Source organism: Ochotona curzoniae, unplaced genomic scaffold (genome assembly GCF_017591425.1).
Source record: "Ochotona curzoniae isolate NIBS_2020 unplaced genomic scaffold, NIBS_Ocur_1.0 patch144, whole genome shotgun sequence".
NCBI lineage: Eukaryota > Metazoa > Chordata > Mammalia > Lagomorpha > Ochotonidae > Ochotona > Ochotona curzoniae.
In genome coordinates, this window is record NW_024466689.1 from 1 (window position 1) to 272,576 (window position 272,576).

Genomic DNA, 272,576 nt, shown 5'->3' on the forward strand with positions numbered 1-272,576 from the left:
TATTACAAAGTCAGATATACAGAGAGGAGGAGAGACAGAGAAGAAGATCTTCTGTCCGATGGTTCACTCCACAAGTGAGCGCAACGGCCAATGCTATGCCAATCTGAAGCCAGGATCCAGGAACTTCTTTCCGAGTCTCCCACATGAGCGCAGGGTCACAAGGCTCTGGGTTGTCCTCAACTGCTTTCCCAGGCCACAAACAGGGAGCTGAATGGGAAGTGGAGCTGCCAGGATTAGAACCGGTGCCCATATGGGATCCTGGCGCGTTCAAGGCGAGGACTTTAGCCGCTAAGCCATGATGCCAGGCCCTTTTAATCTATTTTTAATAAGATTTGGAAAGGTCTTAGTACATTTACTCTCAGGTATGTCCTAATTGGCTCAATTCCTTTGTGAAACTCTGGCTGTTTAATGTTTAGCACAAACATGTAACACTGGCCAAAATTATCAATGAATAAATTGGTAAAATCCAGGGTCCAGCCCGGTAGCCAGGAGGCCAAAGTACTTGACTTGCACATGCCAGGAACCCACGTGGGTGCCAGTTCATGTTCTGGCAGCCCTGCTTCTCATTTAATTCCCTGCTTGTGGCCTGGGAAAGCAATAGAGGACGGCCCAAAGCCTTGGGACCCTGCACCCCTGTGGGAGACCCGACAGAAGCTCCTGGCTTCTAGCTTCACATTGGTTCAGCACAGGTGCTTGCAGCTACTTGGGGAATGCTTTCCAAGGCCACAAGCAGCTGGCTGGATGGGACATGGGGCTACTGGGATTAGAACCAGCACTCAAAAGCGATCCTGGTGCGTGCAAGGCAAGGATTTCAGCCAGTAGGCTACCACACCAGACCTTCTCTCTGTCTTGCTTCAGTTATCCAGCACAGTGTCCCTTTGAAATGTTGGAACTTGTCCTAATTTTGTGGTCAGTGGACAGCAGTGTACATCAGTGGATCTGGAAATCTTGGGGACTCAACAAGTGACTACCAGTGCCACTGTGTTGGCTCTGTCTTTCAAAAGTCTTGTTCTAATTATTGTGGGCTCATTTCAGAAGTGTTTTCTCAACTGCATCTAGACAATTCATCTGTTGAGGCTCAGGAGTGTAAGGTTCAGACAGATACAGTTTAATATCTGGTGGGAACAGTTCCAATGCAGGGGCCAGGCACCTGTGTCCCACAAGAGGCAAACCCTGGCACAACCCACTCTGAGGCCAGAGGCTGCTTCCCGAGCCTGGACACAGATAGAGGACCTGAGCTGCAGGAGGGGCCTGTCTGAATGAAGTGGGATGACCCCTTCCTGTCCTATCCATGTCCATACCACACCTTACCCAGGTGAGCTGAAGCCTCTCCTGGCACACTGGGCTGACACCCTGCAGGCCTTGTAAACTGTGGGCTAATTGCCCAGATGGATTTTCTGCAGCGCAATCCCCTTGCCCTTTAACTTTCAGCTGGTTGCCTTTTTAATGTTCCACCTATCGCTTGTCTTATACTCGTGGTCCCTTGTCTTATCATTCAAACAGAGCACAGTGATGGGTCACAGGCTCTTAGCTTTCATACAGATTTCTGCCAGTGAGTAGAAAGCAGGCAGGGAGGACATCATCCTTGTGGAGGTGATAGTGCAGGTCACCTCTCTGCCACCACGTTATGCACCTCCAGAACGCACAGTGTTCAGGTCCGGCAATGGGGCTGGAGATCTAATCCAGGAGAGCTGGGATCAGAGCTGGCTACCCTGCCTGGGGCTCCTCTTGGGTTCCATCCTTTGCCCCAACAGCAGGACAGACATCTTGAGTCTTCTGAGACATGGTTCCCCCCTCACTGTCATTCCCTCTGTGACAGCCACATTCTGTCACCACAGCTGGCCACCTTAGTGCCTTGGTCTGTTTGTGCTGATGTAACAGAATGGCTGAGATGGAGCAATTTGTGAAGACCAGAGACTTCCTTCTGGCAGCCTCCAGGCTGGGAGGGCCAAGCCCAAGGGGCCCACATATGTAAAGAGTCTTCTTGTGGCAAATGTTCCACAGCCAAGGGCAGACAGTAAGAAAATGTCCGAGGAGACTGTGATCCAAAGCACTTCTCCAACATACAGAACCCCCACTATGGTGGCAGTGATTGAAAACAAGAATTATTTATTTGAAAGAACTATGGAGAGAGAGAAAGAATAGGAGAGCAAGAGCTAGAGCAAGAGAGTGAGAGAGTGTGAGAGACAGAGGGACAGAATCTTCTGGCTGCTGCTGCACTCCCCAGATGGCAGCAACAACCACAGCTAATGCAGGCCAAGGCCAGGAGCTTCATCCTGCTCTCCCATCACGGTGTCAGGACCCCATCTTCTGCTGCTTTCCTAGGCCAGAAGCAGGGAGCTGGATCACAAGTGGAACTGGCTTTTGGTTTTGAGCTTTGAAGGAGTCCAGAGCCCTAAGACTCCATGGCCCCTTAAAGGCCCTGCCTCTGCCTTGCAGAGGAACTGGTCACTCCAATCAGATGCATCCAAAGCCAGCTGCCTGGCAGGGAGGCTCTTGTGTACCTGCCCCCTTGCTGGAGCAGAATAGGATCAGCTACTTTACATAATCCTTAAACAGTTGACCCAGATTCAGTTCCTCCTGTAAGGGAGGTCACCCTTACTGCCCCTGCTGTGGGAGTTCACCATTGGGACCTGGCCCAGCAACATGTCTTCCCAGAACCCAGAGTGGGAGGTGGTGCTATAGCTGCTCCTTCTTGGGATGAGGCCTGAGTCAAGCACACAGACAGTAGAGGGAAGTGCATGGCACTTTAAAGGCACGTCTGCCAAGGGCTTGCTAACTCCTGTGGCCCTGCAGAGGGTAGCCCTGTGTGGGAGCCTCAAGGAGGGCTTGCGGATACCACCAGTCCCAGGTCAACACTTGACTTGGATCTGCACAGACCTCCAACTGTCCAGCCAGCACTGGCAGTTACCAGGTTCATTCCTGAGGGTGGGGCAGAGCAGAGCACTGCCTCCTGGGGCAGCCTGGGTTGGAGGTGGGGCTGGTAGGGGCGGGTTCACAGCTGGTTACTCCCCCTGGCTATTCCCAAACCAAGCATAAAAGTCCCAGGGTCTTTCCTGAAAGCCCAATTGCCACCACTGCAGCACCAGCAGCACCATGCCTATGACCCTGGGCTACTGGGAGCTCCGCGGGGTGAGCTAAGGGCTTGCTCTGCTGATGGGACATGGGCATGGATATGGGATGGGACAGAGGGCACAGAACAGCTGTGGAGGCTTTAGGTCTTCATTTGTTTTGGAACTTCCTTGCTTCTCCTCCTCCTAGGCTGCCAGGAAATCCTGATGCAAGCATCCCAGTGTGGAGAAGGGGCAGAAGGAAAAAGGGATGCTATTAGGTGTAGAGTAGGGCTCCCCTGGAGGAGATGAGGGCAACCTTTGGAGTCCCTCCAGCTCTGACCCCTGGCTCTGGTGTCTCCCCCAGTTGGCTTTGCCCATCCGCCTGCTCCTGGAATACACTGGCACCAGCTATGAGGAAAAGCATTACAGAATGGGAGACGGTATGGTTCTGCCTGCTCTGACCTCTGTCTACTGCTTCTGTCATCTAGTAACCCCTGCCTGGCCACCTGCATATCACCTGTGCAGACCTCAACCCCTGGAAGCAGAGCCTGCCCTTCCTGGTCCCTGAGGGTGCAGTGTGGCCTCCCAGGGCATGGCTCTGGGAAGGGGTGCTGGGAACCTGCTTTCAGCATTGGGTCCTTTCCCACACTTCCCAAAAGCTTTGGAGTCAAGAACCCCATAGGATCATTATTCCCTTTCTCCAGACATTGAATGTGATATGAGGGACTCAGATCCCACATGCCCTCCTCAGGGGGTCTTGCCCCTGACTCTCATGAGGGGAGGCTGCACACTGGGGAGGTTTTGTTTCACTTGGTCTTCTCCACAGCTCCCGACTATGACCGAAGCCAGTGGCTGAATGAGAAATTCAAGCTGGGCCTGGACTTCCCCAATGTACGTGCAGGGGATGGGGTGTTGGAGGGAGTGGGGTCGTGAATGGTGTCTCTGTCTCCACATCCTTCCCATGGTTAGAGGGTTCAGGACCAGGACCTGTGCTCAACCACTGTCATCCCTGGTTCTCTGCAGTCTTTCCCTGAGGTTCTATGTCACAGCTCACTCATGCCTTGTGCAGAGATTGTCTCCAGGACCTGCCATGGGCCAGGCACAGAGGGTGCCAGGGATCCTGTGTGCTCTTACTCAGGTCAGGGGATGCTGGGCCCCTGGGAGCCCAGCCGACTTCCCTCCTCCCTCCCCAGCTGCCCTACCTGATTGACGGCACTCACAAGCTCACCCAGAGCAATGCCATCGTGCGCTATCTCGGCCGCAAGCACAACCTGTGTAAGTGGGGCTGGCTGAGGGTGTGGGGCTGTGGCTGTGCCCTGGGCCTGGCTGGGTGGGATGCTGAGGGTGTCTGCTGTGTGTGCTGCAGGTGGGGAGACGGAAGAGGAGAAGATTCGTGTGGACATTTTGGAGAACCAGGTTATGGACAACCGCTGGCAACTGGTGGCAATCTGCTTCAACCCTGACTTTGTGAGTGCCCAAGAGGATTGGATCTGGCAGATTCAATACCAAGCTGATTCTTGTGTTCTCATCTGTACTGCTCCTGTTTGTCTCTGAATTCCCTATGAAGTCTGACTGCCTGAGCAATTTACTATATTGTGAAAACATTGAATCTGTACTCTTTAAGTCTGTTCTAAAAGAAAGATTATGATTAATTTCCACAGCCCTACACAAAGTTACAATGCTTCTGAGTGAGCAGTCATGTCTAAGACAGGAAATTCACTTCTGTGTCTAACTCTTGACCCTTATCATGACCAGCATTCAATGTGTTCCCTTTATATGCTCGTCCCTGGATGGAAAGTCCATTACGTGAGTTATATCAGTTTGAGAAGGGAGCATCCTTAGGCATGTCCCCATAGGGAAAAGCAGCTGTCCCCACTAGGCAACCCAGGGTCAGCCTGAAGCCCAGAGGCACTGAGTTCCATCATTTCACATCACATTCTCATCCTTTGTGAACTGTGAACATTCCTGCCACGCTCAGGGGAAATGGCTGCTCCCTCAGCCAGCGGGGCCATGTGCAGCCCTGGGCAGGCAGACCCTCTCCTGCAAAATCGTGTCTGTGGGTGCTGACAGCTGTTTGCTCCCTCAGGAAAAGCTGAAGCCTGACTACCTGAAGGGCCTCCCAGACAAGCTGACACTGTACTCCCAGTTCCTGGGGAAGCAGCCCTGGTTTGCAGGGGACAAGGTGAGGCAGAGGGACGGAGGGAGACAGGAGCAGGGGGCATGGGCGATCTATCGCTAAGTCCCTGTCTCCCTCCTCCTGGCTTCTGCAGATCACCATTGCCGATTTCCTCGTCTATGATGTCCTCGACCAGAACCGTATTTTTGCTCCTGGTTGCCTGGATGCGTTCCCAAACCTGAAGGATTTCATGGCTCGATTTGAGGTGAATCCCCAACCCTCCTCTCAGCCTCTTCTGGTTCCCTCATTCTGTTCGAGTCCTGGAGCTCTGCTACACACCAACCCCTGACAGCAGGACTCAGAGTTAGCATCCTGCACCTGCTGTGTCCAGTGTATCTCTACAAGTTGTCTCTCCCAATTGATTCATAAGGAATACTGAGTCAGCATGGGAAAAGCCATTTATCAGGGTCCCAGAGCCCGTCACAGCTGTGCTGGGCTCCCAGGAACCTCTGGTGTGTATGAACAACAGTCAGGACTTCTCTGATTTTTGTGCTAAACTGAGCAGCCTCAGACCCTTGTCTAGTCTGGTGTCCCATGCCAGGAGACTATAGGAGAGGCCAGACTTTGAGCAGTGTGTGTTTGTAGCTGGTCTCAGCTGAACTGAGACCGGGTAGGGTGGATTCAGTGTCAGAGACACGCACAGTCCATGTGTTTGATCTCTAGAGCACATTGAACCAGTGAGATCCCCATGTGCAGGCACTGAGCTCCCAGCACAACTGTGGATTCTCTGCTGGGGAGACTTGATTTGTTTGATGATGTAGGTTTTCTTTCTCCTTCGATGCCTCTTGTTTCATTCTAGTATCCCACATGTTCTGCCTGTGAGATAGGGCAGCTGCTTACCATTTTGTTTATGCCTGTGCAAAGGTGACTCCATGCTGGAACTGAACCAGTTAGAGAACTGCAAACTCAGCAGTTTGGAGATGGAGGAGCAACAGCTCTTGGTTACTGAGGAGCACAGCCTGGGCCTCACTTCACAGGATCACAGGGACCACCTGGGACTCCATGCATGCTCACAACAAAGCCTACTTGGTTACAGATTTGGGAGTATGAGGCATTAGTCCAACAAGCTGTTCAGTATGCAATGTTTGTCCTGTTCTCCTCCCCACGCAGAGATGTGCTGTCCCAGTTCCTTCTTATCAGCTCTGGGTGAAGTCTAAGCCTGTGGCCTTGGGCATTATGTAACAGTTGGCTCAGCTCTGTGTGCCTGAAAGGAGAGACTGGACATAGATTAGATATGAGCTGGACCATGCGGTACCCAGGGCCAGGCCCATTAGGGTTAGAACAGTCTGGGTCCCCCTGAATTGTTGAGAACCTGCACGGTGCTGTCAGCCCTGGCATGTAGGTGCATGACCCAGGAGTGTGCTTGGTGCTGCTCACTATAACAGGTCTCAGGATGAGGAGAATTGAGATGCAGTGAGGTTGACCTGAGATACCAAGTGGAGGAGTTAGGACTCCCTGTGTCAGGGGGAGGATTGGTGTCTGGCCTTGCCTTCCTTTGCTGCTGCACCTCCTCCCATTCCCCACAGTGAGGGCCTGCTGAGTCACTGGGTAAGATCAGGACTGCTCTGTAGGCTGCCCTGACATGGTCTCAGCCCCTTTTCCTGATGGACGTCCCTGCTCTGTGTGCAATGCTGTGCATCGGGCAGCCTCACTGTGGATAAGGAGAGTGTGCAGCAGAGCCTATGTGGGTAGGGAAGTGAGCAGAACAGTTAGGAGAGGGGCAGTGGCAGGCTGTGTCATACTCTGCCTGCTCAGTGTTTGACTGTGAGAAAATTCCTGAATGGCTGTGCCCATCAAGTCTCCCTTGAGACATGGTGGCCAGGAGTCAATCATGCTAGACGTGGAGCGACCTCTGAACCAGCACTGACGTTTCCCATGGCTACAAAGGACCCAGTTCTAGCGTCTCCCTGCTGATCCATCTTTTGAGGTGGTGGAGGGAGGTGTCTGTGTTAAAGCATGAAGTCCCCTGGGCTGTGGTCCTATGGAGATGTCAGTGCAGCCAGCACAGCCCTGTGCAGTGGCCGCTGTTGGTCCCACTGGTCTGTGCCTACACTGGGGCTGAGGGAACCCCAGGAGACCACGGACTCTGAGCTCTGCTCCTGTTTCTGCCCCTGCAGGGCCTGCCAAAAATCGCTGCCTACTTGAAGTCCAGCCGCTTCATCAAAGTCCCTCTGTTTTTAAAGAGTGCCACATGGACTGGAAAATAAGGCTCTGAAGTGAAGTGAGAGGGGCTGATGGGTGCTCAGGCCCCCAGCTCTGCCTCAGCCTTCAGTCCTCTCCTTCCACAGCCTCCTCCTCCCTAACCTGCTGCCTCCTGTCCTCTAAGCCAGCCCCTCCCATTGAGGTCTGGCCATCCTCAGCTCTGCCCTCTTCTTCAGCCATGGCCCCCTGGGCTGCTCCTCCTGCCAATAAACAGTCCCCATCTCTGCTGTGAGCTCTCCAAACAGCCAGAGTTCGCTGCACCTGTGCCAGATGGGCTCCCCCATGAGGTCTCCCTGGTACTGGCTGTGACCCAGGAAACCCTTGAACTTCAGTCTGGACCTGTCCTCTTCCCTGGGAACCCTGACTTGGCACTGACCATGCTGGATTCTGTGGTTTTCTTTGTTCTGCTGCTATAGCAGGGCCTAGGGAAGCAACATGCTGTGTGAGTGTCTGGTCAGGCTGGATGCCCTGGTGTCTTGGTCATTTCTGTGCCCTGTGCATGTTGGTCTGCTCCTCACCTTAGGTTTCTCCCTTCCCTGGATTCCTCATTCATTCACCCTGAAGCTCCCCTGCAGCTGTGCTGTTTCTGAGAGCTGCAGGCCTGATGGGGAAGGGGCTGGCAGGCCTTGGACAGATCCCCTCTGGGACACTTCCCTGGATGCTCCCACTAACGTAGTTATTCCTCATCTGTTTTGTCAGAATGTTGCTCTCAATAAAGCATATCCCTTTACAGTGTGACTGCTGTCCTTTTTAAAGAAACAACAAAACACGGCACCTGAGTCAACACCTTGCGTGGAATCCTTGCATGTTTTCCCTGTGTTGTGTGTCCTGGTGCCTGCCTACCATAGCAGTTCAGGAAGTCTGGAAGTGTGGAAGAATCCCCTCTTGGGAGGTGGTGGCAGTCTCCTCAGCCATGAGTGGGACTTGGCACTGTGGAAATAATCAGGTGAACCAGAGGGGAGGTGGAACTGGACATTCGTTTCTGCAAATTAAAGCATTTGTTCAAAAATTCTCTTCACCTCTATCGTATGACCTCTGCCCAATACCATCTCTCCCAATTGGTTCCTGTCATCTCCCTATTTCTTACACATAATCTAAATCAATGAAAAATAAATAACGCAGGGCCTAGTGCACTGCCTCAATTGGCTAATCTTCTCCCTTCAAGTGCTGGGACACCATATGGGCACCAGTTTGTGTCCAGCTTCCTGTCCAGTCCCTTCTTAAGGCCTGGCAAAGCAGCAGAGGATGGTCTAAAGCCTTTGAAACCCCGTGCACCTGTGTGGGAGAGTGGAAGAAGCTCCTGGTTCCTGGCTTCGGATCAACTCAGCTCTGGCTGTTTGGCCACTTGGGGAGTGAACCAGCAGATGGAACATCTTTCTCTGTCTCTTATTCTCTCTGTAATTCTGACTTTCCAATAAAAATGAATAAATATTTAAAGAAAAAAGTGATAAAAACGGTAGTAATGTGGTGGTGGTGCTGGAAGAAGTTGTTTGAGTTTAGACTGTGCTGTCCTAGTCCCCAGTTCTGCTTCATTGACTCCTGTGAGAATTTTTTTTGTTACTTGCCAGTATGACCTGGAGCTGAGGTGAGACAAGCTATGCCACACTGGGTCATAGCACACACCAGCACATGAAATACTTGGTGTGTATGTGTGAGGGAGGGTGAGCCCAGCAGTGAGGCAATGCTGTGCTGTCTCCCCTTGGGGGGACACTGCTCCTGCTGATGAGCAGGTGAACTGCAACTTGATGTCAACCAGGATGGGCTGAGTACAACACCCACTGACCTGCATGTAACCTGGGTTAAGGAGAGAGCCAGGCTGGGATAAGTGACTAAATCCATCAGTGCATGCATGAGTCAGAATAAGTGCAGGCTGGCTGGGCTTTGCCACAGCATTGGGTAGCAAGTGCTAGGAAAAGGGGCAAGTCCTCTCAAGCTAAATTGCAGAACCACCTAGAAGAAGCAAAAGTGGAGCTGAGAGTAAGTCTAATAGGGAAACTGTTGACACCTCTCTGATGGGTTGTAGCTCCCATAGGTGAACATGAGAACCAAGGCTGGGTGTAGACCAGTCTTGGACAGGCTGTAGCACTCACTAGCAGAACTGTGAGCTAGATAATGGGGTCAGTTGGGTTGAGCAATCCTGAAGCACCATTGAAGTGTATGAGAGACAAATGGGATGCAGGACAGACTGGACCAGTCTGCTGCACACACTGTCATGTGTAGGAACCAGGGCTGGGGGCAGTCCTGGAGGGGGTTATTGGGGGTTTCTCTGACTACACAGCTGTTTCTACTGGTATATAAGAGAACTGAGTGTGTGATGGGCAGGGTTGGGCTGTGCCATGGTACCCATTGTTTGCATATGAGATGGGGCTGGAGACAGAAACTGCAGCCACCAGTGTGTGTGTAGGATGATGTGGGCGATGAACTGAGCTGGACCCTGCATTGGCTGGCAGACACAACAATCAGGTCTGGGGCACCTGCTGGACTCAGAACTATAACCACTGTCAAAATCACAGGATCTGTGGTCTCACCACAGAGAGCATATGTTAGAACTGGGCCTGTTTGGTTGCTGAAGACTGCACAGTGGATGGTGTGACCAAATGTACATGGGATCATGACAGGTAATTGAAGCCTGCAGAGAACATCTAGTACCAAGGATGGCTGAACAAATTGGACAACTTTGGCAGCCAAGTGTTGACAGCAATTATCAAGGTGAATGGAGACTCTAAGGTGGGCTATGTCAGCCAATGGGCCTTGGAAGGATTTCCTCATCCTTGGAGCAACAAAATCAGAACTATTGAAACCACTTGAACATTTGAACACTGTCCTCAGGCCACGCTCACATGGGGGACCCTGGAATGACATTAGGTAGCTGGCCCCCTCCTATGGGTACTGATGCGATTTGGATGCTGTATGTGGCTTCTCCTCTTCTCTGCCCTCTTTCCCCAAACACATGAAGAAGAAAAAGAAAATTGGAAACAGAAGTCTCATCCAATATCCCCTACTCCTTGACCCCTTCACACCCTAATCAGTAGCCCACATGGGCATGCATCCTTCTCAACTATATAAACATCATCAAAAAGAAAAAAAATTAAAAAGGAATTTGCTTGTGTTCCCAAGAGGCAGATCAAAGGAATCTTTGTTCTCTCTTTCTGACTTTCAGTCATAAATATTCCCTGTCTTTTTGGAAGCTACTCATACGTGTAGTTCATTCTTCCATCATCCCACTTGGCAGAACTTTTGGTTTTGTTCCTGGAGCGCTTTTGTTCTTAGCTACTTTGATTTTGTTCCGTGTCTGAGACCAGGACCTGCAAGGAGCGCCTGGCACCTGAACCATGAGTTGTTGGCCTCCCCTGGTACAGATGCAGATTTGTGCATTTCCTTCCTTTTCCGTTGCCTCTCACAGATGGGGGTCTAGAAGTCAGTGGAATCTAACCAACATCAAGGCCTGAGCACTCGCCAGGTCTCAGTCCCAGGTTGATGGCTGCTCACCCTAGGCCAGCTGAATGACGCACAGCACCACACAGGCTGCCTCTCCGTGTCAGAAGGGGTTGACAGCTGTTTTCTGTCACAGGAGGCATTGAAGGCCCAGTCCTTAAAGGGACTCCCTGAATAGACGAAGCTGTTCTGACAGTGTCTATGTAAGCTGCTGTGGTTTGCAGGGCAACAGGTGCATCAGAAGGAAAAGGGAGTTGCCATAGATTTCAGAGCATAGAGATTTGTGGTCATTCCACCTTGGCCTTCTGCACATCACCTTTGTGGATTTCATATTTCATGAGAGCCTTGACATGCATGTGCATTTGGTCCCAGGCGTCTGGACACACTCTCAAACCTGAGTGACCTTGCACCTGGCTGAGGTGATGCATCTGATTTGCTTTTCTCTTGGATCACTGTTTCCTGTTTTGTTTTGTTTTGTTTTGTTTTGTTTTGTTTTAGTTTCAGTTTTTATTTTTCAAGATACATTTGCTTAAGCTCAGGGATTTCATCTTCCACCCTTCTCATCCTCTCCCCGACTCCCTGTCACTGCTTTCCCCTATAACAATAGTATAATCTTTTAGCAACAGTCACAAGTTCATCATTCTGTTATTTAAGTGTAGCATGACATTGTAGGTGTTGTGCCCAGATTTGAGATCCCCAGAAAATCATCAGGAGTCTGAAATTGATGCCAAGGCATAAGGGCGGTTTATTCAGGCTGTTAGGTTCTCAGCCATTATTACCCCGGCCCAGTAGGGCTGGGGGAGGGGCGGCCACTAAAGCAGCAGCTGCATCCAAAAGCGGAAGAAGAGCAGAAGGGGCAGAATGGGGCAGAATGGGGCAGAAGGGGCAGAAGGAGGGCCAAGGCTGAACAGCACAGGGTTTTTATACAAAATTCCACCCAATTATACAGTCATGTTTGATCAGTTTAACTGTTAACTTTTAAAAAGAGCAAATTAGCAGGCTTCTATTGGTGGGTTTGAAGCAAGCAACTTTCAAAAAGTACAAACTGGTGGGCTATAGGGTAGTGAGCAACTTATCTAACAAGCACACCAGGGGTCTCCTTCCTGAGGAGTGCTCTGCCTGTGTGACCTGCCAGGTGGGGCCTGGAGTTCACACAGCTCTCAGCCAAGCAAGCAAAGCAGAAAACACTTAGGTTCTTCATAGATATACACACTGGTAGAAAGTCTAGCATCCCGTTGTCAATATATATTTAACAGCTTCATTGGGAGTCCATCTTTGATTCAGAAGTAGAGATGCATACTGCAATTATGTTCATTTCATGGTATACTGGTCTCCATGATACAGCAGTGTTTTCTTTTATGTTTCCCTGCTGCTTTCATAGTCCTGTAGCTAAAACAATAATGATCATATTGTGAGGCTTGACTTTCAGGTAGAACTAGATCTTAGAATCTCAAAGCTATTGTGACACTTTTACATGTAAAAATTGTTTGTTTTTATTTATTTGAGAGAGAGAGAGAAAAACTCATCCACTGTTGCAAGCCGCATCTGTATGCACTGGCCACATGCTGTGCCTAAAATGGCGCCGGCCGGAGAAGCCACACCTTCGTGCGTGGTGGAAGTCACGTAGCCTTCGCGGTACTGTGCAGGCGCCTAGCGCATGCGCAGTGAGCTGCGGCGTGGCCGGCACGTGAACACTGGGGACTGACGAATCCGGTCGCCCAGGACCCTGCGTGATCATGACGCCGACCTATCATCGGCGGAGGCGGGGCCAGTCAGCACATAAGAGCAGAAAGCCTGCCGGGGTCGGGGCCCCCTTCCTCTTCCTCATCTTTGTGCGCGCAATAAATTTTACCGCAGAAGACTTCACTCGCGTCTGCGTCTTATTGCGGGACAATAAGACACGTGGGCGCGACAACTGGTGCCCGAAACCCGGGACCTGGAGGGGGCCTCCCGTTTCGAACGGGTGGAAGTCAGAACTGCGGCCAAAAAACAGGTAAGGAGCTCTGAGAGGGAGAACTTTCGGGTGACTAGGAGCATAAATCGGAGGTATAGGAACCACCGCTTCTGGTTATAGACATGGGCGCACGGTTCTCTCTGGTGAAATTTTTGCAGAGGGTTTATGCCCTCCGTAAGGGAGCGGTCAGAGAGAGTGACAAAGCCCTTCATTCTGCCCAGGATAGTCTCTCAGAAACAGAGCGGGAGAGGAGAACCGGTTTGAAGCAAAAAATAGAGGTGAAATTGAAAGCAGTATCTTCCTCATCAAGTTCGGAGACGTCCGACGCGGAGGAAGGGTACAAGCGGGATAGGCGCTTAGAACGCAAACCCGCAGGAGACAGAGGAGGATCAGAAAAGGAGAAGAAAGAGAATGGCGGTGCTACTGCGCCGGCCACGCTCGGCCCATGGCCTCAGGGCTCTGGAGCCATTACACTAATGGCTCCTCCTGCTGTGAAGCCATCTGCCCCGCCCATGAGTTGTGGCGCCGGCTCCTCCCTCATTGATCCAGCCACACGCCGGGAACTTCAAAATATGTTCCCCGTCTTAGAAGAAGAAAGGGAAAGAGTTTACAGACAGGTAGATGCAGCATTAGTGCGAGAATTGGCCATGTCTGTAAAGCAATATGGTCTTCATGCCAATTACACTTTGTCCCTGTTAGAACGTATGGGGGGAATGAATATGACTCCCTCTGATTGGCAATTTGTGGTGAAGGCTGTTCTCCCTAATATGGGATCATATCTAAATTGGAAGGGCCTATGGCAAGAGCTTTTGGCTGAGACCGCCCGGGCAAATCAACAGCGCGGCGGTGATGCTTTGACCTGGACTTATAATATGCTTTCCGGACAAGGCCAATACTCTGATGATCAAAATAGATATCCATGGCCAGTGTATACCCAGATCTCTACTGCAGCTATAAAGGCTTGGAAGGCCCTTTCACTTAAAGGGCAAGAGAAACTGGGCATCACACAGGTTAAACAGGAGCCAGATGAGCCCTTTGCTGATTTTGTGGCATGCATAATGCAGGCCGTGGAAAGGACCTTTGGGTTCGTGGACTTCTTTTCTGGTGTGCTCTTTGCGTCAGTGCTAACCGGGGAGAAGGCCATCCATGTAATCCAACATTGCTTAGAAGCATGGGCCGCATGGGGTAAACCTGAATGTATTAAGACTGATAATGGTCCCGCCTATACTTCAGCCAAATTTCGTGATTTTTGCATGAAGATGGGCGTCAAATTAGTGACTGGCATCCCTTATAATCCACAAGGTCAGGGGATAATCGAACGTGCTCATCGCTCTATTAAGGAATTGTTACAAAAACAAAAAACCACCTGGGAATCACTTGGTCTCGCCAGTCAGAGCCCTCGGGCCACTCTAGCCCTGGCTCTCTTCACTATCAATTTTTTACAGCTGGATGAGCAAGGCCTTAGTGCTGCAGATCGTCATTCCCTTAACACGGCGCAAGAGCAATCTTGGGTCAAGTGGAAGGATGTTCTGGAGTCCAAATGGAAGGGCCCAGACCCAGTTATTAGGCAGGCTCGAGGAGCCATTTGTGTGTTTCCACAGGATGCCCCAGTTCCGGTTTGGGTTCCAGCTCGATTGACTCGTTCCTGTCCATCACCGCCTTCTGACGTTTCTGCAACCGCTGGAGTGCTTACACCAGGATCTGACTTGGGGAAGATTCATGCAGACCCGCAATCAGAAACTCCTCCTACAATCCCACAGGACAATGGTGCCCCGCCCAGTGCAAACACGGCTGATGGTGCAACTAAGGGTCTGTATGGCGCTGGTGAGGACCGTGATTGCTGAGCCATGATGAGGAGTTCTGAGTGTTTTTCCACGACCCTTACCGGTCGCCCACTCAGCCCGAGTGTTTCCTTGATTTTTTCTTCTTTGGATTTACCTTTTCTCCCTTATGATGATATTAAGGAGAAAGTGAGTAAATTTTTTATTCCCCCTACAGGACACGCTTTGCTTTCAAGCATTTCCTGAGAATTTTAGTGTCAAGGTTTATGTGTTATTCCTTTTCAAAATGTTTCAACGGCTGCTAATCTTTCTTGCCAGCTTTCTTCTTATCTTTTAGGAAATTGGACGAGAGAATTTGATACTTTACAGTCGGAGTTGAGAATTGCCATTGTCCAGATTAATTTTACACGGGTGGATCCTGTTGTTGCTGAAACCCTGGCCACTTGGATTTGGAACATCACTTCCCATATTAAGGAATGGGTGGGAGTGGTTGTGCTGATTCTGCTCTTATGTGCAGGCTGTGCCTTATGCCTTTTTTGCCTGTGTCATCTGAGACGCCGCGCTCAGCGAGATCGTGTGGCAATACATCAAGCCCTACTAGCCATGCAGTATGGTGACTCCCCCATGGTATGGTTGAGCATGCTTCAACGGGTTTAGTTAAGAGCATGGACATCATGGCTCCTGCACCTCAGGCCATTATGGCATTGCACTGAGTTCGAGCATGATGCACCTGACTAGCCCTTGCACCTCGCAGGACTTATCCATTGCACGCGAGAGGGTAGTCACTCTTATAACTGCCTTGTCGAGACATTGCTCTTTACAACCACCGCGGTTGTAGCCCATGACGGGTAAGATAGACCCAGACAATTATCGGTCTAAGACAGGGACTACGTCAAGCCACGCAGCCTCCCTATGACGGATCATGTGCCTTGAGTCTACAACCTAAGACAGGCCCATACCAACTTATTTTTTCTATTGTATAAGAAGGGGAGAGATGTTGCAAGCCGCATCTGTATGCACTGGCCACATGCTGTGCCTAAAATGGCGCCGGCCGGAGAAGCCACACCTTCGTGCGTGGTGGAAGTCACGTAGCCTTCGCGGTACTGCGCAGGCGCCTAGCGCATGCGCAGTGAGCTGCGGCGTGGCCGGCACGTGAACACTGGGGACTGACGAATCCGGTCGCCCAGGACCCTGCGTGATCATGACGCCGACCTATCATCGGCGGAGGCGGGGCCAGTCAGCACATAAGAGCAGAAAGCCTGCCGGGGTCGGGGCCCCCTTCCTCTTCCTCATCTTTGTGCGCGCAATAAATTTTACCGCAGAAGACTTCACTCGCGTCTGCGTCTTATTGCGGGACAATAAGACACGTGGGCGCGACAATCCACTACTTCACTCTACACAGGTCCAAGCACTTGACCCACATGTGGACTTCTACGTGGCATCTTCCAGGCTGTACATAGGCATGAAGCTGGAGTTGGAAGTGAACAAGTTGAACCCAGACACTGATATGTGATGTCCATGACACAGTTGGCACACTAACTCCTAGAAAATGTCTACTCTATCAATGTCGATCTTTTTTAAAAATTTGATTTGTTTTAAAGATTTATTTTTCATTGAAAGGCAGATTTAAATAGAGAAGAAGAGAGAGAGATACTGAGAGAATCTTCCATCTGCTGGTTGACTCCTTAAATGACTAAAAAGAAGAGCTAAGCCAATCCAAAGCCAAGAGTCAGGAGTCCCTCTGGGCTCTGGGTCTCCCACACGAGTACAGGATCCAAGAACTTGGACCACCTTCTGCTATTTTTCCAGGCCACAAACATGGAGCTGGCTCATATGTGGAGCAGCCGGAGCACACAGAGGCACCCATATGGTTTGCCAATGCTGCGGGCAAATGCGTAGCTTGCCGAGCCACAGTGCTGGCCCAAAGTTTTTTTTTTTTTTTTTTTTTTTTTTTTAGTGGTAGAAGGACAGGCAAAGGGAGAAACACACAGAGAGACCTTCCATCCCATGATCCATACCCCAAACAGTTGCAACAGCCAGGACTGCGCCAGGCTAAAGCTAGTTGCCAAGACCACCATGTGGGTCTACAACACTGGTGGAAGGGATCCAAGGACCTGGGTCAAATCCCTCGCCTTCCTGAGCCCTCTAACTGAAAGCTCAATTGGCTGTGGAGCAACTGGGAATAGGATCAGTGCTCTAGTGTGGGATGCTGGCAGTGAAAGTGGAGGCTTACTCAGCTGTGCCCCAATACTGGCTCCAATTGTGTTCATCCTCATGAGTGACAGAAGGGCCTCAAGCCCATTGGACCAGCCAGGAAAGGGAGATTGCAGAGAGTCAGTCATTTGCTCTTGAGCCCAGAGCTGGGTTAGACTGTGCTGGGCTCTCTAGGAACCACTGGCTTCAGTGGAGAGCAGTCAAGGGTTCTTCATAAATGGAAAGCCTCAGACCCTGGTCCAGGACTCTGTGGGAGAAGCAGGATATGCAGCAGTGTGTCTGGAGCCACAGTGGGATTGAGACTCAGTGTCAGAGTCACAGACAGTCCCCCTGTGTGATTTGTGATGTATGCCCTGCACCAAGTGAGTTCAATCCAGTGAGCACGGGGATCCCAGGGCTATCGTAGGTGTCATATTTGAGGGGTCATGTGGATCTTGCGTTGATAGAATTTGCAGGAAGTGTCTGATGACAAACATTTTTCACCCCTCCCTCTCTCGCTCCCTTTACTCCAGTGCCTCCTGTGTTGCATCAGGGATGGGGGAGAGTCCTTTATTGTCACTCGTGTGCACTGACCTTCTGGGTGGGCCCTGGTGTTGGGCATAGAAGGACATGCATGGAGGAGCCCATCCCAGAACTGAGTGTAGTTGGAGAACCACAGGCCCAGCTGATTGGACAGAGTGTGGAGCACCCCTGTGTGCTGGGGAGCACTGCCCTACCTCAGCTCCCAGGTGTTCATCTGTCACCCAGGTTTAATTTCTTGGTGACAGCAAAGCTTACTTCATTCCGGACTCGGAGAGCATCCTCCCACGAGGTCTCAGTGTACACTGTGCATCCCATCACACCCTCCATCAAAGCACATTCCTCCTCATCAGCTCTGGTTCAGGTCCCCACTGCACGGCCTTGGGAATTAAGGAAGAGCTGGCCCGACTTGGGGAGGCAGTGCGTGTGTCAGGATCTTGGGCAGAGGCAGTCCTACATCTCCTGAACTCCTTTAACTGCTATCAGGGAACTCCCAGTCCTGATGTGAAGGCTGACAGAGCCCAGCGGAGCATTTTGGGCCTGGTGCCTGGGGCCGGGCTGGAGGTGAGCTGGGTTAGGACACAGCGAGGTTTGTCTCTGGTAATAGGTACAGAAATCTGGACTTCCTGCTTTCAAGGGTAAGGATCAGGGCTCTTTCTGGAAAGCCTAGATTTGATCATCTCCCTGTACCACTTCCCCTGAAGTTTACAGCTGCTGTGAGAACACCAAGGTTGGTTTCTGAGAGGCGCTGGCATGTTCTCATCCCCTTGTCTTATTTTTTGTGTGTGGGGTGGTTGATGGTCCCTCTCCTGTGAGAAACACAAGCAACCCAGCAGAGAGAATGAGCAGACAGGGAAGGACAGGACTTCCTGTGGGAGGGGAGGGAAAGAAAGCACACAGCTCAAGGTCCCACAGTCTTGGCCAGGCTGGGCCCAGCCCTGTCCCCCAACAAAAAAATGTGAGCCTGGGGAAGCTCTTCCCTCTGTATGGCTCAGTTTCCCTCCTGAATGTGCAGGGTGGGCAGCTTTCTTTATTTTAAAAGAAAGCTTTGTTTATTTTACTTGAATGAGTTAAAGAGAAAGGAGGAGAAACACAGAGAGAAAGATTGTCCATCCACAGTTGAATCCTCAAATGGTTGCAATGGCCAGAGATGGGCTGCTGTGAAGCAAGGAGTCAGGGGCTTCTTCTGTGTCTCTCATTGGGTACAGGAGCCCATGGCCTTGGGATACCTTCTGCTGCTTTCTGAGACCAGAAGCAAGGATCAGAAATAGAATAGCTGGGACATGAGCTGGGGTCCATGTGGGATGTCAACACCACAGTCAGAGGATTAGCTTGCTCTACCAATATACCAACGCTGGGTTAATTCCCTTTCCTACCATTACTGTGTTTTATATCAATGCCTGTTCACTATCCTGCCTGTCACTGGCTGTTCCTTTTCTAAGCAGCCCACCTGAAAGGTGCTATATCACCTGGGGTGCAGGCCCTGCATCCCCAACCCTCTGAGGGACAGCCAATCAAGGATCCTGACAGTATCTGGGGTTACAAGAAAGAGGTGGGATTGATCTCAGCCATCTTGCTTTCTTTTTTTTTTTTTAAGATTTATTTTTATTATTTTTTTCATTGGAAAGGCGGATATGCAGAGAGGAGAGACAGAGAGGAAGATCTTCCGTCCGATGATTCACTCCCCAAGTGAGCCGCAACGGGCCGATACTATGCCGATCCGAAGCCAGGAGCCTCTTCCGGGTCTCCCACGCGGGTGCAGGTTCCCAAAGCCTTGGGTCGTCCTCGACTGCTTTCCCAGGCCACAGGCAGGGAGCTGGAAGGGAAGCGGGGCTGCCGGAATTAGAACCGGCGCCCATCATCTTGCTTTCTTGTGCAACTTGGTGAGAACGTGTGGTCTTGTAGGTACCCCAGAGAACAGAGGTGGCCCCTCTGTGGTACGGGGCATCTCACTCACTGCTTGGCATCACAGTATGATCCCTGTGTATGTGCAGAGACTCACATTCATTGAGCAGGAGCCTAGGTGTGGGCATCCACAGTAGGAAGCCAGGATCCTATGGCCTTCACACTGTGTAGCTCTGTCCTGTCTGCTAGGTCTCCAGGACACTCTCTCTGCTCATCGCTTAGAGGCCTTCCAGTGCCCACCCCCAGGCTACAACATCCAGAACTGAGCCAATCCAAAACAAGGAGCCAGTAGTTTCTTCTGGGTTTCCCATTCGATTGCAGGGTTTAAAGATGTTGGGCCATCATCTACTGATTCAACAGGCCACAAGCATGGAGCTGGATGGGAAGTGGCATTGCTCAGATACAAACTAGCACTCATATGGTTTCCTAAGGCATGCAAGGTGAAGACTTTAGCCACTAGGTTACTGTGTCTGGCCATAGTCATGGCTTTGCTAATGTCCAGTCCTTATCCTGGTATCCACTCTGGTTATGGGTCTGTAGGACTGAGTCCTGCCCTGCTCACTCCCTTCTGAGATTGAGCATTTCAGGTGAAAAGATTGAGAGCACCTTAAATGCAGCCCCTTATTTTTAGAAGCATTAGAAACAGCCACTCTGAGATTTCTCCTTTAAACCTGAGTGGAGATCCACAGACTGCTCTTGACTTTTGCACAGCCTTGTGACAACATTGTAGCTCAGCCTCCTCCACCCTGACTTGTCATTTCTTCACTCCTCGTTTCCTCACCCGAGTTGCATCCAATCTCCTCCTTTCTTTCCTGATCTGCAGCCAGAAACCCACAGAAATGGCCCGTGGAGCTAGACTCTCCCCATCTCCTTCTTGCAGCAGTCTCCTTGGCTGGCTGGTCTCCAGGATGTGGGTCTCCTGCTCTGCTTCCTGCTGGCCAGAACACTGAAGGCAGTGTTTGTCCATGGCACATTTTCAGCCATTCAAAATGAGCACTGCTGGTGTTTGGGACCTCATCATATTAGCTGTGAGGCTGTGCTGTGCATGCCAGGGTGTCTAGCAGCACACCCAGCCTATGCCAACTAGATGCTGACAGCACTGTGTGGGAGAATTCATGTGGAGGCCCAGTGTGTTCCCTGAGTCTGGACACAGGCAGGGCCTTGATTGGGAAGTATGGACCACCCTGAATAGGTGGGAGACATTGAGAACAGAGACTAGGCTCCGCCCGCCCCTTGGTATTATGTCTGAGCTCCCCCCTCCCTCGTTGACATCCTGGACCTAAGCAAGTGTTAGCTAGTTTCCAGAACCTGCTTTTCTGCAGTGCAGCAACCTTGCCCTCTAACTTTCAAACCCACTTTTTTGTTAATGATCTGCTCATCTCTTCACATATCCATTTTTTACATAAAATAAAAGCATGGGAAATTTGGGGCCAGCTTTGTGGCATAGTATGCTAAGCTTTTGTTTACGCTGTCAGCATTCCGTATGGGTGCTGGTTTAAGTCCTAGACACACCACTTCCAATGCAGCTCCCTGCTAAAGTTCCTGGGAAAGCAGCAGAGGATGGCACAAGTGCTTGGGCCTCTGCACCCATATTAGTGACCTGGAAGAAGCTCCAGGCTCCTGACTTGAATTGGACCAGCTCTGGCTATTGTAGCCATTCAGGGAATGAATTAGTCAATGGATAGAAGACGTCTGTCTCTTTCTGCAACTCTGCCTTTGACATGAAAGTAAATAAATCTTAAAAATAAGAAAAGAATATTGGGTCCAGTGTGATAGCATAATGGTTAATGTCCTTGCCTTGAACGTGCCGGGATCATATATGGGCACTGGTTCTAATCCTGGCAGCTCCACTTCCCATTCAGCTCCCTGTTTGTGGTCTGGGAAAGCAGTTGAGGACGACCCATGGCCTTGTGACCCTGCTCCCATGTGGGAGACCCGGAAAGAAGTTCCTGGATCCTGGCTTCAGATTGGCATAGCATCGGCCGTTGCGCTCACTTGGGGAGTGAACCATCGGACAGAAGATCTTCCTCTCCTTACATCTGCCTTTCCAATAAAATAAATAAATCTTTCAAAAAATATAAAGGAAAATCAACCTCAGGCCCATTTATTCAGTTTCTCTCGGTTTTGAAACAGGCTCTGTCATCAGACATGAAAGTTGGCAGGTAGAGCATCTTTCTTGTGCAGGTTGGACCACGGGGCACAGGTCACAGGGACTTCAAAGGCCCTGGTGCCACCCTCTGCTACCCTAGAACACATGCATCAGCAACAAAAGCCAGGCTCTGATCCAGGACCAGACAGCTCAGGGTCTGCTCACAGCACATCCTGGGGAGTCTCCAGGCTCTTCTCTGGTTGCAGTGCGTGGCCACGGCCAATGGTGGGACAGGGCTGTGGTCGCTCTTACAGCATATTCTACATTCTCTCTGTGACCACTGCACTCAGGTGCTGGTTTTGGTCTGACCCAGTGCTGGCTGTTGAGGTCATCTAGAAAGTGAACCAGCAGATGGAAAATCTCTTTGGCTCTCCCTCCTCTCTATGACTTTCAGAATAAAAAAATAAATCTTAAATAAAATAAATAAATAAAGTTGTGGGTGGTACAGTGACTCAACAGGCTAATCTTCCACCAATGCCACTAGCATCGCGTATGGGCACCAGTTCTTCTCCTGGCTATTCCACTTCCAATCCAGCTCCCTGCTTATGAACTGGAAGCAGTGGAGAATGGCTGAAACCTTGGTTCCCTACAGCCATGTGGGAGACCCAGAAGAAACTCCTGCCTCTTGGCTTCAGACAGACCCAACAACAGCCTTTGTAGCCAGTTGCAGAGTGAACCAGAGTGGAAGACCTCTCTCTGTAAATCTGCCTCTCAATGTTAAAAATAAATATATAACACATTAAAAAAAAAAACTTCCTAATCATGCAAAAGCATGAATAGGCAGTGCACATGATCCTAGCTACTGGACCAAAAGGCTCAATCACCCATCTTCAAGGAAACCACGGAAACCACCCTCCAACCCTCCGCTTTGAGAGTCTTCCCTTCTCCGTGGGCTTGGATTTATGAGATCTAGAGGAGCTTTTGGCCTCAGGAGCTGAATTAAAATCCTGTAATAGGAGTTCGCTTTTTGACCTGGCTTTAGTGGCCCGAGCCTCTCAGAGCTCTTGAGAACCCAGGAGCCGAGATAGGGAGGCTGGCCGAGACAGGGAGGCTGAGCGGTGTCAGGAGAGGAAGGGAGGGAGAGAGGAGAGCTGTGCTCTTTCACAGTCTTGCTTTGTCTGTATTGTGCACTGCCAAGTTTGTGGACTCAGAAGACACTGGATTGGGGAGGAGAGCTGTTGGCCAGGGTTAGAGTGTGGGGGTGACCAGAATTCAATCTTAATCCTAAACAGCCTGTTGGGGCAGAAGTAAGTCTTGCAGGCCTCTGGTTGGTGGGTCTTGGGGGTGTGGTAGAGCAGGATTGGCCCAATGGATGGCACTGCAACCAGGCCCTACCCCTTTTGCTCTGGGCACCCAGAGAATCCAGGCCTGTTTTTGCTGATGCTTGTAATCTGAGTGTGCATTCACAGCTCATGTCCATGACATGGAGTTCATGTTCATCAGGGTTCCTGACTCATGTGCGGTGACAGGGGACTTCCTCCTCAGTGGTGGTGGTCGTGGGGCTGGGACCAGCTAGGCGGCTGTGGAATGGGGAGAGAACTCTATAACCCACTGCCTTTGGAAGCCTCTGCCTGATGTTCTCCAGAGCTCCCCGAGTGGATTCCTCTGTGTTGTGTTTCCTCTCTCTATTTGTTCCTCTCTGCATTTCTTGTGGAGTGTTTTTCTCACTTAAAGGAGACAAACTCATGCTGGTAAGATCTCTCCATCTCTGATGCTTCCCCCACAGTGTCTCTCCCAGCTTGTTCAGCTTATAATCTGCTTCAGGAATAGATACATTCCAGCTACGAGGAAAAGAAATTCACCATGCAGGGCTGTAGCGTACCTGATTGTTCAGACCCATTGCATGCCTACTGAAATGGAGTCACGTAAGGGTGTCTATCTGTTGCTCACCTGTGCAGGCCTCCATTACCTGGGAAAGATCTGGAGGGTACAACGTAGTTTTTCAAGGCATAGTGCTGGGCACCTGTTATTAGTAATTGATTTGATTGCTTCCTTAAGGTTTTTGCACTACTTTGTGTAAGCCTTTGGCATGTAGGATCCAGAACCCTTACAATTATTCTGTTCCCCAACCTTGAATTTGAGATGAGGGTTTGAGGTCCTAGATGACCTGCCTTGGAAGGGTTCACTGGGAGGGTCCCAGGGAGAGGAGGTATATTGGCCTTTTTTTTTTTTTTTTGGTCTTCCCTATAGCTCCTGATTGTAACCAAAGCTAGTGGCTGAGAAATTCAAGTTGGGTCTGGAATTTCCTAACATACATACAGGGGATGGATTATTGGAGAGGGTAGGTGCAAGATGTCTCCACAGCACAGAACCATGGCCTGTGCTCAACCCCTGTCACCCATAGTTCCGTACAAAGCTGTTCTGTGATGGTTTGTGTCAAAGCTCACTCTTTCCTTGTACAGAGTATGTCTCTAGTGCTTACCTGGGCTATGGCCAGAGAAGGTGCTAGGTTCCCTGGCTTAGGGCAGGGGGTGTTCGGTGCCTGGGAGCCCAGCTGACTTCCTTCCTCATCCCACCTGCCCTATGACTGACAAGATTCACAAGTTCACTGAGAGCAATGCCATCCTGTGCTGCCTCGCCCACAAGCACAACCTGTGTGAGTGGGGCTGTCTGCAGCATGCAAGAAAGGACTTTGGGTGAAATTCTGGGTGTTAATATCTGTTGTAGGTGTTGCGGAGGGGGTGGGTGGAGATGGAAAAGAAGATTCAGGTGGACATTTGGGAATCGGGTAACAAACATAAAATTTTGACTGCAGTATACTATAGCCTCCAGTTCAAGATCAGATGTGGGGAGCCATGCAGTTGGGTCAGATGGCATGGGTGTGTGATGAGCACTGCTCCTCAGTTAGCAAGGCTACGAGGAGTTTCTAGCAGCGAGGCAAGGCCCGGCAGAATGTCTCTGGTCACCTCATTGCTGCCTCACCCATTGTATGGAACTCAATCACCTCTCTGATGTTTCATAGAATTCTTCTGAGGGTGTTGTTGTTGTTTTTCTGCTAATGTGAAGTGATTCCTGTAACTGGTATGACACCTCAAATTGATCAATCATGTTATGATAAAAACACCTTTAGTAACAGTAAGGCTATGACACACAGTTAAAAGTATACAATAGTATAATTGAGCCCACTATGTTTCCAAACATCCTGTTATGTGCCCACTTTTGTCCTAAAGTTTGCCCTAGTGTAAGTAATGTTTTCCTTAAGAAATGGCTTGATAATATCTTGCAACAGATGGCAATCATGGAAGTACAAAGAGTTTGTTTACCATGCACCTCGAACTGTTACAACACATGATATGACGCATTTTAGTTTCTTACCACAGAAAGCAAAAGTATATGGGGCATCTTTTATAAGGAAATAAATGTGAACCCCCTCAAAATGGTTTAAAATCTTTATCTTATATTGGCACTTATATTTAGGGAAAGAAAGCAGTTTATATAGATGAAAGAAAGTTTCTTGTAAAGGCCCTCTGTTTGTAGATTGGCTGAGCTGCCTTGATCCCTTTCACTGCCCTTTAACAAAAGGATGAAAAACAATTGAATCAGCACTAGGTGAAGGTGACGGTAATTAATGCATGATTTGATTATAAGAATTAGCAAAGAATCTGTTATATACTTTTATAAAATCCTTTCGTTTATGATCTTTTAATTCTGTACTCTTAATATTTTAGGCAATTTTGATTGTGTTTAGTAAAAATTGATTTTGCGTATAAGTAAACTACTTGTCACCATGTAACCACATGCGCTGCCAACCGTGGAGTTCCTGGCTTCAGCCAGGTGACTGCAGGTTTCAATGAGTAATGGTTTGTTGAAAATATTTTCCTGGGCCCGGCGCGGTGGCGCAAGTGGTTAAAGGTCCTCGCCTTGCACGCCCGGGAACCCATATGGGCGCCGGTTCTAATCCCAGCAGCCCCGCTTCCCTTCCAGCTCCCTGCCTGTGGCCCGGGAGAGCAGTCGAGGATGGCCCAAAGCTTTGGGAACCTGCACCCGCGTGGGAGACCCGGAAGAGGCTCCTGGCTTCGGATTGGCATAGTATCGGCCCATTGCGCTCACTTGGGGAGTGAATCATCGGACAGAAGATCTTCCTCTCTGTCTCTCCTCTCTGTATATCCGCCTTTCCAATGAAAAAATAATAAAAATAAATCTTAAAAAAAAATATTTTCCTTAGGATTGTTTTTTGTATTCTCTTAACCATGAAGTAAAAATGAAACAATTGGATATGGTGCAAAAGCTTGTGATGATTTGTGTATAAATAAAGAAGGCAACTTTTCTGAGTTGTCCATTATGAGCATCAAGCCATAGTGGTCTGTGTCTTATCTCTTCCTATCATCTCGCCGATCCACGCATCCTTTGCAAGCTCTCAGTCAGCTGGAGCTCGTCTCTGACAATCAGAGATGTTGGATAGAGACCAGCATTAAGTAATAATAATAATAATAATAATAACAATATCAAGAACGAATAGAGAAGGATAGATGTTGTGACTCAGAGGGTTAAGCCCAACTTCAGACATCTGCATTACGCATCAGAATGTCTGGGATCAAATAGGACAGAATAGAAATAAATACACACATAGTCAACTGATTTTTGACAAGGGTCTGAGAACACATAGAGGGAAAAGAGAAACCTGCTCAATACATGGTGTTAGAAAAACAGGATATCCAATTAGAGAAGAATCACAGAAACCCCACCTGTCACTCACTGTCGACAAAGCCAAATGAAATTGCTGACAGATACTGTAACAGTGCAAGAAGAAAACAAGGGAGATGTTCCACGAGAGTGCTGTGAACAATGGGTTTGGTTTTGTTCGTTTTGCTTTGTGTGAATAAAAAATTCAAAAGCACAGGTAACCAAATAAACACAGGAAAATGGGTTTTATCAAGTCCAAAGGGTTTTGCACAAAAAAAAGCAGCCACATAAGAAAACAATTAACAGAATGGGAGAGAAATATTTGCACACTATGCATCCACCAAAGGATTAATATGCAGCATATATAAAAATCTTAAAAAACTGCTTAGTAGCAGAAAATCTGATTAAACAAAGAAAAAAGACATGAACAGACATTTCCGAAGAAAAGACAAACACATGACCAACAGAGATATGAAAAATGCTCCTTGACACCAATCATGAGGTGTGACGGACCAGCTCGGCCAGGAGCAAGCAGTCCGACAGGAACAGGACACCGGGAACGGTGGGCAAGGATTCAGCGAGTGACAGACACAACAACTCAAGGCAGCTGTATCTGAGTGTCTTTTGCAAAAGCAATACATCAACTTATACACAATAAAATAATGCAAAGGGACATTTTCTTTGTTTATTCATGTGGTTACATTTTTGCAATTATTCCAGGGAGGTAAGCAGGTCTGTTGAGAAAAGATTGTTCTCTAATAGCCTGGTGACAGACTGCGGTTGCTATTTCTTGTGGACGCAGTTTGGCACCAGCTGCAGTTTTAATCATTAAGTGGTTAGCTCTCATTGTGTTTTGTGCCTTACATTGGTTTTAATATTAACCTGTCTATTTTTCTTAGTTTTTCTTCCTGTATGGCTTTTTAAGCCATACTATAATATTCTTTTTAGGATTCCTCAAAAATAGTCCCAAGTAGGTTTATTAAAGCTAGTGACCTGATAGTTTTTATCCCATACTGCTTGCAATCCTTGTCCAGTCTCCTGTCAGAAGGCTTCATAGAACTATAAAGGAATATTGAGCTCTTGCTGCACATAAATAGCATTATTCCAGCCATAAAGATAAGAGCAAAGAAAGTGCAGCCAGGAATGCCAAGACCACTGGAGACGCAGCTGAATCCAGGCGGCATCCTTCCCTGAAGCTTCCGCCTCGGCCTGGTGATTTCTCACGCAGGCTCCACTGGAGGTGGCGTGACAATGAGGGAAATGCAAATCAAAGCCACCAGGAAATACCACCTCATCCCATGGTGTGTCTGTTACCAAGGGGGAAAATGCTCCTATGGATATGGAGAAAAGGGGACCCTTCCATACTGTTGCTGGGAATGTAAACCACTACAGTCATATATGGAGAATCATATGACATTTCCTAAAATAAATAAATAAATAAATAAATAAATAAATAAAAGAACTACAATGGGATTCATTAATCCTAACCTGAACCAAAGGAGGCAAAATGAGTATGTCGAAGACAAGCTCTCCCTCTGTTGTTTATTTACAATAGTCAAGATAAGGAATCAACCCTGTGTCAATCAATGAATGAATGGGAAAAGAGAATGTGCCACACACACACATCATGGCATGCTCTTCAGTCATAATAAACAGTTGAAATAATTGCGGCACTTGTGGAAACACGGGTGAACCTGAAGTATATTATGATAAGCAAGCTAAGGCAGGCAAAAAGATAAACACACTATGAACTCACTCATTTTTTAACTTCCTTGTTTTTTGTTTTTTGTGTGTTTTGCTGTTTTGTTTTGTTTTTGCAGTATTGCAGACCTTGGAAAAATTAAAAACCAAAACAAACAATCAAAACCCCCCACCCAAAAAAAAAAAACGGGAACAAAGCTGCTCTGTTTTCAGTTAAGTTTTTCACGTTGGCTTTCTCCTCCCTCTCCCTTCCTCTGCCGGCCCCCTCCTTCTAAGTCAGTCTGCTCCTGCAGGCTGTGTCTGAGAGAAAAACCACAAACACCACATTCTCTAAGATGACTCTCCGTGTCTGGATTTGGGCTCATAGTGACAGTGATTTATAAGCGTCCTCGGCTGTAGTGTGCGCACTGGGTGACACCTTTAGGCTATACCTGTTTGTGGTCCATGATAATCGTTAGAACACACTCCTTTTTTGAAAATATCCCATGATTCAAATGGGCCAAATGTGATTGTGTGTGATTTTCCTTTTTTATGCATTACTTTTACTTCATTCACAAGTTATATATACATAGATATGTATTTACTTATTTCAAGAGTCCTTTTCAGTTCTTCCTTTTTATTTGAAAGGCAGAAAAGGAGAGAGAGATCTTATTCACTGGTACACACCTAAAATATCTGCATAAAGAGTACATGAAGGGTACAGAAGACAAACCTGAGCAACTGACTATGGTGTTACTTATGAGATGTGTGATCCAGCTCCCTGCATTGTGCCTGGGAAAGCAGCGGGAGATGGCTCAAGTGCTTGGGCCCCTGCAGTCACGTGGGAAAGCCAGTTGGAGTTCTCAGCTCCTGGCTTCTGCCTGCTCCAACCCTGGCTGTTGTGCCACTTGGGGAGTATACCAGCAGATGAAAGATCTCTGCTTTACTCTGACTTTCAAATAAAAATGAAAAACAAAAAAGCATGAGAAAAAATAAAGTAGGATTTCAGAAAAGTAGAATAGAAGCAAGGTTCAGGTTTAAAAATTATGGAAACAAAGAAATAGTACAGACATTAAAAATATATCAACCTTCACCAACATGCTTGCTGAACAGGAAACTAATTTAATGAAATTGTTATCTAAATTGATAAGAATTTTAGTCCGAAACAAAAACTAAATAGGAAATGATAAGCAAGTAAAAGTAAGGATGAGAAAGAGGACTCAAAAATTAGCACAAGAGCAAGAGTTGGGTCCAACAGCTAAGATGACTATTGGGAGACCCACATCCAACAACAGTGTGTACGGGTTTGGTTTCCAGCTCCTGTTCTGGATTCCATTTTCCAGCCAATGAGACTCCGAGGAGCAGCAGAAAATGGGTCAAGTAATTGCAGCCCTGTCACCAATGTGGAAGATTTGGATGAAGTTCTTGCTCCTGGTTTTGCCCTCTGCCTAGCCTAAACCAGGGAATTGCAAGCACTTGCCAAGCAAATACACACATGGGATCTCTCTCCCTCTCTCTCTCTCTCTCTCTCTCTCTCTTTAATCACACTCTGGCCCTGCATGTGCTCAGCCTCTGGAAACCTCTGGGACTAGGAGCTAACTTGGATCTTCCTATTTGTTACAGATAGGGATCAATGCCAAACTGCAGGCCTCCAGATCTCCTGGAAAAAGGAAAAAGACCGGTTCTCAGCCAGGTCATGTCCCTGCCAGCCCAGAGCACTGCCCTGAAGTCACAGCTCATTCCCACTGAGATCACCTCCCCAGCAAGAGGCTCATGATGCTGGATTACTGGGCATTTGCATGAGAAGCAAGGGATCCACCTCAGGGCAGGGCAGGTGCTGTGTAGCTGGGGCTGTTCTAGGATCCAGTTTCTGGGAGCTGCAGTGTGTGTGCCTGTGTCATCATGTGCCACTGTGTGCTAATGTGTGTGAGTGCCGGTATGTGTTTGTGAGAGAGGGGGGTGTTAGGTTTTTGGGTGCTGCCTCACCTGGAGCAGATAAGGACAGCATCAGAGTCACTCTGTCACCGAACTCAGGCACAACTCTGCAAGCTGGCTCACACTGCTGGCTGGCCTGCTGCTCTCCAACTATGAGGAAGAGATGCACGATGGGGTCCTTTCCTGCTCAGACTTTGGCTCAGCTGATGCTGATTGACAGGGAGTTACCCAGGGAGGCCTCCCATTGCTCACCTGTGCAGGCCTCCTTAGCTGCAGCTGAGCCTGCCCTTCCCTGGCCCCTGAAGGTGCAGTGTGGCCTTCCAAGGCAGGGGCCTGGGAGGGGGTACTGGGAACCCACGTTTCAATATTGTGTTCTTCCCTATACCTTTAGTAAGCTTTTGGCATGAAAAGTCCAGAGCCCTTAAAATTATTCTTTTCCCAGACCTTGAATGTGAGAATGAAGAGTTCAGATCCCACATGACCTGCCTCAGTGTCTTGCCCCTGACTCCCTGGGAAGGTCCCAGGGAAAGTCTGCACACGGGGGAGGTTTTGTTTCACTTGATCTTCTCCACAGCTCCCGACTATGACCAAAGCCAGTGGCTGAATGAGAAATTCAAGCTGGGCCTGGACTTCCGAAACGCACATGCAGAGGATGGGGTGTTGGAGGGAGCAGGGTCATGAATGATGTCTCTGCCTCCACATCCTTCCCATGGTTAGAGGGTTCAGCATCAGGACCTTGTGCTCAGTCAATATCATTTCTGGCTGTCTGTGCTGCCTTTCATGAGGTTGTGTGTCCCAATTCACTCATCCTTGTACATCACGTTTATCCAGGCCTGCCATGGGCCAGGCACAGAGGGTGCCAGGTCTCCTGTGTGCCCTTGCTCAGAGAAAGGGGTGCTGGGCATGGGGCTGTGGCTGTGGCCATCCATGGACTTGGCTGGGGTGGGATGTTTAGGTCTCTGTTGTATGGGCTGCACATAGGGACACAGAACAGAAGATCCAGGTGTGCAATTTTAAAAAAAATTATTTTTATTGAAAAGGCAGATATAGGGAGATACAGGGAGAAAGATCTGTTGGTTTACTCCTCAAGTGGCCACAATGGCCAGAGCTGAGCTAATCCAAAGTCAAGAGCCAGAACTTTCCTCCATGTCTGCTACATGGGTGCAGGATCCCAAGGCTTTGGGGGCATTTTCTGCTGCTCTCCCAGACCATAGGCAGGGAGCTGGATGGGAAGTGGAAGCTTCAGGGACTCTTCATCCCTGTATGACACCTGAAATAAGCTCAAAGCTAAGCTTAAGACTTTGCAGCTCAGGCCGTGCAGCCATTTGGGGAGTGAACCAGCAGGTAGACCAGTTCTCTGCTCTCTACATTTTGTAACTCTGCCTTCCAAATAAAAAATAAACAAATCTTAATAAAAAGAAAAGAAAGAAGAGAAAAGAAAAGGGAAAAAAGAAAAGAAAAGAAAAGAAAAGAAAAGAAAAGAAAAGAAAAGAAAAGAAAAGAAAAGAAAAATAACTGAAGGCCCAGCCAATGGGGGAAGGGGCAAGGAGAGCAGGGAGAGAAGGCACATGTGGTACAGTCTGGATATGGGGGACATAATGAGCTCCCCTCATTGCTACTTGTCTGTCACCCAGGACCAATGTGTCTGATAAAAGCCTAGTTTGTCACCATCTGGGCTTTAGTTTGAGGCTTTGGTCCTGGGTTTTCAGTCTAGAGACTTTCCTATCGTTCTCAACTCCTTCTCAGCTCTGGCTCAAGTCCTGACTTGGAGATTTAAGAAGAGCCAGCCCCACTGTGGGAGAGAGAGGAGCTGGGGATTGCTATCCTGAGGCTGTAGGGGCAGGTGGCCCTGGGTCTCTTGGAATCCTTTGTCCACAACCTGGACCCTCTCTCTCCTGCTCAGAAGCTGCACAAAGCACAGCTGAGTGTTGTCCAGCCTGGGGGCTGGGAGCTGGGCTGGAGGGGAGATAGGTTAGAGACAGTGAGATGGGGCTCAGGCACCAGGTGCAGAAGGTAGCGCTTCCTGCTCTCAGGGGGACTAATTAGGACCTAGCTGGCCCTCCTTGCCTGTCTTACCTCATGGTGTCTGAGTTCATTCGGTTTTTCAGAGTCACTGTGTTATGGGCACACACACAGGTAGTTAGGGGAGGTGCTAAGATCTGGCAGCTCAGCTGAACCCTTTGAAGGTATAGGGGTCTGTGATGGACAGCCCCTGCCAAACCGCCGAGGACTGCTGGACCACGGAGGTCCTTGATGGGCATCTCTGGACATGCAGGTTTCAAAGGCCACAGCGTGAGATGTAGCAATGGAAGGGGAACAGATGTGAAGCAGAGTTGTAAGGCAATCAGAGCAGGACAGAGAGGAGAGACAAATTCCTGGCCAGAGAAGTTTATTTATTTTTTTAAATTAAATGTATTTATTTTTAAATGTCTGCTACATAGGTGAGGAGGCCGCAGACCCATGCAGATCTCTGGGTAGGATGTTACTTGTGTAGCCTCGATTGTTCTGAGATGGTGTTGGCTTCTCGCCTCCAGGTGTGAGAAACCACTTGATTCTTTCCGAATGGCAGTCTATGTCTATTTCAGTATGTCCTTGTCCTTGGATGCTTGGTGGAAAATTTGGCCCAGAGTGTTGTTCAACCAGCAGAGCAGGTTTATTAAAAAGGGAAAATAGACCTGAGCGGGGCTAGCTAACAGCATGCACACACACATGCGGCAGAGTCAGTTAGGGGTGGGGTTTATATAGCACAAGCCAGCAGAGTGCCAGGAGGACAAGGGCAGTGCTGCCCTGGCTTATACCAGCTATCGCACTTTGCCTCTCCTCTGGGGTCAAGGCTCTGGAGAGTTGAGCTGGGTGAAGGAAAAGCACAAGATAGGGGGAATTTCGGGTGTTTTTGAAGGTGACTGCAGAACAGCATCTCAGCTGGGCGGAATTCAAGTGTTCATATTTATATATATGATTTTTATTGGAAAGATAGATTTACAGAAGGACAGAGATAGAAAGGTCTTTTGTCTGCTGGTTCACTTCCCAAGTAGCAGCAACGTCTGGAGGTGAGTAATGCATAGTCAGAAACCAGTAACTTTTTGTAGGTCTCCCACACAGGTGCAGGATCCCAAGGCTTCAGGCCATCTTCTGCTGCTTTCCCAGGCCATAAGCAAGAGTTGGATGGGAAGTGGAGCAGCTGGGACAAAAATCTTATCCTGTGCCTCTTGCAGGTTTCATGCCATCACCCACCTGCTGGGCAGACCACTTGCTCAACCTGTGCATGTCCCAGTAATGCAGTGTCATTGACACGATGCTGCTGGTGTTCAGGGTCTGCTGCCCAAGTCTCTGGATCTCCATAAGCCTAGCCTGGAAGTTGGTTTGAGTGCTCAGTGAGGGCAGAGGCAGCCTAGCCTGGAAGTTGGTTTGAGTGCTCAGTGAGGGCAGAGGCAGCCTAGCCTGGAAGTTGGTTTGAGTGCTCAGTGAGGGCAGAGGCAGCGTTGTTGATGGGCCCACCCCTCTGTGCCTCTCCTGCTCACGTCTCCTCAGTTCCATGGAGAGTGGTGCTGGGCTCAACCTTCAGGGAGCAGGAAAATCGAAGTTAACTCCCAGCCCACTAGGGACCCCAGAAGATGGAGGATGCCCCGACAGGGTGCAATGGGAACAAAGAAGAGGCTCTGTGTTGGTCTTTAAGTTATTTGGGGTAACAGCCCTCGGATCCTCTGACTGAAGCCTTATGGTCATTCACCAGTGTTTTGAGCCAGCTGGTGAATCTCCAGCAAGTGCATCTTGCAAGGAGGCAGCATGGCTGAGGTGCCCCTCACAAATTTCTCATTGTCAGATAGGTGACCACCTTGACCAAGACAATGACCTTGAGGGCAATGTCCAGGAGGATGTGAAGGAAAGCGGGAGAGCCTCTTTGGGGCAGGAGCAGAGCCCTGTCTTTAAAGGTTCTGATGAGACGTGAGCAAGACATCCCTGAGAGGGGAGAGGGGCAGAAGGGGCAGAAGGGGAGGGGTCCAGCCCTTCCTGAGAACCCAGATGAAACCCCAGGCTGCTCCACTCAGCCAGCAACATCAAGACGCTGGGTTACTAGAACATTCTCTGGGGGAACAAAGGATCTGCTTGGAGGGCTGGCGGGGGCAGATCTGAGCAGCTGTTGTTCCTCAGCCTCCCTAGGTCTCTCCGAGCCGGCCTAGCAGTGGGGACAGCAGTGGTTGTGGAAATTACCAAGTGGGTTGTTCTTTCTCTAACCTCTTCCCCCTCACATCCCCCTAAGCTGGCTCAAGGCATCAGCCTGCTCCTGGAACACACAGACACCAGCTATGAGGACACTCCATGGGGTCTGTAATGCTCCTGCCTGCACTGACCTCTGCCCTAATGCTGAGTGACATCTGAGTCTGCCCCTACCCTTGGCCTTGAGTGGTGGAGTTATCATCCCAAGACAGGGGGCTAGAAGAGATTTTTTGGGCACTGGTGTGTCTGTGATTGGGTTGGGAACTTGCTTAGATATTCACACATGTTTTTGAACCATTAGCATGCAAGGTTCAGAGCCTGTACATCATTCTGTTCCTCAGACTTTGAATGTGAGATGAGGGTTCAGATCCCACATGCCCTGCCTTGGGGTCTTACCCCTGACTCCCTGGGAGGGTCCCAGGGAAGAAGCTACACATTGGGAGGTTTTGTTTCACTTGGTCTTCTCCACAGCTCTGAACTGTGACCAAAGCCTGTGGCTGAATGAGAAATTCAAGCTGGACCTGGACTTCCCCAATGTTCGTGCAGGAGGGGTTAGGGACTGGTATGTATGTGAGTGTGTGGGGATGCCTGTCTCACTCTTTCCCTCCAAGCATTTATTATAAATAAACACACTAGCGCTGGAAATTTTTCCACATTTCCAAACTTCCTGGATAGCTACTATATGACAAGCACCCTGACACATGTCACAGGAAAGACATGGAGGGATTCTCTTCTTTATGATTCAAGATTCATTTGGTGTAAAAAACATAGGTAAAACAACAATTACAATACAGTGGGTTTTTTTTTATTATAAAACAATCTGAAAAAAAAGACAATGAATATGCATAACAGGAAGGCCATCTGGGGAAGGGTCTCAGCAGGGGTGGACCCATGGACAGCCACCTCTTTCCATCAGCCCAGCAGCTCACAGAACCAGGGCCCAGCTGCAGGGGTGCTTGAGCTCTGGCACCATACTGCAGGAATGAGGACCCAGGCAGAAGGAGGGAACCAAAGAGAAGAACAGAGCAACATGGACAGCACTGAGAAATGACACCAAGGAACCCCAGCGGACCAGACACACCCACAGCACCCTGCTCTGCTAGGCACTGCTGTGGCCACAAAAAAAAAAAAAAAAGAAAATACCCAAACTCCAGCAAGACCAGTGCCAAGTCAGGGCTCCCAGGAGAAGAGGACAGGCGGGCTGAGATTCAAGCTTCCTGGGGAACAGGCAGTGCCAGGGAGATTTTGCTGTGGAACAGGGCCAGCACAGGCCCAGAGACCTCTCTGGCATCTGAGGAACTCAGGGACATTCAGGGCCCCTCATGGCAGAGACAGGGCCATGGGGTTGGCCTTAGTGCAGGAGGAAAAGCCCAGGGGCTGAGGATGAAGAGGGCAGAGCTGAGGCTGGCCAGGGCTTCTATGGGAAGGGCTGCCTTAGAGGACAGGGGGCAGCAGGCTGGGGAGGTGGGAGGAGGGAGAGGAATGAGTAGGCTGAGGCAGGGCTGAGCTTCCGACAGCCCTCCCACCTCATTCCAGAGTCTTATTTTCCTGTCCAGGAGGCCAGCTTTAAATACATAGGCACTGGGAGGAAGCGGCTGGACTTCATGTAGGCAGCCATCTTCGGCAGGCCCTGCAGGGGCAGAAACAGGAGCAGAGCTCAGAATCTGTGGTTCTCCTGGGATTCCTGCAGCCCCAGTGTAGGCACAGGCAAGCGGGACCAACAGCGGCCACTGCACAGGGCTGTGGTGGCTGCACTGACATCTCCATAGGACCATAGCCAAGGGGAGTTCACTATTCATCACAGACACCTCCCTCCACACCTCATATGATGGATCAGCAGGGAGACACTAAAGCTGGGTGCTATGTAGCCAAGGGCAATGTCAGTGCTGGTTCAGAGGCCATTCTACCCCCAGCATGATCCACTTTTGGCTACCATGTCTCAAGGGGAGCCTGATGGTCACAGCCTTGCACCAGTGTGTGATACACCTATCATGAACTTTCTCAGTCAAAGACTGAGCAGGCAGAGTATGACACATGCTGCCGCTGTCCCTCTCCAAAATGTTCTCCTCTCTGCCCTACCCACAAAGGCCCTGGCACTCCTGTCTGCACACTCCCTTATTCACAATGAGGCTGACCCCTCCCGGCATTGCACACACAGCAGGGATGTCAACCAGGACTAAGGGGCTGAGATCATGCCAGGGCGGCAAGAAGAGCCACCCAGACCTCACCCAGTGACTCAGCAGGCCCTCATTGTGGGACAGCAGGAGGTAAATCAGCAAAGAAAAGCGAGGCCAGGCTCCAATCCTTCCCCTGACACAGGAAGTCCTAATTCTTCCACTTGGTATCTGAGCCTAACCTTACTCCCCTTCTCCTGAGTCCTGCCACAGTGAGCAGTACTGAGCACACTCCTGGGCCATGCACCTACACGCCAGGACTGACAGTGTCCACAAGGGTTCTCAAGAATTCAGGGGGACCCAAAGTGTTCTGAGCCTAACAGGCCTGGCCGGGGGGGTGGGGTGGGGGGCGGGTTGCTGCGCAATCCAGCACATAGATTTTATCTGGTCCCTATCCCCAGCACACAGAGCTCAACAACTGTTGCATAATCCCCAAGGCCACGGTCCTGTTCCTCACCCAGAGCTGATGAGAATGAGCTGAGCAGGCACATCTTTCCATGGGAGGGGAACAGGACATGGATCATAGAACGAATAATCTGTTGGTCTAATACCTCAAACACTCAGATCTGTGATAAAAGCTTTTGTGGCAAACAAGATGTCCCTTGGTGACAATGTAACCCTGAGAGGTGAGGCCTATGCTGTTCTCCTCAGACCTATGCTGTGTTACTCTCCCCAACCCGCTGTGCCTGCATTCTCAAACTGGCCTCAGTTCCAGTGTGAAGTTACATTTGTAGGTACATAAAATTAAATATCAACGACCTGCCTCAGGTCACAGCCAGAACATGTGCAACACTGGAATGAGGAAACAGAGTGAAAGAAAGTTTTCCCCACCAACTCTTCATGACAAGAACCTGCACCAGGGGCTGCCTATGACCACTGAGATCCAGCACCAATACATCTGGGGGCTCAGTGCTTCCACATGAGGATCTCATTAGTTCAATTCAAGATCAAGTACATGGAGTTCTGTGTCTCTGACACTGAAGATCAATTCTAACACATCTCACCCCCTGATGCCCGCCACAAATAGAGGCCTCTCCTACAGTCTCCATTGGTGGGAGACAGGACAAAGGCCTGAGGCTGCTCCTTGTAGCACAAAATTCAGAGAAGCCTTACTGCTGTCCTGTAAGGGGTAATTGTAAAAGTGACTGTACTCCTGGAAGTCTGGAATCTCCAAAGAGACACCTGCATCCTGTTAGGAGCAAAGCTTTTGTTTCCTGAAAGACCAGGAGGCAGGTAGGAGATAGGGATAATTCTAGAGTTTTTGGATTTGTGGGAAAGACAGCTACCTTCGAGGCATGCTGTTTTATTACTGTCTGCATTGAAGTGATATGATCAGGACCCCCAAGCCTATACGTTGTAAATTCCTGTTGCATGCTTTCTGTTTTGTGTCACTGTTAGCCCCTAATCATGTACTTGCTCACTGTCACGTAGCTTTTGATTCTCTTACTATAAAAACCCCACGATTATTTTATTCAGGGTGCTTCTTGCTTATGGCAAGAGGTTGCCCCTTGGACTAGACAATAAAATCATCTCACTCACCTTGGAGTCTCACTCAGATCATTGAAGCCCAACACTGCACATACACATCAGATGTTCTTGGGAGCCCAGCACAGCTGAGACTGGCTTTGGGAGCCTGACAAATGGCTTTCCCACTATTGATTCAATCTCCCTTTGAATCAAGTAGGAGAGACAACTTGTGCAGATACATTGGACACAGTAGGTGCAGGGGTTGGTCTGCAGCTCAACTCTAGGACTCAGAAAGCTTAAAGGAACCAGAAGAGGGGAGAGGAGGCTGAGAGGAGGGTTGGGAAGCTACCTCAAATCTGGCCATGAAATCCTTCAGGTTTGGGAACGCATCCAGGCAACCAGGAGCAAATATACGGTTCCCATCCAAGACATCATAAGCATGGAAATCAGCAATGGTGATCTGTTGAAGCCAGGAGGAGAGAGCTCAGGACCAGAGGAGACCGACCATGCCCCCTGCTCCTGCCTCCCTCCCTTTCTCTGCCTCACCTTGTCCCCTGCAAACCAGGGCCGCTTCCCCAGGAACTGGGAGTACAGTGTCAGCTTGTCTGGGAGGCCCTTCAGATAGTCAGGCTTCAGCTTCTCCTGAAGGAGCAAACAACTGTCAGCACCTGCAGACACAATTTCGCAGGACAGGGTCTGCCTGCCCAGGGCTGCACATGGCCCCGCTGGCCAGGGGAGCAGCCATCCTCACTGAATGTGGCACAGGGATGTGTACAGTTCACAAAGGATGAGAATGTGATATGAAAGGATGGAGGGAAAGGAACCCAGGGCCTCGGGCTCACCCTGGGCTGCCTATTGAGGAAATCTGCTTATCCCTGCGGGGGCACAGCGAGAGCCCTGGGAAACAGGGCCCATGCCTGAAGATGCTCCCTTCTAAAACTATGATATTTATGTACTGGGACTCTGCAACCAGCTACTGGCATATATTGGAACCAGGTGGTAAAGATGACCATGATGTAGCCCAAAAGTGATTCTGAAGAAAATATCCTGTCTTAGAACTGATTTTTAACAAAGATATTTGGTATATGTCTAAGAGATTGGAAGTCAATTCTTAGATTTCACAAGATTTAAAAGACCACAGAATCAATGTATTGATAACATGAAATTGCTTGAAGAATCAGTGCTCCTGGGTGGTTCAGGAGTAGTGCAGATATGAACACAAGAGGTTAATTCCTCATTGAAACTGCCAGGTTCTGTCCAGTGGGGGCACTCACAAAGTCAGGGTTGTAGCAGATAGTGCCAAGTTGCCAGCGGTTGTCCATAGCCTGGTTCTCCAAAATGTCTACACGAATCTTCTCCTCTTCCGTCTCCCCACCTGCAGCACACACAGCAGACACCCTCAGCATCCCACCCAGCCAGGCCCAGGGCACAGCCACAGCCCAACACCCTCAGCCAGCCCCACTCACACAGGTTGTGCTTGCGGCCAAGATAGCGCACGATGGCATTGCTCTGGGTGAGCCTGTGAGTGCCGTCAATCAGGTAGGGCAGCTGGGGAGGGAGGAGGGAAGTCAGCTGGGATCCCAGGTGCCCAGCATCCCCTGCCCTGGGCAAGGGCAGACAGGGGACCTGGCACCCTCTGTGCCTGTTCCATGGCAGGCCCCAAATATATACTCCATACAAGGAATGGGTAAGCCCAATGGAAAAGCCTTATAGAGAACCAGGAATGACAGCATCTGAGTACAAGATTCTGGTCCTGAAATCTTTAACCTTGGGAAAGATGTGGAGGCAGAGACACATTGCACTTCCCCCTATGGTTCCCATCCGCTGCACGTACATTGGGAAAGTCCAGGTCCAGCTTGAATTTCTCACTCAGCCACTGGCTTCGGTCATAGTCGGGAGCTGTGGAGAAGACCAAGTGAAACAAAACCTCCCCAAGTATGCAGACTCTTTCCTGGGACCCTCCCAGGGAGTCAGGAGCAAGACCCCAAGACAAGGCATGTGGGATCTGAACCCGTCAGTTTCACATTCAAAGTCTGGGGGAAAAAAATGTGTATACATGCTTTAAACCTGACATACCTCTTGAAAAAATTGTTGAGAAGCCAAGCAAAGAACCTTACCCAATCAGAACCTGGGTTCCCCAGCAGTTTCCCTGCCATCCCAAACCGCCTAGAACCCAGAATGGGGGGACCTATCTGCACCCTCCAGGGACCAGAGTAGGGGCAGGCTCAAATGTTAGTCACGTTTGCCCCGCAGAGGTGAGAGCAGGAAGGAGCATTACCGTCCCCCATGGAGTATATCTTTTCCTCATAGCTGGTGTCCGTGTATTCCAGGAGCAGGCGGACGGTGTGAGCCAGCTGGGGGGGTCACAGGGGGCGAAGATCAGAGATAGTTCCCTCGTGCTGACCTCTTCAACTCCAGAGAACCAGGTACTGCATCTAATCCCCGCATCTCTCTCTCTCTCTCTCTCTCTCTCTCACACACACACACACACACACACACACAGACACACACACACACAGCTTCTACAAGACCAAGGCTTTCTCCAGTTTCCACAGTAGCAGCATCAAAATAGCCCCAGCTGCTCTGTGCTGCCCCCGCCAGCCCTCCTAACCGATCCCTCACTCACCCCGCGGATGTCCCAGTAACCCAGCGTCATGGGCATGGTGCTGATGGTGCTGGTTTTGGAGTCGCTCCTGCTCCTCCGCTGGTGTGGCTGGTGCTGAGGGCTCAGAGGGCTGCCTGGGCCTTCATCCGGGTCCTGGGACGAGGAAGAGTCCCGCCCCCGCCCTTCCCCTTCCAGCTGGCCTCTCCCCTCTGGCTCCTTCCGCCCCTCTCAGGTTTCTCTGTCTGCACACAGTTCCTCAGACAGGAAGCACTCTGTTCCCCATCCCTTGGAGCGGAAAGCTGCTGCTCATCCTGGACCCCAGTGTTCCCCAAGCAAGGTCGGGACGCTCCAACTCTCCGTTTCCCTAGCCCTCCCGAGCGCCCACCCTCTGCTGGGGCCTGGCAGTTGGCAGTGCCCTTGGCAGCCCAGCTAGGCCTGCAGACAGTGCCACAGCTCTCGCCCCTCCCCCGCAGGCATCCCTCTGTTCTCACTCCCTGGCTCTGGAAAGCTCCAGCTGCTGGCGCCTAAGTGGGGTGTCTGTAATGGAGCGCTCAAGTCAGCTCCCCATAGAAGAGCAGCATTGGGCACTTCCAGGCTCCTAGGCCAACAACCCACAGAGACACGCATCAGGAGTAGCAAATCCAGAAGGCAGAGGTCTGCCTGATCCGACACAGGATGGAAGGAAAAAAGTAAGCACTGTGCATTGTCCCTTAAGGGATTTGGGGAACCAGCCCTTGGGTCTTCTGACTGAAGCCTTCACCAGGTGGCGTTTTTCTTTCATCAAGCAGCTGGTGAATCTCCAAGAGGCCCACCTTGCACAGAGGAGGCATGGCTGAGGTGCAGCTCAGAAATGTCCTGTTGTCAAATAGGTGACCTCCTTGACCAGGACATGGCCTTGAAGGAGACTGAGGAGGGTTTGTGACCTGCTCCCACTGAATACCCAGGTGACACCCAAGCCACTCCCACTGAACCCAGCATGCTGAGCCTGCAGCACCAGCAGCAGCACCCCATGACACTGAGCTACTGGGAGAACCATGGGGTGAATGAGGGGCCCCCTCACAGGGCTGGTGGGAGCAACGCTGAGCAACTGGGGAAATTCTCTCTCTCTCTTTTTTAACATTTATTTTTATTGGAAAGGCTGATTTACATTGAGAAGGAAAAGCAAAGATCTTCCCTCTGCTGGTTCACTCCCCAAATGAACCAACTCCACAGTGGTTGGAGCTGAGCCCCCTCCAGGTCTCCCATGTGGATGTAGTGTCCTCAGGCTTGGAGACATCCTTTGGTGCTTTCCCAGGACATAAACAGAGTTGGATGGGAAATGGAACAGCCAGGACACACATGGCCACCTATATGGGTTTCTGGAGTTTGCAGACAGAGGGTTAGCCAGTTGGGCCATCACATCAGACTTAGCTGGGGTGATTCCTACAGGTCATTTCTGTGGAACCCAGAGGAAGCCTTGGCCTCACAGGAGCTCCCAGAGCACACCTACATGTGTGGGGTTGAGGAGTGGGTGGTGGCAGTGTTTGTGGTGTTTATTTGGTGCGTTCATCTAGAGGAGATAAGGACAGAATCTGGTCACTTTGCCTTTAACCTGTGCTAGTTCATACACAGACACCAGGACAAGAAGTACACTGTGGGGGATGGTAATGCACCTGCCTGCACTGACCTCTGCCCTAATGCATAGGGTCAGTGTGGCCTCCCAACACAAGGGCACTAGGCACTGTGCTGTGTCTGTGATGGGCTTGGGTTCTTCCTAAGTTTCCCCACACTTCTTCTGAGCTTTTGGCAAGTAGGTTTCAGATCCCTTGCAACCATTCTGTTCCCTTGTCCTTGAATGTAAGATGAGGGGTTCAGATCCCACCTGCCCTATCTCAGGGTTATTGCCTTTGACTCCTTGGGAGGGTCCCAGGGAAGAAGCTGCACATTGGAGGTTTTGCTTCCCTTGGTCCTCTCCTCAGTCCGCAACTATGACTGAAGCCAGTGGTTGAGTAAGAAATTCAAGCTGGGCCTGGACTTTCCCAACATTTGTGCAGGAGATGGAATGGCTGAGGATGGATGTCCAAGGTTTCTCTGCGTCCATTTCCTTTCTCTGGATTAGAGATTTGATATGAGTGCACCCTTCCCAGATAGTGGTGTTCTTGGTTGTCTGTGTTGATTTTCGATGGTGTTGCATATTGTGACCATTCATTCTTTGTTTTTCTTTTTCTTTTTTTTTTAAAGACTCATTTATTTTTATTGGAAAGGCAGAAATACAGAGAGTAGGCTTTTCTGTCTGATGACTTACTCCCCAAGTGAGCACAACGGTCGGTGCCGCTCCGCTCCGATCCGAAGCCAGGAGTCAGAAAGTTCCTCCAGGTCTCCCATGCAGGTGCAGGGTCCCAAGGCTTTGGGCCGTCCTTGACTGCTTTCCCAGCCCACAAGCAGAGAGCTGGATGGAAAGTGGAACTGCCGGGATTAGAACTGGCACCCATATGGGATCCTGGCATGTTCAAGGCGAGGACTCTAGCCACTAGGCCACCGTGCCGGTCCCGCCATTCATTCTTTGTACAGTGTCTCTAGGGCTTGCCCTGGACCAGGCACAGAGGGTGCCAGGGCTTCTATGTGCCCTTGTTCAGGGAAGGGGTGCTGAGTACCTGGGAGCCCAGGTGACTTACTTTCTTCTTTACTCTTTCAGCTACCCTGTTTGAATGCTGAGAGTCACTAAGATCACACAGAGCATTACCAACCTAAGCTATCTCATCCACAAACACAATCTGTGTGAGTGGGCAGGGGCCTGGCTGGGGTGGGATGCTGAAAGTCTCTGCTGTGTGGCCTGCAGGTGGAGAGACAGAAGAGAAGAGGTTCTGCATTTTGGAGAACCAGGCTGTGGATGGCTCTCATCAGTAGGTGGTTCTCCGATGCAGTCCTGACTTGGAGAATTTCTGTTGCCCCACAGAAGTTGGACCCAGGGTCAGGACTCTTAATTTCACATCTGCATGGCTCCTGTTTCTCATATAAACTCCACGAGGCTCTATGTGGGTCCCTGTGCTGCCACCAGTGACTGCCTAACCCCAGACTGCATCAGTGAATCCTCAGAGTCAGTTCCCACCATTCTTAAGATCGAATCGGTGCTCCAGCCTTGAACATTAAGTATCTAAAGAGTGAAGTCATATGTTCTGGCCAGCATTGTGTCACACAGCAGGCTCAGCCGTTATCTCCACGGCCATCATACCATGTGCGTGTGGATTCAAGTCCCAGATGCTCCATTTATTATCCAACTCCAAATAATGTACCTGGAAAAGCAGCAGTTGATGTTCCAATGTGTGTTCCCTGCTACACACATTGACCCCAATGAAGTTACAACTCCTGGCCTCCACCTGGCACAGCCTTGGCTGTTTCGGCCATCTGAATTATGAAACAGCATCTTTCCCTTTTTTTATAATGCTGCCTTTCTTTTGTTTTTTTTTCTTTGTGTATGTGTGTGTAAACTTTTTAAAAAATTTTATTTTAGGGACCAGCACAGTGGCCTAGTGGCTAAAGTCCTCGCCTTGAACGTGTCAGGATCTCATATGGGTGCCAGTTCTAATCCCGGCAGTCCCACTTCCCATCCAGCTTCCTGCTTGTGGCCTGGGAAAGCAGTCAAGGACGGCCCATTGCTTTGGGACCCTGTACCCGTGTGGGAGACCTGGAGGACGTTCCTGGTTCCTGGCTTTGGATCGGCATAGCATTGGCCGTTGCACTCACTTGGGGAGTGAATCATCGGATGGAAGATCTTCCTCTCTGTCTCTCCTCCTCTCTATATATCTGACTTTGTAATAAAAAAAAATAAATCTTTTACAAAAAGTTTTATTTTAGATGATGCTTACATAGTTGATCAGGGTGGAAAGAATCAAGAGTCAGGGAAAAGTGGGTATGATCATTGTTCCCAATTTTCCCATTTCTTTTTCCATATCTGGGGGTAGGAGGCAACCAGGGGAGAAGCTACACCCAGCTTCCCAACTGCCCACACCCAGGGACGGAGAACAGCCATCCAGTATTGACCCAGGGGACATGCCGAGGGTTCTGCCCAGGTGGTTTCAATAGCTCTGAAATGTTGCCAATCCAAGGATGAGGGAATACTTTCAATGTCCATTGATTGACATAGTTGACCTTAGAGTCTCCATTCGCCTAGATATTTGCTGTCATTGTTGGGCTGGGTTAATTGTGCAATCTGTTCTGTTCTCTTTCATCTACTATGATAATAGATGTCTTCTGAAGGCAGCAATGGGCTGCTATATCCTCTATGCGGAGCTGGGCCAGCCATGTAGTACTCTGTCTTTTCCACTCACTAGGACCAGTTCTCACAGGTGGGCCCAAGAATCCAAGTCTGGAGACCAGACCATGCTGAATCCCCGCTGTCCCAGGGGCTTATGGACCCGGCACCTGCCGTGCAGGCAGACTCATGGACCTGGGCCAGGTTTCCTGGGCCCTACCAGTCCCCCAACCCCAGGAACTCACAGACGCGGCACCCACTGTACATGCAGGCCCAAGGACCCAAGCCAGGCAACTTGGGCCCCACTGGACCCTCCACCCCCGGGACCCACATACCCAGCACCCATGTGCATGCAGGCCCAAGGACCCAAGCCAGACAACCTGGTCCCTGCCAGATCCACCTCCAACTCCCAGATCTCAAGTCCCTGCACCTACCACCCCCCGACCGTCTTTGCTTGCCTCACCTCAACATTGACCAGCAGGTGCTTCAGCCTGGCTAAGTTCACCCTGCCTCTAGTTCCAGCTCCTGCTGATTGGTGCGGCAGCCTAGTTCATTGCAGCCAGCCCCCTGTTATGGCCCAAATGTCAACTGGTTGGTTGCAGCTCAAAATAGCCCCTCTTGTAACCCACCCTGGTTCTCACATCTGCCAGTAGATGTTATGAACTGGCCCAACCTGGCCCACCCTTGCAACCTGACCCACACATATGCTGGCCGGTACTGTAATTTGGCTTGGTTTGGGCTGTTCTCTGCCTTGGTTCTAATGCTCACCTGCAGGAATTGTGTCCTGACATAGGACTTCCCTAAGCTCCTCTCTCAGTCACCTCCATGTGGCAGATCTTGTGCACTCTGGTAGATCCTTGGCCCAGGCTGACTTTGTGCACCTCTTGTTCTGGCAGGAACAGTATCCTTACCCAGTTGGTCCCTACCCAATCCAGTTCTTCCTTTTGGGTGTTGCAGCCCAGCCACACCTGGTCCACACCCAGCTACAGTCCTCATGTGGTTCAATGGGAGATGAGACCTAGCCCAGTCCTCATGAGTACCAGTGGGTACTCAAGTCTAGCCCAGTCTGGCACTCCCCAGACCCAGTCCCCTCCATGCTGAGGGAGATTGCAGCCATGTCCAACCCAGCCTGTTACCGCCATTCTAATTCTCACATTCACCAGTGGGAATCCCAACCCAGCCAGGATGTCCCCTGGCTCTCCAACCAGGCCTATTCCCAGCCACAGATTTTGCATGCACCAATGGAGATTGTTGTTCTACATGGTGAACCCACATACTCCCCTGCAGATTCTGCCCCTAGACCTAATTCATTCCTGTGCTGGTTAGTGTCATGGCCCACCCTCACATCACCCATTCCCTTTTCTGACTGTCACTGAAGGGTTCCGTGATCTAGCCCTGTAACTACAGTGGCTTTGTGCACTGAAGTTCCTCAGAAGTCGTTCCTCATCTAGATATGAACCCTCAGGTCCATGCTTGCCCCTACCTATGCCATCCCCCAGACCAAATATTAGTCTACACCACCAAGTTCCCAGAGTGTACCGCCAGGCAGCCTGACAGTTTCTCCCAGTGCCACTGGCACCCGGACTGCCCAGGGTCTTACCTTCCCAAGGGAGTCATGCTACCCACCTGTCCACACATGTGCCAGTCCAAAAGGAACACAGGTTGGCGGAGGGGTGGGGTTGGTCTCGGGCCTAATCAGGATCCCAGGGAGTCACGCCACCCAGGTGTCTGCACCTGTGGCAGTCCAAAAAGCCATCGACTCTCAGATGGAATAATGAAATATATCTTCAAGGAAAATAAAGTCAGGTGTTCAAAGTTCTCTCTACTTCTGTCCTCTACCAAGGTCCCCCTCTCCACCTGTCCATTCTTACAATGCATAGACTCAGTCTAGGAGAAAAGAAAAGAAAATACCGGATGCAGATGAAAATTTCAGCTATCCGTTCCCACAGTGCTGTCTCCATGGAGAGTTTTTTAGAGGCCTCATGATCAGCAAAGGGCCTTCATCCCTCTTCCTCTTCCCTCCAGCCTCAGATTCTCCTTTGTACCCCTAGAACCACTCAGATGTGTGTCCCATTCTTTCCTCTTTCAACCCCACAGCTAGGCTGCACTGTTCACTTCCTTCTCTGAGCTTACTGTTCTTTGCTTCTGCTGGATGTCAGAGTTCAGGGTCAGGCAGCTGCTGGCACCCCTGGCTCGGAGCCATAGGAGGTGTTAGGACATGCATGGAGACAGATTCAACACAGGGCAGGATGCCTCCTGGCAGGGAGCTGGTATCTGAGCATGCTCACAGCTGTTTTCCACCTCAGGAGAAGCTGAGGCCGGAACACTTGAAGGGAATCCCTGATGTGTTGAAGCATTTCTCATAGTTCCTGGGGAATCAGCCATGGTTGGTAGTGGAGGTGGCCTTCTTCCTGGGACGCAGCATTTCCTGCTCACTCTTTGTTGGCCTCTGCAGATCACCTTTGTGGATTTTCTTGCTACAATATTGGGAAATGTGTTTGGTCCCAAGTGTTTGGATGTGTTGAAAAACCTGAAGGACTTTGTGTCTTGCTTTGTGTTGTTTTTCAGCTTGCAAGTTCTTTTGCCATTTTCCCAATTAGCATGTTTTTATATCCTGCCTTAATGTCTCGGATGAAAGGAAGACAAAGACAGAAGGAAGCAATCTATAGGAGAATTCTGGAATTTCTCTTTCTCATCTTTTCCAGGTAGTCCTCAGCTATCTCCTGTCTACCTCCCACAGCCAACTCTTCCTTAATCTTCAGAGCTACAATGTGAGCCTCAACCAAAGCTGAAGATGCATATATTATGGGGGACCTCTAGGCTGGGGACAAGAAACAGAATCCAGGCTGCCTCCCTATGGGAACACACCCTCAATGCCCAAATCTGAGATGAATCAGGTTTGGCTGCTATCAAACACCTCAATCATGAGTGACACGATGAGAAAGGAGTAGGGTCCAGGCTGTGCTCCTGGCAACTGGGTGCTGCCCTCGTCCTGTGCTGTCTACTGGGCCTGCATTCTCCAGCCACCTGTAGTCTCAGCCTACACTCATCTTGGCACATCCCATCATGCCTGAAGCCATCCCTCACACAGAGGAGAAGGTTAGGGCACAGGAGTGAAAACAAAACCCTGTCCTCTGTCACAGACATAACAACTGGGGCACGTGCTCCAAAGAGCTCTGAAGATCACACTGGAACATCATCTGTGACCTGCACGCAGAGCTTCCCTCCTACCCTATCTCAACCCTGCACCTGCCAGCCACAGACACACTGCTGAATGCCCTGCCTCTCCCACGGTGCCCTGTGTGAAGAGACCTGCCTGGATAAGTGCCTGATTCTACTCCTTCTAGCAAGGCTTGAACCCGATTGACTCCATGGAGCAGAGCTGCCCAGTGACCTCAGCTCTTCCCCAGGGACCGTGACAACAAAGAAGAACCAGTGATCTTCTACAAGCTGCTGTCTGGGACCTCTTTGAGCTTCGTCTCTTCCTACTGATTCCTCAGGGTCCCAAGAGGCACAGAAATTGTGATGAGCAGCAGAGATGGCAAACAAAGGCAAGAGCCACCAATGAAGGCAGCCATTCCGAGAGAAGGAACGTTGGCACCTGAGACACCAAACAGTCTCCAACTGGGGCCTCAGATCAGTCCTAGTCCCATGAGATCATCTCTTGTGGGTCCTTAACTTGAAGTCCATAGGTTAGAACACTTGTATCCAAGATTTTAAAATGTATGTTTTCATCATTGATAATTTTGATAAAATTGTCTATATTTGATATTGACTTCATTTACACATCTTTTTGCTTAAAGGTGGAATCGTTCTGATTATTATTTTTTCTTAGGTAATCACTTCTTAGGCTTCAAACCTAAAACAATATTTTTCTTAGGAAAGTTATCCTCTTTTAAATTTCTTTTTTTTAAGTTATTTTTAATTGGAAAGACATATTTACAAATATAACGAGATAAAGAGAGAAAGATCTTCCCTCCACTGGTTCATTCCCCAAGCAGCCACAAAAGGTAGAGCTGAACCTATCCAAAACCAGCAGCCAGGAGCTTCTTCTGGGTCTCCCACACAGATGCTGGGTCCCAAATCTTTGGGCTATCCTCTGTTGCTTTCCCAGGCCACATATGGGATCCAGTGCCCATATGGGATCCTGGCGTGTGCAAGGCAAGAATGAAGCTGCTGAGCCATCATGCTGGGCTCAGAATTTATTCTAAAAATTTATTTATTTATTTGGTAGGGAGAGCGGCACAGAACAACAGATAGAGAAAAGTCCTATCCTCTTTGTCACTGGCCCCAGTGACCACCTTAGTTGGGGCTGAAGCAAGCCTAATCGAGGAGCCCATAGCTCTGTCCGTGTCTCCCATGTGGGTGGCAGGGCCCAAGTACTCTGACAATGTCCTGGTTACTTTCCCAGGTGCTTTAGCAGGGAACTGGATGTAAGGGGAGCTGTGGGATCTCAAATAAGTGAACTCATAAAGGATGCTCATGCTTCAAGGGGCAGCGTAATCCATTGTATCATAATGTAATCTCCAAACACCCTTTATAATTTGTACTTTATAATCAAGACCTGTATGGTGACTTCAGAAAAAGTCATGGGAAATAAAATTAAAAGATAAGTTAATTTTGGCTCACAAGGATTGTGAATCTCTGCATGCTAGAGATCTTCAGGAGAGTAATTTTTGAAATGTGTACAATATATTTTAATGTCAAACAGTTTTGCACCAAAATAAATGTATTTTTTCATTCTGACATTTTGAAAGAGCCTCAGGCAGCCACCATGTTCATTGTTATGATTATGCTAATATAAAATGTGCCACCTCGCCAATTTTCACAGCAAGTGGTTCCAGGTATGTTCATAATGCATTGTTGCCATCACACCCATCCAGCTCCATAACTCTCTCTCCCTGTTAAACTGTAGGTGGCAGCATTAAAGCAACACTCCCCATCTCCAGTCTTGACCCTAACAGACACCATCCCAATTCCTGTCTCTGTGACTTTGGTTTCTCTAACTCCATCCTTCAGTGGAACCATTAAGTTGTGGTAGTGACATGGACATCACTGAGCCTGTGTCCTCGCGGGTCACCCAGGCTGTGTCATGCTCAGAGTTCCTTTGTTGAGGGCTGAGCAATAGAGCCTGCTCCTGTGTGCATGTACAAGCTGTCCTTATCACTTCCTCTGCTAGGAGACACCTGGGAGGCTCCCATCGTGTCAGAAGTGGTACTTGTATGGTTGTACACACAAAGGGCCTGGTGCAATGGCTCAATTGATTAATCTTCACCCTGCAGTGCTGGAAACCCATATGGGTACTTGTTGGTGTCCCAACTGCTCCATTTCCTATCCAGAGGCCTGCTCAAGGGCAAAACCTTGAGACACAGCACTTATATGGGAGACCCAAAAGAAGCTCCTGATAGGATAAGCATGGTTCTGGCTGTTGCAGCCATTTGAGGAATGAACCAGTGGATAGAAGATCTTTGTCTCTCCTCTCTGAAATCTGCCTTTCCAATAAAAATAACATATGTCTTTGAAAAAAAAAAAAACCCTCAAGAACTTGCCTTTGTGTGTGTGGGTGTGGGTGTTTATGCAGAGATGGAATAGCTCTGATCACATGGTAACTCTAATTTTTGAGAAAGAACAGTGCTGACTGGCACAATGACTGGGCCATTTTCTGTCCACACTAAGAGAACTACAGGGTTCCAGTTCCTCCTTTTCCCACCAGCACTCCCTTTATTCTACTTTTTGTCCCAGCCAGCACCATGAGCGTGAGGCACTACCTCAGTCTAAGCTCTGCCTTGCCTTGCTCTAATTGGTGTTATGGAACACTTTCTCAGGTGCCCATTTGGCATCTGTGTTTCATCTCAGGAACATGTCAGTTCAAGACATTCGCCCATTAAGAATTGATGTTTGGCTTTTGTATTAACTCATCAGTTTTGTGAATACAACATTAATAAAACACAGTTCAATCATTTCTTTAGTTATCACATACACTTGATTTTCAAAGCCATAAGTCTGAGTAACAAATCATGACCCCCTAAAACCAGCATGGTCAGTGCCAAGTCAGAGCTCCCAGGGAAGAGGAAAGGCCCAGGCTGAGGTTCAGGCTTCCTCGGGAGCACATGGTGCCAGGGAGATCTCACTCAGGAGCAGGGCCAGCAAAGGCCAGAGACCTCTCTGGCATTTGGGGGACACTCAGGCCTCTCATGGCAGAAGACAGGAGCCACAGTAATGGCCTTAGTGCAGGAACCACAGTCCAGGGAGCCATAGCTGAGGAAGAGGGCAGAGCTTGGGCCGGCCAAGACTCTATGGGAGGGACTGGCTTAGAGGACAAGGGGCAGCAGGCTGGGAGGAGAGAGTGGAGGGAGAGGACTGAGAAGGCTGAGGCAGGGCTGGGGGCATGAGCTCCCCAAAGCCGATCCTATCCTTGAAATTACTGTGCCTTATTTTCCCGTCCAGGTAGCCACCTTAGGAAACATAGGTCTTGGGAGGAAGCGGCTGGACTTCATGTAGGCAGCGATCTTTGGCAGGGCCTGCAGGGGCAGAAAAAAAAAAAAGCAGAACTCAGGGTCTATGGTCCCACTGGGTTTTCTGTAGCATCTGTTTAGGAACAGCCCAGCAAGATCCAACAACAGCCAGTGTATAGGGCTATGAGCAGGACCTCAACCCTGTGGAGTTCACTCTTCATCACAGATACCTCACACCACACCTCGAATGATGGGTCATCTGGAAGATGCTAATAGCTGGGTGCTCTGCAGGTGCAGGCTCCAAACCCATCCCAACCTGCAACATGACCTGGTCCTGGCTATCACCTCTCAGAGGGAGCCTGAGTGTCACACTTGTTCAATAACTTTCTCACAGCCCAGGACTCTTCTCCACTCAACCTACCTTACTTAGGTCCTGCTGCACCTGTCTGCACAAACACTCTCCTTATTCACAACACAGCTGCTTGCTTGTCTGGAATTACACATAGAGCAGGAATGTCCACCAGGAAAAAGAGCTGAGAAGGGCAGCTTGCAGACTTCACAGAGCGACTCAGCAAAAAGTGATTGTGGGAAACAGGAGCAGGTGAAGCGACAAAGAATTTGAGGCCAGGCTCCAATTCTTCCCCTCACACAGGAAGTTCTAACTCCTCTATTTGGTATCTGAACCCAACTTCACTGTATCTCAACTTCCCTCATCCTGAGCCCTTTATAGCAAGCAGCACTGAGCACACTCCTGGGCCTTGCACCTTCACGCAGAGCTGACAGTGCCCACAGAGGTTCTCAAGAACTCAGGGTGATCCAGAGTATTCTGAGCCTATTGGGCCTGATCTTTGGGCCACGTGGTACAGCACACGGATCTGTACTGGTCCCTCCTCCCTGGCACACAGAGCTGAGCAATTGCTGTGTAATCCCCAATGTCACAGGTCTGGACCTGATCCAGAGCTGACAAGGAGCACACAGTCGTGAGTGGAAAAGCACACAAAGAGCATAGACCGAATAACGTGTTGGACTAATGCTTCAAACTACCAAATCCTGACAAAAGAAGCTTTGTTATAAGCAAGAAGTTTCTGTTTGATGGAAGTGAGTATGTGAGATGAGGCCCAGGCCGTGCTCCTCAGCACCCACAGGGTGGAACCAACTCACCCCTCAGTCTGCTGTGCTTATAGTTGTCTAAGGGTGCTCTGTCCCAGCAGTCACCTTTACATGTACTCCTGCACCTGACCCTGAGAGGATGGTCTGCAGGGGCGTATATAAAAAGGAAATCTACCCCATGTCACAGCCAGCACACCAGACACTTAAAGGCATGAGCAAGAGGGAGAGAGGTGGTAAAGAACATGTCCAAAACACTGGCTTTGTTCATAGTCAGGAGCTGTTGAGAAAACCAATTGAAATAAAACCTCCCCAGTGTGCAACCTCTCCCCAGGACCCTCCCATGGAATTAAGGGCAAGCCCTCTGAGACAAGGCATGTGGAATCTGAACCTCTTAGTCTCACACTACTACGTATAACTAGTATAAAATCTGGTTAAGGTTCTGCACCCTTCATGTCAAAGGCCCACCGAAAGTTGGAATAGTGCTAGAATCTATCCCAGTCACTAACACGGCCAAGCCCAGCACTCCTCCCAGTGCCCTGCCTAGGGAAGCCACACTGCACCCTCTAGGGGACCATGCAAGTGCAGGCTCTGCTCCAGGGTGCGGGCACCTGCACAGGTGAGCAACAGATGGACACCCAGTGATTGCTAGGTGTCAGTCAGCATTGCTGGGCAAAGGTCAGAGCAGGCACATGCATTATCATCCCCAGTGGAGTATGTTTTTTTGTTATAGCTGGTGTCCATGTATTCCAGGAGTAGACGGATGGCATGACACATGACACATCTGGGTAGTATGGCCCAAAACAAGAGGTCAGAGAGAAGAGATCCTGAATCTGTTCTTATCTCTTCCATGTGAGCTGCAACCCATGTTTCATGCCTGCTCACCCTGCAATCACAGGGCCCACACAAGGAATTCCAGAGAGCCTTGGACAGGTAAAGTTTCCAATAAGCCCTACAGGAACCACGGCAGCTACTCAGTGGCTCTCCCATTCCCACCCTCTGAGCAGACCCCTCATCCGCCCCGGGGATGTCCCAGTATCTCAGAATCATGGACATGGTGCTGCTGGTGTAGAGTGCAGCTGGGTTTCCGGCGGACTGGCCTGGAACTTTCTGCTAGTATGCCCAAAGGCCAGGGGCAGAGTTGACAATTGCCATACTCCTAGGCTAAACCCTCTAGGTGTAGGAAGTTTCAAATCAAATTGTAGCCACCAGGGAATTGTAAGCCAGGTCTGAAAGCCTGGAGGCCAAACGTGGGACCAAGACTGGCCACTTGCCCAAGCCCTCCTCAGCAGCCCCCAGCTGTTGGGGCCCTGGCAGTTGACAGCACCCTTGGCAGCCCAGCCAAGCCTGCAGAAAACACCACAACTCCCTGCCATTATCAAATGGACATCCTTCTGTCCTCACCACTGGGCTGCCAAGTTCCCTAGGCTCTGGGAAGCTCCAACTGCCAGTACCAGCCTAAAATGGGTGCTAACAATGGAGCGTTCAAGTCAGCACATCCCCATAGAAGAGCAATGTTGGGCACTGCCATGCTCCTAGGCAGACACTCCACAGAGCCACGCATCAGAAGCAGCAACCCTAGAAGGCAGGGCATGCCCTGACAGGGGGAAGAGAAAAGAAAAAAAAAAAGCCTCTGTGTTGTCCTTTAAGGGATTTGGGGACCAGCCCTTGGGTCTCCTGACTGAAGCCTTATGGTCATTCACCCAGTAGTGTTTCTCTTTCATCAAGCAGCTGGTGAATCTCCAAGAGGCCCACCTTGCAAGGAGGCAGCATAGCTGAGGTGCACCCTCAGAATTGTCCTGTTGTCAGATAGGTGACATCCTCGAACAGGACAGCGTCCAGGAGGGGATGTGAAGGAAGGTGGGAGAGCCTCTGTGGGGGCAGGAGCAGAGCCCTTTCCTGAAGCAGGAGAGAGCAGCTGGTGACCAGAGATGCCTGGAAGATGTCCAAGAGGACCACAGGGAGGACTGGATCAGACCCTCAGCAGGCTGGGTCCTCAGAGTCAAGCCCTGGCCTTGGCTCCTGACCCACAAATGTTCTTGGGTATGAAAGGGTGACTCAAATGACATGTATCTGTATAAAGATCTAGGTATTAATTTCTTTATTTGAAAGGCAGGGTCTGCTCTACCTTCAAACCAGAGATGGTCTCCCCAAGAAACTGTTGAACTTATCTGGACAATAAGACGCTGGACTTTATACTTAGTAGATGCTTGCAATGAAAGAATCACAACTGAATTTAAATTGTGGTAATGCAACAAGGTGGAGGAATCCACCGGGGGGCGGGTTGCGGATGGGAGAGGAATCCTAGTGCCTATAAAACTGTGCCACATAATGCAATGTAATCAATAAAAAAAGAAAGAAAAGAAAAGAAAGAAAAGAAGAGAGAAGAGAAGAGAAGAGAAGAGAAGAGAAGAGAAGAGAAGAGAAGAGAAGAGAAGAGAAGAGAAGGGAAGAGAAGAAAAGAGAAGAGAGGCAGGGTGACACTCCCCACATTGCTAAAGTAGTCTGGGCTGAGACAAGGCAGTGCCAGAAAACAAACTTAAACCCCTTCTCCATGTTGGTAGCAGGGACACAGACCATGGGCTACCGTCTGCTGTCTCTCTAGATGCACATTAGCAGGAAGCAGGAATCTTAGGAGGAGCCAGGATTAAAAATTGAAACTCAGCCATTCTGACATGGGATGTGGGCAACCCCACGGCATCTTAAATGCCCAACTCTCAAATGGCTTAAAGTCAGTCTGATATGACTGTGTAGCAGAACCCCCACAGGAACAATGTACTACCTGTCAGCTTTAATTTTTGTAGGTAGAAGACCTGTTTGAAAACTAAAGAGTATTCCCCAAAAAATGAGCCTGTGGTTTTATTTTGTTTCTCTTTTATGACATTGTGAATCTGTGAAACCAGGTTGAGTAGTGATTTGAACAAAAATGGGGTTCAACAGCTGAAGAACCCAGTTGTTGAACTTGAAGAAGTCAGTTTGGGAAATTAACTAACACATATTAGGAGTGTGCACCAAGAATATCACTAATGATTTCAGCTTACCTGAATACGGTGTGGAGTTGCAGGTTGAGCTTCGTTTCACCGAGTGAAGCCAGACAACTCTGGTGGCCTGGGTGTCTCCGTGTTGCTGGGGAGATGGGGCAGCAGGTCACTGGGGCTGGCAGAGGGCAGTCCCTGTTGCAGATGTTCCCCATGCATTCTGACCTGGACCCCTCCACAGAGCTCAGCTCCCCATCTGTGTCCAGGCTGAGACAGCAGCCTAAGCCTCTGGGGGGATTTCCCTAAAGGTTTGCTCACAGTGAGACAGTTCATACCTACATGTTTACCCTCAGTTGTTACACTTCTCACTTTGCTGTTCTAAATCTCTTATCTCTTGCAACTAGATTCAATTGAGAAAGATTTTTAAAGATTTATGTTGAAGGTAATAATTTTAGAGAGCTAGCTCTTTCCATCTGCTAGTTCACTCTCCAGATATCCACAACGGCCAGCACAGGACCTGGCCCAAACCAGGAGATCCTTCTGGGTCTCCCACTTGGGCAGTAGGGATCCAAGTACTGTGGCTATTGTCTGCTGCTTTCCCAGTCCATTAGCAGGGAGCTGCATCAATTCAGCACCCACATGACATACTGACTGCAACTGGTGGCTTAAACCAGTAGGCTGCAACACCATCTACAAAAAATATTTTTTAAAATAAAGACAACAATAATTAGAGTAAGAGTGCAGGGGCTGGCCCAGTGACATGTCGAACTAATCCACCTGTAGCACCAGCACCTCATACGGAAGCCAGTTGCTGTCCCAGCTGTTTCACTTCCAATCCAGCGCTTTGCAAGTTGCCTGGGAAAGCAGCAGAGTATGGCCCAGGTGGTTGGCCCTGAATCCATATAAGAGACCTGGAAGAAGCTCCTAGCTTCAAATTGGCCCAGCTCTTGCCAGCTTTAGTGATGTCTGAAAGCCTAGCTCCGCTGCCAAGGGCTCTGCAACTCCCATGGACCCAGCAGAGTGGCCTCTGGGTCAGGCTGGGAAAGCCGTGAGTTCCCACCCTGCGTTCTTCCCCTGAGCACCCAGACCTCGCTCAGGGAGCACCGGGGTCTGGGACCATGAAACTTTCTGGAGGGTGGCTAGAGCAGCTCTGGCAACCAGGAAGGAATTCTGAGGAAACGCAAAGCATGAGAAACTTAGGAGGGGGCGGAAGGGGCTGGAGGAGCCAAGGGGAGGGGTGAGTGGAGGGCGGGAGGAGAGGAGGAGACCAGCGGGTCCGGGCGGAAGGGGCGGAGTCCTGCACTCACCAGCCCGGTAAAGCCGCTGGGTTGTCCCGCACAGATCAGTTCCCTGGGCACACAGCAGCAGCAGCAGCAGCAACAGCAGCAACAACACCATGCCGATGACACTGGGTTACTGGGACATCCGCGGGGTGAGCAAGGGGGCTGACCAGGGTATGCCTTAGCAACTGGGGAGATTCGCATTGGTGGTGCTTCCGGAACATAGAGAAAGCTTCTGTCCTCAAGGAGCTCGTGTGTGTGTGTGTGTGTGTGTGTGTGTGTGTGTGTGTGTGTGTGTGTGTGTGTGTGTGTGTGAGAGAGAGAGAGAGAGAGAGAGAGAGAGAGAGAGAGAGAGAGAGAGAGAGGGGGGGGGGGGGGTGAGTATTTAGTACCTGGATTCTTCTAGAGTTAAAGCAGTCAAAACTAGGGAACTGTCCCTCTGATCTTTGTCCCCTACCACCCTCCCAGCTGGCCCACACCGTCCGCCTGCTCCTGGAATACACGGGCACCAGCTATGAGGAAAAGAGATACTCCATGGGAGATGGTAATACACCTGCTTGCTCTGACTTGTGCCCACTGCAGTTGACTGACATCAGAGCCTGCCCTACCCTGCTCCCCTGGATGGTGCAAGACATTGGGGTGCTGGAGATGGGCACTCATGGATCAGTGCTTGGGCTGGATTTTTCTCTGGACTAACCCACAACTTTTGTAAGAAGCATGTCGAATTCATGCACAAATAAGCATTCTTGCCCCCCATACCTTGAATGTGAGACTGGGGTTCAGATCCCACATGTCCTGTCTTGGGGGTCTTGCCCCTGACTCCTTGGGAGGGTCCAGGGAAAGAGGCTGCACACTGGGGAGGTTTTGTTTCACTTGGTCTTCTCCACAGCTCCTGACTTTGACCGAAGCCAGTGGCTGAGTGAGAAATTCAAGCTGGGCCTGGACATTCCCAATGTACGTGCAGGGGATGGTGGCTAGGGATGGTTGATAGTGCAAGGTGTCTGTGCCTCCATCACTTTCCCAAACTTAGAGTTTTCAAAACAGGATCTTGTGCACAACCACTGTACAGTATTTTCCTTGATGTTCCACATTGTAGATCACTCATTTCTTGTATGGAGTATATATATCCAGGACCTGCCATGGGCCAGGCACAGGGGGTACTTGGTCTCCTGTTTCCTCTATCTAGCTCAGGGCATGGGGTCCTGGGCACTTGGGAGCTGAGCTGACTTCCCTCCTCAACTCCACCCACCAGCTGCCCTACCTGATTGACGGCACTCACAAGCTCACCCAGAGCAATGCCATTGTGCGCTACCTCGGCCGCAAGCACAACCTGTGTGAGTGGGGCTGGCTGAGGGCGTGGGGCTGTGGCTGTGCCCTGGGCCTGGCTGGGTGGGATGCTGAGGGTGTCTGCTGTGTGTGCTGCAGGTGGGGAGACGGAAGAGGAGAAGATTCGCGTGGACATTTTGGTTAACCAGGCTATGGACAGCCGCATGCAACTCATCACTATCTGCTTCAACCCTGACTTTGTGAGTGCCCAAGTGGACTGGATAGGACTTGGCCAGTTCAATGAGGATTTAAACCTTGTGTTCATATCTGCACTGCTCCTGTGTGCCACTTAACACCCCAGGAGGACTAATTCTCCAAGAAATTTTCTATCTGACCAATACATTGATTCAGAAACTCCAAACTGTTGTGAAATCGGTTTTCATAATCTTAGATATAATCCTGATGACCCTGGAGGCAAACTTAATTGTGAAATTTAAAATTCACATTCTGAAAGTGTACTTAACTAACCTGTGACCTTTATCATGGCCATCTTTCATTGTTACTCCCAACATGCATCACTACATGGAAGCAAAGTTCAGTGCATGATAGCAGTTCTCGATGGGTCTGTCCTCAGGTGTATGTGGTTTTCCCAGGGCTGCCACCATGCCCTTACAAGATAAGCATATTTCCCCAATGGGCAATGCTAGGTCAGCCCAAGGTCCTGGGTTCCTTTCCCTCCATCCTTTCACATCACATTCTCATCCTTTGTGAACTGTACACATCCCTGTGCCACGCTCAGGAAAGATGGCTGCCTCCCCTGGCCAGCAGGGCCATGTGCAGCCCTGGGCAGGCAACCCATCACCCAAAGTTGTGTCTGTGGGTGCTGACAGTTGTTTGTTCCTTCAGGAGAAGCTGAAGCCCGATTATCTGAAGGATCTCCCTGAGAAGTTGACACTGTACTCCCAGTTCCTGGGGAAGCGGCCCTGGTTTGCAGGGGACAAGGTGAGGCAGAGGGAGGGAGGGAGGCAGGAGCAAGGGGCATGGTTGGTCTCCTCTGGTCCTGAGCTCTCTCCTCCTGGCTTCTGCAGATCACCATTGCTGATTTCCACGCTTATGATGTCTTGGATGGGAACCGTATATTTGCTCCTGGTTGCCTGGATGCGTTCCCAAACCTGAAGGATTTCATGGCCAGATTTGAGGTGACTCCCTGCTCCTCTCCCCTTGTCCAGCTCCTTCATGCTCTCTGAGTCCTGGAGCTGGGTTGCAGACCAACCCCTGAGAGCAGGACCCAGGGTTAGCATCCTGCACCTGCTGTGTCCTGTGTATCTGCATATATTCTCACACAGTGGATAGAGCTGTTACTTCCAATTGACACGTAGCAAGCTGAGAAATAGAGGGTAAGGCATCTGTCAGGATCCCAGAGCCAGTCACAGTTGTGCTGGGCTCCCTGAGATCCTCTGGGGTGTATGGGCAACAACCAGAGGTCCTCTGCATTTTGTGCTAAAGGCCGTTGTCCTATCTGGTTCTCCAATCCTTGGAAACTATGGGAGAGGCCAGACAGCAAGCAGTGTGTCTACTGGGCATCTGGAGGGCTGAGACATGTTAGAATGGAGATTCAGTGTCAGAGATACAAACATTCCATAAGCTTGATCTCCAGGGAAGTTGAAGCAATGAGCTCCTCGTGTGGAAACACTGGCTGCTAGGTGTATTGTTGGCGCTGGATCTCAGTGGCCACAGGTGGCACCTAAGGTTCTTGTCATGAAGAGTTAATGGTGAAAACGTTCATTGTCACTTGTTCTAATGCCCAATGTCTAAAATAATGTGTCTGTGACATGGGACAGGTGTTTGATATTTAATTTTATGCACCTGCAAATGTGACTCCATGCTACAATGAGTCAGTTAGAGAAGGGCAGGCAGAGTCGGGGGCAGGGAAGGGGTGACACAGTGTGAATTTGAGTAGCAGAGCCTGACCTTCACTCCTCAGGGTCCCATCAGACATAACCAAGAGGAGTATGGCCACGTCTTCACCTCCCTGGGTCTCATCTATCACCCTGGGACATCTTGTTTGCAAAAAAGCTTTTATCACAGATATGAGTGTTTGCGGTATTAGTCCAACAGATTGTTCACTCTAAGATCTTTGCCCTATTGTCCTAGCTATGCAAAAATGTGCCTTCTCATCAACTCTGAATCAGTTCCAATCCTGTGGCCTTAGGAATTATGCAACAGTTGCCCAGCACTGTGTTTTGGGGTTGAGAGACCAGATGGCATCTGTGTGCTAGACCACGTGGCCCTCAGTGCCAGGCCCATTAGGCCCAGAACACTCTGGATCGCCCTGAGTTCTTGAGAACCTCTGTGGGCACTGTCAGCCCTGCCATGAAGATGCATGGCCCAAGAATGTGCTTGACTGAGAAAGTTATTGAACAAGTATGACACTCAGGCTCCCTCTGAGAGGTGATAGCCAGGACCAGATCATGTTGCAGGTTGGGATGGGTTTGGAGCCTGCACCTGCAGAGCACCTAGCTATTAGCATCTTCCAGATGACCCATCATTCGAGGTGTGGTGTGAGGTATCTGTGATGAAGAGTGAACTCCACAGGGTTGAGGTCCTGCTCATAGCCCTATACACTGGCTGTTGTTGGATCTTGCTGGGCTGTTCCTAAACAGATGCTACAGAAAACCCAGTGGGACCATAGACCCTGAGTTCTGCTTTTTTTTTTTCTGCCCCTGCAGGCCCTGCCAAAGATCGCTGCCTACATGAAGTCCAGCCGCTTCCTCCCAAGACCTATATTTCCTAAGGTGGCCACCTGGACGGGAAAATAAGGCACAGTAATTTCAAGGATAGGATCGGCTTTGGGGAGCTCATGCCCCCAGCCCTGCCTCAGCCTTCTCAGTCCTCTCCCTCCACTCTCTCCTCCCAGCCTGCTGCCCCTTGTCCTCTAAGCCAGTCCCTCCCATAGAGTCTTGGCTGGCCCAAGCTCTGCCCAATTCCTCAGCTATGGCTCCCTGGACTGTGGTTCCTGCACTAAGGCCATTACTGTGGCTCCTGTCTTCTGCCATGAGGGGCCTGAGTGTCCCTGAACTCCCCAAATGCCAGAGAGGTCTCTGGCCTGTGCTGACCCTGCTCCTGAGTGAGATCTCCCTGGCACTATGTGCTCCCGAGGAAGCCTGAACCTCAGCCTGGGCCTTTCCTCTTCCCTGGGAGCTCTGACTTGGCACTGACAATGCTGGAGTTTCGGGAATTTCTTTTTTCTGTTGCCACAGCAGGACCTGGGAAAGAAGGATGCTGTGGGTGGGTATACCTGGAAAATGGGATGCCAAGGTGTGCTGGTCGTTTCTGTGCCCTGTGCATGTCACTGTGTTTCTTTCTTTGGGTCCCTTTTTCTGCCTGGCTCCTCATTCCTACAGCATTGTGCCATGGCTTGAAACCCCTGCAGCTTAGTCCTGGTTCTGAGAGCTGCAGGGTTGATAGGGAGGGGCTGGCAGTCGTCGGGCACACCCACTGGGAGCTGCTCCAGGGTGCTTTCCCTGACATGGATATTCCTGGTCTATATTTTCAGAATGTTTCTCAATAAATAGTGTCACATTGCCTATAATTGTTGTACTTGTTTGTTTGTTTTTCTACACGAACTGAGAAGAAGTCAATTAACAGAGAAGAGAATCCCTCCGTGTCTTCCCTGTGATATGTGTCATGGTGCCTGGCCTGCATCAGGTGTTCAGGAAGTTTGGAAATGTGGAAGAATTGCCTCCTGGGAATGCAAAGCCAGCCTGTTCTGCCATGAATGGGACTTTGCGCTGTGGAAATAACCATCTGGATCTGAGGAGGTACAGAGTCACATGCAGGAGATTGTAAGCATGCAGGGATCAGAGAAGGTACCTGCAGCTTTCTCTCACGTCACCATTAAAGGTGCTGCACCTGCCTTTGGGACAACCTTCCTGAAATGGGCTGGGCTAGGCTGGTTTGCTGCCCCATGATGTGGCACTACATCAGAACCTGGAATTCCATCAGAGGTCACCTGCAAAGGAGGAAGACTCATGTGGTGAACGCCTATGGAACAGCCTTCTGAAATTGGTGGGACAGTGTACTTGACCTTGGTGTTTTACTGCAGGAGGGGACTTGCGCTGCCAATAGCTGCACAAACGAAAGTAAGCAACAGGTGTAATCTAAGGGTCATTAAGGAATAGGTGACTAATTTAAAAGATACAAGTGAAGGATCAAGGGTAGGCCTAGCTAAATGCTTATGAAATCTCTTGCATGGAAATTGGTTAAATCAATATTTGACTTGAGGACAGAAGAGTTCAAAAGCAATGGAAGATCAAAGTGACACTGTAATAAAAGAAAATAATAAGTGCATATAGATGTACATCTAGTACAGGGTCAGAAAACATTTTCTCTGATGCCCAAGATTTTTGGCTTTCTGGGTCATGATTTGTCACAGTTACTCAACATTTTGGTTTTCAAATGTCACCTGGGACTGATGGTGGCCTAGAGGCTGAAGACCTCGCCTGAACATGCCAGGATCCCATATGGGTGTTGGTCCTAGTCCTGGCAGCGCTGCTTCCCACCGAGCTCCCTGCTTGTGGCCTGGGAAGGCAGTCGTGGATGATCCAAAGCCTTTGACCAAGCACCCATGTGGGAGACCAGGAGGAGGTTTCTGGCTCCTGGCTTCGGATCGGTGCAGCACCAGCTGTTGCAGTCACTTGGGGAGTGAATCGTCGGAGGGAAGATCTTGCGCTCTGTCTCTCCTCCTCTCTGTATATCTGACTTTCTAATTAAAAAAAAAAAAAGAAAAAGTCAACTGTACAGAATACCTGAAGGAATGGATGCATGTGTTCCATTAATATTCCATTTACAAAACAGGTGTGTCAAAACAAAACCCAAACAACTCAATTCTGAAATGGGTGAAGCATTTGGACTGACATGTCCCTTAGATGATACACAGATGTCAAATAGCACCTGAGAAAGTGCTCCACATCACCAATTAGAGCAAGGCAAGGCAGAGCTAGACTGAGTTACCACCTCACACTCATGGCATTGGCTGGGACACAAAGCAGAACAAAGGGAGTGCTGGTGGGGTCTGGAGAAACTGGGACCCTTGGCTCTGTTGGTGTGAATGCCAAAGGGCCCAGCATTGTGCCAGTCAGCACTGTTCTTTCTCAAAAAGTGAAATTATCACTTGCTGGCAGCTATTCCATTTCTGCTTAACACTCAAAAACACCAAGTCCTCGAAGGGCTGTGTGTACTGCCGTGCTCATAAGAGCATCACTTCCGACACGATGGGAGCCTCCCAGGTGTCTCCTAGCAGAGGAAGTGATAAGGACAGTTTGTACACACACACAGGAGCAGGCTCTACTGCTCAGCCCTCATCAAGGAACTCTGAGCATGACACAGCCTGGGTGACCCGCGAGGACACAGGCTCAGTGATGTCCATGTCACGGCCACAACCTTATGATTCCACTGACAGGATGCAGTTGGAGAAGACAAAGTCATAGAGACAGGAAATGGGAAAAGGGTCAGGGCTGGGGATGGGGAGTGTTGGTTTTATGTTCCCACCTACAGTTTTACAGGACAAGAGACTTAAAAACAATGCTTAGAATGATCATAAGGATGCTCCAGGAGATAAAAGAAAATGCAGATGGTTGAAGAAAATAAGGAAGATAAATCATGACATGACTGAGGAATTCAGTAAAGAAAGAGATACTGAAAATGATACCTCCAATCAGGAAAGAAATAGATACTGAAAATGACAATTTCATAGGTTTTAGTAATAAAGAATAAAGTTTTTAAATGGATGAATTTAAGCAGAAGAAAGAATGTTGAAAGATAAGGACAAATTTTTGGTATATCACAGTGAGACAAACATGGAGATTAAGAATGCAGACAGACTCTGAGACACTTGGGGTATTATGAGATGAAACAAGACGCTAATTGTGGATGTCTCTGACAGCAAAAAGGAATAGAGGCTTAAGAAATCTATTTCATGACATGACAGCTCAAAATAGCCCCGGTCTGGAGAAATATGTAGTTCAAGTACAGGAGCTCAGGGAACATCAGATGCACAAACAAAAGACACACAAATGATTCTCACTGTGACTCAGTGTAGTTCTGCTCTCAAAAGTACAACACAGAAAGAAAATCCTTCAATTTGTAAGAGGAAAGTGTCTGGTCATTTTTAAGAAGCTAGCAGGCATTCATGTCAAAGTTTTCAGGAGAAATTTTACAAACCAGGAGGGAAACGAGATATATTTTAACTTCTCAACAAAAAAAATACTGACTAATATGAATATCTCTTCCAACAATATTAGCTTTCATATATATTAGTAAATTCATCAGGCCAGCTTACAAAATGTGTTTACGGGAGCCCTGCATAGGGAAGCATTAGACAAATAACAGCCATTATGAAAACATGTGAAAGTGTAAAATTTGGCAGAAACAGAGCAAATAGTATTCAAAATAAAGAGAAGAAAAGTTCTTTTTTAAAAAAATTATGGAGCTGGATGGGTGTCAGAGCAACAACGCATTATGAATGTGGTACCACAGCATTGTGAAAATGGGCAAGGTGACACATGTGCAATAAGAAATAAAATGTTTAAAACACAATAAACAAAAGCTATTTCAAAATGTCAAAATGAAAAAAGATAAATTTATTTTGGCACTAAAATATCTAAAATCCAGGCATGTATTTTTTTCATGAATTCATTTTTAAGATTCTAGCATGTATGAACTTCACAATCCTTTTGAACCAAAATAAGCTTATCTTTTCATTCCACTTTCCATGGACTTTAAGTCCCTTTGTAGTTCTCTGATTTCACAGCTCAAATTCAAAGGGTATTTTGGAGCTGCCTTGTGAAGCAACAAGCCTGATATGAGGAACACTATATTGAGTTGGACTCAACGCCATGTTTTGTCAGGAGGTACACCTAACACTGAGTAGAAAACCACATCATGTTTGGCAAAACGCTCTAACTCCCTGACTACTTTGCTCAAGCTTAACTAGGAGCACAATCAAGCTCTACGTGGTCCAGTCACCAGAGCTTGCAAAGTCAGCAATTTTCCATCATTAATACAGTTTTGCATTTAACGCAGCTTGAGCTATCCCCTAAATGTCCTATCCCTGACCCCATCTGTGGTTTTGCTTTCATAAACCTTGCTCTTCTGTACTTCAAACTTTAGAAATCTTTCTCACATGAGCCTGCTCTCCACCACTGACTAATAAAGGACTTTCAGATCTTCTCAGTATGTTCCATTCTTTTATTTTGACCCTTCAGGCATCACACTTGTGGTGACATGGATTAGGCTCACCCTTGCAGGGTCAACATCGCTTATTGTCCACTTGTTTGAGTCAGCTTAGTCCTCTATGAATCAGCTCCCTGCTAACGCACCTGGGAAAGCAATAGAAGATGGCACAGGAATATGGGCCCCTGCCATCCCTTTGGAGACTTGGACAAAGTTTGGGATCCTGGATTCGGCTTGTTTTAGCCCAGCTATGGTGACACTGGGTCACTGCACCAGAGGATAGAAGATCTCTCCTTGTTTCTCCCTCTTTACATCACTCTGACTGCTAAAGAAATAAAATTTAAATAGAAATTTAAACATATATAAACATTAAGGTAAAATATTTTATTTGATTTGAAGCTTAAAAAGTGATTACCAAAGGATACAACTCAGAATAATTCCATCCTTACACCAGAAAAAAGATATGCAAATATAAGTAATTTTGTAACCAGTGATCAAAATTATCAAAGATGAAAGAATACATTTCAAAATCTTGGATACAGAGAGAATAAAGATGGTGGAATAGAGTAAGGACACATTTAAACAGACAGGGAAACATTAACCAGGGTGAAGCACAGACGGCACAGTCCATGAAATAGGAGCAGACAGACCAATGACAGAAGGGTACCTGGAAACTGAGTACACAGGAGAGCAGCGGACGCAATGGTGTGGTATTTTAATGACCAGACATCCCAGCAACATTCAGCCAGCAGGAATCTGAACTGCACCGGTGGCCAGGACTCCACCAGCACCCAGGTGGGAGGGAGAATTCACTGGGAACATAGGAAATGAACTCAAAGAACTGCCCATTCTGCTGGTTTGTTTAATTTGACCAGGACCAGGGACAGAACAGAGATTTCAAACAGGTGGTACTAGGGTACAGGGTGGAGTTCACAGCCCAAACCTCTGGTAGAGCCGAATCAGATATCATCTACTGTAAGGAGGCAAAGGCTATGGGACAGGACTACACATGCACTAAGCTGAGAGTGAATTCATTTCTGGCTCAGTGAACTGCAATGACGTAGCATCCTACAGATTCCACCAAAGATAGTTCCAGGTAGCCCCCAGATCTAATGGCCAGCAAATCAAGCACTCCAACAGTGGAACCTCAGGTGCCATTTTGGACACCGTGGCAAAGACTTTGAGACTGCAGGGACAACAGTGAGCTACGCAAACACTGAATGGAAGTGAACTCACTGAGCTCAGTACATTGCACTGGTCCAACAGGAAAATAATATTGACTTTGGCATTTTATGGCCCAAAATAGGTCCATGTGCCCTTCAGACCTAACAGCCAGCAGGTTCCAGCAAGATCAGTACTACAAACAACCTACTATTTAGAACACCTGGTGTCTCCCTAATCCTGGGATCTGCAACAACCCAAAGTGGGAGAAATGTTGTACAGACAATGGTGCAACAACAGCATGGGATCACAGGAGGTAGAGTACTGAGCCAGGAGCTGGGGCTACACAGACCATGGTAGAAGTCGAATGCAAGAGCACAGATTCAAAACTCACTGGAGGAGCCCGGCGCGGTGGCGCAAGTGGTTAAAGGTCCTCGCCTTGCACGCCCGGGATCCCATATGGGCGCCGGTTCTAATCCCGGCAGCCCTGCTTCCCTTCCAGCTCCCTGCCTGTGGCCTGGGAAAGCAGTCGAGGACGGCCCAAAGCTTTAGGACCCTGCACCCGCGTGGGAGACCTGGAAGAGGCTCCTGGCTTCGGATCGGCATAGTATCGGCCCGTTGCGGCTCACTTGGGGAGTGAATCATCGGACGGAAGATCTTCCTCTCTGTCTCTCCTCTCTGTATATCTGCCTTTCCAATGAAAAAATAATAAAAATAAATCTTTAAAAAAAAAAACTCACTGGAGGGCAAACAAAAAGCCATGTACCAAATGCAATTGAATTGCAGACCTGTGGGTGTCACAGCTTAGAAACCTGCCCCAAGGAGAAGACTTTGCTAACCAGAAGTACAATGACCAAGAGCAAAGAGACAAAGGCACAGTGAACATTGCTGAAGACTCCTCTGCAAATGATCAAAGGCCTTTGCCAACCTCAGAGTTAAATGAGAAATAGATTGAGAAAATAGCGATACAGAATTCAAAATGCTTGTTATAAAGCTTCTTATCAACAATGAGAAGCACATGCAGGAATTTAAGGACTACATCATACAGGAAATAGCAACACTGAAACAAAATCAAGCCAAATTATTGGAAATGAAGGACACAATAGAGCAAATTAAAAATCCAATACAAAGTCTCAATAATAGAATGAATGAGGCAGAAGAAAGAATCTCAGAATTGGAAAATATTTCTTGTCACAATGGGGAAATAATCAAAAAGCTGGAAGCAGAGCTGAGTCAAGCTAAAAAAAAAAGTATTCAAGAAGAGACACAATTAAAGGGCCAAAAATAAGTGGTACAGGAGTTCCAGAAGGTGCAGAGAGAGAAGCTGTGTTTAAAAATGTAGTTAATGAGGGCCTGGTGCAATAGTCTAGTGGCTAATGTCCTTGCCTTGCATGTGCCTGGGATTCCATATGGGCACTAGTTCTAATCCTGGCAGCCCTGCTTCCCATCCAGCTCCCTGCTTGTGGTCTGGGAAAGCAGTCAAGAACAACTCAGGACCTAGGGACCCTGCACACATGTGGGAGACTCAGAGGAGGCTCAGGGCTCCTGGCTTCAAATCAGCACAACCTGGTCATTAAGGCCGCTTGGGGAGTGAATCATCAGATGGAAGATCTTCCTCTCTATCTCTCCTCCTCTCTGTATATCTGGCTTTCCAATTGAAAAAAAAATCTTTAAAATAATATATTTATTTAATGAAATAATAAAAGAATATTTCCCAGGTCTAGATAAAGAATTGGGAAACAACATCCAGGAGACACACAGAACTCCCAACAGTCTTGACCAAAAGCGATCTTCACCATGACATATGATAATCAAGCTCTCTTCAACCAAACATAAGGAAAAGATCCTTAAATGTGCACGTGAAAAAAAAATCAACTGACATATAAAGGAATGCCAATTAAACTCACAGGAGATCTCTCACAGGAAACTCTACAGGCAAGAAGAGAATGGAGTAACATATTCCATATTCTAAAAGCAAAACACTGTCAGCCCAGGATAATGTGCCCAACGAAACTTTCCTTTCATCTTTGAAAATGAAATAAAATTCTTCCAGAGTAAAGAAAAGCTAAAAGAATTTGCCTCTTTCAAACCTGCCCTACACATGACACTTAAAGATGTTGTCTTGACAGAGAAGAGGAATAGTACCCAGCAAAACCAAAGACAAATGTGAAGAAAATCCCAGTAAAATAACAGAAGAAGATTAAATCAATGAACAACCTATTGCTAAATACAGGACCAAATTACCACCTATCTATATCAACCTTGAATGTAAATGGTTTAAACACATCAATCAAATGTCATAGATTAGTAGACTGGATTAAAAACACAAATCCCATCTATTTGTTGCCTACAGGAAATATATCTCACCAACAAAGATCAGCAGAAACTGTATCTCATGGATTTTGATGTTTTTGGTTTCAGTTTCATTTCTTCAGAACACTTTTTTCTTATTAAACTCTTCAACGACCCATAGATCTATAGTAGCATCATTAACCTCAAGAAGGTTCTTTATTTTCTTTTTCATTTCTTTAGTGACACATTAGTCATTTAGTAGCATGTTATTTAACTTCATGCCATTATAAATTTCTATTTTCTTCCTGTTGATTTTGTTTTCTGACCATTTAAGAGAATGTGTAGTAACTGTGTAATGGAGACTATCATATGCAGTGGCGTGTTGCTTAACTTCATGGCATTGTAAATTTCTGGTTTTCTTTCTGTCGTTAATTTTGTTGTGGCTTTTCACTTGCAGAGATTTGTAGTGTCTGTGTAGCAGAGACTGGCATGTCCAGAAGTGAGGATATGGTGCAGTGTGCATCCCCACTTCTGGATTAACAATGGACTCCCAGTGAAACTGTTCGATGTGCCTTGACAAGGGGATGCTGGACTCTGCAACTGTTCATGCCCACAATGATGGATTTATGACTGTTTATGAGGAACTATGCTATTGCAAACATATGGGAAAACTCAGTGTGTGTAGGCGAGTGGGGGGCAGGGATTTGGGAAGGAAGTAGGAGAAATCCCAGGGCCTACAGAATTGTATCATAAAATGATAATAATAATTTAAAAATGAAAAAAAAATCTTGGATACAAGTGTTCTAACCTATGGACTTCAAGTTAAGGACCCACAAGAGATGATCTCATGGGACTAGGACTGATCTGAGGCCCCAGTTGGAGACTGTTTGGTGTCTCAGGTGCCAACGTTCCTTCTCTCGGAATGGCTGCCTGCATTGGTGGCTCTTGCCTTGGTTTGCCATCTCTGCTGCTTATCACAATTTCTGTGCTTACTGGGACCCCTGAGGAATCAGTAGGAAGAGACGAAGCTCAAAGAGGTCCCAGACAGCAGCTTGTAGAAGATCACTGGTTCTTCTTTGTTGTCACGGTCCCTGGGGAAGAGCTGAGGTCACTGGGCAGCTCTGCTCCATGGAGTCAATCGGGTTCAAGCCTTGCTAGAAGGAGTAGCATCAGGCCCTTATCCAGGCAGGTCTCTTCACACAGGGCACTGTGGGAGAGGCAGGGCATTCAGCAGTGTGTCTGTGGCTGGCAGGTACAGGGCTGAAACAGGGTAGGAGGGAAGCTCTATGTGCAGGTCACAGACAATGTTCCAGTGTGATCTTCAGAGCTCCTTGAAGCACATGAGTTCCATTCAAGGAGGCACTGATACCAAGGGCAAGTGCGGGTGCTGGATTTGAGAACACAGGGAGGTGGCCTGTTCAATGGTTTTGGTCCGGAAGAGTCTGACGACTAACTGGGGAAAATAAGAAAGACAGATGCAATAACCCACATGTAGATTTTTACTTTTGTCTCTGATACGTTGAGGTAAAAGATAAAAAATAAATTTAAAAAGAAAGGTTAATTGGGAAGCTAGAAAATAACTTAAAATCTAGAATCCCTTCCTTTTACAACTGTGTAGAGCTAGGTACCGCCCATAGGGTGCACATCAGATGTCTTCACTCCACCAAGATTCCTCACCCACGACCACCTCCCGGAAAAATCATAGCCCATTATCTTGGTGACCTCATATCTCAGACTCACTCACTTTTAGCTTTAGTTCATGGCCTACTACTCCATGATAAGTGCACATTCTTTCGCATCATAACCCTTGGCTACCCACTCACTGTCCCTGTGAGCGTCCTTTAAATTAGTATCTGAAGCTCAGGGCAACCCGGTCCTGGTCATTGCTTGTCTATGCCTGACTCCCTCAAAAGAGGGCATGGAAACAGCTGTGGATTATACCTTGAGATCACTGGGTGCAGGCAGCCATGGCTCTCCCTGAAGAGAGACCCACCTCCTGGGCTCTCTGTCTCTTGATCAGCAGGTGCACAAAGCCTGGCTCAGTGTCCTCTGGCCTGGTGCTGGGGGTGGGGGTGGGGCAGTGCTGCACTGAAGGAGAAGCAGTTTGTGTACTGAAGCTGGGCTCCTGTGCCAGGTGGAGAAGTAGGGACTTCCTGCTTTCAGGTCACAGATTAGAGCCTGAGGGGTGTGTTTTTCTGGTTTGCCTCCCTGTATCAATTTTCATGCAGGATTTGCTGAGTCACTGGGTACAATTTGGGCTCTCTGCTATGCTGCACATGCCGCCTGCCCATCCAGATGCTTGTGTGGACAGGAAAGCCAGGGCTTCCTGAGGGGATTGGGTGGGATGCAGGGTACAGCAACAGGGAGAGGACAGAGGCAGGAGTGTCCATCAGAGGCTCTTACACCAGTAGCGTGTACACATGAGAACACAGCTTCCCTCTGCGCAACTCGGCATCCCTCCTGAGAAGCATGCACCTGAACTTGCAGGATTGGGCAGTGGGTTTCCTAGGCCTGCACAAACTCCTCTAGCGTGTAACACACCTGTTCTGTATAGAGTTTTCTTCACTGCAGCTCTTAGGAGGGAAGGGAATTGGTTGAGGAGTGAAGAGTGAAGTCTCCAGGGCTGTGGACCCTCAGGAGATGGCGTCAAGCTGCAGCCCTGGAGCCCCAAGAAATTACTGGACTATGCATACCCCAGGGGGGCTAGAGACATTTGTGGTCTAATTTTTTCCCACTCTGGGGGCCTAGAGCTGATGTCTGCCCACATGAAATCCTATGGTTTCCTCTCTAGTTCTGTGTTCACAAAGTTGGTCTCAGTGGGACCAGAAATAGAACCTTAAACAGCCAGATGGAAAGAGCCCTTGTTCAGCCTACTGACCAGGGCCATGGCTTGAGCCTGTTGCCTTGTTATGGTAAGCATGGTTTCTGTCCCTGGTGACAAATCAAACTCACAAGCACCAGTTTGAAGAGTATGGAAAAGAGAAACTTTATTATGTCAACAGGTGAGGACAATCGCTGTTGAACAATCTCCAGAACCATAGACTGATTGTCCTTGGCCAGAGTAGATGATCTGATGTTTGAAGAGGGAGCAGGGGAGGCTGGGCTGCTGCATCAGGTGCTACAGCAGCTTGCAGGTCTGACAGTGGCTATCTGGGACCTCAGCACAGCTCCCTGGGAAACTTGCTGGATGGCTGGACTTTATCATGAGTTGGGAGTGGCAGAATGTCCTCCCTATCTAAGCAGCTACAAAATGTTACTGGCAGGGATCTGAAAGAGGCCTAGTATTGTGTTAGATGTGGCTGGTTGGAGCCAACTCAGCCACAAACCCATTCTCACTTTGTTCTTTGTTCCCCTTTACGGTGTGTTGCAATAAACTTCAACTCCCAGTCATGCTGACCAGGGAAAAGCAGGATCACTTTGCAACTTCAGCCAGCTTTCTCAAGGCCAGTGCCTGGAATTCACAAGCAAGCATTATTTATCTTTTGGAAGAGATACTTTACTGGGCCATAGGCTCAATCAATTGTTTGTTTTTCATTGAATATGGAAAGAAAAATGTGTTTGGTCTGCTTACAAATTAACCACTGTTGATCCTTTACTCCACCTCTGTGGAATGGGGGTGCCAGCTCATTCCAAACACATGCATCTGACTCAGGGAAGAAGAGAGGCTCCTGGAAATGGAAGATTGGAACCTGCATTTGTCATGGCTCCTGCCGAGTGTCCAAGGCATTTCAGTGGATTCACTTTCAATGGCAACACAGGAGATTCCTGTCCAGTACACGGACGAGGACACCTTACTAGCAAGATGATTGTAGGCCAAAATGCAGAATACCTGAGAAGAAGGGCCTTGTGCTATTGGGTAGCCCAGAGGAAAGCCTAGAGAAGCAATGACTTGGCTTTGTGTACATAGCATGCAGTGAGGGGGTGTCATGGTTCCCTGAAGAGCCGCAGACTCGGAAGATGCCTGGACAATGGCACTAACTGTTTGCATCCGTGAGCAGTTTCCAAGCCAGCAGTTTTTGCTTGCAGGGCAGACTGCGATGTTTTGGATGTGCACTGACACTTAACTTTGCCTAGTGGTGAGGCATGGCTTAGTAATTAAGTGTGAAAGATCCTGTCGTCTTTGAGATCGACCTCGGGCATTATACCATGGGGTAGGCGAGGGAGGATGGAGGCCCAGAACACCAGAACACCACAATATTCTCAGTGGGGAAACTGAACTTTGTACATGCACCCCCAATTTTAAAAGGATGAAGCAGGGCCCAGCACAGTAGCCTAGCAGTGAAACTCTTAGCCTTGCATATGCCAGGATCCCATATCCACACCGGTTTGTATTCTGGAAGGCCCACTTCCCATCCAGCTCCCTGCCTGTAGCCTGGGAAAACAGTCGAGAACGGCCCAAAGCCTTGGGACCCTGAATCCCCATGGGAGACCCAGAGGAGGCTCCAGGCTCCTGGCTTACAATGGGCTCAGTCAAGGCTGTTGCAGCCACTAGGGGAGTAAATCAGCAGATGTGAATCAGTCTTCCTCTCTGTCTCTCCTTTCTGTATATCTGGTTTTCCAATAAAAAGTAAATAAATCTTTACAAATAATAAAATATAAAGGTGGTCTTCCAGCTTTGAGGGCATGACTTGATGGAGGCACACTTGGGTAGAATTGTTAGTATATGCTTACTTTTCATCAGCATATCACCTTATTTTATTTTATTTTATTTTATTTTATTTTACTTTATTAGCACTACTTATGTAGTTAACTATGGCATCAGGAAGGAGCTGTCATGTACTGCTTCAGGGCCTGCCCTTATCTGAAGGAGGATATGTGCCAACACCTTCCAGTTGAGGCTACTTTCTTGGCACAATTGGCAATTGTTTTTCTCATGGTGGAATTCATCTTTTTTTCTAGAAGACTGAGGTTTTTAAGACACACAGAGCTTCCATTTTAAAGGAAGAGCTTTGCATTCTTACCAAGCTATTTTGGCTAGGAAAGTAGCCCTAGTATCACTTGTGTACAAGAAGGAAGTTGGTCAACAAGTGAATGTTTGGAGGTCCTAGCTGTCCTACATGTCGGAGCAGAGTCCATTAGTCAATCATTTAAAAGGGTGGGCACTCACATACATTTGGTAACCCATATGCCCCATTTCAGTAACAACTTCTTTGATTTCAGGTTGTTCTGAACTCAAAAAGGCAACCCTGAGTTAGTGGGTGCACTAACAATGAAGATGAGGTCCTCTCATGAATGTTCCACAAAGTTCCTGAGAGTATCAGGCCCACAATGTGGACTCCCATGCTTGGGATGCATGATGGTTGGGCCAGGACCTTGGAAATAAGGATGGGCAGGGGTAGTTCTGTTTCCATCCATCTGTGGGTGTCATCCCAAGTGCCAACATCCCCTTCCACTCCTGTCCCATATTCCTCAGCTTAATGATAGGACTCCATCAAGCTGGAGTGTCATGGCCCCAGGAGAACCCTTTCCCTCAGCTGCTGTTCTGGTGGACAGGTGCGCAGCTTGGCTCCCACATGCAGTGTGCACGTGCATCTTCTGGTGACAAGGACAGTGTCCTGTTGCCACCTGTCCTCACTGTGGCACTGCCGCCATAGAAATGGGATTTCAGCTGTGTCCTGTTGCCCACATTCTGTTGTCGGGAGTGCCCTTTCCTCCAAGACAGCACAGTGAGCATGCCCAGTCTTGCCCACATGCTTGCAGTCTGTGTCAGTGTTGGCCTTCTCTCCTCTGCTGGCTGATTAGAGAGCCCTTGTCAGAGACGTCAGGAGAGCTTTCCTGGTGGACATGCTGCGCGGCAGTGTTGTTGCTGCTAGTGCCTGTCGTGCTGTGACCACCACTTGCTCACCTGGCCCTTCATTGTCCACTCTGCACAAACCTGCTCCTGTGGGTGAAGAGGTCCAGGCCTGCTTCAGGCAGGAGCTGCCCCACAGGGCCATTTTGCTGCAACAAACAGTCTCCAAGGCTTCCAGGCAATCATGAGGAAGGAGCTCTTGGCTGGTTAATATTTAGCATAACACACACACACACACTCTTTCTCTCTCTCTCTGACCAAAATCATCCATGAATACATTGGTAAAATACAGTAAAACATGGCATGCTGGAATATGCCTGTCTCTTTTTGTCTCTTTTAAAGATTTACTCATCTTTTTTTGGAAAAGCAGACGTACAGAGAAAAAGGAGAAACTGGAAAAGATCTTCCATCCATCCACTCATTCACTTCCTATCGCCCAAAGTGTACAGAGCCAAACTGATATGAAATCAGGAGCCAGGAGACTCCTGGATTCCCCAACATTCTCCAGGGTTCTTAGGCTTTGAGCCATCCTTCACTGCTTTCCCAGGCTACAGGCAGATAGGTGGCAGGTACAGAAGGAAGCAGCTAGGACACGAGCCAGCACACATATTCACATATGCTGCACTGGCACAGAGGATTCGCCAGTTGAGCCATTGTGCCAGCCCCACATCACACACATTACTATTGGGGATTTTTTTTATGATGCAACTGACTAAAACCCCTTAGAATGCAGCTCTGAGGATGCTAGGAGAAGGCGTGCTTCCTCCACATGAGCATCCCTCTGCTCACCATCAGTGCTTTAAGGGCTTCCAAAGAGCCTGTCTGCCTGTACATTTGGCAATTCCATGTGTAGCTCTGGGAGGTGCCGAGGGTGCAAGAACAGTGGGAGAGGAGTGGCTGCCGTGGTGACCCCCACTGCTGCTCTCCGTGTCCGTGTCCCAGGTGCCAGGCACCATTAGAGATTCCTGCATTTGAACTTCAGTCACTCCTCCCAGGGCAGGTCCCAAGCAGCCATGGAAAGTTTGCAGTGACTTGTGGGAACTCCCGCTCATCCATGCAAACCCCATCTAATGCCCCAGGAGGACGGCTTTCTGGTACCTTCAATGCTGGCCTAAACTTTGAGGACAGCCACAAGGGGAGAGGGTTTGTTTTGGTTCTGGTTTTGGTTATGTTTTTTTGTTTTGTTTTTTTTGTTTGTTTTGTTTTTTTTGCGACCATAGCTTTTGAGCCAAGGGCATGTCTGGAGTGGGGCTGCTTTGCCCTGGCACGCAGGCATTTGGGAATCAAACCATTCTCTGTTTTCAGAAATCAGAAAGTAACACAATCTCAAGCTGGTTTGAGTAAGTTCATTTCGGTTAAGAACATACTTGTGTGTATGTGTGTCTGAATCATACAAATGTATCTTTTTAAAATAAGCTTATCTTTGAACTCCTATTTCCCGTGAATTTTAAAAATGATTTTTACTTGATTTTTATGAAAGTGAGAGACAGAGAAAGGGAAAGAGAAAGAGAGAGGCAGAGGGCAAGAGATTTCCCATTTGCTGACTCAGCTCCCAGATGCTCACAGCACTCAGGGCTGTGGCAGCCTAGAGCTGCGAGCTGGGAACGCCACACAGCTCTCCCACAAGGTGGTGCAGCTACTTAGGCCACCACCTGCTGCTTCCCATGACTGGCATTTCCAGAAAGCTGGAATATGCAGGAGAGCTGGACCTTGAACCCAGGAAAGACCATGTGGGATGCAGGCAGCCCAAAGAGTAGATGCTCCAAACACCTTCTTCTTGCAAAAGAATGGAGGCTTCATTACCATGCCATGGTGCTGGCCATTTTCTTAATTAATGTATGTTGGACATATAAGAATGTTTTGTCTCTGTTTCAGTTGGTCTCTAGCTTGTAAATAGTTTTCTAAAAATACACACAGATAATAGTCGAAGGCTTGGGGCAGGTACCATGACATATAGGCTAAGTATTCCTCTGTGCCACTAGCATGCCCTGTATGTACCAATTCAACCCCCAGAAGCTTTACTTCCATCCAGCTCCCTGCTAATGGCCGGGGAAGGAGAGCAGAGGAGGGTCCAAGTCCTTGGACTGCTATGCCCACATGGGATGCCCCAGCTGAGCTAGAATTCCCATTGGTGAATGCAAGTGCCAGAATCAGTGCATTGTCCTGGGCTGAACATGGCTGCAATCTCCCTTGGCACAGGTGTGGCCTGGGTCTGGGGAGGGCCAGGCTGGGCTAGACTCTAGGACCCCACTGGTACTCATGAGAGTCAGGATGCATGGAGAATGGGCTGGGCTAGGCCTCATCTCCTGCTGAACCATGTTAGAACTGTCTGGGCATGGGCCAAGTGAGGCTGGACTGCAACACCCAACAATATGAGCCAGAAAAGGTATGGGCCGATTGGGCAGTGACATTGTTCCTGCCAGAACAAGAGGTGCACGAAGTCAACCTAGGCCAGGCACCCACCAGTATGTACAAGATCTGCCACAGGGAGGAGACTGGATAGAGGAGCTTGGTGACCTCCTATGTCAGGTTGCAGTCCCTGTAGGTGAATGTAAAACCAAGGCAAAGAGCAGCCCAAACCAGGCCAGGTTGCAGTACCCGCTGGCACACATGTGGGTCATGTCTGGGTGTGTGCCAGGCCATGCCAAATCATAACATCCATTTGCAGATGGGGTGTGGGAGGTGCTGAGTTGGGCTACAACAGCAGCTAGTTCACATTGGAGCTGGGACAGGGAGTGCTGATTGTGCAAGGTTATGCTACAGCACCAACCAGCATAAGCTGGAACTGGGGTTAGGCTGGACCAAACCAGGATGAAGAACCCACTGGCAGATATTGAGGTGAGATGAACCATGACAGTCTGGAGCCAGTGGGTTCCAGGTAATGAGCCCCAGGGGGGTAGAAGTGTCCAGAGCCAACCTGAGCCCCTTGGCCCTTCCTCGATGTAGGTGCGGGGTCTGTGAGCCTTGGTGGTTGGAGATCCGACAGAGTCTGGGTAATCTGGCCTGGTCCTTGAGATTGCCTATAAGGTGGGTACTGGATCCATGAATTCCAGGGAAAGAGTCCAGCAGGGTCTGAGTCACCTGCCCTGGGGCCTCAGGCCTACCTGCATGGTGGGTGCTACAGGAGTCCAGGGATGGAGGGATCTGAAGGGGCCTGGGTCTTCTGGCCCAAGTCCTAAAGCCCACCTATGTGGTGGGTGTTGGGTCCATGATTCCTGAGGCTGGGGGTTCTGGTGGCACCCGTGTCACCTGGATCTTGGGCTCAATTGCACATTGGGTGCTAGGTCTAAGAGCCCCAGGGGTGGGGATCTGGTGTGGACCCGGTCACCTGACTTGGGTCCATGGGTCCATTTGTGAGAACTGATCCTCCTCAGTGTAAAGGATGAAGTGTTGGATTGCAGGCCATGGCGCACATAGAAGATATGGTAGCTCATTGAAGTCTGCAAAGGATATCACTATAGCAGAGAATGCAGAACAAAACATATGGGCATATCCCCAACTAAAGGATGACAGCAAACATCTGGATGAATGGAGATTCTAAGGATGGCTGGGTCAGCGAATGGACATGGGAAAGGATTCCTTGTCCATAGACTGACAAGATTGACACCATTTCAGAACTTTGATATCCAACTTGGCAGAACCCTTGGAGCGTGTACCACACTGGGACACTGTGGTACTGGGATGGATAGGAAGGCTGGATATGGATCTCCCCTTATCATCCGCCTCACCCCCAGTAATGGAAGAAGAAATATAAAGCTTGAAAACAGTAATCACACCCACTTCTCCCTAACCCTGAATCCTTCCCATTCTGATCAACTATCTAAACATCATTTTAAAACAAAAAATCTGAAAGTCCTTTATTAGCCAGTGGTGGGAGTGAGCTTATGCCAGAAAGAACTCTAAACCTCAAAGAGCAGAAGAGCAAGGTTTACAAAAGCCAAAGCCATAGGCTGGTGTCTGGGGAGGGACCCTCAGGGGATAGCTCAGACTGCATTAAATGCACAGAAACTTAAGGATAGGAAATTGGCTGACTTTGCAAGCCCTGGTGACTGGACCATGTGGAACTTGATTGTTCTCCTGGTTAAGCTTGAACAAAGTAGGCAGGGAGTTAGAGCGTTTTGCCAAAAGGGACATGTTTCCTTTTGACTCTCCTAGCTGGTCTACAGTCTCAGGGGTCAAGGGAACCTCACTTAAGAAGAAGTCCAACTCAACATGGCATTCCTATGTCAGGTCTGGTATTCACCACGCAGCACCAAAATACCCTTTGAATTTGAGCTTTGAAATCAAAGAGAAGTTTAAGGGGACTTCAAAAAAGCACATGGAAAATAGAATGAAAACATAAGTTGATTTTTGTTCAAAAGGATTGTGAAGCCTACATATGCTGGGAACTTAAACAACAATTCATGAAAAAATGTGAATCATGAAAAAATGCATGGATTTTAGACATTTCTGTGCCAAAAAAACTTTTTTCATTTTGACATTTTAAAATAGCTTAATGTGACCACCTGTTGTTCATTGTGTTTTAAGTATTTTATTCCTTATTGTACCTAAAATGAGCCACCTTCCTCATTTTCACAGTGCATAGGTACCAGGCACACAATGCAGTGGTACCACATTCATAATGTGTTGTTGCCATGAAGTTAAATAACATGCTTTACATTTTTTAAAAGATTTATTTATTTTTATTGGAAAGGTAGATATACAGAAAGGATGAGAACAGAAAACATCTTCCATCCAATGATTCACTGTTCAAGCGGCCGCAATGGCAGGAGCTGAGTTAATCCTAAGCAAGGAGCCAGGAGCTTCTTCTGGGTCTCCCACGTGGGTGCAGGGTCCCAAGGCTTTGAGCTTTCTCCATTGCTTTCCAAAGCCACAAGCACAAAGCTAGATAGGAAGTGGGGCTGCTGGAATTAGAAACGGCATTCATATGGGACACTGGCACGTTCAAGGTGAGGACTACAGTAGCTATGCTAGTGCACCCGGCCGCACAGGTGTTCATGATGGTTGTTATCTGTCTTTGCTTCCCTTCTTAGGGCTGCCGTAAACACATTTTATAAGCTGGCCTGATGAATTGACTGCCTCGCTTATCTCATAAAGATCCAATTATCTATCATTTCTGAGAGTTAACATTGCTAGGAAAGATATTCATGCTTTCTAGCATTTTTTTGTTGAGAAGTTAAAATATATCTCGTTTCCCTCCTGGTTTGTAAAATTTCTCCTGAAAACTTTGACATGAATGCCTGCTAGCTTCTTTAAAAATGACCAGACACTTTCCTCTTACAAATTGAAGGATTTTCTTTCTGTGTTGTACTTTTGAGAGCAGAACTACACTGAGTCACAGTGAGAATCATTTGTGTGTCTTTTGTTTGTGCATCTGATGTTCCCTGAGCTCCTGTACTTGAACTACATATTTCTCCAGACCGGGGCTATTTTGAGCTGTCATGTCATGAAATAGATTTCTTAAGCCTCTATTCCTTTTTGCTGTCAGAGACATCCACAATTAGCGTCTTGTTTCATCTCATAATACCCCAAGTGTCTCAGAGTCTGTCTGCATTCTTAATCTCCATGTTTGTCTCACTGTGATATACCAAAAATTTGTCCTTATCTTTCAACATTCTTTCTTCTGCTTGATTTCATCAATTTTAAAAACTTTATCCTTCAACTTGAGTTCTTTATTACTAAAACCTATGAAATTGTCATTTTCAGTATCTATTTCTTTCCTGATTGGAGGAATCATTTTCAGTATCTCTTTCTTTACCGAATTCCTCAGTCATGTCATGATTTATCTTCCTTATTTTCTTCAACCATCTGCATTTTCTTTTATCTCCTGGAGCATCCTTATGATCATTCTAAGCATTGTTTTTACGTCTCTTGTCCTGTAAAACTGTAGGTGGGAACATAAAACCAACACTCCCCATCCCCAGCCCTGACCCTTTTCCCATTTCCTGTCTCTATGACTTTGTCTTCTCCAACTGCATCCTGTCAGTGGAATCATAAGGTTGTGGCCGTGACATGGACATCACTGAGCCTGTGTCCTCGCGGGTCACCCAGGCTGTGTCATGCTCAGAGTTCCTTGATGAGGGCTGAGCAGTAGAGCCTGCTCCTGTGTGTGTGTACAAGCTGTCCTTATCACTTCCTCTGCTAGGAGACACCTGGGAGGCTCCCATCGTGTCGGAAGTGGTGCTCTTATGAGCATGGCAGTACACACAGCCCTTCGAGGACTTGGTGTTTTTGAGTGTTAAGCAGAAATGGAATAGCTGCCAGCAAGTGATAATTTCACTTTTTGAGAAAGAACAGTGCTGACTGGCACAATGCTGGGCCCTTTGGCATTCACACCAACAGAGCCAAGGGTCCCAGTTTCTCCAGACCCCACCAGCACTCCCTTTGTTCTGCTTTGTGTCCCAGCCAATGCCATGAGTGTGAGGTGGTAACTCAGTCTAGCTCTGCCTTGCCTTGCTCTAATTGGTGATGTGGAGCACTTTCTCAGGTGCTATTTGACATCTGTGTATCATCTGAGGGACATGTCAGTCCAAATGCTTCACCCATTTCAGAATTGAGTTGTTTGGGTTTTGTTTTGACACACCTGTTTTGTAAATGGAATATTAGTGGAACACATGCATCCATTCCTTCAGGTATTCTGTACAGTTGACTTTCCTTTTTCTTTTTTTTTTTTTATTGGAAAGTCAGATATACAGAGAGGAGGAGAGACAGAGCGCAAGATCTTCCCTCTGACGATTCACTCCCCAAGTGACTGCAACAGCTGGTGCTGCGCCAATCTGAAGCCAGGAGCCAGAAACCTACTCCAGGTCTCCCACATGGGTGCTTGGTCAAAGGTTTTGGATCATCCACGACTGCCTTCCCAGGCCACAAGCAGGGAGCTCAGTGGGAAGCAGCACTGCCAGGACTAGGACCAATGCCCATATGGGATCCTGGCATGTTCAGGCAAGGACTTCAGCATCTAGGCCACCATCAGGCCCAGCTGACATTTGAAAACCAAAATGTTGAGTAACTGTGACAAATCATGACCCAGAAAGCCTAAAATCTTGGGCATCAAAGAAAATGTTTTCTGATCCTGTACTAGTGTACAAGTATATGCACTTATGTTTTTTAATCACATTGTCACTTTGATCTTCCGTTACATTTAAACATGTCTGTCCTCAAATCAAATAGACTTAACCAATTTCCACTCACCTATTGCTTAATGGTTTTTTACATTACAGTTGTTGCTACCTTTTTTTTTTTTTTTTTTTTTTTGCGAACAGAAAAGTTTGTGATGCGACCAGTTGAGCAGGAAACGGAGGGAAGTGGAAAGCATTTCCGGAAAGGAAGCCAGGAGATGGGGTTCCTCTTGAAAGGGGAGGGAGAGAGAGACAACAAAGATTTGAGGAAGCTTTGGGATTTTAAGCCTTCCTTGAACCTACCTTGTTGGGTGGGGAACCTAAAGGTAAGATGTTCCCTCTTGGTGGTCTCTTCATTAGTTAGAAAATGGGTGGGCAATGCTGCTGCTGCCCACTTGAAGGTTGGCCAAGACCTCAGCAGGCCTGGATGGTCTCAGATCCCCCTCTTGAAATCCCACATCCTACTTCTGTAGGGGTAAAGGGCAACAATGTCTTCTGGCTGCTTCCTGCTGAAATTGGGCATGGTTTGGGTAAGGGAACAGAAATGTGGGATCCAGAGGGATGGTTCAGGTCATCTACGCTGCCATGGAACAAGTTGGTTTGGTTGTCATAGGAGCTTGTGTGCTCAAGGACACCTGGAGTCTGAAGATACCTTGTAAAGTCTTCTCTTGGTTGAGCCGAACCACGTGGCTCCCGCCTGTCTCTTTTTCATGCCCCACGTTGGGCGCCAAGGAAAATATGTTACCAGAAATGCCCAGTGGGTTCTTTCCTCAGCTTAGTATAGAAATAAAAAGCCAGGAATCTGTTGCAAACAGAAAAGTTTATTTGCGAAGGGACCAGGTGAGCAGGGAAGGGAGGGAAGGGGAAAGCACCTCAGGAAAGGAAGCTGGGAGGTGGGGTGCCTCTCGAAAGGGGAGGGAGAGAGAGACACGCTGTTGCTACCTTTTATTTGACCTTAGTAAGTGCAGCTATTGGCACTGACCACTGGTGCAAACTCCCCTCCTGCACTAAGACACCAAGGTCAAGTACACCACTGTCCCGCCAATTTCAGAAGGCTATTCCATATGCGTTCACCACATGAGTCTTCCTCCTTTGCAGGTGACCTCCGATGGAATTCCAGGTTCTGCTGTAGTGCCACATCATGGGGCAGCAAACCAGCCCAGCCCAGCCCAGCCCATCTCAGGAAGGTTGTCTCAAGGGCAGGTGCAGCACCTTTAACGGTGAAGTGAGAGACAGCTGCAGGTACCTTCTCTGATCCCTGAATGCTTACAATCTCCTGCATGTGACTCTGTACCTCCTCAGATCCAGATGGTTATTTCCACAGCGCAAAGTCCCATTCATGGCAGAACAGGCTGGCTTTGCATTCCCAGGAGGCAATTCTTCCACATTTCCAAACTTCCTGAACACCTGATGCAGGCCAGGCACCATGACACATATCACAGGGAAGACACGGAGGGATTCTCTTCTCTGTTAATTGACTTCTTCTCAGTTCGTGTAGAAAAACAAACAAACAAGTACAACAATTATAGATAATGTGACACTATTTATTGAGAAACATTCTGAAAATATAGACCAGGAATATCCATGTCAGGGAAAGCACCCTGGAGCAGCTCCCAGTGGGTTGCCTGACGACTGCCAGCCCCTCCCTATCAACCCTGCAGCTCTCAGAAACAGAGCCAAGCTGCATCAGGTTTCAAACCGTGACACCATGATCCAGGAATGAGGAGCCACGCAGCAGGAAGAAACCAAGGAGAGGAACAGAGCAACATGCACAGGGCACAGATATGACCAGCACACCATTTAACCTCACCTGACCAGGTACACCCACCCACAGCATCCTGCTCCCCAGGTCCTGCTGTGGCAACAGAATGAAGATCCTGAAACTCCAGCACAGTCAATGCCAAGTCAGGGCTTTCAGGGAAGAGGACAGACCCAGGCTGAGATTCAGGCTTCCTAGGGAGCACGCAGTGCAATGGAGACCTTGCTCTGGAGCAGGGTCAGCACAGGCCCAGAGATCTCTCTGTCCGGAGCTCAGGGCCACTCAGGCCCCTCACAGCAGAGTAGGAGCCATAGTATGGGCCTTAGTGTAGGAGAAATAGCCCAGGGGCTGTGGCTGAGGGAGAGGGCAGAGCTGAGGCTGGCTAGGGTCTGTATGGGAGGCGCTGGCTTAGAGGACAGAGTGCAGCAGGCTGGGCAGCAGAGAGAGGACTGAGAAAGCTCAAGCAAGGCTGGAGACTGAGCTGCCCAAAGCCTATACTATCTTTGAAATTATACCCTAATCTCCTGTCCACTTGGCCATCTTAGAAAACACAGGTCTTGGGATGAAGTGACTGGTCTTCATGTAGGCAGCGATATTTGGCAGGGCCTGCAGGGGCAGAAACAAAAGCACAGTTCAGTCTGTGCCTACAGTGGAGTTCCAGAAACCCCAGTGCAGGCACAGCCCCGATCCTTCCCCAGTGAGTCAGTACATCCTAAATGTAGGAAACAGCAGGAGGTGAAGCAGCACAAATTTGAGGCCAGGCTCCAATCCTTCCCCTGACACAGGAAGTTCTAACTCCTCTATTTGGTATCTGAACACAACCTCACTGTGCGTCTATCCCCTGATCCGGAGACATTATACAGTGAACAGCAACAAGCACAGTCCTGGGACATGCACCTGCACGCCAGGGCTGACAGTGCCCACAGAGGTTCTCAAGAATTCAGGGGGATCCAGAGTGTTCTGAGCCAAATTAGCCTGGCCTGGCAGCCACATGGTCCAGCACACAGATGTCATCTGGTCTCTCCTCCCTGGCTCACAGAGCTGAGCAACTGTTGCATAATCCCCAATGTCACAGGACTGGACCTGATCCAGAGCTAACGAGAAGGAACTGAACGGGCACATCTTTCCAATGGAAGGAACGGTACAAATAATGTAATAATGTAGAATGAATAACTTGTGAACCCAAACCTCAGACATCGAAAACGTGATCAAGTAGACTTTATCGCAAACTAGATGACCCAGGGTGACTGACGGGACACTGAGAGGTGTGGCTTATGGTGTGCCCCTGTGTTACCCCTTCCCTCCCACCTGCTGTGCCTGCAGTTCTCTAACTGGCCTCAGCTCCAGCAAGGAGTCACCTTTCCACACACATAAAATTAAACATCAGGGATCTGCAAAATGTCACAGACAGAACACGTGGGACACTTGAATGAGAAAAAAAAAAAGTGAAAGAAAATTTTCACTACCAATTCTTTAAGACAAGAATGTGCACTTGGGGCACCCCTGTGACTACTGAGATTCTACAACAACAACACAAGTTGAGCAGCTCATTGCTTCCACATAGGGACCTGATTGCTTCAACTGCTCAGGCAATCAAGCACATGGAGTTCTGTGTCTGACACTGAAACTCAATTCTAACACATCTCACACCCTGATGCCCGCTAAAAAGAGAGGCCTCTCCTACAGTCTCCATGGGTGGGAGACAAGACAAAGGTCTGAGGCTGCTCCTTGTAGCACAAGATTCAGAGAAGCCTGACTGCTGCCCCTACACATGAGGGGTTACTGGGAGCCAAGCACAGCTGTGATGGGCTCTGGGAACCTGACAAGTGGCTTTCCCCCTACTGACTCAGGTTCCTTATGAGTCCTTATGGGTCTTGCTGTCAGGGGTTGGTCTGCAGCTCAGCTCCAGGACTCAGAGGGCATGAAGGAACTGGAAAAGTGGAGAGAAGGATCAGGGAGTCACCTCAAATCTGGCCATGAAATCCTTCAGGTTTGGGAATGCATCCAGGCAACCAGGAGCAAAAATACGGTTCTCATCCAAGACATCATAAACATGGAAATCAGCAATGGTGATCTGCAGAAGCCAGGAGGAGAGAGCTCAGGACCAGAGGAAACCGACCATGCCCCCTGCTCCTGCCTCCCTCCCTCCCTCGGTCTCACCTTGTCCCCTGCAAACCAGGGCCGCTTCCCCAGGAACTGGGAGTACAGTGTCAGCTTGTCTGGGAGGCCCTTGAGGTAGTCAGGCTTCAGCTTCTCCTGATAGAACAAAAGGCTGTCAGCACCCACAGGCACAACTTTGGGGAGAGGGGCTGCCTGTCAGGGCTGCACATGGCCCCGCTGGCCAGGGGAGCATCCTCACTGAGTGTGGCACAGGGTCTGTGTTCCTCCTCGGATTTCATTCATCAGCATCTGAGAGACTCCCACCGGCCCCCATCCCATCTGTGGGAGACTACCAGAAATCACATAGAAGTCCAGTTCTGTCCCTGAATGTGTCACCTCTGATGTCCAAGCATCCTGCTGTGGGTCACTCCCAGGGGTGCCATGAGTGTAGGTTCCCTCAGACTCAGCTGGGGGTGAAAGCAAAGAGGCAGAGAACTAAAAGACCTTGGCAAAGAAGACGAAACTCTACCTGGTGGGCTGGCAGGAGAATGCTAGAGGCATGTGCACAGCTCACAAAGGATGAGAATGTGATCTGCAAGGTTGAAGGGAAAGGAACCCAGGACCTCTGGGTGACCCCGGCTCCCCACTGGGGAAATATGCTTATCCCTGTGGGACACAGAGAGAACCCTGAGAAAAAATGGCAGATGCCCCCATCTTGAATTAATGTCTACAACAATACTGCACATCCAGACACTGGTACATGACAGAAACACAATGAAATATGGCCATGGTAAGAGTCAAAGTTTAGGCACAAATGGGAGTTTGAAGCAAATTTTCTTACACCTGACTGTTGACCTAGAATCATTGGGCTGCTGTAGGACCTTGCTCAGATTTTATTTCCCAAGGCTTAGACTACAGAATCAATGTGTTGGTCAGATAGGAAATTGCTTGGAGAATCATTCTCCCTAGGGAGTTTAGTAGCAAACAGGAGCAGTGCCGATGAGAACACAAGAGGTTAATTAGTTCCTCACTGAACCCATCAGGTCCTGTCCAGTGGGGTACTCACAAAGTCAGAGTTGTAGCAGATCGTAATGAGTTGCATGCGGTTGTCCATAGCCTGGTTCTCCAAAATGTCCACGCGAATCTTCTCCTCTTCCGTCTCCCCACCTGCAGCACACACAGCACACACAGCAGACACCCTCAGCATCCCACCCAGCCAGGCCCAGGGCACAGCCACAGCCCCACGCCCTCAGACAGCCCCACTCACACAGGTTGTGCTTGCGGCCGAGGTAGCGCACAATGGCATTGCTCTGGGTGAGCTTGTGAGTGCCGTCAATCAGGTAGGGCAGCTGGGGAGGGAGGAGGGAAGTCAGCTGGGTTCCCAGGTGCCCAGCATCCCCTGCCCTGAACAAGGGCACACAGGGGACTTGGCATTCTCTGTGTATAGAGCAAGGCAGGCTCCAGAGACACATCTGTACAAGCAATGAGTGAGCTATGACATAGAAGCCAGTGGAAAAGCCTTGTAGAGAACCGGGAATGACAGCGGCTGAGCACAAGGTCCTGGTCCTGAAACCTCTAAGCTTGGGAAGGATGTGGAGGCAGAGAGACACCTTGCACTCCCCTGCCCTCAGAGCACCCCATCCCCTGTACTTACATTGGGGAAGTCCAGGCCCAGCTTGAATTTCTCATTCAGCCAGTGGCTTCGGTCATAGTCGGGAGCTGTGGGAAAGACCAAGAGAAACAAAACCTCCCCCATGTGTAGCCTCTTTCCTTGGACCCTCCCAAAGAGTCAGGGGCAGGACACGTGGGATCTGAGCCCCTCATCTCACATTCAACATCTGGGGGAAGGGGAAAGAATGATTGTAAAGGCTCTGAACCACAAAGCTTGTAAGCTGTGTGGAAAAGGACTCAATGCCGAAACACATTCCCAGCACCCCTTCCCAGAGCCCTGCCTCTGGAGGCCATCCTCAGACTCCATTCCAGCTGTTAGAGGATGCACCGGTGAGCCACAGGTGGCCAGACAGGGGTTACTACTAGGTGACAGATGCAGAGGGCAGAGGCAGAGCAGGCAGGACCTTACCATCGCCCAACTTGTATTTCTTTTCCTCATAGCTGGTGTCCGTATACTCCAGGAGCAGGCGGATGGAGTGAGCCAGCTGGGGAATGGTCCAGAGCAGAGATCAGAGATTTTATGGCCCCCGACTGCTGCCCCCATCTCCTCCAGGGGAGCCCTCCAACTCTATACCTAATAGGATTCAGGCGCCTGCTGCCCCTCCCCCACTCTGGGATGCCTGTACTGGGAATTCCTGGGAGCCTGCCTAGGTGGAGTCTTCCCAAGCTGCTTTTCGCTCTCCGCCCCCACCCCACGTTCAAGCCCACGTCCCTCCCGCCGGGCAGCCCCCTCACTCACCCCGCGGAGATCCCAGTAACCCAGCGTTACAGGCATGTTGCTGCTGCTACTGAGACCTGGGAGACTGGGCTTTCGCAGAGGAGCCTGGGGTTCTTTTGTCGCGTCAGGGGCTGTTGAGGGGAGTGGCTTCTGTGAACCCGCCCCGCGCCGCCCCGCCACGAATTCCAGGCAGCACTGAGGGCTTGCAGCCTGGTGATGCTTAGCTCTGCCCCACCCACAAGAATGAACCAGAGCTGAGTCTGCAGCCAGGATTCGGGGACAGTTGGAGGCCTGCAGACCAAAGCCAAGTGCTGGCCCAGCACTGGCAATGCCCGCAAGCCCTCCTTGAGGCTCCCGCCCCTCGCTTACCGCCTGCTGGGCCCCAGGCTTTGGCAGTTCCCTTGAAAGTAATGCCAGGCCTTTAAGCTGCCACGCAGTTTCCTTACTGTCTCTGTGAGCCGGGTACTTGGCTCAGTCCTCATCCCAGGGAGGAGCACCACCTCCCACTCTGGATTCTGGGAAGACAGGCTGCTGGGCCAGACCAGGATGGGGTGCCCCTTGACCAGGGGCAGGGACAGTAAGGGTGACCTCCCTCTTCCCATAAGGAACTGGAGCAACTGAGTTCCCTGAGGTGTTTAAGGATTATGTAAAGTAGCTGAATCCTATTTTGCTCCAGTAAGGGGGCAGGTACACAAGAGCCTCCCTGCCAGGTGGCTGGCTTTGGATGCATCTGGTTGGAGTGACCAGTTCCTCTCCAAGGCAGAAGCAGGGTCTTTAAGGGGCCATGGAGTCTTAGGGCTCTGCACTCCTTCAAAGCTCAAAGCCAAGGGCCAGATCTTCTTCCCATCCAGCTCCCTGCTACTGGCCTAGGAAAGCAGCAGAAGATGGCCCAAGTGCATGGGGTCCAGACTTCCCAATGGGACACCAGGATGATCTCCCCAGCTCTGGCTGAGGCCATTCAATGGGGAATGAAACAGCAGCTGGAAAATTCTCCTCCCACCCTTTCACCCTCCTCCCTCCCTCTCTTTTCTCTCTCTGTAACTCTTTTAAATAAATAACCCTCTTTTATTTTTTTTTGAAATTTTAATTTTAGATGACGTTTACATAGTCCATCAGGATGGGAAGGATCCAGGGTTAGGAGGAAGTAAGTGTGATCATTGTTTCCAAGTTTTGTATGTCTTCTTCCCATTTCTTGGGGGAGTGGGGAGATAAGAGGATAGGCCATAGCCAGCCTTCTAACCATGCCAGTGCCTGTGGATGGGGAAAGGCCACCTGATATCAACTCCGAGTCACAATGGTGCATGTTCTGAAGGTTTTGCCCAGGTGGATGTGATAGTTCCGAAATGCTGTCAATCTCGCTGATCTGTAGATGAGAAATCCCTTCCAATGTCCATTGGCTGACACCATTGACCTCACCTCAGGCAGGGATTTGCTGTCATTGTTTGGCTGGCATAGTTATCCATATGTCCTGTTCTTAATTCTCTGCTATGATACCAGATGATCTCTGCTGATGGGGCCCCATTAGCTACCATGTCCTCCATTGGCACCATGGTATGCCGTCCAGCACTCCATCCTCTACAGTGTGGAGGACCAGTTCTCCCAGGTAAGTTCATGGTCCTAAGTCAGGTGACCTTGGCCATTCCAGGTGCCACAGTTCAGGACTGTGACCCAGAATCCACCAGACCCTCAACACCCAAGCTCAAGGACCTGATCCCCGCCACTCAGGCAGGCCCAAGGACCTAGGCCAGGAAATCCAGGGTCCTCTGGACCCCCACCCCTGTGGGGCTCATGGATCCAGCACTCACTGTGCAGGTGGGCTCAAGGCCCCAGGTCATGTGAACCAAGAACTGCTTGGACCCAATACCCCCAGAGTTTATGAACCTGACACCAACCACCTCCAGACTGTCATGGCTCAGCTCACCTCAACATCTGCCAGTGGGTTCTTCATCCTGGTTTGGTCCAGCCTAACCCCAGTTCCAGCTTATGCTGGTTGGTGCTGTAGCATAACCTTGCACAATCAGCACTCCCTGTCCCAGCTCCAGTGTGAACTGGCTGCTGTTGTAGCCCAACTCAGCACCTCCCACACCCCATCTGTAAATGGATGTTATGATTTGGCATGGCCTGGCACACACCCAGACATGACCCACATGTGTGCCAGCGGGTACTGCAACCTGGCCTGGTTTGGGCTGCTCTTTGCCTTGGTTTTACATTCACCTACAGGGACTGCAACCTGACATAGGAGGTCACCAAGCTCCTCTATCCAGTCTCCTCCCTGTGGCAGATCTTGTACATACTGGTGGGTGCCTGGCCTAGGTTGACTTCGTGCACCTCTTGTTCTGGCAGGAACAATGTCACTGCCCAATCGGCCCATACCTTTTCTGGCTCATATTGTTGGGTGTTGCAGTCCAGCCTCACTTGGCCCATGCCCAGACAGTTCTAACATGGTTCAGCAGGAGATGAGGCCTAGCCCAGCCCATTCTCCATGCATCCTGACTCTCATGAGTACCAGTGGGGTCCTAGAGTCTAGCCCAGCCTGGCCCTCCCCAGACCCAGGCCACACCTGTGCCAAGGGAGATTGCAGCCATGTTCAGCCCAGGACAATGCACTGATTCTGGCACTTGCATTCACCAGTGGGAATTCTAGCTCAGCTGGGGCGTCCCCTTAGCTCCCCAACCAGGCCTATTCCCAGCCCAGTACTTGCACATGCCAATGAAGATTGCTTTTGTACATGAGGGAGCCTACATATTGCACTGCAGATTCTACCTCCAGACCTGATTCACTCATGTATTTGTTGGCTTCATGGCCCAGCCTCACAGTGTCCCGTTCTGATACTTGCTGGTGGGTTTCATGACAACACTTTGAGAACAGTAGCCTTGTCCATGGAAGTCCCTCAGAAGTCATTCCTCAGCTAGACATGAACCCTCAATCTAATTGTGCCATCCCCAAGTCCCCAGAGCACACTACCAGTCGGCTTGAGGGGTTCACCTGGCATCATTGGCACCAGGGCCACCCGAGTTCCCTTGGCCACAGCCACACAGGCAAGCTCTTGATCTACCCACAGCATAGCAGTGGTGGATGAAGCCAATATCCTGAGGTTCAAGCCCGGACCGCCTCAAGATCCACCCACAGCATGATAGCAGTGTGCAAAGAAAAAATCCCAAGGTTCAAACACAGACCAGCTCAAGATCTACCCACCTCATGGCGGCTATGCACAGAGCCAAAATACCAAGCCTCAAGATCGGCCCAGCCTTAGTTCTCCCAGTCACAACCATGAAACCTGGGAAGCAAAAAGTCCAAGCCTCAGTGGCTAAAATCCTCACGTTGAACGCACCAGGACCCCATATGGGCGCCGGTTCTAATCCCAGGAGCCCCACTTCCCATCCAGCTCCCTGATTTTCAGGTCTTAACAATGTGTGGCATTCCTTCGTTTTGGCCCTATCAGTCATAACAATCATGGTGGCATGGATTAGGCTGATCCTTGTAGGGTGAGCATCTCTTATTGTCCACTTGTTTGAGTCAGCTTGCTCCTCTTTCCTTCCAGCTCCCTGTTAATGTGCCTAGGAAAGCAATAGAAGATAGCACAGGTATTTGGGCCCCTGCCACTCCCATCGGAGTCAGGCACAGAGTTTGGAATCCTACATTAGGCTTACTTTAGCCCCAGTTATGCAGGCACTGGGGCCAGTGCAACAGAGGATAACAAATATCTCTTTGTCTCTCCCGCTCTATATCACACTGAAATGCTAAATAAATAAATTTTTAAAAAGAAATTTAAGCGTATAAATATTGAGGAAAATGTTGTATTAGATGTGAAGTTTAAGAGCTGATTACTAAAGGAAAAAACTCAGAATAATTTTATCCTTACCGCAGTAGGAAGATGTATAATTATAAATAATTTTATACCCAGTTGATCAAAATTAACAACGATGAAGACATACATTTTAAAATCTTGCATACAAGTATTCTAACCTATGGACTTCAAGTTAAGGACCCACAAGAGATGATCTCATGGGACTAGGATTGATCTGAGGCCCCAGGTGGAGACTGTTTGGTGTCCCAGGTGCCAACGTTCCTTCTCTGGGAATGGCTGCTTTCATTGGTGGCTCTTGCCTTGGTTTGCCATCTCTGCTGCTCATCACAATTTCTGTGCCTCTTGGGACCATGAGGAATCAGTAGGAAGAGACGAAGCTCAAAGAGGTCCCAGGCAGCAGCTTGTAGAAGATCACTGGTTCTTCTTTGTTGTCACGGTCCCTGGGGAAGAGCTGAGGTCACTGGGCAGCTCTGCTCCATGGAGTCAATCGGGCTCAAGCCTTGCTAGAAGGAGTAGCGTCAGGCCCTTATCCAGGCAGGTCTCCTCACACAGGGCACTGTGGGAGAGGCAGGGCATTCAGCAGTGTGTCTGTGGCTGGCAGGTACAGGGCTGAAACAGGGTAGGAGGGAAGCTCTGTGTGCAGGTCACAGACAATGTTCCAGTGTGATCTTCAGAGCTCCTTGAAGCACATGAGTTCCATTCAAGGAGGCACTGATACCAAGGGCAAGTGCGGGTGCTGGATTTGAGAACACAGGGAGGTGGCCTGTTCAATGGTTTTGGTCCGGAAGTGCCTGATGGTGAACCCCATCCGCCCCTTTTTCTTCCTCTGCCTCTCTGTCCTCCTTTAATGGCCCAGTTGTTGTGTGTGTGACGCAGGGTAGGGTCTTGTTTTCACTCTTGTGATTATACCTTGAGATCACTGGGTGCAGGCAGCCATGGCTCACCATGAAGGGAGACCCACCTCCTGGGCTCTCTGTCTCTTGATCAGCAGGTGCACAAAGCCTGGCTCAGTGTCCTCTGGCCTGGTGCTGGGGGGTGGGGCAGTGCTCACTGAAGGAGAAGCAGTTTGTGAACTAGGAGCTAGGGTCCTGTGCCAGGTAGAACTAGGGACTTCCTGCTTTCAGGTCACAGATTAGAGCCTGCAGGATGTGTTTTTTTGGTTTACCTCCCTGTATCAATTTTCATGCAGGATTTGCTGAGTCACTGGGTACAATTTGGGCTCTCTGCTATGTGCACATGCAGCCTGCCCATCCAGATGCTTGTGTGGACAGGAAAGCCAGGGCTTCCTGAGGGGATTGGTGGGATGCAGGCCACAGCAACAGGGAGAGGACAGAGGCAGGAGTGCCCATCAGAGGCTCTTACACCAACAGCGTGTGCACGTGAGAACACAGCTTCCCTCTGCGCAACTCGGCATCCCTCCTGAGAAGCATGCACCTGAACTTGCAGGATTGGGCAGTGGGTTTCCTAGGCCTGCACAGTCCCCTCTAGCGTGTATCACACCTATTCTGTATAGAGTTTTCTTCACTGCAGCTCTTAGGAGGGAAGGGCATTGGTTGAGGAGTGAAGAGTGAAGTCTCCAGGGCTGTGGACCCTCAGGAGATGGCGTCAAGCTGCAGCCCTGGAGCCCCAAGAAACTACTGGACTATGCATACCCCAGGGGGGCTAGAGACATTTGTGGTCTAATCTTTTTCCCACTCTGGGAGCCTAGAGCTGATGTCTGCCCACATGAAATCCTATGGTTTCCTCTCTAGTTCTGTGTTCACAAAGTTGGTCTGAGTGACCAACTTGTTATGGTAAGCATGATTTCTGTCCCTGGTGACAAATCAAACTCACAAGCACCAGTTTGAAGAGTATGGAAAAGAGAAACTTTATTATGTCAACAGGTGAGGACAATCGCTGTTAAACAATCTCCAGAACCATAGACTGATTGTCCTTGGCCAGAGTAGATGATCTGATGTTTGAAGAGGGAGCAGGGGAGGCTGGGCTGCTGCATCAGGTGCTACAGCAGCTTGCAGGTCTGACAGTGGCTATCTGGGACCTCAGCACAGCTCCCTGGGAAACTTGCTGGATAGCTGGACTTTATCATGAGTTGGGAGTGGCAGAATGTCCTCCCTATCTAAGCAGCTACAAAATGTTACTGGCAGGGATCTGAAAGAGGCCTAGTGTTGTGTTAGATGTGGTTGGATGAAGCCCACTCAGCCCCAAACCCATTCTCACTTTGTTCTTTGTTCCCCTTTACGGTGTGTTGCAATAAACTTCAACTCCCAGTCATGCTGGCCAGGGAAAAGCAGGGTCACTTTGCAACTTCAGCCAGCTTTCTCAAGGCCAGTGCCTGGAATTCACAAGCAAGCATTATTTATCTGTTGGAAGAGATACTTTACTGGGCCATAGGCTCAATCAATTGTTTGTTTTTCATTGAATATGGAAAGAAAAATGTGTTTGGTCTGGTTACAAATTCCCCACTGTTGATCCTTTACTCCACCTCTGTGGAATGGGGGTGCCAGCTCATTCCAAACACATGCATCTGACTCAGGGAAGAAGAGAGGCTCCTGGAAATGGAAGATTGGAACCTGCATTTGTCATGGCTCCTGCCGAGTGTCCAAGGCATTTCAGTGGATTCACTTTCAGTGGCAACACAGGAGATTCCTGTCCAGTACACGGACGAGGACACCTTACTAGCAAGATGATTGTAGGCCAAAATGCAGAATACCTGAGAAGAAGGGCCTTGTGCTATTGGGTAGCCCAGAGGAAAGCCTAGAGAAGCAATGACTTGGCTTTGTGTACATAGCATGCAGTGAGGGGGTGTCATGGTTCCCTGAAGTGCCGCAGACTCGGAAGATGCCTGGACAATGGCACTAACTGTTTGCATCCGTGAGCAGTTTCCAAGCCAGCAGTTTTTGCTTGCAGGGCAGACTGCGATGTTTTGGATGTGCACTGACACTTAACTTTGCCTAGTGGTGAGGCATGGCTTAGTAATTAAGTGTGAAAGATCCTGTCGTCTTTGAGATCGACCTTGGGCATTATACCATGGGGTAGGCGAGGGAGGATGGAGGCCCAGAACACCAGAACACCACAATATTCTCAGTGGGGAAACTGAACTTTGTACATGCACCCCCAATTTTAAAAGGATGAAGCAGGGCCCAGCACAGTAGCCTAGCAGCGAAACTCTTAGCCTTGCATATGCCAGGATCCCATATCCACACCGGTTTGTATTCTGGAAGGCCCACTTCCCATCCAGCTCCCTGCCTGTAGCCTGGGAAAACAGTCGAGAACGGCCCAAAGCCTTGGGACCCTGTATCCCCATGGGAGACCCAAAGGAGGCTCCAGGCTCCTGGCTTACAATGGGCTCAGTCAAGGCTGTTGCAGCCACTAGGGGGGTGAATCAGCAGATGTGAATCAGTCTTCCTCTCTGTCTCTCCTTTCTGTATATCTGGTTTTCCAATAAAAAGTAAATAAATCTTTACAAATAATAAAATATAAAGGTGGTCTTCCAGCTTTGAGGGCATGACTTGATGGAGGCACACTTGGGTAGAATTGTTAGTATATGCTTACTTTTCATCAGCATATCACCTTATTTTATTTTATTTTATTTTACTTTATTTGCAATACTTATATAGTTAACTCTGGCATCAGGAAGGAGCTGTCATGTACTGCTTCAGGGCCTGCCCTTATCTGAAGGAGGATATGTGCCAACACCTTCCAGTTGAGGCTACTTTCTTGGCACAATTGGCAATTGTTTTTCTCATGGTGGAATTCATCTTTTTTTCTAGAAGACTGAGGTTTTTAAGACACACAGAGCTTCCATTTTAAAGGAAGAGCTTTGCATTCTTACCAAGCTATTTTGGCTAGGAAAGTAGCCCTAGTATCACTTGTGCACAAGAAGGAAGTTGGTCAACAAGTGAATGTTTGGAGGTCCTAGCTGTCCTACATGTCGGAGCAGAGTCCATTAGTCAATCATTTAAAAGGGTGGGCACTCACATACATTTGGTAACCCATATGCCCCATTTCAGTAACAACTTCTTTGATTTCAGGTTGTTCTGAACTCAAAAAGGCAACCCTGAGTTAGTGGGTGCACTAACAATGAAGATGAGGTCCTCTCATGAATGTTCCACAAAGTTCCTGAGAGTATCAGGCCCACAATGTGGACTCCCATGCTTGGGATGCATGATGGTTGGGCCAGGACCTTGGAAATAAGGATGGGCAGGGGTAGTTCTGTTTCCATCCATCTGTGGGTGTCATCCCAAGTGCCAACATCCCCTTCCACTCCTGTCCCATATTCCTCAGCTTAATGCTAGGACTCCATCAAGCTGGAGTGTCACGGCCCCAGGAGAACCCTTTCCCTCAGCTGCTGTTCTGGTGGACAGGTGCGCAGCTTGGCTCCCACATGCAGTGTGCACGTGCATCTTCTGGTGACAAGGACAGTGTCCTGTTGCCACCTGTCCTCACTGTGGCACTGCCGCCATAGAAATGGGATTTCAGCTGTGTACCTATTGCCTACATTCTGTTGTCGGGAGTGCCCTTTCCTCCAAGACAGCACAGTGAGCATGCCCAGTCTTGCCCACATGCTTGCAGTCTGTGTCAGTGTTGGCCTTCTCTCCTCTGCTGGCTGATTAGAGAGCCCTTGTCAGAGACATCAGGGGAGCTTTCCTGGTGGACACGCTGCGCAGCAGTGTTGTTGCTGCTAGTGCCTGTCGTGCTGTGACCACCACTTGCTCACCTGGCCCTTCATTGTCCACTCTGCACAAACCTGCTCCTGTGGGTGAAGAGGTCCAGGCCTGCTTCAGGCAGGAGCTGCCCCACAGGGCCATTTTGCTGCAACAAACAGTCTCCAAGGCTTCCAGGCAATCATGAGGAAGGAGCTCTTGGCTGGTTAATATTTAGCATAACACACACACACACACACTCTTTCTCTCTCTCTCTGACCAAAATCATCCATGAATACATTGGCAAAATACAGTAAAACATGGCATGCTGGAATATGCCTGTCTCTTTTTGTCTCTTTTAAAGATTTACTCATCTTTTTTTGAAAAAGCAGACGTACAGAGAAAAGGAGAAACTGGAAAAGATCTTCCATCCATTCACTCGTTCACTTCCTATCGCCCAAAGTGTACAGAGCCAAACTGATATGAAATCAGGAGCCAGGAGACTCCTGGATTCCCCAACATTCTCCAGGGTTCTTAGGCTTTGAGCCATCCTTCACTGCTTTCCCAGGCTACAGGCAGATAGGTGGCAGGTACAGAAGGAAGCAGCTAGGACACGAGCCAGCACACATATTCACATATGCTGCACTGGCACAGAGGATTCGCCAGTTGAGCCATTGTGCCAGCCCCACATCACACACATTACTATTGGGGATTTTTTTTATGATGCAACTGACTAAAACCCCTTATAATGCAGCTCTGAGGATGCTAGGAGAAGGCATGCTTCCTCCACATGAGCATCCCTCTGCTCACCATCAGTGCTTTAAGGGCTTCCAAAGAGCCTGTCTGCCTGTACATTTGGCAATTCCATGTGTAGCTCTGGGAGGTGCCGAGGGTGCAAGAACAGTGGGAGAGGAGTGGCTGCCGTGGTGACCCCCACTGCTGCTCTCCGTGTCCGTGACACAGGTGCCAGGCACCATTAGAGATTCCTGCATTTGAACTTCAGTCACTCCTCCCAGGGCAGGTCCCAAGCAGCCATGGAAAGTTTGCAGTGACTTGTGGGAACTCCCGCTCATCCATGCAAACCCCATCTAATGCCCCAGGAGGACGGCTTTCTGGTACCTTCAATGCTGGCCTAAACTTTGAGGACAGCCACAAGGGGAGAGGGTTTGTTTTGGTTTTGGTTTTGGTTTTTTTTTTTTTTTTTTTGCGACCATAGCTTTTGAGCCAAGGGCATGTCTGGAGTGGGGCTGCTTTGCCCTGGCACGCAGGCATTTGGGAATCAAACCATTCTCTGTTTTCAGAAATCAGAAAGTAACACAATCTCAAGCTGGTTTGAGTAAGTTCATTTCGGTTAAGAACATACTTGTGTGTATGTGTGTCTGAATCATACAAATGTATCTTTTTAAAATAAACTATCAACTCCTATTTCCCGTGAATTTTAAAAATGATTTTTACTTGATTTTTATGAAAGTGAGAGACAGAGAAAGGGAAAGAGAAAGAGAGAGGCAGAGGGCAAGAGATTTCCCATTGGCTGACTCAGCTCCCAGATGCTCACAGCACTCAGGGCTGTGGCAGCCTAGAGCTGCGAGCTGGGAACGCCACACAGCTCTCCCACAAGGTGGTGCAGCTACTTGGGCCACCACCGGCTGCTTCCCATGACTGGCATTTCCAGAAAGCTGGAATATGCAGGAGAGCTGGACCTTGAACCCAGGAAAGACCATGTGGGATGCAGGCAGCCCAAAGAGTAGATGCTCCAAACACCCACTCCTTGCAAAAGAATGGAGGCTTCATTACCATGCCATGGTGCTGGCCATTTTCTTAATTAATGTATGTTGGACATATAAGAATGTTTTGTCTCTGTTTCAGTTGGTCTCTAGCTTGTAAATAGTTTTCTAAAAATACACACAGATAATAGTCGAAGGTTTGGGGCAGGTACCATGACATATAGGCTAAGTATTCCTCTGTGCCACTAGCATGCCCTGTATGTACCAATTCAACCCCCAGAAGCTTTACTTCCATCCAGCTCCCTGCTAATGGCCGGGGAAGGAGAGCAGAGGAGGGTCCAAGTCCTTGGACTGCTATGCCCACATGGGATGCCCCAGCTGAGCTAGAATTCCCATTGGTGAATGCAAGTGCCAGAATCAGTGCATTGTCCTGGGCTGAACATGGCTGCAATCTCCCTTGGCACAGGTGTGGCCTGGGTCTGGGGAGGGCCAGGCTGGGCTAGACTCTAGGACCCCACTGGTACTCATGAGAGTCAGGATGCATGGAGAATGGGCTGGGCTAGGCCTCATCTCCTGCTGAACCATGTTAGAACTGTCTGGGCATGGGCCAAGTGAGGCTGGACTGCAACACCCAACAATATGAGCCAGAAAAGGTATGGGCCGATTGGGCAGTGACATTGTTCCTGCCAGAACAAGAGGTGCACGAAGTCAACCTAGGCCAGGCACCCACCAGTATGTACAAGATCTGCCACAGGGAGGAGACTGGATAGAGGAGCTTGGTGACCTCCTATGTCAGGTTGCAGTCCCTGTAGGTGAATGTAAAACCAAGGCAAAGAGCAGCCCAAACCAGGCCAGGTTGCAGTACCCGCTGGCACACATGTGGGTCATGTCTGGGTGTGTGCCAGGCCATGCCAAATCATAACATCCATTTGCAGATGGGGTGTGGGAGGTGCTGAGTTGGGCTACAACAGCAGCTAGTTCACATTGGAGCTGGGACAGGGAGTGCTGATTGTGCAAGGTTATGCTACAGCACCAACCAGCATAAGCTGGAACTGGGGTTAGGCTGGACCAAACCAGGATGAAGAACCCACTGGCAGATATTGAGGTGAGATGAACCATGACAGTCTGGAGCCAGTGGGTTCCAGGTAATGAGCCCCAGGGGGGTAGAAGTGTCCAGAGCCAACCTGAGCCCCTTGGCCCTTCCTCGATGTAGGTGCAGGGTCTGTGAGCCTTGGTGGTTGGAGATCCGACAGAGTCTGGGTAATCTGGCCTGGTCCTTGAGATTGCCTATAAGGTGGGTACTGGATCCATGAATTCCAGGGAAAGAGTCCAGCAGGGTCTGAGTCACCTGCCCTGGGGCCTCAGGCCTACCTGCATGGTGGGTGCTACAGGAGTCCAGGGATGGAGGGATCTGAAGGGGCCTGGGTCTTCTGGCCCAAGTCCTAAAGCCCACCTATGTGGTGGGTGTTGGGTCCATGATTCCTGAGGCTGGGGGTTCTGGTGGCACCCGTGTCACCTGGATCTTGGGCTCAATTGCACATTGGGTGCTAGGTCTAAGAGCCCCAGGGGTGGGGATCTGGTGTGGACCCGGTCACCTGACTTGGGTCCATGGGTCCATTTGTGAGAACTGATCCTCCTCAGTGTAAAGGATGAAGTGTTGGATTGCAGGCCATGGCGCACATAGAAGATATGGTAGCTCATTGAAGTCTGCAAAGGATATCACTATAGCAGAGAATGCAGAACAAAACATATGGGCATATCCCCAACTAAAGGATGACAGCAAACATCTGGATGAATGGAGATTCTAAGGATGGCTGGGTCAGCGAATGGACATGGGAAAGGATTCCTTGTCCATAGACTGACAAGATTGACACCATTTCAGAACTTTGATATCCAACTTGGCAGAACCCTTGGAGCGTGTACCACACTGGGACACTGTGGTACTGGGATGGATAGGAAGGCTGGATATGGATCTCCCCTTATCATCCGCCTCACCCCCAGTAATGGAAGAAGAAATATAAAGCTTGAAAACAGTAATCACACCCACTTCTCCCTAACCCTGAATCCTTCCCATTCTGATCAACTATCTAAACATCATTTTAAAACAAAAATCTGAAAGTCCTTTATTAGCCAGTGGTTGGAGTGAGCTTATGCCAGAAAGAACTCTAAACCTCAAAGAGCAGAAGAGCAAGGTTTACAAAAGCCAAAGCCATAGGCTGGTGTCTGGGGAGGGACCCTCAGGGGATAGCTCAGACTGCATTAAATGCACAGAAACTTAAGGATAGGAAATTGGCTGACTTTGCAAGCCCTGGTGACTGGACCATGTGGAACTTGATTGTTCTCCTGGTTAAGCTTGAACAAAGTAGGCAGGGAGTTAGAGCGTTTTGCCAAAAGGGACATGTTTCCTTTTGACTCTCCTAGCTGGTCTACAGTCTCAGGGGTCAAGGGAACCTCACTTAAGAAGAAGTCCAACTCAACATGGCATTCCTATGTCAGGTCTGGTATTCACCACGCAGCACCAAAATACCCTTTGAATTTGAGCTTTGAAATCAAAGAGAAGTTTAAGGGGACTTCAAAAAAGCACATGGAAAATAGAATGAAAACATAAGTTGATTTTTGTTCAAAAGGATTGTGAAGCCTACATATGCTGGGAACTTAAACAACAATTCATGAAAAAATGTGAATCATGAAAAAATGCATGGATTTTAGACATTTCTGTGCCAAAAAAACTTTTTTCATTTTGACATTTTAAAATAGCTTAATGTGACCACCTGTTGTTCATTGTGTTTTAAGTATTTTATTCCTTATTGTACCTAAAATGAGCCACCTTCCTCATTTTCACAGTGCATAGGTACCAGGCACACAATGCAGTGGTACCACATTCATAATGTGTTGTTGCCATGAAGTTAAATAACATGCTTTACATTTTTTAAAAGATTTATTTATTTTTATTGGAAAGGTAGATATACAGAAAGGATGAGAACAGAAAACATCTTCCATCCAATGATTCACTGTTCAAGCGGCCGCAATGGCAGGAGCTGAGTTAATCCTAAGCAAGGAGCCAGGAGCTTCTTCTGGGTCTCCCACGTGGGTGCAGGGTCCCAAGGCTTTGAGCTTTCTCCATTGCTTTCCAAAGCCACAAGCACAAAGCTAGATAGGAAGTGGGGCTGCTGGAATTAGAAACGGCATTCATATGGGACACTGGCACGTTCAAGGTGAGGACTACAGTAGCTATGCTAGTGCACCCGGCCGCACAGGTGTTCATGATGGTTGTTATCTGTCTTTGCTTCCCTTCTTAGGGCTGCCGTAAACACATTTTATAAGCTGGCCTGATGAATTGACTGCCTCGCTTATCTCATAAAGATCCAATTATCTATCATTTCTGAGAGTTAACATTGCTAGGAAAGATATTCATGCTTTCTAGCATTTTTTTGTTGAGAAGTTAAAATATATCTCGTTTCCCTCCTGGTTTGTAAAATTTCTCCTGAAAACTTTGACATGAATGCCTGCTAGCTTCTTTAAAAATGACCAGACACTTTCCTCTTACAAATTGAAGGATTTTCTTTCTGTGTTGTACTTTTGAGAGCAGAACTACACTGAGTCACAGTGAGAATCATTTGTGTGTCTTTTGTTTGTGCATCTGATGTTCCCTGAGCTCCTGTACTTGAACTACATATTTCTCCAGACCGGGGCTATTTTGAGCTGTCATGTCATGAAATAGATTTCTTAAGCCTCTATTCCTTTTTGCTGTCAGAGACATCCACAATTAGCGTCTTGTTTCATCTCATAATACCCCAAGTGTCTCAGAGTCTGTCTGCATTCTTAATCTCCATGTTTGTCTCACTGTGATATACCAAAAATTTGTCCTTATCTTTCAACATTCTTTCTTCTGCTTGATTTCATCAATTTTAAAAACTTTATCCTTCAACTTGAGTTCTTTATTACTAAAACCTATGAAATTGTCATTTTCAGTATCTATTTCTTTCCTGATTGGAGGAATCATTTTCAGTATCTCTTTCTTTACTGAATTCCTCAGTCATGTCATGATTTATCTTCCTTATTTTCTTCAACCATCTGCATTTTCTTTTATCTCCTGGAGCATCCTTATGATCATTCTAAGCATTGTTTTTAAGTCTCTTGTCCTGTAAAACTGTAGGTGGGAACATAAAACCAACACTCCCCATCCCCAGCCCTGACCCTTTTCCCATTTCCTGTCTCTATGAGTTTGTCTTCTCCAACTGCATCCTGTCAATGGAATCATAAGGTTGTGGCCGTGACATGGACATCACTGAGCCTGTGTCCTTGCGGGTCACCCAGGCTGTGTCATGCTCAGAGTTCCTTGATGAGGGCTGAGTAGTAGAGCCTGCTCCTGTGTGTGTTTACAAGCTGTCCTTATCACTTCCTCTGCTAGGAGACACCTGGGAGGCTCCCATCGTGTCGGAAGTGATGCTCTTATGAGCACGGCAGTACACACAGCCCTTCGAGGACTTGGTGTTTTTGAGTGTTAAGCAGAAATGGAATAGCTGCCAGCAAGTGATAATTTCACTTTTTGAGAAAGAACAGTGCTGACTGGCACAATGCTGGGCCCTTTGGCATTCACACCAACAGAGCCAAGGGTCCCAGTTTCTCCAGACCCCACCAGCACTCCCTTTGTTCTGCTTTGTGTCCCAGCCAATGCCATGAGTGTGAGGGGGTAACTCAGTCTAGCTCTGCCTTGCCTTGCTCTAATTGGTGAAGTGGAGTACTTTCTCAGGTGCTATTTGACATCTGTGTATCATCTAAGGGACATGTCAGTCCAAATGCTTCACCCATTTCAGAATTGAGTTGTTTGGGTTTTGTTTTGACACACCTGTTTTGTAAATGGAATATTAATGGAACACATGCATCCATTCCTTCAGGTATTCTGTACAGTTGACTTTCCTTTCTCTTTCTTTTTTTTTTTTAATTGGAAAGTCAGATATACAGAGAGGAGGAGAGACAGAGCGCAAGATCTTCCCTCCGACGATTCACTCCCCAAGTGACTGCAACAGCTGGTGCTGCGCCAATCTGAAGTCAGGAGCCAGAAACCTCCTCCTGTTCTCCCACATGGGTGCTTGGTCAAAGGTTTTGGGCCATTCTCGACTGCCTTTCCAGGCAACAAGCAGGGAGCTCGGTGGGAAGCAGCACTGCCAGGACTAGGACCAATGCCCATATGGGATCCTGGCATGTTCAGGCAAGGACTTCAGCCTCTAGGCCACCATCAGGCCCAGCTGACATTTGAAAACCAAAATGTTGAGTAACTGTGACAAATCATAACGCAGAAAGCCTAAAAACTTGGCCATCAAAGAAAATGTTTTCTGACCCTGTACTAGTGTACAAGTATATGCACTTATGTTTTTTAATCACATTGTCACTTTGATCTTCCGTTACATTTAAACATGTCTGTCCTCAAATCAAATAGACTTAACCAATTTCCACTCACCTATTGCTTAATGGTTTTTTACATTACAGTTGTTGCTACCTTTTTTTTTTGCGAACAGAAAAGTTTGTGATGCGACCAGTTGAGCAGGAAACGGAGGGAAGTGGAAAGCATTTCCGGAAAGGAAGCCAGGAGATGGGGTTCCTCTTGAAAGGGGAGGGAGAGAGAGAGAGACAACAAAGATTTGAGGAAGCTTTGGGATTTTAAGCCTTCCTTGAACCTACCTTGTTGGGTGGGGAACCTAAAGGTAAGATGTTCCCTCTTGGTGGTCTCTTCATTAGTTAGAAAATGGGTGGGCAATGCTGCTGCTGCCCACTTGAAGGTTGGCCAAGACCTCAGCAGGCCTGGATGGTCTCAGATCCCCCTCTTGAAATCCCACATCCTACTTCTGTAGGGGTAAAGGGCAACAATGTCTTCTGGCTGCTTCCTGCTGAAATTGGGCATGGTTTGGGTAAGGGAACAGAAATGTGGGATCCAGAGGGATGGTTCAGGTCATCTACGCTGCCATGGAACAAGTTGGTTTGGTTGTCATAGGAGCTTGTGTGCTCAAGGACACCTGGAGTCTGAAGATACCTTGTAAAGTCTTCTCTTGGTTGAGCCGAACCACGTGGCTCCCGCCTGTCTCTTTTTCATGCCCCACGTTGGGCGCCAAGGAAAATATGTTACCAGAAATGCCCAGTGGGTTCTTTCCTCAGCTTAGTATAGAAATAAAAAGCCAGGAATCTGTTGCAAACAGAAAAGTTTATTTGCGAAGGGACCAGGTGAGCAGGGAAGGGAGGGAAGGGGAAAGCACCTCAGGAAAGGAAGCTGGGAGGTGGGGTGCCTCTCGAAAGGGGAGGGAGAGAGAGACACGCTGTTGCTACCTTTTATTTGACCTTAGTAAGTGCAGCTATTGGCACTGACCACTGGTGCAAACTCCCCTCCTGCACTAAGACACCAAGGTCAAGTACACCACTGTCCTGCCAATTTCAGAAGGCTGTTCCATAGGCGTTCACCACATGAGTCTTCCTCCTTTGCAAGTGACCTCTGATGGAATTCCAGGTTCTGATGTAGTGCCACATCATGGGGCAGCAAACCAGCCCAGCACAGCCCAGCCCATCTCAGGAAGGTTGTCCCAAGGGCAGGTGCAGCACCTTTAACGGTGAAGTGAGAGACAGCTGCAGGTACCTTCTCTGATCCCTGCATGCTTACAATCCCTGCATGCATGTGACTCTGTACCTCCTCAGATCCAGATGGTTATTTCCACAGCACAAAGTCCCATTCATGGCAGAACAGGCTGGCTTTGCATTCCCAGGAGGCAATTCTTCCACATTTCCAAACTTCCTGAACACCTGATGCAGGCCAGGCACCATGACACATATCACAGGGAAGACACGGAGGGATTCTCTTCTCTGTTAATTGACTTCTTCTCAGTTCGTGTAGAAAAACAAACAAACAAACAAGTACAACAATTATAGGTAATGTGACACTATTTATTGAGAAACATTCTGAAAATATAGACCAGGAATATCCATGTCAGGGAAAGCACCCTGGAGCAGCTCCCAGTGGGTGTGCCTGACGACTGCCAGCCCCTCCCTATCAACCCTGCAGCTCTTAGAAACAGAGCCTAGCTGCATCAGGTTTCAAACCGTGGCACCATGATCCAGGAATGAGGAGCCACGCAGCAGGAAGAAACCAAGGAGAGGAACAGAGCAACATGCACAGGGCACAGATATGACCAGCACACCATTTAACCTCACCCGACCAGGTACGCCCACCCACAGCATCCTGCTCCCCCAGGTCCTGCTGTGGCAACAGAATGAAGATCCTGAAACTCCAGCACAGTCAATGCCAAGTCAGGGCTTTCAGGGAAGAGGACAGACCCAGGCTGAGATTCAGGCTTCCTAGGGAGCACGCAGTGCAATGGAGACCTTGCTCTGGAGCAGGGTCAGCACAGGCCCAAAGATCTCTCTGTCCGGAGCTCAGGGCCACTCAGGCCCCTCACAGCAGAGTAGGAGCCATAGTATGGGCCTTAGTGTAGGAGAAACAGCCCAGGGGCTGAGGGAGAGGGCAGAGCTGAGGCTGGCTAGGGTCTGTATGGGAGGCGCTGGCTTAGAGGACAGAGTGCAGCAGGCTGGGCAGCAGAGAGAGGACTGAGAAAGCTCAAGCAAGGCTGGGGGACTGAGCTGCCCAAAGCCTATACTATCTTTGAAATTATACAACCCTAATCTCCTGTCCACTTGGCTATCTTAGCAAACACAGGTCTTGGGAGGAAGTGACTGGTCTTCATGTAGGCAGCGATTTTTGGCAGGGCCTGCAGGGGCAGAAACAAAAGCACAGTTCAGTCTGTGCCTACAGTGGAGTTCCAGAAACCCCAGTGCAGGCACAGCCCCGATCCTTCCCCAGTGAGTCAGTACATCCTAAATGTAGGAAACAGCAGGAGGTGAAGCAGCACAAATTTGAGGCCAGGCTCCAATCCTTCCCCTGACACAGGAAGTTCTAACTCCTCTATTTGGTATCTGAACACAACCTCACTGTGCGTCTATCCCCTGATCCGGAGACATTATACAGTGAACAGCAACAAGCACAGTCCTGGGACATGCACCTGCACGCCAGGGCTGACAGTGCCCACAGAGGTTCTCAAGAATTCAGGGGGTTCCAGAGTGTTCTGAGCCAAATTAGCCTGGCCTGGCAGCCACATGGTCCAGCACACAGATGTCATCTGGTCTCTCCTCCCTGGCTCACAGAGCTGAGCAACTGTTGCATAATCCCCAATGTCACAGGACTGGACCTGATCCAGAGCTAACGAGAAGGAACTGAACGGGCACATCTTTCCAATGGAAGGAACGGTACAAATAATGTAATAATGTAGAATGAATAACTTGTGAACCCAAACCTCAGACATCGAAAACGTGATCAAGTAGACTTTATCGCAAACTAGATGACCCAGGGTGACTGACGGGACACTGAGAGGTGTGGCTTATGGTGTGCCCCTGTGTTACCCCTTCCCTCCCACCTGCTGTGCCTGCAGTTCTCTAACTGGCCTCAGCTCCAGCAAGGAGTCACCTTTCCACACACATAAAATTAAACATCAGGGATCTGCAAAATGTCACAGACAGAACACGTGGGACACTTGAATGAGAAAAAAAAAGTGAAAGAAAATTTTCACTACCAATTCTTTAAGACAAGAATGTGCACTTGGGGCACCCCTGTGACTACTGAGATTCTACAACAACACAAGTTGAGCAGCTCATTGCTTCCACATAGGGACCTGATTGCTTCAACTGCTCAGGCAATCAAGCACATGGAGTTCTGTGTCTGACACTGAAACTCAATTCTAACACATCTCACACCCTGATGCCCGCTAAAAAGAGAGGCCTCTCCTACAGTCTCCATGGGTGGGAGACAAGACAAAGGTCTGAGGCTGCTCCTTGTAGCACAAGATTCAGAGAAGCCTGACTGCTGCCCCTACACATGAGGGGTTACTGGGAGCCAAGCACAGCTGTGATGGGCTCTGGGAACCTGACAAGTGGCTTTCCCCCTACTGACTCAGGTTCCTTATGAGTCCTTATGGGTCTTGCTGTCAGGGGTTGGTCTGCAGCTCAGCTCCAGGACTCAGAGAGCATGAAGGAACTGGAAAAGTGGAGAGAAGGATCAGGGAGTCACCTCAAATCTGGCCATGAAATCCTTCAGGTTTGGGAATGCATCCAGGCAACCAGGAGCAAAAATACGGTTCTCATCCAAGACATCATAAACATGGAAATCAGCAATGGTGATCTGCAGAAGCCAGGAGGAGAGAGCTCAGGACCAGAGGAAACCGACCATGCCCCCTGCTCCTGCCTCCCTCCCTCCCTCGGTCTCACCTTGTCCCCTGCAAACCAGGGCCGCTTCCCCAGGAACTGGGAGTACAGTGTCAGCTTGTCTGGGAGGCCCTTCAGGTAGTCAGGCTTCAGCTTCTCCTGAAAGAACAAAAGGCTGTCAGCACCCACAGGCACAACTTTGGGGAGAGGGGCTGCCTGTCAGGGCTGCACATGGCCCCGCTGGCCAGGGGAGCATCCTCACTGAGTGTGGCACAGGGTCTGTGTTCCTCCTCGGATTTCATTCATCAGCATCTGAGAGACTCCCACCGGCCCCCATCCCATCTGTGGGAGACTACCAGAAATCACATAGAAGTCCAGTTCTGTCCCTGAATGTGTCACCTCTGATGTCCAAGCATCCTGCTGTGGGTCACTCCCAGGGGTGCCATGAGTGTAGGTTCCCTCAGACTCAGCTGGGGGTGAAAGCAAAGAGGCAGAGAACTAAAAGACCTTGGCAAAGAAGACGAAACTCTACCTGGTGGGCTGGCAGGAGAATGCTAGAGGCATGTGCACAGCTCACAAAGGATGAGAATGTGATCTGCAAGGTTGAAGGGAAAGGAACCCAGGACCTCTGGGTGACCCCGGGCTCCCCACTGGGGAAATATGCTTATCCCTGTGGGACACAGAGAGAACCCTGAGAAAAAATGGCAGATGCCCCCATCTTGAATTAATGTCTACAACAATACTGCACATCCAGACACTGGTACATGACAGAAACACAATGAAATATGGCCATGGTAAGAGTCAAAGTTTAGGCACAAATGGGAGTTTGAAGCAAATTTTCTTACACCTGACTGTTGACCTAGAATCATTGGGCTGCTGTAGGACCTTGCTCAGATTTTATTTCCCAAGGCTTAGACTACAGAATCAATGCGTTGGTCAGATAGGAAATTGCTTGGAGAATCATTCTCCCTAGGGAGTTTAGTAGCAAACAGGAGCAGTGCCGATGAGAACACAAGAGGTTAATTAGTTCCTCACTGAACCCATCAGGTCCTGTCCAGTGGGGCACTCACAAAGTCAGAGTTGTAGCAGATCGTAATGAGTTGCATGCGGTTGTCCATAGCCTGGTTCTCCAAAATGTCCACGCGAATCTTCTCCTCTTCCGTCTCCCCACCTGCAGCACACACAGCAGACACCCTCAGCATCCCACCCAGCCAGGCCCAGGGCACAGCCACAGCCCCACGCCCTCAGCCAGCCCCACTCACACAGGTTGTGCTTGCGGCCGAGGTAGCGCACAATGGCGTTGCTCTGGGTGAGCTTGTGAGTGCCGTCAATCAGGTAGGGCAGCTGGGGAGGGAGGAGGGAAGTCAGCTGGGTTCCCAGGTGCCCAGCATCCCCTGCCCTGAACAAGGGCACACAGGGGACTTGGCATTCTCTGTGTATAGAGCAAGGCAGGCTCCAGAGACACATCTGTACAAGCAGTGAGTGAGCTATGACATAGAAGCCAGTGGAAAAGCCTTGTAGAGAACCGGGAATGACAGCGGCTGAGCACAAGGTCCTGGTCCTGAAACCTCTAAGCTTGGGAAGGATGTGGAGGCAGAGAGACACCTTGCACTCCCCTGCCCTCAGAGCACCCCATCCCCTGTACTTACATTGGGGAAGTCCAGGCCCAGCTTGAATTTCTCATTCAGCCAGTGGCTTCGGTCATAGTCGGGAGCTGTGGGAAAGACCAAGAGAAACAAAACCTCCCCAGTGTGGAGCCTCTTTCCTTGGACCCTCCCAAGGAGTCAGGAGCAGGACCCTTGAGGCAGGACACGTGGGATCTGAGCCCCTCATCTCACATTCAACATCTGGGGGAAGGGGAAAGAATGATTGTAAGGGCTCTGAACCACAAAGCTTGTAAGATGTGTGGAAAAGGACTCAATGCCGAAACACATTCCCAGCACCCCTTCCCAGAGCCCTGCCTCTGGAGGCCATCCTCAGACTCCATTCCAGCTGTTAGAGGATGCACCGGTGAGCCACAGGTGGCCAGACAGGGGTTACTACTAGGTGACAGATGCAGAGGGCAGAGGCAGAGCAGGCAGGGCTGTACCATCGCCCAACTTGTATTTCTTTTCCTCATAGCTGGTGTCCGTATACTCCAGGAGCAGGCGGATGGAGTGAGCCAGCTGGGGAATGGTCCAGAGCAGAGATCAGAGATTTTATGGCCCCCGACTGCTGCCCCCATCTCCTCCAGGGGAGCCCCCCACCCGGCCCTCCAACTCTATACCTAATAGATTCAGGCGCCTGCTGCCCCTCCCCTATTCTGGGATGCCCGTACTGGGAATTCCTGAGAGCCTGCCTAGGTGGAGTCTTCCCAAGCTGCTTTTCGCTCTCTGCCCCCACCCCACGTTCAAGCCCACGTCCCTCCCGCCGGGCAGCCCCCTCACTCACCCCGCGGAGATCCCAGTAACCCAGCGTTACAGGCATGTTGCTGCTGCTACTGAGACCTGGGAGACTGGGCTTTCGCAGAGGAGCCTGGGGTTCTTTTGTCGCGTCAGGGCTGTGGAGGGGAGTGGCTTCTGTGAACCTGCCCCGCCCCGCCACAAACTCCAGGTAACCTAGAGGGCTTGCAGCCTGGTGGTGCTTAGCTCTGCCCCACCCATAGGAATGAGCCAGAGCTGAGACTGCAGCCAGGATAGCGGGGACAGTTGGAGGCCTGCAGACCAAAGCCAAGTGCTGGCCCAGCACTGGCAATGCCCGCAAGCCCTCCTTGAGGCTTCTGCCCCTCGCTTACCGCCTGCTGGGCCCCAGGCTTTGGCAGTTCCCTTGAAAGTAATGCCAGGCCTTTAAGCTGCCACGCAGTTTCCCTACTGTCTCTGTGAGCTGGGTACTTGGCTCAGTCCTCATCCCAGGGAGGAGCACCACCTCCCACTCTGGATTCTGGGAAGACAGGCTGCTGGGCCAGACCAGGATGGGGTGCCCCTTGACCAGGGGCAGGGACAGTAAGGGTGACCTCCCTCTTCCCATAAGGAACTGGAGCAACTGAGTTCCCTGAGGTGTTTAAGGATTATGTAAAGTAGCTGAATCCTATTCTGCTCCAGTAAGGGGGCAGGTACACAAGAGCCTCCCTGCCAGGTGGCTGGCTTTGGATGCATCTGGTTGGAGTGACCAGTTCCTCTCCAAGGCAGAAGCAGGGTCTTTAAGGGGCCATGGAGTCTTAGGGCTCTGCACTCCTTCAAAGCTCAAAGCCAAGGGCCAGATCTTCTTCCCATCCAGCTCCCTGCTACTGGCCTAGGAAAGCAGCAGAAGATGGCCCAAGTGCATGGGGTCCAGACATCCCGATGGGACACCAGGATGATCTCCCCAGCTCTGACTGAGGCCATTCAATGGGGAATGAAACAGCAGCTGGAAAATTCTCCTCCCACCCTTTCACCCTCCTCCCTCCCTCTCTTTTCTCTCTCTGTAACTCTTTTAAATAAATAACCCTCTTTTATTTTTTTTGAAATTTTAATTTTAGATGATGTTTACATAGTCCATCAGGATGGGAAGGATCCAGGGTTAGGAGGAAGTAAGTGTGATCATTGTTTCCAAGTTTTGTATGTCTTCTTCCCATTTCTTGTGGGAGTGGGGAGATAAGAGGATAGGCCATAGCCAGCCTCCTAACCATGCCAGTGCCTGTGGATGGGGAAAGGCCACCTGATATCAACTCCGAGTCACAATGGTGCATGTTGTGAAGGTTTTGCCCAGGTGGATGTGATAGTTCCGAAATGCTGTCAATCTTGCTGATCTGTGGATGAGAAATCCCTTCCAATGTCCATTGGCTGACACCATTGACCTCACCTCAGGCAGGGATTTGCTGTCATTGTTTGGCTGGCATAGTTGTCCGTATGTTCTGCTCTTCATTCTCTGCTATGAAACCAGATGACCTCTGCTGTTGGTGTCCGTGCAGTGGATGTAGGGTACATGAAGGAGTGAAGAGTGTTGTTCCATTAAGGTAGGGCCACAAGGAACTTCCAGCTGTTTGGCAGGGCCCACCAGCTCTACATCCACGTGACTGCAGCTCCTCCTTCTTTTGCATGGACACCGGACCACCCTGCTAAAGAATTCTAATCCATCCAGGCATTTGTTTGCTACTGTGAGGCTGGCCTTTTGCTCAGTGTGTGCTTGTAGGATAATGTCGGTGATAGAGTCTTGCAAAGGGGTCTTCTAATATTCCTACTGTCTTGGGTGTCCCCATTGATCTTATGCTAATCAAAGGACCTGCATTTAGACTTTCATTCTTCCCTCATTCTTTAGATTCCCGTTTTGTTTGATACAAGATTGAGCTGTAGAATAAGAATTGTAGCAGGAACTTCTATTGTTTCTAGGTAAAACTAATGGCAGAATTATCCTTAGAAATTCCCAACTTGACCATGACGTAAAAAGTCTGAGCCAGAGTTTGACTGATTTTGTATAAATAAAGCAGACAGCTTTCCCGCATTGTCCATTATGATCATGAAATCCTAGTGGTCCGTCTCTTTCTTTCCTCTTTTTGCCTCATCCACACACCCTTCTCGAGTTCTGAACTCAGCTGGAGCTGGACTCAGTCACTCTGCAGGCCCCATTAGCTACCATGTCCTCCATGTGCACCACGGTCTGCTGTCCAGCACTCCATCCTCTACATTGAGGAGGACCAGTTCTCCCAGGTGGGCTCATGGTCCTAAGTCAGGTGACCATTCCAGATGACCCCAGCATCAGGACTGTGACCCAGAATCCACCAGACCCTCAACACCCAAGCTCAAGGACCTGATCCCCGCCACTCAGGCAGGTCCAAGGACCTAGGCCAGGAAATCCAGGGTCCTCTGGACCCCCATCCCCGTGGGGCTCATGGATCCAGCACTCACTGTGCAGGTGGGCTCAAGGCCCCAGGTCATGTGAACCAAGAACTGCTTGGACCCTTCTGCCCCCAGAGTTTATGAACCTGACACCAACCACCACCTCCAGACTGTCATGGCTCATCTCACCTCAACATCTGCCAGTGGGTTCTTCATCCTGGTTTGGTCCAGCCTAACCCCAGTTCCAGCTTATGCTGGTTGGTGCTGTAGCATAACCTTGCACAATCAGCACCCCCTGTCTCAGCTCCAGTGTGAACTGGCTGGGGTTGTGGCCCAACTCAGCACCTCCCACACCCCAACTACAAATGGATGTTGTGATTTGGCATGGCCTGGCACACACCCAGACATGACCCACATGTGTGCCAGCGGGTACTGCAACCTGGCCTGGTTTGGGCTGCTCTTTGCCTTGGTTTTACATTCACCTATAGGGACTGCAACCTGACAAAGGAGTTCACCAAGCTCCTCTATCCGGTCTCCTCCCTGTGGCAGATCTTGCACATACTGGTGGGTGCCTGGCCTAGGTTGACTTCGTGCACCTCTTGTTCTGGCAGGAACAATGTCACTGCCCAATTGGCCCAGACCTTTTCTGGCTCATATTGTTGGGTGTTGCAGTCCAGCCTCACTTGGCCCATGCCCAGACAGTTTTCACATATTTCAGCATGAGTTGAGACCTAGCCCAGCCCATTCTCCATGCATCCTGACTCTCATGAGTACCAGTGGGGTCCTAGAGTCTAGCCCAGCCTGGCCCTCCCCAGACCCAGGCCACACCTGTGCCAAGGGAGATTGCAGCCATGTTCAGCCCAGGACAATGCACTGATTCTGGCACTTGCATTCACCAATGGGAATTCCAGCCCAGCTGGGGCGTCCCCTTAGCTCCCCAACCAGGCCTATTCCCAGCCCAGTACTTGCACGTGCCAATGAAGATTGCTTTTGTACATGAGGGAGCCTACATATTGCCCTGCAGATTCTACCTCCAGACCTGATTCACTCATGTATTTGTTGGTTTCATGGCCCAGCCTCACAGTGTCCTGTTCTGATACTTGCTGGTGGGTTTCATGACAACACTTTGAGAACAGTAGCCTTGTCCATGGAAGTCCCTCAGAAGTCATTCCTCAGCTAGACATGAACCCTCAATCTAATTGTGCCATCCCCAAGTCCCCAGAGCACACTACCAGTTGGCTTGAGGGGTTCACCTGGCATCATTGGCACCAGGGCCACCCGAGTTCCCTTGGCCACAGCCACACAGGCAAGCTCTTGATCTACCCACAGCATAGCAGTGGTGGATGAAGCCAATATCCTGAGGTTCAAGCCCAGACCGCCTCAAGATCCACCCACAGCATGATAGCAGTGTGCAAAGACAAAATCCCAAGGTTCAAACACAGACCAGCTCAAGATCTACCCACCTCATGGCGGCTATGCACAGAGCCAAAATACCAAGCCTCAAGATCGGCCCAGCCTTAGTTCTCCCAGTCACAACCATGAAACCTGGGAAGCAAAAAGTCCAAGCCTCAGTGGCGTTGAACGCACCAGGACCCCATATGGGCGCCGGTTCTAATCCCAGGAGCCCCACTTCCCATCCAGCTCCCTGATTTTCAGGTCTTAACAATGTGTGGCATTCCTTCGTTTTGGCCCTATCAGTCATAACAATCATGGTGGCATGGATTAGGCTGATCCTTGTAGGGTGAGCATCTCTTATTTGTCCACTTGTTTGAGTCAGCTTGCTCCTCTTTCCTTCCAGCTCCCTGTTAATGTGCCTAGGAAAGCAATAGAAGATAGCACAGGTATTTGGGCCCCTGCCACTCCCATCGGAGTCAGGCACAGAGTTTGGAATCCTACATTAGGCTTACTTTAGCCCCAGTTATGCAGGCACTGGGGCCAGTGCAACAGAGGATAACAGATATCTCTTTGTCTCTCCCTGTCTATATCACCCTGAATGCTAAATAAATAAATCTTTAAAAAGAAACTTAAGCGTATAAATATTGAGGAAAATGTTGTATTAGATGTGAAGTTTAAGAGCTGATTACTAAGGAAAAAACTCAGAATAATTTTATCCTTACTGCAGTAGGAAGATGTATAATTATAAATAATTTTATACCCAGTTGATCAAAATTATCAACGATGAAAACATACATTTTAAAATCTTGGATACAAGTGTTCTAACCTATGGACTTCAAGTTAAGGACCCACAAGAGATGATCTCATGGGACTAGAACTGATCTGAGGCCCCAGTTGGAGACTGTTTGGTGTCTCAGGTGCCAACGTTCCTTCTCTCGGAATGGCTGCCTGCATTGGTGGCTCTTGCCTTCGTTTGCCATCTCTGCTGCTTATCACAATTTCTGTGCTTACTGGGACCCCTGAGGAATCAGTAGGAAGAGACGAAGCTCAAAGAGGTCCCAGACAGCAGCTTGTAGAAGATCACTGGTTCTTCTTTGTTGTCACGGTCCCTGGGGAAGAGCTGAGGTCACTGGGCAGCTCTGCTCCATGGAGTCAATCGGGTTCAAGCCTTGCTAGAAGGAATAGCATCAGGCCCTTATCCAGGCAGGTTCCCATGCAGGGCACTGTTTGATCAGTCATCTCATAGCAGGCAAAGTTATGTGTAGGCATTCCTGACTCCACCCATCCTCGTGGTTCCTACTGAAACATATGGCAAGGTAGCAGGTGATGACCTAGGCACTTTGGTCCCTGCCACCCACGTGGGAGATCTGCATGGAACTTCCAGGAATCTGACTTCAGCTTGGCCCTGCTGCTTTTCTGGAACCATCTGGAGGGTTGGGCTGATGGGCAGAAGACTGCTGTTGCATTGCCTTTCAAATAAAGCTTTCACAAATGATTATGAAACCTACAGGTATTAACATGCAAGGATTCTAATCCTGTAAGTTTGAAGTGGGATTCACATCGTATATTTTTAAAAATATGAATGTAATTGGAAAAGCAGATTTTCCATCCACTTGTGCATTTTCCAAGTGGCTGCAATGTCTGGGACTGAGCTGATCAGATGCTACATTTGTGTCTCCCACATGGGTGCAAGGTCCTAAGGCTTTGGGCCATCCTGTACTGCTTTCCCAGAGCACAAGCAGGAAGCGGGATGGGAAGTGGAAGAGCCAGGACAGGACCCAGCATCCATATGGGATGCTGGTGCTTTCAAGGAAGGATTTAGCCACTAGCCAGTTGCACTGGGCCCCATTCATGAGCCTTGCGCACCTACTTCATCAGCATTTACATAAGAGTCATGACTTTAACTTTCAGAAGATTACATTTTAGTGAGGAAGACAGATAGCATGGGGAGCCTGTGGGGTTCTCTTTCGATTGCTTCCTTTTCCTCTGCGAATAAGGAAATGAAGCCATGACCTGAGAGTGCGACCAGGAAGAAAGTTTGACTGGCAGGGAATGAGGGCACTGAGAAACTTTTCAAAGCTTCAAGGAGAGTGGGAAAGGAAGAAATGAATGGGAATGTAATCTGACTGCAAGTCACATAAAAAAAAAAAAAAGGCAGGGCATTCAGCAGTGTGTCTATGCCTGGCAGGTGCAGGGCTGAAACAGGGTAGGAGGGAAGCTCTATGTGCAGGTCACAGACAATGCTCCAGTGTGATCTTTAGAGCTCCTTGGAGCACAGGAGCCCCAACCAGGGAGGCACTGATACCCAGGGCAGGTGCTGGTGCTGGATTTGAGAACACAGGGAGGTGGCCTGTTCAATTGTTTTGGTCCGGAAGTGCCTGATGGTGGACCCCATCCGCCCCTTTTTCTTCCTCTGCCTCTCTGTCCTCCTTTAATGGCCCAGTTGTTGTGTGCCTGACACAGGGTAGGGTCATGTTTTCACTCTTGTGATTATACCTTGAGATCACTGGGTGCAGGCAGCCATGGCTCTCCCTGAAGAGAGACCCGCCTCCTGGGCTCTCTGTCTCTTGATCAGCAGGTGCACAAAGCCTGGCTCAGTGTCCTCTGGCCTGGTGCTGGGGGTGGGGATGGGGCAGTGCTGCACTGAAGGAGAAGCAGTTTGTGAACTAGGAGCTAGGGTCCTGTGCCAGGTAGAACTAGGGACTTCCTGCTTTCAGGTCACAGATTAGAGCCTGCAGGATGTGTTTTTCTGGTTTACCTCCCTGCATCAATTTTCATGCAGGATTTGCTGAGTCACTGGGTACAATTTGGGCTCTCTGCTATGCTGCACATGCCGCCTGCCCATCCAGATGCTTGTGTGGACAGGAAAGCCAGGGCTTCCTGAGGGGATTGGGTGAGAAGCAGGGCACAGCAACAGGGAGAGGACAGAGGCAGGAGTGTCCATCAGAGGCTCTTACACCAGCAGTGTGTACACGTGAGAACACAGCTTCCCTCTGCGCAACTCGGCATCCCTCCTGAGAAGCATGCACCTGAACTTGCAGGATTGGGCAGTGGGTTTCCTAGGCCTGCACAGTCCCCTCTAGCGTGTATCACACCTATTCTGTATAGAGTTTTCTTCACTGCAGCTCTTAGAAGGGAAGGGAATTGGTTGAGGAGTGAAGAGTGAAGTCTCCAGGGCTGTGGACCCTCAGGAGATGGCGTCAAGCTGCAGCCCTGGAGCCCCAAGAAATTACTGGACTATGCATACCCCAGGGGGGCTAGAGACATTTGTGGTCTAATCTTTTTCCTACTCTGGGGGCCTAGAGCTGATGTCTGCCCACATGAAATCCTATGGTTTCCTCTCTAGTTCTGTGTTCACAAAGTTGGTCTGAGTGGGACCAGAAGTAGAACCTTAAACAGCCAGATGGAAAGAGCCCTTGTTCAGCCTACTGACCAGGGCCATGGCTTGAGCCTGTTGCCTTGTTATGGTAAGCATGGTTTCTGTCCCTGGTGACAAATCAAACTCACAAGCACCAGTTTGAAGAGTATGGAAAAGAGAAACTTTATTATGTCAACAGGTGAGGACAATCACTGTTAAACAATCTCCAGAACCATAGACTGATTGTCCTTGGCCAGAGTAGATGATCTGATGTTTGAAGAGGGAGCAGGGGAGGCTGGGCTGCTGCATCAGGTGCTACAGCAGCTTGCAGGTCTGACAGTGGCTATCTGGGACCTCAGCACAGCTCCCTGGGAAACTTGCTGGATGGCTGGACTTTATCATGAGTTGGGAGTGGCAGAATGTCCTCCCTATCTAAGCAGCTACAAAATGTTACTGGCAGGGACCTGAAAGAGCCTAGTGTTGTAGACATGAATGGAGCCCACTCAGCCAAAAGCTGATTCTTGCTTTGTTCTTTATTCCCCAACACTGTGTCATATTCCTTAGCTTAATGAGTAGGACTCCATCAAATCAGAGTGTGAAGGCCCCAGGAGAACCCTTTCCCTCAGCTGCTCTTCTGGTGGACAGGTGGGCAGCTTGGCTCCCACTTGCAGTCTGTTGGCTGATTAGAGAGCCCTTGTCAGAGACATCAGGGGAGCTTTCCTGGTGGGCACGCTGCGCGGCAGTGTTGTTGCTGCTAGTGCCTGTCGTGCTGTGACCACCACTTGCTCGCCTGAAACTTCATTGTCCACTCTGCACAAACCTGCTCCTGTGGGTGAAGAGGTCCAGGTTTGCTTTTGGCAGGGGCTGCCCCACAGGGCCACTTTGCTGCAACAAACAGTCTCCAAGGCTTCCAGGCAATCATGAGGAAGGTGTTTTGTTTCCTTGGATGGACAGCCGAGTGGCAGAATTTAGTAGGATAGCCTGGTAGTTTGCCCAGTTGTCCTGCTGTTAGCCCATGGCCCTGTTGCCAATCCTAGCCAGAACACAGCTCCCATAGTGTCTTACATTGTCGCTATCTGCATGTATGTCCACTAAGCTCTGAGGGTGTGATGATAGTTTGAGACTCTGCTTAGAGACTCCCGTGTAGGGGACCTTGTATCTCTCCTCTTGCTGTGTCCATAAGGAGTCTTTACTTATTTGCATTGAGAAGAACATGTAGCAAAGATGGCAGTCAACTGTTTGTCAATTTCAGAGGATCTTCTCTGTATTTGGAGTATGAATTTTTCCAGTTTAACAAATCAGCGGTGGAGAAAGGATCATAGGCCAGCAATATCCTGCCGAATGCCCTTCTGCAGTGAAGCCATGAATAGGAGGTTGATGTAAGAGAATTTTCCCTGACCTTGTTACTGTGCAAAACACCAGGCTGGGTTTTTGGCCCGAGTTTTAAAGGGAAATAACTTTCCCATTCCCTGAGTCCTAATCAGGTGGCTTTTCTCCTGCGACGCCCTCTCTTTGGGGGAGCTGAATAGAGAGGTTTAGAAATAGAAAGCCTTGGCAAGGGGAAATACATCTTTTTCAGTTCTCCCCTTTCCAGCAGAGAAGGTCAAAGGTATTTGCTTATTTGTAGTTCAGATGTCTGTTTACAAAGGTTTTGTGTTCAGAACACAATGAGTTTAAGCGTTAACTAAAATCCCATTGCCATTACCACGAGTGTGAATCTTAACTATCCAATTTCTTTGAAAATTTCAAATCAGAGAAAAGAAAAGAAATGAATAGAGAAGAGAAAATGAGAAAAATGCTTTGAAAACGGTCCTGATTGAAGCTGTTTCCAGCGTGGTAAATTTAATGTTCGCTGATTGACTCGTAGGAAGTAGCAGTGTGAAGATCTGAGCCAGGGGGACTCTATTTCTTTTTTAAGATTTTTAAAAAATTAAGCAGAAGAGATACAGAAAAGTTTTCTGTCTGATAGTTCACTCCCCAAAGAGCCACAATGACACAGCAACATCCACCAGGAGCCAAGTGCTTCTTTTGGATCTCCCACATGAATACAGGGTCCCAAGGGTTTGGGCCATCCTCCACTACTTTCCCAGGTCACATGCAAGGAGCCAGAAAGGAAGTGGAGCAGCCAGGTACCCATATGGAATCTGGGCACTTGCAGGTGGAAAATTAACCAGTTAAGCCAATGCTGCAGTTCCTGGAGGGGATTCTTTCTTAGTATTATCAACACTTATTTCAGATTAGCATTAACATCAGCATGGAAAAAAAGAATGGGCCCCCACCAGACAGCAGCCTGTCCTGTGAGCACAAACAGAATTATCTGTTTAGTGTCTCTCTTCAGCAGAGCTGGTGGTCCCCAGCAGAGGTCCCTGATGGTTATTATCAGACAATCATGCATGAAAAGCCTTCCTTTCCACCTCTTGGTCTTACTTATTTTAGCTTAAGATTGGCAACAGTGATTTCATCTTAACTTTTATACCCTCCCCCTTGGTCATCTCTGTTGTTGTTGGTTTTGTTTTTGTTGTTGTTGACATCAGGGATCATGCATATAGCTTGATCAGCTTGCTTATATGATTTATGTTGCTGGGGGGAGGCTATTAGCAGCCAAGAATCAGTTACAGGAACCTTTTGGCCACATTTTTAAGCAAGTTTGTAGAACTGAAGAGGCTTTTTTGGCTAATTTTATCTGGAGTGTAAAGAGTTATTAAAATATCCCACCCTGGACCCAGCGCCATTTCCTCTTCCTCACGGCTCACGAAATTGGCGCCAGTGTAGCCATCCACCAATCAGATGTAACCGGCATTTCACCTGAGAATCCCACCCCAATCTCCCAACCCCACCCACTCACCAATCATCCCTAGGCATTCACCTGCAGGCACCAATCCCCTGGGGCCTGCCCTCAATCCCTCCCAATCCCGCCCCCCACACCTTGCAGGCCTACCTGAACATAAAGGGGCCTCAGGTGCCTCCATCTCCCCCGTTTTCCCCTTTCTTCCCCCTTCTTCCCTTTTTCCCTCCCCGCTGATCTCCACCACCTTCACCTCTTTCCTGCCTTGCTGGAATAAACTTCCTAAGATACCTTGTCACCTTGTTGCATCTAGTGTTTTCAGCTCAAGGTAAAGAACCAGGTTGCAGAAATTAGCTGCGCATAGTAATATCGTAATATTGTATGAACTAGAACTCCAACTGTTTTTAAATAACTAACATGGAGCCCATTGTTAAAATGAACTTGGCCAGTCTGTGAGTGTGAGTCATCATTTCAGCATACTAGGCCAGCCTGATCTTGTTAGAAATTGTACTTCTGTAGAATTTTGACAGGCAGTAAGCATGAAACTCAAGGAGAACACAAAACAAATCAGTAAGAGTATAAAACTCAGGTTTCTATGTTAAAAACAATAAGCAGAGCTACAATCTAACAGCAGGTGTGTTGTGGTTGGGTGACTGGCAACTTGCATTCAGGACAGTAACAACATTTTGCTTTGCCACATAGCAATCTCAGTTTGGAAAAGTCTCATTTATAAAGTCAATCCAAGAAGGAGTTAAATTTTTTTTTAAATGTTGGTGCCTAATCTTTGGAAAGTTGGAGGCTTACCAGGAAATGGCTGCTTTATTTACTTGCTTTTCTGCTGGGAACCTTGAGGTAAGGCATTCTTTAAGTGATCTAGAAATGTCAATGTTTCCAACTAAATCCTGTTATGATAAGAGCATATTCTTATTGAACTCATGCAGGCCTCAAAAAATCATCAAAAACACATGAAAGTTTTTGAAATTTGGATCGATGCAGCAATGGGTGTGAGGCAGGTGCTTTTATCTCGGTTTGCTAATAGTAAGAGCCAGAATAGTTATGGGCTGTTGTGGCATGACCACTGCACCTGCCAGTTCAGGAGGTATACAAAGTCATGCTGGTCCAAGAACCCACTGGTATACATGAGACCTACCACTGGGAAGTGACCTGATAGAGGAGCTTGGAGAACTCCTCTGTCAGGATGCAGTCTCTGCAGGTGAGCACAAGAATCCAAGGCTGAGACCAGACCAGGCCAGGTTGCAGTACCTGTCAACATATGTATGGCTCAAGTCTGGGGGTGGACCAGGCTGGGCCAGTTCATAGCACCCACTGGCAAAAGTGACAAATAGGACAGGGTGCAGGACAAGCCAGGTTGAGCCACATTACTGCTTGCAAATGGGAGCTGTCTGGGCTAAGTTAGGCTGCAGCACTCACTGGTGAATGCTGAGGTGAGGCAAACCATGCCAGTCTGGGCTATAGCTCATACATAAGGCCCGGAATGGGGGTTATCCCCATAAGCAGAGCTGTGGGGGCTTCCCTGAAGGTCCACTGATTCTGCTACTGAACACAAAAGCTGGGACTAGAGCAACACCAGGCTGAGCAGGGCTCCAAAGCCCATTGGCCTGCATGTGAGCTAGTTATGGGAAGAACCAGGCTAGGCTAAGTGACTCTATCCACCATTGTGTGCATGAATCAGAGTAAGTACAGGCTGGTTGGGCTTTGCTACAGCCTAAGGGGCAAGTATTGGGACTGCGGGCAAGTCCTGTCAGGCTAGGTCATAGAACCACCTGTAAAGTGCAAGATCCAGGGCTGGGAATGGGCCTAGTAGGGAAATTGTGTGCACTCTTGTGCTGGGCTGTAGCTCCCATTGGTGAGCATAAGAACCAGGGCTGGGGGTGAGCCTGGCTGGAGAGTTGTAGCCTCTGCCAGCATGATTGTGGGCTGGATTGTGAGGTTGGTAAGGCTGAGCTAGGTTCCCATGCCCATTGATGTTTATGAGATCCAAATGGGATTCAGGACAGACTAGACCAGTCTGTTGGACATACCAGCATGTGCAGGAACCAGGGCTGGGGGCAGGCCTGGTGGAGGTTTACTGGGGGTTGCTCCAACTAGGCTGCAGTTCCTGCTGGTGTGCATGAGGGCAGAGTGTGTGGTGGGCAGGGTTAGGCTGGGCCACAGCATTCATTAGTCTGTACATGAGATGGGTTGAGAATAGAACTGACTAGGTGACTACAACTGTTCAACTCTCTGTGTGTGCGTGTGTGTGTGTGTGTGTGTGTGTGTGTGTGTAGGCTAATATGGGTGACAGACTGAGCCAGACCCCTTAATGGCACACAACAGGAGTCAGGTTAGGGTGCCCTCTGATGAGGTTTCTTTGGGAACCCCACCAACTGGATCACTAGACTCAGAACTCCAACCATGGGGCAAATTCCAGAATCTGAAGTCTTATGTGGAGTGCATCTGTCAGAACAGTGTCTCTCTCCATGGTTGTTGGAACCTCTGCAATGGATGGCATAGCCAGATGCTCATGGAAGACATGACAACCAGTTCACATAAGCCTACAGAGGACATCTAGTACCATGGAGGACAGAACAAACTGGACAGCTCTCCCAGTCAAGCTTTGACAGCAAGTATCTGGGCAAGTGGAGACTCTAAGGTGGACTGGGAGAGCTGTCCAGTTTGTTCTGTCCTCCATGGTACTAGATGTCCTCTGTAGGCTTATGTGAACTGGTTGTCATGTCTTCCATGAGCATCTGGCTATGCCGATTTTCTCAACCTTGGAGCAATGAAATAAACAGCATCCCAGAACTATTGAAATGATTTAAGCAGAATGCTAAGAACATGATCCACGCTTGGGACTCTGGGATGACATCAGGTGGCTTTCCCCCGTTCCCAGGTACTGATGTGGTTGGACTACCGGGAGCAGCCCTCTCTTCTGTCTCTACTTTCCCCAGATACAGGAAGGAAAAAGGAGATTGGAGGCAGTTGTCTCATCCACTTCCCCCATTCCTTGACCCTCCCTACCCTAATAGTGGTCTACATGGGCATGCATCCCTCTCAACTATGTAAACATCATCAAAAATAAAATGAATCTATTGTTTTTTTAAAAGAAGAAAGAAGTTAATGTAACCTGTAAAACTTCTATGTCATTAACTGTATATAACGGTAGCTGCAGTTTGTTATCTTACAGCTTAATCCTGCTTCCCATGCCATCCAACTGAGCCTACCAGTTACTCTCTCTGTGTGAGACAGAAGCAGTTTCTGAAGACTTCAGGGGCCAGGCTTCAAGTCTCAAGGTCAAAGGCCTCCACTTGAAGCCCTGAGCACGAGAAAGCCCTTTAGAGGGATCAGAAGTGGGCACCGCCTCCTCTGTGCTTCCTCCTGTTCATTTCCTTCTCCCTTTCCTGTCTGTCCTTCCAGGCCTCTGTCAGGGTCTTGCCTTGGAAAGTCTGAGCCTCCACATGGGGCAGTAAAGTGCCTCTGCGAGTACTGCCCCACCCTCACCATCATGCTGGTCACAGGCTCTGCCTTCTTGGGGCTCCCAGCTGCACCCTAGCCTGTGTGCTCTGCCCAGCTCCCCCTTGCCTGGGGTGCAGCCACTGCTCCCCCAGCGTGTCTCAGGGGGTGGTGGGTCCCAGGCCTGGTGGAAATGCCCAACAGAGAAAACTCCTTTTTTCATCACTGTTTGGCCCCCTGTCATGGACCCTGCTTCTGTTCATTTTCCCAGAGGCCTTAAAGTGCCCCTCCCAGCAGCTGCATGACTGCCCCAGCACCAGGCTGCCTTGGCAATTTCACTGCCTGGGCAGCTTTCTGAAAAGTTTCCACTTGTATCCTGTGTTGATTGTTTCCTGTTGTGTTTGCTTTTAGCTCATGAATCATTCCTAGTCCTCTTGCCCTTGAATCACTTTGTGTAAAACTCTCTGATCCATTATCTCCCTGTGGTTTAGTCAATTGCTGGAGAACTTTTAAAATAGGAGCTGGTAGCAGCAAAAACTTCTGAATTTTTTTTAAAGATTTATTTTTTTATTTTTTTATTGGAAAGGCGGATATACAGAGAGGAGAGACAGAGACAGAGGAAGATCTTCCGTCCGATGATTCATTCCCCAAGTGAGCCCAACGGCCGAATTTATGTCGATCCCAAGCCAGGAGCCTCTTCCAGGTCTCCCACGCGGGTGCAGGGTCCGAAAGCTTTGGGCTGTCCTCGACTGCCTTCCTGGGCCACAGGCAGGGAGCTGGAAGGGAAGCGGGGCTGCCAGGATAGAACCGGCGCCCATATGGGATCCCGGGCGTGCAAGGCGAGGACCTTAACCACTGCGCCACCGCGCCGGGCCCTGAATATTTTTTTAAAGAATATTTTATTTATTTGAAAGGCAGAATTTCAGAGAGTTATAGAGAGAGATTCTTCATCCATTGCACATTTCCCCAGATACAATGGCTGCAACTGGGCCAAGTTGAAGGCAACAGTGGAGTTTCTTTTCCTTTGTTAAGATTGATTTATTTTTATTGAAAAGGCGGAGTTACAGAGAGACAGAAAGGAGAGAGAGAGAGTCTTACATCCTCTCATTCACTCCCCATTTGGCCACAACTACTAGAACTAGGCTGGTCTGAAGCCAGGTGCCAGGAGTCTCATCTGGGTCTCCCTTGTGTGTGCAGGGGCCCAAAGACTGAGCCAGCCTCTGCTGCTTTCCTAGGCCCATTAGAAGGGGCTGAAACAAAAGTAGTATTGCCACAACTTGAAACAGTGCCCATCTGTGATGCTGGCATTTCAGATAGTGGGATAACCTGTTACACCACAACATCAGCCCCCAAAGCTTTGTTTCTTATAAGGACAGCGTATTCAACTGTGATTGTTTTAGGTTTACTATCATACATTATGGTGGTTAGTTTTAGTTAACATGACTAGGCTAAAGGAAGCCCAGATAGCTGATAAAAATCTTGTTCTGGGTGTGTCTGCAGGAGTGTTGCCAGAAGAACTTAGTCATTGAGTAGACTGGATAAAGATGATTGCCTTCACTGCTGGGGGTGGGTATTATGCCAGCTGACAAGGTAAGCTTTGTAGTGAGTGCTGAGATTACGGGCACGCCTGCCCCTCTCAATCATGGTGGATCATGGTGGACCTGAGAAACGTGCTCAAGTCCTGCCTGCCCTGCAGTGGCAGCTCCTGCAGAATGAGCACATTGCCTCTGCACTCAGGCTCCTTGGCCCTGTGGCAACTTGCAGAGACTGTGCTGGAGGCTTCTGGGAGAGCCAAACCACTCCTTTCCCTGAGCCCCAGGAGGACTAGGCTGCCCAATGTAGAAGAACATTCAGAATCTTTGCTAGTGAAGGAGACAGAGCCAGTTGAATCTCCTCTGAAAGGCCCAGGAAGGAAATGAATAAACAGGAAACCTCCTGGCTCACAGGTTTAGGTAAAGAACCTGCTAGAGGAACAAGTTGTGTATGGGGAGACTGTCCCTTGCTGTTGAAATGTAAATGGCCCAAGCCTCACTCCCTGGATGCTTACTTGACAACCCTTTTTATTTGTAGTTTTCATTTCTTTTTTTTTTTTAATATATTTTTATTTTGAATTTTGAATTGTGTGGTACAGTTTTGTGTAGGCTGGGATTCCCCTCCAAACTCCCACCCCCCGTCAGATTTTTCCCATTTTGTTACAATAGTGTAGTCCTTCATAAGGAATCATAATTCTATCAGTCTCTTATTTAAGTGTACCCCGACATTGTTGGTACAGACAGTGTCAGACAGTCCAGCATCCCATTGTCTACACATTTCCAACAGTTTCATTGGGATTCCATCTTTCATCTGGAAGCAGGGATGCATGTTCCATTATACCCCCACATCTGTATATGATAGACTCCTGTACTCCATCACTGCACATTACCGTGAGAAGTCATGAAACAAGGTCAACAACTGGTATGAGTTAGAACAGCCACAACAACAACAACAACAACAACAACAAATTACAGTACCATGAGAAAAAAAAAAGCGCCACTGAGTAACCAACACATGAGTGACAAAAAGGAAACACAGAAGTCTCTTGGGAAAAATGATGCCATCGTATAATTCATGAGCCCGTGATGAATTCAACTAGAGAAAAGAGATTATTTGGAATTGACCAAACCTAAATAAAAAGCATCAAAACACATGGGATACAGCCAAAAAAGCAAACAAAAAACAGTATGGATTGGACTATTGGAGTTACATTTTCCATGTTGGTTTCCTTATATAAGAGAGAATATATGGTATTTGTTCTTTTGTGATTGACTCATTTCACTGAGCATAATGGTCTCTAGTTGGGACCACCTGGTTGTAAATAGAATAATTTCATTCTTCTTAATAGCTGAATAATATTCCATGGAGTAGATGTACCACAGTTTCTTTAACCACTCTTCCTTGGACGCACATCTGGATTGTTTCCACATCTTTGCTATTGCAGATTGTGCTGCTGCAAATATAGGATTACAGATCCCCTTCTCACATGCAGATTTCACTTCTATTGGGTATATTCCTAGGTATATTCCTTTTTTAAAAGTCTGATGCTGTTAATAAACTTTGGCTATTGACCATCAGTCAGTAGTCCAACCTGTTATTATCGGCTCCATGCACCAAGTCCATTGCTGCAGGACAGCAAACAGCCCAGCCTTTTCCCTGGGAAAAGGCTTTGTCCTGTCTGCCTCTCCTCTCTCCTGGTGTGCACCTCCATGCCTCCATGCCTGCAGCCAGGGCAAGAATCCTTCTAGATCTGCCTTGGTGCTCATCAGTGCCTCACTCTTGTTTCCCCCTCCCCCCGCAATAAAGGACCAAAGAATGAATACACAAGTCTTATTTTTTTACTAGATCACTTGAAAACTTGTACTGGAATTGAGTATGGGGTAGGCAGGGGTACTGAGGAACCTGAGTGAAACATCCCATCTCTGCTGCCACTCCCTCCCCTCCCCCGCCCCGCCCCCCAGTCAGGAAAGGCCTGGAACTTCCTCTTACAGGGAAAGATCAGCAGGAGGTGAGCAGCAGCCCCAGCACTGCTGTGGTCACCTGCCGCCTGAGACCATCCAGGGCTGTTGAGGTGTTGGCCACACCTTCAGCTGGGCTGCCCCAGCACTGCCCACCCGTTTCCTAACTGATTAAGAGACCACCAATGGGGAACCTCTTACCTGTAGGTTATGCCCAATCAGGAGGGTTCGGGAAATGCTTAAAATCCCAAGACTCTTCCTCAAACCTTTGGTGTCTCTCTCTCCCTCCCCTTTCCAGAGGCACCCCACCTCCTGGCTTTCTCTCCAGAGGTGCTTTCCCCTTCCCTCTCCCTTCCCTGCTCACCTGGTCCCTTCACAAATAAACTTTTCTGTCTGCAACAGATTCCCAGCTTTTTATTTCTATACTAAGCTGAGGAAAGAACCCACTGGACATTTCTGGTAACAGCCTGTGTCGCTGGAGAGTCCTGCGGCCCTCACCTTTCCTGCACCTCCTAACGGGACCTGCTCACGCTAACACAGCTGCACCCATGGTGACCAAAGGTCATCCTAGTCCTGCATCCCTCACCCTCAGGACCCCAGCTCCTGCTGCAGGGCTCCATCAGGAAACCAGGGCCCAGAGGGATTGCTCTCTTCCCCAGAGGACAGTATCCACTGGAGACTAGCTCCAGCTGAGCATAGAGCCAGAGAAGCATGTGTGGAGTCGTGCAGGAGACAGACCATTACAATTCAGTGATCATGGGCCCGGCGTGATAGTGTAGTGCTTAAGATCCTTGCCTTGCACACGCCGGGATCCCATATGGTCTCCGGTTTTAATCCCGGCGGCCCTGCTTCCCATCCAGCTTCCTGTTTGTGGCCTGGGAAAGCAGTAGAGGACAGCCCAAAGCCTTGGGACTCTGCACCCATGTGGGAGACCTAAAAGAGCTCCTGGCTCCTGGCTTCAGATTGGCTCAGCTCCAGCCGTTGCAGTCACCTGAAGAGTGTATCATTGGAACAGAAGATCTCCCTCCCTGTCTCTCCTCCTCTCTGTATATCCGCCCTTCCATTGAAACTAAATAAAATCTTTAAAAAAAAATTCAATGATAATAATGGATGACCGAAAAAGACTGTCTTCTTTATCTATACAGAAATTCTCACAAGCTTTTGTACACTTTTTAACATCATGGTCAAGTGGGTGTTTCCAAAGATAAGCCATTATCCATTCTGACCTTGCAGCCAGGAAAGCACATATTAATCAGTAATACACTCCTACTACATTTCTCTTTCTACAACTTATCATTTAAAGGAGAAAATATATCACAAAGGAAAAAATATGAAGATCAGAAACAAAAAAAACTTTAAACATAAATTCCCACTACAACCAGGGCTTTTCAACCCTGTAATTAGTTTGAAAGCATGTTTTATAATGTTAGTACAAACATGCTTGAGTTCTTTCAGCAATAGGGTCATGGGACTGGCCAAGACAGCATAAAATATTAAAGGCCCACTCACCAAGATGTTATTAATGACATTAGTTCCCAAGCTCACATCAGTTACAGAGACCATCTCACAAGGGCAAACAACAACGCATCAACAGATTTCAGGATTTTTAAAGGGGTGGTGTCCGAGAAACTGCATTGAAGTAGCTGGAGAGACATTACCAGGCTTTGCCACACGACTAGGAGATTCTTGCAGCCTTGCCAGCAAAGGAGCCTTTCTCTTCACACCTCTGTGTGTTGACCCCAACTGCACCTGCACGGCTCCCAGCAAGTAGTACGGGGCTCCACCATCATTTCTTACTCATAGGTGATGGCACATCGTTGCTAAAAGCACCACTATTGAGCCCAGTGCTACTGCTCAATGACTAAATGCTCACCTTGCAAGCACTAGGATCCCATATGCACACCAGCTTGTGTCTTAGATGCTTCACTACTCATCCAGCATTCTGATGTGCTCACAGTAGTGTTGCCGTGGCCAGTCAGCAGATCAGCCCTGTCACCCTCTGGCACATGAATCTTGGCCCCTGGAACCTCGGCTGCCATGGAAGCACTCACAGGCTTCACTGGCATTAAAATAGCAAAAGAAACCACATGACCGCTACACCCGCATCCAGCCATATCCAAAGCCAGTCTACATTTCCAAAGAGTCACCCGGGCACACATCTGCAGCTGAGCAATCTTTCAGCATGAAACTGGAAGAGGTGACTCTTCCACTAATCTACAGACTCTGCTGCTAAAAACAAAGCACGTGATATGACATGATAAAAAAATAATAATTCTATAGTATCTTATCTCCAAGATACAGAAATTCATGAACTGCTTGAAAAGGAATAAAAAAGAATGATCTTATGGTGACTCGGCAAGACGTAAGAGAATACAAAAACAACTCAGTGGAAATAAAAAAAAAATTCAGAGATGGAATGAAAATAACAAACTAGGGTGGCATACCAAGTTAATCCTCTGCCTGTGGTTCTGGTATCCCATATTTGTGTCAATTTGTATCCCACAACTGCTCCACTTTCCACCCTACTTCCTACTTACAGATTGGGAAAGCAGCAGAAGGTGACCCAAGTCCTTGGGCCCCTAAACCCACATGGGAGACCCAGAAGAAGCTCTTGATTCCTGGTTTCGTATCAGTTCAGCTCTGGCTATCTGAGCAGTGGGATATCTACCAGCAGATAGAACATTTCTCTGGCTCTCCTTCTCAATATTATTCTGCTTTTCAAATAAAAACAGAATGATTCTTAAAAAAAAAAAAAACTAAAAATTTTTGTTGTGTAGATTCAATTTTTGAAACAAAAACACAGCCAAGAGCTTCAATTACCCCAGTAAGAGAGTAGGTCAGGCAGATAAATGAAATTCTTATTTTGAAGACAGATGTTTTAAAATAACAAAGGAGAAAACAGAACAGGTGGGAAAAATGAAGAACATCTTTGCGACATATGGAACACTATTTAGGGAATGAATTTGTATTACAGGAGTTCCAGAAAGAGAAGAGATGGAAAAATGCTTCAAAAGACTATTTAGGCCCAGCCAGTGGCCTAACGGCTAAAGTCCTCACCTTGAACCCGGGGTTCCCATATGAGTGCAGGTTCTAATCCTGGCAGCTCCACTTCCCATCCAGCTTCCTGCTTGTGGCCTGGGAAAGTAGTTGAGGATGGCCCAAAACCTTGGGACCCTGCACCCATGTGGGAAACCTGGAGGAAGTTCCTGGCTCCTGGCTTCAGATCGACACAGCACCAGCCATTACAGCTGCTTGGGGAGTGAATCATCAGATGGAAGATCTTCCTCTCTGTCTCTCCTCCTCTCTGTATATCTGACTTTGCAAGAAAAATAAATCTTAAAAAAAAAAGACTAAGTATAAAATGTTTGAAACAACAAGTCTTAGGAGGAAAAGCCATGTTCATGTGAATGAAGCTTCAAGGAGGCTCAATGATTCAGCCTAAAGAGGTTCTCTGTGAGACACATGTCACCAACCATGAGATCTGAAGGTACTCGACCACACAGATGGCAGGAGAATGCCATAGCCCACTTTTAGCAATGGACAGACTATCCAGACAGAACATCAGCAAGGAGGAGGGCAGAGCTAAGTTGTGCTTCAGACCAAGCGAGCCTGACACGCGTTTACAGATATTCCACGTAGTTGCTGCAGGATACGCATTCCCAGCATCAGCACGTGGCAATACCCCCAGAATGGATTTATGTTAGGCCACAACACAAATCTCAACAGGTTCACAATAATGGAAATCATACCAAATATCTCTTCTGAACACAATGGAATGGGACTACAAATAAATAACAAGAGAGTGTTTTGAAAACTATACAAATACGTGAAACTTGAACAATATGTCCTTGAATAACAAATGAGTCTAAAAGAAATGAAACTTGAGATCAACAAATTTGGTAAGACAAACAAAATGGAAACACAGCATGTCAAAATCAGTGGGATCCAGTAGAAGTATTTTTTAGAAGGAAGATTACAAGAAAAAAATCAGGATTATAATAAATAAACAACCTTTCTACTTCAAGGAAGTAGAAAAACAAGAAAAAACTAAGACCAAAATTAACAGGATGAGATAACTAACCAGAAAAAAGCAAAAGAAATAAAATCTAGACTTAAGAATATTGGAGAGTCAGTTATTCGAAAAGATAAATAAAATCCTCAAACCTTTAGCTTAACTAATAAGGAAAAAGGGACTATCCAAGTAAGACGGAAACCAAGACATTGCAGAAGTAGTACTGTTAACACATCCACAACTGTAAGTGCTGTAAAGATTTGGTGCAATCCCTATTAAATACCAGTGATCCACCATACAGAAATAGAAAAATCTATCTTTAAAGTCACATAGAACTGCAAAAGACTTCATAAAATACTTGTTTCATTTGAATGACAGGATTACAGAGCAGGAGAGGGGAGTCAGAGATCTCACATCATTGGTTTACTCCCCACATGACTGCAAAGATTGGGGTTGGGGCAACTTGAAGCCAAGAGATTCATCTGGGTCTCCCATATGGGTACAGGTCCAAGCATTTGAGCATCTTCTGCTATTTTTTCCAGGAGCATTAGCAGGGAGTTGGATCATAAGTGGAGCAGCTGGGACTTGAATTGGGATACGGGATGCCAGTGCCTCAGGTCATGATTTCCCTAACTGTGCCACAATTTTGGCCACCAAGGCTTTTTACAATCAAAATGATATTAAGTTTAAAAACAAACAAACAAATAAACAAAAAGTCCTCACCTTGCATACACCAGGATCCCATATGGGTGTGGGTTCATGTCCCAGCACCCCACTGTCCATACAGCTCCCTGCTTATGGCCTGGGAGAGCAGTCAAGGATGGCCCAAAGCCTTGGAACCCTACACTTACATAGGAGACCCAGAAGAAGCTCCCGGCTTCAGATTGGCACAGCTCCAGCCATTGTGGTCACTTGGGGAGTGAACAGTGGATGAAGGATCTTTCTCTGTCTCTCCTCCTCTTTGTATATCTGACTTTCCAATGAAGATTAAAAACAGAACAAAATAAAAACAAAAACGAAAAACAAACAGGCTATTGCCATGAAAATGGACACCTTGACCCACGGGACAGAATAGAGAACACAAAATAAATCCATATATGGTCAACAGATTTTTGACAAAGGAAACAAGAATAATGGGATAAAGGAAGTCTCTTCAACAAATGGTGCTGGGGAAAGTGGATATCCATAAAGAGAAGAATAATAGCAGACATACCCATCAGTCATTCTAAAAAAAATCAACTGATGATGTGCTAAAGCAAGTAAAGCTACCGCCTGCAATATCGGCATCCAGACAGGTGTGGGTTCAGGTTCAAGTACTGCTTTTCCACTTTCAAACCAGAAACCTGCTTATTGCCTGGGAAGGCCATGGAGGATTGACCCCCTGCACAAATTGAGTATGTTGAAGAGAAACCTTCACTTCCATGTTTATTCACCTTAGTCAAAGTAAGGAACTGACCCTAAGTGTCTGACAACAGATATTCAGATAAAGAACCCATGACATTACATGAAGTGCAATCAGCCAGGCCCGGGAGGTAAACATTGCACAATCTCAGAACAGAGTGAAGCAGTGGCTCCCCGGATTCCGCATACAGGAAGGACAGGGAGGGGCTGGCATAAAGAATGGGTTCTGGTATCCTACTGTGCAGCAGGGTAGCTTAGGTCACGCTGCCCTGCATGCTTCCAAAGAACTACAAGAGAGAATTTTGAATGTTCTCATCACAAAGACATTGCTTGAGGGTGAGGCTTTCAAAGTGGTGCTCTGTGTGGTGGCCACAGGATGAGGCTCCTTCTTCAGACAACCACCCAGTATCCCTAGTCCCCACTGCTCCCGGTTGCTTTTCACAAACCCACCTCCCCCACTGCTGTGATCCCCCTGGCTTGCTGGACTGGCTTTAGAGAGCAGGTGGTCCAGGGCTCCCTCCTGTAACACCTGCTCCTCCCCCTCCAGCAGGAGCAGCCCCTCGAAGCCCTGCCCCCTTGGCCAGCATGCTCTCATTTTCTGCTCTCTCCCTCTCCACTCCCATCTCAGGGCACAGAAACACTATTATGCACCCATGTTGCCAAGTCCCTCCCTGTAGTTCCCACCTGACTCTTAGTTTTTGGTAGCCAAGCCATAGGCCCCTTGAGGGATTTCTGTTTCTGGGGCAGGTGTGTGGCAGGATCTCAGTCACAGAGTTTTCAATAAAGGGCTGACTACCAACATGCTCATGTCTGTTCACTGTCTTTTAAAATTCTCATTCTAATTATGATTGGTCTTATTTACAAAGTATTTCTTCTGCTGGATGCAGGAATGCTATCTTTCTAGATCAAAGACATATAAATATCAGAGTGAGAAATTCTTTTTTGTTGTTGTTGTTAAGATTTGCTTTTATTTGAAAAGCAGATTTACAAAGAAAAGGAAAGATGGAGAAGTCTTCCATCTGCTAGCTCACTGCCCAAACAGCCACAAAGGCCTCAGTTGAGCTGATGCAATGCTGGGAGCCAGGAACTTCTGGATTTTCCACACAAGTGGAGGGTTGCATAATCTTAGGCCCCCTTCGCTGCTTTCTTATGGCACTAGCAGAGAACAAAATTGCAAGTGGAACAGCTGGGACATGACCAGCACCCATATGGGACGCTGACACCACAGGGTAGAAGATTGGCCTGTTGCGCCATGGTGCCAGCTGCAGAATGACAAAGCCCTTTTGTGGTGTTTTTCAAGATGCAGAAAAAAAAAACCTTCTATTTCTATTGGTCCATGATTTAGTCCGTGATTTGGGAGAGGGTTCTAGGGCTGTAAACAAGCTGCCTAGTGGCCGGAGAGGGAAGTCAGGCACAAACTTGGATAGCAGGACATGCAGGAGACCTCCTCAAGGCTGCTGAGCTTCAGCAACCCCTAGTGTTGCTTGAGGGTGAGGCTTTCAAAGAGGTGCTCATCCAGGCTGGCCAAGTAGTGCCATCAGCCTGAGGAGTTTGATCTCTTCATCCAGGAAATCACAGAGAGGAGAGTCTATGTGGGCAAAGCCAAGGCATGCACTTAGGCAGATTCCATGGTGTCATGGGTTTTGCCCCACTCATCTTGGGATGGCTACTACACACCTTGAAAGAGGGCAGGGCCATGCGAAGCTCATGGGGATGTACAGAGAGGAACCTGGGCCAGGACTGAGTGTGCTTAGAGAAGCAGCAGGCAGCTGGTGGAGGGAGAGTGGATGTCATGTCTTGGTTCCCTGGATGAATGGCTTGCCCTCTCCAAATTGCTACTTGGCTGTCATCCCAGGGTCAGTTTGTTTGATAATAGCAAAACCTACCTCTTCAGAGATTCGAGAATGCTTGTTCATTTTTCTGTTTTCCTTTTATTTAAAAGGCAGTGCCTCCAGGCCATGGTCACTGCTGCCAAGCGGCGACCAAGTCCTAGGTGATTCCAGGACCGAGAGATCTCTTCCCTCAGGGTAAGTACACCATGAGGGAAACTTGGGAACTGGATTAAGGCCCTGGCTCTGCCCTGCCGCTATCATCTTGCAGCAGGAAGAGCCAAGACAGTGTTCCGCCTTGCGGCTGGGGTGAAGGGAGCCTCCTGCAGCTGGCTGCTGCAGGTGGTGCCCAAGCCAGGCCAGACCCAATGCTGGGTCACTGATGCCAAGTGGTGACCAATGCTGGGTCAGGCCAGGATCACTGCTGCCAAGTGGTGACTAAGTCTTAGGTTTTTGGCAGCCAGTGTGTCTATTTGACACCAGGCTCTGCCTGCTGGCCACCCGGCAGCAAGCTCTGGGGTTTTTAGGATATGTAATTGCTGCCTAGAGACATCCATGGATAAGTCCAGTGTGAGTATAGGTGAGGAATGAATTCTGGGTGATTCTCAATGACAGGGTCACAGAACTTTCTGGCAAGTGTGGGGACTGAGACCTGGCAGTTTGGAGGAGAGAGTCCATAAGATCTATTTGGGTCAGACTGATTCACCAGCCCAAATGGGAATCCTGAGATGGGTTGTTAGCATAGAGCATCACTGACTGCCACACACCAGTCCACATGAAAGCTATGGCTGGGGGCCTGTCTGGCAGGGATAGGTACCAGTACCTGACTGAGTGGTGGAACAGGGAACAGGTCACACTTGGCAGGGTCAAGACACTAACCAGCACATGAGAGAACCAGGTCCAGGGGTAGATTCTATGGGGGAAATGTGGGCCCAACCCTGTGGAAATGCAAGTCCCACTGGTTAGCTCATGAGTTGGGATGGTGATGGCTGTGCTAGGTGTGACATGGAACCTGCCATCACTTACTGGTAAAGGAACCGACAATAGTCTGGGCAGGTCAAGGCAGCAGCACCCGAATGTGCATCCTAAAACAAGATGTGGGGTGGGCTGAGCTGCAACTGGAAGGGGGTGGACTAGGCAGGGCTGAGCAAACCTTAACTCACAAGGAAGAACAGAAATCAGGATGGAGCACAGGTCATGCCAAGCTAGGCTCTTACACTAACTGGTCTGCATGAGCCAGGGATACTAGGACACAGCATCAAAGGCAAAGGCCAAGACAGGTGAGGGGCTAAGTCAACTGGGTCAGAGCAACCACTGGCATGCATGTAATCTAGGGCTGGGAATAGACTCAGTTGGGGAGCTGTGAGAGTATACCCTTGCTGGGTTGGGGTTCCCACGGGAGAGTGCAGGGGCCAGAGTGGGGGCTGCATTCTGGTCTGGATATGGCTGCAATCTCTCTTGGCACAAGTGTGAACTGGAGCTGGGAGCACCTAACCAGGCTAGATGCCAGCACTATCTGGTGCTCTGGAGGACCTGGGTAGATAGATATAGGCCAGACTAGGCTAGATGTCTGCCCCTACTGAGCCATGTGTGAACTGTGTCTGGGTATGGACGAACCTTGGCTGTGCTGAAACATCCAACAGTAAGAACCAGAATGGGTTGAAGGCTAGTAAGGAAAGGTCACTGTTCCTGCTAGTTCACTGCCCAAACAGCCACAAAGGCCTCAGTTGAGCTGATTCGATGCTGGGAGCCAGGAACTTCTGGATTTTCCACACAAGTGGAGGGTTGCATAATCTTAGGCCCCCTTCGCTGCTTTCTTATGGCACTAGCAGAGAACAAAATTGCAAGTGGAACAGCTGGGACATGACCAGCACCCATATGGGACGCTGACACCACAGGGTAGAAGATTGGCCTGTTGCGCCATGGTGCCAGCTGCAGAATGACAAAGCCCTTTTGTGGTGTTTTTCAAGATGCAGAAAAAAAACCCCTTCTATTTCTATTGGTGACTTGAGTAGGGCTGGCCCATGGACCACCAGTATGCGCAAAATCTGGCAATGGGAGAGGTTCTGAGGCAGGAGCCTGGGCAGCTCCTCTGTTGGGAGACAGTCCCTGCAGACGAGCACAAGAACCACAATAGGGAGCAACCCAGACCAGACCAGAGAAAGATATCCGCTGGAATACATTTGGCACAGGTTGGGGGCAGGCCAGACTGAACCAGTTTGCATCACCCGCTGGCAAATCTGAGCATCAAAACAGAGTGTGGGTCAGGCCAGGTTTGGTCACAACACATACCAGTGCACATTACAGAAAGCCAAGGTGAGGTGAGCCATACCAGATGTGGCTGCAGTGCCCAACCAGCACACATGAGAACCAGGGAGGGAGGGGGCAAAGCCAGCAGGGGGAATGTGGAGGGCTCCCCTGCTGGACAGCCACTCCCACTGGAGAGTGAGTTGGGATGGGGGTACACCAGACCAGGCAGGGCTACAGTACCTGTGGGTCTTAGGTGAGCTAGATCATGAAAAAGCCAGGTTGGGCTGACTGTTCCTACTGGTGCAAGCATAAATTAGAGTGTGTGAGGGTTGTTTGGGTTTTGCTGCAGCATCAGCCGCAGAGACTGGTACTAGGGGCTAAATTTGTCAAGTTAATCTCCAGAACCACCTGTAGAATGCATAATCTGGGAGTGAGAGTGGCCTAGTAGGGAAATAGTGGGCACCTCCCTCTTGGGTTACCACTCCCACTGAAGAGCATGAAAACCAGGACTGGGGCAGGGGTGGCTAGACAGAACAGCACCCACCAGTATGTGTGTGGGCTGGATAGTGGGATTGGTTGGGTTGAACTAGGCTTCAATGCCCATTGACATGTATGAGAGCTAAATGGGATGTGGGACAGACTGAACAAGTCTGTGGTACATACTGAACTAGGGTAGGGGGCAGGCCTGGTGGGGGTTATGGGGAGTCGCTCCAACTAGACTGCAGCTCCCACTGGTTTGCATGAGGGCCAAATATGAAGTGGGTAGGATCAGGCTGGACTGCAACACCCTTTGGTTCATGTGCAAGACAAGGCTGGAAACAGAAATGACCCAGCAATTGCAACTACCAGCATGTGCATAAGCTGATTGGGGCAATGGACTGTGCCAGATGCTGTACTAGCAAGCACACACAAGAATCAGGTCTGGGATCATCTCAGATGAAGTTTCTTTGGAGATTCCCTCCAACTGAACTGCTGATGTCAGAACCCCAACCATGAAGAAACTATGTCAGCCAGTGGATTCTGAATAGGTTTCATCGTGCTTGGAACAGTGAGATTGGCAGCAATTCAGAACAGTTGAACTATCACAACTGCTGGAGTAGGACCCTCAGAGCATGCCCCATATCAAGGACCTGGGATGAGGGGGAGGCTGGGTGGAGCTTCTCCCTTTGTTTCTCCCCTGACCCCAAATACAAAAAAAAAAAAAAGATATTAGTTTGGAAACAATGGTCTTACCCACTTTCCTGTAGCCCTTGACCCTTTATACCCTAATCAACAATGTAAAGACTATCAAAATAAAAATACATATTAAAAAATAAGAAAGAAAGAGAAAGAAAAAAAAGAAAGAAAGAAAGAAAAGAAAGAAAGAAAGAAAGAAAGAAAGAAAGAAAGAAAGAAAGAAAGAAAGAAAGAAAAGGGAGAAAAGAAAGAAAAGGCGGAGACCCAAAGAACGAGGTTCAGAGACAGAGCAGGTGATCTTCCATCTGCTCCTTGTCTCTCTAAGTGCCTGCAACAGGAAGGGCTAGCCAGGCCAAAGCCAGGAGCCTGGGACTCGGTCCAGGTCTCCCATGTGACTGGCTCAGACCCAAGTACTGAAGGCATCTTCTGCTGCCTCCCAAAGGGGACGAGAGCAGGGAGCAGAAACCACAAATGCAGCGAGGGCTCAGATCCTTTACACCCTGATGTGGGATGCTGGCACCCCAGAGTCTTAAGTGCTGGAAATATGAGGTGTTAGCCCCACTGATTCAGGCTGGAGTCTGTTTCCTGTCCCACTCCCCATCAGAGGATTTGTAGTCTCAGCAACTATCATCTATGCCCCTGGCCTGGGTTACATGGCCTTGGAAGAGCTAACATGACTAAGAGAGGAAGGGTAACAGTTGGACTGCAGCCAATGGCCTGAAGGGAACGAGTGGCCCTGTGTGTCCTTGAATACTTGAGAAAGTCTCTGTGTGTGGCTTGGCATTGTAGCATAGCAAGTCAAGCCACCACCTGCTGCACTCACAGCCCATATCAGAGTAGCCACTTCAAGTCCTGGCTCCAAGGTCCCTATCCAGCTCCCTACTAATGTCCCTGGGAAGCAACAGCTGATGCTTAATCACTTGAACTTGTGCCACCCATGTGGGAAACCTGGCTGGAGTCCAGGCTTCCTGGCTTTGGCTTGTCACAGCCCAGGCTGTTGTGGCCAGTTAGGGAACAAAGCAACAGTTGGAAAAATCTCTCTCTTACACACACACACACACCCTGCTCCTCCTCTCTGACACTGTCTTTCAAGATACACATCATAGGGGGGGAAATTACATTCGCACTCTCTGTCCTGGCAATGTGGTTCATGTTACTTGTGGCAGAGCTGGAGATGAGGTAGGCTGGAGCACAGTAAGGATGAGCTCCGGCACCAGGTAAAGATTCTGAGTTTTCTATTTTCCTAGGAATAATTAGAGCTCAGTCCAGTAGGTGCTTTCTGGGTCACTCACCTGAATCCACATTATGCAGGTTTTACAATGTCACTGAGTAATGTCTGGGCTCTCTTCTACACATCAAGGACATTGTCCTGCTAGCAACACACACACACACACACACACACACCATTGTATGCAAACCCAGCCAAGCCAAAAACTGGCCCATGAAAGGGAGGTCTGAGCAGATAGGGCTTTTGGAAGATGGAAGGGGCAGTGCAGCAGAGAGCCAGGCATGGTAGGCAGACACAGCCCGGCAGCTCCCAGCCATGAGTCATCACTAGTCACTTGAGCATGAGGCGCTTAACCTGCCTGTAGCTCAGCTGCTCTGAGTTTCTTTTTTAATTCATTTGGAAAGAGCTCTCTCTTTCTCACACACACACACACACACACACACACACACAGAATTTCTGCCATCCACTGTCTCCCTCTCTGAATGGTCTCAGCAGCCAGGACCTGGCCAGGCTGAAGCCAGGAGCTCAATCTAGCCTCCCATGTGAGTCGTGGGGACCCGAGTAGATGAGCTATCTCTGTTGCCTACAGGATGTGCATTAGTCTGGAGCTGGGTGGGAGAGCAGAGCAGATGCTGAAACCCAGGCACTGTGAGAGGGGATGGGATGTCCCAAGGGGTGGAGTCATGCCGTGCCATTGCCTGGTCCTTAGTTCCTTTCTGATGAATGGTGATAATGGGGCTGAGCATCAGATTTGGGGAAACAGTTTCCTAATCCTGAACAGTCACCCGCAGTGCATGTAACATACCTGCTGTGTGCCAGGTACCCTCACTGAGCTCTTAGGAAGCAAGGACATTGGCTGAAGGTCCCTGAAAAGTGAAGTCACCAGGGCTGTGGCCCCTCAGGAGACTGTGTCAAGCTCCAGCCCTGGAGCCCCAGGAGGGCTCCTGTTGGGGTCCCACTGTGCCTGGGCTGCCTAGGGCTGTGGGTGGGTACCCCAGTGGGGTGCAGGCCCTGAGCTCTGTCCTTGTTCCCACTCACAGGGCCTGGAGAAGATCTCTGCCTACATGAAGTCCAGCCGCTTCCTCCCAAGACCTGTGTTCACCAAGATGGCCACTTGGGGCAACAAGTAGGGCCATGAGAGGCCAGGAGACAGGAGGAGCCGTGTCAGCCTGCTACCCAGAACCTGGGTGGCAGCTGGTCCCCCTGTGTCCCTGGCACTGCCTTCTTCCTCTCACTCCCTTCTTTTTTTTTTTTTTTAAGATTTATTTTATTTTTATTGGAAAGGCAGATAGAGAGGAAGATCTTCTGTCTGATGATTCACTCCCCAGGTGGCCACAACGGTTGATGCCATGCCAATCCGAAGCCAGGAGCCTCTTCTGGGTCTCCCAAGTGGGTGCAGGGTCCCAAAGCCTTGGGCCGTCCTTGACTGCTTTCCAAGGCCACAGGCAGGGAGCTGGATGGGAAGCGGGCCGCCGGGATTAGAACCGGCGCCCATATGGGATCCTGGACGTGCAAGGCGAGAACCTTAACTGCTGCGCCATCGCGCCAGGCCCTCTCACTCCCTTCTTATCCTCAAAGCCTTTTGCTTCTCTTTCCTCTACCTCCTTCCTGTTCCAAAAATACCCTCTAGCCTCTTCCCCCTCCCCATGCCAGGGAGTTCCCTCTCTTGTCTTTCCTGTGTTCTGTCTGTCAGTAGCTGTGTCTACTCTGAGGAGCCCGACTGGATCCCTGGCCTGGAGGTCCATCCCAGGCTCTTAGAGCCCTGCCAGCACACACAAGACCTGGGGCTGGGTTTTTCTGGTAGGGGAATTTCAGAATTTTCTTGCTGGACCACTGCTTCTCCTGGGAAGCATGAAGGCTGGAATTGGGGTATGCAAGGCTGGACTGGGCTGCTATATTCACTGCTTTGCACCAGAACCAGAATGGGTGCCGGCCAGCTGAGCTAGGCCACAGCATAGCCGTAAAGTGCTAGAATTGGGTATGAGCCATGTCAGGCTGGACTGCAGTACTCCCTGGTAGGTGTAAGATCCGGGGCTGGGAGCAGCCCTGGCAGGGGAACTGTGAGCATGCCCCACTAGATGGTACCTCTCACTGGTGAGCACAAGAACCAGGGCTGGAAGTAGAACAGGTTGAACAAGATGGCAACATCTGTTGGCATATGTAAGGGCTGAGTCTGGTAATGGGTCAGGTTGAGATAATCTGCTTTATTCTTCTAAAAATGTTTTAATTATTTTCATTTGAAAGGCAGCTTTTATAGGGGAAAAAAGAGAGTTAGAGAGAGAAGGTCCTCCATCTGCTGGCTCAACTCCCCAAATGGCCCCAATGGCTAGAGCTGAGCTGATCTGAAGCGGGAAGCCAGAAGCTTTTTCCAGGTCTCCCATGTGAGTGCAGGGTCTAAAGGATTTGGGCCAGTCTCCATTGCTTTCCTAGGCCATAAACAGGGAGCTGGGTCTGAAGTGGAGTGGCCAGGACATGAACCAGTGTCCATATGGGATGCAAAGCACCATAGGTCAGAGAATTAGCATGCTACACCGCTGTACTGGTCCTAGTCACTTATATTCTAACTTGTGGTGACAATTCATATTTGGTTTTTTTTTTTTGACATTTATTTCTTTGAGTAGATGACATAGATGTCAATATATGCTCTCAGTGTGGCATGTCTAATCATGCTGTTGAGCATGTGGATTTTTTTTTCTTTTTTAGAAAGATGTATTTATTTTTTTAAAAAAGGCAAGTTACTCAGAGAGAAGGAAAGACAGAGCTCTTCCATCCACTGATTCACTCCCCACGTGATCACAACGCCAGACTTAAACCAATAGAAAGCCAGGAGCTTCTTCAGGTCTCCTATGTGGATGCAGGATCCCAAGGACTTAAGCCATTCTTCACTACTTACCTAGGCCATAAGCAGAGAACTGTATGAGAAGTACAGCAGGAGGACACAACACCTACATGGGCTGCTGGAACCACAGGTGGAGGACTAGCTCGATACACCATTACACCAGATCCCATGTAGATTTCTTTTTTCTTAAAGATATTATTTATTTGTATTGGAAAGGCAGAGTTACAGAGAGAAGGAGAGACAGAGAGGGAAAGATCTTCCACATGCTGGTTCACTCCCCCAAATGTCGGTAATGGCCGGAGCTGAGTCAACCCTGAGGCCAGTGAAGCATATTTAATTGAGGATTTTAGGACATGGTAACTGGCTTTAAAATAAGTGCTTCCCCAATTTTTGGTTCCCATATCCACCTAAGTCCCCAGAGGAAACATGCAAGTCAAAGTGTAGGAGATTGTTTACTATTTTAATGGATGGTTTGCTCACTCTCTAGGGAGAATACATTTTGGGCCCCTACGGAACATCTGTACCTCCTGCTGTACTGGAGGGCCACAGTTTCCTCCTGTGCCTTTTCTGTAGGGTTGCAACAGTACCTTGATGTTCTGCCTTTCCCTTTGCTGATAGTTGATGTGTTGTACATGATTCCACCCTGCAAACCACCATCTGTGAGTCACTCTGCTTATAAACCTCCCTATGTAAAATTCTCTACTTCTCTGTTATCTCTCTAGGGCTTAATAATTTTTCAAGAACTATTGGCCACAGGTGCAGACAGCTGAGTGGGATGGTGCCCTGGGGAAGGGAGACTCGGTGGGCCTTCAGGCTTTTCCTGGCCTGAAGGTTTTCTTGCCCAGCATAGGTGTGTTAGCTGGGCCGTGTGGTTGCCTAGAAGAGAGCCTGGATAGCTCGGGCCACCCAGCAGCGTGCTCTGGGAGTTTGGGGGTGTGGATTTGCAGGGGGAATGGATGATTGCACAAGTGGAATTGGTTGATGACCTATGGGTTTATGGCCAGGTGAGGACTTACTGTTGATGGACTTCCATGGATAAGACCACTGCATGTGTATTTAAGAGAAGGGCTGAGACCAAATAGTTTGAAGGGCGGAACAGGAGGGCCTTTAATGGTCAGGCCAAAATACAAACACACATGAAAGACCTGAGCTGGGGTAGTGAGCTTCGACCATCATTGAGTACCACTCACTGGCACACACTAAGGTTAAGGCTGGGGTCTACCAGTGAGAGTCAGAACAGAGGGCAGGTGACGTTCAGATGGGCCATGACAATAGCTAGCACGTAAGAGAAATGGATCTGGTAGCAAAACCTGTGGGGGAGATATGGGCTTACCTCTGTGGAACTGCAATCTCCATTGGCACGTCCAAGAGCTGTGAATAGGAACAAGCCTGGCTGGGGAGATAAGGAGACGTCCTAACTGGGTTGTGGTTCCTTCTGGTGGGGACAAGAGCCAGAGTGGTGACAGCAGGCTGGGGCTGGACATGTCAAAAGCCTCCACTGATGCAAGTGTGGACCAAGTCTAGGGACCAGCCATTTGGGCTAGACTCCAGCACCCACTGGTACTTGTGAGCACCAGGCTGGGTGTAGAAATGACTGGGCTAGGTCTAGACAGGACAGAAAGTAGACAAAGTCAACCTGGGCCAAGAACCCACTGATGTGTGTGAGAACTGCCACGGCGGGAGACCCAATAGAGGAGCTTGGGAAACTCCTTCGTTGGGATGCAGTCTCTGCAGGTGAGCACAAGAATCAAGGTAAGGAACAGCCCAGACAACGCCAGGTTACAGTACTTGCCAGCATACATGTGGGTCAGGTCTGGGGACAGACCAAGCTGGGCCAATTTATAACATCCACTGGCAGATCTGAGAACCAGGACAGGGGGCAGGAGGAGCCAGACTGGGCTGCAACACCAGCCAGTTCACATTAGGGCTGGAACACGGATCAGGCTGGGCTGGGATAGGCTGCAGCACCCACAAGAAAGAGCTGGAGCTGGGGGACAGACTAGACTGCGTCAGGCTGCACAATACAATAGTGTATGCTTAGGTGAGGCAAATCACACCAGCCTGGGGTCCATGGGTGCTGGGTTTGTGAGCCCCGGGGGCGAGGACCCAGTGGGGCTTGTATCTCTTGGCCTGGACCCAACCAAGCAGTGGGTGCTGGGTTTGTGAACCCCAGGAGTAGGCGATGCAGCGGGACTTGGGTCACCTGTCTCAGGTCCTTGGGCCCACCTGTGGGGGCGAGGGGTGCCAGGTTCATCAGCCCTGGGGGCAAGGGATCCAGTGAGGTTGCCTGGCCCGGGTCCCTGTGCATGCCTGTGAGGTGGGTCCCAGGTCCATGAGCCTTATGGGTGAGGGATCCAATCAGGCCCAGGTCACCTAGCCCGGGTCTCTTGGCCTGCCTGCACATGGGGTGCTGGATTTGTGAGCCCCGGGAACCTCACCTGGGTCCCTCGACCCACCTGCGAAGTGGGTGCCAGGTTTGTGAGCCCTAGGGGTGGGAATTCAGCAGAGCTCGGGTTGCCTGGCTCGGGTCCTTGGGCCCACCTGCAAGGGGTTGTCAGGTTCATGAGCCTGGGGAAGAGGGGGATCTGATGGACTCAGGTCACCTGGCCTGGATCCTTGAACTCACTTGCAAGAATATGCCCTCCTCAGTTAAGAAGGTGGAACAGTGGATGCAGACCCTGATGCACACGCAGAATATAGCAGCCTGTTTGGTACCATAGCAGAAGAAGAACAGAGTAATTGAACAACTACCCCAGCCAAATGATGACAGCAAAGATCTGGACGAAAGAAGACTTCAGGTAGACCCATATCAGCCAATGGACATTGGGAGACCTTCATCATCCTTGGATCAGCTAAATTGATAGCATTTCAGAACTATCCAAACTTCTTGTGCAGAACCCTGGGAACATGCATACGCCAGGACCCTGGATAGATACTGGGTAGCAGTTGCCCATTCATAGGTATGGGAACATTTGGGAAACTGGGTGTGGCATCTCCCTTTATCTCCTCCCTTTTCCCAGAAACAAGAAGAAGAAATAGCAAATTTGGAAATAATGATTTCACCCATTTATCCCTAAACTTCAATCCTTCCCACCCTGATCAACCATGTAATTATCATGAAAAAAATTTTTTAGGGCCTGGCGCCAAGGCATAGCGGCTAAAGTCCTTGCCTTGAATGCACCAGGATCCCATATGGGCACCGGTTCTAATCCCATCCAGCTTCCCATCCAGTCCCGCTTCCCATGCAACTCCCTGCTTGTGACCTGGGAAAGCAGTCAAGGACGGCCCAAAGCCTTGGGACCCTGCACCCGCATGGGAGACCTGGAAGAGCTCCTGGCTCCTGGCTTCGAACTGGCTCAGCTCCAGCCATTGCAGTCACTTGGGAAGTGAATAATCAACAAAAGATCTTCCTCTCTGTCTCTCCTCCTCTATATATATCTGACTTTGCAATAAATCTTTATTTTTTTTTTAATTTAAAGAAAGAGCTATCAAAAGATGAGCCTGCATGTCCAGCATTGGACAGTGGTGAAATCACTGCTTGGCATGGTTTCCTGCCACACAATGTGACCATTCTTCATTTGAGGTGTCCATTTGGGCTGAAGGATCCATGTTTCTGGGTGATGGTGAGAGTGCTTCCAGGGAGATTAGCATGTGAATCAATGCAGCAAATAAAGAAGATCCACTCTCACCCTCACCAACTGTGCTGACCACCTCCAATCCACGAAGCTTCAACAGGAAAGAGCAGGTGGAGGGAGAGTGAGTTCTACCTTCTCTTCCAGGGACAACTGACTCTCCTCATTCTGTGGTCTTGACCTTGAGCTGAGACTTAGACTGTGGCCTTTGCCCTCCACTGACACCCCCAGGTCTTTGGCGGGTACTGGACTCCTCCCCAGCTCCTCTTCCCAGTGTGCAGATGACTGACCCTGGATCACCTCATCTAATTCATTCCCAGAGCCGATGACCTCAGTAAACAGATAAATATCCAAACTTACAAGAGTATTGAGAAATGTTGGTGGTTAAATAGAATTAAGAATGTAAGTTTATTTTAGTGTAGATTCTTTCATACACATGGAAAATGCATATTATTAAAACTATATACAGACCTCAAAATCTTGTACCTTGAATAAACTGCTTTTAATCCATTTTTAATAAGATTTGGAAAATTCTTAGTACATTTATTCTCAGATATGTCCTAATTGGTTCTATTCCTTTGTGAAACTCTGGCTGTTTAATGTTTAGCACATACACATAACACCGGCCAAAATCATCAATGAATAAATTGGTAAAATCCGGGGCCCAGCCTGGTAGCCTAGAGGCCAAAGTACTTGACTTGCACGTGCCAGGAACTCAACAGGAAAGAACAGGTGGAGGGAGAGTGAGTTCCCCTCTGTTCGTCTGGACATCCACCTTCTCTTCAAGGAACCACTGACTCTCCTCATTCTGTGGTCTTGACCTTGAGCTGGGAATTTGACTGTGGCCTTTGCCCTCCATTGACACCCCCAGGCCTTCCGTGGGTACTGGACTCCATCGCCAGCTCCTCTTCCCAGCTTGCAGATGACTGACCCTGGATCACCTCATCTCCTTCATTCCCGGAGGCAATGACCACAACAACCAGATAAATATGCAAACATACAAGAGTATTACAAAATGCCAGTGGGTAAATAGAATTAAGAATGCAATGAACACTATTTGTGGGCTCCTGCTGGCTTTGTGCCAGCGCAGGCGGCGAGCTTACAGGGACCTAGGGGTGCAGGCTTGCAGGGGGTGTAGGGAATGCATCAGCGGGGGCATGTGGAGACCTGGGGACTCATGCCCAGGAATGTACAGAAAGCCTGGGGATTTCCCCCACATGATTTGACCCAAACGGGACTTAGGGGAGGGTAGAGCCCTAGGTTAGCTTGCTGTCCTTGTGTTCTGGTGGACCAGGCTTGGGAAACTTTGAATGGGCCTGGATCTTGGGTAGCTGGAAGGGTAAAGACCCAGGCCAGCATACATCCCAGGAGCTTGGGTGCCGGAGTCCAGCTCCAGCCGAGTTCAGAGCTCGGGAAGGGTGCGTGGAGTCGGCGATAAAGAAAGACACAGACACAGACACTTGGTGCGTTCTCACAACAGCTCAGGAAAAAGCTGTCCTTTTTATTTACTCAAAACCCTTCTCAAGCTTCTGCACAAGCAACTATTCTATTTTTTTTCTTTTCAAAATTAAGGGGGCATGTACAGACATTTGGTCACTCTGTCTGCACTTCAAGGCTAAGCAGGTGCTCCTAAAGATAATTTTGCAAAATACTGTATTCATATTCTTCAAAGCAAGCTATTGTTTATTCTACAACAGCAGCCATGGAGCAACAGCCAGGACTCCAAGGCCAAGGCACATGCGATTACCTGCTAATTAGTAGTACTTTCCCACCACATTTCTACTTCTACAATTTACCCATCATTTAATGGGAAAATAGGTTACAAGGGAAAAAACCTAAAATCTAAAACAGAAACTTCAAATGTTAAATCGCCCTACAACTATAGACTCCTACAACCCCATAAACAATAAAGCAATAATCAAAAGCTTCTTTTGCTAATAAACATCCTTAATTCCTCTAGCTAAAAATTATAAAAGTGGCTAAAACAATTACATTTTCTATGCTCCAAAAAATTGCAAAGGCAGGCTAGCCTTTGAGATAACAATAACTATATTTATTGCCATAGCAGTTTCAGCTCTCACTCCCATCACTTGCATTAATATTTAGGATATTTTCAAGCCCCTTCCCAGAAGGTGTGCTACATGTCTGGGCCAAATTCTAAGACAATGGTTAAGTACCCAATAAGGTGTCCAAAAATGGCATGGGCTTAATTGTGCTCCTGTGTGTAAATTGTCAAAGGCCCACTCACCAAGACATTATCAGTGACATTAACTCTCAAGCTCACATCGGTTGCAAAAACCTGCAAAAACTGTCTCACAGGGGCAAACAACAATGCCTCAAAAGAATACAGAATTCTTAGTGGGGTGCTTGAGTGTCCATGCAGCCAGGGGGTGAAACAGCGTCAGGGTGGTCAGAGAGAAATACGCCGGGCCCTGCCAAACAGCTGGAAGCTCCCCCGGGCCCTGCCAAGCAGGGGAGCTGTTCTCTTCACACCTTCGTGCCATCCACACCTACCGCACAGACCCCAGCACTTGGGTCCCTCGTGGGTGGGCAGAGCTCCAGGCAGCACACCACCACACTGGAAGACTGGGCTTTGGAAGACTGTAGTAGGGAACCTATGAGCTCCCAGGCATAGGGACTGAAGATTGTTCAGGGAAAGGGGTAAGGGATGTGTGGAAGGGAGGACCACTGAGGGAGTATGTTGCAGGTGAGGAATGACTTCTGAGGGACTTCCATCAACAAGGCCACTGTACTTGCAGGTAAGTGAAGGGGCTGAGACCCAGCAGTTTGGAAGAGGCAAAGCTGAAGATTCTTTGTTGGGTCAAACAGATTTACCCGCCCATATGAGAGACCTGAGTTGGGCTAGCTAGCATGGACCATCACCAGCCACCACCTACCAGTGCACACTATAGTTAGGGCTGGGGGCCTACCTGGAAGGGATAAATCACACAGTACCCGCCAGTGAGTGTCATAACAGGGAACAAGTAATGTTAGTCTCTGCCATGACACTAACCAACATGTGAGAAAACCAGGTCTAGGGGCAGATTCTGTGGGGGATATGTGGGCTCACCCCTATGGAACTATAATTTCCACTGGTTTGCCCAAGAGCTGGGGGTAGTGAAGGGTTGAGCTAGGCATAACCATGGAACTCTGACACTCATGGAAATCTCTGGTACTGGGATTGGGAATAGGCTGGGCTGGTCTTGGCTCCAGCACCTGGAGATGCCCCCAAGAAGAGGGTGTGGAGTGGGCCGGGCAGCAAAATCAACCAGAGGCTATGACAGAGGGGGCAGACTATGCCAAGTAAGGGCCTAGCACCTGCTGGCACATGTGAGATCTGGGCCTGGGTGTCGGTCTGATGGGGGAACATGGGGAACTCCCATGGCAGGCCATAGCTCCCGCTGGTGAGTATGATTCAGACTTGGGTGTTGGTCAGGATGGGCAAAGCAGCTCCAGCTGTGGCAAGTGTGTGAGTTGGTTCTGGGGATGGGGGAGGTGGACCAGACAAGGTCAGGCCAAATACTGGCATGTGTAGGAACCAGGTTGGAGTATAGGTAATGCTGGGCTAGGCTATCATAACTACCAGTTTGTATGTGAGAAGGACTGGAGCAGACTGGACAAACCAGGCTGCAGCACCTACCAGTGAGCGTTGGGACTTAGGGCTGGCCTGGACAGGCCAGGCTGCAGCATCTGATGGCAAAGGCCACAACAGGAAATGGGCTATGCCAAGCTTGGTCAAAGCAGCCACTGGTACATGCAAGATCTGTGGCTAAGATGAGAGCTGGTTGGGGAGCTAAGGGGACACCCTGACTGGGTTTGGTTCCCACTGGTGAGCCCAAGAGCCCGAATGGGGACAGGGATCTGAGCTGGACATGACCGCAGCATCCCCTTGGCATGGATGTGAACTGTCTGGGGAGTGCCAGACCGAGCTAGACTCTAGCACCTGCTGGTTGCTCCTGAGAGCCAGAGTGGGTGTAGGATAGGCTTGGCTGGGTCTCAGCTCGTGCTGAACCACATGAGAGCTGGGTCTGAGTATAGATCAGGTGTGCTGGGCTGTAGCACCCAACAGTGAGGACCAGAATGGGGATGGTCCAGTTGGGCAAGGCCACTCTTCCTGCCAGGACAGGAGATAGACTAAGTCATTTTGGCCAAGGACCCACCAGAATGCACAAGATCTACCACTGGAAGGACACCTGATAGAGGAGCTTGGGGAACTCCTCTGTCAGGACACAGTCCGTGAAAGAAAGTACAAGAGCCAAGCCTGGGAGTAGCCCAGACCAGGCCAGGTTACAGTACCCACCGGCGTATGTGTGGAGCAGGAAAACTGGGCCAGTTCGTAACACCCACTGGCAGATGTGAGAGCAAGGGGTACAGGACAGGCTGGGATGGGTCACAACACCAGTCAGTTCACATTAGGGCCAGGACTAGGGGCTGGCTGGACAGGGCTAGGCTATAGCATCTAGCCAGGCTATACCATGAGCTGAAAATGGGGTCAGACCAGGCCAATCCAGACTACAACACCTGGCAGCAAATGCTGAGGTAAGTGAGCCACAACAGAGTGGGCCACAGCACCCATCAGCACATGTGAGACCAGGCAGGGGTGCGGTGCTGGGGACACAGGAGATACAAGCCTGGAAGGGAACGCAATATGCTCCCCTGCCTGATCACTGCTCCCACTGTTGGGCGTGAGAACTGGGACCGGGGCAGGCAAACCGGGCAGGGTTATAATACGCATTGGCCTGCATGTGAATTGGGTTGGGGAAGAGCCAGGTTAGGCTAACAGACTGTATCCACCGGCGTATGAATGAGCCAAAGTGAGTGCAGGCTACTTGAACTTTGCCACAGCATCAGTTGGCAAGTGCTAGGACTGGGGGCAAGCCCTATCAGACATGTTATGAAAAAATATGAATGGACTTTAAAATTCTGCACTCAAATAAAACCCGATTTTTAATCCATATTCCAAAAAGCTTGGCAAAGTCTTAGTACATTTATTCTCAGATATGTCCTCAAAGGTTCCATGTTTTTGTGGAACTCTGGCTGGTTAATATTTAGCACACATGGGCCCAGCGCAGTAGCCTAGTAGCTAGTTCTCACCTTGCATGCACCGGAATCCCATATAGGCACTGGTTCATGTCCCAAATGCTCCACTTCCCATCCAGCTCCCTGCTTGTGTCCTGGGAAAACAGTAGATGATTGCCTGCGACCCTGGGACCCTGCACCCATGTGGGTGACCCAAAAGAATCTCCTGGCTCCTGGCTTTGAATTTGCTCAGCTTCAGCTATTGCAGCCGCTTGAGGTGTAAGCCAGCAGATGGAAGATCTTTCTCTATCTCTCCTGCTCTCTATAAATCTGACTTTCCAACAGAAATAAATAAATCTTCATAAATATGTATGTATGTATACATAAAAAGCACACACACACTGATCAAAATTATCCGTTAATACATTGGTATATCCAGCACAGCAGGGCATGATGGAACACATTCATTTCTTTCTTCTTTAAAGATACATTTATTTTTATGAAAGGCAGAGTTACAGAAAGGAGGAGAGACAGACAATGAGCTTTCATCCACTGGTTCACTTCCCAATGGCCACAATGGCCAGGGCTGAGCTGATCTGAAATCAGGAGCCAGGAGTCTCCTCCTAGTCTCCCCAACGAGTACAGAGTCCCAGAGCTTTGAGCCATCCTTCACCGCTTTCCCGGGCCACAGGCAGGAAGCTGGGTCAGAAGTAGAACAGCTAGGACACAAACCAGAGTCCATATGGGATGCTGCATTGGCACAAAGAGGATTCGCCAGTTGAGCCATTGTGCCAGCCCCACATCACACACATTACTATTGGGGATTTTTTTTATGATGCAACTGACTAAAACCCCTTAGAATGCAGCTCTGAGGATGCTAGGAGAAGGCATGCTTCCTCCACATGAGCATCCCTCTGCTCACCATCAGTGCTTTAAGGGCTTCCAAAGAGCCTGTCTGCCTGTACATTTGGCAATTCCATGTGTAGCTCTGGGAGGTCCCGAGGGTGCAAGAACAGTGGGAGAGGAGTGGCTGCCGTGGTGACCCCCATTGCTGCTTGCTGTCCGTGTCCCAGGTGCCAGGCACCATTAGAGATTCCTGCATTTGAACTTCAGTCACTCCTCCCAGGGCAGGTCCCAGGCAGCCATGGAAAGTTTGCAGTGACTTGTGGGAACTCCTGCCCGCCCGTGTAAGCCCTATTTCATAGCCCAAAAGAATGGCTCTCTGGATCTTTCCTGCTGGCCTAAATTTTGAGGACAATGTTTCTGCAACCACAGCTTTTGAGCCAAGGAGCTGCTTTGCCCTGGCACGCAGGCATTTGGGAATCAAGCCATTCTCTGTTTTGAGCTGTGTGTTGCAGGCACTGGCAGCACACCAGGTGCCAGTAGGGCTTTGCACTGGTTGATACTGAAACAGCCTCAGGATACTGCTAAATATCCCCTGGGAGCACAGGCCTCGCCTGGGAGAGAGCGCAGGTGTTGCAGGTAGAGACTCCTATCAAAGAAAAACAATAGTGGAGTAACCAAAAAGTCAGAAAGTAACTTACAAAAACTCAAGCTGGTTTGAGTAAGTTCATTTCAGTTAAGAACATACATGTGTGCATATGTGTCTGAATCATACAAATGTATCATTTTAAAAATAAAGTTATCTTTCAATTCCTTTTTCCCATGACTTTAAAAACACAATTATTGTTTACTTATTTATTTTTAAGAGAGAGCCAGTGAAAGAGAAATGGAGAGAGACAGAAAAGAGATTTCCCATTGGCTGACTCAGCTCCCAGATGCTCACAGCACTCAGGGCTGTGGCAGCCTGGAGCTGCGAGCTGGGAATGCCACCCAGCTCTCCCACAAGGTGACGCAGCTACTTGGGCCACCACCTGCTGCTTCCCATGACTGGCATTTCCAGGAAGCTGGAATATGCAGGAGAGCTGGACCTTGAACCCAGGAAAGACCATGTGGGATGCAGGCAGCCCAAAGAGTAGATGCTCCAAACACCCACTCCCTGCAAAACACAGAAACCCTTATTTAATTTTAAGGTACAACTTCAAAAATTTTGCTTAAAAAACGTTTTTAAGGGCCCGGCGTGGCCTAGCAGCTAAAGTCTTCACCTTGAACGCGCCAGGATCCCATATGGGCGCTGGTTCTAATCCGGACAGCTCCACTTCCCATCCAGCTCCCTGCTTGTGGCCCGGGAAAGTAGTCAAGGACGGCCCAAAGCTTTGGGACCCTGCACCCGTGTGGGAAACCTGGAAGAAGTTCCTGGCTCCTGGCTTCGGATCGGCATAGCATCGGCCGTTGTGCTCACTTGGGGAGTGAATCATCAGATGGAAGATTTTCCTCTCTGTCTCTCCTCCTCTGTATATCTCTGTATATCTCCTCCTTTGTATATCTGACTTTCCAATAAATAAATAAATCTTTAAAAAATGTTTTTTAAAAATCCAAACAAAATTAGAATGGGTGAGGGTTGTTTGGGCTTAGCCACAGCATCAGCTGACAGAAGCTGGCACTAGGGGCTAGTTCTGTCAAGTCAAACCACAGAACTACCTGGAGAGTGCACAATCCGGGAGTGGGAGTGGCCTGGGAGGGAAATAGTGGGCTCCTCCCTCTTGGATTACCACTTCCACGGGAGGGCACAAAAACCAGGACAGGGGCTGGGGTGGAATGGGGTGTGGGACAGACTGAACTACTGCTACACATACTGGCAAACCAGGGTGGGGGGTGGTCCTGGATGGGGTTATTGCGGGTCACTCCAACTAGGCTGCAGCTCCCACTGGTTTATGTGAGGGCCAAGTATGTGTTGGGCAGAACCAGGCTGGACTACCACGTCCATTGGTTCCAGTGAAAGTCGGGGCTGAAAACAGAATCAACCAAGTAATCACAGCCAGTTGATCAGGGCTATGGACTGAGCCGGGCCCTGTACCTGCTAGTACATACAAGAATCTGGTCTGAGAACACCTCAAAGTTTCTTTGGAGATTTCCCCAATCGAAATGCTGGACTCAGAACCCTAACCAAGAAAAGAGAGAAGACAGAACAGGTCAATCAACCATCTCAGCTATATGTTGGCAGCAAAATACAGGGCAAACAGAGACTCTATGATGGACTATGTCAATCAGTGGATTCTTCAAAGACCTCATAGTGCTTGGAGTGGCAAGATTGGCAGTGATTCATAACTGGTGAACTATCAAAACCACTTGAGCAAGAACCTCGGAGCATACCCTACATGCAGGACCTGGGGAGGGTGGGAAATTGGGTGGGCCTTCTTCCTTAATACCCCCCTTTAAACATGAAGGAAACAATATGGAAATAATAGTCTTACCCACTTTCCTATAGCCCTTGAGCCTTTTTACCCCAATTAACTATGTAAAGATTGTCAAAAATATAATTTAAAAAAATGTTTTTTAAATCCAGATGGTTTTTTTCAAAGAGATATTTATTGGTTGGTTGGTTGATTGATTTAGAAAAGGCAAAGAGTTTTACTGAAAGAATGAGAGACAGAGAGAAAGATCTTCCATCTGCCGGCTTACTCCCAAAGCCAAGAACCAGCAACTTCTTCCAGTTCTGTCATGCAGGTACAGGGTACCAAGGCGTTGGGCATTCCTCTACTGCTTTCCCAGGACACAAGCAGGAAGAGGAATGGTGGGAAGTGGAGTGCCTGGGACATGAACTGGCATCCTGTGATACTAGGATTCCAGTACTGTAAGGTGAGATTTAACCATTGAGGATTCACATTGGACCCAATGTTAATCTACAATCTTAGAACCCAGTTTGTTTTCTCTTTTTGTGTTCCAACATGTACTTAGTTTTATTTTAAAGGCAGAGTTACAGAGAGAGAAGGAAACACAGAGAAATCTTGAATCTGCTGGTTCACTTCCCAAATGGCCACAACACCAGAGCCCAGTCAGTATGGAGCCAAGAGCCAGAAACTTCTACCAGACCTCCACGTGGTGCAAGTGCCCAAGACTTGAGCCACCCTCTGTTGCTTTCCCAGCTCATAATAGGGAGCTGGATAAAGCAGCCAGGACATGAACCTCAGACCATTTGGAATATTGGTGCCACACATGGAGGCTATGTTACCATGCCACGGTGCTGGCCTATTTTCTTTATGTTAATGTATGTTGGGCATATAAGAAATTTTTGTGTCAGTTTCAATTTGGCTCTATCTTGTACATATTTTCTGAAGATTCTCCCAGATAATAATCAAAGACTTGAGGCCAGTGCCATGTCATAAAAGCTAAGTATCCCTGGGCCCTGCATGGTAGCCTAGTGACTGAAGTCCTTACCTGGCACAAGCCAGGATCCCATAAGGGCGCCGGTTCTAATCCTGGTGGCCCTTCTTCCCATCCAGCTCCCTGCTTGTGGCCTGGGAAAGCAGTTCAAGATGACCCAAAACCTTGGGACCCTGCACCCATGTGGGAGACCCAGAAGAGTTCCTGGCTCCTGGTTTTGAATTGGTGCAGCTCTGGCTATAGTGGCTGCTTGGGGAGTGAATCATCAGGCAAAAGATCTTCCTCTCTGTCTCTCCTCCTCTCTGTATATCTCACTTTCCAATAAAAACAAATAAATCTTTAAAAAAAAAAAAAGCTAAGTATCCCTCTGTGGCACTAATATCGTGTATGGATACCAGTCTGAGTTCCAGCAATTCCACTTCTATCCAGTTCCCTGCTAATGGCCAAGGAGGGCAACAGAGGAGGGTCCAAGTCCTTGGGCCCCTGCACCCATGTGGAGACCCCAAAGAATCTTATAACTCCTGGCTTTGATCAGTCAACTCCTCTGATCACTGGATATTTGGGGAATGAACCAGAGGATGAAAGATCTCTCTCCTCTCCTTGTAACTCTATCTTTCAAATGAAAACAAACATTTAAAAAATGAAAAGCTTAAAAAATGTATGCTATCCTTTAAAAAAAATTGAGGTCATTTAAGCAAGATTTTAAAAAACAGCTGTCAGAGTGTTAAAATATAAGGGACAATAAGGTGGGAGTTGTGGCACAGTGAATTAAGCTGCTGCTTGGCTGTCTCTCCTACCCCACACTGGAGTGCTGATTCCAGTCCCTGGTACTTCAATTCCAATCCACTCCTGGCTAATGCCCTGAGATGCAGTGGGTGATAGCTCAGCCACTTGAGATTCTGCCACCCATGGAAGGCTCACATGGAATTCCTGCCCAGCTTCAGGTGTTGAGGCTATTTGGTGAGTCAATGGAAGATGTCTCTCTCTCTCTTTTTCAAAAAAAAAAAAAAAGACTCAGCCAAAAAGTTCAAAGATTTGAAAGGAATGACACTATCCAGGTCAGAGGTCACTCTACAGGGTATGAGTCTGTCTCAGTCCAATTAGATTATCCTGCACAGCGCCCCTTGAAATGTTGGAACTTCTCTACATTTTGCGGTTGGTGGAGAGCACCCATAGTTCAGGGGCTCTGACCTCCAACGCCACGGTGTTGGCTCTGTCTTTCAAAAGTCTCGTTCCAATTATTGCTGGCTCATTTCAGAAGTGTCTTCTCAACTGCATCTAGACATTTCATCTGTTGAGGCTCAGGAGGTGTAAAGTTCAGATACAGGTTTAACATCTGGTGGGAACAGTCATACTACAGGGGCCAGGCATCTGTGCCCCACAAGAGGCAAACCCTGGCACAACCCACTCTGAGGCCAGAGGCTGCTTCCCGAGCCTGGACACAGATAGGGGACCTGAGCTGCAGGAGGGGCCTGTCTGAATGAAGTGGGATGACCCATACCTGTCCTACCCATGCCCACACCACACCACACCCAGGTGAGCTGAAACCTCTCCTGGCACACTGGGCTGACACCCTGCAGGCCTTGTAAACTGTGGGCTAATTGCCCAGATGGATTTTCTGCAGCGCAATCCCCTTGCCCTTTAACTTTCAGCTGGTTGCCTTTTTAATGTTTCACCCATCACTTATCTTATACTCGTGGTCCCTTGTCTTATCGTTCAAACAGAGCACAGTGATGGGTCACAGGCTGTTAGCTTTCAAACAGATTTCTGCCAGCGAGAAGAAAGCAGGCAGGGAGGGCATCATCCTTGTGGAGGTGATAGTGCAGGTCACAGGGTCACTTTGCTGCCACTACCTTATGTACCCTTTGAACTCAGTGTTCAGGGCATGACGGCATGGCTTAAGCCCTAGATCTGCACAGCTGAGGTCAGAGCTGGCCATCCTGCCTGGGGTTCCTCTTGGGTTCCATCTTTTGCCCCAACAAAAGAACAGACATCTGGTGTCTTCTGAGACATGGTTCCCCCCTCACTGTCATTCCCTCTGTGACAGCCACACTCTGTCATCCAGCAGGCCACCTTAGTTCCTTGGTCTGTTTGTGCTGCTGTAACAGAATGGCTGAGATGGAGCAATTTGTGAAGACCAGAGACTTCCGTCTGGTGGCCTCTAGGCTGGGAGGGCCAAGTCCAAGGGGCCCACATGTATAAAGAGTCTTCTTGTGGCAAATGTTCCTAGCCAAGGGCAGACAGAAAGAGAGTGCCAGCAGAGACTGCTATCAAAGGCACTTCTCCATCATATAGCACTCCAACTATGATGGCAGTGACTGAAACAAGTTATTTACTTGAAAAAGTTGCAGAGACTGTGTGGTAGGTGTTGCGTCCTTGTGCCACATGGACAGGCATTCTGACAGGGCTCAGGTCATCTGGCCCAGGTCCATGGGGCCTGCCTTCACAATGGGTGCCAGGTCCTTGAGTCCCAGGAGTAGGGGGTCTGGTGGGGCCCTCCTATGCTGTAAGTGCTGGGTCCATCAGCCCCAAGGGTTTGTCTTCCAAGAAGTTCCACATCATCTGGCCCTGGTCCTTTAGGCTGCCTGTACAGTCGGTGCCACGTCTGTGAGCACCAGGGGGATTGGGGATCTGGCAGGGCCCAGTTCACCTGGCCCAAGTATTTGAGCCTGCCTTTGCAGTGTGGTTGCTGGGTTCAGGAGTTCCAGGTGCTGGTGGTCTAGCAGAGCCCAGGTGTCCTGGACGGAGTCTTGGGCCCACCAGCAAGGGCTTAATCTGTAGCATGGAGGACACGGCAGTCCATGGAGTCTGTAGAGGACATCTGGGGCCATGGCAGAAGAAGGAAAACAGAGCAAATTAGACATCTGCCACAGACAAACGATGACAACAAAAATCTGGGTGAATAGAGATCCTAAGGTCAACTGTGTCAGCCAATGGACATTGGAAGTGTTCCCTCATCCTTCGATCGGTGAGAGAGGCAGCATCTCAGAACTATTGAAACCATTTGGGCAGAACTCTTGGACCATGTACCACATCGGAACCCTGAGTTGATTCTGGGTGGCCAGTCCCCAACCTTAGGTATTGGGACAGATGGAAAGCTGGGTATGGCTTTTTTCACTCTCTCCCCACTTACCCCAGATAGAGGAACAAGAAATGGACAAAGTGGAAACAACGATGGCACCATTTTCCCCTAATTCTCAATCCCTCTCACCCTGATCAACAATGTTAACATCATTAAAAATACATATATTCTTTTTAATTTTAAAAAGGGGTGGCTAAGGTACCCGGAGCCTCTTTCCAGGTTTCCCACAAGCAGGTGTAGGGTCCCAAGGCTTTGGGCCATCCTTGACTGCTTTCCCAGACCACAAGGAGGGAGCTAGATGGGAAGTAGGCTGCCAGGATTTGAACTGGAGCCCATATAGGATCCCGGTATAAGCGAGGTGAGAACTTGAGCCACTGGGCTATCGTGCCAGGCCAATACCTGTTTCTTTATAGAAAAACAAAAGCAACTTGTCTCCAGAGACCTTTTTGATATTAAATATGATGATGTAAATAAAGCATTTACTATAGTGATAGTCCCAAAAAAGATTTTAATAGTACTAATAAATAACCTATTAAAACATATTTAAAATTTTAAAATAGCATTATAAAAGCCTGAATTCTCTGAGACAGTATATTAAGCATGTAATAGTATACGTATAATATACTTGTATATATTCTTTAAAAATGTATAACATTCAAGTTGTATGTGCACCTATTAAATAACTTTGAATTTACCAGTGAAAAAATAAATAAATAAATAAATAAAAAGGGGGGTGGCTAGACAGAACAGCACCCACCAGTATGTGTGTGGGCTGGATAGTGGGATTGGTTGGGTTGAACTGGGCTTCAATGCACATTGCAATGTATGAGAGCTAAATGGGATGTGGGACAGACTGAACAAGTCTGTGGTACATACTGAACTAGGGTGGGGGGCAGGCCTGGTGGGGGTTATGGGGAGTCGCTCCAACTAGACTGCAGCTCCCACTGGTTTGCATGAGGGCCAAATATGAAGTGGGTAGGATCAGGCTGGACTGCAACACCCATTGGTTCATGTGCAAGACAAGGCTGGAAACAGAAATGACCCAGCAATTGTAACTACCAGCATGTGCATAAGCTGATTGGGGCAACGGACTGTGCCAGATGCTGTACTGGCAAGCACACACAAGAATCAGGTCTGGGATCACCTCAGACGAAGTTTCTTTGGAGATCCCTCCAACTGAACTGCTGATGTCAGAACCCCAACCATGAAGAAACTATGTTAGCCAGTGGATTCTGAATAGGTTTCACTGTGCTTGGAACAGTGAGATTGGCAGCAATTCAGAACAGTTGAACTATCACAACTGCTGGAGTAGGACCCTCAGAGCATGCCCCATATCAAGGACCTGGGATGAGGGGGAGGCTGGGTGGAGCTTCTCCCTTTGTTTCTCCCCTGACCCCAGATATAGGGAAAAAACAAAACAATGATGCTAGTGTGGAAACAATGGTCTTACCCACTTTCCTGTAGCTCTTGACACTTTGTACCTTAATCAACTATGCAAGATTATAAAAAAATAATAAATTAATTTTTAAAATAAGGTGATTTTTTAAAAAGGAGTTACAGAAAGAGAGAGAAAGAGAATCTTTGAACTGCTGCTTCACTCCCCAGATGGCAAAGATAGCCAAAACTGAGAAGGTCAAGGCCAGGCAGGAGCTTCATCCTGGTGTCCCATTGGGAAGTCTGGACCCCATGCACTTGGGCCATCTTCTGCTGCTTTCCTAGGCCAGTAGCAGGGAGCTGGATGGGAAGAAGATCTGGCCCTTGGCTTTGAGCTTTGAAGGAGTGCAGAGCCCTAAGACTCCACAGCCCCTTAAAGACCCTGCTTCTGCCTTGGAGAGGAACTGGTCACTCCAACCAGATGCATCCAAAGCCAGCTGCCTGGCAGGGAGGCTCTTGTGTACCTGCCCCCTTGCTGGAGCAGAATAGGATTCAGCTACTTTACATAATCCTTAAACACCTCAGGGAACTCAGTTGCTCCAGTTCCTTATGGGAAGAGGGAGGTCACCCTTACTGTCCCTGCCCCTGGTCAAGGGGCACCCCATCCTGGTCTGGCCCAGCAGCCTGTCTTCCCAGAATCCAGAGTGGGATGGCATGCCACAGCTGCTCCTCCCTGGGATGAGGACTGAGCCGAGCACCCAGCACAGAGAGGCAGCAGAGGGAATTGTAGGCAATGAAAAGCCCCTCCCCATCCCACCTTCAACCCCCACCATGCTATCCCCCACCCTTCTTACCCTGCCAACCACTCTCCCTAGGTGCCTGCCAAGGAAACTGTCAACTCCTGGGGCCCAGCAGAGGGTAGCCCAGTGAAGAGGGCTTGCGGGCATTGCCAATGCTGGGCCAGCACTTGGCTTTGGTCTGCACACCTCCAACTGCCCAGCCAAACCTGAGCACTGCCTCAGATATGACTCAACCTGCAGCTGGGGTGGAATGGAGCTCTGAGCTCAGTGCCTCCACGGATTGCAGAGCTTGGGGACGGGGTGGAAATGGGCGGGTTTGCAGCCAGCCATGCCCCTGCCAGTCTGCACCCTGGACTTACAGGCCCTAGAAACTTTCCTATAAGCCCAGTCTCCCTGGACTGCAGCACTAGCAACACCATGCCTATGACACTGGGTTACTGGGACGTCCGCGGGGTGAGTGAGGGGTCAGCCTGACCAGTGGGATGTGAGTTTTTAACGCGGGGTGGGACAGAGGGCATTGAGCAGCTTGGGAGGTTTTAGGCCTTGTTTCCTGTACCAGTTTTGGCACTTCTCTGCCTAGGCTTTCGGGATCTCCCAGTGCAGGCATCCCAGAGATGGGTAGGGACAAAAGGCAAGGGCATACTGTTAGATGTAAATAGGGGCTCACCTGGAGGCGATAAGAGCACCAGTCGGAGTCCCTCCAGCTCTGACACCAGGCCCTGGCATCTTTCCCAGCTGGTTTTCCCTGTCCGTGCACTCCTGGAATACACTGGCACCAGCTATGAGGAAAAGCATTACACCATGGGGGACGGTAATGCACCTGCCTGCTCTGACCTCTGTCCACTGCATGCTGTAACCTAGCAACCCCTGCCTGGCCACCCGTGGTTCACCTGTGCAGACCTCAACCCCTGGAAGCAGAGCCTACCCTTCCTGGTCCCTGTGGGTGCAGTGTGGCCTCCCACGGCATGGCTCTGGGAAGGGGTGCTGAGAACCTGGTTTCAGCATTGGGTCCTTGCCCACACTTCCTAAAAGCTTTAGGGTCCAGAGCTCTTACAGTCAGTCTTTCCCCTTACTCCAGACCTTGAATGTGAGACTGAGGGGCACAGATCCCACATGCCCTACCTAGTGGTCTTACCCTGACTCCTTGGGAGGGTCCAGGAAAAGAGGCTGCACACTGGGGAGGTTTTGTTTCACTTGGTCTTCTCCACAGGTCCAGACTGTGACATAAGCCAGTGGCTGAGTGAAAAATTCAAGCTGGGCCTGGACTTCCCCAATGTACGTGCAGGAAATGGGTGGCTGGCTGTCGGGTGGAAAAAGTGCAAAGTGTCTCTCTGGCTCCACATCCTTCCTATGTTTAGAGGATTCAGGACCAGGACCTTGTGCTCAGCTATTGTCATTATCAGTTCACTGCAAAGTTTTCTTATGATGTCCCTCGTCAGAGCTCACCCAGGGTTTGTACAGAGTACATGTTGAGGGCCTGCTATGGGTGTCTTCCCTCCTCACTCCCCAGCTGCCCTACCTGATTGACGGCACTCACAAGCTCACCCAGAGCAATGCCATTGTGCGCTATCTCGGCCGCAAGCACAACCTGTGTGAGTGGGGCTGGCTGAGGGCGTGGGGCTGTGGCTGTGCCCTGGGCCTGGCTGTGTGGGATGCTGAGGGTGTCTGCTGTGTGTGCTGCAGGTGGGGAGACGGAAGAGGAGAAGATTCACGTGGACATTTTGGAGAACCAGGCTATGGACAACCGCATGCAATTCCTCAGGATCTGTTACAGCCCTGACTTTGTGAGTGCCCCACTGGACAGGACCTGGTGGGTTCAGTGAGGAATTAACCTCTTGTGTTCTCATCGGCACTGCTCCTGTTTGCTACTAAACTCCCTAGGGAGAATGATTCTCCAAGCAATTTCCTATCTGACCAACGCATTGATTCTGTAGTCTCTATGTCTTGAGAACTAAAATCTTTTACATCACTGCCATACTCCTAGACACAGTCCCAATGACCTTGGGTAAACAGTGATGTCTAAGAGAGGAAATTTGCTTCAGAATCCTTTTTGTTTCTGACCTTTGAATCAATCTTACCATAGCCAGCTTTCCCAGCTTTTTCCTCATCATCTTCCAGTACCTAGAAGCAAAGTCCATGGCATGAGTTATGTTAGTTCAAGATGGGAGCGTCTTAGAGCGTGTGCCATGTTTTCCCAGGACTGGTTCATGCCCCAAAAGGGATAAGCATATTTATGTAATGAGTAACCCAGGGTCACCCAGAGGTCCTGGGTTCCTTTCCCTTCAACCTTGCAGATCACATTCTCATCCTTTGTGAGCTGTACACATGCCTCTAGCATTCTCCTGCCAGCCCACCAGGTAGAGTTTCGTCTTCTTTGCCAAGGTCTTTTAGTTCTCTGCCTCTTTGCTTTCACCCCCAGCAGAGTCCCAGGGAACCTACACTCATGACACTCCTGGGAGTGACCCACAGCAGGATGCTTGGACATCAGAGATGACACACTAAGGGACAGAACTGCACTACTCTGTGACCTCCTGTGGTCTCCCACAAATGGGATAGGGGCCAGTGGGAGTCTCTCAGATGCTGATGAATGAAATCCGAGGAGGAACACGGACCCTGTGCCACGCTCAGTGAGGACGGCTGCTCCCCTGGCCAGCGGGGCCATGTGCAGCCCTGACAGGCAGCCCCTCTCCCCAAAGTTGTGCCTGCGGGTGCTGACAGCCTTTTGTTCTTTCAGGAGAAGCTGAAGCCTGACTACCTCAAGGGCCTCCCAGACAAGCTGACACTGTACTCCCAGCTCCTGGGGAAGCGGCCCTGGTTTGCAGGGGACAAGGTGAGACCGAGGGAGGGAGGGAGGCAGGAGCAGGGGGCATGGTCGGTCTCCTTTGTTCCTGAGCTCCGTCCTCCTGGCTTCTGCAGATCACCATTGCTGATTTCCACGTCTATGACATCCTGGACCAGAACCGTATATTTGTTCCTGGTTGCCTGGATGCATTCCCAAACCTGAAGGATTTCATGGCCAGATTTGAGGTGATTCCCTGATCCTTCTCTCCACTTTTCCAGTTACTTCATGCTAAGTCCTGGAGCTGAGTTGCAGACCAACCCCTGAGAGCAGGACCCAGGGTTAGCATCCTGCACCTGCTGTGTCCAGTGTATCTGCACAAGTTGTCTCTCCCAGTTCATTCAAAGGGAGACTGAGCCAGTAGGGGGAAAGCTACATGTCAGGCTCCCATAGCCCGTCACAGCTGTGCTGAACTTCCTAGGAGCCGCTAGTGTGTATGGGTGAGTAGCAATCGGGCTTCTCTGAATTTTGTTCTACAAGGAATAACCTAGGGCCTTGACCAATCTGGGTCTCCCATCCCTGGAGACCTTAGGAGAGGCCAGACAGTGAGCACATGTGCAATGCAGCGGACATCAGGAGGATGAGACATGTTAGAACTGAGGTTCAGTGTCAGAGACACAGACACTCCATGTGCTTGATCTCCAAAGCAGTTGAAGCAATGAGCTCCCCATGTGGAAGCAATGAGCTGTTCAAGGTGTGTTGTTGGTGCTGGATCTCAGTGGCCTTGAAATGCCCCTGGTGCAGGTTCTTGTCTTGAAGAGTTTGTGGTGAAAACTTTTTTTCTGTCTGCCTTTTTCTTCATTTAGTACTCAACATGTTCTCTCTGTGACATTTGGTCAGTCCTTGATGTTTATCTTTATGCACATGCAAAGTGACTCCATGCTGAGAACAGCAGACATAGTAGGAGGGAGGAAAAGGGTAACACAGCATGGGTCTTAGCAGCACAGCCTGACCCTCAGCTCTCAGGGTCCCATCAGACATCACCCAGAGGAACATAGCCAGGTACTCAACTCTCAGGATCCCATCAGTCACCCAGGCACATCTGACTTGCAACAAAAGCTTTTATCACAGATATGAGGGTTTGGGGCATTAGTCCAAGAGATTGTTCATTCTGCAATCTTTGTTCTGTTCTCATGGAGTGATGTGCCTGCTCATCTCCTTATCAGCTCTGGGTGAGGTCCAGGTCGTGGCCTTGGGGTATGAAAAAGTTGACTCAGCTCTTTGTGCTGTGAAGCAGAGACTAGGTGAGAGCTTTGTCCTGGACTGTGTGACAACCAGGCCAGGCCTGTTAGGCTCAGAACATTCTACATCCCGCTGAAAACTTGAGAAACTAGGTGGGCACTTTCAGCCCTGGTATCCAGGCACAAAGCCCAGGAGTGTGCTCGGTGCAGCTCACTGTATCCTCAGCACGGGAGGAATTGAGGAGCAGTGATGTTGCGCTCAGATACCCCGTAGAAGAGTTAGGACTCCCTGAGTCAGGGGAGGATTAGAGCCTGGCCTCAAATTCTTTGCTGCTTCAACTCCTCTTGTTCCCCACTGGAGGGGGCTCTGGGTTGTGACTTTACTGTGGTTTCTAGGACCCCAGTGTGGCCACAGACCCTGAGCTCTGCTCCTGTGTCTGCCCCTGCAGGCCCTGCCAAAGATCGCTGCCTATATGAAATCCAGCCGCTTCATCAGAGTACCTGTGTTTTCTAAGATTGCCAGGTGGACAGGAAAGTAGGACTCTAGTTTTAAGGGTAGGATCAGCTTTGGAGAGCTCAGGCCCCCAGCCCTGCCTCAGCATTCTCAGTCCTCTCCCTCCACTGTCTCCTCCTCTGCAGCCTACTGTCTCCTGTCCTCTAAGCCAACCCCCCCATACAGACCCTGGCCAACCTTCTTCCTCATCTATGGCCCTCTGGGCCGGACCTCCTATATTGACGCCAACCCCACAGTTAGTGTCTCTGCTGTGAGGGACCAGGGGCCCTGTACTCCTCAGATGCCAGAGAGGTAGCCGGGCCTGTGCTGGCCCTTCTCCAGAGCTAGGTTTCTATGGTGCTGGCTGTTTCCCAGGAAGCCTGAATCTCAGCCTGGGCCTGTCCTCTTCCATGGGAGCTCTGACTCAGCAATGACTTTGCTGATGTTTAAGGATTTTCTTTGTTCTGTTGCCATAGCAGGACCTGGGGAGCAGGATTCTGTGGGTGGTGTGGCTAATCAAGCAGGGTTTCATGGTGTGCTGGTCATATCTGTGCCCTGTGCATGTTGCTCTGTTCCTCTCCTTGGTTTCTTCCTGCTGCATGGCTCCTCATTCCTGGATCATGGTGTCACGGCTTGAAACCTGATGCAGCTGGGCTCTGGTTCTGAGAGCTGCAGGGTTGATAGGGAGGGGCTGGCAGTCGTCGGGCACACCCACTGGGAGCTGCTCCAGGATGCTTTCCCTGACATGGATATTCTGGTCTATATTTTCAGAATGTTTCTCAATAAACAGTGTCACATTATCTATAATTGTTGTACTTGTTGTTTTTTTTCCTACACCAACTTAATAAATTCACAGAGAATCCCTCCGTGTCTTCCCTGTGATATGTGTCATGGTGCCTGGCCTGCATCAGGTGTTCAGGAAGTTTGGAAATGTGGGATTTGGAAAAAGTTTGGAATTGCCTCCTGGGAATGCAAAGCCAGCCTGTTCTGCCATGAATGGGGCTTTGCACTGTGGAAATAACCATCTGGATCTGAGGAGGTACAGAGTCACATGCAGGAGATTGTAAGCATGCAGGGATCAGAGAAGGTACCTGCAGCTGTCTCTCACTTCACCATTAAAGGTGCTGCACCTGCCCTTGAGACAACCTTCCTGAGATGGGCTGGGCTGGGCTGGGCTGGTTTGCTGCCCCATGATGTGGCACTACATCAGAACCTGGAATTCCATCAGAGGTCACCTGCAAAGGAGGAAGACTCATGTGGTGAACGCATATGGAACAGCCTTCTGAAATTGGCAGGACAGTGTACTTGACCTTGGTGTCTTAGTGCAGGAGGGGAGCAGATATGGAGGAGAGTCTACACATACGGTCACTGAGAGCAGTTGCACTTACTAAAGTTCAATAAAGGGTAGCAACAACTGTAATGTAAAAGATCATTAAGGAATAGGTGACTAGTTTAAAAGATACAAGTGACAGGATCAAGGGTAAGCCTAGCTAAATGCTTATGAAACCTTTTGCGTGGAAATTGGTTAAGTCAATATTTGATTTGAGGACAGACATGTTTAAATGTAACAGAAGATCAAAGTGACAATGTGATTAAAAAAATTAAGTGCATATACATGTACTCTAGTACAGGGTCAGAAAACGTTTTCTCTGATGCCCAAGATTTTAGGCTTTCTGGGTCACAATTTGTCACAGTTACTCAATCTTTTGGTTTTGAAAAGTCAACTGTACAGAATACCTGAAAAGATGCATGTGTTCCATTAATATTCCATTTACAAAACAGGTGTGTCAAAACAAAACCCAAACAACTCAATTCTGAAATGGGTGAAGCATTTGGACTGACATGTCCCTTAGATGATACACAGATGTCAAATGGCACCTGAGAAAGTGCTCCACATCACCAATTAGAGCAAGGCAAGGCAGAGCTAGACTGAGTTACCACCTCACACTCATGGCATTGGCTGGGACACAAAGCAGAACAAAGGGAGTGCTGGTGGGGTCTGGAGAAACTGGGACCCTTGGCTCTGTTGGTGTGAATGCCAAAGGGCCCAGCATTGTGCCAGTCAGCACTGTTCTTTCTCAAAAAGTGAAATTATCACTTGCTGGCAGCTATTCCATTTCTGCTTAACACTCAAAAACACCAAGTCCTCGAAGGGCTGTGTGTACTGCCGTGCTCATAAGAGCACCACTTCCGACACGATGGGAGCCTCCCAGGTGTCTCCTAGCAGAGGAAGTGATAAGGACAGCTTGTACACACACACAGGAGCAGGCTCTACTGCTCAGCCCTCATCAAGGAACTCTGAGCATGACACAGCCTGGGTGACCCGCGAGGACACAGGCTCAGTGATGTCCATGTCACGGCCACAACCTTATGATTCCACTGACAGGATGCAGTTGGAGAAGACAAAGTCATAGAGACAGGAAATGGGAAAAGGGTCAGGGCTGGGGATGGGGAGTGTTGGTTTTATGTTCCCACCTACAGTTTTATAGGGAGAGAAAGCTATTGAGCTGGATTGGTGTGACGATGCAACACATTGTGAACCTGGTACCACTGCACTGTGAAAACGGGCAAGGACACACAATTTATGTACAGTAGGATCCATAACAAGGGGCCAACACGGTGGTCTGAGGCTAATGTCCTCACCTTGCACGAGCCAGGATCCCATATGGGCGCCTGTACTAATCCTGGCAGTCCTGCTTCCTTTGCAGCTCCCTGATTGTAGCCTGGGAAAGTGGTCGAGGATGCCCAAAGCCTTGTGATCCTGCAACCACTTGGGAGATCCAGGAAAGGCTCCTGGCTCCTGGTTTCATATCGGCTTAGCCTGGACTCTCACAGCAACTTGGGTAGTGAATCAGCAGACGGAAGATCTTCCTCTCTATCTCTCCTTCTCTTTGTATATCTGACTTCCCAATAAAAAAAATAAATAAATAAGAGCCATAAAAATAATGTTTAAAATGCAACAATGAACCATAGTTGGTCACATGAGGTTATTCCAAAATGTCAAAATGAAATTGTAAGCTTATTTTGGTGCAGAAATGTCTAAAATCTATGCTTTTTTTTTTTATGATGCACTTTTTTTCTGTAAATTCTTTTTTAAGATCTTGAGTATGTATAGAGTTCACAATCTTTTTGAATCAAAATCAACTTATCTTTTCATTCTATTTTCCATGCGCTTTTTTGAAGTCCCCTTAAACTTCTGTGATTTCAAAGCTCAAATTCAAAGGGTGTTTTGGAGCTGCCTGGTGAAGTACCAGACCTGACATGAGGAACGCCATGTTGAGTTGGATTCCTTCTTAAGTGAGGTTCCCTTGACCCCTGAGACTGTAGACCAGCTAGGAGAATAAAAAGGAAACCATGTCCCATCGGCAAAACACTCTAACTCCATAACTACTTTGCTCAAGCTTAACTAGGAGCACAATCAAGCTCTACGTGGTCCAGTCACCAGAGCTTGCAAAGTTAGCAATTTTCCATCCTCAAGGTAGTTTGCATTTAACATAGTCTAGTCTTTCATTTAAACATCCCCTCCTTGACCCCAGGGAGGGAGTTTTTGCCTTCATAAAACTGGCTTTTCCATACTTCAGAGTTTAGAATTCTTTCTCGGATGAGCCTACTCTCCACCACTAGCTAATAAAGGACTTTCAGATCCTATCAGTGTGTGGCATTCCATCATTTTGCCCTATCAGGCATCACAATTGTGGTGACATGAATTATCTGACCCTTGCATGGTCAGAATCTCTTATTGTCCACCTGTTTGAGTCACGCTGCTCTGCTTCAATTCCAGCTCCCTGCTAAAGCACCTGGGAAAGCAGTAGAAAATGGCACACAGGTAATTGGGCCACTGCAACGCACACTGAAGACCTGTGTGCCTGTGAGAATGCAGCTTCCCTCTGCGCAGCTCAGCTTCCCGCCTGAGAAACGGAGCTGAACTTGGCAGGATCAGAGAGTGCTTTGGTCTCCTGCATGTCATCCATAGAGCTTGTAACACACCTGCTCCATGCAGAGTTCCCCTCACTGTAGCTCATGGGAAGCAGTGACCTTAGCTGAGTCTTCTCTGTAAATCTACCTTTCCAGTATACAAAAAAAAAAAAAGAGTGGAGTGCAGCAGGTTGATTAGTTAGCACACACTTGTGGTTAATTGAGCCTGAGTATAGGGAGGACACGAAGGTTCCACACCTGGTACTTCCTACCTCCACTCTGCCATTCATGCTAATGAAATGTGCAAAATCAGCTCCAAAGGCCCCTCTTGCCCACACCTCCTCTCCTGTCCCCCTCACCATTCATGTAAATCCACAGTACTGAAAAGGCTCCAGAGGCTCCAGAGGCTCCAGAGGCTCTGTGCACCCTGCCCCTTCTGCCTCCTACTATGCTACTTTAGATTAATTAACTACGGGATAACTTTGGGCTCCAGCAGCTCCCTTCCTGCCTCCAAACACTTAGCTAATTGGAGGATGAGAACTTAATAACCCTTGACTTCAGCCACCCTGCACAGTGACTAGTGGAGTGTAGCTGGAGCTTCTGTTGCCAAGCTTGGCCAATAAAGACTCCTTCTAATGTCCTACACTTATGATGCATATGATCTCTCTTGCCCTCTGCAACAAATCACCAGGGCTGTGCCCCTCGGGAGGCTGTGTTAACAAACACCAGCCTGCCACCCCTGGAAACCCAAGGGAAGGCTGCTGTCAGGTCCTACTGTGCTGGGTACCCCAGGAGGGCTGAAGACTCTGTTCTTGTCCCCACTCCCTGGAGCTGGACTAGATCTCTGCCTGTATGAAATGCAGCTATTTCCTCCCAAGTCGTGCGCTATCGAACGTGCCACATCAGGCAACAGGTATGGCCTTGAGAGGCTAGGAGACAGCAGTGAGGTGCCTGTGTTTAGTCAACTGCCCAGGGTCCCAGAAAGCAGTTGGTCCCCTGCACATTTGGTACCATCTTCTCCTTTGTTCAATTCCCTTCTCAACCTCAAGACCTTATTGGCCCTTTTCTCCCACCCGACCCCTGTCACATTAGACCCCTAAAAGCATCTATCTGTCCCTTTCCCTTTCCTCTGTAAACTGCCCTCTTTGAACAACATCCTACCTGTCATTGGCTATGTCCTCCTCAAGGAGCCCAATTGGATCTGGCCTGGACACTCAACCCTGGGCCCCTGTAGCACTGCCCCATGGGACCAGTGCTGCCAGGGAGCAGGCCCTGCTCCCCTAGCCTAGTGGCTGCTCCAAGCCTACTGACCCCAACTGAACCCAAACAGCATTTCATCTGTGTCCTATCTAATTCCTTCTGGTTCTGTGGATTCATGAACAGTCAGTGCCACAGTGCCACTTGCAAGGGACTTACCAGTGACACTGTCACGGGTTGGGATCATAGGGAATGAGATACCATCCCAAGGCATTTGAGATTTCCTCCTTGTGTTGTTGATCCCCTGGAACAGACAGCCCCAGGAGGCTCCCTAGAGAACAGAGGTTGCCCCTTTGTGGTCTGGGGCCTCTCATTCATTTCCCCTGAAGCATGGTGTGCCCTCCATGCCTGTGCAGAACCATGCAGCTCAGTAGGCAGGACCCAGGGGTCCAGCCAGGTCCAGCCCCAGCCATTGAGATGATCTGGGGAGGGAATCTGTTGATTGAAGACTTCTCTCTCTGACATGCACACTCTCTTTGTCTCTCTAACTTCAACTTTCAAAGTATGCAGTGGGCATTGGTCAGAGCAAGCAGGTGCATTACCATCTCTGAGAAGTTTACAAGTTAACTTCTTTCCTTATAGTTGCAATTGCCTTGTTCCAGGAGCAAGCAGAGGGTGTAGGTCAGCTGGAAAGATAGCCTGGGGCAGAGATCAGGTGAGCCCCAATCCTACACACACACACACACACACACACACCTTCTTCTAAGGGCAAGCTGAGGTTTCCAGAAGATCCTATAGAAAATACTGCCTAGAACCACCCCAGCTGAGCAGATCATCAGCCCTACCCTCCACGGGGGCCCACTCATTCCATGGTAGCCCCAGGAACCCTTGTCACAGCCACAGGCTCAGCAGAACTGGCCTGGAGCTTTCCTGTCCTTGCAGGCACTTGGGGTCACAAGCAAGCAGCTGCCAACCCACCCCACCCGGCTGCTGATTCCTGCACACCCAGAGCATGAAGCTCTGCGCCACAGCTGACAGCAGGGAGATCGATGTCTGTGGGGCCAGAAACAGAAACCGAAACCAGGACTGTCTGCTTCCCCAGCCTGGCCGGAGCCGACTTGAAATAACATCGCAGCTCCTTTTCCTTCCTCTGGGGGCATCGCTGTGACCTGCCAAATTCCCAGGGGCTCTGGGAAAAGACTCCAGCAGCTGCTGCGGCAGGCCTAGCAGGGATGCCTGAAACCGGAGCATTCAAATAAGCACCACTGTGGAAGAAGGGCCTTGGATACTGCCAAAGCACCGGCCCTGGCTCCTGACACACGCAGGAATACCAGCGGTGGCCTTTGAAGTCATTCCATGACCTGTGACCTCTGGCACAAACTCCTCAAGAATAAATCTAATCAGCCAACTTTATTCTTCGAAGGCAGAAGCCTGACTCACCACAAAGATGGGTGCTGTCAATTGGCTTGTGGCAGATTCTATTTTGCTTTCAGTTGACATAAGAGAATGGTTATCTGCAAAGAGATGAGTGGGGCAACAGAAATGGGGTTTACTAGTTGAAGAGCAAGATTGTTGCCCTGCAGAGACGTTAAGTTTTGGAAATCAGCTAACATCAAGTTAGAGCTGTGTGTTGTGAACCCAGTGAATCAGGAAGGGGAGATCTCAACCCAGTGCTGTGAAGTCACAGAAGATGGGTGGTACGCTAGCTTCAGGGGAGCTGGGGAGTGGGGAGAAGGTGTTGCTGGGGCTAGCAGAGTTAGCTAACTCCCTGTTGCATATGTTCCCTACTCATTCAGAGGCAGCCCGTGCCCCTCAGCTCAGGTTCTGTGTCTGGGTCCAGGCTCAGGAAGCAATGTGGGGACCCAACCAGATTCCACTCATGGTTGCCCACACTGAGACCTAGGACCACGCCCACAAAAAAAGCACCTTGCTGTGGAGAGTTACAGTTCTCATCAGCCACCGAAGGTTTGTCTCTCTGAGATTTGGGGTTTGGGTGTTAGTTTCGGGGTTGTTTTTTTTTTTTAATTTTCTTTTTAATATTGTTCACATAGTTGAGAGAGATGCATGCCCATGTGGGCTTCTGACTAGGGTGAGGAAGGTCAGGTACAGAGGAAGCACTACGGGACAAATGTTTCAGGTTTGTTTGTTTGTTTCCTTCCTGTGTCATCAGCTTCATTGTACCAGGGGTGAGAAAATCTTTCCAAGGAATGTTGGCTGACCAAGTCTACCTTAGTACATCCACAGGCCAAGGAACACGTTGCAAAGCTTGACAGGAGAATTGTCCAACCTGTTCTGCTTTCCATCCTCTGACAGGCAGTCGACATCCCCTGCTGGCCTAGATGAGCTGGTCGTCATATCTCCCATGTGAATCTGGACATGTTGTCCACCATACAAACATCAGTGGCAACTGAGAAAGCCCAGTCCCTATACATACACTCAAGGTTGAACCGTATATCCTGTGATTCTTCCCTTGACCAGAGTCTGAGTCCAGTAGTCCAGTCAGGGAATCCCCTAAGAAACCTTGTCTGGGGTGACCACAGATTTAACTCCTGTATGCACAAGCAAGTTCAAGACCAAGTTCGGTCTGTCACCAACACCAGTCAATACCAGTCAACACATATACTCGTGGATGAAACTGCCTCATCAATTTTGCCCCAGCTCAATATCTCCAGTGAAATGATGGTTGCTGCAGCCCAACCCAGCCAGCCTTCCCCAAATCTAATCCTCAGGCATACCAGCAGGTGCTGCAGCCTACTCAGAATGACCTACAATAACCCCCTCCAGGCCCACTCCCAGCCCTGGCTTTTGTACATGTCAGCCTCTGCTGTAGCCTAACCCAGTCCAGCCCATACCCATCAGACTATCATGCACACCCATGGGTGCTCCTGCTCAGCTCAGCCTTCCCCGCTCTCAGACCCAGCTCTCATGTATGGCAACAGGTGCTGCAGCCCAGCCTGACCTGGCCTGCCCTCAACCCCAGCTCTCAAGCTCACCAGAAGGAGCTGAGATCTTGCAAGGGAGTTCCCCAAGTTCTCCTATTTGGCCCTCTCCCAATGGATCTTTTGTGTGCCAGATGGTGCTGCAGCCCAGACTGACAGGGCTGGCCCCCAGTCCTAACACTAATGGGCAGGTACTGCAGCTTAGTCTGACTGGCCCACACCTGTTAGCTCTTTAAAACAGTTAAAGTTCTAGTTTTTATATTATTATGTGCAGCTAATTCCTGCAGCCTGGTTCTTTTACTGTGAACCGAAAACACCAGACACAACTAGGCACTTTAGGAGGTTTATTCCAGTGGGGCAGGAACAGGACTGAGGTGGTAGAAGGGCAGCAAGGGGAAGGGCAGATAGAGGCACCTGGGGGCTCCTTATATTCAGTGAGTCCGGAGGTTGGGGGGGCGGGGTTTGGGTGAGTGATTGAGGGCAGGCCCCAGGGAATTGGTGCCTGCAAGTAAATGCCTAAGTTGATTGGTAACTGGGTGGGGTTGGGGGAGGGGCTGGGAGATGGAGGGTGAGATTCTCAGGTGAAATGCCGGATTGTCTGATTGGTGAACAGGTGGACCGGCGCAAATTTCATGAGCTGTGAGGAAGAGAAAATGGCACCAGGTCCAGGGTGGCAGGGTCTCAGTCTCCATGGAGACCCAGTTCCCACCAGAGGATGCTACAGCCTAGCCCAACTTGGCCCACCCCAGATCCAGCTCTCATGTCATCCAGTGAGTGCTATTCCCTAGCCCAGCCTGACCTCACACCTATTCTGGCTCTTGTGAGTGTCAGCATGTGCTAGAATCTAATCCAGACTGGCCTGCTCCCAGACCCAGCCCACATGCATATCGATGGGTCCTGCAATGTTGCCCAGACTAGTCTGTCCACAGCCCCAGCTCTTGCACTCACCAGTGGGAGCAGCAGCCCGGCAAGAAAGTCCCCAGAGTTCCACAACAAGGCCCATTCCCAGCCTCAGGTCTTGTACATGCTGATGGATGCTTCAACCCAGCCTGGCATGGCCTGCCCATGATCTCAGTTCTCCCTGATGGGTGCTGCAGCCTAACCCAGTCAGGGCAACCCACTGCTTATCCAGGCTCTTGTGATGCCAGGGGTGCTGCAGCCTGGCCCAAACTGGCCTGTCACCAGACCTGCCCCACACAAATGCAGATGAGTGCTGCAGACTTGCCTGGCCTGTCCCAGCCCTGGCTCTTGTGCTACCAAGCAGGAGCTGCGGCCTAGAAGGGAAGTTCCCCAAGTTCCTTTACCAGGCCTGCTCCCAGACCTGGTTCTTACACGTGCCAGTGAGTTCAGTGGCCCTATTGGGATGCTCTGCTCTCAGTCCAGCCTTTGTAAGCGCTGGCAGGTGCTGCAGCCGTGCCACCCTGTCCTCTTCCCAGGCCAGCTCCCACAAATATTAGATGAGTTCCTGTTAGGTGGCCCATCACCACTTTCAACTCTCTGTACAAACTGGCAGGTGTTGCAATTCCACAGAGGCAAACCCACAAAATTCTCCTACAGAATCTGCCCCCCATATCTGGTTCTCTTACATTGTGGTGTGTGCTACAGCCCAGCCTGGCATGGCCCATCCCCTGTTTTGACACTGGTGTGTGAGTGCTGTGGCCTAGCCCAGCCATTGCATGACCCCCGGCCTGCCTCGGGTTTTGCAGGGACCAACGGGCTGTGATATTTAGCTCCACCCAGGTCTCCATGCAAGCGGGTATTTTGGCCTGACCCAGATATGCCCTTGGGTTTCCCCTCTCCAAACCATTCCATCTCATGTCCCTATCTGTGAATGTAGTGGCCTGGTTCATGGAAGACCCTATAAGTCATTCCTCTCCTGTCAAATATGACCTCACTCCAATACTTCCCCAGAGCCTAAGGCTAGGGTGACATGTCCTGGCCCAGTATTCCCCACCTTCCCCATATATCAGACAGAAAGGGGCAGGGAAGAAAGGGAGAGAAGTAGTGACAGAGAGGGAGGGGGAAAGGAAAGAGAAAGAGAGAAAGGAAGAAAGATAAAATAAGCAACTATGCTGGCATCCTGCAATAGTTAACACAAATTTGACATTAACCAGGTCCAGAATGCCCACCAACTACTGGCTGCTTTTCTCCCAGCAGTGTAACACTTGCCTAGGTATAAGGCAACCTAGGCAGTTGCCTACATCTGGGGTTTTGGGGGCGTGGTTTTTTTCCATCTATTTGAAAGGCAGAAGAAGAGAGAAATAGAATGAGATATTCCTATCCACAGGTTCATTCCCAAAGCCAGGGCTGGACCAGGTCAAAGCCAAGAGCCCAGACCTCCAGCCTGAACTCCCACGTGTAGCAGGAACATAGAACGTGAGCCACCATATCAGTTGCTTCCTCCTAGGATATATTAGCAGGAAGCTAGAAGGGAAAGTAGATCTGCTGGGACTGGATCCAGAATCCCAATACGGGATGCAGGCACCAACAGACAGCAGTTGAACCCTCTGAGCCACAATACTTGACTTTCATTCTGAGTTGTATATATCTTGAATTTGGAAACCTAAAATTCATGATTCCAACTGAGAAAAATATGTTCAGGTTTTTTAAAGATCTATTTATTTTTATTTGAAAAGCAGGTTTACAGACAAAGGGCAAGACAGAGAGAGAAGCAGAATCTTCCATCTGTCGGTTTGCTCCCCACGTGTCTGCAATAGCCAGAGCTGACACCATCCAGAGCCAGGAGCTGTCTCAGGGTCTCCCACATATATGCAGGGACCCAAGGACTTGGGCCATCCTTCCTTGCTTTCCCAGGCCGCAAGCAGGGAGCTGGATTGAAAGCAGAGCAGCTGGGACTAGAGCTAGTTCCCATTTGGAATGCTAGGAATGGCAGGCAGAGGATGAGCCTGTTGCACCACTGTGTGAGCCCCGAATAAATGTTTTAAAATCTAACATTAATTAGAATAGTTTTTGAAAGACTGATAACAGATACTGTTGCATTAGTATTTATCCATTGCACCCTTCCCTAATTAAACGCATACACACAATTACCGACACTTGCCCATATATGAGGCATCATGAAAAGAATCCTTCATGGAGACGGTAGCTTAGCTAAAGGCCAGAGTTAGGAACTACACGAGGCAGATTTTAAAACTATAGGACACAACTTTATGCTGTCATAGATTTTTTTTTTTAAGATTTATTTATTTGCATTGGAAAAGCAGATTTACAGAGAGAAGGAGAGACAGAAGATCTTCCATGTGCTGGTTTACTCCCCAAATGGCCTCATTGGCCAGAGCTGAGCCAATCCAGATCCAGGAGCCAGGAGTTTCTTCTGGTTCTCCCACATGGATGCAGGGTCCCAGGGCTTTTGTGATGTCCTCTACTGTTTTCCCAGGCCATAAGCAGGGAGCTGGATGGGAAGTGGAGCAGCCGGGACATGAATTGGTGCCTGTATGGGATGCTAGTATGTTCAAGGTGAGGATTTAGCTACCAAGCCAACATGCCAATTCCCATAGATTCTTTTTTAAGATTTTTTTTTTATTGGAAAGTCATATATACAGAGAGGAAGAGAGACAGAGAGGAAGATCTTTCATCAGTTGATTCACTCCCCAAGTGGCCACAAGGGCTACAGCTACACCGATCTGAAGCCAGGAGCCAGGAGCCTCCTCAGGGTCACCCACATCCGTGCAGGGTCAGTCCCAAGGTTTTGGGCAGTCCTCAACTACTTTCCCAGGCCACAAGCAGGAAGCTGGGGCCCCTGGGATCACACTGGCGCCCATATGGGTGAGTACAAGGTGAGGACTTTAGCCACTATGCTATCACACCGAACCCTCCCATAAACTTTTACTACACTGGGAATTTACGCTAGTATGTGGTAGATAGATTGAATATGCTGCTTAAAAGCCTGTACTTCACAGCCTAGCCTCTAATGACAAAGCCCAAAGTGTCAGCAGTGTCAGCATTAAGGAATCTGACCCAATGAGCAGAGCTCCTGCTGCTGAAAAAACACTGTCCTTAAAAAATTCTGGTCAACAAAAAGGAGATATGGGTGACCACACACATGGCACTTCAGGAGCAGAAGGTGCAGTTTGAGTCTGGAAACAACCTTAGGAGGCAGGCCCTGCAGGCATGTGGGGTAAACAGGGCAGAGGACAGGCTGGGCAGTCTGCTGGTCCCAGCTCTGGGGAAGGAGCGATGTGACTCCCACAGCAGCATCCAGCAGGACTCTCGGGCGGGGCATGCTGGCTGGGGGAGGGTCCCAGGTCATTCTGCAGGAGCTGCTGGGCAAGGCTAAACAGGATGAACTGTGCTCATGGGTTTTTGTTTTTTGTTTTTTTTTTTTTTTTTTTTTTTGGTTTGGTTTGTTTTTAATGCATTCATCCTGAGAAAGATGTACAGAAAATTCCTTCAAGTCTTTGCCAACTTCCCAGGGCTGGACTGCCCACCCTCCTCCCTTCAGAAAGTGACCCAGAGCTGAATGCAAGAACAACTGAGCTAAGCTGAGCCAAAGTCAGGAGCCAAGAGCTTCTTCTGGATCTCCTATGCGGGTGCAGGGTCCCAAGGCCTTGGGCCGTCCTCCACTGCTTTCCTACAAGCAGAGAGCAGAATAGAAAGTAGAGCAGCTGGGATATGAACCAGTGCCATATGGGATCCCGGTGCATGCAAGGCAAGGACTTTAGCTACTCAGCTACTGCAGGGGGCCTATCACCCACCTTTCAACCTGTCCATAAGCCCTCAGGCACATGGCAGCTGCCTAATACACAGGCAGGCAGATGGTGTGCCCTCTGGAGAGCCTGAAAAACAAAACTGAGTGGGGATTAAAACTTCCCTCCAAATACTCTACTAGTTGTTTTAAGGTGCCTCAGCTAGCCTCTTCCAAAAAGACCCGGTGGATATACCCCAGGGATTTTTGTTCCATTTTAAACTATATATTAGAGACTAATTCAGTGATCATCACAGTAAGTTTGTGTGCACTCCCCAAATGGCTGCAATGGCTAGTGTTGGGCCAGGCCAAAGCCAGGAGCCAGCAGCTTCTTCCGAGTCTCCCATGTGGGTACAGGGGCCCAAGGACTTGGACCATCTTTTGCCATTTTCCAAGTACATTAGCAGAGAAATGGACGGGAAGTGCACCTGGACCAGCATCAGTATGGGATATGCCACAACCCTGGCTCCATGTTTTGGGTGCTACCTGGTCCCTGACCTGTCAGGTGATACCTACCCACATCAGTGATGGCAAGCATCTTTATTCTGTCTACTGACACAAATGCTATCATCTTATGGAAATGTCCATATAGACACATCCAGCAATGATGGTGAGCGAGCTAGCTGGGCATCTCCTAGGCCAGTCAAGTTAACTCACAAAATTAACCATTGCACAATGTAATAGAGCAGAAACATAAGTTAGCACACCTTCTTTATGGGAAATAAAGGCTTTGACTGCTGCAAGCTCATCTTTCAGTCATTTTCCAGGTCTAATGTAGCCCTGGGAAGATACCAGGTAAACAGAAAGAAACCGCAGGATCACTAGTGAGTGTGCATGCTTTTTATTGAAGTTTAACTTTACACTGAATGGTGTACAGCCCTAAAAGGTACCCCTCTGTGGTACTGACCTTCATATACTTTTGTAACCATCACACAATCAAGACAGACAATAATCCTAGCGATCCATGAAGTCCCTTCAGTGGGTGACCCTCCCACCCCCACTTGAGTCAACATGCACTTGACCTCCACACCCGGAGTCATCTCCCTTGTGTGTGGATTTCCATGTGAATGGAACGGCATCTATGGACTTGGATCTAGATCCTTTTGCTCAACAACACATCAGTGTTGTATTCCTGTTTTTCGTGTAGCACTGGTACCTGTTTTTGGTTTTGGGTTTTTTTAATAGTATTATACTTCATTATATAAATAACACAGTTATATTGATAACTCAGCTTATTTGTCTATTCTTCTATTGTTGGGTTTGGAATGTCATCAGGTATGGGCTACTTAAAGTGGCTTGCAACACAATTGTACATAACTCTTGGATGACATTAACACACTTTTTAAAGGTTTATTTATTGGGGCCATGTTGTGGTCTCGCATGTTAAGCCACGACCTGTAATATATATAAGGAGTGGTGGTAGTTCAAGGCTCAATTGCTCCACTTTATTTTTTTTTAATTTGTTTTATTTGTAAATCAGAAGCACAGTGAGAGAAGAGAGAATTAGATCCTCCATCCACTAGTTCACTCTCCACATGGCTGGAATCACCAGTGCTGGGCCAGCCAAAACCCCAAAGCCAGGAGCTTCATCAGGTCTCCAAGTGGATGAAGGGGTCCAAAAACTTGGACTATCCTCCACTATATTCCCAGGTAAATTAGCAGGGAGCTGGATTGGAAGTGGAGCAGCCAGATTTGAGCCATTGTCCATACGAGGTGCCCACATTACACATGGTGGCTCAACCTGCTATACCACAATGCCAGCCCCCACCCTCCCCACCATCAGCCAGCTATCCCACTTCCACTGCTTCTAATCCAGCTCCCTACTAATGCAGCTGGGAAAGCAACAGAAGACAGTCCAAACCCTTCATTTCCTGCCATCCAAGTGGCAGACCTGGAAGAAGTTCTGGGTTCCTGGCCTTGGCCTGGCCTAACCCTGGCCAATGCAGCCATTTAGGGGGTGAACCAGCAGATAAAGCTCTCTCTCTCTCTCTCTCTCTGTTATTCTGCCTGTCAAGTTCATTCATCCTCGCTTCTCTTCCCAAAAAAGCAAAGAACCCTTAGCTTGAACCAGTGTTTCAATATGAGATGCCAGCATCAGAGATGGCAGTTGGCCCCATCATCACACATCTTTATTGCATGGGATTCCTGCATCTTATGTAGATATATATTTGGCTCTCATTGATTCTACCAAGATTCAAAAGTGGTCATCCTACAAACAGTGTATGAGAGTTTCAGTTATTTCCGAAATTCACAGTATCACAGCTTAGAGTACCGTCCCTCTGGGGATTACAGTTGGCTCTTACTGCACCTGTAACGTCTCTGCCAGGTGATGTTAGGCACCTTTTCATCTGCTTATTGGCCATTTGGATAGTCACTTTTGGGAAATGCCGGTTCAAGTCTTAACCCATATTTCAACAACTGTGTTCTGGATACATACTTTTTGGATGAGAGTCCTTTTTAGATTTACATTTTCTCCCATGTGAGCCACGTATGGATATCTGAACCACAAAATCAACAACTTTTTGTACCAATGTAATTAGGGAGCTACAGTTCCTCTGAAACAACTTACCCTGTGGTTTTTGATTTGCAGTCACAGTCATCTCATGGTATTCCAGGGGTTGTTCCTGGTGCCCCCCATAAATTCCCAAACCTGCAGATGCTCAGGTCTCTTGTACAAAGCGGTGTTGTACTTATATATATATATACTATGTTCCCATAAACTTCAAATCACCTCTCCATTGCTCATAATCCCTGGGACAATGTGTCATCCACATAGTTGTAATACTGTATTGTTTAAGGAACAAGGACCTCAAAAAAGAAAGTCTACACATTCAGCAGAGACAGAATACATCTTCAATTATTTTCAAGTACAGTTGATTCAATTTATGGAATGAAACCCAGAATACATATACATCAAAAGAAAAGGATGCAAAAGAAGAAATGGGGTTAATGCATTGAGATATAGGAAGTCTGCATTTAGAACGTCTTTGAAAGAGAGTGATCATGGAGAGATTAGACTGTGTGTCCCCATATATCCTTTTCATGACAAAATGACAGAAAATCACCAGAAACAAGCTACCTACAAGGGGATTCAAGTCATACCAGCATCAGTATTCTCATCAGAAATGCTTACTATCAGAAAAAAAAAAAAATGGATTCACCAGGAGCCTGCAGGTTGTTATGTTACAGTTCTATACCCAGCCCAAGTAGTACAGAGAAAAACTATCTGCATCTCACAGGTGGCCAGGGGCAGGGCTTTGAAGACATCTGAATGAAAGAGCAGAGAGAGGGTCCTGGAGACCCAGCAGATGGGACAGAGCCACACAGTGTGGAGGCCACAGGATCTCGGCTCCCTCTGCTGGGGCTGCCTGTTTCCTCCTGCCTCCTGAGATGCACAGCTATGCACAGCCATGATGCTGGCAGAATGAGAGGCCCCAGACCAGAAAGGGGCCATCTCTGTCCTTTAGGGTGCCTCATGGGGCCACCTGCTCTAAGGGAATCACACATGGGAGCAAGAAGTATTGGACAACGACAATCCCACCTCATCCCTGTGAACCCAGCCACTGTCAAGCTCTTGGGTGGCTTGGCCACTCCCTAGGAAGGTGCAATGAGAGCTGGTGAGTACAGGGGGCCAGAGGGAACAACACAAGACACAAACAAAATGTGCTTCAGACTTCTTTACTGGGGTTCAGGCAGAGTTGGGGTAGCCACCACACCACAGGTCACAGTCACGGGTGGGCAGGACAATGAGTAGCCTCAATGCAGGACATGGTACTGTTCAGAGAGGGAAATGAGGCTTTAAGGCACCTGAAAGGGACATGAACCAGGCAGGAGGGGAGAGGGCCAGCAAAGCCATGGGGATGAGAGGGGAATTGAAAGCAGAACAGCAAGAGAAGGTCGGGCCAGGGGAGCAGGGAGATGGGATGCACCCATCGGGCCCCAGGCAGCAGCTGGCCGAGCCGGGCTCCCCGCTCCCATCTCCTGCCCTACTTGTTGCCCCACGTGGCCACTTTTGTGTACAAGGGCCTCGGGAGGAAACGGTTGGACTTGATGTAAGCAGAGATCTTTGGCAGGTCCTGAGAATGGGAAACAAAAACCAGAGTTGAGCAGCTGCTCAAGTGCCTGGAACAGAAAGCCCTGGCCCTCGGCTGTTCAAACACTCTTCTTGTTTTCATGGAGAAGTTCCTAGAAGGTCCAGATTTTTCCACCTGGTAGCTGAGCCCAATCTCTCTGTGCCCCCCACCTACCTCATGGCAAACAATACTCATTATAACAGACGAGAAAATGTACCTTCTTACCAGGTAAGGCAGGTGACCAGCCCACACAACTGCCAAAGATCTCAAAGAGATTCAGGTCTTTTTGCCCGCAAAAGGCCAGGGCTAGGCAGGCCACAGTCAGTCAGCTCCTCCGTCTTCCCCATGGCACAAGCCTGGGTCTGAGCCAGACTACCATGAGTAGCTTAAAGGTACACTTCTTGACAGGCAGTGAGACAAGGAATAGCCTGGAGGTTGAATTCTTTTTGGACTAACAACTCAAAGCCCCCATACTGGAAGATCAAATAAGTGATACAGGGTGACAGGAGTAGCTGGGCCCTGAGGCTTGGCCATGTTCCTCAGCACCCAAGGTGTGCTACATGCTCTGCCTGCAGTTCTCCAACTACACTCAATTCCGGCATGGAGTCCATCTTGGTGAGTCCCCCTGCACCCGACACTGTGGCCCACAAAGGAGTGAAATTAAGGACCTGCCCTGTCACAGAACACATGGGTCACTGGGATGGAAAAGAGACAGAGAGAAGTATCCACTATCAGACATTCCAAGACAAGATCCTTCATCAAGAACACCAACGTGTGCACTCAAGTCCAATGCCAATTTTAGCGCTGGGTCTCGGTGCCTCCCTGTCTATAATCTGGAAAGTGCCAAGCCCTACGGAGTTCCTGAAAGATGCCTGCCAGTGTCTCTGACAGTGGTCACTGACCTTACCTCATCCCAGCCCTCCTGAAGCTGACCACAGACACTCTGTCCAATGTCTCGCCTCTCCCATAGTGTCCTGGGAAGGACATGCAGGTCTGACAAGGGCTTGAGGCTGCTCCTTTTAGCACAAAACTGGGAGAGTGACTGCCTGCTATCCACAGCAGCCAGAAGCTCTGGAACTTCGACTTTAACCCCCTACAGTCTCCATTTCCTCCTCTGCACATGGCAATGCTCACACCATCAACTTTATAGCAGTGCTGTAAAGATTAAAGTGATCACAGTGAAGACAGTGAGCATTGGTGCTGGCATGTCGCCAGTGCTCAGTCAACACCGGCCACTGCCCATGCAGCCTCAGTACTAGGTAGGACAGCACCACAGAAAGGGGCATAGGAAAGGGGGAGGAAAAAGAAGCAGGGGCATCACCTCAAAGCGAGACACGAAGGCCTTCAGGTTTGGGAACGCCTCCAGACAGCTGGGGACAAACACGCGGTGCAGGTCAAGGACATCGTAAGTGAGGAAATCCACAAAAGTGATCTGCGGAAGGCCAACAATGAGTGGACACAACGATGGATGGACACAAAAGGCTGCATCTCGGGGAGAAGGATGCCTCCTCACTCCCTGACCCTTACCTTGTCCCCCGCAAACCATGGCTTCTCCCCCAGGAACTGTGAGAATTGCTTCAACATGTCAGGGATTCCCTTCAAGTACTCCGGCTTCTGCTTCTCCTGAGGTGGAAAACAGCTGTGAGCACTCTCAGACGCCAGCTTCCCAGCAGGAGGCAGCCTCCCCTGCGCACAGCATGGCCCGGCTGGCTCAGGTGGGCACCCACCTTCCTTGAGCCTGGCACTGAGCCAGTATCCAGACTTAGACTGAACTCGTACCAGATGCCATCAACACGAGGTGATAAGAAGGCAAAGAGGAATATAACGGTGTCACTAAACCTGCCACTCATGGTGTCTAAAGGACCTCCTCTGGGACAAATCTAAGAGTACTTTGAACACCTGCCCAGCTGTGGACTCTGATATGGGACAAAATGAGATAGAGAGAGAAAATAGCATAGGAAACGAAGTCAAAAGTTCTAGAAAGTAGGGTAGTGAGCTGTAGACATCTGAATGGCTCAAGAAAGCCAAGGAGAGTGTGAGGGTCAAAAGGGAGAAGAACAAAATCTCCTGTCTCTGGCCTGAGTTACCTATTAGAAAGGTGTCCTGAATTACCTCATTACTAAAGACAATCCTGGGAAAGCAACTGGACCAAGTTCACACTGACAGGTGTCCTTAGAGCAGCCCATCTTGCACACCTATTCCTCATAGAGAACATAATACAGGAGACAGCAGTGGCAGAAAGCAGCTGGGAGCTGATGGTTACCACAGTAACTGGAGGAGGGCGGAGTTGGCTTCCAACCCAACCAGGAAGGGATGGTGGGGTTCTGGCAGGGCCCCTCAGGCTGTGAAACCACCATTGCACCAATGAGGGGCACAAACCCATATCCCCTCACCAAATAAGGGCCAAGGCGACCCCCATTTCGGCTTCCGTGTCAAAGGGAGTTTAAAGGTCCCTGCATATTTCTTCCTAGCTCTTCTTCCCCTGTAGCTCTCTCCTTCACATCTGTCTTTCTGCTGCATGGGGAAGGGAAGCCCATGACCATGGTTCCCTGAAATAAAGGCCATCTAAATTCTTTTTATATATTTGGCTGAGTTATTCTTTCCCTGGTGGTCGGAGATTCTAACAGGAGCAATGCCTCCTGGTGGAGGTCAGAGCTGAAAAGAACTTTGAATATACAGCTTCACTTTCCAGGAACTGAATGCCCAGGCTGTGGAGGCTGGACTCCACCCTAGCACAGGTGGGAACTGACTCAGGGTTTTCATTTGCTGCAATTTAGGGTTAGGAGGTCACGAGTGGCAACACAGAAAACAACCAGGAGGAAAAGTGGTTCCTCAGAGCTCACATGCGAAAGGGACCCATGTAGATGGGAATTCCAGAGCCCTGCCCTGAATGCCATGCTGCCCAAGGAGGCCCTGGAAGGTCGCAGGTAACTCACAAAGTCTGGGCTGTAGCAGACCTCGGCAAGCTGATTGGAAACATCCATAGCCTGGTTCTCCAAAATGTCCACGCGAATCTTCTCCTCTTCCGTCTCCCCACCTGCAGCACACACAGCAGACACAGCAGACACCCTCAGCATCCCACCCAGCCAGGCCCAGGGCACAGCCACAGCCCCACGCCCTCAGACAGCCCCACTCACACAGGTTGTGCTTGCGGCCGAGGTAGCGCAGGATGGCGTTGCTCTGGGTGAGCTTGTGAGTGCCGTCAATCAGGTAGGGCAGCTGGGGAGGGAGGAGGGAAGTCAGCTGGGATCCCAGGTGCCCAGCATCCCCTGCCCTGGGCAAGGGCAGACAGGGGACCCGGTACCCTCTGTGCCTGGCCCTGGAGACAATCTCTGCACAAGGCATTAGTGAGCTATGACATAGAACCTCATGGAAAGACTGCAGAGAACCACAGATGACAGTGGTTGAGCACAAGGTCCTGGTCCTGAACCCTCTAACTTTGGGAAGGATGTGGAGGCAGAGACACCATTCACGACCCCACTCCCTCCAACACCCCATCCCCTGCACATACATTGGGGAAGTCCAGGCCCAGCTTGAATTTCTCACTCAGCCACTGGCTTTGGTCATAGTCGGGAGCTGTGGAGAAGACCAAGTGAAACAAAACCTCCCCCGTGTGCAGCCTCTTTCCCTGGGACCCTCCCAAGGAGTCAGGGGCAGGACCCCCAAGGCAGGACCTGTGGGATCTGAACCCACATCTCATACATTCAAGGTCTGGGGAAAGACTGACTTGACTGTAAGGGCTCTGGACCCTGCTTGCCAAAGGTTTACAACAGGTCGGGGGAAGGCTAAGGAAGACCCCAACATAAACACACACAGTAATGCCCTCCCTTCCGGCTCAGCTGGGCAGGTTCAGTTCCAGCTAGGGGGGGCCTGCAGAGGTGAGCAGCAGGTGGCCATGCAAGGGTTGTAGGTGTCAATCAGCTTTTGCCCATCAGGGACTGGAGTGGGCAGGTGCATTACCGTCCCCCATGGTGTATCTCTTTTCCTCATAGCTGGTGTCTGTGTATTCCAGGAGCAGGCGGATGGCATGAGCCAGCTGGGGGAGGGAGGCAGGGCAGAGAAGGCGGGGAGAGATGGGATGGGGGCAAAGGTCACAAAGCGACAAAGACTGTTAAGCTCATCTGCCCGAGGTAAATCCCTGTATAACCCGCACTCACTGCTACACACACTCCTACAGCGCACGCGCGCACACACACACACACACACACCCCTACAGCGCGCACACACACACACACACACACACACACACACACACACACACACACACACACACACACACACACACACACACACACACACACACACACACACACACACACACACACACGCAGGCGCACGCTGGGAGCTCCTGAGCCGCAGGCAGCGGCCTGCCCCAACTCCTACAGGAAGCGCCCCGGCTGCTGGCGCCTCTTGCGCCCACCCCCACCCTCCGCCCCGGCGGGCCCCTGGCTCACCCCGCGGATGTCCCAGTACCCCAGCGTCACGGGCATGGTGCTGCTCGTGCTGCGAGTTCTGCGACTGGTTTCAGTGATTGGCCTGGAACTTTAACCGGGTACGGGCCTAAGGCGAAGGCGTGGCTAGCGATGGGCCCACCCCAACCCCGCCTGCTCGCGCCCCTCTCCGCCCCGGGTGCGCGCTGTGTGCAGGCTCAGGTCGCGGGAGCACAGATAAGGGTTCCACCCATTGGAAGGATCAAGATCCAACTTCACCCGCAGGGCAACCGGGCGAGGGCTCGGCGCCCCGAGGAGGCCGGTGCGCCCCGGGCGCCGGAACCGGGCCTTCAAGCAGCTGCGCCCTTCTTTGCTTCTTGCTGGCTCTGGGAGGGTCCGGCCACCAGGGCCAGGTGCAAAAGGGGCATGCCCATTCGGAGCCTCACTGGGTGAGCATCCTAAAGCGCAAGGCACAGATCCTGACCATAGAGAACAAGCACGTGTGTGTGGCAGTCAACAGGAGCTGTGAGAGGCCAGTCACGTGGCCTGGTAAGCTATTGTGAAATACTTTAATACACGTAGAAACAGCATGCTCTAAAATAGCGTTAACACTATACCCACATAATCCAATAACTTTGTTCTTATCATTGACATGACTGCCAGCTTAGGCTTGCATCACTGCTGGACAATGAATCCACATGGACCGCTAAGTCATCAAAGCCACCACATCACTAGGGAAGTTTTCAAGTTTTCAACACCATTGTCCTTCAGGGAACCATCTTCCTAAAGGGGTGGGGGAGCCCTTTGTTAATCTCATCATATGACACTAAGAGTTTTTGCCATACATTAAGAGTTTGGAAAGAGATAATTTCTTTTTTTAAAAAAAGTAAGACTATGAGAATCAAGACAGTGGAATAGGGTAAGGACACGTTTAAACAGACGGAGAAACATTAGCCAGTGTGAAGCAGAGAGGGCACATTCTAGGAAATAGAAGAGGACAGAACAACAGCAGAGGGGCACCTGGAGACTGACGGACACAGGAAAGCAGCGGGCACAGCAGTGTGGTGTTGCAATGACTGATATTCCAGCAGCATTCAGCTAACGGCGATCTGAACTCCACCAGCAGCCAGAACTCCACCAGCAACCAAGTGGGAAGGGACTTTCACTGGGAGCTTGGGAGGTGAACCCAGACAAAGAACTGTCCATCCTGCTGGTCTGTTTGATGAGGAGCAGAGCCAGAGCTGCAGGTCCCAAATGGGTGGTGCGGGAACAGTGGATTTCACAGTCCAGTCTGCCTCCTAGAGCTGTATTGGGCTCTAGGAGCCCATTTTGTTTAAGGAGATAAAGGCTATGGGGCAGTACTGTGCATGCACTGAACTGGGAGTGAACTCATTTCTGGCTCAGTGAACTGCAACAACATGGCATCCTACAGGTTCCACCCAAGACAGGTCTGGGTAGCCCTCAGACCTGACAGCCAGCAGATCAAGAACTCTAGTAGTGGCACATCAGGCACCATTTCTTACAGTGTGGCAAGAGCTTTGAGACTGTAGGGACAACAGTGAACTGTGTATGAGCTGAGCTCAGCGAGAACTCACTGACCTCAGTGCATTGCACTGGTCCCACAGGAAAATAATACTGACTGTGGCATTGTACGGGTCAAAATAGGTCCGTGTAGCCCTCAGACCTAACGGCCAACAGGTTCTGGAAAGATCACACCAACAACAACCTAGCTATATAGGACACCTGGTGTCTCTAATCCTGGAACCTACTCCAACCAGAAGTGGGAGAAAGGTTGCAGAGACAATGGTGCAGCCTCAGCACGGTATCACAGGAGGTGGAGACTGGTGAGCCAGGAGCTGGGGCTATGGAGACCATGGTGGAAATCTAACATAAGAACCCAGACCTGGAACTCACTGGAGGGAGTGGCACAAGTGACTGCAAACAAAGAGCCGTGCACCAACCACAAAAATAAAATAGAACTGTAGACCTGTGGGTGACAGAGCTTAGAAACCTGCCCAAGGAACAGACTCTGATAACCAGAAGTACAATGACCAAGAGCAAAAGAAGAGACAGATGCACAATAATTATTACTGAAGGCTCCCCTGCAAAGGAACAAACACCTTTGCCAACCTCAGAGTTAACTGAGGAAGACATCGAGAAAATGGGAGATACAGATTTCAAAACACTTGTTATAAAACTTCTTATCAACAATGAGAAGCACATAAAGCAGGAATTTAAAGAATATGTTAAAGAACATATTTAAAGAATACATCACACTGGAAATGAATCAAATGAAAGCTGATATATCAGAAATGAAGAATATAGTGGAGCAAAGAAAAGTACAGTGGAGAGTCTCCAAAATAGAATGAAGGAGGCAGAAGAAAGAATCTCAAAATTAGAAGATATTTCCTGTCACCAGGGGGAAACAAACAAAAAGCTGGAAGCAGAGCTGGATCAGGCCAAAAAAAGTATTCAAGAATTGAAAGACACTATTAAAAGGCCTAATATAAGAGTTATGGGAGTCCCAGAAGGTGCAGAAAGAGAAGCTGGGTTTAAAAATGTATTTAATGAAATAATAAGGGAAATTTTCCCTAATCTAGAGAAAGAATTGGGAAACAACATCCAGGAGAGGCACAGAACTCCCAAAAGGTTTGACCAAAAGTGATCTTCACCACGACAAGCTCTCTTCACTCGAACATAAGGAAAAGATCCTTAAATGTGCACGTGAAAATAATCAACTTCATATAAAGGAATGCCAATTAAACTCACAGCAAACCTCTCACAGGAAACTCTACAGGCCAGAAGAGAATGGAGCGACATATTCCAGATTCTAAAAGCAAAACATTATCAGCCCAGGATAACGTGCCCAGCAAAACTTTCCTTTGTCTTTGAAAATGAAATAAAATTCTTCCACAGTAAAGAAAAGTTAAAAGAATTGCCTCTTCCAAACCTACCCTACAAATGATACTTAAAGATGTTCTCTTGACAGAGAAGAGGAATAGCACCCACCAAAACCAAAGAAAAATGCAAAGAACATCCCAGTGAAATAACAACAAAAGATTAAATCAATGAATAACCCATTGCTAAAATGACAGGACCAAATTATCACCTGTTTGCATTAACCCTGAGTGTAAATGGCTTAACTCATCAATCAAACATCATAGATTAGTAGGCTGGATTAAAAAAACAAAACCCATCTATTTATTACCTTCAGCAGACACATTTCATCAACAAAGATCAACAGAAACTATATCTTATGGATTTTAATGTTTTTTTGCTAGTTTCATCTCTTTTAATTATTTCTTTTTGGGCCCGGCACAGTGGCCTAACAGCTAAAGTCCTCACCTTGGATGCGCCAGGATCCCATATGGGCGCCGGTTCTAATCCCAGCAGCTCCACTTCTCTTCCAGCTCACTGCTTGTGGCCTGGGAAAGCAGTTGAGGTCAGCCCAAAGCCTTGGGACCCTGTACCCATGTGGGAGATCCAGAAGCTCCTGGCTCCTGGCTTTGGACCAGCGCAGCACTGGCCATTGCAGTCACTTGGGGAATGAATCATCGAACAGAAGATCTTCCTCTCTGTCTCTCCTCCTCTCTGTATATCTGACTTTGTAATAAAAATAAATAAATCTTTTAAAAAATAAATTATTTCTTTTGATTCAATTCTTCAGTGACTCATAGATCATACAGTAACATCATTTTCTTCAAGGTGCTCACTGGTGCTCACAAGAACCAGAGTGAATATAACACAGGCTAGGCAAGATCTTGGCACTTGCTGAGCCCTATGAGAGCTTGGTCTGGGGTAGACCAGGCATGATTAAGAGCCGGAATGGGTGTGGGTCGGTTGGGCAAGGCTGCTGTACCTGCCTGGACAGGTGAGCCAGGTCAAGCTGGGCCAAGCAATCAGCTGTGTGTGCAAGATCTGCCACTGGGAGAAGACCCGATAGATGAGCTTGGGGAACTCCTCTGTCAGGATGCAGTTCCCACAGGTGAATGCAAGAACCAAACCTGGGAGCAGCCCAGACCAGGCCAGATCACAATACCCACCAGCGTAAGTGTGGATCAGGTCTGGGGACAGTCTGGACTGGGCCAGTTCACAGCATCCACTAGTGAGATGTGAGAACCTGGACAGGGTACAAGAGTGGCCAGGTTAGGCCATAAAACCAGCCAGTTCACATTAAGGCTGGGACTGGGGGTTGGCTGAGCTGGGCTGGGCTAGGCTTCAGCACCTGTTGGTGAATGCAGAAGTGAGGCAAGACATGCCAGTCTAGGCCACAGCATTCACCAGTACATGTAAGATCCAGTGGGGGCAGGGGTTGAGGGGCGAGCCCAACAGGGGAAGTGCAGAGGCTTCCCTGCTGGGCCCCTGCTCCTGCTGCTGAGCGTGAGAGGTGAGAGCCTGGACTGAGGAAAAGAACAGGCTGGGCAGGGCTACAAAGTCCATTGACCTGTATACGAGCTGGGTTACCAGGAGAGCCAGGCTGGGCTAAGCATACCCACTGGTGCGTGCATGAACCAGAGTAAGCTCAGGCTGCCCGGGCTTTGCCATTGCATCAACCGGCCAGTGCTGTGGTTGGAGCAAGTCCTGTCAAACTAGACTGTAGAATCACCTGGGAAGTGCAAGATCCAGGGGAAAGAGTGGGCCCAGTAGGGAAACTGTTGTCGCCCATGCATTGGACTGCAGCTCCCAATGGTGAGTATGAGAACCAGGGCTGGGACAAACCGGGCCAGACAGGTGGTGGCACCCACAGGCATGAGTGTGGGCTGGAGAGTGGGGTCGGTTGAGTTGAGCTAGGCTCCAGCACCCATTGATGTATATGAGAGTTGAATATGAGAGTGGGACAGATTGAACCAGGCTGCTGTACATACTGGCATGCACAGGAATCAGGGCTGGGGGCAGGCCTGGTAGGGGTTCTGGAGGGTCACTCCGACTAGGCTGTAGTTCCCACAGATGTACGTGAGGCTGAGTTTGTGGCGGGCAGGGTTAGGCTGGGCATCAACATCCATTGTTTTGCATATGGGATGGGGCTGGCGACAGAACTGACCAGGTGACTCCAAACACCAGAGTGCATGTAGGTTGATATGAGTGGTGGACTGACCCTGCACTGACTGCCACACACAGGAATCAGGTTGGGTTCACCTCTGGTGAGGTTTCTTTGGAGACCCTTCCCTGCAACTGGATCACTGGACTCAGAACTCCAACTACAGGGAAGACCACAGGATAGTGGTCTGACTGTGGAGTGCCTGTGCTGGAACTGGGTCTGCATGGTTGCTGAGGCCTGTGCAATGGACGGTGTACCCAGATTCTCATGGGGGACATGGCAACCAGTTCACTGAGGCCTGCAGAAGACATCCAGTACCATGGAGGGCAGAACAAATTGGACAGCTCTCTCCAACAAGTATCTGGGTGAGTGGACTATGTCAGCAAATGAACCTTGGAAGGATTTCCTCATTCTTGGGGGAATAAAATCAACAGCATCTCAGAACTGTCAAAACTGTTTAAGCGATATCCTCAGAACATGCTCCACTTCGGGGGCCCTGGGATGACATCAGTTGGCCTTCCTCCATCCCCAGGCACTGATGCAGTTGGGCTGCTGGGAGCGATCCTCTCCCATTCTCTCTCCACTTTCCCCAGATAACAGAACAAAACAGGAGATTGCAGGCAATTGTCTCGTCCACTTTTTCCCATTCCTCGACCCTCCCTACTCCAATTGGTGGTCCACATGGGCATGCATCCCTCTCAATTATGTAAACATCAACAAAAGTAAAATGAATTAAAAAAAAAGTGAAGGCTGGGCCCGGCGTGGCCTAGCAGCTAAAGTCCTCACCTTGAACGCACCAGGATCCCATATGGGCACCGGTTTTAATCCCGGCAGCTCCACTTCCTATCCAGCTCCCTGCTTGTGGCCTGGGAAAGCAGTCAAGGACGGCCCAAAGCTTTGGGACCCTGCACCCGCGTGGGAGACCTGGAAGAAGTTCCTGGCTCCTGGCTTCGGATCAGCATAGCATCAGCCGTTGCACTCACTTGGGGAGTGAATCATCGAACAGAAGATCTTCCTCTCTGTCTCTCCTCCTCTCTGTATATCTGACTTTGTAATAAAAATAAATAAATCTTTTTAAAAAAAAAGTTGGGCCCGGCGCGGTGGCGCAAGTGGTTAAGTCCTCGCCTTGCACGCCCGGGATCCCATAAGGGCGCCGGTTCTAATCCCGGCAGCCCCGCTTCCCTTCCAGCTCCCTGCTTGTGGCCTGGGAAAGCAGTCGAGGACGGCCCAAAGCTTTGGGAACCTGCACCCGCGTGGGAGACCCGGAAGAGGCTCCTGGCTTCGGATCGGCATAGTATCGGCCCGTTGCGCTCACTTGGGGAGTGAATCATCGGATGGAAGATCTTCCTCTCTGTCTCTCCTCTCTGTATATCCGCCTTTCCAATGAAAAAATAATAAAAATAAATCTTTAAAAAAAAAAAAAAAAAAGTGAAGGCTGCAAACTTTAAATCCAAATCCAAGAAGGCTTCCCAGCCCCGTGAGAGCTGGTGGTGGACAAACCTGGCTCAGAACCAGGGATCCTCACACACCAAACAGTGAACAGCTCCTTAATTGTTTTCTGTATCCCTGGCACTCACCATCAGCAAAAACCACAACTTCACAAGGCCAGAATACAAGGGCACACACATGGAAAACAGAGAAGTTGGATTTATTTGGATGTCAAGCATGCTTGAAATCTGTGCAATTGTTTTACAACATGTGTGTATTTTTCCATAAACTTTGTGATGTCCCAGGTGGGTCAATGTATTAAACGAAGACCCCAGAAATACATGTGGGGAAGAAGGAAGGATGCAAGGCAATGCATAGGCCAGAGAGAGACGATGCCAAAAAGAAGATGCTGGGAGGCTGCAGAGCAGGGCACCATAGGCACAAAACGTCATCAGGCTGCAAGAAAATCTCCCATATTAAACCTTTTGGGTGTTCTTTTCCTAAGGACAGAGAGTGGGAAGACTGAAGAACCCTGGCACATGCACTCCACGGCTACCCTGGAGGGTTGCAGGTTGGAGTAACCTGTAACCTGGAGAGGCAGATTTCTAGGAAGGCCAGCAGCGCCCTCTGGTGGCCGTGCTGGTGCCTACTTCAGCACCTGCTCTGCACTGGCAAGGGGCGAGCCACCAGGTGCCCCCACGCAGCCGGGGGAGGCCTTTCCCGTTCTGTGCCCAGGGGCTTAAGCCACATGCCCTAGGGCCAGAAAGGAGATTTGTGGCGCTCCTCTTGCAGCACCCCCCAGGCAAGTAGCACTCACGTTTGACTACCCTTGTTGCACATTGGACTTAATTTTTTACCATTTCCTCATTGAGATCTGTATGTTAACCTCCGGTAGTGAAAGCAGTCTCTACGGGGGTCTGTGTTAAACGCATCGATGCACATGCAGGTATCAACAAATTCATGAAAAGCAAAGGCACGTTATAAAAAGAAACGATTTCAAACACATTTGGCACCAATATAAACCTATCTTTTAATTCTGTGACTGGCTTTTTATTCTCACTTTTTTTTCACAGAGATGAAATTGATATACTGAAAAAATGAGTCATTTTAAATGTTTGTCACCCACAAAGGAGCCCCATACCTACTTAGCAGTTGCTCTGCTTTCTTCCCTTGAGCCCAGCAGGCTACATTCTGTCTCTATGCATTTGTGAGAAACCAAAAGGAAGCTCCTGGCTCTGGATAAGCTCACCTCCAGCTGTTGTTGCCATTTGCAGAGTGAACTGGAAAATGGAAGATCTCTCTCTGTCTATTCTCTGTAACTTTGCCTTTCAATTAAAAATAAAAATATTTTTAAAAAAGATTAAAGACAAATGCCTGGTGCTGTGGCTCAATGGCTAAATCCTCACCTTGCAAGCACCAGGATCCCATATGGGCACTAGTTCATGTCCCAGCTGCTCCACTTCCCATTCTGCTCCCTGTTTATGGCCTGGGAAAGCGCTAGAGAAAGGCCCAAGGCCGTGGCAGCCTGTACAGGAAAACCCAGAAGAAGCTCTTGGTTCCTGGCTTCGGATTGGCTCAGCTCCAGATCACTGAGAGAAAGACCCTCCATCCAGCTCTCCCCTGCTCCTCCTTTTTCTGTCTTTGTAACTCAGCCTTTCAAATAAATACATCTTTTTTTTAAAGTAATACATGATGTTCTGTTTTTATATTTTTCTTATTGAAGGACAGGAGTTCTTCTTCTGTCCTGGACACAACCCCTTTCTTATCTAATCCGAGTCTGTGGCTTTTGGTAGACAGAATTTCTTAATACAAGTGATCAACTTCACCTTTATTCTTAGTGCTTTTCACATCCCATTGAAGTCTTCACATTCCATCCAAGCATTCTTCTCTATCTTCCCTGAAAGCAGACTCATTCTGATTCTGCAGTGTGGAGAAGACTTTGTGTCTAGGGTGTGTTTCATCTGATCCAATCCTTGGTGAGGGTCCCCCCAGAGGAGGAGGCTCCAGGACCAAGGCCCTACCCCAAACCACAGGGGGCTGGCTGAGATTTATAAGAAAGTAGCCCCCAGCAGCACTGCACCCTTGGCCACACAGCTCCAGCCGGGGCTGTCATGACTAGCTCACCGGCTTCTATGACAGGCTGGAGGACACTGGCCAGGGCTGCGGCTCACTGCTGCCTATTGCAAAACACCATTGAGCCACACGTTGTTTGAGGCCATAGCCCAAACGTGGTTCCCCAAACCTGGGGCTGGTCAAGATCGCCCCCGCCTTGCTGGTCCTGGAGCCGTCACTCCCGGTGAGCTCCTCGGTCTGGACAAGCAAAGGGGGCTGGGCGTCTACAGCATGAGGGTAGTGGTAGTGGCTGTGTGTTTCCCACATGCACATGCCATCGACTCCACGTCGTCTGTGGGCAAGGCACTCGGTTCCAGGACAAGAGGTGACAACAGGCAGCCCCCACACCGGGCAGCAGCCACTGGCAGGCTGTCCTCATATAAGGGGCTGACTGGGCCCCAGCTCTCATCTTAAAAGCTCAAGAACAAAGGGCCCAGTGTAACAGCTCAATGACTGGATCCTATCTAACAAGTGCCAGAATCCCATATGGGTGTAGTTTGTGCCCCAGCTACTCCACTTGCCATCTACTCCACTTCCCATTCAGCTCCCTGCTTGTAGCCTGGAAAAGCGGTAGAGGATGGCCCAAATCCTTAGGACCCTGCACCCACATAGGTCTGGAAGAAGCTCCAGCACACACTCAGTTGCCACGCAAACCAGTGGGAGTTGTAGCCTAGTCAGAGTGACCCGCAATAACCCCCACCAGGCCCACCTCCTGCCCTGGTTCCTGTGCTTGCCAGTATGTGTAGCAGACTGGTTCAGTCTGTCCCACATCCCATTCAGCTCTCATACATGTCAATGGGCATTGAAGCCTAGTTCAACCCAACCAGCCCCACTATCCAGCCCACACATGTGCTGGCAGGTGCCACTCTCTGTCTAGCCATGCCTGTCCCAGTCCTGGTTCTCATTCTCACCAGTCAGAGTGGCAACCCAAGAGGGAGATGCCCACTGTTTCCCTGCTGGGTCCTCTCGCACTCCCAGATCTCGTACTCTCCATGTGGGACTGCAGTATAGCTCAACAGAGTTTTTCCCTTATGCCAGCATCTGTGGCAAAGCCCAACCAACCCTCACCCACTCTGGCTTATGCATGTACCAGTAGGTACAGTCTGCCCAGCCTGGCTTGTCCCCGATCCAGCTTACATGCAGGCCAACAGGTGTTGTAGCCCTGCCCGGCCTGGTCTGCTCCCAATCCCAGCTCTCATGCTCACCAATGGGAATAGTGGTCCAGCAGGGGAGTTCCCTGTAGCCCACCTAGCAGGTTTGCCCACTCTCCCCTGGGGTCTCACATGTGCTGATTGGGTGCTGCAGCCCAGTCTGCCATGGCCCATCGCACACTGGCATTTGCTGTAGCTTGGTCTGGCCCAGTCCACCCCCAGTTCCAGTTAACACTGGTGGGGACTACAGCATAGTCAGCCCAGCCAGCCCCCAGTCCCAGCCCTAGTGTGAACTGACTGGTATTGCTGCCCTACCTGGCATAACCCACATCCCATTCTCACAAACCAACTCTCGGGTTTGCCAGCAGGTAATATGAACTGGCCCAGCCTGGTTCACCCCACACCTTAGCCAAAGGTAAGTCCGTGGATACCGTAACGTGACCTGGTCTGGACTGTTCCCTTTCATGGTTCTTGCATTCATCTGCAGGGACTGTGTCCAGACAGAGGAGCTGCCAAGCTCCTCCATCAGAACTTCTCCCAGTACCAGATCTCGTGCACACGGGCAGGTCCATGGGCCAGCCCTACTTATTCCACCTCCTGTCTTAGCAGGATCAGTGGCCTTTCCTGACCGGTCCTCACCCATTCCGGTTCTTACTGTTGAGTAAGAAGTACTACAGTCCAACCAAGTCTGGTCCATACCCAAACACAGCTCATGCATGGCTCAGCAGGGACACCCAGCCCATCCTACACCCATCCTGGTTCTCATGAGCTCCAATGGGTGCTGAAGTCTAGCCCAATCTTGCACACCCCAGACCACAGCCCCCACTCTGGCTCCCACACTCACCAGTGGGAATCACAACCCAACTAGGGTATCCCCTTAGCTTCCCAAATAGGCCTAATCCCAGCCACAGATCTCACACGTGCTGGTGGTTGCTCTGACCCAGCTTGGCATAGCCCCTCCCCTGTCTTGGCCTTTGCCTTCAGATGCTGCAGCCTGGCCTGGCCCAGCCAGCCCCCAGTCCCAACTCTCACTGGCAGGTGCTACAACCTGGCCTTGCTCAGTCTGCTCTCATCCCTGGCTCATGCAAACCAATAGATGTGATAGCTTAGCCTGGCATGATCTGCACTCCATCCTGGTTTCTGCACTTTCCAGTGGGCTATGGTTTGCTCAGCCCTGCCTAGTCTGCCTTCTTCCAAAACCAACTCACACACTTGCCAACAGATGGAGCTACCCTGCCCAGCCTGCCCAACACCCAGGCCTGGACCACATGCTCATCAGCAGGAACTATGACCCACTAGAGAAGTTTCCCAGGTTCCCCTGCTCAGGCCACTCCCAGACCCAGATCTCACACATGCCAGCAAGTGCTTGGCCCTTACCCGACATGGTCTGCCCCATCCGTCCCACCCTTTGTATGAGCTTGTGTACCACACACCCTGTTTTACAGTGCTCATGCAGGTGCTGCAGCCTGGACCTGCTCTGTTTGTTCCCAGCCTCAACCTGCCCTGTTTGGTGGACATCAGTAGGTCCCATAGCCATGCCTAGCTCGACCATCACCATCCCAACTCTCAAGCTAACCAGCAGGACTTGTAGTTCCATAGGGTTGGGCCCACATATCCCCCATAGAATCCACGCCCGGACCTGGTTCTCTTGCTTGTTGGTTGGTGTCATGGTCCAGTCTAATGTGACCCATCCCCTGATACAACACTCATTGTCAGGTACTGGAATCCAGCCCTGCCAGACAGTCCCCAGCCTTAGCTTGTGTGTGCACTGTTGTGTGGTTGTCAGCCATGTTCCAGGCTAACAAGCCCAACCTAGGACTCCCGTGTGGGCTGGTGCATCAGTCTGACCCATAAGTATTTCCAGGCCTCTCCCCTCCAAACTACCAGGTCTCAGTCCCCTTGCTTACCTGCAAGTACAGTAGCCCTGTCATTGGGGGTCCCTCAGAATTCATTCCTCATCTACACGTACAGTGGCCTTATCCATGGATGTCCCTAAGCAGTAATTCTACCCTCAAGATCCCAGAGCTCACCGCTAGGCAGCCAGCAGGCCCACAAACCCAGGATTCACCCACCACTTGGCAGCAGTGGACAGGGAGCTAGGATTCCCAGCAGGAAGCCTGAGCCGGCACAGGTACCCAGCCACAGTCACGTGGCTGGGGGATCCAGACACCAGTGCCACTGCTCAGACTGATGAGGACTCCCTCCACCAACATGGCAGCGGTGGGTGGAGCCATGGTCCTGGGCATGCCCAGAGCTGTCTGAGATCTGTCCCCAGCACGGTTGCTGTGGACAGAGGAAATTCTCGGACCTCAGGCTTAGACAAGCCCAGGACCCTCCCCCACCTAGCAGGGTGGATGAATAGCTAGGATCCCCAGCAGGAAACCTGGGCTGGCACAGATACCCCCAGCCACAGCCATTGTTTAGACTTAGCTGGACTCTGCCCTGCAAGGTGATGACTTTAGCCACTAGGTAATGTTGTAATGTAATCCAACATGGTAATGTTGGATCCAAACTTTTGGTTTTTGGGTTTTTCATATTATTATTTCTTTAATGTGAAAGGCAGTTACAGAGAGAAAGAAGAACAGAGACAGAGAAATCTTCCATCCACTGGTTCACTCCCCAGATGACTGCAACAGCCAGAGCTGAGGCAATCCTAAGCCAGGATCTGGGACCTCTTCCAGGTCTCCCACACAGGCTCAGGTTCCTGAGGCTTTAAGTCATCCTCCACTTCTTTCCCAGGCCACAAGCAAGTGAGCTGGATGGGAAGTGGAGCAGCTGGGTTACAAATTGCCACCCATATGGGATGCCAGCACTTGTAGGTGGAGTCTTAGCCTATTGAGCCATGGCGCCAGTCTTAGAAGAGGGAAGATTTGAACAGATTGTGGACAAGATGGGAACAGCACAAAGCTTATCTGCCAAGCAGCTAGTGGAGGCTCTGGACCAGCCCACACCCTGCTTACCCAGGACCTTGCAGCAATTACCTGCAGAGACAGAAAATCTTTTTTTTTTTTTTTTCCAATTTTACAGGTAGAGTTACAGAGAAAGAAACAAGGAGTTCCACCTGCTGGGTCATTCCCCAGGTAGCCATAGTGGGCAGGTCCGAAGCCAGGAGCTTCTAGATCTCCCATATGAGTGCAAGTTCCCAAGGACTTGAGCCATCTCCACTGCCTTTCCAGTCCATAAGCAGGAAGCTGGATCTGAAGTGGTACAGCCAGGATTCTAACCAATAAAGAAATCTTGAAGAGAGGAAGAAAGGAAGGAGGAGGAGGGAGATGGCCCCTGGATCTCTGCCTGCTTGGCCTATGTGGGAGGTCATAGGCACACAGCACACCGTGTCCCCGGGGGGAAAACCACCTGACAATGGTCTTGGCTAACTGAGACTTCAACCTGGCCTGACCACTGGTCATACAGGCGAGAGCAGTGGGCTGCACCCCAGTCTCTCTTCTCTGTCCTTGGATGAGCTGTGCTGGGACTTCCTTGATAAGCAACTCTGAGAAGTCAGGTGTGGCCCACATTACCTGGAATACATGACCCGCAACCTACCTGCCAGCTCGGAGTGTTGTACTTGACCTATGACATGATTGGAGGGTCCAGAGAGATAGACATGCCTTCTAGCCAATTACAGTGTCACTGCTGGGTGGGAAGACCTTCGGGAGATGCCCCTTGCCTTCCCCTTTCTTACTCTAGAGTTTGTGTTTGTGTTATAATAAATGAACATGCTCGATCAGACTGTCTCCGGTGATTCGTGCTGAAGAACACCACTGCCTAACCCCGTCGGTTACGGGGCCTCGCAGTCAGGAAACACCTGACAGAAGAAGAAGGAAGTGGAGGAGAGGGAGGAGGGGAAGAGGGAGAGGAGTAAAGCTGGCAGCTGTATGGGATGCTGGCATTGCAGGTGGTAGCTTAAACCGCTGCATCACAATACCAACCTCACTTCTGACTGACATGAAGCTCGCTGTTCAGAGCCCTTCTGTAGGTTGCTGTGTGGCTAGCCAGCGCCACGCCTCAGCTTCCGGGAGCTGGATCAGGGCGAGTCTGCTCCTATGACTTGAGCATTTCTGGATGCAGCAACAGCTTAGGGATCTGACATGCAAGGCCACTCCCCCAGCAGCCTCCTGCCCAGGACCTCCCAGTCCCTGTGGGCCCCTGATGAGGTCTACCCACCATGGACCCTCAGCACAGCCCACCTGCGACTCCCCGAGGCAAACCTTTTTCCTGATGCTTGAAATTGTGCCAAGCCCCATGGTGAGCCTGGTGCCTGCAGCAGGAGTCAGCCCCCAAGCTGCTGGAAACGGGGGGATGCTGAGAGAGACCCTGGAGAGAAGCCGTCAGAAAGGTGGGGACTGGGAAAACAGGGTAGTCCTAGCCAGCAGCTCACAGGTGGCCCCAGAGGGACTGCTGGGGGTTCGGGGGCACTGGGTCAAGGACATTGACCAATAGGGGCACCGATAGAGACGACGGGCAGAAGCGAGCACAGTGGTGCCAGGGGCACAGCTGGGGGAAGAGGAGAGGACCAGAGGTGCACCCTGGCTTAGTGAATCGTCCCTAGGGGTGTATGCTACCGGAGGAAGCAGCATGTGCAGGGCAAAGAGAAAATGCAGCCTGTGATGAGGGGTGCTGTTCAAAGGAGCGCCGTGGAACTCGTCCCTGGTTCTCTGGTCATCCCCTGATAAAACCTGAAGGCCGGGGCTGGTGCTTTGGCTCAACTGGCTAATCCTCCACCTCCAAGCTCCAACGTCCCATGTGGGCACCAGTTCGTGCCCTGGCTGCTCTACTTTCCACCCAGCTCTCTGCTTATGGTCTGGGAAAGTAGCAGAGGATGACCCAAGTGCTTGAGATGCTGCCACCCATGTCAGAAACCCCGGGGGAGAATTCCAAGCTCCTGGCTTCAGCCTGGCCCGGCCTGTCGTCATCTGGGAAGTGAACCATAGATCAAAGCTTCTCTAACTCTGCCTCTCAGATAAATACATCTGTGGAAAACAAGCCTGAGGCCTGTTTCTGGCTGCCTCTTGGCTGGCACTGCTGGTATCACACGCGGCAAGATGCAGATGCTCTGACAGAGCGTGGCCTTGCACGAGCCAAGCCTGCATGGACTCCGCAGCCAGTGCCCTGTGCCAGCACTGCTGGCATGCCAAGGCAGAAGGACTGGGCTTGGCAGCAGCCAGTCTATCCTGCCAGGCAAGTGACCAGGTCAACATACTTAGTGTTTCTGCACCCTGAGAGTCCCATCTAAGAAATAAAGATAATAAGAGTTGATGCTGCACAGTGCTGTGGAAAATTAAGCAAGGGAAGTTCTCGGGGAAAGGAATGTGGTGAATATCAGTGAGCTGTTAAGGGCTGAAGCCAAGCAGCTGGACCAGACATAGGCAGCGGTCAGAACTGACACAGCCACCAGGGGGCGTCCTAGGACCCAGAGCTTGTAGTGACTCTTAAAAATTATTTTTTTTAATTTTTATTTTAAGATTTATTTATTTGGGGCCTGTCACTATAACCTAGGGGCCAAATCCTAACCTTACATTCACTGAGATCCTGTATGAACACCGGCCCATGTCCCGGCAGCTCCACTTCCCATCCAGCTCCCTGCCTGTGGCCTGAGAAGGCAGTAGAGGATGGCCCAAAGCCTTGAGACCCTGCACCCACGTGGGAGACCCTGTCTCCTGGCTCAGCTCTAACTGCTACGGCCACTTGGGAAGTGAACCAGCAGATGGTAGGTGTTTGTCTCTCCTTCTCTCTGTAAATCTGAAAATAAGTCATTTTGAAATTTTTAGTTTATTTTACTCAAAAGTCAGAGCTACAGAAAGAGTATCATCCATGTGCTGGTTCACTCCTCCAAACAGCCACATGGCCAGAGCTGAATCAGTTCAAAGCTGCCATCCAGGCGCTTCTTCCGGTCTCCCATGTGAGTGCGAGGACCCAGGCACTTGAACCATCCCCCACCATTTTCCCGGATTGTAAGCAAGCAGCTGGATGAGAAGTGGAGCATCTGGGACAGAAACCGACACCCATATGGGATGCCAGCACTTCAGGGGGCAGCTTAACCCGCTCTGCCACAATTCCACCTCCCACAGCAGGTGTCCAGTGCAGGAAGCCACAAGGTACACAGCTAAAGGGGTATTGTGGCTGATTTTTCTCTTAAAAGAAATTTAGTGGGTGCAGTGCCAGGATCCCATGTAGGTGCCGGTTCTAATCCCAGCAGCCCCACTTCCCATCCAGTTCCCTGCTTGTGACCTGGGAAAGCAGTCGAGGATGACCCAAAGCCTTGGGATCCTGCGTCCACATGGGAGACCCGGAAGAGGCTACTGGCTTCAGATTGTCTCAGCTCCAACTGTTGCAGCCACGTGGGGAGTTGCATCATCAAATGGAAGATCTTCCTGTCTGTTTCTCCTCCTCTCTGTATATCTAGTCCTCCGCTCACAACCCCAGAAACTACTGATGTAAAAATTCATGATTGTCCGTGTTCCCTACAGAATTTAATCGGCATGACAGCAGTGCAGTCAGTGGGACACCTTCACATTCCAGGTGAGAGGACTCAAGCCCGGAAGGCAAGCTCACGGTGAGGAGGGGACAGCTGCACCACCAGCCAGCGATTTTAACACAGGAATCACAAAACCGACATCTGGGTAGCAGTGAGCCCTGGAGGGGTGCCCCCTGCCTGCCCACCGACACTCAGCAAATGGAACCCCTGAGCTCTTGGCTGAAAAGCGTGTTTGCCAATTTGTCTTATATGAGTAACTCATTTAATTCACCACAACCAGGATTTCTCTTCAAGCACCCTGTCTATTCTGGAACTCTTGCCAAAAACCCAACTTAGAAATTGTTTTCAAATAGAATGACATTTGTGTGGATACTCACTGGAAAAAAACATGCAAGTTGACATGCTGCTTGCGGCAGGCATTTAGTCAAACACTCGTCGACTTCCACTTTGTTGGGTTTTGGGGAGGGGGTTTTTTTTTGTTTTGGGTGTTTTTTTTTTTTTCCATATTTTGCGTCTCCTCCCAGCTTTTTCCCCTGCGCCCTCATCTTTCTCCACCTTGGAGAGCCCATAGCCCCCACCCCGAGAGCTCAGCAGTGTTCATTTATCCCTGCCCCAGAAGCCTGGGGTGTCAAGCTGCTGAAACCATCCTACTGTGCAGAGCCCCCCTCAGGACTTCCTAATTCCAGAAAATTTCCTCTCCTTTCGAAAAGTGAGTGATTTGTCAAAACTGCATTATTGGGATTCATGTTTTGACCTGGGTTGGAATTTTCATGTGAAGTCAGTTGTAAATGAGGCAACGCCAACAGCGGGATGGAGGGTTTGGAAATCCAGATCAGAGCCATTCTCATCAAGCGTCTCAAGGCCCACCCTTCACCCTGGGGAGAGCATGGCCCAGCTCCCCGCCTGCTGCTCCTTTCGAATCTCCCCAGGAGAGGGCGCCGGAGAGAAGAACCAGGGCAGTGCTGGGAGGGAGGTGGCCAAGCAGAGGGTCCCGTTCTGCCCTGTCCACATGATTTTGTAAAGGACAAGGGATAGTAAGCAGTGCAAATTTCATTCAGGGCCAATCCCACGTCTGGAACAAAGCCAAGTCTTTTTGCCTATTTTATGGTTCTCCATTTTGAGATCTCTTAAAAATGTTGCCAGCACCAGCTTGAGATCTTTCAGAAAAATTTTTGAGGGCCTGGTGTCATAGCCAAGTGGCTAAATCCTTGCCTTGGTGTCTGCTGGGATCCCATATGGGCAGCCGGTTCATGTCCTGGCTGCTCTACTTTCCATCCAGCTCCCTGCTTGTGGCCTGGGAAAGCAATGGAGGACAGCCCAAAGCCTTGGGAGCCTGCACGGGTGTGGGAGATCCAGAATAAGTTCCAGACTCCTGGCCTAGGATCAGCTTAGCTCCGGCTGCTGCTGCCACTTGGAGAGTGAACCAGTGGATGAAAAATCTTTCTTTCCATATCTCCTCTCTATAAACCTGCTTTTCTGTTTTTGAAAGAGAAAATCTTCCATCTGCTGGTTCACTCCTCAGATGGCCACACTGGCTCAGACCAGGCTAGGCTGAAGCCAAGAGCCAAGAGTCTCATTCTGGTCACCTTCGTGGGCGCAGGAGCCCAGGTACATGGACCGTCCCCCACTGAGTATCCCAGGTGCTTTAGCAGGGAGCTGGATTGGAAGCGGAACAGCTAGGACTCCAATCAGTGCCCCATATAGGATGCTGGCATCTGCAGGCAGTGGCTTAGTCTGATGTGCCACAATGTTGGGTCACTGTTTGAGCGCTTTTAAGGTAAAATTAATTTGTTAGTTCCCTTTGCCACCACCCCAGTTCCCTGCCCCCTTCATGTAGGAGACAAAGGCCCTGTCCCCTGGTTCCAGAGCTAAGGCAAGGTGGCGCCTGCTTCAAATGCATCTACATGCACAAACCTCCTGGGCTGGTACCTCGGGGACCATGACGGGGTCCTGGAAGTGGGAAGGGGGCAGGACTCACCGGGAGGTGGGGCAGGGCAGAGGACCAGGGAAGCCTGGGGTTCACAGCTGTCAAGTGCAGTCAGAAAATTTTGACCTGCTCCCCATGTCTTACTTGCTGGCACCTAAGGGATGAATCTTCAAAGCCTCAAAGATAACAGGAGGCAACAGCCCCAGCCGTCTCGGGTGCCTGTGTTTCACTTCTGACGCCAGCCTCCTGCTGAGGCGCACCCCGAAGGCAGCAGAAGCTGAAGCACTACATTACTGCCAGCCACGTGGGAGACCCCAACTGAGTTCCAGGCTCCTCCCGCGCCTCCCCCAGCCCCAGGGACACCGCAGACAGACGTTTCCCTATTTCTTTCAAATTAGTAAGAACAAGTAGAAACTAGGGTGGCTGCCGGACTTGGCATGATACCTCGGTGGCTAAATCCTCGCCTTGCACATGCCGGGATCCCATATGGGCACCGGTTTGCATCCAGGCTGCTCCACTTCCCATCCAGCTCCCTGCTTGTGCCCTGAGAAAGCAGTGCAGGACGGCCCAAAGCCTTGAGACCCCACAGCCGTGTGGGAGATGCAGAAGCTCCTGGCTTCAGATCGGCTCAGCTCTGGCCGTTGTGGTCACTTGGAGAAAGAACCGGTGGATGAAAGATCTTTCTGACTCTCCTATCTGTAAATCTGACTTTCTTTTTTTCCCATATTTTTATTATATTTTTGACAGTCTTTACATAGTTAATTAGGGTAAAAAGGTTCAAGGGCTACAGGAAAATGGGTAAGACTATTATTTCCATATTGTTTCCTTCATATATCTGAGGTAAAGGGGGATTTTAAGGGAGAAGCCCCACCCAGTCTCCCACCCACCCCAGGTCCCTGATGTGGGGCATGCTCCAAGGGTCTTGCTCAAGTGGTTTTGATAGTTCACCAGTTATGAATTGCTGCCAATCTTGCCACTCCAAGCATGATGAGGTCTTTGAAGAATCCACTGATTAACAGTCTATCTTAGAGTCTCCGTTTGCCCAGTTTTTCACTGCCAACATATAGCTGAGGTTGTTGATTGACCTGTTCTGTCCTCTGTCTTTTCATGGTTAGGGTTCTGAGTCCGGCAGTTTGATTGGGGAGATCTCCAAAGAAACTTTGTCTGAGGTGTTCTCAAACCAGATTCTTGTATGTGCTAGCAAGTACAGGGCCTGGCTCAGTCCATGGCCCTGATCAGCTGGTGGTTGCAGTTGCTGGGTTGATTCTGTTTCCAGCCCTGTCTTCCACTGGAACCAATGGGTATTGCAGTCCAGGCTGGTTCTGCCCAGAAGACATTCAGCCCTCACATAAACCAGTAGGAGCTGCAGCCTAGTCAGAGCAACTCACAATAACCCCACCCAGGACCACCCCCCACCCTGGTTTGCCAGTATGTGTAGCAGACTAGTCCAGTCTGTCCCACACCCCATTCGGCTCTCATATATGTCAACGGATATTAAAGCTTATTTCCATCTAACCAGCTCAACTATCCAGCCTTTGCAGATGTTGTTGGGTGCCTTTCTGTCTAGCCACCTCAGCCCCTGTCCTGGTTTTCAAGCCCTTCGGTGGGAGTGGTACCCCAAGAGGGAGGAGCCCACTATATCCCTTCTAGGCTACTCCCACTCCAGGATTATGCATTCTCCAGGTGGTTCTGTGGTTTAACTTGACAGAATTAGCCCCCAGTGCCAGCTTCTGCCAGCTGATGCTGCGGCTAAGCCCAAACAACCCTCACCCACTCTAATTTTGTTTGCACCAGTAGGAACAATCAGCCCAGCCTGGCTTTTCCCTGATCTAATCCACATGAGGCACACAAGTGTTATAGCCTTGCCTAGTCTGGTCTCCCCTCATCCCAGCTCACGCTCTCCAGTGGGAGTAGCTGTCCAGCAAGGGAACCCCTCCCCCATATTCCCCCTGCCGGCTCCACCCCCTCCCTTCCTGGTTCTCACATGTGCTGTTGGGCGCTGCGGTCACATCTGGTACAGGTAACCTCACCTTGGCATTCCGTATTGTGCACTGGTTTTTGTCACGACCGAACCTGGCTCGACCCACACTCTGTTCCTGTGCTCGGATTTGCCAGCGGGTGATGTGAACTGGTCAGCCTGGTCTGCCCCCAACCTGTGCCAAATGTATGCCAGTGGGAAACTTTCCATGGCCTGTTCTGGGCTGTTTCCTTTCATGCTTCTTGTGCTTACCTGCAGGGTCTGTGTCCTGCCAGAGGAGTTGTCCAGGCTCCTCCATCAGAACCTCTCCCAATGCCAGATTTTGCACATACCAGTGGGTCCATGGGCCAGCCCTACTCAAGTCACCTCCTGTCCTAGCAGGAACAGTGGCTTTTCTTGACTGGCCTTCAACCCAATCTGGTTCTTGGGGTTGGATGTTTCAGCCCAGCCACAGCTGGTCCATACCCACATACATTCACACATGGCTCAGTAGGGGTTGAGATCTAGCCTAGTCCATCCCACATCTACCCTGGTCCTCCAGGACACCAGGAGGTGTTGGAGTCTGGCCAGGCTTGGTGCATCCAGTCCCAGTCCACACTTGTGCCAAGGGAGACTACAACCATATCCTGATCAGAATGCAGCCCCCATTCCAGCCCATGCGCCCCTTGGTGGGAACCTCAACCCAGCTGGGGTGTCCCCTTAGCTCCCCAACTGGGCCTGTTCCCAGCCATAGATCACGTGCATGCCAGTGGTTGCTCTGACTCAGCTTGGCACAGCCCCTCACCTGTCCTGACCCCTGCCTTAGACACTGTGGCTTAGTGTCCCTGGCTCACGCAGACCAGTAGGTGCAGAAGCCTAGCTCGGCATGTGTTCCATCCTGGTTTCTAATTTTACTTATGGGCTAAGGTTTGCTCAGTCTTGCCTGGTACACCACATCCCATTACCAATTCACACACTGGCCAGCCGTTGGAGCTACTTTGCCCAGCTTGTCCAACCCCCAGGTCTGGACCACATGTTCACCAGCGGGAGCTATGACTCGCCAGGGGAGTTTCCCAAGTTCCTCCACTTGATCCACTCCCAGACCCAGTTCTCATACATGCCATTGGGTTTTAGGCCAGTGCCCAGCATAGTCTGGCCTTCCATTTGGCCTTGTATGAGCTGGTGAATGTTGCAGCCCGGCCCACCCCACACCCTATTCAGGATGCACATTCGGGTGCTGCTGCCTTGACCAGTCCAGACTGTTGTCGGTTCCTTAACCTGTGATTGATGGCAGGCTCCTTGGTCACACCTAGCTTAGTCCATCACCACTCCATCTCTTGAACTAACTGTGGGGCTAGAATTTCCACAGGGTTTGGCCCACACATCCCCCACAGAATCTACCCCCGGATATGGTTCTCTGGCGTGCTGGTTAATGTCGTGGCCCTGCCTAATGTGACCCATCTCCTGACCCACCATCATGTCAGGTAATAGGATATGATCCTGCTAGACAAGCCCCGAGTCTTAGGTTTTGCATGGACTGGTGTTCGGTGGTCAGCATTGTTCAGTGATTACAAGTTCTTCAAAGGAAAAGTTACTCTGTCGTTGGGAATCTTTAGGATTCACATCGCAGGAGCACAGTGGGTTCAACGTGGGGCTACAAAAGCAGTGATTCAAAGAACCAAAGCCCCAAGCTCATGCCCCTCCCCAATCCCATCCCCTGTCCAATGATGGCAGCAAGAGGGCCCCAGGCCTGCCCAGGCCCCCGTGACTTCCTCCCTCAGTGTACTCACCCTGAAGGGAGCAGCCCTTGGAGCCCAGGCAGGCCCAGAGATTGCTCACCACATGCACGCGACGGCTGGAATCAGGGATCCGAGCCTGGCGACACCCCGGCCTGGGACCCACCAGCAGCCAACAGCTAAATTAGACTTTCCAATAAAAATAAACGTTTTATTTATTTTTTCTTGGTTTTTTTTTAGTTTTATTTTTTAAATTTTTTTGAAAGATTTGTTTATTTTTATTGGAAAGTCAGATATACAGAGAGGAGGAGAGACAGTGAGAAAGATCTTCTGTCCGATGATTCACTCCCCAAGTGACCTCAATGGCCAATGCTATGCCAATCCAAAGCCAGGAGCCAGGAACTTCTTCCAGGTCTCCCACAAGAGTGCAGGGTCCCAAGGCTTTGGGCCGTCCTCGACTGCTTTCCCAGGCCACAAGCAGGGAGCTGGATGGGAAGTGGAGCTGCCGGGATTAGAACCGGTGCCCATATGGGATCCTGGTGCATTCAAGGTGAGGACTTTAGCCACTAGGCCACGCCGCTGGGCCCAATAATAAATGTTTTCTTTAAAAAAAAATAAATAAGGTAGCTGCTACTTACCTAGTGCTTGTTTTGTGCTTTATATCGTGACTGACTGACCCCAAAGCAATCACTAACGAAATGGACACTCTGAACCCACACTACCTATGAAGTTATGGAGGCTCAGAGGGGAAAGCCCGAAGCCCTGGGTCACAAAGCCAGAAAGGGACGGAACCAGAGCCACAACGAGGCAGTTAGCCATGACATTCAGGGAGAGCTGCGATGGGGGATCATGGTGACACGTACCATGGGACAGCACACGGTAATTAAGATCTACATTTTCAAGTCTTTAATGAAATATACAAAGACATGTTAAAGTAACTCTAAATGGGCAACACAACTAGGATCTCAACAATACCATTCTTTTTTAATTCTTTCCTATCGCCCTGCACGCACCAGGATCCCATATTGGCACCAGTTCTAATCCTGGTAGCCCCACTTCCCATCCAGCTCCCTGCTTGTGGCCTGGGAAAGCAGTTGAGGTCGGCCTGAAGCCTTGGGACCCTGCACTCACAAGGGAGAGCCCGAAGAGGCTCCAGGCTCCTGGCTTCAGATCAGCTCAGCTCCGGCCGTGGCAGTCACTTGGGGAGTGAATCAGTGGTTGGAAGATCTTCCTCTCTGTCTCTCCTTCTCTCTGTATATCTGACTTTCCAGTAAAAATAAATCTTTAATCAATAAATGTATGTATATATGTTTCCACAATTTGTTCTGAGAAAAACTGTGAGAAAGCTGAGTACCAACTAACAGGTCCTGGGCTTCCACACTGGGAAAAACAGAGGACATGAAAGTGTAATAAAAGATCTGTTACACAACACATTCAATAAGCAAACAAGGAATCCTGAGGGCCCGCAAAGCAGGTCGGTCATGCCTTTAAGGGAACCTCTAAAACAAAGATCTTTTAAGATTTATTTGAGGGCCTAGGACAATAGACTAGTAGCTAAATCTTTGCCTTATATCTACCAGGATTCCATGAGCATGAGTTGGTGTCCTGGCTGTTCCACTTCCCATCCAGCTCCCTGCCTGGGAAAGCAGTGGAGGATGGCCCAAGGCCATGGGATCCTGTACCTGTGTGGGAGACCCAGAAGCTCCTGGCTTCAGATCAGCTCTGCTCCGTTGTGGCCACTTGGGAATGAGTCAGCAGATGGAAGATCTTTCTGTCTCTCCTCTGTATATTGCCTTTGCAACAATATAAATAAGCAAAAAATAAATCTTGAAAAAAAATCTATTTATTTGAAAGGCAGAACTATAAAGAGAGGGACACAGAGAGTGGTCTTCCACCTGCTGGTTCACTCAGCGAATGGTTGAAATAAATAGTCAATGTTATGCGAGGCTGAAACTTGGAACTCAGAGCTGCTTCTGGGTCTCCCACATGAGTACAGGGGCACAAAAACCTGGCGTTGGATCAAAAATGGAGCTGCTGGGACTTGTACTCGTATGAGATGACAGTGGCTTAACCCACTATACCACAGTGCCAGTCCTGGACAACTTTCTAATTCCACCTTCTTGTTTCAGCCAAAGCAAACATATGGCTCATGAGCATCAGGAAACTGGCCTCCCTGAATTCAACTCTCATCACCACGAAGTCATCATTCCTTGGGCAAACAGGGATCAGCATGTGTTGGGGGCAGCCCCGGACACCAGAGTCCTGATAAGCAAATGGCTAGACTTGCTGGCAAAGGAGATCTGGAAACGGAAGGGCCCAGAGTTGAAGCCAGGATGCATGGCCCCTAGGTAGGGAGCTGAGAGCTCTGCCCAGCGCACCTAGGGCACCTGCTGAGGCAGCCCAGAGCCAGCCCAGGACATTCTCAGACTGACTGCTACGAAAGCAGCTGCCTCCTCCCTGGCATCAGCAGGAATAGCGATGGCAAGCTCCTTGTCAGCGAGACAGGGCCTGGGCCCTGCCTATCTCCCTCTAGACAGCAGCCTCCAGACACCTCTGTGCCCAGCAGGCACAGGGGACATGGTGCAGTTAACGCCAAGTCAGAAGCTGGGCAGGTTCAGGCTGGACTCAGAACAGGCAGGCCCACTCCAGATCCTTGCAACAGGATGTGCCACACGGCCTGCCCACTGAGGGGACAAGCCTGGAGAGGGCATTCCAAACCAGCTCCCCATGACTCAACTCCAGGTATGTGCCCTCACATCCACCCAGCCGGCCCAGGAGACAAGCTGAAAAGAGCCAGTTCCTGGCACTAAATACCACACCCGCGGCCCCAGGGGTTCCCCCAGCAGGACAGCTGGCAGTGAGGGCCTAGAGGCTTTTCCTTATCAGGCAGCACGTGCAGAACAAACACCACCCTGACCCCTCCCCTCCTCCCCCCTTCCCACTGACTGTGCTGCACCCCAGACCCCCAACCTTAGGCCACCTCCTCTAACAGACTTCACCTTCCCAATACTTAAATATTTTTTATTTCTCATGCACTAGGAAAGAAGGCTCGTACAAAATACTGTATCTCACGGCGAACACTTCAGGCCAGAACCCTGCACAAGGAGGCTGGCTGGAATCCAGGTGTGGGCAGAGCTCTGGGCGTCACCCTGGGGCTCCCCACCTCCCAGGGCTGATGGCAGATTCGGCCCCCTTCCAGCTGCAGGAGCCCCCGGGACAGCCCGGAGCAACCACCCCCTCACACAGAGAAACGAGGAGCTGACACCACAAGTGGAGCAGGCGGGGAGTGGACGGAAAAGACAGTGGCTCTGCAGCGGTGTGGTCCTACACTTCCAGGCCAATGCATCCTCACAGACCAGGAGGTCCAGGACTGGCACCGAGCCTTGAGCCTGGCATGGGGGCACAGGCCCATCTGATCGCCCCTCTGCCATATACACAGGACAGGGGCCCGAGCTCAGATTTGTCCAGGCTGGACCCCAAAGGCTAAAGGGAGCAACCCCGCCCCCACAATGTTCACAAGTCCCTGTGGACACCGTAGACTCCGACAGGCCAAAGCCACCGACAAAGCCACCTGAGACCACAATGATGGCACAGCAGGCTCCCAGGCACAGCTCTCGGTGGGGTGGCCCAGGGACAGAACTGGTCAGAGACATGCGAGACAGAAACAAAACAGAGACATGCAGCAACTGTGGCAGAATAGGAGGGTCTGAGAACAGCAGGTGGCCATAGGGCTGGGATGGATCAGGCTCCACTCAGGGTCGGCTCACTGAGGCCCTGGGCTCATGGCGACACCCGCCTCCTCCGGGATGGTCTCCAGCATCTCACTCTGGACGGCCTGCGTGATGAGCGCCAGCTCCTGGCACAGAGTCTCGTAGCGGTACCCCACACGGATGTCTGGCACGTTGGTGCGCCGGATGTCATTGCCCTCAGGACCCTCCTTGGTGTAGTTGGGGCCCAGCCAGTGGCTCTTTACCTGCAGGAGGTGTTGGGGGTAGGAAGGGGGTGGTCACAGGACCAAACAGCCCACCAAACCAATTCCTGGGTACCCCCTCTCCCTGCCCCCCACAATGTAGAGGCCATGTGAAGGTGCATGCGGGAGGATGCCTACCTTGTGGGAGAAGCCACTCATGAGCACGCTGTTGCGGGCCAGCTCACACATGTCACAGGAGCTCAGCTTCCACACCTGTGTGGCAATGCTGTACTCTTCCATCAGCGGCTCCTGCAGAGGCCAGGATCCCTGAGACCAGAACAGGGGCAGGCCCTGGCCCCGCCAGCCCACCCTCTCTCCCTCCCCTGGGGGCTTGCTTTGTGGCCAGCCACATTCCACCTACAGGGGTGGGATGGCAGCAACCCATAGAGCCCCAGGAGGCTGCCTACTGGCTCTGACCTTAGTAAAGTGGAACTGCAGTGGGTCGTCTGTGGACAGTGAGACCATGAGGCCACGGGACAGGTACTCAGGCAGTGGGTTCCGATGGTAGCTAAGGAAGAGGCTGTTGTTGCTGAGTGGGGACATGGCGATGCCAATCTGCGCCAAGTAGTACAGGTACTGCAGGACAGGGGCCTGGGCAGGCGGGAAGGAGGGACCCTTGTCAGGCAGCCCGTGGGTGATGCTGGGAGCCAGGATGAAGGCAGGGAAGGGAGGGAGTCCAGGCTGAGTCCAGTGTGCAAAGGGCGAGTGACTGCCAGGAGCCGAGGAGCTGGGGTGGTGGGTAGGAAGCACACTCATTGTCCTGGGGAGGAGACGCCCCAGCTCTGGGCTGGAAGGCAAGCAGCTGCACGGGATGGGAGGTGCAGGCCCTGACCTTGCGCAGAAGCAGCCCGTGGGAGATGTTCTCGGCCAGCATGAAGGCTGACACCAGGTGGTGGATGGGCCCGGCCTCCCCGCAGTGCGGCCTCAGCACAAACGTGTGGAAGCCCCGCTGCCTGGAGAGCATGAAGCACAGGGTCAGCTCTGGGCTCCCCTGAGCCCCTAAGCCGCCCACAACCTTGCCGCTGCCTCTGCCCCAGCACACGCATGCTCTCCCACCAGTGACTGGGGACCTGGGATGAGGGGTGGAGCCCCAAGGACAGAGAAGAAGCCCATCTAGGATGAGGACAGGGGACCACATGTGGGTCAGGACTCTGGTGTCAAGGTCTATCAGGAATGAGTGAGCATGCATGCATGGCAAGCTGAGGCTCAGCACCAGACAGTGCAAGCACCTGCGCAGGTGGTTCAAGGTGGCCATGTTGGCGAAGGTGTAGTACAGGTAGTAGGCATACGGCGGGTTGTCCTCCTCCGTCCAGGCCTCAGGGAGGGGGCTTTCCATGTTAAAGACGTGATTCTCAGGCTTGGACTCGTCATCCACGCTGTCAAAACCATCCACCTGGCACAGGATCGCATGGTCAGGTCCAGCTCCATGCCAGGGCCCAAGGCTGGCTGTCCACCCCACACATAGCACCACTCCCGGTGCCAGCCACTCACGTGCTCCAAGAAGAGGTGCAGCTCTGGGTGGCTTGCTGGGTGCACTGTGGCCTCAAACAACGGCAGGAAGATGTTTTCCAGCATCTCCTGGAAGTTGGCCAGCTGGCCCTTGGTCCGGTAGACATCACTGCAACAAGATATGGCGCACAGGTGTGTGTGAGCCAGTGCCAGTGAGGGTCAGAGCCCCATCAGAGGGCGCAGAAGCCCGTCTGCATCACACAGGAGTGATCTCCCCACTTGGGGACAGCTTGGGGTGGGGGGTAAGCCACTCCGAGGCTCCTTCCCTCATGCTCAAATGAGCGAGGCTAGGACGGGGAGGCCCAGCCAGGCCTGGAGGGCAGGAGGCAGCTCCTGGGCCTGGATCATGGTGGTCCCCACGAGCCCTCCCAGTCCTGGACACTCACAAGAGGCGGGGCACCTGCACGAGCCAGCGCACATTGGGGGAGTGCACGCGGTGCATTACGGCCCACCGTGCCAGCTTGTCCCACTCGTCTCGTGAGCGCCCGTAGATGGAGAGCCGCAGCTCTGCGTTCTGGTATTTGCTCTCCTCCAGGTCCGACATCACCTCCTAAACGCGTGTGGAGTGGCAGGTCACCTCCAGCTCCCCGGTCTGAGCACCCGATGTACCCACCAGACTCCCAGCTCAGCACCGGGGCCTGTCCTCTCCTTACCTTGATGATATGAGCAAAATACTTCCCAGACACCCTGTTGTCAGTCTTGATAAAAATCTCTCGGAGGACAGACTCCCCAATGGGATTGTACTTGGCATTGAACTTGTCAAAGCGATGGAACGTATTCCGGTCCTAAAGGAGAGAGGGGGCAGGCTCTGACACTCACATCTCTCTGCCCCCAGCCCAGCCCAACACACTAATCCAGCCCCTCAGGTCAGCCCGCCCTGGGACCCACCGCGTGAACATCGAGCGTGTCCACGCTCAGGTCGTAGGCCGTGAGGTTCATGCTCTCGAAGACCTCCCGCAGCGTCTGCTCGCGGCCCTGCTCCACGTGCACGATCTCCTCCAGGTGCCGCTTCATTGCCCGCTTGATGAAACGTAGCAGGTGCTTCTGGTTCATGCAGGATGAGGCATGGATGTGTGTGTCCACCTGGGGAAGGAGGGAAGAGAAACCACTGGGTCCACCAAAGGCCAGGAAGGCATGGAGCACAGCCAGAGGATGCAGGAGGACTGTCCCCATGAGATGCTGCATGGGGGGTCCTCAACCCTGGACAAGGAGGCTGCACGGAGGGGCAGGCGGCAGGGAGGGGGCCCACCTTGCGGATGTTGTAGAAATCACGATGTGGCACTTTCTTCTGGGCGGCCAGCTCCTTCATCTCATTGAGTAGCACATGCATCTGGAACTTGGAGCTCAGGTACTGCAGCCGGCGGTAGCAGAATGACTTGCTGGACCAGAGAACAAGGCAAGGACTGCAGCTCTGAACCCCAGGCAGCAGAGCCCCAGGGGAGGGGCTGCCAAGAGGGCTACAGACTGAGGCACATGTGTGGGGCTCAGGGGTGGGCGGAACCAGGGCCTTGAGGACCGGGGCTGGGGGCAGTCTGTAAGGGGGAGGGACTCACATGGGGCCATTGATGATCAGGGCCATTAACACGTTGACATCAGCGACAAACTCCTGCAGGTCAGGGTAGGGCAGCTCCACCTCTGGGCAACTGGCATACAAGGGTAACTTGGGTTAAGAGAAGCCAGTCAGGCCCCGGGATCCCTCCCAAATCTGTACAGTTCCCACAACCAGCACCATTCCCCCACCACAGCATCCTGCCTGCCCTTCTTACTGCTCATCTGGATCCTTGCGGGTATAGACATGAACCACGCCACGCACCATGCGCAGGCCTAAGCCCAGGTCGCCAGGCATGGTGCTGGGCTCACAGCGCTCATAGGGATGCTGCTCCAGAGCAGGAGGGTGCACGGGGGCATCTGCAGGTGGGGAAAGGGCAGCATCAGGGCCAGGATCCCTCAGGTCACCAGCCCCCCAGCCCAGAGGGCCCTGTCAAGGGTGCAGGAGAGCGAAGGCCACAGCAGAACAGCCCCCCTACTCCCAATCCCCCAGGATGACTACGGGAGCCTGGCCTGGGTGTCAGAAGCAGGCAGGGCTGAGCCAGCTGCACGGGACTCTTGGCTCAGGGAAGCCCAGAACAGGGCACATGGGGTGGTAGGAGGCAAGGACAGGGGTCCCACCAGCAGAAACAGGGGTATCGGGGCCCTGCTCGTAGGTGCGCGTCTCCAGGGGCTTCTCGGCGAGCTGCTGCAAGTAGCGGCGGGTGGTGGGGCAGAAGCTCTGCAGTGACAGCGCCATGTACTTCTCCCTGATGAAGAGCGCCCGCACCACACTCTTGGCTGCATCCAGCAGGTCTGTGAATGGCACCTGGAGCCCACCACACCAGCTCACTCACAGCTCCCCTACTTTCCCCAAAGCCTTACACCGGACCTCATGCTCTGCCCACCCCCCGCAGGGCCCGACCCTTCCCACCACAGGGTGAATGAATACCTCTATCACTCCAGAGAATACCCAGTGGCTCCTGGTCAGCCTCTACACTACCCCCACCCTCGGCCTCCCAGGTACCCTGGCCTGTAACTCACCCCACACTTTTCCTCCCCAGAAATGGTGACCCGCTGAAATTCCCGCTCCAGCATCACATCACGCTCCCGCAGGCCCCGGTCACCCTGCCCCTCACTCTGCTCCTTGTAGAGCCTAGAGGGAAGGGCGGGCAGTGGTGTCAGTGGGGGAGCCAGGGGCCACCACCATAGCGGGTGTCAGCTGCGGAGCGGCCCCCTCCCATGCCCCTTAGCCCTCCTCACTGCAGGTCTGAGTCACTGTCCGTTTTCAGGAAATCTTGCTTGGCTCGAAGCAGGATGTCCGGCTCCAGCCTTGAGGATAAGGAGAGGAGAGATCAGAGATGGCCAGGGAGGGGCCCACATGGTGCTGGTTGCTGCAAACCTGTTGTCCCAGCACATTCTGCAGGCAGAATTGCAGAGACCTATGCTAACTCCCACCATGTCATCCAGGCTCAAACCTGACCTGGAGGTCTGGCAGCCTGAGTCCCAAGAGTGCAGGAAAACAGAACTGATCCCAACACAGCTTCCTGAGCACCTCAGAGAGAGCCAGGGCATGGGGAAGGCAGGGCGGGGGGGGCAGGGGGCGGAGAGGGAGGGGGCTCACTTGACATCCTGGCTGATCTGGCGCTCCAGCCTCTGCCGTCGCTCCTCCAGCTGCTCAATGGGGCTCTCCTCCGGGAACTCGTAGGGGGCGCTGCGGAGCTCGCTCTCAGCCAGCGAGCGGGTGAACAGTTCCTGGGAGAGCAGACCTGGTCAGCACCCCTCAGCCCTGCAGGGACACAGGGCACCTGGGAGAGGCCAAGGACCAGGGAGGGAAGGAGGGAGAGCAAGCACAGGCTGAGGCACAGGGGCGGGGGAGCGAGGGACACAGGAGTGGCGGATACCTCGGCGATCTCCTTGCATTTGCCATCCATGGATGTGCGCAGGTCCAGCGGGAAGTGCTTAAGGCAGGGGGCAGGGCCCGGCAGGGAGCGAGCTGACTGCAGCGGAGGCGCCCCCAGACTACCCCGAGCCTCTGTAGAGACAGGGATGCCAAGGGTTCATGGGGTACAGGGGCAGGGCCTGAGTGGCCCCCAGAGACCCCCAGCTCCTGCCCATCCCAGGCCAGTGCCAGAAGTGGGCCATTCCTCCACAGAGGCTGAGGGAGGCCAAGGAACCAGTCCCTGTGGCTTCCTAAGCCGCACTCAGTGAGGGGGAGCACCTGAGCCTATAAGACACAACAAACAGATTCATTCACTACCAAAGGACAGACCTGAGAATTTAGGCACAGATGCACACGCAGGCCAACACACATGCAAAAACATCCAGACGCACATACACAGGGACACACAGCAGCACTCCCTAAGGGCCAGGGCTTTGCACCAGAGGGCCCTCGCTGACCCAGCTCACAGCTGCTCTGGATTAGCAGTGCTTCCCCCCAGGGGGGCAGAGCACGGCCATGCCAACCTGGGGAGCAGCCCTCAAGGGATAGGCAACAGATGACTTGGTTGGTAGGGGAGCCCTGCCTCCTCCCTAGGACACCACAGGGCTGCCAAGATGCAGCCAGCCCAGCCTGTACCTCCCACTGCTGGCTGCTCCTCCAAAGGGAGCTGCCACAAACAAGTGAGTGCCACTCAGAAGACCCAGGATCTGGGCCAGAGGCCCCAGGAGGGTCCCTGGGGAAGGGAGGAACTCAAGCCACAGCCCTTCTCCATCAAGGCCAGAACCCATCATCTGCGCCACCAGCAGGCTCATCACACTAGGGGCCTCGAACCTGCCTCCTTGAGGGGCTGCTCAAGCTCCCTGTTCACCCCAAGTGACCCCCTTCCCTGGGCTCAGCAGCCGCAGGTCCCTAGGAGGAAGCTCTATACACCCCACCTTAACCCCCACCCCATCCCCAGCTCTCCTTCCAGCACCTTCCTTTCCCTCCAGTTTGCTTAAGAACAAACTAGAGGCTGTGCCCAGGTAACTTGCATTAAAGTCTCCTGGGCCCATTTCCCAGTCCTCCAGGTCTGGTCCTCAGACTGGACAAAGGGAAGAGGGAGGTGCCTTGTCCCAGATTCAGAATCCACCCCCTGCTTACTCTGCTCCCTGCCTGACCCTACCTGCAGTCCAGGCAGTCTGGCCAGCAGCCCCGTGCCCCTGGCCTGCCTGTTGGTACACTGAAGCTTCAACCAGTCCCCCAGGACGGCCAAGGGGCCGGCATGGGCTGTACCAAGTGCAGCTGCAGGCAGGGGAGACCAACCCCGGGACAGCCAGGAACAACCGGCTGAGGAGGGGGATTCAGGGTAGCCTGGAAATCGAGAGAAGGAGCATCTGAAATGGGAGGTAAGAGGAACTCCTGGACCAAAGTGGGCCTTAACCTCTGCAGGGCCAGCCAGAGTCCAGCCGAACACAGGGCCCCCAGGGGAGATGCGGGGCAGGCTGATGGAGGCAGGCAGGCTGGCAGGGAGGGGCCAAGCCTCCTTAAAATCCACTGCCCTAGGGGACAGAGCATGGGCAGGACCCAGCTGGCCAAAGGGCAGGAGGGGAGAAAAGGAAGGGGAACAGCTAGTTGTTGTCTACAGCCATACTACCCTGAACGCACCCGATCTCGGAAGCTAAGCAGGGTCGGGCCTGGTTAGTACTTGGATGGGAGGAAGGGGAACAGCCCTGCTCCACTCCATACCAGTTTCCTCTGCCTGCTGGCCTTGCTGGACCCCACTGTGCTCTGGATCCTGACCACAGGGTCTCCCAGACGTGGCCTTAGCTGGAAAGAGAAGCCAGCTGGCAGCTGGACAAGTGGCCCAGTCCAGTTCCTGTGGTTCCCCATTGCTGCATGCCTCAAGGGCAGATGCTGTCACCCCACCCAAACCCAATCCCCACCCTGCTCCTGCCCCTGCCCCCGCCTTGGGGCCTCCAGCCTACTGGAAGAGTTCAGGAGCATGGAGACTGAACTCCACAGGACTCCCACATCATCCTGCTCCCACTCCCTAACAAGCTCTAGCTCTTGGACGCAGATTTCAAGTCCTGACTCTGAGCTGGGTGCGAAGTGGTCAGTCCCTGTCCAGCCTGGTGAGACTGGGTGAACCCAACCTGGGCCTGAACCCCAGGCTCCACTCACTCTCCACTGTGCACAGAGAGCAGGGAAAGGCAGCAGGGGTTCAGAACTCCACAGGCAAGGGGGCAGATAGGTGATTCTCTCTCTACTTGGAAGAGTACTGGAGAGGAAGCTGAGAATCAGCCCCCACCCAAGGGGCAAGGCCTTGGCTGGCTCAGAATTCTAACCCCTCTTCTGCCCTCCCCACCAGCAACTTCTCCCACACAGGGTCCCAGCGACTCCAAACCACTTCCCAGAGTCGGGTCACTGGTCACTCCTTGGGGACTGCAGCAACCCACAGTCCTAATCTCACCTTGGCCTCCCTAACAGGTGGCCTGGGCCTCCACATTAATGCAGAGGGGAGGGAGGAGCAAGGGGAAGGTGGATTAAGGGGACAGCTGTGCAGGGGTCACTGCAGGTGACCTGGCAGTAACCTCTGGCCAAGCCTAGGAGGCATAGCTGCCTGCAGGCCCCTTCTCGTGGGGCCTGGGGTAGGGGTTTATGCCCATGGCAATGCGCAGATGCACACTCCCCCAACTCACCCAGGGGAGTCCAGGATACCCTGTCTACCATCAGCAGGACTGCCTCAATGGACAGAGACGTGCCCAAGGCTATGACCCAAGACGCCAGATATCCCACCTCCCCCACAGACCCCATCTGACTACCCAAGGAGCTCCTGCTCAGCAATAAGGCACCCAGGACAGAGGGAGCAACGCCCCAGAAACACACAACTCCAGAATGCCCAGGCCTGGGCAGACACCCCCAGGATACCACAGACCTCAGATCAGGCACAACAAAACCCCACAGGATGTTGGAGCTAGACATAGCAACAGCTGGAGGAGGGGAAGCGTGACCCAGTGACCCAGGCAGGGGAGGGTCCTTCTTTAGGCAAGGGGTAGGGGGTAGGGGGCAGCAGACTGCAGGCAGGCACAGGCTTGGCAAGCACAGACCCAGTCATCTGCACCTCCTACAGATGCACACTGCGCACCACACCATCTGCTCCGAGCACTGCAGATGCCTACAGCTGGGGAGTGCAATCAGAAGGTGCAGAGGCCACACACAGCACCCTCAAAGACGCCCCACACCCCCAAGGAGGCTCACAACCCCATGACAGCATTGAACAAGCAGCAGAGGCCAGAGACCGCCATCTGAGATGCCCGTGTCAGAACCCCCTCCCCTAGAAGGTCATGCTAAATGTTGGGGAGCCCATAGAAAGAGGAACTGAAGTAGCCATGAGAGGAAGCAGGATAGAGACTCAGATCCCCACAGGGTGACCCATCCGTCAACCAGGCTGCCCCTCCACCCCTCTACTCCATTCAAGTACACGCCTCACATGCAGTCTTTGCCCATGTACAAGCCAACACGTGTGCACACACACCCACATCCACTCCTTGTTATGAACAACATCACCGACCATCCCTGACATGGAAACCTGTCATCCTCCCCCAACACCTCGCCTCCCTCCCTCCCCACTCCACTTCCAAGTCAGCCAGCCCCGGGAAGGGGCGGGCCCAGGCACCAACCACAGTGGTGGGGACAGGGGGATGAGACAAGCCCTTCTCCGAGGGGCCCGGGCTGGGGACGGTGGGTGAAGGGGCTGAGCCGGTGCCTGAGGAGAGCAAGCCCACACTCACCTGGCACTGCCGCAGAGACCTGCAGGCTGCCCCGCTTCTTAAAGGGACATTTGGCCTTGGACTTGCCTGGGCCAGATGGGTACGATGCCATGGCTGGAGCCACGGCGGCGACCGCAGCCGCGGCGGGGGAGTCGGAGCACCGGCTGGGGCCTGGCGCTGCCACATCCAACCCCTTCCTCCGCCCCGCCCCCAGCGGGAGTGACTGATGCAGGAAGCAGCGCCCCGCAGGCGGAAGAGGCCCTGGCCACGATTCCTGATGTTGTCTAGGCAACCTCGGCGAGGGGGGCCTCCATCCCTGCCCCTTAGCCCTCCCCTTCCCTCCGCGGTGACGAGTGACTGCCGGCGGCTGGGGAGAAGGGGACGGGGTGTGCAGAACGAGGGGGGGGGGGGAGCCTACAGCTCTCCACTAACCGCGCCATACACGCACACACTCAGCACCCCCCCCTTTTTCTTTTTTTTTTTTGCCAGTGCTCCAAAGCAAAGAAACCAAAGTCCAGGCTAGCGGTCCAGCTAGCCAGCCTGGGACAAACACGGACTCCCTCAACTCTCCGTAAATATATTACATATATTATTATATATGTGTGTGTGTGTGTATATAGCGCGCCCGAGGCGAGGCCCTCCTCCTGCGCTTCTCCACCTGATCCCCTTGCTCCAGGGGCAGCCCAGCTCGGGGAGGAGGGAGTGGAACGGAGAATCCCAGCCCGGGAGGGAGGGGCCTGGTCTTGGGAAAATTCCACGGTCCGGCAGAAGCGCCCTCCCAGGAAGCCAGGGGCGTGGGGAGGCAGGGCCTCGCCTGGGGTCTGCGCAGGAGACCACCGAGGGCCTCCTCCGACTTTGCCTCCGGTGCTCCAGCCCTCAGGCTCTGCTTCCCCGGGCCCCTTCAGAAGCAGCTGCCCCCTTCCCCAGATCCTGCCGGCTGGCGCCAGACCTCCCTCCCACCCCCCGTCACCCTTGCCACAGCACCTCTCTGCCCAGAGACCCTCACCCCTCCACCCTCAACACGTGTGCAACACACTTACCCGAAGCCATGCTGCCCGAATCCCGCGGCGCACTGGGGGAGCCGCCCGCGCGGGGCTGCACAGCGGGGAAGCCGGGGTCGTGAGGGAGGGGAGACGGGCTGGGGCCCACACCCCGGCCAAGTCGCTCCAGAGGACCGTGCCCTGGCACTGAGATGGCGAAAAGAAGGCAGGTTTGCTATTTCTTTTTCAATACTCTCCTGCCGGCTGCAGGCGAACCCCAACCGACCTAGGCGGACCAGCTGGCCTCGGGCGACCCCCGGCGTGCCGACCCTCCCTCCCCAGCCAACCGCGTACTGGAGAGGCAGGCAGTCCACGTGCTCCGGCGGCCAGCTGGACCCGGAAACTCGGCTAGCTTTCTCCCCACGCGCCTTGGCTCGGTAGGGGCCGGACTCGCCTGGCTGGCCCCGGGCGGCGGGAACACGCAACAGGTGCGACCCCACCTGAACCGCGCCGGCGCCGCGCCAGCCTCGGAAAGCCCCGCCCCCGCGAGGCCCCGCCCACACCGGGGCTCACCCCAGCGAGGCCCCGCCCACGCCTTTTCCGCTCTCCGCGGGCACCACGTGGGCGGCTCACAGCGCGGCGGGTCTGGCCTGGGCTCGAACCCGGGGCCAGGAGTGAGCGCCCCCTGCTTCCTCGTCTGTGAGGTGGCACGGAGTCCCCGGAGTTCTAGTGAGGGCTGCAGGGGCTGGCCTCAGCTGGCACAGGGCGGGCATAGCCAGGGCCCTGGTGAAGGGTCGCTGCGGTCCGGCCCCTCCAGCGTCGGCTTGCCCACCCCGTCGTCCGTCCGTCCGTTTCACTCCGGGGCAATGTGCCCTGCGGTCTGTCGTCCCCTCCCACGTGCATAGCAACTTGTCTTTCCTGGTACTGTTGTGCCGGATTTTGAAATCTCCAGAAAATCATTAAGTCTGAAGCCGGTGCTAAGGCATGAATGAAGGTGGTCTATTCAGGTTAGGCTAGGTTGCCCAGCCCCCTCCCACAGCCCTGCAGGGCTGGAGGGGGAGGGGCAGCCACAGCCTAGGCTGCTGCAGGATCAGCAGGGAGGGCAAAAGAGGAGAGAGAGCCCCCAGGTTGAACAGCCCAGGGTTCTGATACATTTCAGGCTATTAATTATACAGTCATGATCTAGCTTCTATTGGTGGGTTTAAAGCAAGCAACTTTCAATAAGTACAAATTGATGGGCTGTAGAGCAGTGAATCTTATCAAACACCAGGTACCTCCTTCCTGAGGAGTGGTCTGCCTAGTGACCTGCCAGGTGTCCTGCCTGGTGTCACATAGACTATCAGGCCTGGAGTTCACACAGCCCCCAGCCAAACAATTAAGGCAGAATCACGAAAGCAGAAAACATCTAAGTACTTCCGCCGCAGGGTTGTCTTGAGTTTCAAATTCAAGATTTCCACCCTCTTCTCTGGCTGACTGTGCCAGTCAGTACCCCACATGAAGAGATAGATGGTCCTGGACCTTACATGCACCTGGCCAACTTTTGGATTTGGGTAACAGCAGAACTTTCCTGGGTGCATCTAGACTTGAAACTCCAGTGTCCATGTGTGTAAGACCTTAGAAACAGTTTTTACTAGCTGGCACTGTAACCTTGAAGGCCACTGTCTGTCTATTAGAGCCCAGGCCTTACCATAGGCCATTGCTTAGCTCTTGCTAGCAGCCAGAGTCCCCATGAGCAGCGGGAGGGAAAGAATACAGAAACAGAAGAGGGCCACACTACATCCTGTCTCTCAGGCCTCTCTAGATAATCTTAACCAGTTTTCATGCATGTTCCTGCCTAAGCCTCCCCACTAATTCCATACAACAAAAGGCCGGGATATCGGGGCTGAGTAGAAGTGTCCCCAGTTCTCTGCCAAAGTCAAACGGACACTCCATCCAAGAATGGCCAGAATGCAGAGTCTGCACAGATCAACACCTGCCATGATGATCCATCCACCACCAGAGTGGCAGCCCAAAGAAGCTCAAGGCCAACCCTCAGAGATGACATATTCCAATGAGCTTCAGGAGGAACTCAAGCCAGCATTTGTGATAAGTAACCCCTCCCTCCATCCCTGTATCATCCACTCAAATGTACAAATTTTTTCTAACCAAACCAGTTTCTTTTGCAGGGCTAGGAGCCTGCCATTCCTCCCCAATATATAACAAAAGGGAGGAATGTGAGAGTGATTCCAACATCCCATCCTGGACCCTGGCACCACTTCCTGCTTCCCCTTTCCCACAGCTTGCGGAATTTGTGCTGTTCCGGTTATGCACCACAATGAGATGTAACTTCATGTCTTACCTGAGAACTTCACCCACCGTCCTCTCCCAGTTCCTCTCCCCTTAACACTTTCCTCAGCTCCTGATCTCTCACTCTTGCCAGCAGGTCCTTGATTCTCATCTCCTACCTAGAGAAGGCTTGCTGCACCAGCCTCTACAGTCTCCTGACCTCACTCTTTAGTGGATGGTAGCTTGGTGTCCGACCTGCATGGTTGCACCATGCAGCCTATGTGGTAGTCATTCCTGAGTCTGTCCTGGAGGCCAATTGCCTCCCCATTCTGCCATCTGGCAGGAGAGGGAATTCCTTACCACCAAAGGAATGCCCATCACCAATGCCTCACTCACTAACTCCTCCTGCCCAACGTTTTCCACTGTTTCTCCTCAAGGAGCCCTTAAGCTTAGGTTGCCTACTCACCAGCTGCAAGGACATCAACCAGATGAGAATTGGCAGATCGATTCCACCCATGTGCTCACTCACAAAAGCTTCTGCAAGAACATGTGGACTGCTATCTTCTAGACCCGGCTGCTACCATACCATCAGACCCCAATGCCTCTCCTCTTTAGCCTGGTAACCTGGTCCTCCTCAAGACCTCCCACCCACACCCACTCCTGCCTCAGTGGATCAGACCTCACTTGGTGACCCTGAACATGCCTGTGACTGTCAAACTCCTTGGTCACACTTCCTGGTTTCTCACCTCAAACATTTTAGTCCTTGTACCAAGGATGAATTGTCTGCCACTTCCTTGACTCACCAACTCTCCCGACTACCTCACTCCTCTCTTACTCCTCTTCTGGACAACAGGTAACCCCTTCCTCTTCATTTCAGCTGGATTTGCCCCATTAGGGTATTGGAACCCATGCCAATGTCAAGGGCATGTGTCTAACCCACCTCTTGACAAATGTTATTATTCCAAACAGCTGTGTGGCACTGGGAAACCCAGTATCATATCACAGTCCTATGCAGAGATATATCGCAAGGTGTCCGGGATCTCCAGTTCTCTGTTGGCCAGCCCCTGCCCCATCTCTCAACATGGCTCAATGGAATTGTCCTGCCTCCAGCACCAATTCTGGTTTCATGGCATTTTCTTTTATTTCAGTCAGCTGTTGTGAATTTTCTAGCAGGTGCCCCAACTAACACTGCTTTCTTGGTCAGAAGCTAAACAGGAAATTTCAAACTCCCAGGATCTTGAGAGAACCAAATGGGCAGTCTTCATTCCAACTTTGGTAGGCATGTCAGTTGCGACCTCCCTGCTGGCGGTAGGCCTCAGTGCAGGAGCTCTGGGTCACACCATCATCGAGGTCAACAAGCTCCAAGCGGACCTCAATCAGGCAACAGAAGACTCAGCCTGGTCCCTGGCATCCTTACAGCAACAAATCACCTCGCTGCTGAAGTGGCACTCCGGAATCGATGAGCCCTGGATCTGCTGACTGCAAGCAAAGGGGGAACCTGTGTCTTCCTACAGGAACAGTGTTGCTATTACATTAATGCATCTGGCATAGTAGAAACCAGGATAAAAAATCTCCAGTCAATAAGGGATCGACTCAATAATTGGCAAAATGTGGCCAAGAACTCAGGATCTGGGAATCCACCTTAGTAACCTGGCTCATGCCTATACTAACACCATTAACAGTTATAGGCTTTTTATTAATAATCGTTCCTTGTTTTCTAAGGTTCGCCAAAGAAAAAATCCACGAAGCCTCACAGGTCACTCTCAACCAACTGTTACTCCACCCCTACATTCTAGTGCCCACCAAGCCCTCTCCAGATCACAATTAGGGACTACGACCCTCTCCAGCAGGAAGTAGCCAGAACGACTTTGTCACCCCTTTTCCTATTACCAAGAGTCTGGAATGATGGCTGCCCAGGGCACTGGAGACGAGGGGCTGGTCTGTTCCAGACCCAGCATGTCTCCCAGGCTTCAGCCTGGAACAGGAGGGGCCACAGGAGCCAGTTATGTCACAGACCTGGCGGGATTCCAGTTGACCAATGGCACACCTGAATGGACATTCTTTACATAGTTGGGGCAGACAGCCCCTTTGCCTGACCACGAGTATATAGGAGTATAAAACTCCTCAACATGTATCTCAGCTGCCCTTTTCACCTCCCTCTTCCTTCTCCTCTGTGCAAAGGGGACCCAGGAGCAGATTTTCCAATAAAGCATCCATTACAACTCTGAACAACTTGCTGATATTATTCCACCAGCGGGCGGGTGGGCACTGGCCATCATCTAACATTTGGTGCCAAATCCCAGGAAGGGGTGCGAGGGCTCCCTGAACTGTTTGAAGCCCCCTTTCCTCTTCCCACCTCCTAGCCGCCAGTCCGAAGGCCTTTGCCAGCTGTGAAACAACAGACGTAAGGTAAGCCCCTCCGCCCTGCTCCTCCTGTCCCGAAAAGTACTCCCCAACCTCCTGCAGACCCCACAAACTGTGTACACATGGTCTGCCTGTCCTGAGCCCTTAGCGAGAAGGGGGACACCCTGATCGCTGACCGGCTCTCACCAATCCAGGGCCCTCAGAGGGGCATGAGACGTCCCCTGTACTGACTGGTCCTCCTTAATGGGGAACCAGGTTCCCCTCTAGTCTGAATTTCAAAGTGGGGACGCCTTCTTTGTGTTTAGATTAGCAGCAAGATACTTTATTGGGACAAGATGAGTAACAAGTGTCCCAAGCCCATGGCCCCCAAACTCCCTTAGGGTGTTTATTGGCCAATTTTAAAACTCTGGGTCTGGGCCAGGACTTACGCAGAAAACGCCTTGTCCATTTTTCAACTGTGGCCTGGCCACAGTACGTGTTGGACAATGGCTCCAAATGGCCAGCAGAAGGCACATTTGACTTTCAGATCCTCACGGAATTGGGTAATTTCTGTCGTCATGAGGGTAAATGGTCTGAAGTTCCTTATGTAGAAGTTTTTTGGAATCTCCATTCCTGCCCTTCCCTATGCTCCTCCTCCTGTTCCACGACTCAGCTTCTCCTGCCCCAGGCTAAGCCCGCCCAGTCTCCCAAGGACCTCTTGGACTTTTAACCTAACCATACCTTTTCAGAACCACCAGAACTTTTAGGACTCAGCCCAGCTCCCTCTTCTTCTCCACCTCCTTCTCTGCCAGCCTCCCTACCTGCACTTCTGTCTATCTACTCCCATCCCTTGCCCCACCTTATTCCACCTAATCCCATCCTTCTCTTTGTTCCTCCTTTTTCCCACTGTGGATCCATGATGCACAGAGGGTCCCAGTGGGTGGACGGGTGGTAGTCATCATCTAACACTTAGAACTGAGCCGATCTGGAATTGAGCCAATCTGGAATTGAACCCTCCTTGTTCCCACATTCCCAGTATATGCTGTTGGCCTTGCTTCCTTATTGACATTCTGAGCAGGTTGATTGACCTTTGCTGCCCATACGTTACTGGACCCTGTCCTGCCAGTGTTTTGACTGGGGAGGGGCTGAAAAGCCGACCTAAGGGTACCTGTGCAGGGAAGTCCTCAGGCCATCACTCAAAGTCATCCTCCTGCCCCTCGTGGGAGCCCTTTGCTCCCTGCAACCAGTTGTTAAAATGCTGTTTGTCCTGCCCCTCCCAGTCCTCACTTCCCATGCAGCCAAGTTCCTTCCAGAGCTGGCCTCCCTCTGCCCTCCCCACACAGGGGGATTCTGGATCCTGAACCCAGGTTTGCATCTCATGTTGCCTCCATTGGTCCCTTGTGTGCTGCTCTGTGATGGGAACAGACTTAAAATACACACGTTCATAAACACAGGAAGAACATTTGTTTACTTTACCAAGGATAAGAGAACTAAAACGAGAAGAAGAGATACTGTGTTTACCTATGAAGATGGCAGACTATGAAAAACTCAATGCCCGGCGCGATAGCGTAATGGTTAAGGTCCTTGCCTTGAATGCTCTGGGATCCCATATGGGTGCCGGTTCTAATCCCGGCAGCTCCACTTCCCATCCAGCTCCCTGCTTGTGGCCTGGAAAAGCAGTCGAGGATGGCCCAAAGCCTTGGGACCCTGCATCCGCGTGGGAGACCTGGAAAGAATTTCCTGGCTCCTGGCTTCGTTTTGACATAGCATCGGCCATTGCTGCCACTTGGGGAGTGAATCATCGGACGGAAGATCTTCCTCTCTGTCTCTCCTCCTCTCTGTACATAAAATAAATAAATCTTAAAAAAAAAGAAAAGAAAAACTCAATGCAGGCCAGGACAGAGTGAGATGGGACACACACACACACTGCTGGTAGTCATAAACATCTCTATAACCTGAAGGCCATTTGATAGCAGATAATCAAAAAGATCATAAAAATTCTTACTACTTGATCTCATCTAAGATTTATTTGAAAGGAAGAAGCAGAATGATCTTCCATTGGGTCACTCCACAGATGGCCAAAACAGCCAGAGCTGGGCCTCCCTCCCACATAGGTGACTAGGGCCCAAACACTTTGTGCCAAATTCCACTGTCTCCCAGGCATACCAGCAGGAATCTGGAACAAATGTGCAGCTGCTGGGATATAGAATACCATGTTATGTAGGCTGAGCTTAACCTAGCTGGTAAATTGTTTATTTTAAAAAGAGCTGCCAGGACCGGCCCAATAGCCTAGTGGCTAAAGTCCTTGCCTTGCATGTACCGGGATCCCATATGGACACTGGTTCTAATTCCAGCGGCCCACTTCTCATCCTGCTCCCTGCTTGTGGCCTGGGAAAGCAGTGGAGGATGGCCCAATGCTTTGGGACCCTGCACCCATGTGGGAGACCTGGAGAGAAGTTCCTGGCTGCTAGCTTTGGATCAGCTAGGGTCCAGCTATTGTGGCCACTTGGGGGATGGAAGATCTTCCTCTCTGTCTCTCCTTGTCTCTATATCTGCCTTTCCAATAAAAATAAATAAATAAAATTGGAAAATAGCTGCTAGAAGAATATGTATTTGTTGCAGTATTTCACATAGAAAGGCTGCAAACAGAAGGATCCAGCACAGGGGAATATTTAAATGATATGCATTATAGTGAAATACAGTCTTCAAAAGTTGTTCATGGAGGGCCCAGCGCAATGGCTCAGTTGGCTAATCCTCACTTTGCAAGTGCCGGGATCCCATATGGGTTCATGTCCTGGCTGCTTCGCTACCCTTCCAGCTCCCTGCTTGTGGCCTGGGGAAGCAGCAGAGGACAGTCCAAGTCCTTGGAACCCTGCACCCATGTGGGACATCTGAAAGAAGCTCCTGGCTTCAGATCAGCTCAGCTCCAGCCATTGTATCTGTCGGGAGAGTGAACCAGTGGATGGAAGATCTTCCTTTCTCTCTCTCTTCTCTCTGTAAATCTGATCTACCTTTCCAATAAAAATAAAGGTTTAAAAAAATGTTCATGGAGACTGTTTCAATGATGTGGAAATGTTTACGATATAAAATCAGGTGAAAGTAATGGATGCAGAAAACTATTCACACAGCACAGTCTAATTAGGTGGCACGCGTGAACAGAAAATCTCACCAAGAAGTTTACAGTATGATTATTTCTGAATAATGGTATTGAGAGAGGAGTTAGTCTGGGTAGTAGGCAGATAGGGTATTCTGGGTCCCTAAGTCATCATTTTTTTCTCAAATATAAAGGGATATTTTCTCCACCATGTAGGGTTTTTCTCTCTTGCTTTTCCTCCTGCCACTATGGCAGGGGGTAAGGGTCCTTCCTATCTCAGAGCCCCCTCCCATCACTAGGACGGGAGCCTCTTTTCTCAACTTTTCTAATAAATCTTGCTTTAAAACTAAACTGTGTCTGCACAAAAATTCTTCTTTCCTGCAAGACAAGAATTGAGGTTGCTGCCATATTCGGGGTCAAAAACCCTACAACAGTATTACAAGTTGGATTACACTGCTCTGCACTTTAAATACTGCCTACCATACATACCAATTACTTTTATAATCAAGGGATGGAAATCTACAAGAGCCTCTAAAACTCCAGAACCGCCTTCATGATATACTCCCCACCCAGACTCTGCAGAGGCTTTTAATTAAAAAAAAAAATGTGTTATTTATTTGAAGAATGAGAGGGAATATATCTTCCATCCAGTGGTTCACGTCCCAGATAGCTAATAGACTCCAATACAGAGTGCTGCAAAGGGTGGCTTAACCCACTATACCACAGTCAGCCACACTTGGTGTCTTAACTCTAGACTTAAAAGCGATTTTTTTTCAAGATTTATTTATTTGAAGATTTTATTTTTTTCTCTCTGCAGAGTTGCAGAGAGAAAAAGAGAGATAGGGAGGTCTTCCATCTGCTGCTTCACTTTCCCAGTGACCCTGAAAGGCAGAGCTAGGCCAGTCCAAAGCCAGGAGCCAGCAGCTCCTTCTCAGTCTACCACACGGGTGCCCGAGCACTGGGGCCATGCGTTGCTGCTCTCCCAGGCCATGAGCAAAGCGCTGGGTCAGAAGCAGAGGAACTGGGACTCAAACTAACCCCCATAATGGCTGCAGGTGGAGGCTCACCTGCTATGCCAAGATGCTAGCCCATGAAAGCATTTTTTTAAAGATTTCTTTTCTTTTAATTTCTTTTTCTTTTAAAGATTTATTTATTTTTATTGGAAAGGCACATATACGGAGAGCAGGAGAGACAGCAAGGAGGTAAGAGAGAGGAAGATCTTCTGTCCGCTGATTCATTCCCTAAGTGACTGCAACAGCCAGAGCTGAGCTGATCTAGAGCCAGGAGCCAGGAGCCTCTTCCGGGTCTCCCATGAGGGTGCAGGGTCCCAAGGTTTCAGGCCATCCTCAACTGCTTTCCTAGGCCACAAACAGGAAGCTCGATGGGCAGGGGGGCCACCGGGACATTAACTGGTGCTCATATGGGATCCTGACATATGCAAGGCAAGGACTTTAGCCACTAGGCTATCGCACCAGGCTCAAGATTGATTTATTTTTCATTGGAATGGCATATTTACAAAAAGAAGGAGAAACAAAGAAGAATGTTTCATCTGCTGGTTCAGTCTCCAAGCTACTGCAATTGCTGGAGCTGAGCTGATCCAAAGCCAGGTACCAGAAGCAGCCGGGACATGAACCAGTGCCCATATGGGATGCTGGCACTTGGAGTGGAGCATTAGCTACTTGAACCATTGTGCCTGTCCCCAAAACTATTATTAAGGTGATCCTGACAGTTGGTCTTGGGACTTGAGGTATTTTGATCCTGGGATCTCAAGAATGAATAAACAAAGGAAATGATCGATATTCAAGCACTACATATACGTTGTCGTTGAGAAGACACACGGTTTTCGGAGGACACAGCCTTGCTTTAGGCTTCTTCAGCAGCCCCCTAAGCCAGACATGCCAACCTGGCCCAGCCAACAGGTGGCACTGCTTGCCCTCCACCCAACCCAGGCAAACCAGTTCCTTAGTCCCTATAGCATCCTCCCTGGTCCCATCTGCAACACACCCTTCGATTTGTCATCCTTCCCTGTTGGCAGGCCACCTGTATATTGTCGTAGGAAGTGGCCCTGGTTCCCCCCACCTCCTCCAGCCCAGCAGGAATCTCAGTGGGAGTTGCCTGATGAACCAGGGCTGGGGCAACGAAGGAATGCAACGTGCTATGGCCTCAAACTTTTATTGTTTTTTCCACATGGAGGTCTTAACATTGCGTTCCAGTCTCTGGCTCTTCCCCAGCTCTGATTTCTGCGCCCTTCCCACTCTTTATCCCCGTTCCCCCAGACCATGACCCCGGTGGCAACATCACTCCCCCAGAGCAACTTCAGATCTGGCCTTGGGCTTTCTTGAGATGTTAGTCTTCTTACGCCAGGCCACTCCTCACACTTGAGCAGGAAAACTCAGCACCAAACGAGCTTTTCCAAATCTCACTCTTTTCCAAATCTCACTCCGTGCCTAGACCCTCCTGGAGCCAAGGCTGTTTAGCTTTTGCGTTCCCACTTCCTCCAGCAGTCAGCTTTCCCTCCGTCACCTTGGTCACCCGGCACTGTTTACGGAGCATTGTGCAGCTGGGGCCATCTGTGTGCCTAAGCAGCTGCCAAGTGGATTTTAGCCAAACCCCTTAACCTGCCATTCAAGGCTCTTGGCTGGCTGGCTTGTTTCCCTTCCTGTCCTTATCTGCCAGCCTTCCCCTTCTGTGTGTACTTTCACATCAAATGTCCCCTTCTTTTCTTTGCATATTTACTGCCCCATGCCCACAGCCATTTGTCAGGCTCCTTCCTCTCCCCACAATGCTAACTCAGCACCACCGCCACCACCCCACGCATACACACACTGTCACCCTGCTTCTGTTAGACTCGCTCTTTCCTTCCAGTGACCATGCTGGTCTGCAGCAAGACTTGGTGCAGGACTGCCTTTCCTGCCTGTCAGGAGTGGAGGCTCCAAATTCCCCTGCATTACCAACCCTGGCATCCCTTGAATCCCCTCCACCTCTTCCTTTGCACTGGAAGGTCCTGAAGGCAGTTCCTCACCTTTCATGCCCTGCCCGCAACCTTCTGGGGCAATCCCTCTTTACCCCTGGTATAAATATGGCTCCCAGGATGCCTTTAACTCAAGAAACAGGGTCCAATGTTGTGGGTACTAAAGGGCCATGCACCAGGACCCCTGAACTCTAGCTCGGATTCTGCAGACCCCTGAAAGGAGAATGACACTTCGTACCATAGCACTTCCCCAGCCAATAGTTGCTAAGCAAAGTCACAGGAGCTGGCAGCTGGTGGGTGGCCAGGGCATCTCCTGCAAGAGCAGTGCACAGGTACCATGGGGGCTCTGTGCCCTCTGATGTCTGCTGAGTGGGGGGTTGGAGTTCCCTCGCTCAGCCAGCTTGGAAACAAAGCATAAGCAACCCAGAAGCTTGTGGAGGGAGGTAGCCACTGAAAGGGGAAGAAGTACGAATGTGTCCCCATGTGTGCAGCTTGTCAGGGGCTGCTTTAACAACGCCACTGCTGTTGTGTTGCTTGAGCTTTCCCATTTGCCTGAACATTCTTGCTCTCCCTGACTGCGTTTGAGTGGAAAGAGAGTTGCCTGTTGACTAAGCTGTATGACCTTGGAACAGGTTACTTAACACTCAGGTCTCAATTATCTGGACTGTAAATTGAGGACAGCAGCACTTCCCTCGCCACTCCTGTCAGGACTGCCTAGTATGAGGCATGGAGCTTGTCTGGCTCAGATCCTAGCAGTCCCTCGCTCTGAATAGTGCAGCCTTCTGCGTGGCTCTGGCCCACGTATAAATTACCAGCATTGTGGGTTGATGGGCAGGGCCGGGGAAAGGGATAATTACAGAAACCTTATAGCCCAAGATTCCAAGCAAGACAGCCATAGTTTCAAAGAGACTCTCCTGTTGGGCTGTAAGTCAATAAGCCCTTGTTGTTTCTGACTGGGAAAACATGACTGTCTTGGAAGGTACCAACAGCATCTGCTTATGTCTGAGAAGTGTCTGGTCTTGCATACTGTCAGCTGAAGGTGAAAGATTAGGCAAGCCACAGATAGGTGTTCGGTGATAGCTCAGGGTAGCTGGCAGACAGGAGACCTGCTGTCCCCTGCTACACAAGGGAAGAGCAAGTGGAATCCTGGTTTGGCTATAGGTTGGGGGAATGCGTAAGGTCCCAGACCACACTCTGTATCAGTAAAATCAGCCTTTTGCAAGCTTCCCCGGGTAAATGACAACACACAGCAGCAGTTCAGAGCACAGGGTCTGCCCCAGGGTTTTTCAGCCTTGCCAGATGACCACAATCACCTCTATTAGTTTAAAAATGATTTCTCAGGATCTGAGAGTAATACCATCACTGGAATGTATTTGATTCTAAAAAACAACATATATAAAAATACATCTGACATTTTGACATCTCTGAAAGCAAGTGATCTTCCGATTTGGTGGCATCTAAAACTTGATAAATCACAGCCACAAGCATCCCCAGTGAGTTTTGGGATTGGGGAATAGTTCCCTTGGACCTCCCAATACAAGTTGTCTGAGATCTTGTTAAAATACAAGCTTGGTAGGCCCCAGCTAACAGCCAAGTGGCTAAAGTCCTCGCCTTGTATGTGCTGGGATCCCATATGGGTGCCAGTTCATGTTCCGGCTGCTCTAATTCCCATCCAGCTCCCTACTTGTGGCCTAGGAAAGCAGTAGGATGGTCCAAAGCCTTAGGACCCTGCACCCTTGTGGGAGACCTGGAAGAAGCTCCTGGCTTCTGACTTGGCTGATTGACTCAGCTCCAGCTGTTGTGGCCACCTGGGGAGTAAACCAGTGGATGAAAGATCTTTCTGTCTCTCCTTTTCTTTGTAAATCTGACTTTCCAATAATAATAATAATAATAATAATAATAATAATAATAATAAAGTAAAATGCAAACTCGGAATTGGATATTCTGGATAATCTGATGTTGTTGATCCTGGCACATATTTTGGATAATGAAATCCTCAAGTGTCTCCATCCAAGGAGGTCCAGCCACAAGGCTTATTTAAGTCAACAAAAATAACCAACCCAGACAAATACATTCAAAGGTGTCTCCAATGTCTGGCAAACTGCTAGCTGACATGCTTGTCTTCTCTCACAGGAGTGGACACCTGGGAGTGGGGGAGAAGTTGAGGAGTCTCAGGCCAATTTCCTAAGGATGCAAGTTAGTGTGCGAGACAACACAGCCTCTGCACTCAATGCCAGCCAAGTTCCCTTCCCAAGTGAGCAGGGCCTCAGGTGGCTTTGGTGGGTGCAGGGGAAGCAGCTCCCATTCATCCTGCCACCCCAAATCTTTACTGAAGATCCACTGACAAACTGCAAGTTCTGAGGGATCCCCAAGTTGGATCAACTAGGTCCCTGACATCCAGGGGAGGACCCAATAGTGTGAAATCTACATCAATCAGAGTAACACAGGGAGTGCTAAGTGCCAATAAGAAATGCGCCAACACAGAGAACAATGCTAATACCATCCTGGAATAGGGCACTATCCCAAACAAAAATAGCTTGTCAGAGCTGGCCTGCTATGATCAACAAGTACACACTGACATCTCAGAACCCTAGAAACCAAGATCTTTTCATTAGCAGAAGCTCCATAGGGGAACCCCTTCTACATGTGTGCCCCTGATCTCCAGTTCTAAAATGCAGAAACCAAGAGACTTTCAGGGAAAGAGACCCTCCAAGGGATGGAGGGAGGCATGATTTTATTCCAAAAAGTGCTGGGGTCTGCATATTCTCTCTTCGACCATGTTATACCAGCAGATCACCTTCCTGGTTACAGAAATGCTGGTGTCTCTGCCCTTTGTCATATTGACAAAGCTCTTAATTGGCTTGACCCACCACACTGCTAGCTATAAAGATTACAATCCCTGGACTAAGAAGTAGGTCTCCAGTTGGGGTAGGAAGTCTCCAACTGAGGGAAGGCAGATACAAGCAGCTGCTCTCTAAGCCCCACATGGGCCAGCTTTTTAGGGAGCTGAAGAACAATACTTGATTCCAATTTCCTTCATTTTCACCATTTTCCATTACAGGAAGCCTTCCAGGGGAAGATTAAGAGCCCAAGGAAGGGACAGGAGAAATGGGGAGTGGAGCCAGCGCTGAGGACAAAGAATTGGCCAAGAGGTCCAAGGAGCTGGAGAAGAAACTGCAGGAGGATGCTGACAAGGAGGCCAAGACCGTCAAACTGCTGTTGCTGGGTGAGCACAGTGGGAAGAGGAGCTGCCATGGGACAAGGCTCTGGGCCTTCCTGCTCTCTTGGAGGGATGAGGCAGGGGGAGGGACAGGTCTCAGGCTAAGAAAGTGGGAGCTGTAGGGTTGAGTTCCTATGGAACCTGCAAGGCATCCTCAAAGTGGGTCAGGAGAGAGCAGGGCCATATCTTACCAATGGATCCAGGGGTCCCACTATGCAATCCCACTGCACACTCCTAGGAATGGGCCTACTGGTTCTTGCCAAGTATATGGTTCCTTTTCCCTTGCTTTCAGTAGTAAAAACAAAATTTGAAGTAGGGAGCCCCAAGGGAAGAGGAAGGGCAGGTTTTATCTACAGCATTTTCCTCCTGACTCTATCTATCAATAGTTGCTTCCATAAAGCACCTAGCAGATGGGAGCTGCATCCGCTTGCTGAGCTCCTAAGCAGATCACGGGTCTATACTGAGGAAATAGCATCACTTCAATAGGCCAGTCCGGGAAATTGATCATGGCTGTGAAGAGAATTGGGATGACAAAGTTTGGGATACTTTGCTTAGAACAAAAGCAAAAAAGGTACTGAAGGTGGCCAGAGTAGGTGGGGACTACGCAGCAAAACTGGTGGTCTGGGCTGCGTTCCCAAGCCTGTGAGTAGCCTGGGCACTAGAGCTGCAGGCGAAGGTGCCTCCTCTTCCCCTGGCTGATCTGTGGCACAGCCTTGAGTATCCACTGGATGATCGATGGGTTGATTGATATCCCTGGAAGTTGGACCAGGACTTCAAGCAGCTTGAGGATACCTGGGAGAAACAGAGCTGGCAGGGTTATTGAGAGATTTTTTTTAAGCCTAAGCTGATTTCTTCCAGGATCCGGATAAGCAGCTGGAGGAATAAGCACAGGCTAAGAAGGAGGAGGGGGAAGCCAAGGGATCAAGGTAGCACAAGACAGAGGGAGGGGCTTGAAGGCAATGTATATTCTTGATGGGAGGAAGCAGAGTGTGAATGAGGCTCCTAGGATGTATTATTATTACTATTATCAAAGATTTATTTATTTTTATTGGAAAATCAGGTATACAGAGAGGAAGAGAGACAGAGAGGAAGATATTCTGTCCGCAACAGCCCGAGCTGTGCTGATCTGAAGCCAGGAGCCAGGAACTTCTGGGTTTCCCACATGGATGCAGGTTTATAAGGCCTTGGGCTGTCTTTGGCTGCTTTCCCAGGCCACAAGCAGGGAGCTGGATGGGAAACAGGGCTGCCAGGATTAGAACCAGGGCCCATATGAGATCCAGCGTGTTCAAGGCGAGGACTTTAGCTGCCACGTCACCACACCAGGCCCACTAGGACATCTTTGAGAAAGAGAACCAAGATAGTGCTTCAGTCATGTGGCATAGCCCTCTCCAGTCCTGCCCCAAGATCTGTGAGAAGCAGGCAGAGAGGGGAAACACATTACAGAATCCCCCCAAACCTACCAGAATTTCTCAACTGGGAGACTTCTGATCTCCATTGGGCAGTATGGAACTATCTGGAAACATTTTGGGTTGTCATAAGAAAAGAATTGGGTCTTTCTTGTGGGTAAAGGCCAGGAGCTCTGCTAAACATTCTACAATGTCCATGACAGCTCCTCACAAGATGGAATTGCCTAGCCCCAGATACAGACGGTACTTCATTTAAAAAACTGCTGGAAGTCCAAGGCTACCAGAATGGCAGGGCAGCAGTCGCTTCTGGGTTCTGCTCTAATGAGATTCCCAAGCATGCTTACTTGCTTGGCACCTCTGACTTCTCACAGACCCTCCACTACCATGTTGGTGGGAGGAGGAATGGGTACACTTTGCAAACATGAGCATTTTCTCCTCCAGGTGCTGGCGAGTCAGGAAAGAGCACCATCGTCAAACAGATGAAGTGAGTAGGAAAAACAGGACTCGGGAAGTGGGAAAAAGTCTGGGGAGATCCTCAAAGGGAAAGGGTGATGTACAGGACCCAGCTCCCGGAGCTGCTCCCCTCCCCCGCCCCGGAACAGCAGTACAGCAGTAGGAACAGAGATTCCAGACCCCTTAAGGTCCAACTGAAGGCTGGATCCCTGCCCTCCACCCCTACCCCCGGGCAGGATCATTCACCAGGACGGCTACTCACCAGAAGAATGCCTGGAATTCAAGGTTATCATCTATGGGAATGTGTTGCAGTCCATCCTGGCTATCATCCGGGCTATGTCCACACTGGGCATCGACTATGCTGAACCGAGCTGTGCGGTACGTGATTCATGTTACACAGCTAAGACTAATGAGAAACAGGTAAGAGACCAAGAGACTCCTAGCAAAGATAGGTGAGCAAAAGTTTTGTGTCCCTAAAATCCCATCTGATGACTTTAGATTATTTTACTTAGTCCTAGAGAAGAAAACAAGTTTTACCTTTTATTTTTTTAATATCCATTTAAAAATTTTTATTGGAACATCAGATTTACAGACATAGGAGAGACAACGATTTTCCTCCTGCTGGTTCATTCCCCAAGTGGCTATGACAGTTGGAGCTGAGCCAATCTGAAGCCAGGAGTCAGGAGCTTCTTCCAGATCTCCCATGCAGGTGCAGGTCCCTTTGGGATGTCCTCTACTGCTTTTCCAGGCCACAAGCAGGGAATAGGAAGTGGAACAGCCGGGACATGAATTGGCACCCATATCAGATCCCAGCACATGCAAGGCAAGGATTTAGCCACTCAGCTATCACGCTGGGCTCAAGCTTTACTTTTTAAATAAAGGTTTGCTGCCAGCTTCTTCTTTTTTTCTTTTTTTCTTCTTCTTCTTCTTCTTCTTTTTTTTTTTTTACCATTTAAATTGCTCCTTTGGCTCCTTGCCCCAGCCATGGAACTTCTGTAGACTAAATAAGTTCCTAGTTCCAGCACTGGCCTTTTTTCCCTACATCTGAATCCTTCACAAAACAAAGGTGAGAGTTTTCTTAGTCCTGCTATAGTGAGTCAGATATACTGGCCACCAACTCCAGCTGGAGCACACACAGAATCCTTCCATGCAATTTCTTAAGCTCTTCACCGGCAGTGGTCACCACTCAGGCTTTGGCAGCAAGCCAAAATGCTCCCATTCAGCAGTCTCCTGGAAGGCCATTTCTCCTGCACAGCTTCTCAGCCAGGTTTCTGCATTACAGGATCACGGGCGACAGCTCAACAATCTGGCCGACTCCATCGAGGAGGGGACCATGCCGCCTGAGCTGGTGGAGGTCATCAAGAAACTGTGGAAGGATGGCGGGGTGCAGGCCTGCTTTGACAGGGCTGCGGAATACCAGCTCAATGACTCGGCATCTTAGTAAGCCTCTGAGATAGCAAGAGGGTGGGAAAATGCCTGAGCGATCTGCTAAGGTTCACACAGCACAGGACTTCCACATGGGGAGCTGGAGATGCATGATGGGTTGAAGCTGGACTGTCAATCTGTTCCGTTAGGCTTACGTAGCTGTGATCTACAGAAGTTAATGCCACAGGGATCTCTACCACAGCTCCCAACAGTCTACCAACCAGAAGACAGGAAATCCAAGAGGCTACTCCCAGCAGCCCTTTGTCCCCATTAAGTTGTTCATTTTCCTGAGCCACAGGGCATCCCTGTAGTCTGGCCTTACACTCCACTGGGAGGTAAGCTTCCTGAAGGCCCCTTCAGGACAGACACCTCTGGCTCTAACCTGAGCCTCCTCAGGTGACTAAGCAGAAACAGTGTCTCCTTCACCCACAGCATCTGATGATAGGATGCTAGTGCAGAACAAGGGAAAATGGTCAAGGATTAGAGTACACTTTTTTTTTTTAAGATTAATTTATTTTTACGGGAAAGATAGATCTACAGAGAAGGAGAGAGAGAGAGTAAATCCTCCGTCCAATGATTAACTCCCCAAATGGCTGCATTGGCCAGAGCTGAGCCAATCCAGAGACAGGAGCAAGGATGTCTTCTAAGTCTCCCATGTGAGTACAGGGTCCCAAGGCTTTGAGCCATCTTCCATTGCTTTCCCAAGCCACAGGCAGGGGGCTGGATGGGAAATGGAGCCGGTGGGATATGAAATTCTGGCAGTTAAAGAAGGATTAGCCAGTCAAACCATTGCACTGGCCCACAGAGCACATTTCTATTGGTCCTGTTTCACAGAAGAATTGAGTCTGGGAGGAGTTCACTAAGTTGCTCAGGGCCATATGCATAAATTATGGAGGCTGCATTGTGTCCAGGTCTGTTGGATTTTTCTTTTCCCCACGATGCATCAGAGTGCTTAGGACTGCGAGCAACTCATTTGACTCTTCTCTAAGTTGTCTTCATTGTGAAATGGAGATGTGAGAGTAAATGAGAATGTAATGTGAAAATGCCCGGTATCCATCATCCCACTTCCCATCTCGCCTCCTATTACACTTTAAATATAAAACATTATTTTATGGTAACTTTCAAACAAACAAAAATAGAGAATAATATCATGAACCTCCCAGCTCCAACAGTTCATTTATGGCCACTCATTTTACCTGTACCCACTGGGTTATCTTAAAATGAATTTCAAGTTAGCATTTCATCCTAAACGTTTACTGTGTACCTTTGAAACAAAAGGACTCTTCTTTTTTTCGTTTTTAAATTTTATTTTGACAAGGACTCTTCTTTTTAAAAAAGAAAACTGCAATATCACCTTCACATCTTAGTGTTTACTATTGATTCCTGAATATTACCAAATATCTGGTTCAGTGTTTCCATTTTCCCAGTCATCTCAAATGTTTTTCACCTGATTTGATTCAGGACAGAGACAAAGTTCATGCCCTGCCTCGATGTCTCTATAAGGTCTCTTTTAGTCTCCTGCCACTTGAAGCAACTTCTGGCTCCCGTTTCCACCAGTAAATTTCATTCTACAGTCTAGAAAGTACAGTGAAGCAAAGCCCAAGAGAAAGTTAAGTGGGAGGGAACTTATCTCTCAGCAATCTCCCACCCCAACTTCCTTTAATAAAGATATATGAATACTTAAAGGAAAGAATCCTTGACTTCAGACGGATTCGAGGCACGTACCAATTACTAAATTAACTACATGACTTTAGGTGGGTAAGACTCTCTCAGCCTTAGCTATGGAAAATGTAGGCTCATGATTGTGATCCCTTTACTCTAGCTATCTGAACCAACTGGACCGGATTACAAACCCTGACTATCTCCCCAATGAGCAAGATGTGCTTCGTTCCAGAGTCAAAACCACAGGCATCATTGAGACCAAGTTCTCTGTCAAAGACCTGAATTTCAGGTGCGTAGACAGCTCTTTGGGGGCACCTCAGATAGCAAATGTGGGCTATCCTAAATAGGGCCTGGGCATGTTTCTAGGCCTGTACTGAATGCCAGCCTGAACTGAGGTCATGCGACTCTCCCACTTTCCTAATTCTCAATTTGCTGCTCAGAAGCCCCCCAAGTGGCCAAGGCAAAGACAGGTGGCTCCCACGTGGGATATACCTATGAGAATATCCTGCTTCCTTCCTCAGGATGTTTGATGTGGGCGGGCAGAGATCAGAGAGGAAGAAGTGGATCCACTGCTTCGAGGGTGTCACCTGTATCATTTTCTGTGCAGCCCTCAGTGCCTACGATATGGTGCTGGTAGAAGATGATGAAGTGGTGAGTAGCTTAGGCACCAAGCAGCTTGTGACAAAACAGGTTCTCCCTGTGACCCATTCTCTAAGACCTACCACTCCAATGCCCTCAGCATGGGTGATTTTGGCAAATACTGACGGTCCAGCAGTCCTTTGGCTGACTAATCGATGTCTCATGCAGATAATCCTAGAAAAACCTCTCTGGCTGGCTCAAGGTTAGTCCTTTAGAGTTCCAGACTTAATGACAGTCGGCTTGGTCTCAGATTAAACATCCAAATACTACTCGGACATCACAAAATTTTCTTTTTAAAGATTTATTTATTTATTGGAAAGTCAGATATACAGAGAGGAGGAGAGACAGGAAGATCTTTTGTCTGATGATTCACTCCCCAAGTGAGTGCAACGCTGATGCTATACAGATCCAAAGCCAGGAGCCAGGAACTTCTTCCGGGTCTCCCACACGGGTGCAGGGTCCCAAAGCTTTGGGTTGTCCTGGACTGCTTTCCCAGGCCACAAGCAGGGAGCTGGATGGGAAGTGGAGCTGCCGGGATTAGAACCGGTGCCCATATGGGATCCCGGGCATTCAAGGCGAGGACTTTAGCCACTAGGCCAAGCCGCCGGGCCCAAAAACTTTTTTTTTTTAACCACAAAACTTGTAAGAGGAATTGAGTGTTAGAAGTAAAGTATCCCCAGATAGGCACGGGATTAACTCTAGGTACTCCCTCAGGCTGCCTACGGAAGTCTGTACAGTGTGTATCTTCATGAGACCTAATAGAGGGGTCAAGCTACTAACCTCAGCTAGAAAACTAAACCATGTGCTATCAACAGACATATGGAGAAATTGGAAGGCTGGGATTATCACATGCCAATGGGAGGACTGACAGAGCAGGCCTTTAATCTGAGGAGCTTGACAAGACAGGAGCCCAGCCAGTTAAATTCTCTAAGTGAGAGATGAAGGATGCCAAAGGCATGGGAAACACTCGCTTCCCATAAACATCTGCTTCCCATATAGAGGCCCATGGCTTCCTAACGGGAGCTTTAGTTTTGGTTCTCTTCGTTTTCCCCTTAGTAGTTCAAGTTCACATTGGCACATTCTCAACAGCAAAATGTCTTATAGGGTTATGCACTTTCCAAAATTGCTTCCCCTCTAACACTCAATTCTCTAAGACCTTAAAGGGTCTAGTAGGAACATTGACAGTGAAGTTTTCTTTTTTTTTTTCATAAACATAATTGACAAAAACATGAGAAGAGGCTGTAAGTTAAGAATGTCCTTGTTTTATCAGAGAAGACTGAGTTTGTGTTGGCCGACAGTGCTGTGCATTCACTCAGGGATACAGAGGCTAAATGCAGGCCCAGCGGAAGCATTGGGCAACAGCTAGACCTTACAGATATGGGAGGGGCCTTCAAAGGCTCTTGGAAATACCTATAAACATGTATCTTTTAAACTACAACTACATTTTTTTTAAAAGATTTGTTTATTTATTGGAAAGTCAGATATACAGAGAGACAGAGAGGAAGATCTTCCGTTCGATGATTCATTCCCCAAGTGAGCGCAATGACCGATGCTATGCCGATCCGAAGCCAGGAGCCAGGAACTTCTTCCAGGTCTCCAACGCGGGTCTCCCACAAGGGTACAGGGTACCAAAGCTTTGGGCCGTCCTCGACTGCTTTCCCAGGCCACAAGCAGGGAGTTGGATGGGAAGTGGAGCTGCCAGGATTAGAACTGGCGCCCATATGCTATCCCGGCGCATTCAAGGCGAGGACTTTAGCCTTTAGGCCACACTGCCAGGCCCGGCAAATACATTTTTTTTTTTAAAGATTTATTTTTATTATTTTTACATTGGAAAGGCGGATATACAGAGAGGAGAGACAGAGAGGAAGATCTTCCGTCCGATGGTTCACTCCCCAAGTGAGCGCAACGGGCCGATGCTATGCCGATCCGAAGCCAGGAGCCTCTTCCGGGTCTCCCACGCGGGTGCAGGTTCCCAAAGCTTTGGGCCGTCCTCGACTGCTTTCCCGGGCCACAGGCAGGGAGCTGGAAGGAAAGCGGGGCTGCCGGGATTAGAACCGGCGCCCATATGGGATCCCGGGCGTGCAAGGCGAGGACCTTTAACCACTTGCGCCACCGCGCCGGGCCCCGGCAAATACATTAAAAAAAAAAAAAAAACCTTGAATTCCCTTTTCCTACAAACTTTTTGAAGCACCTCTACTCATAAAGTAGCAATCAGAGAACAGAGCTGACATTGCTTGTGGCAGGGGACTTGGAAATTCTCTAGTCTTCGGCATGTGGCACAGGGCCAACATTTCCATCAGGTTCCTTCCCAAGCCGAGGCCTGGAATACTAGGACAGAAGCCTAGCAAAATCATCCTGGAGATGCAAATGGGCATAAGCCAGGTTGGATCTGGTTTCAGCCCTGTGTCAGCAGCACTTCATGATAGCAAAGCCCTGGCTGTCAGAGACCTGCATAACATGTACTGTGCACCTGTATACCAGCCACCACCATGTGTACTATGCATGCATGACCCGACTCAACTCTCTTAACAGCCCTGTAAATTAGGGAAACAGGACTCATCAAAGGTCAATAGTTTTCCCCAAGTCACAGAGCTATAAAAAAGAGTTTGTTCACTTTCCTTTTGCATGTGGACCACTGGTCTGTCTCTGCAATGGAGAACAAAAACAGGAAGCAGGTAGATGTGCCATAAATCCATTCTGATTTTTCTATGATGTTCTTCTCACTAGAATCGTATGCATGAGTCTTTGCACCTGTTCAACAGCATATGTAACCACAAGTTCTTTGCTGCTACTTCCATTGTCCTCTTTCTCAACAAAAAGGACCTGTTTGAGGAAAAAATCAAGAAGGTTCATCTCAGTATTTGTTTTCCAGAGTATGATGGTAAGTGTCAAGGGCCACAGATATCAGTAATATTTGTATTGTTCTAGCTTTTGGTGGTGACTGGCGATTTCCTCCTTTCCTATGCCACAGAAACAAAGGAATTCATCTTAGGGGAGAAACTTGGGCACTTGATTACAGAACTTCAATTCCAAGATTTCTGGAATAGAGCAGACATTAGATGTGAGACACCTTCCAGAAACCACAAGCAAGACACAGACATACTTGACCCAACTTCCTTGCTGGATGAAACTTCCCTCTAAACCCAGGGCTCCCACTACAGTTGTCTAACATTACATTGGAAAGATTCTGTCAGTTATGTAAAAATGAGCACCTGAGAAGGGTTACTTGATCCTACTTCTTTGCTGATTTTTTTTCCTGGAAAACTAGGAAACAACTCCTATGAGGATGCGGGGAATTACATCAAGAGCCAGTTCCTTGATCTCAATATGAGAAAAGATGTCAAAGAAATCTACAGTCACATGACCTGTGCTACAGATACTCAGAACGTCAAATTCGTGTTCGATGCAGTCACAGATATTATCATCAAAGAAAACCTCAAGGACTGTGGCCTCTTCTAATCCACACCATGCCTCAGGTACAGTTCTGCCAATGGGTTTGGAATGTGGGTCAACTCAAGCTGAAAATTGTAGGCCAGTGATCTTGACACAAAGAATGTTGAATGCATTCTCTCTTGGCAGTGGAGGCTGTGTGACTGTAGCTGTGTCTCGCGGGTCTTTCTCTACATTAGCTAGCTAGTTCAGTCCAAAGAGGGCACACAAAGGCCAGGTGGTCCTTAGACCCAGGTTTCAGTGCTGGCTCTGAAGCTTAACGTGAGAATGTGAGTGCTTCATTTCTGAGCCTCTGGGTCCTCATCTGTAAAACGAAGCCCCACCTACCTACCTCAGAGTTAGGGTAAGAAACACTGACCTAACTGAAGACCAGGTGTATAAAAACTGCTATGATTAGGATCACAGAAATGAATCCCACATAAAAACAAGAAAATGATAAAAATTTTTACATCTGGTTTTTACAATGATTTCAAGCAAACCAGCAAAACCTTCTATAGTCTGCCAAAGTGGGGGAAAAAAAGTCTAGTTAGAACAAAACCTCAGTGAATTTACCATCCCCTTTCCACTCTCAGACCTCTACGTGCCTTAGTCCAGAGATCTGGATCACTACATAGGAAACGTGAGTTTGCTGTTTCTGAGGCACCCATTCAAGAATGATCATCTTTATTAAGCACAAATTATCTCTGTGCCCCCAGGCTCCCTTTATCTCCAAAAATAATTGCTCAGCAATCCAAGACAATTTTTAACTAAGCTTGGAGGACATGAATATACTCCTCTGAAAGACATGGGTGATTTATTGCTGCCACTTTCATAGAATTGAAAGTAAGTGAGCAATTCTAGAATTTTCATTCCAGCTACTGCATGATCAGAACAGAAAAAGGCAGCTGAGCTTACTTTAGGCATTGAACATCTTTGCAGTTGGTCCACATGACGTGGGTGGGAAGCACTATCTGCCTAAACAGACCAGCAGGGGAGTGATTCCTTTTTGAACTCCTCCGAGAGGAAGTGGAGCTTGCATTTTTCTTGACAGAAGGTAGTGAAGTCAAGTATAGATTTGGCATTTACAACTACCAGTGAGGGAAGTGCTTGGCATCCAAGATCTATACATAATACACAGTGTCCATTAAAACAAAAATCTGCTCCTTGCCAGGAACACCCATTCACTCCCAGGCTACACCAAGCAACGTGAATTGTGAAGAACCATACACGTCCAGAATTCAAACAAGGATCATTTGCAGCTGTTCAGCCGGACTCATTTAGTACTCTTCCTGATTCCCTAAAAAGAAAACAGCTGAGGAGGAAAATGACCAGAGATGCTATTCTGGCTATTGTCAATTTAAAAACTTAAGCCCCACCCCACTACCACCCTTAAAAAGCACTATAACCAAAAAAAACTTGGGTAACCAAGAGTTATCTGGCCACTCCTCTACACGTTCCAAGTTATCACATGTACCAAACACCAACAGTTCTGACTCTGTATCACATCAATCTCTGGCAATATGATGATGAAACCTAGGGGCCCCTTTTTCAAGTACAGTTTTTAAATGTTTATTTACTTCCATGTGTAATATGAAAGAACACACACTGAGAGGGAGACAACATATCTTCCATACATTGGAACAGCAACTGCTCACAAAAGTATTTTTAAATGCACAGTAAAATGCAGAGAATTAACAAAGAAAACCAGAGAACTATACCCAGCTCCATCTGTGGGCTCTCTGGGGCTCTGACGCCCAGGTAAGTATGTCCTTACCACCATAATCTTAACTACTGGGGCTCCTGACATAACTTATAGCACTTACTCCATTTCCATACAGGATGGCCCCATGCTCCCTCAAAGTGAAGGACTGCTTCTTTTATGAACTTTTCCTTGGTCTCTGAATGCAGACAAAAGCTGACTTTGGGCCAAACTATGAAAGTCTAACCCAGAATCCTTGGTGAGGGATGTTCAGACAGCCTGCCCTTTGCTGCAGGCAGAGGCCAGTGGGACAGGTCTTTCAGCAGCACAACTAAAAATCCCTAGCAAAACAAAACAGTTGTATTTTAGCTTTCTGGCAGATGTCCCAATTCCTACCTGTTGTATAAACAAACCCATACAAGCCACCTTGTATGAACACTTGGGGAAACAGTGCTTCAAGCAACATCCATGTTACACAGCTGTTTTTCACTGAGATCAGATTTACACCAAGAAGGGTTTCCAGCTAAACTCTCCTGGTGTGCAATACTCCTTTTGAGCTCTAGCTGTTCTTCCTCCTGTATTTAGAACAAAGTTAACACACTTTTCTGAAATTCAGTGCTCAACTGGGCTTGTCTCTGCATAAAGGTCAGGGTGCCTCACCCTGGTGTTGGATAGTTTCCCCAAGAGGCATTAACCCTTACCCAGTTCAACCGCTTGTCAGGCTCATGAAACTTCCCAAAGCTTACTCTACTACAGCTAGTGCATTTGTACCAATGACTTATATTTTGTAGACATTTTGATGATATACATGAAAAATTCCTTGAACAAAATGGCTATAAAAAGGCTTAAAGCAAAATCAAATCATACATCCTGTTGCCTTTATCTCTCACTTTTTGCCTCACTTTAAATGTACTACATGGTACTGCTGGGTTTCATGCATTGTCACACCTTTACAAGCCATCAAAAATGCTATTTTGTTAGCAAGGTCAGAAACACATTTTAAAATTTTTAAACATTTTTTTTAAAGATTTATTTATTTTTATTACAAAGTCAGATATACAGAGAAGAGGAGAGACAGAAAGGAAAATCTTTTGTCTGATGATTCACTCCCCAAGTGAGCGCAATGGCCGGTACTGTGCCGATCCAAAAACCAGGATCCAGGAACTTCTTCCAGGTCTCCCACATGGGTGCAGGGTCCCAAGGCTTTGGGCCGTCCTCAACTGCTGTCCCAGGCCATAAGCAGGGAGCTGGATGGGAAGTGGAGTTGCCGAGATTAGAACCGGCACCCATATGGGATCCCGGTGCGTTCAAGGCAAGGACTTCAGCTGCTAGGCCACACTACCGTGCCCGAAACACATTTTTTAAAGACCTATTTATTACAAAGGCAGATTTACAGAGAAGGAGACTTAGAGAGCAAGGGTGCACATCTATCCACTAGTTCACTCCCCAAATGGCCACAATGGCCAGAGCTGGGCCAATGCAAAGCCAGGAGCCAGGGGCTTTTTCTTTTGTTTTTAAAGTTCACTTATTTATTTATTTTATTGGAAAGGAAGATATACAGAGAAGAAGAGACAGAAAGATCTTCAATCCGCTGGTTCACTCCCCAAGTGGTGCAAAGGCCAGAGCTGAGCTGAACCGATCTGAAGTCAGGAGCCAGGAGGCTCTTGCAGGCCTCCCATGTGGCAGAAGGTTCCCAAAGCTTTGGGCCATCCTCTACTGCTTTCCTAGCCACAAGTAAGGAGCTGTATAGGAAGTGGGACAGCTGGGACACAAACTGGCACTCATATAGGATTCCAGTGCTTGAGAGTGGAGGATTGACCTGTGCTGAGCCATGGTGCCAATTCTGGAAACACATATTCAACCCTATTTTCTTGCACTGCAATCATACTTCTTGGAATATTGAATTCAGAAGGAACCTAGAATTATTCCAGGTGCATCAACAGCAATTTCTACATGGAAAACAGACCCAGAGAAGTAGAGTGTCTCCATCAAAATCATACAGCTAGAAGGAAGAACTATTACATCTTTAAAACAGGCCTTTCTAGGTTGGCGTTGTGGGATAGCAGGTAAAGCAGGTGCTACATGTAGATACCGGTTTGTCTCAGTTGCTCTACCTCTGACCCAGCTCCCTGCTGAAGTGCCTAGCAAGTAGTGGAAGACAGTTTAAACCCCTGGGCCCCTGTACCATGTGAAAGATCCAAGCCTTACACCAGCCCACTCCAGCCCTTAAGGCCCTTTCTGGAGGTGAACCTGCACGGTGGAAGATCTGTCTCTCCCACTGTCTTTCTGTAACTGATGTTCAAACAAATCTTATATATGTATATTTTAAAAAGCCTTACAAATTCAGAACCAGCAGTCTTTCTATGGTACAAACAGCATGCTACCAACAGCATACCATATATGATAGTCCTTTTCTCATTTTAAACTCGTCCCATTCCCAACCAAATTCTTGGTCATTTTTTAGTTATGCCACCTGCAACTTGCAGCTATTCAGCTAAATTATCTGCAAGCTAAATAAAAAGTTCTCAAAACTGAATGTGAAAGTAGCATAGAAATAACCAAAATATATAAACAGCTATAAGTTTGCTTGTTTGTTGAAACTATCATTTCCTTTCATACCCTGAGAGCACAGAAATCGCAATGTACTCCCCACTAGCAGAGTGTGAATAAAGAAACTAATGACAATGAACCAAATGTCAATCATTACAGTTTACACATTGAACTTGAGTTTCTTTTTAAACAAAATACAGCATGATTGACACAAAAATACTATATGATTCCACCTACATGATGTTCCCAGAACAGTCAAATTCCTAGAGACATAAAGTAGAATGATGGTTACCAGGTTCTGGGCGATTATTTATTTTATTTTTTATTATTTATTTATTTATTATTGCAGACAGAAAAGTTTATTTGCGAAGGGACCAGGTGAGCAGGGAAGGGAGAGGGAAGGGGAAAGCACCTCCAGAAAGGAAGCCGGGAGGTGGGGTGCCTCTCGAAAGGGGAGGGAGAGAGACACCAAAGGTTTGAGGAAGGGTCTTGGGATTTTAAGCATTCCCTGACCCTACCTTGTTGGGCGGGAAACCTAAGGTAAGATGTTCCCCGTTGGTGGTCTCTTAGTTAGAAAATGGGTGGGCAGTGCTGGTGCCACCCACTTGAAGGTGTGGCCAAGACCTCAGCAGGCCTGGATGGTCTCAGATCCCCCTCTTGAAATCCCACATCCTACTTCTGTAGGGGTAAAGGGCAACAATGTCTTCTGGCTGCTTCCTGCTGAAATTGGACATCATTTGGGTAAGGGGCCCCTAGAGGTGTGGGATCCAGACAGATGGTCTGGGTCATCCAAGTTGCCATGGCAGAAGTTGGTCTGGTTGTCATACAAGTTTGCACATCTGGAGTCTGAAGACCCCTAATCAGGAAACAAATATAAGAAAATTGAGAAGCCAGTTGCGTGCTCTATGTGGAGCAGGAGCCAGCACAGATCCAAAGAGGGCCCAAAGGCTAATTCTCTCCATTCAAAAGCTCAAAGCAGGCAGGCAGGCTGTGATGTAGCAAGTTCTGATGCTCAAAGGAATCCCAGTATCTAAGGTGGCAGAGACAGAAATATCTTTGGTCAGCCTTCCATTTCCTGTTAGTTCTGGGACTCCTGCCAGTTCAAGTATATCCTGGTTTTGCACTTATTCGTCAGAATAGCATGTGCTGGGAGTACTGAAATGATATCTATGGCTAACCTGTGGCATCCAGGTGTGCACTGAAGACCACAGAGGAAGGAGGTGAGGGTGAGATCAGCACACTTGACTCACGCTCGATCGACCTTCCACGCCTTTGGGATGTCTCCATTAGAACAGCTTGTGCCCAGGATCAAAAAACTCACTCCTGTTCCCTGTGCTGTGCTAGATCAGGCATCTGACAACCTCAAGTTGACAAGCCTGCTCAACAATGGCCCTGATTCTATAAGCCTGCAAGATAATGTTCTTAGTTCGGGCCCCATCCTGCTAGCTGTAATGATGGTATCGGGTGACAAGATGTGGGGGTGACATAGAAAGCACTTATCTGTTACGTGCCTTTTAAAAATGCAGTTTTAAATCCTCCAGTGATTCCAGGTTGGTTCTGCAGAATCTGGTTGACAGGAGGTGGTGACCTTAGACCATAGAGTCAATATTTACCCCAGGTGGGAAAATAGACTTGCACATCAGGGGCTAAGACTAAGCCTACAAGAACCTTCACCAATATATCTCATCCCCAATAAAGGGGCCGGTGTCTCTGGAATAACAAGGACAGAGTGGTCGAAGTGGAGATATCCCCAAGTACAAGCCCACGGCCAGAAGTGTCTCATATGGTTACTTTGAACGGATCTTGGCCCAAGAGAGAAAGGCAAGGCAGAAAATTGAGCCCCTGTGACCAGCAAGAAATTGGCCTTTTGAGAGCTCACCATCAGGGAGACCAGAGCTGGGGGCAGTCCATTTTCCAATGATCCCCCTTGCAGATGAGACAGGGTCCTGGAGGAAACTCCTGGCCTGCGGTTCGAGGGCACTCTCTCCAAAAATGGCTTCCCAGTTGTAGCAGTACTACAGGGTCCTTTGTCCTGAGAAGGATGCACTCATAGCGCCCAGCATTTCAGTGTGGCGCCTTTCTGCCTTTCCTTTTCTAAGTCTCAATTATAGTAAATAGCATTGGCTGCCTGGATCAACTGGTCCAAGGAGGACTTATCAGGGTCTGCCATAAGCTTTTGGAGCTTTCTCCTGTATCTAGGTCTAAATTGGTGAACTTCACAATTGCCCCCTTGAGGCATTCTAGAAAGGTCATTGGTGGCTCATTCTCCCCCTGATGAACAGTGGTGAGCTGGCTATAGTTCAAAGGCTTAACTTTTGCCCTTCTTAATCCTTCCAAAATACAATAAATGATTTCATTCCCACTCATGTTTTTCGTCCTGTGGGTCCCAGTTGGGATTTTTTTATTATATTTTTGACAATCTTTACATAATTATGGTAAAAAGGTTCAAGGGCTATAGGGAAGTGGGTAAGACTATTATTTCCCCCAGTTGGGATTCTTTGTAGGGACTGCCTCTGCTACAATGGGGATGTTTGCCTTCTCTCTGATGTTTTTCCCCTGAGCTGCATAATAACTGTTTCCAGCCTCACCAGCCTTTTCCAGTACCCTCTCTCTAAGGAAGTCAGAGTATTGTCTAACAGTAACACTACATCCTTCCAAGCTAGATCATATACTGACTGGAGTAGGTCAAAAGTTTGTACATATTGATCAGGGTTGTCGGTGTAAGTGCACCGGAGATGAATGCTGGTGTTGAAGCCCAGTATCTTTTTTTTCTTCTTTTTAAAAGATTTTATTTATTTTTATCGGAAAGTCAGATATACAGAGAGGAGGAGAGACAGAGAGGAAGATCTTCTGTCTGATGGTTCACTACCCAAGTAACAGCAACAGATGGAGCTGAGCCAATTCGAAACCAGGAGACAGGAGCTTCCTCCGGGTCTCCCATGCTGGTGCAGTGTCCCAAAGCTTTGAGCCGTCCTCTACTGCCTTCCCAGGCCATAAGCAGGGAGCTGGACGGGAAGTAGTTCAGCCGGGATCAGAACCGGCGCCCATATGGGATTCCCGGTGCGTTCAAGGCGAGGACTTTAGCCGCACACTATCGCGCTGGGCCCTGGGCAGTTATTTTGGAAGTAGGACAGAGCTGTAGCTACTGAACTATACTCTTAAAAAATGATTAAAATGGCAAATGTCAAAGATAATACCACTGTAATTGGAAATGTGCTTTGTTTTCTATAGATAGAGCAGCATGATAATTCAGTCATAAGAGTAATATAAACATTTACTTGCAATGGATCCTATTGTGATAATAAAATTCACTTACATGCCCCCCATCACCAAGATGAGACACAGCAGCATTTAATGTCCACTCTATATAACTGGAGATTAGCCATAGACCAAAGTGTGTCGTCCATGCTGGGTGAAGGTGATGAAGGGTGAAGAGCTCTGACTGGCTGCTGCCCTCTCCTGCCAGCACAGCCCCAGAGCTCAGACTGCCAGCAGGACCTTGGTGCTGGACCAGAGACAGCCAGGGTGCCTTAGCCTCTCAAAGTCCTGCTTGAAAAATGTGTGAAGATGTTTCTGTGAGGTCAGACAGATAGGAGACTGGAAAATGGAACTTTTCTACCTTCTGGCTCTGAAAAAGCAAGCTCTAGTATGAAAAGGAGAAAAAGAACTGAACAGAAGCATATGCCAGAAACCTTTTTAATGCTGTTTTGAATTTTTTAGGATTTATTGCTTTATACTTCATTTTAGGTCTTCAGAATGAAGATGGAGAACCTGAAGATCAAAGATCACCAGTGAAAAATGAATATACTTGTTGGTGCTATGTCAGGATACTCCTTTTTGGCAGTAGCATAATCCTCAGTATCCCAAAGAACATCCACAAAGCATCACAGCTGGAATACTTTAGTCCATCTCTGGTTAACCAATGAGGGATGTGAAAACAGAGCTTGGCTCCCACAAGATCTGGTGGCTGGCTGGAAGCAGGGAATATGGGCACTCAGCACTGTGAAATGAAGTGTCAGGACATTTATCCTACATGAGGAAGAACAAACTCGAAGAACAGGTACTTTCTTGTGGTTTGTTCCACTGACTGGGAAACTCTTACATGTATGTATATTTACACTTCTTAGTAAAATGTCTGTCTGGAGAATATCTGTAGAGGGAGGGTGGTAGAGGACAGCAAGAAACAGATCAATCGTGTTCTAGCTGTTAAAGATCGTACAGCGTACTAAATGTTAACATGCTGACAGAATCTGTCCACAATGTTATTAGTATTTAAGTATTCTTGTTACTTTGAGAGTCCCTCTATATTTTACGAAGAGAAAGTACTAATACTGGATACACAAAAACTTTCAGATTTGATTCCCCATACCAAGCTATTTGCAAAGATTTTCATTCTACAATTTAGAGCTAGCTGCTTTGCTTTATCCACCAACTCTACAGTCAATATTCCTGTTATTGTATATACAGTCACTTCTACCACAGCATTTTCTTTGATGTGTTCTATGTTCACTGTATAAATAAATGTGCTAAAACAAATGAAATAAAAATGTCTAGATACCCCATTTCATCTCTTAAATTTGTATGAACTAAATAGTATATTTCTAAAATGCAGAAATGCCATTGACCAAACAGTCCCCATACAATGGCAGGCACTTATGCATTCACAAAAGGTTGTATCTTACTGGCAAATAAAAAAAGAATCATTCACTAGTGAATTTGAGGTCTTGTGTGTTCTGAGGTAATTTATCTTTAGTATCTGTATTAATCTTTGATGTAAGATCATGTTCAGTTGTTCTATACGTTGGCTGCATCAAAATCGCTTGAGGAATTTCCTCTCAGTGCTTGGCTTAGAAATATTTATTAGAGTTTAGGCAGGGAATCTGTATAGATGAACTGTGTACCCCAAGTTATCTACTGCTATGTTAACATTCCTTTTGACCTCTTACTCTTGAAAATACTTGGAGCAGCTCAGCCCCAGGGTTGACACAATGTCAGGGTAAAACTGTCGTGCCCTGGCTTGTTCTAAACCAAGCTGTCCTCAGTGGAAGAAACTCAAAAAGCTAATGAGAAAACTAGGGAGAGAATTTTAAAAGCTGAAAAAAAAAAGACTTTGCCCACCATAGGAATTAGTTCCCTAACATTTCATAAAACCTTTCTTTAACTCTCCTAATAGTTAACACCAAAACTAACTTTTCATCTCAGGTCTCCAGGCAGCCTGTTTTAGAATGGTGTAACCAAATAGGATGGTAATTGAGCTTTCTGGAGAGTGAGTGGCTGTCTGAGTCAGATCTCAGACTAGCATTATAAAGTCTGAAATAGAACATAATCCTTACTCAGCAGTACTGGCAAACTGACTTAATTTTGTTCTTCAAGTCAGTATCACATGGGGGAAAGGAAATATTCCATTAAGTAATAAGACTAAATGAACTTACTGCAGTTTTAGGTGACTGATTTCTTTTTGTTTTTTTTTTTTTTTTATACACCTGGAAGGGTAAATTTTTAACTGAGGAAAAAACTGATTTTATCCCTTATAATAAATACAACACAGCAACAAGCTCTGCAACAGGAAATTCCAGAACTATATCACACATGCTTAACAAACAGATAAATATATGAAGTAACAGGCTAAATAACCAATGTCCAAAGTCACAGCTATAGGCCAGAGAAGGTTGTCAGGTTATGAGAATACAGAGTGAATGAATTAGAAAAATCAGCAATTTTTCAATAGTCTAATATATATACATATATAAGCATAAATACATGAAAATTTTAAAAAGGCAATACATTTTTTTAAAAAGGCCCATCTATTCTTTGACTGCATCACCTTGTGAAAAATAAGCAGTAAAAAAACTAAGGTGATAAACTGAACTAGAGATTTAAAATTCTAATTGTCCAAGATGAAAATACATTATGCCAAGATCCAAAGGTGTTTGGGATTTTCCTGCGACCTGCTGTGAGGCTGAGGCTTAGTGAATCCTGCCCATTAAGGAGATTGCCTCTTTACCCAGATAAGGAGATGTGCCTGTCAACAAAATAAAGCTACTGTTGCCATCCTTCTTGCTAGACCTATTTATTGTTCACCTTCATTAAACTTTACCTTTTTTAGATATGCTGACTTAGAGATCTTCCAAAGTTGTCACCAACTAAATTCTGAAGCATTATCCACGCCAATCCCCCCAAACACTTGCTTCTTTGATTGCAAAGAGCAATCCTTTTCCCTCAGGCCAGTGGATTCCATGTTTCATGTTTTATTCCCACACTCTGGAGCCCCTGGATCTTTCCATTCAAAACACAGACTAGTGGCTTGCATCTCTGACTGATGATCAGCATCTCCTTTTAAAAGTCACGGCTTGCCAGCCCTTCAGCCAACAGTCCGGCTCTGAGATGCGTCCAGATGATTTTGATTTAAGTCATATTTGGAAACCACTGATTCAAACTGTATTCCTTCATCCTCAAAATGTGCATTTAGTTATTCTGGATGGTGGGGTAAGGGTGATCTTGTAAATGCAGAACAAATGTAAATGGTGCAAAAGCACAGAGGTGGGGAATTACTACTGTTCATCAGCAGAAGGTCTAAAAAAGTGACACATCAGACATATTCAAATACAAAATGCATTTCAAAGCAAATTAATTTTTTGATTATCTGTTATTTTAAATTTTCAACACCATGTTAGCTCAGACTAAAGAAAGACTACAACTGAAAATGGTATTTCATCAGTTCTCATTTCCAGATGATTCTATGTTACAGAATACAATACAGAAAACATATATTCAAAATGACTAAGAACTATCCACCCTATTTACATTATGGACATACAAGTCATTTCCCAACTGAAGTTGAAAATGTTCTTCCTTTCACATCACCTCCCCTAACATAAGTTTTGCTAGATAACACAATTACGACTGCATAGTTGTGTTTGTTACCAACCTTCCCTTCCCAACCAAATAAAGGAAAGAAAACTCAACTACCACAAAGGCACTGAACTGTGGCTTGCTTCTGAAGCAGCTCTAAGGATCACCAAAGGTTTTTGCTGGTTTTTCCCCCTCTGAAATAGTAAAGGGTTACATCAGAAGGTGAAAAAGAATCCAATCCAAAAAGATTGGCACCCAAAAGGCACTGTTGAGACGACTGATGTGAAATGCTAAAAATTCATGCTCTTTTTCCAAGGGACCATTCAAATGACACTTGCAGTACACTGTACAGAAGGACCTACATGCTGAAGGGAGTACAGCTGCCCACACAGCCTAATGCACATCTGGAAGACAGATTAGGACTGCATGTCACTGGTTCAGAGATACAACATAAATCCCTCAAAGGTCAAGATGCAACAATCCTCTTACCAAAGAATTAGACCTTTAGGGAACCTTTGCTGTGCACCCACTGTCAGAGGCCAAACCACATTTAACAGGGGCAAAAGGAAACAGAAGATAGTATTTCCGGAAAGCACTAGTTACAAACAGGAGCAAACCTGGACTCTTTACTCACCATTTTAATACTGCTGCCAACTATAACAGATTAAAATCTGTACACATGACAAAGTGGGAAAAAAGTCCAAAAAGCAATCGTTTTTCAGCAAAAGAACATTCTAGGTAAGAATTATCACAATTAACATTGCTACAGTAAAAACAATGGCAAACATGGATTTGGCACCACATTTACAAAGTAAAAGCATGCATTCTTAATCTTAAGACGTCTCCAAACAGAAAAGACCATGGAGATGGAAAATGAGGGGCATCTCTACAAAACTCTCTATGATAAAGACAAACAAGCAAGAATCAAGGCAGTCAATTTAGTAGATTTGTAGCAGGAAGTTACCAGTTTTGTTTGGAACTTAGCAATTTGTATTCCTAATTGGCAGTCAGCCTGGGATGTCTGTATCTGAAGGTGACATTAGCATACTACATGAGCATTTATCTAGTAATTTGGTAAACAGCATAAACAAAGTTAATCTCCAACCATAAGTTTAAAAAGAAACAAAAAAACAAAACAAAACAAAAAAGCTAGACTCTTGCTGCACAGCTCTCCAAGGTAAATACCATTCAGAAATGGTAACTATATTCTGAGTAGGAGAGTAACAAAAGCTTCAACCCAAGATACTGTACTTACAGTCCCAATAACCAGAAAGAATTATTTTAAGTAATTACAGAAATACTATATGTTGACCATACCAAGAGTTAAAAACAGAGTTCCTACTAAGAGGAATATTTTCAAGATGATCTTTATCACATCATGTGCATAGGTTTGTGTTTTAATAAAGATTCTTTCGCAAACAAAGAAAAAAATTTAGTGAAGCTATTCTCTTGAGGAAACAAAAACCTTTAAAAAAGGACCATTAGGGGGCTGGTTAAGAAGGAAACACAAGTAAGCTACATATTGAAGGTCTGGAATGCAGCACCTCAAACTTCACATCTGCCCTAAACATTCGAAATTACAAAATCCAATGATGTCTTGATGGTCAAATTATGCTCTACAGTTGCCCAATTCCAATGTCTGCTGTGAGCATGTCAGGTCACATGCAAGCTCCTTAAGAGAGAAGACTGTGCTACAGAGTGCTAGAATTCCACATGCTGCCGCCGTGTCTGGTCCCACCATGCTTGCACTGCCTACGAGACAGCCACAGACGTCTGGTCTCAACACTCCACACCACCACAGAAACTAGAAGAGAAGAACAGTCTGAATTAGAAAAAGTCTACAAAGCCAAGAGAGCAGTCCTACAGCAGTATAACTGAAATGTTCAAAATTTCACCTTGTATAAACATTCACACCCTTCAGTACAGTCCACATTCCTTCAAGTTGTTTTTAATGATGACATCTGTAACAGCATCAAAAACAAACTGCACATTCTTGGTGTCTGTGGCACAGGTGAAGTGAGTGTAGATCTCCTTGGTATCTTTTCTTCTGTTCAGATCTTCAAACTGACACTGAATGTAAGCAGCTGCATCTTCATATGTATTGGAACCTAAAACAGACATTCAATAGGCTCAGTCCAGATTATAAAAGCTGCCTGAAGGACTGGAGTTGTGGTGCAGCAAGTTAAGCTGCTGCCTGGGACACTGGCATTACATATGCATGGCAGTTCAAGTACTGGCTACTTCACTTTCTGATCCACCTGCCTGCTAATAACTTTGGGAAAGCATCGGGAAGATGGCCCCAAGAACAGGGGCCCCAAACATACTTGTGGGAGACAAGGATGGAGTTCTAAGTTCTTGGCATAAGCCTGGCCTAGCCATCATGGCCACTGCAGCCATTTAGGAAGTAAGCCAGGACACAGGATGAAAGATTTCTTTTTCTTCTCTGCCCTCCTCCCATCCCCAACTCTCTCTGTAACTGCCTTTTAAATAAATCTTAAAAAACAAAAGAGAAAGCTGCCTGAACTCTAAGTCAAACTGTTACTATTCATACACACACACACATTTAAAGATCTGTATATTTTTATTGGAAAGAAGGGCATATGGAGATGAGAAACAGAAAGATCCTCCATCCACTGGTTTACTCCCAAAAAGGCTGCAATGGTGGAGCTGAGCTGATTTCAAGCCAGAAGCCAGGAGCTTCTTCCAGGTCTCCCACATGGGTGCAGGGTCCCAAGTTTTTGGGTCATCCTCTGGTGCTTTCCTAAGCCACAAAAAGGCAGCTGGAAGGGAAGTGGAGGAGGCAGGATATGAACCGGTGTTCACATGGGATGTCAGCTCTGCAGACAGAGGATTAGCCTTCTAAGATGCTATGCCTGCCCTACCTCTGCTTTGCATTTAGACTCCTGGTTCAGCCTTCAATGTTAATGTTAACCCTCTAACTTGGATTCTTAATTTTACAATTTATTTGGGCAACGGGGTTGGGAGGGGAGAGAGAGAGACAGAGACACAATGAGAACGAATCTTCTACTGACTGTTCACTCCCCAGATGCCTACATCTGAGACTGAGCTAGGCCAAACAAAGAATCCTGGAACTTAATCTAGGTCTTCCAAATGTGATTCAAGTACTTGTAAAATCATCTGGAACAAGGGTGGTGGCTCAGTGGCTAGCATCCCATGCAGATGCTGGTTCATGTCCCAGCTGCTCCACTTCCCATCCAGCTCCCTGCTTGTGGCCTGGGAAAGCAGTCAAGGACAGCCCAAAGCCTTGGGACCCTGTACCCACCTGGGAGACCTGGGGAAGGCTCCTGGCTTCAGATTGGCTCAGCTCTGGCCATTGCAGCCACTTGGGGAGTTAGCCAGTGGACAGAAGATATCTTTTTCTCTGTCTCTCCTGGTCTCTGCAAATCTATCTTTCCAATAAAAAAATAAATCTTTAAAAACAATAAATAAATAAATCATCTGCTGCTTCCCTTGGGGTGTATTAGCAGGAAGTTAGAATCAGAAGTTACTCTGACTCAGAATGTGGGCACACCAAGTGATGTCTTTTTTTTTTTTTTTTTTTTAAATTGAAAAGATAGGTTTACAGAGAGGAGAGACAGGCAGAAAGATCTTCCATCCACTGGTTCACTCCCCAAGTGGCCACAACAGTTGGAGCTGAGCCAATCCGAAGCCAGGAGACAGGAGCTTCCTCTGGATATTCCATACGGGTGCAGGGTCCCAAGGCTTTGAGCCATCCTTGACTGCTTTCCCATGCTACAAGCAGGAAACTGGCTGGGACGTGGAGCAACCTGAATATGTACAGGGACCATATAGGATCCCAGTGCCAGCAAGGTGAGGATATAGCATTTGAGTCATTGTGCCAGGCCCAAAATACATAAATCTTAAAAAAAAAAAAAAGACTATCTATCTTCTATCAATCTAAAATGAGAATGAGCTAAGGAGAGGGAAGAAAAGGAGAGATGGAGATGGAGAGCTTCCATTGTGCTTCATTCCTCCAAAGCCAGCAGGCAGGTCTGAAGTGAGCTGAAACCAGGAGCCAGGAATCCCACCTTAGCCTCCTAGTCCCCTACATGTGTGGCAGGAGTCCAAGATGTTGGGTCATTCATCTACTGTTTCCTAATGAGCATTAGCAGGGAACTGGGTAGGAAGCATAGTAGCTGGGACTCAACTGGCACTCTGCTGGCAGGACAAGCAGCAGCATTAACTCAACTGTGCCTCAGTGCTGCTCCCTCGCCTTTACTTTCTCAAGTAAGCCTTTTCTCCCTATCCTAAAACGTGGCTACTTTCTGTATAAGTACCACGCACTAACTGATTGTGCCACTGGAGCTCCAACATGGCTACTTTCTATAAAGTCACCCAAATCTCACTTTATTTTCTCACTTTTAACAGAAGACTACATTCTTAACTACCCAGAGGATTTAGAGGCCATGGGAAATTCAGTAACATCTTAGTTTCTCAGCCCACTGCCTTGCTTAGAAAGCTCCTGCTTGAAAAGTAACTGCTCAGCCTCAACTCTTTTTCTTAATTGCTGAAGGAAACACAATAGTTAACATATCTAACCATTTTAAAGGTGTACAATTTAGTAGTTCCCTATCCCACAACACCCTCTTCTTATTAGCTAATCACTCCTCATTTCTTTGTTCTCTGTCCCAAGGTAACCACCAATGTGCCTTTTCTGTCTGTTTTGGGATATATATATATAGTCAAGCAATCTGAGTCTAACCTGAGCTTTTTAACAAAGGAGACTCACAGGAAATGTAGTAAGGTCATCTCATATCATTAACTGAGTACAAAGGCAGGAGAGAATAAAGAAAATGTACAGAAAGAGGAAGGAGAGAAAGGAGATGCGGGGAAGCATGCTTCCGGGGTTCCTGACACTTCCGTGTTTCTTCTAATTCCATCCTAACACCCAGCAGCACCCTAGCCCATGACTTCTATGTAACATCCTCTGATGATCACCAGAGCTTTTTACAGTCTAATTTTTTATTAACTTCCTTCCCCTATTATCTATGTTTTCAGTCTCCACATAATCTTTCTAGAGCACAGCTTCTGCTACTTTATGCACCCTAATTAAAATGCTCCAATTCCTAGAAGTAGAATGAGGAGCTCACATCATGGCACAGGGAATCAAGCCACTGTCTGCAACTCTGGCATCCAATCTTAGAGCACTGATCCAATCCCAGCTACTCCGCTTCTGACCCAGCCTCCGGGTAACACATAAGGGAAAGACGACTCAAGTACTTGGTCCCCTGCCAGCAACACGGAAGACCCAGATGGATTCCTGGCGCCTGGCTTCATCTTGGTGCAGCCCAAGCTGCTGTCGCCATTTAAGAAGTAAACCTGTGGATGGGAGCTAGTTGCTCACCAGCTTGCTCTCTGCCTTTCAAGTAAATAAAGCTTGAAAGAGAATCTACATGGGTTTATCCCACCATCTCTCCAGGTGTTAATTTCTTTTTTTTTTTTTAAGATTTATTTATTTATTGGAAAGTCAGATATACAGAGAGGAGGAGAGACAGGAAGATCTTCTGTCTGATGATTCACTCCCCAAGTGAGTACAATGGTTGGTGCTGCGTCAATCCGAAGCCAGGAGCCAGGAACTTCTTTCCGGGTCTCCCACAAGGGTACAGGGTCCCAAAGCTTTGGGCCGTCCTCGACTGCTTTCCCAGGCTACAAGCAGGGAGCTGGATGGGAAGTGGAGCTGCCTGGATTAGAACCGGCGCCCATATGGGATCCTGGTGCGTTCAAGGTGAGGACTTTAGCTGCTAGGCCACGCCGCCGGGCCCCAGGTGTTAATTTCTTGCTATATTTTCATGTAGGCAATTACATTTCTTGCAAATATAATTATTTCCACGTGCCTGATGATTTTTAATTCATCCTCTTAGGTGCTCATTCAAGAGGCCAGTGTGTGGCCCAGCCACCGCTTGTGATGCTGATATCCCATACAGCCACTGGTTTAGGTACTCATTATTCCACTGTCGTTCGAGTGCCCGGCACATAAAAAATGCTTGGGCCCCTGCCACCCAAGTGAGAGACTTAGAACTCCAGGGCTTCTGTCTTCAGCCTGGCTCAGTCCTGGCTGCTGCAGGTATTTGGGGAATGAACCAGTAAATAAAAAGAGCTCTGCCTTTTTCTCTCTCTCTTGTTTTTTAAATAAATAAACAAATCTGAAAAAGAAAAAGCTCATTCTGGTGTCATTTACTGTAGATTAGATCTCCCCGATCCCATCTGAGGTAACTGCTTGTTTTCTACAAACGCACATTTTATACTACTATAAAATTATTCCTGTGTGTGCATGTCTCTGCAACTAGATGTCACTTTCTTGGGTACAGAGATTCTGTGTGACCCTCAGGTTTTCTTAAACATGGACCAAACTGTAAGTTTTGTCCTTCGCTTTTTTCCCCAAAAATCAGGACAAAAATTCAAAACATAAACATCTGGTTATGTCTGAAATGATATTTGAAACTTAAAGAAATCGGAATCATATATTTAATACAAACATTGCTACCAGCAAATATACTCAAAGATGTGTATTATACAAATCATTCAAAACAAAAAGCCACTGTTTGATCAACCAAAGTGCTGATGTGCAATGTGTACCTCTAAGGAGATCTTCCCCGACCCTCACCTGACCCTTACCTGTGTATTCTGGGTAACAGATAGTTAAAGGACTCCTTTTAATTTTTTCTTCAAAAAGATCTTTCTTGTTAAGAAAGAGAATGATTGAAGTATCTGTAAACCATTTGTTGTTACAAATGCTGTCAAACAGCTTCATGCTTTCATGCATTCGGTTCTGAAAAAGAATCAAAGGATGACAGATTAGTACTGACAGTAAAAGTAGTATAACTTCAAAATAATAGATCAGGGCCTAGTGCAATAGCCTAGTAGCTAAAGTCATTGCCTCGCATGCATCTGGATCCCATATGAGCACCAGTTGTGTCCCAGTGGCTCTACTTCCCTTCCAGTTCCCTGCTTGTGACCTGGGATAGCAGCTGAGGACGGCCCAAAGCCTTGAGACCCTGCACCCATGTGGGAGACCTGGAAGAAGTGCCTGGCTTCTGGTTTCTGGCTTGGGATTGACTCAGCTTCGGCTATTGCGGCCACTTGGGGAGTGAACCAGTGGATGGAAGATCTTTCTGTCTTTCCTTCTTTCTGCATATCTGACTTTCCAATAAAAATAAATAAGTCTTAAAAAAAAAAAAAAAAGAAAACGATAATAACAATAAAAAAAAAGATCAACAGGCTTTAAGTACTGAATGAAATTCATGGAAATACACTTGAAAGCTGAGTCAGTCCTCATTTTGATAATTCTTTGGGATTAGAAGAGCTAATAAAAGGGTTTCTTTTTTAAAAAAACTGTTTGTTTATTTAAAAGAATTGGAGAGAAACTGTCCATCCATTGATTCACTATTCAAATGGCTGAAACAGCTGGGCCTCCCTCATGGGTTATAGTAGCCAAGCACTCGGGTTATCTCCTGCTGCTTTCCCAGGCACATGAGCAGGGAGCTGGATCAGAAGGGACGCCTGCTGGTCACAGGGCTTAATCTAGTGCACCTCCAGCCGCACCAACCAAAAGATCTAATTAGCTCACTCATCATAGGGTATCAGCTAACCTCCCTGATAAATCAGAATACTAAGGCTATTAAGCTTTGTTATAACAAGCAAACGGATGCATCCAGTCAGCGCTAGTTACTTTCCTCTTCCTGGCTGCATTAGACCAACTTTTTACCAAAATCTCCAACACACCATTTCCTCATCCTCAGCCAGAACCAGGTCATAATCACTGAGGGCCACGCAGAAGATGATCGCAGTCACTCCCTCGAAACAGTGAATCCATTTTTTTCTTTCTGATCTTTGGCCACCTACATCAAACATCCTGAGTGAAGGGAAAGACAGCACAAATTTAGCAACATCACACATATACCTCTTCCTAAACTGACATGATTAGGAAACTTCACATTCTTCCATATTCAAAAATTCATTTATAATGGAAAAAAAAAAAACAAGGAGCAAATAAAATGTACTCAAAATAATTATCTGTGGCTAACATAAAAGAACAATTTGAGAAAATAAAATTTAGGAGCAAATTAAATTTTCATTTTAAACAGTCAAGCCTCCTCTCTCAAAGTTTGCATCAGATGCATCACAAGTCACCAGAATAAGCACTGAGATGAATTAAAGAAAAATGAAGGGGAGAAAAAAGACAGGAAAAATGAAGTTGAATAACAGCGTAAGATAGCAATAGTAACTAATATTTATTGAGTGTTTACCATGGTGCCAGACACTACCCTAACTACCGTACAGAACATTATTTTACCCTTGTAACATTCCCATATTATTGTCCTTTGCCTTCCAGATGAGGAAGCCAAAGCAGATGAGGACTGCCCACGGGCGTGCAGCACACTAATAAATGGGGACTGAGGATCTGAGCCCTGCCACTCAGCTCTACTGCCTCACTTTGCAACACTCAACCTCTGAGTGGTTTGTGCCCAAGTTCTTAATTTGTATTCTTCTTCCGTAACTTTTCCATGCTTTGAAAGGTTTTCCTCACTTAAAGGAAAACATTTTAAAGATCACTTGTGAAAAAATTTTATTTTATAGTTGAATTCCAAGAACTCAGTACCTAAAAAAAAAACTTAGTTAATATTTCTAAACTCCAAGTCTTCCTTGAACCTAATTAATAATAATAAAGCCTCAATTATTCATATCCTCCATGTTCCACTCTACATCAGTTTTAGTCCACTACTCTTCTCTGGGAGTTTATTTGATATCCTGAGTCAACAGTGTCCTTAACTACCTCCACAGCAATTAGGACACCTGTGCCACTCTGTCTTTTTAGTTGATGCTTTGGTCTGCATGCAAATCATCAGACACGTTTTAACATCTATGTTTGATGACAATCCTAACATTTCTAAAGGCTCAATTTTGCCAAATTGGTTTAATACGTCAGATTTACACAAAGGCCCAAAGTTTCAGAGAACTTCCCTTCCTACCTCCAGATACTGAAACAGGTAAGACATAGCTGGTAATTTCCCAATGTATGTTTGAAAGGGAACATTCATCTTATCTCTGTCATGACCCAATTCTTCCCTTTAACCTATCTTACACAGTTCTTTTTAACTTCTAGTCATGACCACAGGAATGACACAATCAAAAGTGGCTTTAATACACGGTCATAGTGTATGTTTTAGAAAGGCTAATGCCTAGCATTTTATCATGACAGTCTTTCAAGGGAGGGACATACCACTACATCATTAATTGTAGTTTACTTCCTCATTTTCTTCAATAAAGTCCATTAACCTGGTAACAATACTGTGACTTTCCAAGCGGGCTTTTAGCACATATTAACATTTTACAGTATCATTCACTAATAGATCAACATTTTATAAACATTACCTCATAACTGAGAGGCAAGTAAGCAATTAGACAATGCCTTGCATATGGTAGATGCTCAATAAATGTTTGAATAAATGGATAGTGGTTTTGCCTAGAGAGAAGAGGAAAAGGAAGAAGTGATAGTACTTCATAACAAGATATCTACATGCCAACAATAAAGTGGGTGTGGCACTTCAGAGCTGGCTACTAGTCCTGGCATTAAAAGACAGGATTTACCTAAAGTTCAGTCTTTGACAATAAGAACCTTTCCCACACTAATAATGGTAATAACAATTATAAGTGAATTACTATAAGATATGACACAAAAACAGCTCATTCTTACAGTTTCACAGGTGATCATCCACATTGTTTTGCTGCTTTACTAAATTTAAGTTCAAGATAAGTAGCTACTCTATTCCAAAAAGCATTCAGCTGAACTGCTATTTTCTGTACCATGTTGCAAATTTGATTGGTATATTAATATTTTTAAATTGCAAAAGGTATCTAGTAATATATAAACCATATGTGGATCTCATAAATCCTGTGGAGAACTGTTTCCAGAAAGAAAAAACCCTGAAAATTCAAGGTTTCAGTGCTAGGAATAATGCTGATTCTCAGATTCTACCAATACACATAAGGTAAGTAAAAAATACATCAAATGGTAAAGGAAAAAGTTCACTCTTAATCTCAAAGGTCACAAAAGCAGAAAATAGAAACCAAGAAGACAGCTCTAATATTTACAGAAGAGCATTTAGCACAGAGAGAAGCTGAGCCTGTACAGGAAACACTAATGAGAAAATTCCTTGTAACAGAATTCTAGACCTTTCTATCTGCCATCCCATTATCCTGTACATGACTTTACACAAAAATCAGTCCAAGAGCCTGCCTAGTATTAACTCCATTTCATTATACTTACAAGATGAAAACCAGTAAGAAAGAAGTAACAATAAGAAAAACAATTTTAACAACAAAAGGGCAGAACAAGGCTAGTTAATAAGCACCCCAAAACTAGTTTTCTGTATGCTTAATATTGTCATCTTAATGACATTCAATATCTATTCTGGTTAGTCTAACAAAACTAAAATGACAATAAAAATTAAAAATAAAACAAATTGGCAACCACATGATTAGTTCTATTTTGTAAGTAAGTTAGAATTTAATTTTGAATTTTAATTCACAAGATCACAAATTTTGATACATGTTAGATAAAGAAGAAATGCTAGCGCATGGATCCAGTCAAACCATTCAAGTAATGGTGAATAAGGTAAGTTTCTAACTAAGGTATACTGCCTAGAGAAATTTTTATCCTGGTTAAGAGATGCCAACCTAAGGAAAGACAATTGTTCAACAAAAAGGCAAATGACTTACTTGAAGTACAGGTCTTTGAAGGTAAAATGCGTTTCCACAATGCCTGTGGTCTTGACTCTTGTCCGAAGAACATCTTGCTGAGTTGGAATGTAGTTGGTTTGGGATATTCTATCCAAATCATTTAGGTAACTAAATAAAATACATACATATTTTTACCTGGCAAAGCCAACCACGTTCACAGCAAGTCAAAAGTCTTAACTAATCCCTTGCTAAAAGATTCTGAACTTGTCACTGAAGTGACAGAGGAAATCAGATCTTGGTATCACAGAAATGATGAGGAAAAAAATGAGAATCCAACACAAAATAATCATAGTATGTACTACACAAACAAAAATGATATTAATTCTACTAAACTGTCAAAGCTTAAAAAAAAAAATAAAAAAGACCTGATAGCTTGACTCTCCCTGAAGAAAAGCTCCTATGGCAGGCATCACTGTGCACCCAGTTACACCACTGCTAGTGGTGAACACATTCTATATCACAAGTTCAAATGGTTGCAATAGCTGAATACAGGTCTTGTAAATAAATAAATATGTGTACAAGAGACAAAATATAGGAATGCGTATAAAGACTATCATCAATTACAAAATTCCTTAAGCTGTAACATCCCAGAGAATTTGACAAAAAGATGTTTCAACTTCCTTTCATACTCAACTTTGTCCTTCTATACAAAACCTATATTGTCCACTGGCAAAAGATCTGTAAGCAGCAACTGGTACCACAGAAATCCACAGCATAACCCAGCATAGCTGGCTGCCTAAAAAGGGGTATCACGACTGTCATCTCCCTCTCAGGCCAGCTTTCAGCTGCATACCCTCCTGCAGAGAGAACTTACAGAGCTGGAGGAAATTCAGGACGCACTCAGCCACAGCAGGTGTCTTTCCTCCTTCAGCTGCTTACTACGGACTAGGCACAGACCATGGAGCTCATTTGGTAGTGCCAGATCTCCTGTTTGCTTTCCCAGAGGGAATTCTGTCTTTCTATAATGTTACTCCAAAACTGTTTTGAGGCTCCCTGAGACTTCTAAAAGTCTATATTAGGTGAACATTTCCTTGTGTGGATGCACACTGAACTTGCTCTAGGGTCAAGTTTTTTTCTGTCATAGTTTCACAGAGAAGAATGACTTACTATGAAGCAGAATCATTGAGCTGATACTCCCTGGATCTGCTGAAGCAGGCTTGCACGCCTCCATCTCGCCATAACCGTTTAATCACTCCTGCCAATTCTGGAGTCATCACCCCTTCTTCAGCACTGCCAGCTAATACAAACAATTGCCGGGCATCATCCTGGAGGGAGAAGTTAAAGAAGTCATTGTCCCTGTCTTCAAGACTTGAGGACAACCTCTACAATGTGCGTGCCAGCATGTCCACACAAGCAGAAATGCACTTTGAAAAAAATAATAATAAAGAAATTAATAAAAGTAGCACCACAGAGACCTTTTCTGGCAGGAAGGGAGGTGTGAGAGAATTTACAATTAAGTCTTCTACCCTTCTCATTCCACTCTAGTTCAAGTGCTGAACTAATATAAGAAATAATTGTACTTCTACTTTGCTGCTCCACACCTCACCACTACCACCAGAAAAGATCTCTGATCTACCAATCTCCACGTTGATCACACATGCCTTTTGGTCTGTGAGACATGTAATTAACACCATCAACTCTATTAAAGAAGCCTTAAATAAAAATAGAAATGAAAATCAGCGCATCAAAGGGAGTAAAATATTAATCAAGTTTAAGGAAACCCATTCTCTTCTTTCCTTTTAGTCCAGACAGAACAGGAAGAGAAGACTGAATCATTTAAGAAGTCTGGAAGCCTAGTGTGGGGAGTAAATCCCTCAGGGAAAATTCAAACAGCAGCTGAATTTCCCCCAAAGGAATAATGATAATGCTCTAAGACAGGGGAAGGAAGGCAGCAGAAGGAAAAGAACAAGACAGGACATGATCTCAACTTCATGAGTCATAACATAGATCTGCAAGTGGTTCTAGTTTTGAAACCTAAAATATATGGAGAAGTAGGGAAGGCAGAAAATGACTGTAAGACTCTTTAGACTATTTTATTTTATTCTAGTCATTTTTACTTTTCAGTTTAAAAATAAACCTGGGTGTCAGGATAACCTGCCTTCCAAATATATTATTTATCATTCTCAAGAGAATCCAAAAAACTATTAAAAAAAAAAAGGCAAATACTTTATAAGGCACATACTGCATAAAGGACAAAGAGGAAAGGGGAGTAATCACTTGCATCTTAAAAGCACCAGGACAAAACAAACAGCATTTCAGACTAATAGGTAAAACTACCACCTAAAATTAGCAAGACTTGCACATTATGAGAACCTATACATCTACCTAAGCAGAACAGAACTACAGTGCATGCAAAGTAATTTTGCTAGGAGCCAGCATTGTGGTGTAGCAGGTAGTCCCAGCTTCTACGTTTCTGATCCAGCTCTGTTGATGTGCCTGGGAAAGAAGCCAAAAAAAAAAAAAAAACACACACACAGAAGAAGAAAGAAAACAGGAAGAGGGAGTGAGTGAATCTTCCATCCATTGCTTCATTCCCCAAATGGCTGCAACAACTGGAGCTGGGGCCAGTCTGATACAAGGAGCCAGGAGCTTCCTCAGGGTCTCCCACATGGGTGCATGAGCCCAAGCACTTGGGTCATCCTCTGTTCCTTTAGTAAGGAACTGGATCAGAAGTGAAGCAACGGGTCTAGTGCAATAGTGTAGCAGTTAAAGTCTTCACCTTGAATGTGCTGGGATCCCATGTGGGCACTGGTTCTAACACCAACAGCCCTGCTTCCCATTCAGCTGCCTGTGGCCTGGAAAGCAGATGAGGACTGCCCAAAGCTTTGGGACCCTACACCCACGTGGGAGACCTGGAAGAAGCTCCTGGCTGCTGGCATTGGATTGGCTCAGCTCCAGCCATTGCAGCCGCTTGGGGAGTGAACCATCGGGTGAAAGATCTTCCTGTCTCTCCTCCTCTCTGTATATCTGCCTTTCCAATAAAAATAAAACCTTAAAGGGGAAAAAAAAAAAACAGGAAGTGAAGTAGGTGAGACTTGAACTTATGGGATGGGATGCTGGTGCCACAGGTGGAGCCTCTGCCTACTATACCACAACCAAGAAAGAAGATTCAAGAAAGTACATAAATTATATATTAGAATGAGTAGATGTTTGAAAGCTAGATGATGATTCAGGATCCTGAGAGGGGATGAATAATCTCAAGTGTATGTACAAGAGTGTGGAGGACTAGATTAACTAAAACAGAGAAAAACCAACAGAGGTAAGAAAGTAAATACTGCACCACTGACCAGCTAGAAGACAACAGAGAAGTAGAGTCAGGTGATAGGCAAGAATTAAAACAAGGGGGAGGAAGAAAATAAGCCCAAAGGAAAGAGCTGGTTCAAAAAAAGGAAAAGAAGAAAAGGGATGGGAGAGGAAGAGCTAACAACTACGAACTTTGAACTTTCTCTACTCGGAGACAAGACAAGCTTCTAATGATGTGGCATTTTTTCACAAAAATATAAACATCATATTCACTGCTTTCTTTTCTGCTAATTTTCTCCCCCACCACTTTACCTAATTTTGCTTCTCCTCCTAAACTATTTCTAACATACTTTCTATTGTAACATCATCCAATGACCCATTCAACACTTTCACCCTCAAGTTTCCTGCTTATTTGTTGGGCATTAATTTGTACTTGATAAGTTGGAGTTTGCAGGAGCTCTGAAGCTACTTCAGATATGTACACTTTGATTTTTGCATTTTCAGGCAGACCTGCAAGCTTTTGGTTCTATCTGACACATGCAAGGCATTGGAGATCTGAAACAGGATAAGGCAGAATTCAATCCTATACCCTATGGTTCAATGCAGTGGGGCTATAGTATTTTTTTTTAAAGATTTATTTCTTTTTATTGGAAAGGCACATATACAGAGAGAAGGAGAGACAGACACAAAGATCTTCCATCAGATGATTCACTCTCCAAGTGGCCACAACGGCCAGAGCTGAGTTGATCCAAAGCCAGGAGCCAGGAGCTTCTTCTGGATTTCCCACATGGGTTCAGGGCCCCAAGACTTTGGGCCATTCTCTACTGCTTTTCCAGGCCACAAACAGGGAACTGGATGGGAAGCTGGGTCACCAGGACCAGGACACGAACTGGTGCCCATATGGGATCCTGGTGTATGCAAGGCAAGGGCGTTAGCCACTAGGTTACTGTGCTAGGCCCCTGCAGTATTCCTGAATATCTGGAAATCACCTCTAAAATTTGGACTTAGTACTCCCAGAGTTTATTCTGAGAGATGGGTTTTTGCCTTTAATTTCTATAATCACAAAGCAGAACCATGTATCATGGTGACCTTTATTTTTTTTATTATTTTAATTGCCATAATTCTCATTCACTACTATAAAAAGTTAACAGTTCTTTAAAGCAGCAGTTCAAGAGTTATTGTAGAAACCCACAATAAAATGCACAGAATCACTCTTCCTAAACTTTTATTGCAATAATCTAATTTCTTCTTTTTTAAAGGTTCATTTATTTGAAAAGCAGAGTTTCAGACAGACAGACACACACACACACACACACACACACACACACACACACACACACGAGAGAGAGAGAAAGAGAGAGAAAGAGAGAATGAGAATGAGAATCTTCTTCCTACTGTTTAAATCTCTAAAGGGCCAAATGACTGAGCTGGACCAGTCGGAAGTCAGGTGTCAGAAGCCTACTCTGGGTCTCCCACAGGTACAGAGACCCAAGCATTTGAGCCACATACATAGCAGGAGCTAGATGGAAACAGCATCAGGATTTGAGCTCGCACCCATATGGGATACTGGCACTGCAGGCAGCAGTTTCTAACATCTTCTAAAGCAGACTGATAATGTTGATCAAATGAATACAAAGTACTTTCCCACATCTTACACTGGTGCTTAAATCCATTTCCCTAAAATGTGATGTAAATTTGGTTTAACTGTACTGACTGAGTAAAAGCAAGCAAAGAAGAAATAAGCCATACTTACTGCTCTAGCTGCTTCCCCAAAGTCAATCTTTAGTCGTCCCATGGCTCTTATGATTGCAATGATGGACTGTATAGTATTGCTGTAGACAACTACTTTATACTGTTTACATTCTTCCTCTGAATAGCCATCCTCATGAATGATTCTTTAAAAGGAAGAAAACCACAAGTCAATATTCCACAGAGCTTAAAAAGATACTATGGATTTTTTGTTTTTACTCATTGAGAGGAAATACACTCTTACAAAAGGTCATGTTTCAACTTACTTCATCTGCTTCACAATGGTGCTTTTACCAGATTCTCCAGCACCTTAAAGAAAAGAATAAACGTTGGATGAAGCACAAAAAAGCCAATTATGAATGAGAGCTCCAGATTAACAGAAACCACAAGTCCTAAGGAAAACTTTGGTAAGGATTTTATGTCCTTTGGGGAAAACAAGAACACTTCTCAATTAGAACATTTTACATTTTTTACACAACCAACCAAACAAAAACACTTCATTGAAAGTGTCCCAAGGTCTGCTGTGTAAAAACTATCTATCCAAGGACAGATGGCAACACAACCATCTCTAGGAACTCGATATGGACCTGAGAAATGTTCCAAGAACACCTCCTGGATTGTTGCAAGGAAGACCTGTTTCTACCCCTTCCCACTCTGCACTCCCTCTGCACTGTACTTGGCTTCTGAGCCAGCAAGGATCCCTTCAATGACCACAAATGTCAAACAGATCTAAACTCAATGACAATCCATCCTAGCCAATGGATCTCCCTAACCAATTCATTCTCCTATCTTCCAAGACACCTCCTCTCCCATAAACATTACAAACTCCTCCTTATTTCTTATTCTCAATTGATTATCATTCTCTTCCTTCTTGGAAAAATCAAAGCAATTAGGAAAAAGCCCTCATTTTCTCATAATCAAATCTATTAATCTCTTTACCTCCATTATTATTCTCTATCATCATGTATCTGCAATATCTTAAGACTAATATCTGCTGCCCCATACATTTAGACACTTCTTCTGTTCAGGTTCTTTGCTGCTGCAATTTCCCATGTCACACAAATATCACCAACTTTTCTCTTCCCATTGGATCACTCTCATTAGCTTACAATTTGTTTTTCCCGGTGCACTCAAAGTGAGGACTTTAGCCGCCAGGCCACGCTGCCGGGCCCAGCTTACAATTTGTTTTGCTATCTCCCAACTTTAAATTAACACACATATCCAGTACTACCTTTTCCTGACCCAACAAAATTATCTCTAACTACCACTATATTTTCTCTGTTCCACTCTATAGAATAATCCACTAATGATTCACCTATATTCACTGTCTCCAATTCTATATTAGTAACTTGCTCTATTAACCCATTCCAATCAGGATTTGATTTCCACCATTATTCACTTTTCAAGATATCCATCAATTTCCATCAAGTCAATTTTGGTCCTCATCTCAGGTAAAATTTGTCCAAGTTGATGACTTCTGTCCCTAGAAAAATTTTCATCACAAAGTTGGGTTCCAGCCACTACGCCCCCCTTGGATTGACTCCTACCCCACCCCTGTCAGCTCCCCTCCAATTTCTGAATTCTTCAGGGATCCCTCTCTCCCACTCTCATCTTACCTATACTCATTCTCTAGGTCACTTCAGTTCATCTAAAATATCACTGATATGTGAATAATAATAATTAACATTCTGTGTGTACAAGTCTAGGCTGCTTTAAGTACTTTATTTATAGTAATACGTTTAAACATCACAATAACCCTATGGAGGTAGGTATTATTATCCCTATTTACAGATAGGTAAATGAAGCAGAGAGAAATCAAGTATCTTACTCAAATTACAAAGTTAGTAAGCAGTAGGGATAAAATTTGCATTAGTAAGGTGAGGGAATGTGGAATAGTGGGTTAAGTCATTGCAACTCTGGCATCCCGTATGAGCATTGCTGTTGGTTCCAGGCCCAGCTGCGTCACTGAGTGAGCCAATCTCAAGCCAGAAACAGGAGCTTCTCCCACGTCTTCCACATGGGTGCAGGGTCACAAACAAGGAGCTGGGTGGGAAGTGGAGCAGCTAGGACATGAACTGGTGCCCATACAGGATCCCAGTACTTAAAGGGGGAAGGATTTAGCCACTGAGCCACTGTGTCAGGCCCTAAATATTCCAGTGCTTTGGACCATGCCTTTCCTAGGGCGAGTTGTCCACTCACTGGGTAGAATAAACTTTGTAAATCAGATCATGTCACAGCTCTGCCCAGAGACACTCCCATGGCATTCAATTACACACAAAATGTAATGCAGGGGTGATAACATGCAGTAAAATCTGGTCGCTGCCTACTTCCTTCCCCCCATCTCCTAATACTCTCCACTTGTTCTCACTGCTCTTGTTAGACCAGCTTTCTTGCTTCTCCTCAGCATACCAAACTGGTTCTCACTGAGCTGGATCCTGACTCACAGTTTTCGCATTTACTGTTCCCAGTGCCTAAAATAGTTTTTGAAAGATCTTCTTCACTTACGTTTCTGCTTCCCTCAAAACTGTCTTCCTAAATAGCTCCCATCCTATCACACTCTTCCCCATTATGCCGTGCTACACTTTTTCCATAGCATGTTCACCTCTTCACACAACAGCTTGTTCTCTGTGTTTCACAAATCCTTCTTCACTCCATACTAATAGGACCTCAAACTGGTCCTGACATAAATCAGCTATTCCTCCAAAGATTGCTGAACAAAAAATGAATGACTAACGACAT

General features: G+C 48.9%; 9 protein-coding genes across 38 annotated transcripts; 3 read left to right on the top strand and 6 right to left on the bottom strand.

Annotated features, from left to right (window-relative positions):
- The first annotated feature begins 3,093 nt into the window (after positions 1-3,093).
- On the top strand, positions 3,094-138,963 carry LOC121166488 (glutathione S-transferase Mu 1-like). 12 transcript variants are annotated; one of them, XM_040995628.1, is made up of 14 exons: positions 3,094-3,132; positions 3,418-3,493; positions 3,880-3,944; positions 4,247-4,328; positions 4,420-4,520; positions 5,140-5,235; positions 5,324-5,434; positions 56,610-56,685; positions 57,031-57,095; positions 57,394-57,475; positions 57,567-57,667; positions 58,314-58,409; positions 58,496-58,606; positions 138,874-138,963. In XM_040995628.1, the coding sequence occupies exons 1-14, from the start codon at positions 3,097-3,099 to the stop codon at positions 138,961-138,963; spliced, it is 1,188 nt and encodes a 395-aa protein (XP_040851562.1). In that variant the 5' UTR covers positions 3,094-3,096. The 12 variants fall into 12 exon arrangements, with proteins under 12 accessions (XP_040851562.1, XP_040851555.1, XP_040851558.1 ...); XM_040995621.1 differs by lacking the exons at positions 56,610-56,685; positions 57,031-57,095; positions 57,394-57,475; ... (2 more) ...; positions 58,496-58,606; positions 138,874-138,963 and adding an exon at positions 7,347-8,163 and having other exon boundaries at positions 3,097-3,132; positions 4,420-4,526; positions 5,053-5,235; XM_040995624.1 differs by lacking the exons at positions 56,610-56,685; positions 57,031-57,095; positions 57,394-57,475; ... (2 more) ...; positions 58,496-58,606; positions 138,874-138,963 and adding an exon at positions 7,347-8,163 and having other exon boundaries at positions 3,097-3,132; positions 5,086-5,235.
- On the bottom strand, positions 34,628-40,182 carry LOC121166489 (glutathione S-transferase Mu 1-like). Of its 3 annotated transcripts, XM_040995633.1 has the most exons (8): positions 40,112-40,182; positions 39,764-39,839; positions 39,320-39,384; positions 38,952-39,033; positions 38,760-38,860; positions 38,032-38,127; positions 37,835-37,945; positions 34,628-35,474 (listed from the first exon to the last, which is right to left on the bottom strand). In XM_040995633.1, exons 1-8 carry the CDS (start codon positions 40,145-40,147, stop codon positions 35,385-35,387), a joined length of 657 nt encoding a protein of 218 aa, XP_040851567.1. In that variant the 5' UTR covers positions 40,148-40,182; the 3' UTR covers positions 34,628-35,384. The 3 variants fall into 3 exon arrangements, with proteins under 3 accessions (XP_040851567.1, XP_040851568.1, XP_040851569.1); XM_040995634.1 differs by lacking the exon at positions 37,835-37,945; XM_040995635.1 differs by lacking the exons at positions 38,760-38,860; positions 38,952-39,033.
- LOC121166490 (glutathione S-transferase Mu 1-like) lies at positions 50,269-87,412 on the bottom strand. 4 transcript variants are annotated; one of them, XM_040995637.1, is made up of 8 exons: positions 87,272-87,412; positions 86,942-87,017; positions 86,516-86,580; positions 86,129-86,210; positions 85,928-86,028; positions 84,922-85,017; positions 84,725-84,835; positions 50,269-50,842 (listed from the first exon to the last, which is right to left on the bottom strand). In XM_040995637.1, exons 1-8 carry the CDS (start codon positions 87,305-87,307, stop codon positions 50,753-50,755), a joined length of 657 nt encoding a protein of 218 aa, XP_040851571.1. In that variant the 5' UTR covers positions 87,308-87,412; the 3' UTR covers positions 50,269-50,752. The 4 variants fall into 4 exon arrangements, with proteins under 4 accessions (XP_040851571.1, XP_040851572.1, XP_040851570.1 ...); XM_040995636.1 differs by lacking the exon at positions 50,269-50,842 and adding an exon at positions 83,000-83,367; XM_040995638.1 differs by lacking the exon at positions 84,725-84,835.
- Positions 104,342-109,217, bottom strand: LOC121166491 (glutathione S-transferase Mu 1-like). Of its 3 annotated transcripts, XM_040995642.1 has the most exons (8): positions 109,093-109,217; positions 108,752-108,827; positions 108,312-108,376; positions 107,925-108,006; positions 107,733-107,833; positions 106,726-106,821; positions 106,529-106,639; positions 104,342-105,176 (listed from the first exon to the last, which is right to left on the bottom strand). In XM_040995642.1, the coding sequence occupies exons 1-8, from the start codon at positions 109,126-109,128 to the stop codon at positions 105,087-105,089; spliced, it is 657 nt and encodes a 218-aa protein (XP_040851576.1). In that variant the 5' UTR covers positions 109,129-109,217; the 3' UTR covers positions 104,342-105,086. The 3 variants fall into 3 exon arrangements, with proteins under 3 accessions (XP_040851576.1, XP_040851574.1, XP_040851575.1); XM_040995640.1 differs by lacking the exon at positions 106,529-106,639 and having other exon boundaries at positions 109,093-109,188; XM_040995641.1 differs by lacking the exons at positions 107,733-107,833; positions 107,925-108,006 and having other exon boundaries at positions 109,093-109,188.
- Positions 138,964-159,220: 20,257 nt separating the features above from the next.
- LOC121166486 (glutathione S-transferase Mu 1-like) lies at positions 159,221-163,503 on the top strand. 3 transcript variants are annotated; one of them, XM_040995614.1, is made up of 8 exons: positions 159,221-159,256; positions 159,539-159,614; positions 160,014-160,078; positions 160,314-160,395; positions 160,487-160,591; positions 161,500-161,633; positions 161,720-161,830; positions 163,273-163,503. In XM_040995614.1, the coding sequence occupies exons 1-8, from the start codon at positions 159,221-159,223 to the stop codon at positions 163,360-163,362; spliced, it is 699 nt and encodes a 232-aa protein (XP_040851548.1). In that variant the 3' UTR covers positions 163,363-163,503. The 3 variants fall into 3 exon arrangements, with proteins under 3 accessions (XP_040851548.1, XP_040851549.1, XP_040851550.1); XM_040995615.1 differs by having other exon boundaries at positions 160,487-160,587; positions 161,538-161,633; XM_040995616.1 differs by lacking the exon at positions 161,720-161,830 and having other exon boundaries at positions 160,487-160,587; positions 161,538-161,633.
- A 16,231-nt stretch (positions 163,504-179,734) lies between these two features.
- Positions 179,735-184,702, bottom strand: LOC121166493 (glutathione S-transferase Mu 1-like). Of its 6 annotated transcripts, none has more exons than XM_040995643.1 (8): positions 184,600-184,695; positions 184,106-184,181; positions 183,657-183,721; positions 183,283-183,364; positions 183,026-183,182; positions 181,673-181,793; positions 181,467-181,577; positions 179,735-180,148 (listed from the first exon to the last, which is right to left on the bottom strand). In XM_040995643.1, the coding sequence occupies exons 1-8, from the start codon at positions 184,633-184,635 to the stop codon at positions 180,059-180,061; spliced, it is 738 nt and encodes a 245-aa protein (XP_040851577.1). In that variant the 5' UTR covers positions 184,636-184,695; the 3' UTR covers positions 179,735-180,058. The 6 variants fall into 6 exon arrangements, with proteins under 6 accessions (XP_040851577.1, XP_040851578.1, XP_040851581.1 ...); XM_040995644.1 differs by having other exon boundaries at positions 181,673-181,795; positions 183,082-183,182; positions 184,600-184,693; XM_040995647.1 differs by having other exon boundaries at positions 181,673-181,768; positions 183,103-183,182; positions 184,600-184,691.
- Positions 184,703-209,405: 24,703 nt separating this feature from the next.
- LOC121166494 (AMP deaminase 2) lies at positions 209,406-220,575 on the bottom strand. Of its 4 annotated transcripts, XM_040995650.1 has the most exons (19): positions 220,431-220,575; positions 220,137-220,283; positions 215,310-215,440; positions 215,030-215,160; positions 214,669-214,737; positions 214,450-214,561; positions 214,048-214,234; positions 213,645-213,786; positions 213,432-213,521; positions 213,128-213,257; positions 212,767-212,961; positions 212,532-212,663; positions 212,265-212,428; positions 211,861-211,987; positions 211,599-211,762; positions 211,202-211,322; positions 210,787-210,960; positions 210,508-210,618; positions 209,406-210,372 (listed from the first exon to the last, which is right to left on the bottom strand). In XM_040995650.1, coding segments are annotated over exons 1-19 (2,538 nt in total). In that variant the 5' UTR covers positions 220,432-220,575; the 3' UTR covers positions 209,406-210,162. The 4 variants fall into 4 exon arrangements, with proteins under 4 accessions (XP_040851584.1, XP_040851586.1, XP_040851585.1 ...); XM_040995652.1 differs by lacking the exons at positions 220,137-220,283; positions 220,431-220,575 and adding an exon at positions 219,118-219,278; XM_040995651.1 differs by lacking the exons at positions 220,137-220,283; positions 220,431-220,575 and adding an exon at positions 219,118-219,272 and having other exon boundaries at positions 210,508-210,683; positions 210,777-210,960.
- Positions 220,576-233,848: 13,273 nt separating this feature from the next.
- Positions 233,849-243,013, top strand: LOC121166487 (guanine nucleotide-binding protein G(t) subunit alpha-2). Of its 2 annotated transcripts, none has more exons than XM_040995618.1 (8): positions 233,849-233,975; positions 235,817-235,859; positions 236,065-236,206; positions 237,111-237,268; positions 239,076-239,204; positions 239,437-239,566; positions 242,282-242,435; positions 242,823-243,013. In XM_040995618.1, the coding sequence occupies exons 1-8, from the start codon at positions 233,858-233,860 to the stop codon at positions 243,011-243,013; spliced, it is 1,065 nt and encodes a 354-aa protein (XP_040851552.1). In that variant the 5' UTR covers positions 233,849-233,857. The 2 variants fall into 2 exon arrangements, with proteins under 2 accessions (XP_040851552.1, XP_040851551.1); XM_040995617.1 differs by having other exon boundaries at positions 233,858-233,975; positions 237,096-237,268.
- A 10,923-nt stretch (positions 243,014-253,936) lies between these two features.
- LOC121166495 (guanine nucleotide-binding protein G(i) subunit alpha-3-like) lies at positions 253,937-270,304 on the bottom strand. Its single transcript, XM_040995654.1, has 8 exons — positions 270,104-270,304; positions 269,842-269,983; positions 265,953-266,110; positions 264,825-264,953; positions 261,828-261,957; positions 260,721-260,874; positions 255,980-256,192; positions 253,937-255,888 (listed from the first exon to the last, which is right to left on the bottom strand). Exons 1-7 carry the CDS (start codon positions 270,106-270,108, stop codon positions 256,002-256,004), a joined length of 909 nt encoding a protein of 302 aa, XP_040851588.1. The 5' UTR covers positions 270,109-270,304; the 3' UTR covers positions 253,937-255,888; positions 255,980-256,001.
- Between the last annotated feature and the right edge of the window lie 2,272 nt (positions 270,305-272,576).

What these genes read in the sequence shown, in the direction of transcription:
- LOC121166490 (XM_040995637.1), bottom strand. Translation starts at nt 87,307, where the DNA reads ATGCCTGTAACGCTGGGTTACTGGGATCTCCGCGGG. An exon ending in GAAATACAAGTTGGGCGATG is followed by an intron (nt 86,581 to 86,941) that starts GTAAGGTCCTGC and finishes TCTTTCCCACAG; the next exon opens with CTCCCGACTATGACCGAAGC. An exon ending in CCTGGTTTGCAGGGGACAAG is followed by an intron (nt 84,836 to 84,921) that starts GTGAGACCGAGG and finishes TGGCTTCTGCAG; the next exon opens with ATCACCATTGCTGATTTCCA.
- LOC121166487 (XM_040995617.1), top strand. Translation starts at nt 233,858, where the DNA reads ATGGGGAGTGGAGCCAGCGCTGAGGACAAAGAATTGGCCAAGAGGTCC. An exon ending in ACCATCGTCAAACAGATGAA is followed by an intron (nt 235,860 to 236,064) that starts GTGAGTAGGAAA and finishes ACCCCCGGGCAG; the next exon opens with GATCATTCACCAGGACGGCT. An exon ending in TGGTAGAAGATGATGAAGTG is followed by an intron (nt 239,567 to 242,281) that starts GTGAGTAGCTTA and finishes TCTTCTCACTAG; the next exon opens with AATCGTATGCATGAGTCTTT.
- LOC121166493 (XM_040995643.1), bottom strand. Translation starts at nt 184,635, where the DNA reads ATGCCCGTGACGCTGGGGTACTGGGACATCCGCGGG. An exon ending in TGGGCCTGGACTTCCCCAAT is followed by an intron (nt 183,365 to 183,656) that starts GTATGTGCAGGG and finishes CTCCCTCCCCAG; the next exon opens with CTGCCCTACCTGATTGACGG. An exon ending in AGCATGGCATTCAGGGCAGG is followed by an intron (nt 181,794 to 183,025) that starts GCTCTGGAATTC and finishes GGCGTCTGAGAG; the next exon opens with TGCTCACAGCTGTTTTCCAC.
- LOC121166486 (XM_040995614.1), top strand. Translation starts at nt 159,221, where the DNA reads ATGCCTATGACACTGGGTTACTGGGACGTCCGCGGG. An exon ending in GCATTACACCATGGGGGACG is followed by an intron (nt 159,615 to 160,013) that starts GTAATGCACCTG and finishes TCTTCTCCACAG; the next exon opens with GTCCAGACTGTGACATAAGC. An exon ending in TGGGCCTGGACTTCCCCAAT is followed by an intron (nt 160,079 to 160,313) that starts GTACGTGCAGGA and finishes CTCACTCCCCAG; the next exon opens with CTGCCCTACCTGATTGACGG.
- LOC121166488 (XM_040995628.1), top strand. Translation starts at nt 3,097, where the DNA reads ATGCCTATGACCCTGGGCTACTGGGAGCTCCGCGGG. An exon ending in ATTTCATGGCTCGATTTGAG is followed by an intron (nt 5,435 to 56,609) that starts GTGAATCCCCAA and finishes CCACCCTCCCAG; the next exon opens with CTGGCCCACACCGTCCGCCT. An exon ending in TGGGCCTGGACATTCCCAAT is followed by an intron (nt 57,096 to 57,393) that starts GTACGTGCAGGG and finishes TCCACCCACCAG; the next exon opens with CTGCCCTACCTGATTGACGG.
- LOC121166489 (XM_040995633.1), bottom strand. Translation starts at nt 40,147, where the DNA reads ATGCCCATGACGCTGGGTTACTGGGACATCCGCGGG. An exon ending in TGGCCGCAAGCACAACCTGT is followed by an intron (nt 38,861 to 38,951) that starts GTGAGTGGGGCT and finishes TGTGTGCTGCAG; the next exon opens with GTGGGGAGACGGAAGAGGAG. An exon ending in ATTTCATGGCCAGATTTGAG is followed by an intron (nt 35,475 to 37,834) that starts GTAGCTTCCCAA and finishes CTGCCCCTGCAG; the next exon opens with GGCCTGCCGAAGATGGCTGC.
- LOC121166494 (XM_040995651.1), bottom strand. Translation starts at nt 219,208, where the DNA reads ATGGCATCGTACCCATCTGGCCCAGGCAAGTCCAAGGCCAAATGTCCC. An exon ending in GTGCAGGTGCCCCGCCTCTT is followed by an intron (nt 211,988 to 212,264) that starts GTGAGTGTCCAG and finishes ATCTTGTTGCAG; the next exon opens with TGATGTCTACCGGACCAAGG. An exon ending in TGCACCTCTTCTTGGAGCAC is followed by an intron (nt 211,763 to 211,860) that starts GTGAGTGGCTGG and finishes ATCCTGTGCCAG; the next exon opens with GTGGATGGTTTTGACAGCGT.
- LOC121166495 (XM_040995654.1), bottom strand. An exon ending in TTGGGGAAGCAGCTAGAGCA is followed by an intron (nt 266,111 to 269,841) that starts GTAAGTATGGCT and finishes TTCTCCCTCCAG; the next exon opens with GATGATGCCCGGCAATTGTT. An exon ending in TTCAAAGACCTGTACTTCAA is followed by an intron (nt 261,958 to 264,824) that starts GTAAGTCATTTG and finishes CCCTTCACTCAG; the next exon opens with GATGTTTGATGTAGGTGGCC.
- LOC121166491 (XM_040995642.1), bottom strand. Translation starts at nt 109,128, where the DNA reads ATGCCTGTAACGCTGGGTTACTGGGATCTCCGCGGG. An exon ending in GTTACTGGGATCTCCGCGGG is followed by an intron (nt 108,828 to 109,092) that starts GTGAGTGAGGGG and finishes ACCATTCCCCAG; the next exon opens with CTGGCTCACTCCATCCGCCT. An exon ending in TCTGCTACAACTCTGACTTT is followed by an intron (nt 106,822 to 107,732) that starts GTGAGTGCCCCA and finishes TTGTTCTTTCAG; the next exon opens with GAGAAGCTGAAGCCTGACTA.